The sequence below is a fragment of the Pristiophorus japonicus genome, chromosome 9, assembly GCF_044704955.1.
Source record: "Pristiophorus japonicus isolate sPriJap1 chromosome 9, sPriJap1.hap1, whole genome shotgun sequence".
In the NCBI taxonomy this organism is placed as follows: domain Eukaryota; kingdom Metazoa; phylum Chordata; class Chondrichthyes; family Pristiophoridae; genus Pristiophorus; species Pristiophorus japonicus.
Genome location: NC_091985.1, coordinates 171233798 through 171522155, shown reverse-complemented (window position 1 = coordinate 171522155; position 288358 = coordinate 171233798). Strand labels below are relative to the sequence as shown.

Sequence of the window (288358 nt, the reverse complement as noted above, 5' to 3'; positions counted from 1 at the left end):
GCCCTTCAGTAACATGGGAAGAGGAGACAGGCATTTAGTAACATGGGAGCAGAAGTGGGCGATTCCGTAACATTGGAACACGAATCGACCATTCGGTAACATGGGAACAGGAGAGGGCCATTCATTGACATGGGAACAGCAGTGGACCATAAACTAAAATGGGAACAGCAGTAGGCCATTCAGTAACATGGGAACAGGAGTGGACCATTCACTAAAATGGGAACAGGAGTAGGCCATTCAGTAACAAAGGAACAGGAGTGAGCCATTCAGTAAAATGGGAAGAGGAGTGGGCCATTCAGTAACATGGGAACAGGAGTGGGCCATTCAGTAACAGTGGAACCGGAGTAGGCGATTCAGAAACAAGTGCATAGGAGCAGGCCATTCAGTAACATGGGAAAAGGAGTGAGCCATTAAGTAACAAGGGAACAGGAGCAGGCCATTCAGTAACATGGGAACAGGAGTCAGCCATTCAATAACATGGGAACAGGCGTGGGCCATTCAGTAACATGGGAACAGGAGTGGGCCATTCAGTAACATGGGAACAGGTGTAGGCCATTCAGTAACATGGGAAGAGGAGTGGGCCATTCGGTAACATGGGAAAAGGAGTGAGCCATTCAATAACATGGGAACAGGAGTGGGCCATTCAGTAACATGGGAACAGGAGTCAGCCATTCAATAACATGGGAACAGGCGTGGGCCATTCAGTAACATGGGAACAGGAGTAGGCCATTCAGTAACAATTGAACAGGTGTGAGCCATTCAGTAAAATGGGAACAGGAGTAGGCCATTCAATAACATGGGAACAGGAGTAGACCATTCAGTAACATGGGAACAGGAGTGGGCCATTCAGTAACATGGGAACAGGAGTGGGCCATTCAGTCACATGGGAACTGGAGTGGGCCATTCAGTAACATGGGAACAGGAATGGGCCATTCAGTAAAATGGGAACAGGAGTAGGCCATTCAGTAACATGGGAACAGGAGTAGGCCATTCAGTAACATGGGAACAGGAGTGGACCATTCAGTGACATGTGAACAGGAGTGAGCCATTCAGTAACATGGGAACAGGAGTGGACCATTCAGTAACATGGGAACAGGAGTGGGCCATTCATTAGCTTGGGAACAGGAGTGGGCCCTTCAGTAACATGGGAAGAGGAGACAGGCATTTAGTAACATGGGAGCAGAAGTGGGCGATTCCGTAACATTGGAACACGAATCGACCATTCGGTAACATGGGAACAGGAGAGGGCCATTCATTGACATGGGAACAGCAGTGGACCATAAACTAAAATGGGAACAGCAGTAGGCCATTCAGTGACATGGGAACAGGAGTGGACCATTCACTAAAATGGGAACAGGAGTAGGCCATTCAGTAACAAAGGAACAGGAGTGAGCCATTCAGTAAAATGGGAAGAGGAGTGGGCCATTCAGTAACATGGGAACAGGAGTGGGCCATTCAGTAACAGTGGAACCGGAGTAGGCGATTCAGAAACAAGTGCATAGGAGCAGGCCATTCAGTAACATGGGAAAAGGAGTGAGCCATTCAATAACATGGGAACAGGTGTAGGCCATTAAGTAACAAGGGAACAGGAGCAGGCCATTCAGTAACATGGGAACAGGAGTCAGCCATTCAATAACATGGGAACAGGCGTGGGCCATTCAGTAACATGGGAACAGGAGTGGGCCATTCAGTAACATGGGAACAGGTGTAGGCCATTCAGTAACATGGGAAGAGGAGTGGGCCATTCGGTAACATGGGAAAAGGAGTGAGCCATTCAATAACATGGGAACAGGAGTGGGCCATTCAGTAACATGGGAACAGGAGTCAGCCATTCAATAACATGGGAACAGGCGTGGGCCATTCAGTAACATGGGAACAGGAGTAGGCCATTCAGTAACAATTGAACAGGTGTGAGCCATTCAGTAAAATGGGAACAGGAGTAGGCCATTCAATAACATGGGAACAGGAGTAGACCATTCAGTAACATGGGAACAGGAGTGGGCCATTCAGTAACATGGGAACAGGAGTGGGCCATTCAGTCACATGGGAACTGGAGTGGGCCATTCAGTAACATGGGAACAGGAATGGGCCATTCAGTAAAATGGGAACAGGAGTAGGCCATTCAGTAACATGGGAACAGGAGTAGGCCATTCAGTAACATGGGAACAGGAGTGGACCATTCAGTGACATGTGAACAGGAGTGAGCCATTCAGTAACATGGGAACAGGAGTGGACCATTCAGTAACATGGGAACAGGAGTAGGCCATTCAGTAACATGGGAAGAGGAGTGGACCATTCAGTAACATGGCAACAGGAGTGAGCCATTCAGTAACATGGGAACAGGAGAGGGCCATTCATTGACATGGGAACAGCAGTGGACCATAAACTAAAATGGGAACAGCAGTAGGCCATTCAGTAACATGGGAACAGGAGTGGACCATTCACTAAAATGGGAACAGGAGTAGGCCATTCAGTAACAAAGGAACAGGAGTGAGCCATTCAGCAAAATGGGAACAGGAGTGGGCCATTCAGTAACATGGGAACAGGAGTGGGTCATTCAGCAACATGGGAACAGGAGTGGGCCATTCAGCAACATGGGAAAAGGAGTGGACCATTCAGTAACAAAGGAACAGGATTGGGCCATTCAGGTACATGGGAACAGGAGTGGGCCCTTCAGTAACATGGGAAGAGGAGAGGGCCATTTAGTAACATGGGAACAGCAGTGGGCGATTCAGTAACATGGGAACAGGAGTCGACCATTCGGTAACATGGGAACAGAAGTGGGCCATTCAGTAACATGGGAACAGGAGTAGGCGATTCAGAAACAAGGGCATCGGAGTAGGCCATTCAGTAACATGGGAAAAGGAGTGGGCCATTCAGTAACAAGGGAACAGAAGTGGCCCATTCAATAACATGGGAACAGGATTGGGCCATTCAGTAACATTGGAACAGGAGTAGGCCATTCAGTAACATCGGAACAGGAGTGGGCCATTCAGTAACATGGGAACAGGAGTGGGCCATTCAATAACATGGGAACAGGAGTGGGCCATTCAGTAACATGGGTACAGGAGTCGCCCATTCAATAACATGGGAACAGTAGTGTGCCATTCAGTAAAATGCGAACAGGAGTAGGCCATTCAGTAACATGGGAAAAGGAGTAGACCACTCAGTAACAAAGGAACAGGAGTGGGCCATTCAGTAACATGGGAACAGGAGTGGGCCATGCAGTAACATGGGAACAGGAGTGGGCCATTCAGTAACATGGGAACAGGAGTGGGCCATTCAGTAACATGGGAACAGGAGTGGGCCCTTCAGTAACATGGGAAGAGGGGAAGGGCATTTAGTAACATGGGAACAGGAGTGGGCGATTCCGTAACATGGGAACAGGAGTCGACCATTCGGTAACATGGTAACAGGAGTGGGCCATTCAGTAACATGAGAACAGGAGTAGGCCATTCAGTAACATGGGAAAAGGAGTGGGCCATTCAGTAACATGGGAACAGGAGTAGGCCATTCAGTAACATGGGAAGAGGAGTGGGCCTTTCAGTAACATGGGAAGAGGAGTGGGCCATTCAATAATATGGGAACAGGAGTGTGCCATTCAGTAACATGGGAACAGGAGTGGGCCATTCAGTAACATGGGAACAGGAGTGGGCCATTCAGTAACATGGGAACAGGAGTAGGCCATTCAGTAACAAGGGAACAGGTGTGAGCCATTCAGTAAAATGGGAACAGGAGTAGGCAATTCAGTAACATGGGAACAGGAGTGGGCCATTCAGTAACATGGGAACAGGAGTGGGCCATTCATTAACATGGGAACAGAAGTGGGCCCTTCAGTAACATGGGAAGAGGAGACAGGCATTTAGTAACATGGGAACAGAAGTGGGCAATTCCGTAACATGGGAACAGGAGTCGACCATTCGGTAACATGGGAACAGGAGTGGGCCATTCAGTAACATGGGAACAGGAGTAGGCGATTCAGGAACATGGGAAAAGGAGTGGGCCATTAAGTAACAAGGGTACAGGAGCAGGCCATTTAATAATATGGGAACAGGCGTGGGCCATTCGGTAACATGGGAACAGGAGTGAGCCATTCAATAACATGGGAACAGGAGTGGGCCATTCAGTAACATGGGAAGAGGAGTGGGCCATTCAGTAACATGGGAACTGGACTGGGCCATTCAGTAACATGGGAACAGGAGTGGACCATTCAGCAAAATGGGAACAGGAGTTAGCCATTCAGTAACATGGGAACAGGAATGGAACATTCAGCAAAATGGGAACAAGAGGAGGCCATTCAGTAACGTGGGAACAGGAGTGGGCCATTCAGTAACATGGGAACAGGAGTAAGCCATTCAGTAACATGGGAAAAGGAGTGGACCACTCAGTAACAAAGGAACAGGAGTGGGCCATTCAGTAACATGGGAACAGGAGTGGGCCATCCAGTAACATGGGAACAGGAGTGGGCCATTCAGTAACATGGGAACAGGAGTGGGCCATTCATTAGCATGGGAACAGGAGTGGGCCCTTCAGTAACATGGGAAGAGGAGACAGGCATTTAGTAACATGGGAGCAGAAGTGGGCGATTCCATAACATGGGAACAGGAATCGACCATTCGGTAACATGGGAACAGGAGTGGGCCATTCAGTAACAGTGGAACCGGAGTAGGCGATTCAGAAACAAGTGCATAGGAGCAGGCCATTCAGTAACATGGGAAAAGGAGTGAGCCATTAAGTAACAAGGGAACAGGAGCAGGCCATTCAATAATATGGGAACAGGCGTGTGCCATTCAGTAACATGGGAACAGGAGTGGGCCATTCAGTAACATGGGAACAGGTGTAGGCCATTCAGTAACATGGGAAGAGGAGTGGGCCATTCGGTAACATGGGAAAAGGAGTGAGCCATTCAATAACATGTGAACAGGAGTGGGCCATTCAGTAAGATGGGAACAGGAGTCAGCCATTCAATAACATGGGAACAGGTGTGAGATATTCAGTAACATGGCAACAGGAGTGAGCCATTCAGTAACATGGGAACAGGAGAGGGCCATTTATTGACATGGGAACAGCAGTGGACCATTAACTAAAATGGGAACAGCAGTAGGCCATTCAGTAACAAAGGAACAGGAGTGAGCCATTCAGCAAAATGGCAACAGGAGTGGGCCATTCAGTTACATGGGAACAGGAGTGGGTCATTCAGCAACATGGGAACAGGAGTGGGCCATTCAGCAACATGGGAAAAGGAGTGGACCATTCAGTAACAAAGGAACAGGATTGGGCAATTCAGGTACATGGGAACAGGAGTGGGCCCTTCAGTAACATGGGAAGAGGAGAGGGCCATTTCATAACATGGGAACAGCAGTGGGCGATTCAGTAAAATGGGAACAGGAGTCGACCATTCGGTAACATGGGAAAAGGAGTGGGCCATTCAGTAACATGGGAACAGGAGTAGGCCATTCAGTAACATGGGAAGAGGAGTGGGCCTTTCAGTAACATGGGAAGAGGAGTGGGCCATTCAATAATATGGGAACAGGAGTGTGCCATTCAGTAACATGGGAACAGGAGTGGGCCATTCAGTAACATGGGAACAGGAGTGGGCCATTCAGTAACATGGGAACAGGAGTGGGCCATTCACTAAAATGGGAACAGGAGTAGGCCATTCAGTTACATGGGAACAGGAGTGGGTCATTCAGCAACATGGGAACAGGAGTGGGCCATTCAGCAACATGGGAAAAGGAGTGGACCATTCAGTAACAAAGGAACAGGATTGGGCCATTCAGGTACATGGGAACAGGAGTGGGCCCTTCAGTAACATGGGAAGAGGAGAGGGCCATTTCGTAACATGGGAACAGCAGTGGGCGATTCAGTAACATGGGAACAGGAGTAGGCGATTCAGAAACAAGGGCATCGGAGTAGGCCATTCAGTAACATGGGAAAAGGAGTGGGCCATTCAGTAACAAGGGAGCAGGAGTGGGCCCTTCAATAACATGGGAACAGGAGTGGGCCATTCAGTAACATGGGAAAAGGAGCAGGCCATTCAGTAAAATAGGAAAAGTATTGGGCCATTCAGTAACAAGGGAACAGGAGTGGCCCATTCAATAACATGGGAACAGGATTGGGCCATTCAGTAACATTGGAACAGGAGTAGGCCATTCAGTAACATCGGAACAGGAGTGGGCCATTCAGTAACATGGGAACAGGAGTAGGCCATTCAATAACATGGGAACAGGAGTGGGCCATTCAGTAACATGGGAACAGGAGTCGGCCATTCAATAACATGGGAACAGGAGTTGGCCATTCAGTAACATGGGTACAGGAGTCGCCAATTCAATAACATGGGAACAGTAGTGTGCCATTCAGTAAAATGCGAACAGGAGTAGGCCATTCAGAAACATGGGAAAAGGAGTGGACCACTCAGTAACAAAGGAACAGGAGTGGGCCATTCAGTAACATGGGAACAGGAGTGGGCCATGCAGTAACATGGGGACAGGAGTGGGCCATTCAGTAACATGGGAACAGGAGTGGGCCATTCAGTAACATGGGAACAGGAGTGGGCCCTTCAGTAACATGGGAAGAGGGGAAGGGCATTTAGTAACATGGGAACAGGAGTGGGCGATTCCGTAACATGGGAACAGGAGTCGACCATTCGGTAACATGGTAACAGGAGTGGGCCATTCAGTAACATGAGAACAGGAGTAGGCCATTCAGTAACATGGGAAGAGGAGTGGGCCTTTCACTAACATGGGAAGAGGAGTGGGCCATTCAATAATATGGGAACAGGAGTGTGCCATTCAGTAACATGGGAACAGGAGTGGGCCATTCAGTAACATGGGAACAGGAGTGGGCCATTCAGTAACATGGGAAGAGGAGTCGGCCATTCAGTAACAAAGGAACAGGTGTGAGCCATTCAGTAAAATGGGAACAGGAGTAGGCCATTCAGTAACATGGGAACAGGACTAGTCCATTCAGTAACATGGGAACAGGAGTGAGCCATTCAGTAACATGGGAACAGGAGTGGGCCATTCATTAACATGGGAACAGAAGTGGGCCCTTCAGTAACATGGGAAGAGGAGACAGGCATTTAGTAACATGGGAACAGAAGTGGGCAATTCCGTAACATGGGAACAGGAGTCGACCATTCGGTAACATGGGAACAGGAGTGGGCCATTCAGTAACATGGGAACAGGAGTAGGCGATTCAGGAACAAGGGCATAGGAGCAGGCCATTCAGTAACATGGGAAAAGGAGTGGGCCATTAAGTAACAAGGGTACAGGAGCAGGCCATTTAATAATATGGGAACAGGCGTGGGCCATTCGGTAACATGGGAACAGGAGTGAGCCATTCAATAACATGGGAACAGGAGTGGGCCATTCAGTAACATGGGAAGAGGAGTGGGCCATTCGGTAACATGGGAACAGGAGTGAGCCATTCAATAACATGGGAACAGGAGTGGGCCATTCAGTAACATGGGAACAGGAGTCGGCCATTCAATAACAAGCGAACAGGAGTGGGCCATTCGATAACATGGAAACAGAAGCAGGCCATTCAATAACATGGGAACAGGAGTGGGCCATTCGGTAACATGGGAACAGGCGTGGGCCATTCAGTAACATGGGAACCGGAGTGGGCCATTCAATAACATGGGAACAGGAGCAGGACATTCAATAATATGGGAACAGGAGCGTGCCATTCAGTAACATGGGAACAGGAGTGGGCCATTCAGTAACATGGGAACAGGAGTGGGCCATTCAGTAACATGGGAACAGGAGTAGGCCATTCAGTAACAAGGGAACAGGTGTGAGCCATTCAGTAAAATGGGAACAGGAGTGGGCCATTCAGTAACATGGGAACAGGAGTAGGCCATTCAGTAACAAGGGAACAGGTGTGAGCCATTCAGTAAAATGGGAACTGGAGTGGGCCATTCAGTAACATGGGAACAGGAGTGGACCATTCAGCAAAATGGGAACAGGAGTGGGCCATCCAGTAACATGGGAACAGGAGTGGGCCATTCAGTAACATGGGAACAGGAGTGGGCCATTCATTAGCATGGGAACAGGAGTGGGCCCTTCAGTAACATGGGAAGAGGAGACAGGCATTTAGTAACATGGGAGCAGAAGTGGGTGATTCCGTAACATTGGAACACGAATCGACCATTCGGTAACATGGGAACAGGAGTGGGCCATTCAGTAACAGTGGAACCGGAGTAGGCGATTCAGAAACAAGTGCATAGGAGCAGGCCATTCAGTAACATGGGAACAGGAGTGGGCCATTCAGTAACATGGGAACAGGTGTAGGCCATTCAGTAACATGGGAAGAGGAGTGGGCCATTCGGTAACATGGGAAAAGGAGTGAGCCATTCAATAACATGGGAACAGGAGTGGGCCATTCAGTAACATGGGAACAGGAGTCAGCCATTCAATAACATGGGAACAGGCGTGGGCCATTCAGTAACATGGGAACAGGAGTAGGCCATTCAGTAACAATTGAACAGGTGTGAGCCATTCAGTAAAATGGGAACAGGAGTAGGCCATTCAATAACATGGGAACAGGTGTGAGCCATTCAGTAAAATGGGAACAGGAGTGGGCCATTCAGTAACATGGGAACAGGAGTGGGCCATTCAGTCACATGGGAACTGGAGTGGGCCATTCAGTAACATGGGAACAGGAATGGGCCATTCAGTAAACTGGGAACAGGAGTAGGCCATTCAGTAACATGGGAACAGGAGTAGGCCATTCAGTAACATGGGAACAGGAGTGGACCATTCAGTGACATGTGAACAGGAGTGAGCCATTCAGTAACATGGGAACAGGAGTGGACCATTCAGTAACATGGGAACAGGAGTAGGCCATTCAGTAACATGGGAAGAGGAGTGGACCATTCAGTAACATGGCAACAGGAGTGAGCCATTCAGTAACATGGGAACAGGAGAGGGCCATTCATTGACATGGGAACAGCAGTGGACCATAAACTAAAATGGGAACAGCAGTAGGCCATTCAGTAACATGGGAACAGGAGTGGACCATTCACTAAAATGGGAACAGGAGTAGGCCATTCAGTAACAAAGGAACAGGAGTGAGCCATTCAGTAAAATGGGAACAGGAGTGGGCCATTCAGTAACATGGGAACAGGAGTGGGTCATTCAGCAACATGGGAACAGGAGTGGGCCATTCAGCAACATGGGAAAAGGAGTGGACCATTCAGTAACAAAGGAACAGGATTGGGCCATTCAGGTACATGGGAACAGGAGTGGGCCCTTCAGTAACATGGGAAGAGGAGAGGGCCATTTAGTAACATGGGAACAGCAGTGGGCGATTCAGTAACATGGGAACAGGAGTGGGCCATTCAGTAACATGGGAACAGGAGTAGACCATTCAGTAACATGGGAAGAGGAGAGGGCCATTCGGTAACATGGGAACAGGAGTGAGCCATTCAATAACATGGGAACAGGAGTGGGCCATTCAGTAACATGCGAACCGGAGTGGGCCATTCAATTACATGGGAAAAGGAGCAGCCGATTCAATAATATGGGAACAGAACTGTGCCATTCAGTAACATGGGTTCAGGAGTGGGCCATTCAGTAACACGGGAACAGGAGTGGGCCATTCAGTAACATGAGAACAGGAGTGGACCATTCAGCAAAATGGGAACAGGAGTGAGCCATTCAGTAAAATGGGAACAGGAGTGGGCCATTCAGTAACATTGGAACAGGAGTGGAACATTCAGCAAAATGGGAACAAGAGTAGGCCATTCAGTAACATGGGAACAGGAGTGGGCCATTCAGTAACATGGGAACAGGAGTAAGCCATTCAGTAACATGGGAAAAGGAGTGGACCACTCAGTAACAAAGGAACAGGATGGGGCCATTCGGTAACATGGGAACAGGAGTGAGCCATTCAATAACATGGGAACAGGAGTGGGCCATTCAGTAACATGCGAACCGGAGTGGGCCATTCAATTACATGGGAAAAGGAGCAGCCGATTCAATAATATGGGAACAGAACTGTGCCATTCAGTAACATGGGTTCAGGAGTGGGCCATTCAGTAACACGGGAACAGGAGTGGGCCATTCAGTCACATGGGAACAGGAGTAGGCCATTCAGTAACAAGGGAACAGGTGTGAGCCATTCAGTAAAATGGGAACTGGAGTGGGCCATTCAGTAACATGAGAACAGGAGTGGACCATTCAGCAAAATGGGAACAGGAGTGAGCCATTCAGTAAAATGGGAACAGGAGTGGGCCATTCAGTAACATGGGAACAGGAGTGGAACATTCAGCAAAATGGGAACAAGAGTAGGCCATTCAGTAACATGGGAACAGGAGTGGGCCATTCAGTAACATGGGAACAGGAGTAAGCCATTCAGTAACATGGGAAAAGGAGTGGACCACTCAGTAACAAAGGAACAGGATGGGGCCATTCAGTAACATGGGAACAGGAGTGGGCCATTCATTAGCATGGGAACAGGAGTGGGCCCTTCAGTAACATGGGAAGAGGAGACAGGCATTTAGTAACATGGGAGCAGAAGTGGGCGATTCCGTAACATTGGAACACGAATCGACCATTCGGTAACATGGGAACAGGAGTGGGCCATTCAGTAACAGTGAACCGGAGTAGGCGATTCAGAAACAAGTGCATAGGAGCAGGCCATTCAGTAACATGGGAAAAGGAGTGAGCCATTAAGTAACAAGGGAACAGGAGCAGGCCATTCAGTAACATGGGAACAGGAGTCAGCCATTCAATAACATGGGAACAGGCGTGGGCCATTCAGTAACATGGGAACAGGAGTGGGTCATTCAGTAACATGGGAACAGGTGTAGGCCATTCAGTAACATGGGAAGAGGAGTGGGCCATTCGGTAACATGGGAAAAGGAGTGAGCCATTCAATAACATGGGAACAGGAGTCAGCCATTCAATAACATGGGAACAGGCGTGGGCCATTCAGTAACATGGGAACAGGAGTAGGCCATTCAGTAACAATTGAACAGGTGTGAGCCATTCAGTAAAATGGGAACAGGAGTAGGCCATTCAATAACATGGGAACAGGAGTAGACCATTCAGTAACATGGGAACAGGAGTGGGCCATTCAGTAACATGGGAACAGGAGTTGGCCATTCAGTCACATGGGAACTGGAGTGGGCCATTCAGTAAGATGGGAACAGGAATGGGCCATTCAGTAAAATGGGAACAGGAGTAGGCCATTCAGTAACATGGGAACAGGAGTAGGCCATTCAGTAACATGGGAACAGGAGTGGACCATTCAGTGACATGTGAACAGGAGTGAGCCATTCAGTAACATGGGAACAGGAGTGGACCATTCAGTAACATGGGAACAGGAGTAGGCCATTCAGTAACATGGGAAGAGGAGTGGACCATTCAGTAACATGGCAACAGGAGTGAGCCATTCAGTAACATGGGAACAGGAGAGGGCCATTCATTGACATGGGAACAGCAGTGGACCATAAACTAAAATGGGAACAGCAGTAGGCCATTCAGTAACATGGGAACAGGAGTGGACCATTCACTAAAATGGGAACAGCAGTAGGCCATTCAGTAACATGGGAACAGGAGTGGACCATTCACTAAAATGGGAACAGGAGTAGGCCATTCAGTAACAAAGGAACAGGAGTGAGCCATTCAGTAAAATGGGAACAGGAGTGGGCCATTCAGTAGCATGGGAACAGGAGTGGGTCATTCAGCAACATGGGAACAGGAGTGGGCCATTCAGCAACATGGGAAAAGGAGTGGACCATTCAGTAACAAAGGAACAGGATTGGGCCATTCAGGTACATGGGAACAGGAGTGGGCCCTTCAGTAACATGGGAAGAGGAGAGGGCCATTTAGTAACATGGGAACAGCAGTGGGCGATTCTGTCACATGGGAGCAGGAGTCGACCATTCGGTAACATGGGAACAGAAGTGGGCCATTCAGTAACATGAGAACAGGAGTAGGCGATTCAGAAACAAAGGCATCGGAGTAGGCCATTCAGTAACATGGGAAAAGGAGTGGGCCATTCAGTAACAAGGTAACAGAAGTGGCCCATTCAATAACATGGGAACAGGATTGGGCCATTCAGTAACATTGGAACAGGAGTAGGCCATTCAGTAACATCGGAACAGGAGTGGGCCATTCAGTAACATGGGAACAGGAGAGGGCCATTCAATAACATGGGAACAGGAGTGGGCCATTCAGTAACATGGGAACAGGAGTCGGCCATTCAATAACATGGGAACAGGAGTGGGCCATTCAGTAACATGGGTACAGGAATCGCCGATTCAATAACATGGGAACAGTAGTGTGCCATTCAGTAAAATGCGAACAGGAGTAGGCCATTCAGTAACATGGGAAAAGGAGTAGACCACTCAGTAACAAAGGAACAGGAGTGGGCCATTCAGTAACATGGGAACAGGAGTGGGCCATGCAGTAACATGGGAACAGGAGTGGGCCATTCAGTAACATGGGAACAGGAGTGGGCCATTCAGTAACATGGGAACAGGAGTGGGCCCTTCAGTAACATGGGAAGAGGGGAAGGGCATTTAGTAACATGGGAACAGGAGTGGGCGATTCCGTAACATGGGAACAGGAGTCGACCATTCGGTAACATGGTAACAGGAGTGGGCCATTCAGTAACATGAGAACAGGAGTAGGCCATTCAGTAACATGGGAAAAGGAGTGGGCCATTCAGTAACATGGGAAGAGGAGTGGGCCATTCAGTAACATGGGAACAGGAGTGTGCCATTCAGTAACATGGGAACAGGAGTAGGCCATTCAGTAACATGGGAAGAGGAGTGGGCCTTTCAGTAACATGGGAAGAGGAGTGGCCATTCAATAATATGGGAACAGGAGTGTGCCATTCAGTAACATGGGAACAGGAGTGGGCCATTCAGTAACATGGGAACAGGAGTGGGCCATTCAGTAACATGGGAACAGGAGTAGGCCATTCAGTAACAAGGGAACAGGTGTGAGCCATTCAGTAAAATGGGAACAGGAGTAGGCAATTCAGTAACATGGGAACAGGAGTGGGCCATTCAGTAACATGGGAACAGGAGTGGGGCATTCATTAACATGGGAACAGAAGTGGGCCCTTCAGTAACATGGGAAGAGGAGACAGGCATTTAGTAACATGGGAACAGAAGTGGGCAATTCCGTAACATGGGAACAGGAGTCGACCATTCGGTAACATGGGAACAGGAGTGGGCCATTCAGTAACATGGGAACAGGAGTAGGCGATTCAGGAACATGGGAAAAGGAGTGGGCCATTAAGTAACAAGGGTACAGGAGCAGGCCATTTAATAATATGGGAACAGGCGTGGGCCATTCGGTAACATGGGAACAGGAGTGAGCCATTCAATAACATGGGAACAGGAGTGGGCCATTCAGTAACATGGGAAGAGGAGTGGGCCATTCAGTAACATGGGAACTGGACTGGGCCATTCAGTAACATGGGAACAGGAGTGGACCATTCAGCAAAATGGGAACAGGAGTGAGCCATTCAGTAACATGGGAACAGGAATGGAACATTCAGCAAAATGGGAACAAGAGTAGGCCATTCAGTAACGTGGGAACAGGAGTGGGCCATTCAGTAACATGGGAACAGGAGTAAGCCATTCAGTAACATGGGAAAAGGAGTGGACCACTCAGTAACAAAGGAACAGGAGTGGGCCATTCAGTAACATGGGAACAGGAGTGGGCCATCCAGTAACATGGGAACAGGAGTGGGCCATTCAGTAACATGGGAACAGGAGTGGGCCATTCATTAGCATGGGAACAGGAGTGGGCCCTTCAGTAACATGGGAAGAGGAGACAGGCATTTAGTAACATGGGAGCAGAAGTGGGCGATTCCATAACATGGGAACAGGAATCGACCATTCGGTAACATGGGAACAGGAGTGGGCCATTCAGTAACAGTTGAACCGGAGTAGGCGATTCAGAAACAAGTGCATAGGAGCAGGCCATTCAGTAACATGGGAAAAGGAGTGAGCCATTAAGTAACAAGGGAACAGGAGCAGGCCATTCAATAATATGGGAACAGGCGTGTGCCATTCAGTAACATGGGAACAGGAGTGGGCCATTCAGTAACATGGGAACAGGTGTAGGCCATTCAGTAACATGGGAAGAGGAGTGGGCCATTCGGTAACATGGGAAAAGGAGTGAGCCATTCAATAACATGTGAACAGGAGTGGGCCATTCAGTAAGATGGGAACAGGAGTCAGCCATTCAATAACATGGGAACAGGTGTGAGATATTCAGTAACATGGCAACAGGAGTGAGCCATTCAGTAACATGGGAACAGGAGAGGGCCATTTATTGACATGGGAACAGCAGTGGACCATTAACTAAAATGGGAACAGCAGTAGGCCATTCAGTAACAAAGGAACAGGAGTGAGCCATTCAGCAAAATGGCAACAGGAGTGGGCCATTCAGTTACATGGGAACAGGAGTGGGTCATTCAGCAACATGGGAACAGGAGTGGGCCATTCAGCAACATGGGAAAAGGAGTGGACCATTCAGTAACAAAGGAACAGGATTGGGCAATTCAGGTACATGGGAACAGGAGTGGGCCCTTCAGTAACATGGGAAGAGGAGAGGGCCATTTCATAACATGGGAACAGCAGTGGGCGATTCAGTAAAATGGGAACAGGAGTCGACCATTCGGTAACATGGGAAAAGGAGTGGGCCATTCAGTAACATGGGAACAGGAGTAGGCCATTCAGTAACATGGGAAGAGGAGTGGGCCTTTCAGTAACATGGGAAGAGGAGTGGGCCATTCAATAATATGGGAACAGGAGTGTGCCATTCAGTTACATGGGAACAGGAGTGGGCCATTCAGTAACATGGGAACAGGAGTGGGCCATTCAGTAACATGGGAACAGGAGTGGGCCATTCACTAAAATGGGAACAGGAGTAGGCCATTCAGTTACATGGGAACAGGAGTGGGTCATTCAGCAACATGGGAACAGGAGTGGGCCATTCAGTAACAAAGGAACAGGATTGGGCCATTCAGGTACATGGGAACAGGAGTGGGCCCTTCAGTAACATGGGAAGAGGAGAGGGCCATTTCGTAACATGGGAACAGCAGTGGGCGATTCAGTAACATGGGAACAGGAGTCGACCATTCGGTAACATGGGAACAGAAGTGGGCCATTCAGTAACATGGGAACAGGAGTAGGCGATTCAGAAACAAGGGCATCGGAGTAGGCCATTCAGTAACATGGGAAAAGGAGTGGGCCATTCAGTAACAAGGGAGCAGGAGTGGGCCCTTCAATAACATGGGAACAGTAGTGGGCCATTCAGTAACATGGGAAAAGGAGTAGGCCATTCAGTAAAATAGGAAAAGTATTGGGCCATTCAGTAACAAGGGAACAGGAGTGGCCCATTCAATAACATGGGAACAGGATTGGGCCATTCAGTAACATTGGAACAGGAGTAGGCCATTCAGTAACATCGGAACAGGAGTGGGCCATTCAGTAACATGGGAACAGGAGTAGGCCATTCAATAACATGGGAACAGGAGTGGGCCATTCAGTAACATGGGAACAGGAGTCGGCCATTCAATAACATGGGAACAGGAGTTGGCCATTCAGTAACATGGGTACAGGAGTCGCCCATTCAATAACATGGGAACAGTAGTGTGCCATTCAGTAAAATGCGAACAGGAGTAGGACATTCAGAAACATGGGAAAAGGAGTGGACCACTCAGTAACAAAGGAACAGGAGTGGGCCATTCAGTAACATGGGAACAGGAGTGGGCCATGCAGTAACATGGGGACAGGAGTGGGCCATTCAGTAACATGGGAACAGGAGTGGGCCATTCAGTAACATGGGAACAGGAGTGGGCCCTTCAGTAACATGGGAAGAGGGGAAGGGCATTTAGTAACATGGGAACAGGAGTGGGCGATTCCGTAACATGGGAACAGGAGTCGACCATTCGGTAACATGGTAACAGGAGTGGGCCATTCAGTAACATGAGAACAGGAGTAGGCCATTCAGTAACATGGGAAGAGGAGTGGGCCTTTCACTAACATGGGAAGAGGAGTGGGCCATTCAATAATATGGGAACAGGAGTGTGCCATTCAGTAACATGGGAACAGGAGTGGGCCATTCAGTAACATGGGAACAGGAGTGGACCATCCAGTAACATGGGAAGAGGAGTCGGCCATTCAGTAACAAAGGAACAGGTGTGAGCCATTCAGTAAAATGGGAACAGGAGTAGGCCATTCAGTAACATGGGAATAGGACTAGTCCATTCAGTAACATGGGAACAGGAGTGAGCCATTCAGTAACATGGGAACAGGAGTGAGCCATTCATTAACATGGGAACAGAAGTGGGCCCTTCAGTAACATGGGAAGAGGAGACAGGCATTTAGTAACATGGGAACAGAAGTGGGCAATTCCGTAACATGGGAACAGGAGTCGACCATTCGGTAACATGGGAACAGGAGTGGGCCATTCAGTAACATGGGAACAGGAGCAGGCGATTCAGGAACAAGGGCATAGGAGCAGGCCATTCAGTAACATGGGAAAAGGAGTGGGCCATTAAGTAACAAGGGTACAGGAGCAGGCCATTTAATAATATGGGAACAGGCGTGGGCCATTCGGTAACATGGGAACAGGAGTGAGCCATTCAATAACATGGGAACAGGAGTGGGCCATTCAGTAACATGGGAAGAGGAGTGGGCCATTCGGTAACATGGGAACAGGAGTGAGCCATTCAATAACATGGGAACAGGAGTGGGCCATTCAGTAACATGGGAAGAGGAGTGGGCCATTCGGTAACATGGGAACAGGAGTGGGCCATTCAATAACATGGGAACAGGAGTGGGCCATTCAGTAACATGGGAAGAGGAGTGGGCCATTCGGTAACATGGGAACAGGAGTGAGCCATTCAATAACATGGGAACAGGAGTGGGCCATTCAGTAACATGGGAACAGGAGTCGGCCATTCAATAACAAGCGAACAGGAGTGGGCCATTCGATAACATGGAAACAGAAGCGGGCCATTCAATAACATGGGAACAGGAGTGGGCCATTCGGTAACTTGGGAACAGGCGTGGGCCATTCAGTAACATGGGAACCGGAGTGGGCCATTCAATAACATGGGAACAGGAGCAGGTCATTCAATAATATGGGAACAGGAGTGTGCCATTCAGTAACATGGGAACAGGAGTGGGCCATTCAGTAACATGGGAACAGGAGTGGGCCATTCAGTAACATGGGAACAGGAGTAGGCCATTCAGTAACAAGGGAACAGGTGTGAGCCATTCAGTAAAATGGGAACAGGAGTGGGCCATTCAGTAACATGGGAACAGGAGTAGGCCATTCAGTAACAAGGGAACAGGTGTGAGCCATTCAGTAAAATGGGAACTGGAGTGGGCCATTCAGTAACATGGGAACAGGAGTGGACCATTCAGCAAAATGGGAACATGAGTGAGCCATTCAGTAAAATGGGAACAGGAGTGGGCCATTCAGTAACATGGGAACAGGAGTGGGCCATCCAGTAACATGGGAACAGGAGTGGGCCATTCAGTAACATGGGAACAGGAGTGGGCCATTCATTAGCATGGGAACAGGAGTGGGCCCTTCAGTAACATGGGAAGAGGAGACAGGCATTTAGTAACATGGGAGCAGAAGTGGGTGATTCCGTAACATTGGAACACGAATCGACCATTCGGTAACATGGGAACAGGAGTGGGCCATTCAGTAACAGTGGAACCGGAGTAGGCGATTCAGAAACAAGTGCATAGGAGCAGGCCATTCAGTAACATGCGAACAGGAGTGGGCCATTCAGTAACATGGGAACAGGTGTAGGCCATTCAGTAACATGGGAAGAGGAGTGGGCCATTCGGTAACATGGGAAAAGGAGTGAGCCATTCAATAACATGGGAACAGGAGTGGGCCATTCAGTAACATGGGAACAGGAGTCAGCCATTCAATAACATGGGAACAGGCGTGGGCCATTCAGTAACATGGGAACAGGAGTAGGCCATTCAGTAAGAATTGAACAGGTGTGAGTTATTCAGTAAAATGGGAACAGGAGTAGGCCATTCAATAACATGGGAACAGGAGTGGGCCATTCAGTAACATGGGAACAGGAGTGGGCCATTCAGTCACATGGGAACTGGAGTGGGCCATTCAGTAACATGGGAACAGGAATGGGCCATTCAGTAAACTGGGAACAGGAGTAGGCCATTCAGTAACATGGGAACAGGAGTAGGCCATTCAGTAACATGGGAACAGGAGTGGACCATTCAGTGACATGTGAACAGGAGTGAGCCATTCAGTAACATGGGAACAGGAGTGGACCATTCAGTAACATGGGAACAGGAGTAGGCCATTCAGTAACATGGGAAGAGGAGTGGACCATTCAGTAACATGGCAACAGGAGTGAGCCATTCAGTAACATGGGAACAGGAGAGGGCCATTCATTGACATGGAAACAGCAGTGGACCATAAACTAAAATGGGAACAGCAGTAGGCCATTCAGTAACATGGGAACAGGAGTGGACCATTCACTAAAATGGGAACAGGAGTAGGCCATTCAGTAACAAAGGAACAGGAGTGAGCCATTCAGTAAAATGGGAACAGGAGTGGGCCATTCAGTAACATGGGAACAGGAGTGGGTCATTCAGCAACATGGGAACAGGAGTGGGCCATTCAGCAACATGGGAAAAGGAGTGGACCATTCAGTAACAAAGGAACAGGATTGGGCCATTCAGGTACATGGGAACAGGAGTGGGCCCTTCAGTAACATGGGAAGAGGAGAGGGCCATTTCGTAACATGGGAACAGCAGTGGGCGATTCAGTAACATGGGAACAGGAGTGGGCCATTCAGTAACATGGGAACAGGAGTCGACCATTCAGTAACATGGGAAGAGGAGAGGGCCATTCGGTAACATGGGAACAGGAGTGAGCCATTCAATAACATGGGAACAGGAGTGGGCCATTCAGTAACATGCGAACCGGAGTGGGCCATTCAATTACATGGGAAAAGGAGCAGCCGATTCAATAATATGGGAACAGAACTGTGCCATTCAGTAACATGGGTTCAGGAGTGGGCCATTCAGTAACACGGGAACAGGAGTGGACCATTCAGCAAAATGGGAACAGGAGTGAGCCATTCAGTAAAATGGGAACAGGAGTGGGCCATTCAGTAACATGGGAACAGGAGTGGAACATTCAGTAACATGGGAACAGGAGTGGGCCATTCAGTAACATGGGAACAGGAGTAAGCCATTCAGCAAAATGGGAACAGGAGTGAGCCATTCAGTAAAATGGGAACAGGAGTGGGCCATTCAGTAACATGGGAACAGGAGTGGAACATTCAGCAAAATGGGAACAAGAGTAGGCCATTCAGTAACATGGGAACAGGAGTGGGCCATTCAGTAACATGGGAACAGGAGTAAGCCATTCAGTAACATGGGAAAAGGAGTGGACCACTCAGTAACAAAGGAACAGGATGGGGCCATTCGGTAACATGGGAACAGGAGTGAGCCATTCAATAACATGGGAACAGGAGTGGGCCATTCAGTAACATGCGAACCGGAGTGGGCCATTCAATTACATGGGAAAAGGAGCAGCCGATTCAATAATATGGGAACAGAACTGTGCCATTCAGTAACATGGGTTCAGGAGTGGGCCATTCAGTAACACGGGAACAGGAGTGGGCCATTCAGTCACATGGGAACAGGAGTAGGCCATTCAGTAACAAGGGAACAGGTGTGAGCCATTCAGTAAAATGGGAACTGGAGTGGGCCATTCAGTAACATGAGAACAGGAGTGGACCATTCAGCAAAATGGGAACAGGAGTGAGCCATTCAGTAAAATGGGAACAGGAGTGGGCCATTCAGTAACATGGGAACAGGAGTGGAACATTCAGCAAAATGGGAACAAGAGTAGGCCATTCAGTAACATGGGAACAGGAGTGGGCCATTCAGTAACATGGGAACAGGAGTAAGCCATTCAGTAACAAGGGAACAGGTGTGAGCCATTCAGTAAAATGGGAACAGGAGTGGGCCATTCAGTAACATGGGAACAGGAGTAGGCCATTCAGTAACAAGGGAACAGGTGTGAGCCATTCAGTAAAATGGGAACTGGAGTGGGCCATTCAGTAACATGGGAACAGGAGTGGACCATTCAGCAAAATGGGAACATGAGTGAGCCATTCAGTAAAATGGGAACAGGAGTGGGCCATTCAGTAACATGGGAACAGGAGTGGGCCATCCAGTAACATGGGAACAGGAGTGGGCCATTCAGTAACATGGGAACAGGAGTGGGCCATTCATTAGCATGGGAACAGGAGTGGGCCCTTCAGTAACATGGGAAGAGGAGACAGGCATTTAGTAACATGGGAGCAGAAGTGGGTGATTCCGTAACATTGGAACACGAATCGACCATTCGGTAACATGGGAACAGGAGTGGGCCATTCAGTAACAGTGGAACCGGAGTAGGCGATTCAGAAACAAGTGCATAGGAGCAGGCCATTCAGTAACATGGGAACAGGAGTGGGCCATTCAGTAACATGGGAACAGGTGTAGGCCATTCAGTAACATGGGAAGAGGAGTGGGCCATTCGGTAACATGGGAAAAGGAGTGAGCCATTCAATAACATGGGAACAGGAGTGGGCCATTCAGTAACATGGGAACAGGAGTCAGCCATTCAATAACATGGGAACAGGCGTGGGCCATTCAGTAACATGGGAACAGGAGTAGGCCATTCAGTAAGAATTGAACAGGTGTGAGTTATTCAGTAAAATGGGAACAGGAGTAGGCCATTCAATAACATGGGAACAGGAGTAGACCATTCAGTAACATGGGAACAGGAGTGGGCCATTCAGTAACATGGGAACAGGAGTGGGCCATTCAGTCACATGGGAACTGGAGTGGGCCATTCAGTAACATGGGAACAGGAATGGGCCATTCAGTAAACTGGGAACAGGAGTAGGCCATTCAGTAACATGGGAACAGGAGTAGGCCATTCAGTAACATGGGAACAGGAGTGGACCATTCAGTGACATGTGAACAGGAGTGAGCCATTCAGTAACATGGGAACAGGAGTGGACCATTCAGTAACATGGGAACAGGAGTAGGCCATTCAGTAACATGGGAAGAGGAGTGGACCATTCAGTAACATGGCAACAGGAGTGAGCCATTCAGTAACATGGGAACAGGAGAGGGCCATTCATTGACATGGGAACAGCAGTGGACCATAAACTAAAATGGGAACAGCAGTAGGCCATTCAGTAACATGGGAACAGGAGTGGACCATTCACTAAAATGGGAACAGGAGTAGGCCATTCAGTAACAAAGGAACAGGAGTGAGCCATTCAGTAAAATGGGAACAAGAGTAGGCCATTCAGTAACATGGGAACAGGAGTGGGCCATTCAGTAACATGGGAACAGGAGTAAGCCATTCAGTAACATGGGAAAAGGAGTGGACCACTCAGTAACAAAGGAACAGGATGGGGCCATTCGGTAACATGGGAACAGGAGTGAGCCATTCAATAACATGGGAACAGGAGTGGGCCATTCAGTAACATGCGAACCGGAGTGGGCCATTCAATTACATGGGAAAAGGAGCAGCCGATTCAATAATATGGGAACAGAACTGTGCCATTCAGTAACATGGGTTCAGGAGTGGGCCATTCAGTAACACGGGAACAGGAGTGGGCCATTCAGTCACATGGGAACAGGAGTAGGCCATTCAGTAACAAGGGAACAGGTGTGAGCCATTCAGTAAAATGGGAACTGGAGTGGGCCATTCAGTAACATGAGAACAGGAGTGGACCATTCAGCAAAATGGGAACAGGAGTGAGCCATTCAGTAAAATGGGAACAGGAGTGGGCCATTCAGTAACATGGGAACAGGAGTGGAACATTCAGCAAAATGGGAACAAGAGTAGGCCATTCAGTAACATGGGAACAGGAGTGGGCCATTCAGTAACATGGGAACAGGAGTAAGCCATTCAGTAACATGGGTAAAGGAGTGGACCACTCAGTAACAAAGGAACAGGATGGGGCCATTCAGTAACATGGGAACAGGAGTGGGCCATTCATTAGCATGGGAACAGGAGTGGGCCCTTCAGTAACATGGGAAGAGGAGACAGGCATTTAGTAACATGGGAGCAGAAGTGGGCGATTCCGTAACATTGGAACACGAATCGACCATTCGGTAACATGGGAACAGGAGTGGGCCATTCAGTAACAGTGAACCGGAGTAGGCGATTCAGAAACAAGTGCATAGGAGCAGGCCATTCAGTAACATGGGAAAAGGAGTGAGCCATTAAGTAACAAGGGAACAGGAGCAGGCCATTCAGTAACATGGGAACAGGAGTCAGCCATTCAATAACATGGGAACAGGCGTGGGCCATTCAGTAACATGGGAACAGGAGTGGGTCATTCAGTAACATGGGAACAGGTGTAGGCCATTCAGTAACATGGGAAGAGGAGTGGGCCATTCGGTAACATGGGAAAAGGAGTGAGCCATTCAATAACATGGGAACAGGAGTCAGCCATTCAATAACATGGGAACAGGCGTGGGCCATTCAGTAACATGGGAACAGGAGTAGGCCATTCAGTAACAATTGAACAGGTGTGAGCCATTCAGTAAAATGGGAACAGGAGTAGGCCATTCAATAACATGGGAACAGGAGTAGACCATTCAGTAACATGGGAACAGGAGTGGGCCATTCAGTAACATGGGAACAGGAGTGGGCCATTCAGTCACATGGGAACTGGAGTGGGCCATTCAGTAACATGGGAACAGGAATGGGCCATTCAGTAAAATGGGAACAGGAGTAGGCCATTCAGTAACATGGGAACAGGAGTAGGCCATTCAGTAACATGGGAACAGGAGTGGACCATTCAGTGACATGTGAACAGGAGTGAGCCATTCAGTAACATGGGAACAGGAGTGGACCATTCAGTAACATGGGAACAGGAGTAGGCCATTCAGTAACATGGGAAGAGGAGTGGACCATTCAGTAACATGGCAACAGGAGTGAGCCATTCAGTAACATGGGAACAGGAGAGGGCCATTCATTGACATGGGAACAGCAGTGGACCATAAACTAAAATGGGAACAGCAGTAGGCCATTCAGTAACATGGGAACAGGAGTGGACCATTCACTAAAATGGGAACAGGAGTAGGCCATTCAGTAACAAAGGAACAGGAGTGAGCCATTCAGTAAAATGGGAACAGGAGTGGGCCATTCAGTAGCATGGGAACAGGAGTGGGTCAATCAGCAACAAAGGAACAGGATTGGGCCATTCAGGTACATGGGAACAGGAGTGGGCCCTTCAGTAACATGGGAAGAGGAGAGGGCCATTTAGTAACATGGGAACAGCAGTGGGCGATTCAGTAACATGGGAGCAGGAGTCGACCATTCGGTAACATGGGAACAGAAGTGGGCCATTCAGTAACATGAGAACAGCAGTAGGCGATTCAGAAACAAGGGCATCGGAGTAGGCCATTCAGTAACATGGGAAAAGGAGTGGGCCATTCAGTAACAAGGTAACAGAAGTGGCCCATTCAATAACATGGGAACAGGATTGGGCCATTCAGTAACATTGGAACAGGAGTAGGCCATTCAGTAACATCGGAACAGGAGTGGGCCATTCAGTAACATGGGAACAGGAGAGGGCCATTCAATAACATGGGAACAGGAGTGGGCCATTCAGTAACATGGGAACAGGAGTCGGCCATTCAATAACATGGGAACAGGAGTGGGCCATTCAGTAACATGGGTACAGGAATCGCCGATTCAATAACATGGGAACAGTAGTGTGCCATTCAGTAAAATGCGAACAGGAGTAGGCCATTCAGTAACATGGGAAAAGGAGTAGACCACTCAGTAACAAAGGAACAGGAGTGGGCCATTCAGTAACATGGGAACAGGAGTGGGCCATGCAGTAACATGGGAACAGGAGTGGGCCATTCAGTAACATGGGAACAGGAGTGGGCCATTCAGTAACATGGGAACAGGAGTGGGCCCTTCAGTAACATGGGAAGAGGGGAAGGGCATTTAGTAACATGGGAACAGGAGTGGGCGATTCCGTAACATGGGAACAGGAGTCGACCATTCGGTAACATGGTAACAGGAGTGGGCCATTCAGTAACATGAGAACAGGAGTAGGCCATTCAGTAACATGGGAAAAGGAGTGGGCCATTCAGTAACATGGGAACAGGAGTGGGCCATTCAGTAACATGGCAACAGGAGTGAGCCATTCAGTAACATGGGAACAGGAGAGGGCCATTCATTGACATGGGAACAGCAGTGGACCATAAACTAAAATGGGAACAGCAGTAGGCCATTCAGTAACATGGGAACAGGAGTGGACCATTCACTAAAATGGGAACAGGAGTAGGCCATTCAGTAACAAAGGAACAGGAGTGAGCCATTCAGTAAAATGGGAACAGGAGTGGGCCATTCAGTAGCATGGGAACAGGAGTGGGTCAATCAGCAACATGGGAACAGGAGTGGACCATTCAGCAACATGGGAAAAGGAGTGGACCATTCAGTAACAAAGGAACAGGATTGGGCCATTCAGGTACATGGGAACAGGAGTGGGCCCTTCAGTAACATGGGAAGAGGAGAGGGCCATTTAGTAACATGGGAACAGCAGTGGGCGATTCAGTAACATGGGAGCAGGAGTCGACCATTCGGTAACATGGGAACAGAAGTGGGCCATTCAGTAACATGAGAACAGCAGTAGGCGATTCAGAAACAAGGGCATCGGAGTAGGCCATTCAGTAACATGGGAAAAGGAGTGGGCCATTCAGTAACAAGGTAACAGAAGTGGCCCATTCAATAACATGGGAACAGGATTGGGCCATTCAGTAACATTGGAACAGGAGTAGGCCATTCAGTAACATCGGAACAGGAGTGGGCCATTCAGTAACATGGGAACAGGAGAGGGCCATTCAATAACATGGGAACAGGAGTGGGCCATTCAGTAACATGGGAACAGGAGTCGGCCATTCAATAACATGGGAACAGGAGTGGGCCATTCAGTAACATGGGTACAGGAATCGCCGATTCAATAACATGGGAACAGTAGTGTGCCATTCAGTAAAATGCGAACAGGAGTAGGCCATTCAGTAACATGGGAAAAGGAGTAGACCACTCAGTAACAAAGGAACAGGAGTGGGCCATTCAGTAACATGGGAACAGGAGTGGGCCATGCAGTAACATGGGAACAGGAGTGGGCCATTCAGTAACATGGGAACAGGAGTGGGCCATTCAGTAACATGGGAACAGGAGTGGGCCCTTCAGTAACATGGGAAGAGGGGAAGGGCATTTAGTAACATGGGAACAGGAGTGGGCGATTCCGTAACATGGGAACAGGAGTCGACCATTCGGTAACATGGTAACAGGAGTGGGCCATTCAGTAACATGAGAACAGGAGTAGGCCATTCAGTAACATGGGAAAAGGAGTGGGCCATTCAGTAACATGGGAACAGGAGTGGGCCATTCAGTAACATGGGAACAGGAGTGTGCCATTCAGTAACATGGGAACAGGAGTAGGCCATTCAGTAACATGGGAAGAGGAGTGGGCCTTTCAGTAACATGGGAAGAGGAGTGGCCATTCAATAATATGGGAACAGGAGTGTGCCATTCAGTAACATGGGAACAGGAGTGGGCCATTCAGTAACATGGGAACAGGAGTGGGCCATTCAGTAACATGGGAACAGGAGTAGGCCATTCAGTAACAAGGGAACAGGTGTGAGCCATTCAGTAAAATGGGAACAGGAGTAGGCAATTCAGTAACATGGGAACAGGAGTGGGCCATTCAGTAACATGGGAACAGGAGTGGGGCATTCATTAACATGGGAACAGAAGTGGGCCCTTCAGTAACATGGGAAGAGGAGACAGGCATTTAGTAACATGGGAACAGAAGTGGGCAATTCCGTAACATGGGAACAGGAGTCGACCATTCGGTAACATGGGAACAGGAGTGGGCCATTCAGTAACATGGGAACAGGAGTAGGCGATTCAGGAACATGGGAAAAGGAGTGGGCCATTAAGTAACAAGGGTACAGGAGCAGGCCATTTAATAATATGGGAACAGGCGTGGGCCATTCGGTAACATGGGAACAGGAGTGAGCCATTCAATAACATGGGAACAGGAGTGGGCCATTCAGTAACATGGGAAGAGGAGTGGGCCATTCAGTAACATGGGAACTGGACTGGGCCATTCAGTAACATGGGAACAGGAGTGGACCATTCAGCAAAATGGGAATAGGAGTGAGCCATTCAGTAACATGGGAACAGGAATGGAACATTCAGCAAAATGGGAACAAGAGTAGGCCATTCAGTAACGTGGGAACAGGAGTGGGCCATTCAGTAACATGGGAACAGGAGTAAGCCATTCAGTAACATGGGAAAAGGAGTGGACCACTCAGTAACAAAGGAACAGGAGTGGGCCATTCAGTAACATGGGAACAGGAGTGGGCCATCCAGTAACATGGGAACAGGAGTGGGCCATTCAGTAACATGGGAACAGGAGTGGGCCATTCATTAGCATGGGAACAGGAGTGGGCCCTTCAGTAACATGGGAAGAGGAGACAGGCATTTAGTAACATGGGAGCAGAAGTGGGCGATTCCATAACATGGGAACAGGAATCGACCATTCGGTAACATGGGAACAGGAGTGGGCCATTCAGTAACAGTTGAACCGGAGTAGGCGATTCAGAAACAAGTGCATAGGAGCAGGCCATTCAGTAACATGGGAAAAGGAGTGAGCCATTAAGTAACAAGGGAACAGGAGCAGGCCATTCAATAATATGGGAACAGGCGTGTGCCATTCAGTAACATGGGAACAGGAGTGGGCCATTCAGTAACATGGGAACAGGTGTAGGCCATTCAGTAACATGGGAAGAGGAGTGGGCCATTCGGTAACATGGGAAAAGGAGTGAGCCATTCAATAACATATGAACAGGAGTGGGCCATTCAGTAAGATGGGAACAGGAGTCAGCCATTCAATAACATGGGAACAGGTGTGAGATATTCAGTAACATGGCAACAGGAGTGAGCCATTCAGTAACATGGGAACAGGAGAGGGCCATTTATTGACATGGGAACAGCAGTGGACCATTAACTAAAATGGGAACAGCAGTAGGCCATTCAGTAACAAAGGAACAGGAGTGAGCCATTCAGCAAAATGGCAACAGGAGTGGGCCATTCAGTTACATGGGAACAGGAGTGGGTCATTCAGCAACATGGGAACAGGAGTGGGCCATTCAGCAACATGGGAAAAGGAGTGGACCATTCAGTAACAAAGGAACAGGATTGGGCCATTCAGGTACATGGGAACAGGAGTGGGCCCTTCAGTAACATGGGAAGAGGAGAGGGCCATTTCGTAACATGGGAACAGCAGTGGGCGATTCAGTAACATGGGAACAGGAGTCGACCATTCGGTAACATGGGAACAGAAGTGGGCCATTCAGTAACATGGGAACAGGAGTAGGCGATTCAGAAACAAGGGCATCGGAGTAGGCCATTCAGTAACATGGGAAAAGGAGTGGGCCATTCAGTAACAAGGGAGCAGGAGTGGGCCCTTCAATAACATGGGAACAGGAGTGGGCCATTCAGTAACATGGGAAAAGGAGTAGGCCATTCAGTAAAATAGGAAAAGTATTGGGCCATTCAGTAACAAGGGAACAGGAGTGGCCCATTCAATAACATGGGAACAGGATTGGGCCATTCAGTAACATTGGAACAGGAGTAGGCCATTCAGTAACATCGGAACAGGAGTGGGCCATTCAGTAACATGGGAACAGGAGTAGGCCATTCAATAACATGGGAACAGGAGTGGGCCATTCAGTAACATGGGAACAGGAGTCGGCCATTCAATAACATGGGAACAGGAGTTGGCCATTCAGTAACATGGGTACAGGAGTCGCCCATTCAATAACATGGGAACAGTAGTGTGCCATTCAGTAAAATGCGAACAGGAGTAGGCCATTCAGAAACATGGGAAAAGGAGTGGACCACTCAGTAACAAAGGAACAGGAGTGGGCCATTCAGTAACATGGGAACAGGAGTGGGCCATGCAGTAACATGGGGACAGGAGTGGGCCATTCAGTAACATGGGAACAGGAGTGGGCCATTCAGTAACATGGGAACAGGAGTGGGCCCTTCAGTAACATGGGAAGAGGGGAAGGGCATTTAGTAACATGGGAACAGGAGTGGGCGATTCCGTAACATGGGAACAGGAGTCGACCATTCGGTAACATGGTAACAGGAGTGGGCCATTCAGTAACATGAGAACAGGAGTAGGCCATTCAGTAACATGGGAAGAGGAGTGGGCCTTTCACTAACATGGGAAGAGGAGTGGGCCATTCAATAATATGGGAACAGGAGTGTGCCATTCAGTAACATGGGAACAGGAGTGGGCCATTCAGTAACATGGGAACAGGAGTGGGCCATTCAGTAACATGGGAAGAGGAGTCGGCCATTCAGTAACAAAGGAACAGGTGTGAGCCATTCAGTAAAATGGGAACAGGAGTAGGCCATTCAGTAACATGGGAACAGGACTAGTCCATTCAGTAACATGGGAACAGGAGTGAGCCATTCAGTAACATGGGAACAGGAGTGGGCCATTCATTAACATGGGAACAGAAGTGGGCCCTTCAGTAACATGGGAAGAGGAGACAGGCATTTAGTAACATGGGAACAGAAGTGGGCAATTCCGTAACATTGGAACAGGAGTCGATCATTCGGTAACATGGGAACAGGAGTGGGCCATTCAGTAACATGGGAACAGGAGTAGGCGATTCAGGAACAAGGGCATAGGAGCAGGCCATTCAGTAACATGGGAAAAGGAGTGGGCCATTAAGTAACAAGGGTACAGGAGCAGGCCATTTAATAATATGGGAACAGGCGTGGGCCATTCGGTAACATGGGAACAGGAGTGAGCCATTCAATAACATGGGAACAGGAGTGGGCCATTCAGTAACATGGGAAGAGGAGTGGGCCATTCGGTAACATGGGAACAGGAGTGAGCCATTCAATAACATGGGAACAGGAGTGGGCCATTCAGTAACATGGGAACAGGAGTCGGCCATTCAATAACAAGCGAACAGGAGTGGGCCATTCGATAACATGGAAACAGAAGCAGGCCATTCAATAACATGGGAACAGGAGTGGGCCATTCGGTAACTTGGGAACAGGCGTGGGCCATTCAGTAACATGGGAACCGGAGTGGGCCATTCAATAACATGGGAACAGGAGCAGGTCATTCAATAATATGGGAACAGGAGTGTGCCATTCAGTAACATGGGAACAGGAGTGGGCCATTCAGTAACATGGGAACAGGAGTGGGCCATTCAGTAACATGGGAACAGGAGTAGGCCATTCAGTAACAAGGGAACAGGTGTGAGCCATTCAGTAAAATGGGAACAGGAGTGGGCCATTCAGTAACATGGGAACAGGAGTAGGCCATTCAGTAACAAGGGAACAGGTGTGAGCCATTCAGTAAAATGGGAACTGGAGTGGGCCATTCAGTAACATGGGAACAGGAGTGGACCATTCAGCAAAATGGGAACATGAGTGAGCCATTCAGTAAAATGGGAACAGGAGTGGGCCATTCAGTAACATGGGAACAGGAGTGGGCCATCCAGTAACATGGGAACAGGAGTGGGCCATCCAGTAACATGGGAACAGGAGTGGGCCATTCATTAGCATGGGAACAGGAGTGGGCCCTTCAGTAACATGGGAAGAGGAGACAGGCATTTAGTAACATGGGAGCAGAAGTGGGTGATTCCGTAACATTGGAACACGAATCGACCATTCGGTAACATGGGAACAGGAGTGGGCCATTCAGTAACAGTGGAACCGGAGTAGGCGATTCAGAAACAAGTGCATAGGAGCAGGCCATTCAGTAACATGGGAACAGGAGTGGGCCATTCAGTAACATGGGAACAGGTGTAGGCCATTCAGTAACATGGGAAGAGGAGTGGGCCATTCGGTAACATGGGAAAAGGAGTGAGCCATTCAATAACATGGGAACAGGAGTGGGCCATTCAGTAACATGGGAACAGGAGTCAGCCATTCAATAACATGGGAACAGGCGTGGGCCATTCAGTAACATGGGAACAGGAGTAGGCCATTAAGTAACAATTGAACAGGTGTGAGCCATTCAGTAAAATGGGAACAGGAGTAGGCCATTCAATAACATGGGAACAGGAGTAGACCATTCAGTAACATGGGAACAGGAGTGGGCCATTCAGTAACATGGGAACAGGAGTGGGCCATTCAGTCACATGGGAACTGGAGTGGGCCATTCAGTAACATGGGAACAGGAATGGGCCATTCAGTAAACTGGGAACAGGAGTAGGCCATTCAGTAACATGGGAACAGGAGTAGGCCATTCAGTAACATGGGAACAGGAGTGGACCATTCAGTGACATGTGAACAGGAGTGAGCCATTCAGTAACATGGGAACAGGAGTGGACCATTCAGTAACATGGGAACAGGAGTAGGCCATTCAGTAACATGGGAAGAGGAGTGGACCATTCAGTAACATGGCAACAGGAGTGAGCCATTCAGTAACATGGGAACAGGAGAGGGCCATTCATTGACATGGGAACAGCAGTGGACCATAAACTAAAATGGGAACAGCAGTAGGCCATTCAGTAACATGGGAACAGGAGTGGACCATTCACTAAAATGGGAACAGGAGTAGGCCATTCAGTAACAAAGGAACAGGAGTGAGCCATTCAGTAAAATGGGAACAGGAGTGGGCCATTCAGTAACATGGGAACAGGAGTGGGTCATTCAGCAACATGGGAACAGGAGTGGGCCATTCAGCAACATGGGAAAAGGAGTGGACCATTCAGTAACAAAGGAACAGGATTGGGCCATTCAGGTACATGGGAACAGGAGTGGGCCCTTCAGTAACATGGGAAGAGGAGAGGGCCATTTAGTAACATGGGAACAGCAGTGGGCGATTCAGTAACATGGGAACAGGAGTGGGCCATTCAGTAACATGGGAACAGGAGTAGACCATTCAGTAACATGGGAAGAGGAGAGGGCCATTCGGTAACATGGGAACAGGAGTGAGCCATTCAATAACATGGGAACAGGAGTGGGCCATTCAGTAACATGCGAACCGGAGTGGGCCATTCAATTACATGGGAAAAGGAGCAGCCGATTCAATAATATGGGAACAGAACTGTGCCATTCAGTAACATGGGTTCAGGAGTGGGCCATTCAGTAACACGGGAACAGGAGTGGGCCATTCAGTAACATGAGAACAGGAGTGGACCATTCAGCAAAATGGGAACAGGAGTGAGCCATTCAGTAAAATGGGAACAGGAGTGGGCCATTCAGTAACATGGGAACAGGAGTGGAACATTCAGCAAAATGGGAACAAGAGTAGGCCATTCAGTAACATGGGAACAGGAGTGGGCCATTCAGTAACATGGGAACAGGAGTAAGCCATTCAGTAACATGGGAAAAGGAGTGGACCACTCAGTAACAAAGGAACAGGATGGGGCCATTCGGTAACATGGGAACAGGAGTGAGCCATTCAATAACATGGGAACAGGAGTGGGCCATTCAGTAACATGCGAACCGGAGTGGGCCATTCAATTACATGGGAAAAGGAGCAGCCGATTCAATAATATGGGAACAGAACTGTGCCATTCAGTAACATGGGTTCAGGAGTGGGCCATTCAGTAACACGGGAACAGGAGTGGGCCATTCAGTCACATGGGAACAGGAGTAGGCCATTCAGTAACAAGGGAACAGGTGTGAGCCATTCAGTAAAATGGGAACTGGAGTGGGCCATTCAGTAACATGAGAACAGGAGTGGACCATTCAGCAAAATGGGAACAGGAGTGAGCCATTCAGTAAAATGGGAACAGGAGTGGGCCATTCAGTAACATGGGAACAGGAGTGGAACATTCAGCAAAATGGGAACAAGAGTAGGCCATTCAGTAACATGGGAACAGGAGTGGGCCATTCAGTAACATGGGAACAGGAGTAAGCCATTCAGTAACATGGGAAAAGGAGTGGACCACTCAGTAACAAAGGAACAGGATGGGGCCATTCAGTAACATGGGAACAGGAGTGGGCCATTCATTAGCATGGGAACAGGAGTGGGCCCTTCAGTAACATGGGAAGAGGAGACAGGCATTTAGTAACATGGGAGCAGAAGTGGGCGATTCCGTAACATTGGAACACGAATCGACCATTCGGTAACATGGGAACAGGAGTGGGCCATTCAGTAACAGTGAACCGGAGTAGGCGATTCAGAAACAAGTGCATAGGAGCAGGCCATTCAGTAACATGGGAAAAGGAGTGAGCCATTAAGTAACAAGGGAACAGGAGCAGGCCATTCAGTAACATGGGAACAGGAGTCAGCCATTCAATAACATGGGAACAGGCGTGGGCCATTCAGTAACATGGGAACAGGAGTGGGTCATTCAGTAACATGGGAACAGGTGTAGGCCATTCAGTAACATGGGAAGAGGAGTGGGCCATTCGGTAACATGGGAAAAGGAGTGAGCCATTCAATAACATGGGAACAGGAGTCAGCCATTCAATAACATGGGAACAGGCGTGGGCCATTCAGTAACATGGGAACAGGAGTAGGCCATTCAGTAACAATTGAACAGGTGTGAGCCATTCAGTAAAATGGGAACAGGAGTAGGCCATTCAATAACATGGGAACAGGAGTAGACCATTCAGTAACATGGGAACAGGAGTGGGCCATTCAGTAACATGGGAACAGGAGTGGGCCATTCAGTCACATGGGAACTGGAGTGGGCCATTCAGTAACATGGGAACAGGAATGGGCCATTCAGTAAAATGGGAACAGGAGTAGGCCATTCAGTAACATGGGAACAGGAGTAGGCCATTCAGTAACATGGGAACAGGAGTGGACCATTCAGTGACATGTGAACAGGAGTGAGCCATTCAGTAACATGGGAACAGGAGTGGACCATTCAGTAACATGGGAACAGGAGTAGGCCATTCAGTAACATGGGAAGAGGAGTGGACCATTCAGTAACATGGCAACAGGAGTGAGCCATTCAGTAACATGGGAACAGGAGAGGGCCATTCATTGACATGGGAACAGCAGTGGACCATAAACTAAAATGGGAACAGCAGTAGGCCATTCAGTAACATGGGAACAGGAGTGGACCATTCACTAAAATGGGAACAGGAGTAGGCCATTCAGTAACAAAGGAACAGGAGTGAGCCATTCAGTAAAATGGGAACAGGAGTGGGCCATTCAGTAGCATGGGAACAGGAGTGGGTCATTCAGCAACATGGGAACAGGAGTGGGCCATTCAGCAACATGGGAAAAGGAGTGGACCATTCAGTAACAAAGGAACAGGATTGGGCCATTCAGGTACATGGGAACAGGAGTGGGCCCTTCAGTAACATGGGAAGAGGAGAGGGCCATTTAGTAACATGGGAACAGCAGTGGGCGATTCAGTAACATGGGAGCAGGAGTCGACCATTCGGTAACATGGGAACAGAAGTGGGCCATTCAGTAACATGAGAACAGGAGTAGGCGATTCAGAAACAAGGGCATCGGAGTAGGCCATTCAGTAACATGGGAAAAGGAGTGGGCCATTCAGTAACAAGGTAACAGAAGTGGCCCATTCAATAACATGGGAACAGGATTGGGCCATTCAGTAACATTGGAACAGGAGTAGGCCATTCAGTAACATCGGAACAGGAGTGGGCCATTCAGTAACATGGGAACAGGAGAGGGCCATTCAATAACATGGGAACAGGAGTGGGCCATTCAGTAACATGGGAACAGGAGTCGGCCATTCAATAACATGGGAACAGGAGTGGGCCATTCAGTAACATGGGTACAGGAATCGCCGATTCAATAACATGGGAACAGTAGTGTGCCATTCAGTAAAATGCGAACAGGAGTAGGCCATTCAGTAACATGGGAAAAGGAGTAGACCACTCAGTAACAAAGGAACAGGAGTGGGCCATTCAGTAACATGGGAACAGGAGTGGGCCATGCAGTAACATGGGAACAGGAGTGGGCCATTCAGTAACATGGGAACAGGAGTGGGCCATTCAGTAACATGGGAACAGGAGTGGGCCCTTCAGTAACATGGGAAGAGGGGAAGGGCATTTAGTAACATGGGAACAGGAGTGGGCGATTCCGTAACATGGGAACAGGAGTCGACCATTCGGTAACATGGTAACAGGAGTGGGCCATTCAGTAACATGAGAACAGGAGTAGGCCATTCAGTAACATGGGAAAAGGAGTGGGCCATTCAGTAACATGGGAACAGGAGTGGGCCATTCAGTAACATGGGAACAGGAGTGTGCCATTCAGTAACATGGGAACAGGAGTAGGCCATTCAGTAACATGGGAAGAGGAGTGGGCCTTTCAGTAACATGGGAAGAGGAGTGGCCATTCAATAATATGGGAACAGGAGTGTGCCATTCAGTAACATGGGAACAGGAGTGGGCCATTCAGTAACATGGGAACAGGAGTGGGCCATTCAGTAACATGGGAACAGGAGTAGGCCATTCAGTAACAAGGGAACAGGTGTGAGCCATTCAGTAAAATGGGAACAGGAGTAGGCAATTCAGTAACATGGGAACAGGAGTGGGCCATTCAGTAACATGGGAACAGGAGTGGGGCATTCATTAACATGGGAACAGAAGTGGGCCCTTCAGTAACATGGGAAGAGGAGACAGGCATTTAGTAACATGGGAACAGAAGTGGGCAATTCCGTAACATGGGAACAGGAGTCGACCATTCGGTAACATGGGAACAGGAGTGGGCCATTCAGTAACATGGGAACAGGAGTAGGCGATTCAGGAACATGGGAAAAGGAGTGGGCCATTAAGTAACAAGGGTACAGGAGCAGGCCATTTAATAATATGGGAACAGGCGTGGGCCATTCGGTAACATGGGAACAGGAGTGAGCCATTCAATAACATGGGAACAGGAGTGGGCCATTCAGTAACATGGGAAGAGGAGTGGGCCATTCAGTAACATGGGAACTGGACTGGGCCATTCAGTAACATGGGAACAGGAGTGGACCATTCAGCAAAATGGGAACAGGAGTGAGCCATTCAGTAACATGGGAACAGGAATGGAACATTCAGCAAAATGGGAACAAGAGTAGGCCATTCAGTAACGTGGGAACAGGAGTGGGCCATTCAGTAACATGGGAACAGGAGTAAGCCATTCAGTAACATGGGAAAAGGAGTGGACCACTCAGTAACAAAGGAACAGGAGTGGGCCATTCAGTAACATGGGAACAGGAGTGGGCCATCCAGTAACATGGGAACAGGAGTGGGCCATTCAGTAACATGGGAACAGGAGTGGGCCATTCATTAGCATGGGAACAGGAGTGGGCCCTTCAGTAACATGGGAAGAGGAGACAGGCATTTAGTAACATGGGAGCAGAAGTGGGCGATTCCATAACATGGGAACAGGAATCGACCATTCGGTAACATGGGAACAGGAGTGGGCCATTCAGTAACAGTTGAACCGGAGTAGGCGATTCAGAAACAAGTGCATAGGAGCAGGCCATTCAGTAACATGGGAAAAGGAGTGAGCCATTAAGTAACAAGGGAACAGGAGCAGGCCATTCAATAATATGGGAACAGGCGTGTGCCATTCAGTAACATGGGAACAGGAGTGGGCCATTCAGTAACATGGGAACAGGTGTAGGCCATTCAGTAACATGGGAAGAGGAGTGGGCCATTCGGTAACATGGGAAAAGGAGTGAGCCATTCAATAACATGTGAACAGGAGTGGGCCATTCAGTAAGATGGGAACAGGAGTCAGCCATTCAATAACATGGGAACAGGTGTGAGATATTCAGTAACATGGCAACAGGAGTGAGCCATTCAGTAACATGGGAACAGGAGAGGGCCATTTATTGACATGGGAACAGCAGTGGACCATTAACTAAAATGGGAACAGCAGTAGGCCATTCAGTAACAAAGGAACAGGAGTGAGCCATTCAGCAAAATGGCAACAGGAGTGGGCCATTCAGTTACATGGGAACAGGAGTGGGTCATTCAGCAACATGGGAACAGGAGTGGGCCATTCAGCAACATGGGAAAAGGAGTGGACCATTCAGTAACAAAGGAACAGGATTGGGCAATTCAGGTACATGGGAACAGGAGTGGGCCCTTCAGTAACATGGGAAGAGGAGAGGGCCATTTCGTAACATGGGAACAGCAGTGGGCGATTCAGTAACATGGGAACAGGAGTGGGCCATTCAGTAACATGGGAACAGGAGTAAGCCATTCAGTAACATGGGAAAAGGAGTGGACCACTCAGTAACAAAGGAACAGGAGTGGGCCATTCAGTAACATGGGAACAGGAGTGGGCCATCCAGTAACATGGGAACAGGAGTGGGCCATTCAGTAACATGGGAACAGGAGTGGGCCATTCATTAGCATGGGAACAGGAGTGGGCCCTTCAGTAACATGGGAAGAGGAGACAGGCATTTAGTAACATGGGAGCAGAAGTGGGCGATTCCATAACATGGGAACAGGAATCGACCATTCGGTAACATGGGAACAGGAGTGGGCCATTCAGTAACAGTGGAACCGGAGTAGGCGATTCAGAAACAAGTGCATAGGAGCAGGCCATTCAGTAACATGGGAAAAGGAGTGAGCCATTAAGTAACAAGGGAACAGGAGCAGGCCATTCAATAATATGGGAACAGGCGTGTGCCATTCAGTAACATGGGAACAGGAGTGGGCCATTCAGTAACATGGGAACAGGTGTAGGCCATTCAGTAACATGGGAAGAGGAGTGGGCCATTCGGTAACATGGGAAAAGGAGTGAGCCATTCAATAACATGGGAACAGGAGTGGGCCATTCAGTAAGATGGGAACAGGAATCAGCCATTCAATAACATCGGAACAGGTGTGAGATATTCAGTAACATGGCAACAGGAGTGAGCCATTCAGTAACATGGGAACAGGAGAGGGCCATTTATTGACATGGGAACAGCAGTGGACCATTAACTAAAATGGGAACAGCAGTAGGCCATTCAGTAACAAAGGAACAGGAGTGAGCCATTCAGCAAAATGGGAACAGGAGTGGGCCATTCAGTTACATGGGAACAGGAGTGGGTCATTCAGCAACATGGGAACAGGAGTGGGCCATTCAGCAACATGGGAAAAGGAGTGGACCATTCAGTAACATGGGAAGAGGAGTGGGCCATTCGGTAACATGGGAAAAGGAGTGAGCCATTCAATAACATGGGAACAGGAGTGGGCCATTCAGTAAGATGGGAACAGGAATCAGCCATTCAATAACATCGGAACAGGTGTGAGATATTCAGTAACATGGCAACAGGAGTGAGCCATTCAGTAACATGGGAACAGGAGAGGGCCATTTATTGACATGGGAACAGCAGTGGACCATTAACTAAAATGGGAACAGCAGTAGGCCATTCAGTAACAAAGGAACAGGAGTGAGCCATTCAGCAAAATGGGAACAGGAGTGGGCCATTCAGTTACATGGGAACAGGAGTGGGTCATTCAGCAACATGGGAACAGGAGTGGGCCATTCAGCAACATGGGAAAAGGAGTGGACCATTCAGTAACAACGGAACAGGATTGGGCCATTCAGGTACATGGGAACAGGAGTGGGCCCTTCAGTAACATGGGAAGAGGAGAGGGCCATTTCATAACATGGGAACAGCAGTGGGCGATTCAGTAACATGGGAACAGGAGTCGACCATTCGGTAACATGGGAAAAGGAGTGGGCCATTCAGTAACATGGGAACAGGAGTAGGCCATTCAGTAACATGGGAAGAGGAGTGGGCCTTTCAGTAACATGGGAAGAGGAGTGGGCCATTCAATAATATGGGAACAGGAGTGTGCCATTCAGTAACATGGGAACAGGAGTGGGCCATTCAGTAACATGGGAACAGGAGTGGGCCATTCAGTAACATGGGAACAGGAGCAGGCCATTCAGTAACAAGGGAACAGGTGTGAGCCATTCAGTAAAATGGGAACAGGAGTAGGCCATTCAGTAACATGGGAACAGGAGTGGGCCATTCAGTAACATGGGAACAGGAGTGGGCCATTCAGTAACATGGGAACAGGAGTGGGCCATTCATTAACATGGGAACAGAAGTGGGCCCTTCAGTAACATGGGAAGAGGAGACAGGCATTTAGTAACATGGGAACAGAAGTGGGCAATTCCGTAACATGGGAACAGGAGTCGGCCATTCGGTAACATGGGAACAGGAGTGGGCCATTCAGTAACATGGGAACAGGAGTAGGCGATTCAGAAACAAGGGCATAGGAGCAGGCCATTCAGTAACATGGGAAAAGGAGTGGGCCATTAAGTAACAAGGGTACAGGAGCAGGCCATTTAATAATATGGGAACAGGCGTGGGCCATTCGGTAACATGGGAACAGGAGTGAGCCATTCAATAACATGGGAAAAGGAGTGGGCCATTCAGTAACATGGGAAGAGGAGTGGGCCATTCAGTAACATGGGAACTGGAGTGGGCCATTCAGTAACATGGGAACAGGAGTGGACCATTCAGCAAAATGGGAACAGGAGTGAGCCATTCAGTAAAATGGGAACAGGAGTGGGCCATTCAGTAACATGGGAACAGGAATGGAACATTCAGCAAAATGGGAACAAGAGTAAGCCATTCAGTAACGTGGGAACAGGAGTGGGCCATTCAGTAACATGGGAACAGGAGTAAGCCATTCAGTAACATGGGAAAAGGAGTGGACCACTCAGTAACAAAGGAACAGGAGTGGGCCATTCAGTAACATGGGAACAGGAGTGGGCCATCCAGTAACATGGGAACAGGAGTGGGCCATTCAGTAACATGGGAACAGGAGTGGGCCATTCATTAGCATGGGAACAGGAGTGGGCCCTTCAGTAACATGGGAAGAGGAGACAGGCATTTAGTAACATGGGAGCAGAAGTGGGCGATTCCATAACATTGGAACAGGAATCGACCATTCGGTAACATGGGAACAGGAGTGGGCCATTCAGTAACAGTGGAACCGGAGTAGGCGATTCAGAAACAAGTGTATAGGAGCAGGCCATTCAGTAACATGGGAAAAGGAGTGAGCCATTAAGTAACAAGGGAACAGGAGCAGGCCATTCAATAATATGGGAACAGGCGTGTGCCATTCAGTAACATGGGAACAGGAGTGGGCCATTCAGTAACATGGGAACAGGTGTAGGCCATTCAGTAACATGGGAAGAGGAGTGGGCCATTCGGTAACATGGGAAAAGGAGTGAGCCATTCAATAGCATGTGAACAGGAGTGGGCCATTCAGTAAGATGGGAACAGGAGTCAGCCATTCAATACCATCGGAACAGGCGTGGGCCATTCAGTAACATGGGAACAGGAGTAGGCCATTCAGTAACAATTGAACAGGTGTGAGCCATTCAGTAAAATGGGAACAGGAGTGGACCATTCAATAACATGGGAACAGGAGTAGACCATTCAGTAACATGGGAACAGGAGTGGGCCATTCAGTAACATGGGAACAGGAGTGGGCCATTCAGTCACATGGGAACTGGAGTGGGCCATTCAGTAACATGGGAACAGGAATGGGCCATTCAGTAAAATGGGAACAGGAGTAGGCCATTCAGTAACATGGGAACAGGAGTAGGCCATTCAGTAACATGGGAACAGGAGTGGACCATTCAGTGACATGGCAACAGGAGTGAGCCATTTAGTAACATGGGAAAAGGAGAGGGCCATTTATTGACATGGGAACAGCAGTGGACCATTAACTAAAATGGGAACAGCAGTAGGCCATTCAGTAACATGGGAACAGGAGTGGACCATTCACTAAAATGGGAACAGGAGTAGGCCATTCAGTTACATGGGAACAGGAGTGGGTCATTCAGCAACATGGGAACAGGAGTGGGCCATTCAGCAACATGGGAAAAGGAGTGGACCATTCAGTAACAAAGGAACAGGATTGGGCCATTCAGGTACATGGGAACAGGAGTGGGCCCTTCAGTAACATGGGAAGAGGAGAGGGCCATTTCGTAACATGAGAACAGCAGTGGGCGATTCAGTAACATGGGAACAGGAGTCGACCATTCGGTAACATGGGAACAGAAGTGGGCCATTCAGTAACATGGGAACAGGAGTAGGCGATTCAGAAACAAGGGCATCGGAGTAGGCCATTCAGTAACATGGGAAAAGGAGTGGGCCATTCAGTAACAAGGGAGCAGGAGTGGGCCCTTCAATAACATGGGAACAGGAGTGGGCCATTCAGTAACATGGGAAAAGGAGTAGGCCATTCAGTAAAATAGGAAAAGTATTGGGCCATTCAGTAACAAGGGAACAGGAGTGGCCCATTCAATAACATGGGAACAGGATTGGGCCATTCAGTAACATTGGAACAGGAGTAGGCCATTCAGTAACATCGGAACAGGAGTGGGCCATTCAGTAACATGGGAACAGGAGTAGGCCATTCAATAACATGGGAACAGGAGTGGGCCATTCAGTAACATGGGAACAGGAGTCGGCCATTCAATAACATGGGAACAGAAGTGGGCCATTCAGTAACATGGGTACAGGAGTCGCCCATTCAATAACATGGGAACAGTAGTGTGCCATTCAGTAAAATGCGAACAGGAGTAGGCCATTCAGTAACATGGGAAAAGGAGTGGACCACTCAGTAACAAAGGAACAGGAGTGGGCCATTCAGTAACATGGGAACAGGAGTGGGCCATGCAGTAACATGGGGACAGGAGTGGGCCATTCAGTAACATGGGAACAGGAGTGGGCCATTCAGTAACATGGGAACAGGAGTGGGCCCTTCAGTAACATGGGAAGAGGGGAAGGGCATTTAGTAACATGGGAACAGGAGTGGGCGATTCCGTAACATGGGAACAGGAGTCGACCATTCGGTAACATGGTAACAGGAGTGGGCCATTCAGTAACATGAGAACAGGAGTAGGCCATTCAGTAACATGGGAAAAGGAGTGGGCCATTCAGTAACATGGGAACAGGAGTAGGCCATTCAGTAACATGGGAAGAGGAGTGGGCCTTTCAGTAACATGGGAAGAGGAGTGGGCCATTCAATAATATGGGAACAGGAGTGTGCCATTCAGTAACATGGGAACAGGAGTGGGCCATTCAGTAACATGGGAACAGGAGTGGGCCATTCAGTAACATGGGAAGAGGAGTCGGCCATTCAGTAACAAGGGAACAGGTGTGAGCCATTCAGTAAAATGGGAACAGGAGTAGGCCATTCAGTAACATGGGAACAGGACTAGTCCATTCAGTAACATGGGAACAGGAGTGAGCCATTCAGTAACATGGGAACAGGAGTGGGCCATTCATTAACATGGGAACAGAAGTGGGCCCTTCAGTAACATGGGAAGAGGAGACAGGCATTTAGTAACATGGGAACAGAAGTGGGCAATTCCGTAACATGGGAACAGGAGTCGACCATTCGGTAACATGGGAACAGGAGTGGGCCATTCAGTAACATGGGAACAGGAGTAGGCGATTCAGGAACAAGGGCAGAGGAGCAGGCCATTCAGTAACATGGGAAAAGGAGTGAGCCATTAAGTAACAAGGGTACAGGAGCAGGCCATTTAATAATATGGGAACAGGCGTAGGCCATTCGGTAACATGGGAACAGGAGTGAGCCATTCAATAACATGGGAACAGGAGTGGGCCATTCAGTAACATGGGAAGAGGAGTGGGCCATTCGGTAACATGGGAACAGGAGTGAGCCATTCAATAACATGGGAACAGGAGTGGGCCATTCAGTAACATGGGAACAGGAGTCGGCCATTCAATAACATGCGAACAGGAGTGGGCCATTCGATAACATGGAAACAGAAGCAGGCCATTCAATAACATGGGAACAGGAGTGGGCCATTCGGTAACATGGGAACAGGCGTGGGCCATTCAGTAACATGGGAACCGGAGTGGGTCATTCAATAACATGGGAACAGGAGCAGGTCATTCAATAATATGGGAACAGGAGTGTGCCATTCAGTAACATGGGAACAGGAGTGGGCCATTCAGTAACATGGGAACAGGAGTGGGCCATTCAGTAACATGGGAACAGGAGTAGGCCATTCAGTAACAAGGGAACAGGTGTGAGCCATTCAGTAAAATGGGAACAGGAGTGGGCCATTCAGTAACATGGGAACAGGAGTAGGCCATTCAGTAACAAGGGAACAGGTGTGAGCCATTCAGTAACATGGGAACAGGAGTAGGCCATTCAGTAACATGGGAACAGGAGTGGGCCATGCAGTAACATGGGAACAGGAGTGGGCCATTCAGTAACATGGGAACAGGAGTGGGCCATTCAATAACATGGGAACAGGAGTCGACCATTCGGTAACATGGGAACAGGAGTGGGCCATTCAGTAACATGGGAACAGGAGTAGGCGATTCAGGAACAAGGGCATAGGAGCAGGCCATTCAGTAACATGGGAACAGGAGTAGGACATTCAGTAACAAGGGAACAGGTGTGAGCCATTCAGTAACATGGGAACAGGAGTAGGCCATTCAGTAACATGGGAACAGGAGTGGGCCATGCAGTAACATGGGAACAGGAGTGGGCCATGCAGTAACATGGGAACAGGAGTGGGCCATTCAGTAACATGGGAACAGGAGTGGGCCCTTCAGTAACATGGGAAGAGGGGAAGGGCATTTAGTAACATGGGAACAGGAGTGGGCGATTCCGTAACATGGGAACAGGAGTCGACCATTCGGTAACATGGTAACAGGAGTGGGCCATTCAGTAACATGAGAACAGGAGTAGGCCATTCAGTAACATGGGAAGAGGAGTGGGCCATTCAATAACATGGGAACAGGAGTGTGCCATTCAGTAACATGGGAACAGGAGTGGGCCATTCAGTAACATGGGAACAGGAGTGGGCCATCAGTAACATGGGAAGAGGAGTAGGCCATTCAGTAACAAGGGAACAGGTGTGAGCCATTCAGTAAAATGGGAACAGGAGTAGGCCATTCAGTAACATGGGAACAGGACTAGTCCATTCAGTAACATGGGAACAGGAGTGAGCCATTCAGTAACATGGGAACAGGAGTGGGCCATTCATTAACATGGGAACAGAAGTGGGCCCTTCAGTAACATGGGAAGAGGAGACAGGCATTTAATAACATGGGAACAGAAGTGGGCAATTCCGTAACATGGGAACAGGAGTCGACCATTCGGTAACATGGGAACTGGAGTGGGCCATTCAGTAACATGGTAACAGGAGTGGACCATTCAGCAAAATGGGAACAGGAGTAGGCCACTCAGTAACAAGGGAACAGGTGTGAGCCATTCAGTAAAATGGGAACAGGAGTAGGCCATTCAGTAACATGGGAACAGGACTAGTCCATTCAGTAACATGGGAACAGGAGTGAGCCATTCAGTAACATGGGAACAGGAGTGGGCCATTCATTAACATGGGAACAGAAGTGGGCCCTTCAGTAACATGGGAAGAGGAGACAGGCATTTAATAACATGGGAACAGAAGTGGGCAATTCCGTAACATGGGAACAGGAGTCGACCATTCGGTAACATGGGAACAGGAGTGGGCCATTCAGTAACATGGGAACAGGAGTAGGCGATTCAGGAACAAGGGCATAGGAGCAGGCCATTCAGTAACATGGGAAAAGGAGTGGGGCATTAAGTAACAAGGGTACAGGAGCAGGCCATTTAATAATATGGGAATAGGCGTGGGCCATTCGGTAACATGGGAACAGGAGTGAGCCATTCAATAACATGGGAACAGGAGTGGGCCATTCAGTAACATGGGAACAGGAGTCGGCCATTCAATAACATGCGAAGAGGAGTGGGCCATTCGATAACATGGGAACAGAAGCAGGCCATTCAATAACATGGGAACAGGAGTGGGCCATTTGGTAACATGGGAACAGGCGTGGGCCATTCAGTAACATGTGAACCGGAGTGGGCCATTCAATAACATGGGAACAGGAGCAGGTCATTCAATAATATGGGAACAGGAGTGTGCCATTCAGTAACATGGGAACAGGAGTGGGCCATTCAGTAACATGGGAACAGGTGTAGGCCATTCAGTAACATGGGAAGAGGAGTGGGCCATTCTGTAACATGGGAACAGGCGTGGGCCATTCAGTAACATGGGAACAGGAGTAGGCCATTCAGTTACAATTGAACAGGTGTGAGCCATTCAGTAAAATGGGAACAGGAGTAGGCCATTCAATAACATGGGAACAGGAGTAGACCATTCAGTTACATGGGAAGAGGAGTGTGCCATTCAGTAACATGGGTTCAGGAGTGGGCCATTCAGTAACAGGGGAACAGGAGTGGGCCATTCAGTAACATGGGAACAGGAGTTGGCCATTCAGTAACAAGGGAACAGATGTGAGCCATTCAGTAAACTGTGAACTGGAGTGGGCCATTCAGTAACATGGGAACAGGAGTGGACCATTCAGCAAAATGGGAACAGGAGTAGGCCACTCAGTAACATGGGAACAGGATGAGCCATTCAGTAACATGTGAAAAGGAGAGGGCCATTCATTGACATGGGAACAGCAGTGGACCATTAACTAAAATGGGAACAGCAGTCGGCCATTCAGCAACATGGGAACAGGAGTGAGCCATTCAGTAAAATGGGAACAGGAGTGGGCCATTCAGTAACATGGGAACAGGAGTGGGCCATGCAGTAACATGGGGACAGGAGTGGGCCATTCAGTAACATGGGAACAGGAGTGGGCCATTCAGTAACATGGGAACAGGAGTGGGCCCTTCAGTAACATGGGAAGAGGGGAAGGGCATTTAGTAACATGGGAACAGGAGTGGGCCATTCAGTAACATGGGAACAGGAGTGGGCCATTCAGTAACATGGGAACAGGAGTGGGCCCTTCAGTAACATGGGAAGAGGGGAAGGGCATTTAGTAACATGGGAACAGGAGTGGGCGATTCCGTAACATGGGAACAGGAGTCGACCATTCGGTAACATGGTAACAGGAGTGGGCCATTCAGTAACATGAGAACAGGAGTAGGCCATTCAGTAACATGGGAAAAGGAGTGGGCCATTCAGTAACATGGGAACAGGAGTAGGCCATTCAGTAACATGGGAAGAGGAGTGGGCCTTTCAGTAACATGGGAAGAGGAGTGGGCCATTCAATAATATGGGAACAGGAGTGTGCCATTCAGTAACATGGGAACAGGAGTGGGCCATTCAGTAACATGGGAACAGGAGTGGGCCATTCAGTAACATGGGAAGAGGAGTCGGCCATTCAGTAACAAGGGAACAGGTGTGAGCCATTCAGTAAAATGGGAAGAGGAGACAGGCATTTAGTAACATGGGAACAGAAGTGGGCAATTCCGTAACATGGGAACAGGAGTCGACCATTCGGTAACATGGGAACAGGAGTGGGCCATTCAGTAACATGGGAACAGGAGTGGGCCATTCAGTAACATGGGAAGAGGAGTGGGCCATTCGGTAACATGGGAACAGGAGTGAGCCATTCAATAACATGGGAACAGGAGTGGGCCATTCAGTAACATGGGAACAGGAGTCGGCCATTCAATAACATGCGAACAGGAGTGGGCCATTCGATAACATGGAAACAGAAGCAGGCCATTCAATAACATGGGAACAGGAGTGGGCCATTCGGTAACATGGGAACAGGCGTGGGCCATTCAGTAACATGGGAACCGGAGTGGGTCATTCAATAACATGGGAACAGGAGCAGGTCATTCAATAATATGGGAACAGGAGTGTGCCATTCAGTAACATGGGAACAGGAGTGGGCCATTCAGTAACATGGGAACAGGAGTGGGCCATTCAGTAACATGGGAACAGGAGTAGGCCATTCAGTAACAAGGGAACAGGTGTGAGCCATTCAGTAAAATGGGAACAGGAGTGGGCCATTCAGTAACATGGGAACAGGAGTAGGCCATTCAGTAACAAGGGAACAGGTGTGAGCCATTCAGTAACATGGGAACAGGAGTAGGCCATTCAGTAACATGGGAACAGGAGTGGGCCATGCAGTAACATGGGAACAGGAGTGGGCCATTCAGTAACATGGGAACAGGAGTGGGCCATTCAATAACATGGGAACAGGAGTCGACCATTCGGTAACATGGGAACAGGAGTGGGCCATTCAGTAACATGGGAACAGGAGTAGGCGATTCAGGAACAAGGGCATAGGAGCAGGCCATTCAGTAACATGGGAACAGGAGTAGGCCATTCAGTAACAAGGGAACAGGTGTGAGCCATTCAGTAACATGGGAACAGGAGTAGGCCATTCAGTAACATGGGAACAGGAGTGGGCCATGCAGTAACATGGGAACAGGAGTGGGCCATTCAGTAACATGGGAACAGGAGTGGGCCATTCAGTAACATGGGAACAGGAGTGGGCCCTTCAGTAACATGGGAAGAGGGGAAGGGCATTTAGTAACATGGGAACAGGAGTGGGCGATTCCGTAACATGGGAACAGGAGTCGACCATTCGGTAACATGGTAACAGGAGTGGGCCATTCAGTAACATGAGAACAGGAGTAGGCCATTCAGTAACATGGGAAGAGGAGTGGGCCATTCAATAACATGGGAACAGGAGTGTGCCATTCAGTAACATGGGAACAGGAGTGGGCCATTCAGTAACATGGGAACAGGAGTGGGCCATCAGTAACATGGGAAGAGGAGTAGGCCATTCAGTAACAAGGGAACAGGTGTGAGCCATTCAGTAAAATGGGAACAGGAGTAGGCCATTCAGTAACATGGGAACAGGACTAGTCCATTCAGTAACATGGGAACAGGAGTGAGCCATTCAGTAACATGGGAACAGGAGTGGGCCATTCATTAACATGGGAACAGAAGTGGGCCCTTCAGTAACATGGGAAGAGGAGACAGGCATTTAATAACATGGGAACAGAAGTGGGCAATTCCGTAACATGGGAACAGGAGTCGACCATTCGGTAACATGGGAACAGGAGTGGGCCATTCAGTAACATGGGAACAGGAGTAGGCGATTCAGGAACAAGGGCATAGGAGCAGGCCATTCAGTAACATGGGAAAAGGAGTGGGGCATTAAGTAACAAGGGTACAGGAGCAGGCCATTTAATAATATGGGAACAGGCGTGGGCCATTCGGTAACATGGGAACAGGAGTGAGCCATTCAATAACATGGGAACAGGAGTGGGCCATTCAGTAACATGGGAACAGGAGTCGGCCATTCAATAACATGCGAAGAGGAGTGGGCCATTCGATAACATGGGAACAGAAGCAGGCCATTCAATAACATGGGAACAGTAGTGGGCCATTCGGTAACATGGGAACAGGCGTGGGCCATTCAGTAACATGTGAACCGGAGTGGGCCATTCAATAACATGGGAACAGGAGCAGGTCATTCAATAATATGGGAACAGGAGTGTGCCATTCAGTAACATGGGAACAGGAGTTGGCCATTCAGTAACATGGGAACAGGTGCAGGCCATTCAGTAACATGGGAAGAGGAGTGGGCCATTCGGTAACATAGGAACAGGAGTGAGCCATTCAATAACATGGGAACAGGAGTGGGCCATTCAGTAACATGGGAACAGGTGTAGGCCATTCAGTAACATGGGAAGAGGAGTGGGCCATTCGGTAACATGGGAACAGGCGTGGGCCATTCAGTAACATGGGAACAGGAGTAGGCCATTCAGTTACAATTGAACAGGTGTGAGCCATTCAGTAAAATGGGAACAGGAGTAGGCCATTCAATAACATGGGAACAGGAGTAGACCATTCAGTTACATGGGAAGAGGAGTGTGCCATTCAGTAACATGGGTTCAGGAGTGGGCCATTCAGTAACAGGGGAACAGGAGTGGGCCATTCAGTAACATGGGAACAGGAGTTGGCCATTCAGTCACAAGGGAACAGATGTGAGCCATTCAGTAAACTGGGAACTGGAGTGGGCCATTCAGTAACATGGTAACAGGAGTGGACCATTCAGCAAAATGGGAACAGGAGTAGGCCACTCAGTAACAAGGGAACAGGTGTGAGCCATTCAGTAAAATGGGAACAGGAGTAGGCCATTCAGTAACATGGGAACAGGACTAGTCCATTCAGTAACATGGGAACAGGAGTGAGCCATTCAGTAACATGGGAACAGGAGTGGGCCATTCATTAACATGGGAACAGAAGTGGGCCCTTCAGTAACATGGGAAGAGGAGACAGGCATTTAATAACATGGGAACAGAAGTGGGCAATTCCGTAACATGGGAACAGGAGTCGACCATTCGGTAACATGGGAACAGGAGTGGGCCATTCAGTAACATGGGAACAGGAGTAGGCGATTCAGGAACAAGGGCATAGGAGCAGGCCATTCAGTAACATGGGAAAAGGAGTGGGGCATTAAGTAACAAGGGTACAGGAGCAGGCCATTTAATAATATGGGAACAGGCGTGGGCCATTCGGTAACATGGGAACAGGAGTGAGCCATTCAATAACATGGGAACAGGAGTGGGCCATTCAGTAACATGGGAACAGGAGTCGGCCATTCAATAACATGCGAAGAGGAGTGGGCCATTCGATAACATGGGAACAGAAGCAGGCCATTCAATAACATGGGAACAGGAGTGGGCCATTTGGTAACATGGGAACAGGCGTGGGCCATTCAGTAACATGTGAACCGGAATGGGCCATTCAATAACATGGGAACAGGAGCAGGTCATTCAATAATATGGGAACAGGAGTGTGCCATTCAGTAACATGGGAACAGGAGTGGGCCATTCAGTAACATGGGAACAGGTGTAGGCCATTCAGTAACATGGGAAGAGGAGTGGGCCATTCGGTAACATGGGAACAGGAGTGAGCCATTCAATAACATGGGAACAGGAGTGGGCCATTCAGTAACATGGGAACAGGTGTAGGCCATTCAGTAACATGGGAAGAGGAGTGGGCCATTCTGTAACATGGGAACAGGCGTGGGCCATTCAGTAACATGGGAACAGGAGTAGGCCATTCAGTTACAATTGAACAGGTGTGAGCCATTCAGTAAAATGGGAACAGGAGTAGGCCATTCAATAACATGGGAACAGGAGTAGACCATTCAGTTACATGGGAAGAGGAGTGTGCCATTCAGTAACATGGGTTCAGGAGTGGGCCATTCAGTAACAGGGGAACAGGAGTGGGCCATTCAGTAACATGGGAACAGGAGTTGGCCATTCAGTAACAAGGGAACAGATGTGAGCCATTCAGTAAACTGTGAACTGGAGTGGGCCATTCAGTAACATGGGAACAGGAGTGGACCATTCAGCAAAATGGGAACAGGAGTAGGCCACTCAGTAACATGGGAACAGGATGAGCCATTCAGTAACATGTGAAAAGGAGAGGGCCATTCATTGACATGGGAACAGCAGTGGACCATTAACTAAAATGGGAACAGCAGTCGGCCATTCAGCAACATGGGAACAGGAGTGAGCCATTCAGTAAAATGGGAACAGGAGTGGACCATTCAGTAACAAAGGAACAGGAGTGGGCCATTCAGGTACATGGGAACAGGAGTCGGCCCTTCAATAACATGGGAAAAGAATTGGGCCATTCAGTAACAAGGGAACAGGAGTCGCCCATTCACTAACATGGGAACAGGAGTGGGCCATTCAGTCACATGGGAACAGGCAGTAGGCCATTCAGTAACAAGGGAACAGGTGTGAGCCATTCAGTAAAATGGGAACAGGAGTGAGCCATTCAGTAAAATGGGAACAGGAGTGGGCCATTCAGTAACATGGGAACAGGAGTGGAACATTCAGCAAAATGGGAACAAGAGTAGGCCATTCAGTAACATGGGAACAGGAGTGGGCCATTCAGTAACATGGGAAAAGGAGTGGACCACTCAGTAACAAAGGAACAGGAGTGGGCCATTCAGTAACATGGGAACAGGAGTGGGCCATCCAGTAACATGGGAACAGGAGTGGGCCATTCAGTAACATGGGAACAGGAGTGGGCCATTCATTAGCATGGGAACAGGAGTGGGCCCTTCAGTAACATGGGAAGAGGAGACAGGCATTTAGTAACATGGGAGCAGAAGTGGGCGATTCCGTAACATTGGAACACGAATCGACCATTCGGTAACATGGGAACAGGAGTGGGCCATTCAGTAACAGTGGAACCGGAGTAGGCGATTCAGAAACAAGTGCATAGGAGCAGGCCATTCAGTAACATGGGAAAAGGAGTGAGCCATTAAGTAACAAGGGAACAGGAGCAGGCCATTCAGTAACATGGGAACAGGAGTCAGCCATTCAATAACATGGGAACAGGCGTGGGCCATTCAGTAACCTGGGAAGAGGAGTGGGCCGTTCGGTAACATGGGAACAGGAGTGAGCCATTCAATAACATGGGAACAGGAGTGGGCCATTCAGTAACATGGGAACAGGAGTCGGCCATTCAATAACATGCGAAGAGGAGTGGGCCATTCGATAACATGGGAACAGAAGCAGGCCATTCAATAACATGGGAACAGGAGTGGGCCATTCGGTAACATGGGAACAGGCGTGGGCCATTCAGTAACATGTGAACCGGAGTGGGCCATTCAATAACATGGGAACAGGAGCAGGTCATTCAATAATATGGGAACAGGAGTGTGCCATTCAGTAACATGGGAACAGGCGTGGGCCATTCAGTAACATGGGAACAGGAGTAGGCCATTCAGTTACAATTGAACAGGTGTGAGCCATTCAGTAAAATGGGAACAGGAGTAGGCCATTCAATAACATGGGAACAGGAGTAGACCATTCAGTTACATGGGAAGAGGAGTGTGCCATTCAGTAACATGGGTTCAGGAGTGGGCCATTCAGTAACAGGGGCACAGGAGTGGGCCATTCAGTAACATGGGAACAGGAGTTGGCCATTCAGTCACAAGGGAACAGATGTGAGCCATTCAGTAAACTGGGAACTGGAGTGGGCCATTCAGTAACATGGGAACAGGAGTGGACCATTCAGCAAAATGGGAACAGGAGTAGGCCACTCAGTAACAAGGGAACAGGTGTGAGCCATTCAGTAAAATGGGAACAGGAGTAGGCCATTCAGTAACATGGGAACAGGACTAGTCCATTCAGTAACATGGGAACAGGAGTGAGCCATTCAGTAACATGGGAACAGGAGTGGGCCATTCATTAACATGGGAACAGAAGTGGGCCCTTCAGTAACATGGGAAGAGGAGACAGGCATTTAGTAACATGGGAACAGAAGTGGGCAATTCCGTAACATGGGAACAGGAGTCGACCATTCGGTAACATGGGAACTGGAGTGGGCCATTCAGTAACATGGGAACAGGAGTGGACCATTCAGCAAAATGGGAACAGGAGTGAGCCATTCAGTAAAATGGGAACAGGATTGGGCCATTCAGTAACATGGGAACAGGAATGGAACATTCAGCAAAATGGGAACAAGAGTAGGCCATTCAGTAACGTGGGAACAGGAGTGGGCCATTCAGTAACATGGGAACAGGAGTGGGCCATTCAGTAACATGGGAACAGGAATGGGCCATTCAGTAAAATGGGAACAGGAGTAGGCCATTCAGTAACATGGGAACAGGAGTGGGCCATCCAGTAACATGGGAACAGGAGTGGGCCATTCAGTAACATGGGAACAGGAGTGGGCCATTCATTAGCATGGGAACAGGAGTGGGCCCTTCAGTAACATGGGAAGAGGAGACAGGCATTTAGTAACATGGGAGCAGAAGTGGGCGATTCCATAACATTGGAACAGGAATCGACCATTCGGTAACATGGGAACAGGAGTGGGCCATTCAGTAACAGTGGAACCGGAGTAGGCGATTCAGAAACAAGTGTATAGGAGCAGGCCATTCAGTAACATGGGAAAAGGAGTGAGCCATTAATTAACAAGGGAACAGGAGCAGGGCATTCAATAATATGGGAACAGGCGTGTGCCATTCAGTAACATGGGAACAGGAGTGGGCCATTCAGTAACATGGGAACAGGTGTAGGCCATTCAGTAACATGGGAAGAGGAGTGGGCCATTCGGTAACATGGGAAAAGGAGTGAGCCATTCAATAGCATGGGAACAGGAGTGGGCCATTCAGTAAGATGGGAACAGGAGTCAGCCATTCAATACCATCGGAACAGGCGTGGGCCATTCAGTAACATGGGAACAGGAGTAGGCCATTCAGTAACAATTGAACAGGTGTGAGCCATTCAGTAAAATGGGAACAGGAGTGGACCATTCAATAACATGGGAACAGGAGTAGACCATTCAGTAACATGGGAACAGGAGTGGGCCATTCAGTAACATGGGAACAGGAGTGGGCCATTCAGTCACATGGGAACTGGAGTGGGCCATTCAGTAACATGGGAACAGGAATGGGCCATTCAGTAAAATGGGAACAGGAGTAGGCCATTCAGTAACATGGGAACAGGAGTAGGCCATTCAGTAACATGGGAACAGGAGTGGACCATTCAGTGACATGGCAACAGGAGTGAGCCATTTAGTAACATGGGAAAAGGAGAGGGCCATTTATTGACATGGGAACAGCAGTGGACCATTAACTAAAATGGGAACAGCAGTAGGCCATTCAGTAACATGGGAACAGGAGTGGACCATTCACTAAAATGGGAACAGGAGTAGGCCATTCAGTAACAAAGGAACAGGAGTGAGCCATTCAGTAAAATGGGAACAGGAGTGGGCCATTCAGTTACATGGGAACAGGAGTGGGTCATTCAGCAACATGGGAACAGGAGTGGGCCATTCAGCAACATGGGAAAAGGAGTGGACCATTCAGTAACAAAGGAACAGGATTGGGCCATTCAGGTATATGGGAACAGGAGTGGGCCCTTCAGTAACATGGGAAGAGGAGAGGGCCATTTCGTAACATGGGAACAGCAGTGGGCGATTCAGTAACATGGGAACAGGAGTCGACCATTCGGTAACATGGGAACAGAAGTGGGCCATTCAGTAACATGGGAACAGGAGTAGGCGATTCAGAAACAAGGGCATCGGAGTAGGCCATTCAGTAACATGGGAAAAGGAGTAGGCCATTCAGTAACAAGGGAGCAGGAGTGGGCCCTTCAATAACATGGGAACAGGAGTGGGCCATTCAGTAACATGGGAAAAGGAGTAGGCCATTCAGTAAAATAGGAAAAGGATTGGGCCATTCATTAACAAGGGAACAGGAGTGGCCCATTCAATAACATGGGAACAGGATTGGGCCATTCAGTAACATTGGAACAGGAGTAGGCCATTCAGTAACATCGGAACAGGAGTGGGCCATTCAGTAACATGGGAACAGGAGTCGGCCATTCAATAACATGGGAACAGGAGTGGGCCATTCAGTAACATGGGAACAGTAGTGTGCCATTCAGTAAAATGCGAACAGGAGTCGGCCATTCAGTAACATGGGAAAAGGAGTGGACCACTCAGTAACAAAGGAACAGGAGTGGGCCATTCAGTAACATGGGAACAGGAGTGGGCCATGCAGTAACATGGGGACAGGAGTGGGCCATTCAGTAACATGGGAACAGGAGTGGGCCATTCAGTAACATGGGAACAGGAGTGGGCCCTTCAGTAACATGGGAAATGGGGAAGGGCATTTAGTAACATGGGAACAGGAGTGGGCGATTCCGTAACATGGGAACAGGAGTCGACCATTCGGTAACATGGTAACAGGAGTGGGCCATTCAGTAACATGAGAACAGGAGTAGGCCATTCAGTAACATGGGAAAAGGAGTGGGCCATTCAGTAACATGGGAACAGGAGTAGGCCATTCAGTAATATGGGAAGAGGAGTGGGCCTTTCAGTAACATGGGAAGAGGAGTGGGCCATTCAATAATATGGGAACAGGAGTGTGCCATTCATTAACATGGGAACAGGAGTGGGCCATTCAGTAACATGGGAACAGGAGTGGGCCATTCAGTAACATGGGAAGAGGAGTAGGCCATTCAGTAACAAGGGAACAGTTGTGAGCCATTCAGTAAAATGGGAACAGGAGTAGGCCATTCAGTAACATGGGAACAGGACTAGTCCATTCAGTAACATGGGAACAGGAGTGAGCCATTCAGTAACATGGGAACAGGAGTGGGCCATTCATTAACATGGGAACAGAAGTGGGCCCTTCAGTAACATGGGAAGAGGAGACAGCATTTAGTAACATGGGAACAGAAGTGGGCAATTCCGTAACATGGGAACAGGAGTCGACCATTCGGTAACATGGGAACAGGAGTGGGCCATTCAGTAACATGGGAACAGGAGTAGGCGATTCAGGAACAAGGGCATAGGAGCAGGCCATTCAGTAACATGGGAAAAGGAGTGGGCCATTAAGTAACAAGGGTACAGGAGCAGGCCATTTAATAATATGGGAACAGGCGTGGGCCATTCGGTAACATGGGAACAGGAGTGAGCCATTCAATAACATGGGAACAGGAGTGTGCCATTCAGTAACAAGGGAACAGGTGTGAGCCATTCAGTAAAATGGGAACAGGAGTGGGCCATTCAGTAACATGGGAACAGGAGTAGGCCATTCAGTAACAAGGGAACAGGTGTGAGCCATTCAGTAAAATGGGAACAGGAGTAGGCCATTCAGTAACATGGGAACAGGAGTGGGCCATTCAGTAACATAGGAATAGAATTGGTCCGTTGAGCCCCTCACGCATTTTCCGGCATTCACAATGCATGTCTAATTCCGGTTTTGAAGATACTTCACCATTCAGGAGATTAACTTGGGAGCTGACAGCAGCGAGTTTATCTGGGTTTATGCCAAGAGTCCTTTGATGTAATTCTGCAAACTGTGCAGTCAATGTAATTGGCTGCTGTAGTTTTCAATCCTGTAGATGGAGCTGTCGTTTTGTTGCTTTCTTCAGCTTTCATTCACTTAATAGTTCGTTATAAGAATGATGAAGAGTTTGTTGAGAGAAAATAAGGAGAACCTGTTTCCAATGACAGGAGGATTGGTCACCAGAGGACACAGGTTAAAGGGGTAATTTTAAAAGGAGCAGGGCGGGATGAGAAGATATTTGTTTTACGCAGCGAGTTATGATGATCTGGAATGCAATGTTGAAAGGGTGGTGGAAGGAGATTCAACAACTTTCAAAAGCCTATTGTATATATACTTGAATGGAAAAGATTTACAGGGTCCTGGGGAAAGAGCGGGGGGAGTGGGACTAATTGGATCAAAGAGCCGGCACAGGCCCAATAGGCCGAATGGCCTCCTTCTGCATTGTGTGATTCTATGAATTATAGCAATTTAATAAAGAGTATATTCACCTTACACTGAACATTAACCTTCTTCCCATCACATTTAAATCTTGACTTACTGTGATTAGCCATGCGCATATAATACATATTCCTAAATGCTCAAAGTCATTAGATACTTTCAAATGTACAAGTTGCTTGTACATTAAGGAGAGCTGTGATTTATCATACAATGGGCAACATATCCCACTTAGCACGGTGCTATAAAGAAACATAGGAACAGGAATAGGTCATTAAATCCCTCAAGCCTGTTCAATTAGATCACGGCTGATCTGTACCTCAACTCCATTAACCCGCGCTAGCTCCACATCCCTTGATAGCCTTATCTAAGAAAAATCTGTCGATCTCAGCCTTGAAACTTTTAATTGTCCCAGCATTCACGGCCATCCAGATATCCACTACCCTTTGTGTGAAAAAGAAAATGCAGTACTCAGGATCGCACAGGCACACCCGGAGTCGGCAGGAATAAGCACCGTGCACATCAATGTTACCATATTTCAGGACCAGTGCCGCTCCAGTAAACGAGGTAATGCAATCGCTTTGCCACACTTGGCTGCATTTTAACTGGATTAGATGTCATGAGTGCTTCTACCATCACCTTGGAGATATGTTGGCACTCTTAGTTATGCTGAATGGAGTAAGACCCACTCCAGGCCAATTCATATCGGCTCCAAGGCAATACCCGGAGCCAACACAGTGCCCCACAAACCTTTGCACCCCACGACACTGCACCATTTGTGCTTACCTGTGGGTGACTGTGACAAAGGCAAACTATTCCTCCTCGTCCTTCTCGACTTGTCTGCAGCCTTTGACACGGTTGACCATTCCATCCTTCTCCAACGCCTCTCCACCATCATCCAGCGGGGTGGGACTGCATTCATGGAATGATAGAAATTTACAGCACCGAAGGAGGCCATTTCAGCCCATCGTGTCCGTGCCGGCAAACCAAGAGCTATTGCCTGGTTCCATTCTTATCTATCTAATAGTAGCCAGAGAATCACCTGCAACGGCTTCTCTTCCCGCCCCCCACATCGTTACCTCTGGTGTCCCCCAAGGATCTATCCTTGGGCCTCTCCTATTTCTCATCTACATGTTGCCCCTCGGCAACATCATCCAAAAACACAGCGTCAGTTTCCACATGTATACTGACGACACCCAGCTCTACCTCACCACCACTTCTCTCGACCCCTCCACAGTCTCTAAATTGTCAGAATGCTTGTCTGATATCCAGTTCTGGATGAGCAGAAATTTTCTCTAATATTGGGAAAACCGAAGCCATTGTTTCTGGTCCCCGCCACAAACTCTGTTCCCTAGCCACTGACTCCATCCCTCTCCCCAACTTCTGTTTGAGGCTGAATTTGGCTGTTCGCAACCTAGGTGTCATATTTGACCCTGAAATGACCTGTCGACCACATAGCCGCAGCTTAACTAAGACCGCCTATTTCCACCTCCGTAACATCGCCCGTCTCCGCCCTTGCCTCAGCTCATCCGTTGCTGAAGCCCTCATCCACGCCTTTGTTACCTCTAGGTGATCATTCCAATGCACTCCTGGCTGGTCTTCCAAATTCTACCCTACGTAAACTAGAGGTAATCTAAAACTCGGCTGTTCATGTCCTAACTCGCACCAAGTCCCGCTCACCCATCACCCCTGTGCTCGCTGACCTACATTGGCTTCCGGTTAAGCAACGCCTCCATTTCAAAATTCTCATCCTTGTTTTCAAATCCCTCCATGGCCTCGCCCCTCCCTATCTCTGTAATCTCCCCCCCGAGATGTCTGTGCTCCTTTAATTCTGCCCTCTTGAGCTCAACCATTGGTGTTTATGGCTGTGCTTTCTGCTGTCTAAGCTCTGGAACTCCCTGCCTCAACTCTGGAACTCCCTGCCTAAACCTTTCCGCCTCTCCACCTCTCGTTCCTCCTTCAAGATGCTCCTTAAAATCTACGGTTTTGGTCACCTGCCCTAATTTCTCCTTATGTATCTCGGAGTCAAATGTTTTAACTCATAATACTTCTGTGAAGTGCCTTGGGACGTTTCACTATGTCAAAGGCACTATATAAATACAAGTTGTTGTTGTTATCTAGGGTAATTTAAAAAAATAGCCATTTTTTCCAATTTCGTTTGTTTAATCGTTATAAAAATATTGGAGATGGGAGGACATGTGATGAAACTTCAAGTAATATATCCAACCAGAGTTGGCAGCAATATGCTCACCTAAACAGTAGTCTTTGGGTCAACACACAGTGGGCCAACAAGAAGATAGGCTAAAATTTCCACAGGGGTTCTCCTGGTTGTTTGCTATTACGTTGGCGGGAGATCCATGGGAACGTGGAGAAACAGTGTAAATGGCGCTCCATGGATCTTCCGCCAAAGTTATTGCGGGTGACTGGGAAAATCCCTGTGGAAAATTAATCGCAAACTCATATCCTCTGGATCATTAGTACAGGCCTTTGGATTGCTAGCCCCGTAACATAACCCCACCCTCCAGGCATCTTTGCTCTGTGCTTCCTTGTGTTTTCAGAAGCTCTCACTCCTGTGCAGCTATGTTAATCGGTCTGCGTGTGAATAAGTTGGTAACCGAGACTGGTAGCAGTTCAAAATAACTTTCTGATTTGAAGTTATATTTGTTGTATATGCTGACTATGGATGTTCTCTATGTGTAGTCACTGTGAGATTGTATAAGATGGAGACTTGTTTATCTGATGTACCATCAATAAGGTTCACACCGTGTACATACATGCTGGCATCACTAGAGGGTGCAACTGGTGGAGACCAGGGGTTTCCTGCCCTGGTGGCAGGGCCCTGTATAAAAGACTACACACCATGCTTGCACAGCACTCTGGAGTTTGGAATAAAGGACCAAGGTCACTACAGTTAAAGTACAACACATTGCCTCGTGGAGTCATTCAGAAGAACAAACACCTGTCAACTCATCCTTTTTGACGTGGAAGCAAGTCATCCTCGTTTCGAGGGATGCCTATGATGATGATGATGATAGACATAACAATATTGAAACAGAGTTTTGAGTAGTTTGGATTAAAGAGACAGTTGTTAACAGAGTATTCGAGGATCAGGCCCTCAAAACTGTCACCAAGCTCATGGTCTACAGGGTTGTAGTAACACCCACCCTCCTGTATGGCTCAGAGACGTGGACCATGTACAGTAGACACCTTAAGTAACTGGTGAAATATCACCAACGATGTCTCTGCAAGATCCTGCAAACCCCCTGGGAGGACAGACGCACAAACATTAGCGTCCTCGACCAGGCCAACATCCCCAGCATTGAAGCACTGCCCACACTTGATCAGCTCTGCTGGGCAGGCCACATTGTCCGCATGCCAGACACGAAACTCCCAAAGCAAGCGCTCTACTTGGAACTCCTTCACAGCAAACGAGCCAAAGGTGGGCAGCGGAAACATTACAAGGACACCCTCAAAGCCTCCCTGATAAAGTGCAACCTCCCCACTGACACCTGGGAGACCCTGGCCAAAGACCGCCCTAAGTGGAGGAAATGCATCCGGGAGGGCACTGAGCACCTTGAGTCTCGTCGTCGAGAGCATGCAGAAAGCAAGCGCAGGCAGCGGAAAGAGCGTGCGGCAAACCAGTCCCACCCACCCTTTCCTTCAACGACTATCTGTCCCACCTGTGACAGAGTCTGTGGCTCTCGATTTGGACTGTTCAGCCACCTAAGGACTCATTTTAAGAGTGGAAGCAAGTCTTCCTCGATTCTGAGGGACTGCCTATGATGATGATCAGGAGTTAGGAGCTAAATTGAAAAGCAGGATCTCACGGGTAATAATCTCAGGATTATTACCTGAGCCACGTGAAAATTAGCGTCGGGACAAACAGATTGGCCCAGAAATTGCAGTCGGAGGCTTCCATGGGCGGATGCCACCGACCTGAAAAATTTCTACGAATTTACCTGGTGGTCCCGGAGGAGCGTGGGATTGCGGTGGGGAGGCCTTCTCTTCCCGCGCTCGGAGCACGCTCCCGTCCTCCAGGTTCCCACGCAGAAGGTGCAGTCACGTGTGAGTGCTCAGCCAATCAGGTACAGTATTCCACAGCTTTCTCATTAACAGCAATGGGAACTCCGTATCTACCAGTTCTCATTGCTATTAATGAGAAAAAAAACACTAAACACATACGATAAAAAAATAAAAAACACACCTTACATCATTAAAATTAATTGAAATTAAAGTTAATAAATGCCTTAGAAAAAATATTTCTTTTTCCCGATTTAAAAAAAAAGTTTTGTAATTAAGGTTAAAAATAAACTTACCATGGTGCGCAGGGTTTTTAAACAATAAATTGTGTTTTTTAAATTTAATTTTATTATATTTTTGTATGTTTTAAAACTCTTACACCTGTAAAAGTTGGCTGCGCACTTGCTTTTATCAGGCACAAGAGTTTTGAGGACATTTGCTGGGCAAGATATGGGTAAATCCCGCAATCCTGCCCGTACAACTGTCCTGGCTGCCGAGATGCGGAGGATCTGTCGAGCTCCAGCTTGACAGAGCGGAAAAGTCGGTTTTCAGAGCATGTGTATTGTGCACTGAAAACCGGCTTTTGCGATGCTTTCCCGTGTCCGTACACGCTCCGTACGGACCCAGGGAGGCCGGGATTTCTGGGCCATTAGGAAAGTCAACACGTGGCTGAAGGAGAGGTGTGGGAAAGAAGGGTTCCATTTCATGGGACACTGGCACCAGTACTGGGACAGGAAGGAGCTGTACCGCTGGGACAGGTTGTGTCTGAACCGGGCTGGGACCAAGGTGCTAGCGGAAAGGATAACTAGGGCGGTAAATAAGACTTTAAAATAATAACACTGGGGGAGGGAACTGCTGGAAATTACAGAAACTTACAATAAATGAAATGAGGAAAAGAGAATAAAGGAGAAACTAAGGGCCCAAGTTTCGGCCTCAGTTGATCCTGATTTTTTGGAGCAACTGGTGTAGAACGGAGTATCTTAGAAATTCAAATTCTCGGCATTTAGTTTGCTCCAGTTCTAGTCAGTTAGAACAGTTTCACTTTGGAACAGAATTTATTTTTCAAAAGGGGGCGTGTCCGGCCACTTACGCCTGTTTTCAAAGTTTCGGCAGTGAAAACTTACTCAAAACTAACTTAGAATGGAGTAAGTGAAGATTTTTGTACGCTCGAAAAAACCTTGTCTACACTTTAGAAAATCAGGCGTAGATTACAAATCAGGCGTAGGGAATGGGGGGGGGGGGAGGTTTAAAGGGACGTTTACAAACATTAAACACTTCAGTTTTACAAATAAAGAGCCATCATCAATAATAAATGATAAAAACATCAATAAATCAACCAATAAAATCAAAAAAAAATTAATAAGAAATAATTTTTTGTTAAATCAAAAAATAAAACATTTTCTACTTACCGACTGCAGCACCGGGAGCCCTCCAACAGCGTGCTGGGATGCCCCCAGCCCCCCAGTGTGTCTCTGTCAGTGTCTCTATCTCTCTGTCTGTCAGTGTCTGTGTTTCTGACAGCGAGGGGTGGAGGGGAGGGGGAGGATGGGGAGGGGGAGGAAGGGTGGTGGAGTGGGGGAGAGGGGGTGTAGTGGGGGAGAGGGGTGACAATGGAGGGAGGGAGGGGAGGGGGGGGTGAGAAGGGAGGGGGGTGAGAAGGGAGGGAGGGGAGGGGGGTGAGAAAGGAGGGAGGGGAGGGGGGAGGAGAGGTAGGAGGAGGGAGGGGAGGGGGGGAGAGAAGGGAGGGAGGGGAAGGGAGGGGGGAGAGAAGGGAGGGAGGAGGGGTGAGAGAAGGGAGGGAGGGAGGGGAGGGGGGGAAGAGAAGGGAGGGAGGGGAAGTGGGGAGAGAAGGGGGGAAGAGAGGGAGAGAGAGAGAAGGGAGAGAGAGGGAGGGGGCAGGGAGAGGGCAGGGAGAGGGAGAGAGAGAGGGAGAGGGAGAGGGAGAGGGAGAGGGAGAGGGAGAGAGAGAGGGAGAGGGAGGGGGAGAGAGAGAGAGAAAGAAAGGAGAGGGAGGCTGAACAGGCCGGGCCCGGCCGGGCCCAAGACTTCGAGCTTAGACTTACCGGATTGACAGGTAGGTGGCGTCGGGTCCGGGGTCTGGGGGGATCGGGAGCGCGGTCGGAGGGGCAGGGGGGGAGATCGGTCGGGGTGGGGGTGCGGGAGATCGGTCGGGAGCGGAGGTCGGTCAGGGAGGGGGGGGGTGGAAAGGTCGGGAGCGGGGGAAGCGGAGGTTGGGTCGGGTGGGGGGGGGCGCTCCAGGGGAGGGGGGAGGGAGCAGGAGTCGAGTCGGGTCGGGAGGAAGCAGGATCTGGGCGTGGGAGGAGCCTTATCCACGCAGCCCCAGTGAGGCCATTCGGCCAGGGCTAGGGGCTGCGTGCTTCAGCCCCTCCTACACAGTTTTGGGCGCCTGGAGCTACTGCACATGCGCGCCCACTGTAGCGCGCATGTGCAGAGGTACCGGCACTGCTTTCAGCGCAGGGACCTGGCTCCGCCCCCTACAGCTCCTGCTGCGCTGCGCCGAGGGCCAGAGGACCTGCAGGGAGCCGGAGAATCTGGAAGTTTTTTTTAGGCGCACTTTGTGGTGCAAAAAACGGGCGTCCAGGTCGGGGCTGCGCCGTTCTAGGTGCGGCCCGAAACTTGGGCCCTATAGGAGAGAATAAGGTGAATGGTCCGAGAGATGGGTTAAAATCACTGGGCATAAAGGTAACTACTAAAAAGAGCGAGAGAGTAATAATAAATACAAATAATTTAAACTGTTGGTACAGCAATGTTGGAAGTATTCAAAACAAAATGGATAAACTGAATGCAGTGATTTGTCGAGGGGATCTGGATATAGTAGGGATGACTGAAATAGGATTGGTAACTAAATATTGTGGATATAGCACATTTAGGAAGGGAAGGAAGGAGGCGAGATGAAGTAGCTGTACTAGTTAAAAATAATATAATGACTGTCAAAAAAAAGGAGTAACTAGCAGTAAAATAGATACAGAATCCATAAAAGATAACAAGAGATTTATCACCGTAATATGGGTTTACTCCGTTGCCCACCTTTGGCTCGTTTGCCGTGAAGGAGCTCCGAGTGGAGCACTTGCTTTGGGAGTCTCGTGTCGGGCATGTGGACAATGTGGCCTGCCCGCATTGTCCGCATGGAGCTGATCGAGTGTGGTCAGTGCTTCAATGCTGGGGATGGTATGCTGGACGAGGACGCTGATGTTGGTGCACCTGTCCCTGATAAAGTGCAACATCCCCACCGACACCTGGGAGTCCCTGGCCCAAGTCCGCCCTAAGTGGAGGAAGTGCATCTGGGAGGACGCTAAGCACCTCGAGTCTCGTCGCCGAGAGCATGCAGAAATCAAGCGCAGGCAGCGGAAGGAGCGTGCGGCAAACCTGTCCCACCCACCCCTTCCCTCAACGACTTTGAGTTTAAAAAGAGGCAGCTTGTGCAGAGCACGGCGTGCAGCAGCATAGAGTGGCATTTGTGAGTTTGGTAAGTGGGTGAGTGCGGGCAAGCAGGGGTGGCAGGTACTGTTTTGTCTTGTTTTTACGACCAGTGCTGACACTAGTGCAGCTGATAAGTAGGAGACGGAGGCCCAGAGACCAGCCCAACCAGCTGCAGACAAAGATAGAGGGGTGAGAAATCGAGAGATGACGTCAGAGTGCGGGGAGGAGCCGCGTCAGCGGCAGTCCGGGGTCAGCGGCCGACAAAGGCCCAACGGCAGTCCGGGGTCAGCGGCCGACAAAGGCCCAACGGCAGTCCGGGATCAGCGGCCGACAAAGGCCCAACGGCAGTCGGTGAGCGAGCAGTGCGGGGAGGAGGGACAAGAAATCAAAAAGTGACGTCACAACCAAACTGGTAAGTGGTTGGCTGATCAGCTGGTGAGTATATCTCTTTGATTTTGTGTTCTAATAGATAAGAGGATAAATTACTAAATAGCTGTTTAGTGTGTGTAGTGGGAGTCAGTGTTTTTGCTGGGTAATTTAAGGGTAACTAGTGGGATGGCAGGGCAGCTCGTTCAAACGCAATGCAACACTTGTGCCATGTGGGAATTCCTGGATGCTTCCCGCAACGGGGATGACCACATGTGCAGGAAGTGTCTCCAGCTCCTCCAACTCGAGTGCCGAGTCTCGGAGCTTGAGCGAGGACTGGAGGCACTGAGAAGCATCCGAGAGAATGAGAGTTACGTGGATAGCTTGTTTCAGACCCCACAGATTAAAAGGGTACAGGAGGATAGGGAATGGGTGACCGTCACACACAAGAGTATGGTGAGGCAGGTAGTGCAGGAGTCCCCTGAGGCTATCCCGCTCTCCTACCAGTACTCTATTCTGACTACTGGTGAGGGCGGTGATGCCTCTGGGGAGTGCAGCCAGGGCCAAGCCCACAGCACCGTGGGTGGCTCAGCTGCACAGGGGGGGAGGAAGAAGACGGGAAGGGCTATAGTGATCGGAGATTCAATAGTTAGGGGAGCAGATAGGCACTTCTGCGGCAGCAAAAGTGACATCATGATGGTGTGTTGCCTCCCTGGTGCAAGGGTCAATGATGTCACTGAGCGACTGCAGAGCATTCTGGGGAGGGAACAGCCAGTGGTTGTGGTCCACATTGGTACCAACAACATAGGTAGAAAGAGGGGTGAGGTCCTGAAAGCTGAGTTTTGGGAGCTAGGAGTAAGATTGAAAGCCAGGACCTCAAAGGCTCGGGATTACTGCCAGTGCCATGTACTAGTGAGGGTAGAAATAGGAAGGCTAGTCAGATAAATACGTGGCTGGGGCATTGGTGTAGGAGGGAGGGCTTTAGTTTCCTGAACAATTGGGACCGCTTCTGGGGTAGGTGGAACCTGTACAAGTCGGACAGGTTACACCTCAACAGAGACGGGACCAATGTTCTCGCGGGTGGTTTTGATAGTGCGGTTGGGAGGGCTTTAAACTAGCTTGGCAGGGGGATGGGAACCCAGGAGAGGGCTCTGAGCTAGTTAGAGTGGGTGAGAGCTCAGATGAACAGAACCCCAAGAAAGGATGCAAAAGGCAGGAGGCAACAGAGCAGAGTAGCACTGGGGTAAGTGTAAACGACAAGGTGATAGGAAGGGTCAATATGTTTGAATATAAAGGGGCTGCAGGAAGGGTCAAAACTAAAAATCATGGTTTAAAAACGAGTATTAAAACACTTTACCTAAGCGCACGCAGCATTCAAAACAAAGTAAATGAGTTGACGGCACAAATCATTACAAATGGGTTTGATTTGGTGGCCATTACAGAAACGTGGTTGCAGGGTGGCCAAGACTGGGAATTAAACATACAGGGGTATCTGACAATTCGGAAAGATAGACAAGTAGGGAAAGGAGGTGGGGGTAGCTCTGTTAATAAAGGATAATATCAGGACAGTTGTAAGAGACGATATTGGCTCTAATGAACAAAATGTTGAATCATTGTGGGTGGAGATTTGAGATAGTAAGGGGAAAAAGTCACTGGTGGGCGTAGTTTATAGGTCCCCAAATATTAACTTCACGGTGGGGCGGACAAAAATCAAGGGAATAATGGAGGCATGTGATAAAGGAACGGCAGTAATCATGGGGGATTTTAACCTACATATCGATTGGTCAAATCAAATCGCACGGGGTAGCCTTGAGGAGGAATTCATAGAATGCATACGGGATTGTTTCTTAGAATAGTATGTTACAGAACCTACAAGGGAGCAAGCTATCTTAGATCTGGTCCTGTGTAATGAGACAGGAATAATAAACGATCTCCTCGTAAAAGATCCTCTCGGAATGAGTGATCACAGTATGGTTGAATTTGTAATACAGATTGAAGGTGAGGAAGTAGTGTCTCAAACGAGCGTACGATGCTTAAACAAAGGGGACTACAGTGGGATGAGGGCAGAGTTGGCTAAAGTAAATTGGAAACACAGACTAAACGGTGGCACAATTGAGGAACAGTGGAGGACTTTTAAGGAGCTCTTTCATAGTGCTCAACAAAAATATATTCCAGTGAAAAAGAAGGGCGGTAGGAGAAGGGATAACCAGTCGTGGATAACCAAGGAAATAAAGGAGAGTATCAAATTAAAAACCAATGCGTATAAGGTGGCCAAGGTTAGTGGTAAACTAGAAGATTGGGAAAATTTTAAACGACAGCAAAGAATGACTAAGAAAGCAATAAAGAAAGGAAAGATAGATTATGAAAGTAAAATTGCGCAAAACATAAAAACAGATAGTAAAAGCTTTTACTGATATATAAAACGGAAAAGAGTGACTAAAGTAAATGTTGGTCCCTTAGAAGATGAGAAGGGGGATTTAATAATGGGAAATGTGGAAATGGCTGAGACCTTAAACAATTATTTTGCTTCCGTCTTCACAGTGGCAGACACAAAAACCATGCCAAAAATTGCTGGTCACAGGAATGTGGGAAGGGAGGACCTTGAGATAATCACTATCACTTGGGGGGGAGTGCTGGACAGGCTAATGGGACTCAAGGTAGACAAGTCCCCTGGTCCTGATGAAATGCATCCCAGGGTATTAAAAGAGATGGCGGAAGTTATAGTAGATGCATTCGTTATAATCTACCAAAATTCTCTGGACTCTGGGGCGGTACCAGTGGTTTGGAAAGCAGCTAATGTAACGCCTCTGTTTAAAAAAGGGGGCAGATAAAAGGCAGGTAACTATAGGCCGGTTAGTTTAACATCTGTAGTGGGGAAAATGCTTGAAGCTATCATTAAGGAAGAAATAGCGGGACATCTCGATAGGAATAGTGCAATCAAGCAGACGCAACATGGATTCATGAAGGGGAAATCATGTTTAACTAATTTACTGGAATTCTTTGAGGATATAATGAGCATGGTGGATAGAGGTGTACCGATGGATGTGGTGTATTTAGATTTCCAAAAGGCATTCGATAAGGTGCCACACAAAAGGTTACTGCACAAGATAACGGTACGCGGAGTCGGAGGAAATGTCTTAGCATGGATAGAGAATTGGCTGGCTAACAGAAAGCAGAGAGTCGGGATAAATGGGTCCTTTTCGGGTTGGAAATCGGTGGTTAGTGGTGTGCCACAGGAATCGGTGCTGGGACCACAACTGTTTATAATATACGTAGATGACCTGGAAGAGGGGACAGAGTGTAGTGTAACAAAATTTGCAGATGGCACAAAGATTAGTGGGAAAGCGGATTGTGTAGAGGACACAGAGAGGCTGCAAAGAGATTTAGGTAGGTTAAGCGAATGGGCTAAGGTTTGGCAGATGGAATACAATGTCGGAAAATGTGAGGTCATCCACCTTGGAAAAAAAAACAGTAAAAGAGAATATTATTTGAATGGGGAGAAATTACAACATGCTGCGGTGCAGAGGGACCTGGGGGGTCCTTGTGCATGAATCCCAAAAAGTTAGTTGGCAGGTGCAGCAGGTAATCAGGAAGGCGAATGGAATGTTGGCCATCATTGCGAGAGGGATGGAGTACAAAAGCAGGGAGGTCCTGCTGCAACTGTATAAGGTATTGGTGAGGCCGCACCTGGAGTACTGCGTGCAGTTTTGGTCACCTTACTTAAGGAAGATATACTAGCTTTGGAGGGGGTACAGAGACGATTCACTAGGCTGATTCCGGAGATGAGGGGGTTACCTATAGATTGAGTAGACTGGGTCTTTACTCGTTGGAGTTCAGAAGGATGAGGGGTGATCTTATAGAAACATTTAAAATAATGAAAGGGATAGACAAGATAGAGGCAGAGAGGTTGTTTCCACTGGTCGGGGAGACTCGAACTAGAGGGCAGAGCCTCAAAATACGGGGGAGCCAATTTAAAACCGAGTTGAGAAGGAATTTCTTCTCCCAGAGGGTTGTGAATCTGTGCAATTCTCTGCCCAGGGAAGCAGTTGAGGCTAGCTCATTGAATGTATTCAAATCACAGATAGATAGATTTTTAACCAATAAGGGAATTAAGGGTTATGGGGAGAGGGCGGGTAAGTGTAGCTGAGTCCACGGCCAGATCAGCCATGATCTTGTTGAATGGCGGAGCAGGCTCGAGGGGCTAGATGGCCTACTCCTATTCCTAATTCTTATGTTCTTATGTTCTTATCTTCTTATGCACTATCTGTCCCACCTGTGACAGTCTGTGGCTCTCATATTGGACTGTTCAGCCACCAAAGAACTCACTTCAGGAGTGGAAGCAAATCTTCCTCGATTCTGAGGGACTGCCTATGATGATGATGATGGGTTTACTATAGACCATCAAATAGTAGAAGGGAATTGGTGGACGAAATATGTAGATAAATCTATGAGGTGAGTAGCAGATATAGAATAATAATCATGGGAGATTTCAAGTATCCCCAGATAAACTGGCAGGAATAAATAACAATAGGAGAAAGAGGAATGGAGTTTTTACAGTGTGTCTACAGGACACCTTTCTCGCTCAGTCCTTTAAGGTGCCCAACAAGAAAAGAATCACTGCAGGATCTTGTAATGAGTGAGAAACGAGAACAGAGAGGAGAAGTAAGAGTAGGAGAGCATCTTAGTAATAGTGACTACAACACAGTAAGGTTCACGAGTAGGATGGAGAGTGACACAAGTCGGACAAAGATTAAGGTCATAGATTGGAAAAGAGCAAACTACGAGGAAATGAGGGTGGAACTAAAGAAGGTAAACTGAGAGAAAATCTGAAAAAACAAAGACAGAAAAACAATGGGGAATCTTTAAAGGTAATCAACAGAGTTCAAGAGAAATGCATTCTACTAAACGCTGAACACAAGCAAGCTAATGATGGGGCACTGTAGATGAATAAAGAACTAAAGGGAACATTGAATCTAAAGTAAAAGGCGTACAAGAAATGCTTAGATACGGAAGGAGGACAAAAGCAAATAAGAATTTAGTGGAGAAGTTAAAAAAAAACTATCTGGAAGGCAGAGGAAAAATTACAAAATTAAATTATTGAGGAATATAAAAAGAAATAATAGTGCGCTATATCTAACAAAAGTAAAATTAAATTAGGGACAGGGTCACTACAGGATGAGCAAGATAAACTCACAGGTAATGACAGAGAACTGGCAGAAGCATTGAATAACCACTTCGCTTCAGTTTTCACTGAAGAAGACACTTCACTACAGGATGGTCTTAAAAAGATTACTACAGTGGGGAAAGAAAGGGAGAAAATAATCGACAAACTAGTAAAACTAACCGAGGATAAGACCCCAGGTCCAGGTGGTATGCACCCACGCATACTCAAGGAGACTGGGACAGAGATAGTGGAGAGCTAATGTTGCTCCTACAGACAGAAAGGGAGGTAGAACAAAGCCTGGGAACTATAGAACAGTCTGCTTAACATCAGTGATAGGAAAGATACTGGAATCTACACTAAAAGAAATGATAGAAGAGTATCTAGAGCCAGAAAATATAACAAAAATAGTCTGCATGGATTCTGGAAGGCTAATTCATGCTTAACGAACCTGATAGAATTTTTTGAAGAGAAGGGTACTTAAAACACTGTGCACAGTTCTATAAAAAGGACTTTGAAGCACTGGAGAAAGTACAAAAAAGACTTACATGGTGGTACCAGAACTGAGAGGTTACAGCTATTGGGAAAGAAAGAAGAAAGAAAGACTTGCATTTATATAGCGCCTTTCACGACCACCGGACGTCTCAAAGCGTTTTACAGCCAATAAAGTACTTTGAGTGTAGTCACTGTTGTAATGTGGGAAATGTGGCAACCAACTTGTGGACAACAAACAGCAATGTGATAATGACCAAATCACCTGTTTTTGTTCTGTGGATTGAGGGATAAATATTGGCCAGGACACCAGGGATAACTCCCCTGCTCTTCTGCAAAATTGTGCCATGGGATCTTTTATGTCCACCTGAGAGAGCAGGCGGGGCCTCAGTTTAACGTCTCATCCGAAAGACAGCAGCTCCGACAGTGCAGCACTCCCTCAGCACTGCACTGGGTGTGTCAGCCTAGATTTATGTGCTCAAGTCTCTGGAGTGGGACTTGAACCCACAACCTTCTGATTGAACAGGTTAGGGTTTTATTCTAAATAATACTTCATTAGTTATAAAGTGCTTTGGGACGTCCTGAGGTTGTGAAAGGCGCTATACACAAGTTTCTTTCTTGACAAATTTTAACAATCACTTTCCATCACTTAGTCAACAGGCCCAGAAGGCAGTTTACTCGGGAAAAATTGGGAAAAGTGGAAAACTCATCAAGATAATTCCTGCAAAGCAGATTGCATCGACACCAAAAGGTTCACATCAAAAATACAGAAAGAATAGTTCAAAGTATAGGAGTTGGATTGGAAATAATCTCAATTCAGTGGGTTGAAAGGGATCCACGCCCAGGTTAACTGATTGGCAGATCAAAGTGTGAATCAGCAGTGGGACATATTTAAAAACTAGGGGCTGGATTTTCGGTTCTGCTGATTTCGGGGCGGTAATGGGGGCGGGGCAATAAAGTTAGCGCCCGGGAACTGGTTGCGCCTCAGTCAGCAAAATTGGTCAGCTGGGCCCTGAGTGTGGGGCGGGGCACTAAGGGAGGCGTTACACACCTCTCTCTCTCAGGGAGCTCGGCCGGCAGAGCAAGGGAAAATCCTGAGCTAAAGAGAGGCCTGGGGAGAAAAAAAACTGAAAAAAACCCACCAAAAACATTCCCAATAAATAACTCACGCCACCACAACATAAATTGTAAAAAAAAAACAACCACACTTACGTGAGGTGGATATTACTGACCTCACTGCGACCACCACAGCTCAGACCGCCAGCTTTCACAGGCGTTCTCAGCACGGCGCTACGGATCGGGCGGGAGACAAAAATCGAGCCGGTGTCGCAACCAGGCGCGTGCACACCGGCTTGGCACTTCCGGGCGGTAATGCTCGACAGTGCCTGTCAAAACTGGCACGAAAATCCCGGCGGGGCGCTGGAAGCTGGCTGTCCACCCGGAAGTGCTCACCGCTGTCATTGTCACCCCTCCGGGGCGCTAACAGGGGCGGCAGAAGACCCAAAATCCAGCCCAAAGTGAATAAGTTACAGCTCAAATGCATGTTAAAGGCACGATATAAATGTTAAGGTCACTAAATGCAAGTTGTTGCTATCATTGTGAAGGAGCTCTCAGAATTGTACAGTACAGAGAGAGGATCTCATTTTGAAATTCAGTGATCTACATACATGTGCAAATTAAACTCCCACTCAAAATTGCTTCACAGTCATTTCTGCAAAGTTGCTTTTTTAAAAAGAAATATGCGCATACATTTAAATCAACAGAGGTTTGAGAGAATTCCAACATTATGGGGTGCACTTTACGTGGGGAACTCGCGGTCCCATTACTCAGAGATAGTGGCATTTTTACTCTCAGCAGGATCCATGAGCTCTTTAATCATGTGCTGTAAATTCCTAAAATAGAGAGTGATGCATGGATTAGAAAAAGATTAAGAACCAACCCATTAAACTGCTGGTCGACCAAGTTTTCAGCTTATTTTTATTAACATTAGCATAGTGTTACAGATTCTCGACATCTCCAAAGCTTCCGTGGACATGAGAAGATGCTTGCTCAGTAAGCAGCAGTCCTGATATCATTTTACAACTGTGATATTGGTCTCACCAACGAAGGACATGGGTTTCAGAGGGTGATGAACACCTGACTTCCTTCCACAAGACCCAATTGTAAAATATGAGTTAATTTACTTCTTGTCACTGTAATGTACGCACCGGTGAGTATGCTCACAGGTTTGTAGAGCTGTTGAGTTGTGAGTGGCTCAGCCAGTCACGTGATGTTCACAAGACTCAATAAAACCCCAGCCAGTTGGGTTCGGGGGATCCATGATGGGGCAGGTGGTTGTGAACCTGGTGGATGAACTGGTAATGTGTAGTGTGATTGTTAAACCTTTGCCAATAAACCAACTAGTTCTGTATAGCAATGTGTTGCTATGAATTCTTAAGCCAAGAGCCCATGAAGCAAATACATTACAGTCACCATACTAGAAATTTAGGCTAAAATGGAGACATTTTTAAAACTCTCGAGGCACACGAGGGGGGCACAGAGAATGAACAGTGAGGCCCGACATACTAATATTGGGCATTATCAGTTCGTCAGCGAAGAGGAATGAAAGACCTGGTCACTGCGATGTTACATTGACTAACGGTTTCTTAATGTTAGTAGGTTCTTTTTTTGTTGAAAACTGCCCGTTTTTAATTGGTAGCTGGTGCTGGTTGCTTTGCAGTGGCCACTTTAGAATTGAAGAAGAAATTCCATTTACAGTGGCTTGCGATTAAATAGCTTAGTTCACATTGGTAACTATTAACATAACAGGATACAGTTATGGAATCACACGAATGTACTCATTGCACAAAGCTTCTTTCAACAGAAAGGCTTATAAAGTTAGTTCTATAACCTGACTTGGAGAGGCGGTCGGTGAGTCGGAGAGGCAGTCGGTGAGTCCAGAACCAGGGGACATAGTCTTAGGATAAGGGGTAGGCCATTTAGGACTGAGATGAGGAGAAACTTCTTCACTCAGAGAGTTGTTAACCTGTGGAATTGCCTGCCGGAGAGAGTTGTTGATGCCAGTTCATTGGATATATTCAAGAGGGAGTTGGATATGGCCCTTACGGCTAAAGGGATCGAGGGGTATGGAGAGAAAGCAGGAAAGGGGTACTGAGGTGAATGATCAGCCATGATCTTATTGAATGGTGGTGCAGGCTCGAGGGGCCGAATGGCCTACTCCTGCACCTATTTTCTATGTTTCAATGTTTCTATGACCCGTGGCAAAAACTACTGAGTTAACTGACTCTAATGTACAAATACAAGCAAAAATATATAAGAGATGGATACTCACTCTCGAACATCTTTGTTCACTTTATGCTTAGTAAGGGCTCTTTCAATATAATTTTCAAAATCCTAGAAACGGAATGTTGAAAGATTTAATGTTTTTTATTTTTACTCGTGAATAAAACATTTTAAGTAAAATGTAAATTATAAACCATATTATAGAAAAAAAGGAACTTGCATTTATCCAGCAGCTTTCATGATCTCAAGATGTCCCAAAGCATTTTACATCCAGTTCAGTATTTTTGGAGTGCAGTCATTGGTGTAATGTAGGAAATGTCACAGCCAATTTGCACACAGCAAGCTCCCACAAACAGCAATGTGATAATGACCAGATCATCTGATTTGGTGATGTTGGTTGGGGGATAAATATTGGCCAGGACACCGGGGATAACTCCCCTGCTCCTCTTTGAAATAGTGCCCTGGGATCTTTTACTTCCCCACTTGAGAGGGCAGACAGGACATCAGTTTATCGTCTCATCCAAATGACGGCACCTCCGACAGTGCAGCACTCCCTCAGCACTGCACTGGAGTGTCAGCCTGGATTTTGTGCTCAGGTCTCTGGAGTGGGATTTATAATAGCTACATAAACTGAAAGAAAGGATTCTGGTCGCATTTTCATAAAAAACCCAGAAATAGTTCATTCAATGGACGAGTTGTGGTAGAGAACATGAAAATTAGCTTAAAAGAGAAGGATATTTAAGGATCCATTTTTTGCGAGCTATCACTCCTGGCATTGGCACTTGGGTGATAGGAGTGTAAAAAATGGAGAATCGGGCACAGGAATCAACTCAGCCAATTCTCCGGTGAATAAAATGAAACATTAGGAAATTGGGAGAGCTATCTCCAGACCGTGCTCCCATTGAGTGAGGTTCCTCACTGGGATTGTCGGCATTGAATTGCCTGCGTCGGCCCAGAAAGGTGCCCATTTTCCCGATATCAAGATACGCCAGAATTCCCTGCCAATCAAATGAGAATACGGTCGAACATAAAAATGGGCGTAAACAATCAAAGCAGCGAACACACGCCACATTCTTTAAATATTTAATTCAAGTTCCAACTCATTTAACCGTTATTCCCGCACATTAGGTACACGTGTTTAAAAACCTGCAATTTGGGAAGCTTTTCAATTTTTATTGTGACTTATACTTATGCCATATAAATGCGTAAAACTCGATTTGCTTTTTTAAAACTCTCCAAAAATTGGGATAAACCAGAAAAATAACTGATTCCTGCTGCACCTGAAAATCTCGCCATAATTTGAAGAGAGGCTCTAAGCAAGTCCTATTGCAGGAAACTCCCGCATGAGGCTCGGTGACCTGGGGCGGGACCATTCTTATGGGCGGTGAGGTGTTCTGCAGAGGGATTGATGGAGGTCATTTGTACATCATGTACTTACGCCCAAAGTTCCGCAATTTTTTAGGCCAGGTAATCGGTTTGCGCTCCGGTTACGTGTATCAGAGCCTTTGGCCGCTATCGAAGGAGCAGCTCTCTGGTAAATCTCAGACTTCAATATCCAGGGGATTACAGAGGGAGGCGGGAGAGGGGGGGGGGGGGGGGGGGGCGGTACATTGAAACAAAAGTGGAGCCAAAATCTGCAAAGTGCTTTTTTCCCCCATTTTCGGGGAAGGCCGGCATTTATTACATCCCTAGTTGCCCTTGAGAAGATGGTGGTGCGTCTTCATGAACCTCTGCAGTCCGTGGTGAAGGTGCAGTTCGGTAGGGACTTCCAGGACTTTGACCCAGCGACAACGAAGGAACGTTGATATGTCTCCAAGTGAGGATGGTATGTGACTCAGGTAGGGAACTTAAAGGTTCCTATGCACCTGCTGCTCTTGTCCTTCTAGGTGGTAGAGGTCACGGGTTTGGGAGGTGCTGCAGAAGAAGCCTTGGCGTGTTGCTGCAGTGCATCTTGTAGATGGACAAACTGCAGCCATGGTGCACCGGTGGTGGAGGGGGTGCCGATCAAGCGGGCTGCTTTGTCCTGGATGGTGTCGAGCTTCTTCAGCACTGTTGAAGCTGCACACATCCAGGCAAGTGAAGAGTATTCCATCACACTCCTGACTTATGCCTTGTACGTGGCTTTGGGGAATCACGCGATGAACCAGTTGCTGCTGGATACCTAAACTCTGACCTGCACTAGTAGCCACAGTATTGATGTGGCTGGTCCAGTTAAGTTTCTGGTCAATGGTAACCCCCAGGATGTTGATGGTGGGGGATTCAGCAATGGTAATCCCATTGACTATCAAGGGAATGTGGGTAGACTCTCTCATGTTGGAGATGTCCATTGCCAAGCACAATTCTTTTTGATGAAAACAAAATCTTATTAAACCGATTTCATCAACTCAACAGGATAAACCCACCAATGCTTCCCAGCTGGCCATTTTGGAAAAGACTACCAGTGCCCAGGTGAATTTCAGTAACAATCTGTCTTTCTGGTGTAGCATGCAACACTAAGTACCGCTTTGGGCGTTGTACTGCAACCAACCAAGCATGGTTTATTTTTCACGCAGCTTACTGACTGCTTCTTCCACTGAGCAGAGAGCAGCAGCCTGCCAAGATGAAACCAAATGGAACATACAGTTGTTTGAAAAAGCTAAACGTGCAAAGCAGATAGCTGTTCCATTAATGCACCTATGTCCAATAGAAACTACAGAGCTTACTGGAAGAGCTGTGTAACTAACACCTGACCCCGCTGTCTCGCTGCCTGAATTTCTGCACACCATCGCCCTTTCTAGTCCTCCTTGGCTTGATAGTGCTCCACATCCAAATCCACGGTGAAGCCTCTATCCATGACAATATCGTGCAATGTATACAATCATAGAATCGTTACAGTATAGGAGGCCATTCGGCCCGTCGAGCCCGTGCCGGCTCTCTGCAAGAGCACCTCAGCGAGTCCCACTCCCCTGCCCTTTCCCCACAACCCTGCTAATGTTTTTACCTTCAGGTACTTATCCAATTCCCTTTTGAAAGCCACGATTGAGTCTGTCTCCACCACCCTCTCAGACAGAGCATTCCAGATCATAACCACTCGCTGCGTAAAAAAGTTTTTCCTCATGATGCCTTTGGACCTTCTGCCAATCACCTTAAATCTGTGTCCTCTGATTCTTGACCGGAACAGTTTCTCTCTCTCTCCTCTGTCCAGACCCCTCATGATTTTGAACACCTTGATCAAATCTCCTCTCAACCTTCTCTGCTCCAAGGAGAACAACCCCAGCTTCTCCAGTCTATCCACGTAACTGTAATCCCTCATCCCTGGAACCATTCTTGTAAATCTTTTCTGCACCCTCTCTAAGGCCTTCACATCCTTCCTAAAGTGCGGTGCCCAGAATTGGACACAATACTCCAGTCGCGGCTGAACCAGTGTTTTATGCAGCTTCATCATAACTTCTTTGCTTTTGTGCTCTATGCCTCTATTTATAAAGCCCAGAATCCCGTAAGCTTTTGTACCTGCTTTCTCAACCTGTCCTGCCACCTTCAACGATTTGTGCACATGTACCCCCAGGTTCTCTCTGTTCCTGCATCCCCTTTACAATTGTACCCTTTAGTTTATATTGCCTCCCCTCGTTCTTTCTACCAAAATGGATCACATATAGTTATAACTTCGCCAACCTTCTCTGGGATAAACAATATGGCAACCTCTGACTATCTGAATCATTGCTTAGCACCCCAAAGTGTTGAGTAACCCTGGTTTGCCCATGTGTCCCATTGTATCTGTTCTCTGCTGCTGTGTGTCAGTTGCGCACAGGAGTCAACTGCCATGGTTGTACCATATCGCCCTCATCGCCAAGGAGCCATCACTCCACACTTTCGCTTCGAAGTGTTGTGTGATGTTAAATTAGTTCAAACGCTATGCATAATGCACACTCTCTGAAAAGTGCACGGTTTCTGGTGAGGGTACCATCTGCACAGTAATGAACCAATTGCTTTTGCTATTTTAGCATGTCACAGGGTCGACACAGCAATGGTTACATGTACACAGCAATCGTCCCCTGTTCTTCGACAACGCGAATAATGTAATAAAGCTATAGCTCCCTCTGCTGCTGAAATGCAGATGGGTGCATGTCGAAACAGGGCTTGAGTTACCTTCTTAATGGAGTGTTAGATTGCTTAGCTGATGTTTCCTGCTAGGTTCCCTGTGGGTGTTGGAAGGTAGAGGGAGACAAAAGCTGAGAGCAGCAGCAAGCTTCACTGCCAGTGGTATTGAAGGGTGGATGATTGATGGCCCTGTAAATCTTTGTACACCAGGTGTCACCTCTCCGTGGCTCTGCAGAGTCTGAGCCTTGTTATGAAAGCTTTCTTCTACTTGCACTGATTCGAAATACAGAAAATCTATAACATGGCAACTCCGATTGTATAGCTTTGTAATACAGGTTCGACCTCCCGAATCCGGCAACCTCGGGACCGAGGCCGAGCTAGTTTTCATGTTTTTCCAGACTTCGGAACATCTTTCTGACGTCACGACTCCGGAAAGACCCGAGTCCAGGTTCGGGTATTTCCGGATTTCAGAACTTCAGAAGGGTGGGGGGGGGGGGGGTGAGCGCTTGCCGAGGAGTTGTTCGGGTCGCTGGCCTCGTCGATGAGGTTGTTGGGTGAGGCCTTGCCACCGAGGACCTGATCGGGCGGGGTCCCACCTCCGAGGGCCTTATCGGGCGGGCCCTCGCCACCGAGGACCGGATCGGGCGGGCCCTCGCCGCTGTGGATGTATTTGGGCCGGGCCCTACCGCCGAGAACCTTATCGGGTGAGCCCTTGCCACCGAGGACCTGATCGGGTGAGCCCCACCACCGAGGACCTGATCGGGCGGGGCCCTGCCACCGTGGAGGAGTTCCTTGTCTGACCCGAGGTAGGTGGGGTCGGGCAGCAGAGGTAAAGGGGACGGAGGGAGGCCGGGCAAAGTCGGTTCGCCGAGAAGGGGGGAGTCCAGATATCGGAACATTTTCCAGTATCCGGATGACCCCGCCACGGATCGGCCCGGTGTCCGGATTTTGCTGGCTGTTTAAAATTTCTTTCTGTTTTTTTTTGTGTGATGGGGATGTGAGTGTTTTTAGCATTCCAGGCACCAAGCATGTGCATCAAATAAGCACAGCCCGTGAAGCTCCCTGCTCTGCTCAGGAGGCATGCTGCAAACCCAGCCTCAGAACAATCTGTGGCTGCACCAAGGTGAGATTTTCCTATTCCTTTACCAGCCGTCTGAATGCCATTGTGGTACATACATAACCCCTCTTCATCATCCTTTACCTCTGCTTCACTCAACAAAGTCAACTACTCCATCCCTTCCCTCCATTCCCTCTCTGTGGCACTGCCCTAATGTAGTTCCAATCCCAGCTGGACCGATGCAGCAAGCACACCTCCTGCAATGGATTTTTGGTCCACCTACAAGGCTATTCATCATCGGCCCCCTTTTTTGCCTCATCTTTTCTTTGGTGACATCAACTCGTAGGCATGAGGTCAGTTTCATAAGAACATAAGAATTAGGAACAGGAGTAGGCCATCTAGCCCCTCGAGCCTGCTCCGCCATTCAATAAGATCATGGCTGATCTGGCCGTGGACTCAGCTCCACTTACCCACCCGCCACGTGTATGTTGACGGTACCTGCTTTTCCAATTCTGCATCACTCCTGGCTCGTCACCCACCAATGTGGCTTCGTTGATATCAAGTGGATAAGCGCCTTGGGACATTTTTCTAAGTTTTAAAAACAAGTCGTTGTAGTTTAAAGAGCAAAAATTGCCTTCAATTCAACACAGGCAAGACCAAAGCTTTCACCTCGAGCTCTGCACCTTATCACCTGACATGGTCCCTATCTCTCACAACTCACTCAGGTAGAGCATCATAGTATGCAGGCTTGGTGGCTTCTAACCCCACATCGTTGATATTGTGTATCTGTAAAGCATACACTCCCATGTTCCGACACCAGGGAGCGCATCCCCTGAAGTACCAAGGGATCCCAGCATCCCTTGGGAGCACTGTATATAAGCCGGCCCCGAAGGCCTGTTCCTCTCTCTGGAGTGTCTTATTAAAGACTGAGGCCACTGTTACTTTAACCTCCCTGTGTGCAGTCTCATCTGTGTTAGGAACACAATAACTGGCGATGAGTATACGAATCCAACGGAAAGATGCAGCAAATTGTGGACATCCTGGAGAAGTTCTCGGAGGGTGAGGACTGGGAAGCCTATGTCGAACGGCTAGACCAGTACTTTGTAGCCAACGAGCTGGACGGAGAAGGAAGCACTGCAAAAAAGAGAGCGGTCCTCCTCACAATCTATGGGGCACCGACCTGCAGCCTCATGAAGAATCTTCTGGCTGCGGTGAAACCCACAGATAAGTCATATGAGGAGCTGTGCACACTGGTTCGGGAGCATCTTAACCCGAGGGAGAGCGTGCTGCTGGCGAGGTATCGGTTCTGCACGTGCCAGCGATCTGAAGGTCAGGAATTGGCAAGCTATGTCGCCGAGCTAAGGCGACGTGCAGGACAATGTGAGTTTGATGGTTACCTGGAGCAAATGCTCAGAGTCCTTTTTGTACTGGGCATTGGCCACGAAACCATCCTACGAAAACTTTTGACTCTCGAAACACCGACCCTCAGTAAGGCCATTACGATAGCACAGACGTTTATGTCCACCAGTGATAACATCAAACAAATCTCTCAGCACACAAGTGCTAGCAATGTTCATAAATTAACTGGAACCATGTTTGTGAGCATAAATGTACAGGGCAGAAACCACGAGTCTGCAACTGCCAGCAGGCCTCAGGTGACCCAGATGACTCCGAGTACGCAACAAAGGATGAATGTAAGGCAATTCACACATTGTTGGCGTTGTGGAGGCTTTTATTCAGCCTATTCATGCTGCTTCAAAGGGTATGTTTGCAAGAGCTGTGGAACAATGGGGCACCTCCAACGAGCTTGCAGATGAGCTGCAAGCTCTGCACAACCTGCTAACCACCATGTGGCAGAGGAAGATGCTGAAATACACGGGGTGCACACTTTTTCAATGAAATGTCACCTATAATGCTAAATGTAAAATTGAATGTAGCCATGAAACTGGACACTGCGCTAGCCAATCATCATGAGTAAAAAGATGTTTGAGAGACTGTGGGGCAACAAGGCACTCAGACCAGCCCTGAGCTCCATCCACACGAAACTGAGAACGTACACCAAAGAGCTTATCACTGTCCTGGGCAGCGCCATGGTCAAGGTCATCTACGAGGACACAGTGCACGAACTGCAACTCTGGATTGTCCCGGGCGTTGGTCCCACACTGCTTGGAAGGAGCTGGCTGGGTAAAATCCGCTGGAACTAGGATGACATTCGAGCGCTATCACATGTCGATGAGGCCACATGCACCCAGGTTCTGAACAAATTTCCTTCCCGTTTTGAGCCAGGCATTGGAAACTTTTCTGGGGCGAAGGTGCGGATCCACTTGGTCCCAGAGGCACGACCCATCCGCCACAAGGCGCGAGCGATACCTCACATGATGAGGGAGAGAGTGGAAATCAAGCTGGTCAGGCTGCAATGCGAGGGCATCATCTCCCCAGTGGAATTCAGCAAGTGAGTCAGCCCGATTGTTCCAGTACTCAAAAGTTATGACACGGTCAGGATTTGCGGCGAATATAAAGTAACTATTAATCGTTTCTCACTGCAGGACCAATACCCGCCACCTAAGGCAGACGACCTATTTGCGACGCTGGCAGGAGGCAAGATGTTCACCAAGCTTGACCTGACTTTGGCCTACATGACGCAGGAGCTGGAGGAGTCTGCGAAGGGCCTCACCTGCATCAACACGCACAAGGGACTGTTCATCGACAACAGATGCCCGTTTGGAATTCGGTCGTCTGCAGCGATCTTCCAGAGAAACATGGAGAGCCTACTCAAGTCGGTACCACGCATGGTGGTTTTTCAGGGCGACATATTGGCCACGGGTCGGGACACCGTCGAGCACCTACAAAACCTGGAGGAGGTCCTCCAGTGACTGGATCGCGTTGGGCTGCAGCTGAAGGGGTCGAAATGCATCTTCATGGCAAAAGAAGTGGAGTTTTTGGGGAGAAAGATCGCGGCGGACGGCATTCGGCCCACAGATGCAAAGACAGAGGCTATCAGGAACGCACCCAGGCCACAGAACGTCACGGAGCTGCGGTCGTTCCTGGGACTCCTCAACTATTTTGGTAACTTCCTACCGGGGTTAAGCACCCTCTTAGATCCCCTACATGTGTTATTGCAGAAGGTGAGAACTGGGTGTGGGGAAAAAAAAAAAAGCAATTGCTTTTGAGAAAGCCAGAAATATTTTATGCTCCAACAAGCTGCTTGTAGTGTATAACCCGTGTAAAAGACTTGTGCTTGCATGTGATGCGTCGTCGTACGGAGTCGGGTGTGTATTACAACAAGCTAACATTGCGCGGAAGTTGCAACCTGTCGCCTATGCTTCCAGGAGCTTGTCTAAGGCCGAGAGAGCCTACAGCATGATTGAGAAAGAGGCATTAGCGTGTGTGTTCGGGGTAAAGAAAATGCATCAGTACCTGTTTGGCCTCAAATTTGAGCTGGAAACCGACCACAAGCCCCTTATATCCCTGTTCGCTGAAAAAGGGGGATAATTACTAATGCCTCAGCCCGCATACAAATGTGGCCACTCGCGCTATCAGCATATAACTATATCATCCGCCACAGGTCAGGCACCGAGAACTATGCGGATGCTCTCAGTCGGCTACCATTGCCCACCACGGGGGTGGAAATGGCGCAGCCTGCAAACTTGTTGATGGTGGTGCAGCCTGCAGGCTTGTTGATGATCATGGAAGCGTTTGAAAATGATGAATCACCTGTCACGGCCCGCCAGATTAGGACTTGGACCAGCCAAGATCCTTTGCTGTCCCTAGTAAAAAACTGTGTACTGCATGGGAGCTGGGCCAGCATCCCCGTTGAAATGCAAGAGCTAATCAAACCGTTCCAGCAGCGAAAGGACGAGCTGTCCATTCAGGCAGACTGCCTGTTGTGGGATAACCGCGTAGTGCTACCCAAAAAGGGCAGGGAGACGTTCATCTCGGATCTCCACAGCACACACCCGGGTACAGTAATGATGAAAGCGATAGCCAGATCCCACATGTGGTGGCCCGGTATCGACTCTGACTTAGAGTCCTGTGTACGGCAATGCAGCGTGTGTGCTCAATTGAGCAACGCGCCTAGAGAGGCACCACTAAGTTTGTGGTCCTGGCCCTCCAGACCATGGTCGAGGATCCATGTCAACTATGTGGGCCCGTTTCTCGGTAAAATGTTCCTGGTGGTGGTGGATGCTTTTTCAAAATGGATTGAATGTGAAATAATATCGGGAAGCACCGCCACCGCCATCATTGAAAGCCTGAGGGCCATGTTTGCCACCCATGGCCTGCCTGACATACTGATCAGTGACAACGGGCCATGTTTCACCAGTGCCGAATTTAAAGAATTCATGACCCGCAATGGGATCAAACATGTCACCTCGGCCCCGTTTAAACCAGCCTCCAATGGGCAGGCAGAGCGGGCAGTACAAACAATCAAACAGAGCCTCAAACGAGTCACAGAAGGCTCACTCCAAACCCGCCTGTCCCGAGTACTGCTCACTCGCTCACAGGGGTGCCCCCAGTTGAGCTACTCATGAAAAGGACACTTAAAACCAGACTCTCGCTGGTTCACCCCAACCTGCATGATCAGGTAGAGAGCAGGCGGCAGCAACAAAATGTAAACGATGGTCGCGCCACTGTGTCACGGGAAATTGATCTGAATGACCTTGTGTATGTGCTAAACTATGGACATGGTCCCAAGTGGATCGCGGACACGGGATAGCTAAAGAAGGGAGTTGGGTGTTTGTACTCAAACTGGACAATGGACAAATTTGCAGAAAGCACCTGGACCAAATGAGGCTGTGGTTCACAGTCTGCCCTGAACAACCACCTTTTTAGAGCCCACAACACACATCCAAAGGATCAACGACACCATGCCGGACCAGGAAATCAAACCCATCACGCCCAACAGCCCAGCAAGGCCAGGCTCACCCAGCAGCCCTGCAGGGCCAGCCCAGCAAGGGCACAGCCAACACACCAGAACAGACATTTGTACCGAGGCGGTCCACCAGGGAAAGAAAGGCTCCTGACTGCCTCACCTTGTAAATAGTTTTCACTTTGACTTTGTGCGGGGGGGAGTGATGTTGTGAATCTGTAAAGCATGCACTCACATGTTCCGCCACCATGGAGTGCATCCCCTGAAGTCCCAAGGGATCCCAGCATCCCTTGGGAGCACTGAATATAAGCCGGCCCCTAAAGCCTGTTCCCGACTCTGGAGTGTCTTAATAAAGACAGAGGTCACTGTTACTGTAACCTCCCTGTGTGCAGTCTCATCTGTGTTCGGAACACAATACTTACCACCACCAAAACTACCGCAACATTCACCCACTCTGCCCCACCTCACCACCAAGATACTTTTCCCTTCCCCAGGGACTCCACCTTGACATAGTGGGAAGGCTTGTGAATTCCAATAATCCCGAGAGCTATGCTGGTGGGAGTTAAACTCCTGGTAGGACCATCCAAGCCAGACAGGTCGAATGGTATAAGCCAAACTAAAGGCAGTCCACTGGCCCCTCCTGGTCCTACGACCTGTCCAAGTAATAATGCCTTTCATTACAGAAACAACCCAGAGGCATGACGAGCCTGTTAGAGATTTGAAAATATGAACACCAACTGTGGAGAACCATAATTTGCTGCATGTAAGACGAGATGATACTCTGATCTGAGTCAATTATCTTGCTTTAGACAGACAGCAGTGGAAGAAATGGGATGCCTCATGTGTCACTAGACACAGGAGACTCTAACTAACTAACAAGACGTTTCTCCTCTCCTTCAGTACCTCCAGACTCCATTATGCCAACGCCCTCCTTGCGAGCTTCCCATGCTCTTTATAAAGTACAACTTCTCCAAAACTGCATCACCTGAATCCTCTCCTACAACAAGTCCTGTTCCCTTATCACTCTGCTCAGCGACTTTCACTGGTTTCCTGTTCGCATTTCAATTTCAAAATCCTTGTCCTCACCTGTAAAGGTCTCCATGGCCTCGCCACTCCCTACCTCTGCAACCTCATTCAGCCCTGTGCTCCTCTATGTGCCTTGCGCTCTTCCGATTCTGGCCTCTTCGCTCCAATGTTTGTGTCCGTGGGGCTTTTAGCTGTTCCAGCCATACACTCTGAAACGCCCCACAAGAGCGTGAGAAATAGGAGCAGGAGTCGGCCATTTGGTCCCTCGAGCCTGCTCCGCCATTCAATAAGATCATGATGGATCTGATCCTGGCCTCAACTCCACTTCCCCGCCCGTTCCCCTTTGACTCCCTTATCTTTCAAAAATCTGTCTATCTCCACCTTAAATATATTCAATGACCCAACCTCCACAGCTCTCTGGGGTAGAGAATTCCAAAGATTGATTCCAAAGAAATTCCTCCTCATTTCCGTTTTAAATGGGCGACCCCTTATTCTGAAACTATACCCCCTAGTTCTAGACTCTCCCATGAGGGGAAACATCCTCTCTGCGTCTACCCTGTCGAGCCCCCTCAGAATCTTATGTTTCAATAAGATCACCTCTCATTCTCCGACACTCCAGTGAGTATAGGCCCAACCTGCTCAACCTTTCTCCATAACCTTTCCCATTTTGGTCTTTCTTCCTCGCTGTTATATATGTAAACTTGTATTTACTCTGTACAGCCACCAGAGGGCTCATCCCCTGGACTCCCAAGGGATCCCATAATCCCTTGGAGACTCAGGTATTTAAGGAGGCTTCATAGGTTGGAGAGGCACTCTGGAGACCTGCAATAAAATACTACGATCACACTTTACTTTGGGCTCACAGTGTTCAGTCTGACTCTTTCTCCATACACAACAACTGGCGACGAGATACAGATAGCGAACCCAAAGATGCAGAGAACAGTGGGCATCCTGGAGAAATTCTCAGAGGGAGATGATTGGGAAACTTTTGTGGAGCGACTCGACCAATACTTCGTGGCCAACAAGCTAGATGGGGAAGAGAGCGCTGCCAAACAAATGGCGATCCTCCTCACCGTCTGTGGGGCACCAACGTATGGCCTCAGGAAGAATCTGCTCACTCCAGCGAAACCGACGGAGAAATCATACGACAATTTGTGCACACTGGTCCGAGAGCATTTGAACCCGAAGGAAAGCGTTCTGATGGCGAGGTATCGGTTCTACACCTACAAAAGGTCTGAAGGCCAGGAAGTGGTGAGTTATGTCGCCAAGCTAAGACGCCTTGCAGGACATTGCGAATTTGAAGGACATTTGAAGCACATGCTCAGAGACTTTTTCGCACTTGGCATTGGCCACGAAACCATACTTCACAAACTTTTGACTGTAGAGACCCCAACCTTGAGTAAAGCCATAGCGATAGCCCAGGCTTTCATTGCCACCAGTGACAATACGAAGCAAATCTTTCAGCACACAAGTGCTGCTACAAGTACTGTGAACAAAGTGATGTTGTTTTTGAATCGTAACATACAGGGCAGGTCTCACATACCTGCAGCTACACGTCCGCAGATGTCTCAGGGTCCACCATCAAGGGTGATGAATGCAAGGCCATTAATACCTTATTGGCACTGCGGGGGTGATCATCGTTTCCATTCATGCTGCTTCAAAGAGTACGTTTGCAAGGGCTGTGGAACAATGGGACACCTCCGAGTGTGCAGGCGAGCTGCAAAGCCTGTTAAACCTGCAAACCACCATGTTGCAGAGGAGGGCAGATCCACGGAGGATCACGACAAACCAGAGCCTCAGATCGAGAAGGCAGAGGTTCATAGGGTGCACACATTCACCACAAATTGTCCCCCGATAATGCTGAATGTTGAACTAAATGGACTCCCGGTGTCAATGGAGCTGGACACGGGCGCGAGTCAGTCCATCATGGGCAAAAAGACTTTCGAAAGGTTGTGGTGCAACAAGGCCTCAACGCCAGTCTTAACTCTAGTTCGCACGAAACTTACACGAAAGAACTGATTCCTGTAATCGGCAGTGCTACCGTAAAGGTCTCCTATGATGGAGCAGTGCACAAGCTACCACTCTGGGTGGTACCGGGCGATGGCAGGAGCTGGTTGGGAAAGATACGCTGGAACTGGGACGACGTCCGAGCGTTATCGCCCGCTGACGACCCTTCATGTGCCCAGATCTTAAACAAATTTCCTTCGCTGTTCGAACCAGTCATCGGGAAATTCCAAGGAGTAAAAGTGCAGATCCACCTAATTCCGAGGGCGCAACCCATCCATCACAAGGCGAGAGCAGTACCATACAAGATGAGAGAAAGGGTAGAGATCGAGCTAGACCAGCTGCAAAGAGAGGGCATCATTTCCCCGATCGTGTTCAACGAGTGGGCCAGTCCTATCATCCCAATCCTCAAGGGAGACGGCACCGTCAGAATCTGTGGTGATTATAAAGTAACTATCAATCGCTTCTCCCTGCAGGACCAATACCCACTACCAAAGGCCAATGACCTCGTTGCCACACTGGCGGGAGGAAAGACGTTCACGAAGCTGCATCTGATTTCAGCCTACATGACGCAAGACCTGGAGGAATCATCGAAGGCCCTCACCTGCATCAACACGCACAAAGGTCTTTTTGTTTATAACAGGTGCCCATTTGAAATCCGATCAGCGGCGGCGGTATTCCAGAGAAACATGCAAAGCTTACTGAAGTCGGTCCCGCACACCGTGGTCTTCCAGGACAACATCCTGGTCACAGGTCGGAACACAGTCGAGCATTTGCAGAACCTGGAGGAGGTTCTTAGTCGACTCAACCGCGTGGGGCTCAGGTTAAAATGCTCGAAGTGCATTTTCCTGGCGCCTGAAGTGGAGTTCCCGGGAAGGAGGATTGCGGCAGACGGCATCAAGCCCATCAACGCGAAGATGGAGGCAATCGAGAACTCACCGAGGCCACAGAACGTGACGGAGCTGCAGTCGTTTCTGGGACTCTTGAACTACTTTGGTAACTTCTTACTGGGTCTCAGCACACTGTTAGAACCATTGCATGTCTTACTACGAAAAGGGGATGAATGGGTTTGGGGCAAAAGTCAAGAAAATGCCTTTGTAAAAGCGAGAAAATTGTTATGCTCAAACAAATTGCTTGTGTTGTATGATCCATGTAAGTGTTTGGTACTCGTATGTGATGTGTCGTCATATGGCGTCGGGTGTGTATTGCAACAAACTAATGATTTCGGGAAACTGCAATCGGTTGCTTATGCATCCAGGAGTCTGTCTAAGACTGAGAGAGTCTACAGCATGATTGAGAAAGAAGCGTTAGCGTGTGTCTATGGGGTAAAGAAAATGCATCAATACCTGTTTGGGCTAAAATTCAAATTGGAAACTGACCATAAGCTACTTATATCCCTGTTCTCTGCATCGGCCCACATCCAGAGATGGACGCTCATGTTGTCCGCATACAATTACGCCATCCGCCACAGGCCAGGCACAGAAAACTGTGCCGATGCTCTCAGTAGGCTGCCATTGCCCACCACGGTCGCAGATCTAGCCATGGCTATGGAAGCATTTGAGAGTGAGCAATCACCCGTCACTGCCTGGCAAATCAAAACCTGGACAAGCCAGGACCTCTTATTATCTCGAGTCAAAAACTGTGTGCTTCACAGGAGCTGGTCCAGTGTCCCAGTGGAAATGCAGGAAGAGGTAAAGCCATTCCAGCGGCGCAAAGATGAAATGTCTATACAGGCAGAATGCCTTCTGTGGGGCAATCGAGTAGTGGTCCCCAAGAAGGGCAGAGACACCTTCATCAATGACCTCCACAATACCCACCCAGGCATCGTAATGATGAAAGCGATAGCCAGATCCCACGTGTGGTGGCCCGGTATCGAAGCGGACTTAGAGTCCTGCGTTCACAGATGTAATACATATTCGCAGTTAAGCAATGTACCCAGGGAGGCGCTGCTAAGTTTATGGTCTTGGCCCTCCAAACGATGGTCAAGGGTACACTTCGACTATGCAGGCCCACTCTTGGGTAAAGTGTTCCTTGTGTTGTAGACGCGGGGTATGGAGAGAAAGCGGGAAAGGGATACTGAGGTGAATGATCAGCCATGATCATATTGAATGGTGATGCAGGCTCGATGGGCCGAATGGCCTACTCCTGCATCTATTTTCTATATTTCTATGTACTCCAAGTGGATTGAATGTGAGATAATGTCGGCTAGCATGTCCGCTGCCACTACTGAAAGCCTACGGGCCATGTTTGCCACACACGGCTTACCCGATGTCCTGGTGAGCGACAAAGGGCCATGTTTTACCAGTGCTGAGTTCAAAGAAGTAACGGGACCAAACATGTCACATCTGCCCTGTTTAAACCAGCGTCCAATGGTCAGGCAGAGAGAGCAGTGCAAACCATCAAGCAAGTCTTGAAGAGGGCAACTGAAGGCTCACTGCAGACTAGTCGATCCTGAGTCCTGCTTAGCTACCGCATGAGACTCCACTCACTCACTGGGATCCCACCTGCTGAACTGCTCATGAAAAGAGCACTTAAGACAAGGCTCTCGTTAGTTCACCCTGATCTACATGAACAGGTAGAGAGCAGGCGGCTTCAACAAAGTGCATACCATGCAGCGCAAACGTGTCACGCGAGATTGAAATCAACGATCCTGTATTTGTATTAGATTATGGACAAGGTCCCAAGTGGCTTCCCGGCACTGTCGTGGCCAAAGAGGGGAGCAGGATGTTTCGGGTCAAACTTTCAAATGGACTCATTCACCGGAAACACTTGGACCAAATCAAACTCAGATTCACAGACTATCCTGAGCAATCCACCTTCGACCCTACCTTTTTTGATTCCCCAACATAGACACCAGTGGCAACCGGCACCACGGTTGACCACGAAGCAGAACCCATCATCTACAGCAGCCCAGCAGGGCCCAACACACCAGGCAGCCCAGCTGCACAGCAGCCCAGCGAGGGCCCAATAAATGATTCAATAAAACCAGCTTTCACACCGAGACGATCAACCAGGGCAAGGAAGGCCCCAGATCGACTCACATTGTAAATAGTTACACTATTGACTTTGGGGGGCGTGGGGGTGGGGGGTAGTGTTGTTATATATGTAAACTTGTATTTACTCTGTACAGCCACCAGAGGGCTCATCCCCTGGAGTCCCAAGGGATCCCATAATCCCTTCGGAGCACAGGTATTTAAGGAGGCTTCACAGGTTGGAGAGGCACTCTGGAGATCTGCAATAAAAGACTACAGTCACACTTTACTTTGAGCTCACAGTGTTCAGTCTGACTCTTTCTCCATACACAACACTCGCTACCTCCCTCTTCTCCTCCAAAAGCTTTCTCAAAACCTACTTCCTCAATCCGCTTTCAGTCATCTCCCTAGTCCTTCTTTCACCACAGTTTACTCTCCGATTATTTTCTACCTTTGGGATGCAGTTTGGGACTTTTTAAATTAGACTTAAAGGCACCGTGAAAGTGTAGGAGCTGGATTTTAGGCTTTGATGTTTTTGGGGTGATAATGGCGGTGGAGCGGGAAAGTTAGCACTTGGGAACAGTTTGTGCCTCAGTCAGTAACATTGGGCAGCTGGGCCCTGAGTCAGGGGGCGCAGCACTAAGGGAGGCTTTGTACACCTCTCTCGGGCGTTAGTGTGGGAAACTCCCGAGCAAAAGAGCCGGGCCGGGAACGCTCCCAGAGACGCCTGGGGGTGGGGTGGACCTAAACCCCCCCACAAAAACATTCCCAAAACATTGCCCACGCCACCACAACACAAAGCGCAAAAACAATTAACAGTAAAAACAATCACACTTATCTTCCGAGTCCATCGCTCACCTCTTCGCCGACGGGACGGTTGGACTGAAATGATTTCCCAGGCGGTCACTGCGGATGCGCTTCCGGGCGGACGGGTCGGGCAGGAGCTCAAACTCGCGCCGGTGTCACAACCGGGAGCATTGCCCACCGGGCGCAGCTCTTCCAGGCGGTGCTGCTCAGCGCTGCCGCTAAACCCGACCCGAGGATCGCCGCGGGGCGCTGGAGGCTGACTGCCCGACCACAACACCTCACCATCGCCATCACCACCGAAAAACTGAGCAGAGAGCACCCGAAAATCCAGGTGTTTGGTGGTGTCGGTGTGCGATTACTAATTTAGTGACAATTGGTGCTGGTTTGGGATAGTGCGGCGATCGTGCCCACTGAGAGCTGGGCTGAGATGACCCAAACTCTTGAGAAAGGAGCCATGCAGCCAGCAGCAAGAGTAGACATTGAGCTGAACAAGACCCAGAAGTGAAAGGACAAGCACTGCATTAGCCAGTGCTTCGGGGAGCTGGTCAATCTTGGATGGAAAGGTTACACCGAGCTCACAGTACATTCAGGAAACCAGGAAGTCAGACCCAGAAATACAGCCGAGAATGAACCAAAACGGATAGGAAACGCGCTCTTACTTTTATTTTCCAGCGAAGTAACTGGTTGGATTTCTGCAGTTTTGCAATTTCAGCCTGTGGGAAGATTCGAACATTAGTTGTAGTGCTGTCATTTTTCTCAACAAACGCCCCAATTTAGTTATTCAACTCTCAACAACAGACTGGTTTGCAGGCTGTTGCAAATTTAACAAGGGACATCAGTATTGGACTTTGGAGAATTCTCCTGAAACAGGGATTTCCCCTATAACTCATGTCATTTTTAAAAACCCATACTTCATATTCTAGTACTTAAAATGCAATCAAGTTTGGCTAGGTGTATTTCCTCAAAAGTACTCAGAAGTGAGGAGGGAGGAGAATGCATGGTGCTTCAGTATATCTCTGATCTCATAGACGGTCCCTCAAAATGAGGATGACTTGCTTCCATGCCAAAAAAGGGATGAGTTCACAGGTGTTTCAATGAAGGACCTAATATTCCAGATCCAGAACTACATCCTGAAGGGTGGAAGATGCCTGTGCGTGGATTTTTTTAACGTGGGGTGGCCATTGCACACTAGCCACCACACGGGTTTGACAGAGCTAGGTCTTGGTCCAGTGGCAAGGATCTGTTGCATGGACCTAATGTGCACACATATCGCAGTGTGGCCTCTGATCTAGGGGATGACAGGTAACAGTCTTTTCTTAATAATAATAATGTTATTATACAACACGGGATTGTACTTTTTTGTTTAAAAGGAATATATCTGAATGCGAAGGCGTGATTGGTGATCGACACGCGAAGAAGACCTGTAGAAAAAGGGGAACTCGAGAGATTTTAAAATATCTCATTCAACAAAAGCTGTTCCAAATGAACATTGTGGGGTGAAATTGGTCTTTGGCAGTAGCGCAAATTGGGCAGTAGTGAATCGGCGACCCGATTTCCACCCTGCCCAATTTTCTTTTCCTTTGAGGTCAATCGAGTAATAATCCAGAGAACGCCAGTTCAAATCCCTCACTGGCAGTTTGAGAATTTTAATTCCTTTCAAACAAATCTGAAAATCAAAAGCCGGTCTGAGTAAAACTAACCATGAAGCTGTCATAGGAGCATTAGAAGCAGGAGGAGGCCCTTTCGCCCCTTGAGCCTGCTCTGCCATTCAATTAGATCATGGCTGATCTGTACCTCAACTCCATTTACCCATCTTTGCTCTGTATCCCTCGATACCCTTACTTGGATTTCCATAAAAAACCCCACTGGTTCACCAATGTCATTTAGGGAAGGAAATCTGCTGTCCTCGCTCAGTCTGGCCGATATGTGATTCCAGCCCCCTCCAACATGGATGGCTCTTGAAGTGGCTTTTTTAGGCTAAGGAAGAAAGGAATGTTGGAGGGAAAAATATTGAGAAACTTAAATTTAAAAAATGATTTGGTTTGGTGAAAATTAATTTGATTTCCCAGTTGCTACACTTGAAAAGAAAGAAAGACTTGCATTTATATAGTGCTTTTACAGCCAATGAAGTACTTTTCGGAGTGTAATCACTGTTGCAATGTGGGAAATGCGACAGACAATTTGCGCACAGCAAGCTCCCACACACAGCAATTTGATCATGTGTTTTTGTTATGTTGATTGAGGGATAAATACTGCCCAGGACACCAGGGATAATTCCCCTGCTCTTCTGTGGGATCAGACGGGGCCTCAATTTAACACCTCATCCGAAAGATGGCACCTCCGACAGTGCAGCACTCCCTCAGCACTGCACTGGAGTGTCAGCCTAGATGTTTGTGCTCTAGTCCCTGGAGTGGGACTTGAACCCACAACCTTCTCAGAGGCAAGGGTGCAACGCACTGAGCCACGGCCGACACTAATGGAAGAATGTGGTTTAAACAGGTAAGAGAAGCTCACCTGGTTCATCCATCAAAAGAAACGTAAGATGAAGTTTTTGGTTCATTTTCTTTGGACACATTTGTTTATCAGTTATAAAAATATTGGAGATGGAAAAAAGGCTGTTTGACTGGATGGGGCAGTTGGAAGCTGGTTACATAGAATTACAGAGAATTTTTTGCACAGACACAGGCCACTCGGCCTAACTGGCCTATGCCACAAGCCTCCTCCCACCTTACTTCATCTCATCCTATCCCTTTCTCCCTCATGTACTTATGCAGCTTCCCCTTAAATGCTTCGATGCGATAGGTCTTAACCATTCCATGTGGTACTGAGTTCCACATTCTAAGCACTCGCTGAGTAAAGAATTCCTAATTGGATTTATTAGTGACTACCTTCTATTTATGGCCCCTAGATTTGGAAAGCATCTTCTCTACGTCTACCTTATCAAACCCCTTCATAATTGTAAACACCTCCCATCAGGTTACCCACTCAGCCTTCGCTTTTCTAGAGAGGAGGTCCAGCCTGTTCAGTCTCTCAGTTCTGGTGATGAAGTCTCCAGGAATATGTCCAACCACAGTTGGCAACCCTCGGACAGGTGGAAAGGTTACAGCGATCATAAGTACCCGTGTGTCTCTGAGAGAGCTCTGCAGAGCATCAGTGATTATGGAGGGCACCATGGAATGCTTCAACTCATTCTCCAGTTCTTGAATCTGCACTGTCATTTTATAAGTGCTGCTCCTCAGTGAGAGCACCTGTTCCACCACAGACAGCGGCTTCTCTTTGGGTTTCAAGGGCTTCAAAGAAGGCCGCGCTTCTGCAACTTAAAAGAAGAAAGAAATAATGAAAGACTTGCATTTATATAGCGCCTTTCACAACCTCAGGATGTCCCAAAGCACCTAGTTACATTTGTAATGTAGGAAATGCGACAGCTAATTTGCACACCGCAAGGTACAACAAAACAGCAATGTGATAATGACCAGATAATCGCCTTTCAGCTGTTGGTTGATGGGTAAATATTGGTCAAAGCACCGGGGAGAACTCCCCTGCTCTCCTTCAACATCATATCATGGGATCTGTTACATCCACCTGAGAGGGCAGACGGGGCCTCGCTTTAACGTCTCATCCGAAAGACAGCACAACAACATTACACAGGTTACAATACTCATTAGGACAGCTTTTCAGATGAACTGAACTCGGAAAATGTGCAAAAACCACCCTGCATTAAATGAATGTCTATTATTTTAAATACAAAGTAATGTCAAAGGATTTGATTGGGTAGATACAGAGGAGCTGCTACTGCTGGGTGGGAACAAAGATGCACAATTTTAAACTTTGAGCCAGGCCAATCAGGAGTGAAACCAGGAAGCACATTTTCCACACAACGGGCAGTAGAAATCTGGAGCACTCTCCCCCAAAAGGCTGTGGATGCTGGGTAAATTTAAATTTTCAACAATCAGATTGATAGGCTTTTGTTAAGTCATCATCATCCCTTGGAATCGAGGAAGACTTGCTTCCTCTCTTGGCATGAGTCCTTAGGTGGCTGTACAGTCCAATACAAGAGCCACAGTCCCTTTCACAGGTGGGCAGACAGTGGTTGAGGGAAGGGGAGGGTGAGACCGGTTTGCCGCACGCCCTTTCCGCTGCCTGCGTTTGATTTCTCCATGCTCCCGGGTGCACTGCCTCCACTTAGGGCGATCTTTGGCCAGGGACTCCCAGGTGTCAGTGGGGATGTTGCACTTTATTAAGTAAGGGATCAAGGGATATGGAGCAAAGGCGCGTGTAATGTATTTGCTTCATGGGTTCTTTGTTTAAGAATTCATAGCAACACATTGCTATTGAGAACTAGTTGGTTTATTAACAAAAGTTTAACAATCACACTACACATTACCAATTTATCCACTGGGCTTCCAACCACGGCCTCATCGTGGATCCCCTGAACCCAACTGGCTGGGGTTTTATTGAGTCTTGTGAACATCACGTGACTGGCTAAGCCACTCACAACTCAACAGCTCTACAACTATTTTGTTGAAACTATAAATCAAGTGCCCCCTTATTAAAGGGGCTCTAAAACTGACAAATTAAACAAATTAAACTTTTAACATTAATGGATCAAATTAAAATTTGGTTGTCGGGGGTGATGATGCACTCCAGTCCCTCCAGTGCCCACCTCTCGCGGAAGGCCGCGAGCATACCGGTGGATACCGCGTGCTCCATCTCCAGGGACACCTTGGCTCAAACGTAACCGCGGAAGAGAGGCAGGCAGTCGGGCTGAACGACCCCCTCAACCGCCCGCTGCCCGGATCGGTTGATGGCCACCTTGACCATGCCCAGGAGCAGTCCTACAAGGAGGCCTCCCGACCTGCCTGCTCCCCTCCACACAGGGTGCCCAAAGATCAAGAGTGTGGGACTGAAGTGCAATCAGAATTTGAGGAGCAGCTCCTTCAAATATTGGAAGAGGAGCTGCAACCTCGCACATTCCATAAAAACATGGAACACGGACTCTTCCAAACTGCAGAAATTACAGACGGCCTGGGAGTCCGTGAACCGACTTAAAAACCGATTGCACGGGACTGCCCCGTGCAACACCCTCCAGGCCAAGTTCCCAATCAATAGAGGGAGGACTCCCGCGTAGAGTGTACTCCATTGGGGACCCCTGCTTCCTCTCAACAGCTCTACAACTATTTTGAGTTGCATATGTAACACATAAACATTAAATCAAATGCTCCCTTGTTTTTTTATTGAGGGCACCAGAAACACAAATTATACAAAAGGCGGGGGGTGGGGGGTGGGAGGGGGACGACACTAAAACCGACAAACTTAAACAAATTAACTTTTTACATGTGGTTCAAATTAAAATTTGGTTGCCGGGGGTGATGATGCACTCCAGTCCCTCCGGCGCCCACCACTCGCGGAAGGCCGCGAGCGTACCGGTATACACCGCGTGCTCCATCTCCAGGGACACCCTGGCTTGGATGTAACCGTGGAAGAGAGGCAGGCAGTCAGGCTGAACGACCGCCCGCTGCCTGGACCGGTTGATGGCTACCTTGGCCATGCCCAGGAGCAGTCCTACGAGGAGGCCTTCCGACCTGCCCACTCCCCTCCGCACAGGGTGCCCAAAGATCAGGAGTGTGGGACTGAAGTGCAACCAGAATTTGAGGAGCAGCCCCTTCAAATATTGGAAGAGGGGCTGCAACCTCGTACATACACATAGAACACGGACTCCTCTAGACCGCAGAAATTGCAGGCGACCTGGGAGTCCGTGAACCGACTTAAAAATCGATTGCACGGGACTGCTCCAATAAATAGATGGAGGACTTCCGCGTAGAGAGCACTCCATTGGGGACCCCCGCCTCCTCTCTGTCATGTATCCTACATGGCTACTGTTGGTACTATCACAAAGTGTGCCACCAGAGGGCACAGCAGTGGGAGACTTGTAGGTTACCTGTACAGGTGTGCCTGGCCTAGTATAAAAGGCAGGCCACCAGGTGTGATCCTCACTCTGGAGTTAGCAAATAAAGGACTACGGTCACTACAGTTCAAGTACAACACACTGCCTCGTGGAGTCATTACTAAAGTATCTAAGGACACAACAATTGGCGACGAGATTACGAACTTTCACGCGAAAATGGCTACCCTTGGTACGTTGCAGCAGTTCGCCAATGGTGATGATTGGGAAGCCTTTGTGGGGATACCCGAACATTTTGTCACAGCAACGACCTGGCAGGAGACGACCCGGCCACACTGGCTGATAAGCACAGAGCTATCTTGCTAACCAGTTGTGGGCTCACCGTCTATGGCCTTGTCAGGGACTTGCTGGCACCAGCAAAGACAACGACCAAGTCGTACAAGGAGCTCATAATCCTGATCCAGGAGCAACTCAAGCCCAAGGAGAGCATCCTCACAGCCAGACACCGGTTCTATACCCACCGACGGCCCGAAGGCCAAGAAATCGCGCTGCAGATCTCAGGAGGCTGGCGGCACCGTGCGAGTTCGGCACCCACCTCAGCGAAGTGCTGCGGGACATTTTTGTCATTGGAATTAGCCATGAGGGCCTTCTTCATAAGCTACTGTCTGCGGACCACAGTCACACTACAGAAGGCCATCTCTGTGAGCCAGGCATTCATGACCTCGACCTGCGGTTCTAGGCAGATGACTCACGCTCAGGACTCAAACCCGGCAGGTACTGTGCACAGAGTGGTGCCGTATAGAGGCTGGATTGTAGAGCGCGAACCCTCTCAGGGAAGAGAGAACAGGCCCCCGAGTCCCTTAACTCAGAGTCCGCCGAGGGGGCTACTTGAGTAGCTCCATGCTGGTGTTGTGGAGGGAATCACAGGGCTCACCAGTGCCGCTTTAAAGACTATGTATGCAAAGGCTGCAGCACAAAGAGCCACTCCAGCGAATGTGTAAGAGAAATATGACACTGTGTCGATGAAGAGTCTGCAGATGGCCATGAATCCAGCGTGGATTATGAAACGATAGGCAGAGAGGCAGCTCAGCCCCACGATGAGGTATATAGCATGTTTACCTGCACCACCGAGTGTTTCCCCGCTGAAGATGGAAGTCGAGAAAGATGGCGTTCCAGTCTTCATGAAAGTGGACACGGGGGCGAGCCAGTCAGTAATGAATCAAGAAGCCTTTGAGAGGTTATGGGACAATCAAGCTGAACGACCCAAGTTGGTCCCGGTTCAGGCAAAGCTACGCACCTACACCGATGAAATTATCCCAGTCATTGGTAACGTGAATGTAAAGGTACTCCATGATGGCGCGGTGCACAAGTTGCCACTGTGGATTGTTGCAGGTGATGGACCAACGCTGCTTGGCAGAAGGTAGATGGAGAAGACCCATTGGAAGTGGGAAGTCTTCACTCCAGCGATCGATGACCCCCGCGCTCAGAGGCAAAGCAAGCCCTCACCCGAGGGTGGATCCGGCACCAGAGAGCAGACCAGCACAGCACCCGAGGCACAGACCGCTCAGTACGACTGCGTGGAGATGATCCAGCTGAGACGACCCGAATGCACCTTCCAGGCTCCAGTGGCAGGACTCTGGAGGAAGAAAATCGGATCCAAAGGCGACTTCCCAGCATCAGTGGCAGAACCCGGGGAAAAGAGGATCTCCGCAGTCGACATCGTGGATGGAGGAAAGATGGCGCCCAAACCACGAGGTGAGGCGCTGAAGAAAAAGATGGCCGCGGCCAGATCACGAGGTGCAGTGCTGAAGGAGCAACACGTGGCACCGAACGGAGAAGAGGATTGGGGTAAAGCAAGCAAGGCTCTCTTAAAGGAGGTCTGCAACCCAGTACAATTAAAGAGACAGTTCCACACCCTCAAGCAATGTAATAGTAACTGTAAGTCAGAGACAGAATGTGTAATTGATCATGTAAAATGTGTAAGTAATAATCAGAGTTGTGTACATGCAATGAGCAAGGAAAAGTCGCGCGATCATGTAAAATGTGTAATTGATGATCTGAATTGTGCACATGCAACCAGCGAGGAAAAGTTGCGCGATTGCGTTCGGACCCACAGAGTGTCCATAATAAGTAATGAAAAGTTGTGCGAAGTAGGATTTCAACTGCACACAGCTAATGCAGCGGGCAGACATCCATCGGGAGCACACAGGTCCAGCGAGCTATCCAATGCTGTAGCCTGCGTCCAGGGGACCAGAGTTATACACCATGGAGTGTGGTCACAAGCAGCCAACACATGCGCAGAGCAAGTGACCTCAGCAAGGCAACAGCACCGGTATTGATACCCTGCCCCTGACCGGCTCCACCTCTCAGGCACCCAATGGCACTAACTGCCACGAGCCTGAAACAGCAGACTGTGCTAAGGCACAGTCACCAAACCCCATCACCATCAAGGCCATACCCATAAACGAAGGGTCACCCGCCACAGTTACCCCAAAGGGGATCAGGACCATCCAGGATCCCAAACCAAACATCGCCCAGGCCAGCGAGTCAGCAGTTCCCTGTGCATTGCTCGACGACAGCTCCTCAGGGAGCAGCAGTGACCCAGGGCGCAAAGAAAGGACAGGGAGGTCACAGGCATCTGTGAAGCGGCCCGACATAGGGACCAAGGCAACAGCCACAAGAGCTGGCAACTCGAGCCAACTGGGTTCCCACTGCCAGCACTGGGCACTGCGCTGCCACCAGACTGCAGGGACACAATCCAGCAGTTCTGGAACTAGTTTGTCCTTACACACCGGTTACTGCATCGATAAGGTATCTCACCAGTCTAACGTACTTGTCTCACAACGGAACCACAAATGTAATGTATTTTCCTGAACTGGAATGTATATGAATGCAATGAGCCTTCGACATAATCTATATGTGGAGGGGGGGAGAATGGAGTGGTCAGGGACACACACAAACAGTAACCAGCAGCACTCTACTGTAGCAAGTACTCACCCAAGATTGATCGACCTGCCAAAGGTCAACCAGATAGAGCTAAACCCAGAGCACAGTTAATGCAGAGGCGATTTACACTGAGGGTTTAGGGGGCAGTGATGTCATGTATCCTGCATGGCTACTGTTGGTACTATCTCAAGGTGTGCCACCAGAGGGCACTGCAGTGGGAGACTTATAGGTTACCTGTACAGGTGTGCCTGGCCTAGTATAAAAGGCAGGCCACCATATGTGATCCTCACTCTGGAGTTAACTAATAAAGGACTAAGGTCACTACACTGTCTCGTGGAGTCATTGTTAGAGCATCTAAGGACACAACACTCTCAACAGCTCTGCAAACCTGTGAGCACACTCAGAGGTGCATACATTACAGCTGGTAAATGAAGTTGAGATACAGATAATCTAATCGAATAGCTGTACAGACTCGAGGGTCTGAATGGCCTCCTCCTATTCCCATGCCCTGCAGCTGTGCAGTGATTGCAACTTCTAACGCAAGTAGTTCCTACAATATCAGCTCAAAACCGACACAGGACTAAGAGAAAAGGTTACTTCTACTTAACTTTTTTTCATTGGGTAACTGATACTATTGTGACCCTTAAGGACTCATTTGAAAACTTAAAAACGCAGGGGTCAAAGTCATAATTTTTTGGACTAGAATTCATTGCATTCATTCGACTTTTAGCACGAGATTAAAACAGCTGAAGCCGACTGTTAATACTAACATTCAGATATATAATAAATAATAACACTTGTGTGAATCAGGCAGCACATATCTGTGGTTAGTAATTCTAACTATTACGAGAAAAACATTTGACATTATATAGAATTTGCGGCCCAACTGGTCTATGATGGTGGTTATGCTCCACACGAGCCTCCTCCCACCCTATTTTATCTCACCCTATCAACATATCTTTCTATTCCTTTTGCCCTCATTTATCTGGCTTACCCTTAAATGCATCTACACTATTCACCTCAACCACTCCCTGTGGCAGCGAGTTCCACATTCTAATCATTCTCTGGGTAAAGATGCTTCTCCTGAATTCCTTATTGACGATCTTATACTTATGACCCCTAGTTTTGAACTCCCCACAAGTGGAAACAGCTCGACATCGACCCTATCAAACTCCATTGTCATTTTAAAGACCTTAGGTCACCACTCCGCCTTCTCTTTTCAGAGAAAACAGCCCCAGACTGTCAGTCTTTCCTGATAGCTGTACCCTCTCAGTTCTGGTATCACCTTTTTTCATCCTTCTCTAGTGCCTCTGTATCCTTTTTGCATGTGTAGTGAGATCAGCGCAGGGGAGTGAATCATTTTGCCATTTTGCATTCCCACTGTCAGGTGCAGTACACAACTACCTCTCCTCTGCCAGACAATATGTCTTAACTTCAAACTTGGAAGAGCGCCTCATCTCCTCACAGCACTAAGCGTGAATTACTGCACTCGGCCCGTTTTTGTAAATGAGATAGAGCTGTGAATATTTCAACTCTCGGGGCTTAGTTTTCCCCAAAGCATTTTTTTGGCGTACTTGAAGAGTTACGCCCGATTCTTTTGGGCCCAAGTATGCCAAAAAAAAAGTGTTGCGAGTTTTCCAGTTGCATCTCTTCATTTTGACGTGGCCTGACCCGAGGTGAGCAGAGCTTTGATCTGCGCCAAAAGGATCAGGCTGCCATGGTAACCAGGGACACAATGCAAGTGAAGCTTACTGCCACCTCCCAACACATTAAAAGAATTGAAAAACACATAGCACCAACTGACCTCCAACCCCACCCGAAGGCTGTTCCTGTTCCATTCTCGGTCGCTCGTTCGTCCGTCTGTGTCTGTCAGTCTGTGTCTCTCTCTCTCCCTTGGCTGAAAAAAAAACGGACTTAAAAAATTCGTAACTAACTGAGTTACGCTGGTGCAAATTGATTGGGGGAACTGGGGATTTTTAAGTTCGGCCAGAAAAAACAGCCTGCCCCCAAAAAAACACCACAAATACTGGGGAAAATTGAGCCCTTGAATTGGGTAGAAATAGTCATTTCAGGGAGTTGGGCAATGTAAATGATATTGAGGTGAGTACTTCATGGATCAACAGCAGCAGTCTATAGTCCAAAAGCCAGAAATGATGGGACACTCGAGAGCCACTCGCTGCATTTCATCACTTCTCACCCAGCTGGTTGGTCGACCTTTCCCCTCTCTCTATACACATCATGTATTAGTCTTCCCGATAAACACAGTATCACAGGTTGTGGAAATAACCAATTGAATGTTTTCCAATAAAGAAAATAACAAATGACAACTCACCGTACGTTTTCACTGTAGTCACCCATCGAGAATTATAAGTAGCACTTAAAGTTGCCGATGTCCCCACTAATATTTTTTTCAGCCCCGTGACCCTTTAAGGGGCTGCATGACCCATTCAAAAATCTGCACATGCGTGGTTTTTGATTGAGAGTCCGGCTGCACAGGAGGCCCACACTTCTGCACGGGCGCGTGGCTGAGAAGCTTAAAGGGAACACTGGCAATTGGCAAATCTGATTGGACGTAGTCCTGGAGTTGTTAAATCACATCAACTCCCGCCTCCAAACGCACCGCCCCAGCTCCATTAATTTTAGAACCAATAAACAAAAGTGGTCGAAGAAAATGATAAAAACACCACCATTTTCTTTTTAACGCCCCAATAATTTTCTTCTCCAGGGTTGCTCGCAGCAGTGTCTGGAGATTCATCTTTAATTGCTGGAGATCCCCAGGACACTCACAGAGGGTTGGCAACCCTGCTTAAAGTGTTCATTCTCAAGCAAAGTTTGACTTACCTTGCTGCTTAGGCAGGGGCTCAGATTTAGAAAGTTTCTGCTCAAGTTCATTCCTCAGCCTAAAAAAGAAACAGGTTTACCAAATATGTTAAAGAAAGAAAGACTTGGATTTATATAGCGCCGTTCACGGCCATCAGATGAACCAAAGCGCTTTACAGCCAATGAAGTACTTTTGGAGTGTAGTCACTTGTAATGTGGGAAACACGGCAGCCAATTTGCACACAGCAAGCTCCCACACACAGGAATGTGATAATGACCAGATAATCTGTTTTTGTGATGTTGGTTGAGGGATAAATATTAGCCAGGACACCAGCGATAACTTCCCTGTTCTTCATCAAAATAGCGCCATGGGATCTTTTACGTCCACCTGTGAGAGCAGACAGGGCCTCGGTTTAACATTTCATCTGACAGATGGCACCTCCGACAATGCAGCACTTGCACTGGAGTTTCAGCCTAGATTATTGTGCTCAAGTGTCTGGAGTGGGACTTGAACCCACAACCTTCTAGATCATAGGCAAGCTGCTACCCACTGAGCCACAGCTGACACAAAAGCAGGCATCAGGTCTATATGGAGCTAGGGAAACCACATGAGATGTGGACTCACTTTTTACAAGCCCACCTTGCTCCCACCATTTGCTCCCCCAACTATCTCCCCAGCCAGGGACCCCAGAACCATCAGTTGACCTGAGAAACCCCCGACTGCCTGCATCAGCCAGTGCTAAATGGTGCCTAAGTGCTAAATAGTTGTCAACCAATAGCTGATGCCGTGAATCGGAGTGGTGTCATTTAACACCAAACTTCCACTTCCAATAGATAGCAGCTCCTGAAACACCTTGGGTGAGCAATTGATATCCTTATTGTCACCTGGTAGCACCAGCAATGCGTGACAAAATGGCGGGCCGCCGTTCTTGCGCCAGCTGGGGGCGGTCCTGGCGGTGCCGGTCATATTGGTTGCCTCCTTTGTGCGGTCGGTAACCGGCAGCGCCCTGAAAAGAAGTGTCATCGTGGTGACATCAGTTGGTGTGCAATGTCAACTTAACGTTTCCTCCGTGAACTTCGACCCTGGCGCTCGAGTCATCGCTGGGTTTTTAGCACGCCAGGTTAACCCGACGGGCGATATCTGCAGCTGTTAAAGGGACACACACATCAATCAGGTAAGTTTGAATGGAAGGATTTGGACTTTTTTTATTTTATTGAAGTGGTGGCTTGCTGCAATAGATGTAAAAAGTTTTTTTTAAGTAGGGAGTGCTGCTGGACGCTTGCAAGGGCTCGGATGGTAAGTGAACGCCTTTGAGAAGACAGAACATACTGGGAATACTCAGCAGGTCATGCAACATCCGTGGCGTTCACGTCTCAGGTCAACATACTGCCTGACCAACTGAGTATTTGCTGCATTTTATGCTGTCATTTCATATTTCCAGCGTTCTCTTTCAGAGGGAAGAGGAAGAAGCAGAAGAGGAGCAATCAGACAGAAGGATGCATCCCAGAAAGACTCGTTGTTGCTAGGATATCCAGGATGGAATCATCTGCCTGCGGGCTCACTGCCTGGGCAGGCTGTATTTCTTGGATGTGTGAAATAAGGAAGGCGCAAGGGTGGAGCTGTGCTGATGGGAGGGTTGGAAGCCGAGAGTTGCATGTCAGAACGACAATAACGTTTGAGGATACCCGCATCTTGTATCCTTTCAGCTCCGCCGCTGGCTGAGGGCTCAGCCAGGCCCCTGCCAAGAATGGCCAGCACCGTGTCCTCCAAGGGGGTGAGGTGAGGCTAGGAATAGGAGATGTGCCTTGTCATTGGTGCAGATTGTTGGTAGGTGAGTGATTGAGGATCCTGCATTGAGCAGTGTGTGAGGCTAGAGGTTCAGTTGGTCGGTGAGACTTTGGAAGATGCATTCACTGACCTTGACCAGTGGTCTGAGATCGTGAAGCTTCTTTGGGCACTGGAGTCATGTGGTGGGGGTGACACTGCTGGCAGTGACTGCCTTAGTGATATATTCCCACATTGTTCTTTCTGGAGGCCTCCTGTAGGGAAAGGGCGTGTCTTGCAGTGTCGACCCCCTGCACAAAGCTGGAGTGCTGCGTGCGAGACCCTGGGTGCCCCTTCCCTGGCTCGCTAAGCCATTTGTGTTAGTGCTGAGGCAGTTTTTACTTTTGTTGATTTTCGGAAGGTCATTCAGCTGTAAATGCTGAATATTGACATTTGGAACTTCTTTTAAATATTGATTATTTGTTAAGACAGAAAAAGGGCTGAAAAATATACTGAATCAGTGCACTTATTTTCCCTTGCTTCAATATGCATGGCCCTTTAAATTTCACAGCTCCTCGCTACCCACAATGCACTGTGAGCTTCACAGCCTCGCACCAGACACTCAGGGATACAGATTGGTCCAGGATCCCCCGTGCAATGCCACCAGGCACCTCAGGATAGCGCTGCACCACTTATCACCATGCCCCCCATGCCAATTTACCTTGTTTAGCGTGGCGGCCATTTCGAGCACCGTGAACAGCAGTTGGCGAGGACACCGACTGCTATCCGGGCAAGAACAAATTTTTCCCCCCATGAATTTAACATGTTGCACACTTAACCTGCTGACATAGATTCAGCTTCAGCTGATTAAGGAGTTGATATCCATGGGTGAGATAATCTCCATGCATTTCAACTGCAGGTAACGTGTGCAAGGTGTAAAATGCATGGCGATTAGGGACAGCGTATTAATTAGAAGATTGGTGTAATTTGACTGAATCAGAACACCAGGTATTGGCTCCAACCGGGAAAATTGTTTCGGGGGAGGGAAAATCAAATTTTATGGAGTTGTGGAATCATGGTCCTATTTTGGAGCAAAGTTCACTCCACTCCAACATCAGAGACAGACTCCATCAGTGTGGTCTCCATTATCTACAGCAGTTATCCGAACAATGAGCAAGACTGCTAATTAATGCCCAGTTTAGACCACAAACTCATTTCACATATGACCCTTACAAATAGCAAAAGAGACAATGCCTTCTGTATTTCAGTTGGATTTCATGTCTAACCTCAGGAGAGATATGGGAAAATACATTTAAGAAACAGAGATCAATAATATATTTTGTTCTCTTTAAAAAAAAAGACAGTACCCTTTATTGCCAGGCTATACAGGATATTCTGGATTTCAAAATGCACTCAGTACTGCATTACACAAAGCACTATTTTATATAGTCACTTGTGTTTACTTCAACAGTCGTTAATTATAGTTTCCCAATGGCTTATTGAGGTATACAAGATAATGAAGGGAATAGATTGTGTTCAAGCTGACCGTTTATTTCAATTAAATAGGTTAGGTAGCACCAGGGGGCACAAGTTTAAGTTGTATAAGGTTAGATCGAGGTCAGAGGTCAGGAGGTGGTTCATTTCCCAGAGAACAGTAGACCTCTGGAACAAGCTGCAGTTCCATGTGGCGGATGCAGACTCACTGAATTCCCTCAAGCGAAAGCTGGATTTGTTTCTGGCTGGGGCGGAGATCACCTCTTACAGAAGGTAGGTACTGCAGGGAATTCAAGGCCAGAGGGATCTGCTGGGCTAGTTTCAATCGCCGCAATGGGTCGGAGAGCAATTTCCCAGATTTTTCTTTCCAAATTGGCCTGGGCTTTTTATCTGTTTTTGCCTCTCCCAGGAGATCACATGGTTTGGGGTAGGGTGGAGTGTATATGTTGTGGTACACAAGGTATCGCCATTGTGCGGGACAGACTCAATGGACCAATGGTCTTTACCTGTCTGTCATTGTTCGTACCTTCGTAAGTGCGCTTCCCTTAGTGGTTCTAAGTCATACGTACCAGCACGGTGTCAGGTTTAATCTCTGCCCCGTGCGAGTTAGTTAATCTCAACCAGAATGGTACTACAAATACTACAGCATGCCTAGGTTACAGAAGGGGGGATTGGCAAGGAGACCCAGTTCTGATCTTTATCCTATTGATAAATGGGTGTGAATATTGGGTTAGGACAGAATCAGAACCATCTCCTTTGGCCTCTAGGCTCAAATAGCCCACAGGCATTTAGCATTAAGACTCACGTATGACACGTGGCTATTTAGTTACCATTCTACAGTATAATATTGGAGACGGATAAACAAGAGGCGTCCTTTACCCTTGCCTGAAGCAGGGAGTAGGCCATTTGCGTATGCAAATAAGGGGCCTAACGCCTGCTTCAGGTTCCTGCTGCAACATTGGTTTGCCCCAAAGCAGCCAGCGCCAAAAGTGGGCGCTCCCTAATTTAACTCCCATGTTCTGTCGATTTAAATGTTAATGGCTTGGGAGTTCTCTGGGTTGATGATAGGATGAATCTATAATTCTCCCATTTTACTGGTGCCTTCCCCCCATCCCCACCATGTTAGCAATAATAGCTCACTCCAGTCTTGTGGAATAAAGCAAAACGATGGGCTGGTAAATTTACCACTGCTTCAATTAGTCAACATTTGCCATAACAATGGGCGACTGGTTGAAATGTACGGTCGTCCTCCACACAAGTGGACTCATGCACAGGGGTATGACTTGTGCAGTGTGTGTTAACTGAAGGGCCATTGCATAACCAGATTAAACCATTCGTTCCAAATCAATATCATCACTTTAGCTATGAGGAAAGATTGGATAGGCTGGGGTTGTTTTCTTTGGCACAGAGGAGGCTGAGGGGAGATTTAATTGAGGTGTATAAAATTCTGAGGGGTCTAGATATAGTGGATAGGATGGACCTATTTCCCTTAGCAGAGGGGTCAATAACCAGGGGGCATAGATTTAAAGTAATTGGTAGAAAGATTAGAGGGGAGATGAGGAAATGACATTTCACCCAGAGGGCGGTGGGGATCTGGAACTCTGAAAGGGTGGTAGAGGCAGAAACCCTCATCACATTTAAAAAAATACTTGGATGTGCACTTGAAGAGCCATGACCTATAGGGCTACGGACCGAGTGCTGGAAGGTGGGATTAGGCTGGGGAGCTGTTTTTCGACCGACACGGACACCATGGGCCAATTGGCCTCCTTCTGTGTCATAATTTTCTATGATTCTACGATTACAGAATAAAGTACCTAATTTACAGCAATATTCTCATAGAAACGGCGTACACTTACTCATTGTTCCTCCGCAAAGCACGCCTTGCTTCCTGCTCCAGACTTACGACTTTTTGTCGGGCCTCCTCTACGTGCTGAGTTTTCACTGTCCTGCTGTTCATACCTCGGAGCTGAGCCTGAAAGATCTGTTGGATTTAGAAGGAGAAAGAAAAATACATTTAACAAAAAAACATTAAGCTTTTTGGAAACTTCTATCTGTAAATATTTAATGGCAACAGTTAGCGGCAAAGTAGTGTGCTGCCCGGTGACATCAGAGGCCACAGCATACATCAAAAAAGGGATGTTCATCCCTGTCCCATTATGGTGGTACAGCACAAAAGATCTGCATCACGTTTAATGGAGGGGATATGACAAGCAAAAGATAAATATAGAAGCATGCACATTATTCAGCATAAAAGGGGCCATAAAAGGAGCGCAGGTGAGCGTCCCGGGAGCAGCGTAGAGGCGTACCAATTCAGGGAGCAGCCCGAGCTGGTGCAGGAGGACGACGGCAACGGAGAGTGACGTCAGCAAGGTCCAGGTCGGTGATTGGAGCGTGGGTCGGTACTGCAGGAGCGGTGAGGTTGGGGCGAAAGAGCAGCGAGAGACTGTGGAAGGATGTGATCGGGGCTCAGGGGAGGCATGAGTTCGGGGCCAGGGGCCCAGGGGCAGCATGGGCCAGCCCACACTGTGATATGTGTGCGCACTAGGCCCGTGCAGCAGAGCTGGTCCCCAGTCGTCCTGGGTAACCCTTGCCACTGGACCAAGACCTAGCTCTGTCAAGCCCGTGTGGTGCCTGGTGTGCAACGGTCACCACAGGTTAAAAAAATCCACGCACAGGCATCTTCACCCCTTCAGGATGTAGTTCGGGCCCTTCTTTCGAAACACCTGTGAACTCATCCTTTTTTGGCGTGGAAGCAAGTCATCCTCGCTTCGAGGGACGGCCTATGATTCAGTATCACCCAAAATGAACAAAATCTAGATTTGATTCTTTTAGCAAGAAGATGCAATGTATGTAACAGCAATGAGTTCAACGACGAAAGAAAGGAAGACTTGCATTTAAATAGCGTCTTTCATGCCCTCTTGTGTCCCAAAGCACTTTAAGTATTTTCGGTGTAGACCTGTTGTAATATAGGAAACGCAGCAGCCAATTTGCACATAGCAAGCTCCCACACACAGCACTGAGATACTGACCAGATAATCTGTCACACACACACGCTCGACCTCTCTCTTCAGCAGCACCGACACACACACTATCTCAGAGCTGTCCTGGTCTGCAGTTCCATTTCATCCTTCGCCTCATCCGGCACTTTAACAGAAAACATTTTTTTCTTCAGTATTGCGACCGATAGCAGAGATTAGTGTGTAAAATTAAGGCACATGGTATTGGGGGTAATGTATTGACGTGGATAGAGAACTGATTGGCAGACAGGAAGCAGAGAGTCGGAATAAACGGGTCCTTTTCAGAATGGCAGGCAGTGACTAGTGGGGTGCCGCAGTGTTCAGTGCTGGGACCCCAGCTATTTACAATATACATTAATGATTTAGACGAAGGAATTGAGTGTAATATCTCCAAGTTTGCAGATCACACTAAGCTGGGTGGTGGTGTGAGCTGTGAGGAGGATGCTAAGAGGCTGCAGGGTGACTTGGACAGGTTAGGTGAATGGGCAAATGCACGGCAGATGAAGTATAATGTGGATAAGTGCAAGGTTATCCACTTTGGTGGCAAAAACAGGAAGGCAAATTATTATCTGAACGGTGACAGATTAGTAAAAGGGGAGGTGCAATGAGACCTGGGTGTCATGGTACATCAGTCATTGAAGGTAGGCATGCAGATTCAGCAGGCAGTAAAGAAAGTAAATGCCATGCTGGCCTTCATAGCGAGAGGATTTGAGTATAGGAGCAGGGAGTCTTGTTGCAGTTGTACAGGGCCTTGGTGAGACCACACCTTGAGTATTGTGTGCAGTTTTGGTCTCTTAATCTGAGGAAGGACATTCTTGGTATTGAGGGAGTGCAGCGAAGATTCACCAGACTGATTCCCGGGATGGCAGGACTGACATATGAGAAAAGACTGGATCGGCTCGGCTTATACTCACTGGAATTTAGAAGAATGAGAGGGGATCTCATAGAAACATATAAAATTCTGATGGGACTGGACAGATTAGATGCTGGAAGAATGTTCCCGATGTTGGGGAAGTCCAGAACCAGGGGACACAGTCTAAGGATAAGGGTTAAGCCATATAGGACCGAGATGAGGAGAAACTTTTTCACCCAGTGAGTTGTGAACCTGTGGAATTCTCTGCCACAGAGAGTTGTTGATGCCAGTTCATTGGACATATTCAAAAGGGAGTTAGATGTGACCCTTACGGCTAAAGGGATCAAGGGGTATGGAGAGAAAGCAGGAATGGGGTACTGATGTCGACTGATCATCAATGATCATATTGAATGGCAGTGCAGGCTCGAAGGGCTGAATGGCCTGCTCCTGCACCTATTTTCTTTGTTTCTATGTTTCCTTTCAGGTGTCAAGCATCACAAGCCTCAACAACTCTTGGACACCAACCATCTTCCTGAACCTTCTCAGTGTCAGTGCCAGCTATGGCTCAGTGGGTAGCACACTCGCCTCTGAGGCAGAAGGTTGATGGTTCAAGTCCTATTCCAGGGACTTGAGCACATAAATCTAGGCTGACATTCCCAGTGCAGTGCTGAGAGAGCACTGCACTGTTGGAGGTGCCATCTTTTGGATGGGACATTAAACCATTTCAAGTGGACATAAAATATCCCATGGCAGTATTTCGAAGAAGAACAGGGGAGTTATCCCTGGTGTCCTGGCCAATATTTATCCCTCAATCAACATAACAAAAACAGATTATCTGGTCATTATCACATTGCTGTTTGTGGGAGCTTGCTCATCATCATCGTAGGCAGTCCCTCGGAATCAAGGAAACATAGAAACATAGAAAATAGGTGCAGGAGTAGGCCATTCGTCCCTTCGAGTCTGCACCACCATTCAATAAGATCATGGCTGATCATTCACTTCAGTATCCCTTTCCTGCTTTATCTCCATACCCCTTTAGCCGTAAGGGCCATATCTAACTCCCTCTTGAATATATCCAATGAACTGGCATCAACAACTCTCTGCGGCAGGGAATTCCACAGGTGAACAACTCTCTGAGTGAAGAAGTTTCTCCTCATCTCAGTCCTAAATGGCCTACCCCTTATCCTAAGATTGTGTCCCCTGGTTCTGGACTTCCACAACATCGGGAACATTTTTCCCGTATCTAACCTGTCCAGTCCCGTCAGAATCTTATAAGTTTCCATGAGATCCCCTCTCATCCTTCTAAACTCAATGAATAAAGGCCCAGTTGATCCAGTCTCTCCTCATATGTCAGTCCAGCCATCCCTGGAAGCAGTCTGCTGAACCTTCGCTGCACTCCCTCAATAGCAAGAACGTCCTTCCTCAGGTTAGGAGACCAAAACTGAACACAATATTCCAGGTGAGGCCTCACCAAGGCCCTGTACAACTGCAGTAAGACCTCCCTGCTTCTATATTCAAATCCCCTAGCTATGAAGGCCAACAGGACATTTGCCTTCTTCACAGCCTGCTGTACCTGCGTGCCAGTACATTACCCCCAATACCTTGTGCTTTGATTTTGCATACCAATCTCTTTTGTGGGACTTTGTCAAAGGCCTTTTGAAAGTCCAAATACACCACATCCACTGGTTCTCCCTTGTCCATTCTACTAGTTACATCCTCAAAAAATTCCAGAAGATTTGTCAAGCATGATTTCCCCTCATAAATCCATGCTGACTTGGACTGATCCTGTCACTGCTTTCCAAATGCACTGCTATTTCATCCTTAATAATTGATTCCAACAATTTCCCCACGACTGATGTCAGGCTAACCGGTCTATAATTACCCGTTTTCCCTCGTCCTTTTTTAAAAAGTGGTGTTACATTAGCTACCCTCCTATCCATAGGAACTGATCCCGAGTTGATAGACTGTTGGAAAATGATCACCAATGCATCCACTATTTCTAGGGCCACTTCTTTAAGTACTCTGGGATGCAGACAATCAGGCCCCGGGGATTTATCGGTCTTCAATCCCATCAATTTCCCCAACACAATTTCCTGCCTAATAAGGATATGCTTCAGTTCCTCCTTAGCACTAGACCCTCGGTCCACTCGTACATCGGGAAGGTTATTTGTGTCTTCCTTCGTGAAGACAGAACCAAAGTATTTGTTCAATTGGTCTGTCATTTCTTTGTTCCCCATTATAAAATCACCTGAGTCCGGCTGCAAGGGACCTACGTTTGTCTTCACTAATCTTTTTCTCTTCACATATCTATAGAAGCTTTTGCAGTCAGTTTTTATGTTCCTGGCAAGTTTCCTCTCGTACTCTATTTTCCCCCTCCTAATCATTAATTTCCCTTGTTAGCCACAGTTGAGCCACATTCGCTGTTTTATTTTTACTCCAGACAGGGATGTACAATTGTTGAAGTTCATCCATGTGATCTATAAATGTTTGCCATTGCCTATCCACCGTCAACCCTTTAAGTATCCTTTGCCAGTCTATTCTAGCCAATACACGCCTCATACCATCGAAGTTACCTTTCCTAGTTTCTGAATTAACTGTGTCACTCTCCATCTTAATAAAGAATCCGACCATATTATGGTCACTCTTCTCCAAGGGGCCTCGCACAACAAGATTGCTAATTCGTCTCTTCTCATTGCACATCACCCAGTTTAGGATGGCCAGCTCTCTAGTTGGTTCCTCGACATATTGGTCAAGAAAACCATCCCGATTACACTCCAGGAAATCCTCCTCCACCACATTGCTACCAGTTTGGTTAGCCCAATCTATATATAAATTAAAGTCGCCCATGATAACTGCTGTACCTTTATTGCACACATCCCTTATTTCTTGTTTGATGCTGTCTCCAACCTCACTACTACTGTTTGCTGGTCTGTACACAACTCCCACTAGCGTTTTCTGCCCTTTGGTATTCCGTAGCTCCACCCATACTGATTCCACAACATCCAAGCCAATGTCCTTCCTTACTATTGCATTAATTTCCTCTTTAACCAGTAACGCCACCCGGCCTCCTTTTCCTTTCTGTCTATCCTTCCTAAATGTTGAATACCCCTGGATGTTGAGCTCCCAGCCTTGGTCACCCTGGAGCCATGTCTCTGTGATGCCAATTCCATCATATCCATTAATTGTTCTCTGTGCAGTTAATTCGTCCACCTTATTCCGAATACTCCTCGCATTGAAGCACAGAGCCTTCAGGCTTGTCTTTTTAACACACTTTGCCCATTTAGAATTTTGATGTAATGTGGCCATTTTATTTTTTGCCTTGGGTTTCTCTGCCATCCACTTTTACTATTATCCTTTCTATATTTTGCCTGTCTCCATTTTATTTCCCTCTGCCTCCCTGCATAGGTTCCCATTCCCCTGCCATATTAACTCCTTCCCAACAGCACTAGCAAACACTCCTCCCCTAGGATATTGGTTCCAGTCCTGCCCAGGTGCAGACCCTCTGGTTTGTACTGGTCCCACCTCCCCCAGAACTGGTTCCAATGTCCCAGGAATTTGAATCGCTCCCATCTGCACCACTCCTCAAGCCACATATTCATCTGCGATATCCTGCGATTCCTACTCTGACTAGCATGTAGCACTGGTAGCAATCCTGAGATTACTACTTTTGAGGTCCTACTTTTTAATTTGGCTCCAAGCTCCCTAAATTCATCTCGTAGGACCTCATCCCGTTTTTTACTTATATCGTTGGTACATATATGCACCACGACAACTGGCTGTTCACCCTCCCTTTTCAGAATGTCCTGCACCTGCTCCGAGACATCCTTGACCTTTGCACCAGGGAGGCAACATACCATCCTGGAGTCTCGGTTGCGGCCGCAGAAACGCCTATCTATTCCCCTTACAATTGAATCCCCTATCACGATCGCTCTCCTACTCTTTTTCCTGCCCTCCTGTGCAGCAGAGCCACCCACGGTGCCATGAACTTGGCTGCTGCTGTCTTCCCCTAAAGAGTCATTCCCCCTTAAAAATCCACTCTTAAAAATAAGTCCTTAGGTGACTGAACAGTCCAATGCGAGAACCACAATCCATGTCCTTTCCAGAAAAAGGTATAACCTCCACCTTGTTCCTTGAGCTGGCCTTCCCCTGCCCGTCGGGTCTCGCTTAGGGCAGCGATGTCAATATCAAAGCATCTAAGTTCCTGGGCAACTATGGCGGTGCGACATTCCGGTCTGTCGCTGTTGAGGTTGTCCATGAGGACCCTGACGTTCCAGGTTCCGAACCCCATGTTAGAGGAGTGGAAGATGCCTGTGCATGAGTTCTTTTAACATGGGGTGGTCGTTACACACCGGCTACCACACGGGCTTAACTGAGTAAGGTCTTGGTCCAGTGGCAAGGGGGTCCAGGACGACTGGAGACCAGGCACTGCTATATGGGCCTAGTTGCCAACGTGGGAGCTTGCTGTGCGCAAATTGGCTACCGCATTTCTCACATTACAACAGTGACTACACTCCAAAAAGTACTTCATTGGCTGTAAAGCACTTGGAGACGTCCGGTGGTGGTGAAAGGCACTATGTAAATCCAATCTTTCTTTTTCTTTCTTTCCCCTTCAGTTTCCTCTGACCCAGCCCAGCCCTTCTTCCAATCTCAGGCTCTCTGACCATCCCTTCTCTGACCCCGAACCATTAGCCCTCAGCAAAGGCCTCAGCTTCATTCCCTTACACTCCCACCTCCATTGCTTTCATGTTCACCTCCGTGCCCTCTTCTCTGGCCAGGAGTCTCCCCTGCCCCTCCCCCACTGCACAGCTGACCCTGTCTCCCATCTTCAGAATTCTCATTCGACCTGGACCTCTCCCTCTGGCCTCTTACCCTTTTTTTCATTGTCACGCTGGCTGTTCCCATCTCAATTTCTCTACTCCCCTCACTTACTCCAACCAACCTCCCTCTGAACTTGCAGCACTCCGCTCGCTCAGATCCTACCCTAACATTATCATTAAACCTGCTGACAAGGGTGGTGCTGTTGTTGTTCGGTGAACCGACCTCTACTTTGCTAATGCTGATCGGCAACCCTCTGGCACCTCCTCCTACCTCCCCTTGGACCATGACGCCACTACTGAACATCAAGCCATCGTTTGCAAGACCGTCACAGACCTCATCTCCTCTGGAGATCTTCCCTCCATGGCCGCCAACCTCATAGTTCCCCAAACCCACACAGCCCACTTCCACCTCCTTCCCAAGATCCACAAACAGGATTGCCCCGGTAGTCCCAATGTTCAGCCTGTTCTTGCCCCACAGAACTGATTTCTTCCTATCTCGACTCTATTTTTTCTCTCCTTGCCTATTCTCTTCCCACCTATATCCACGTCTCCTCCGACGCCCTCCGTCACTTTAACAGTTTCCAGTCACCTGGCCCCAACAGTCTCCTTTTCACCACGGACGTCCAATCCCTCTACACTTCCATCCCCCACCAGGATGGCCTGAGGGCGCTCCAATTCTTCTTCGAGCAGAGGCCCAACCAGTCCCCATCCACCATCACCCTCCTCCCCCTGGCTGAACTTGTTCTCACATTGAACCACTTCTCCTTTAACTCCACTCAATTCCTCCAAATTAAAGGTGTTGCTATGGGAACCCGCATAGGTCCTAGCTATGCCTGCCTTTTTGTGGGATATGTGGAACATTCCTTTGTTCCAGTCCTACTCGGGTCCCCTCCTTCACCTCTTTTTCCTGTATATTGATGACTGTATCAATACCATTTCCTGCTCTCGCCCTGAACTGGAAAATGTCACCAACTTTGCTTCCAAATCCACCCTTCCCTCACCTTCACATGGTCCATCTCCGATTCTTCCCTTCCCTTCCTCGACTTCTCTGTCTCCAATTCTGGGGATAGGTTATCGACCAGTATTCACTATAAGCCCACTAACTCCCACAGCTACCTGGATACACTTCCTCCCACTCCATTCCTGAAAGGACTCTATTCCATTCTCCCAGTTTCTGTCTCCGTCGCATCTGTTCCGACATTGCCACCTTACATACCGGTGCATCCGATCTGTATTCCTTATTCCTCAACGAAGGATTCCCCTCTGCCATGGTTGACAGGGCCCTCGACCGTGTTCATTCCATTTCTGCACTTCTGCTCCCACCCTGTCCCCTCCCAGAACCATGACAGGACAGGATTCCCCTTGTCCTCACCATCCAGCCTCCACGTTCAACGGATCATCCTCCGTCACCTCCAGCCTGATTCCAGACAACTCATATTTATATAAGCACCATTAATGTAATAAAATGTCAAAAGGCGCAACACAGGAGTGTTATCAAATAAAAAAACAAAATTTGACACCGAACCATTTAAGGAGATGTTAGGGCCAATGAACAAAAGCTTGGTCGAGACATCGATTTGAAGGAGCGTGTTAAAGGAGGAAAGGGAAATAGAGAGGCGGAGAGATTTAGGGAGGGAATTCCAGAGCTTATGACCATGGCAGCATTTAAAATTGGGGATGTGCAAAAGTTCAGGATAGACGGAGCGCAGAGGTCTCGTGGGCTGGAGGAGATTACAGAGATAAGAAGGCGCGAAGCCATGGAAGGATTTGCAAACAAGGATGAGAATTTTGAAATCGAGGCGTTGCTTAATTGGGAGCCAATGTTGGTCAGCGAGTACAGGGGTGATGGGTGATCGGGACTTGGTGCGAGTTAGCACACGGGTGGCATGGGCGTCAGAGTTTTGGATGACCTCAAGTTTATGGAGGGTTGAACAAGGGTTGTTTTTTTTGAGGAGAGGGGTAATGACGGCAGATTTAAAGGAAATGGGGACAATACCGGAGGAGAGAGAAACGTTAACATATCCGCTAACATGGGAGCCAGGAAGGAAAGTTGGGTGGTCGGCGATCTAGTAGGAATAGGGCGGAGAGAGCAGGAGGTCGCTCCCATTGGCAAGATGAGCTTTGAAAGGGCAAGAGGGGAGATAGGAGAGAAATTAGAGAAATATGCAAATTTTGGGTTATGGCTGGAGTAAAATGAGGAAGTGAGGCTCGGTGGGCCGGGGGGAGGATGGAATTGAAAGCAGAAGCAGTTGATTGATGTTGTCGATCTTTTTAACAAAGAAGGCCTTGAGCTCCTCACATTTATTGTTGGAGGTGAGGGAGGAGGAGGCCCGGGAGGGTGGTTTGAGGAGATGGTTAGTGGTGGAGAAGAGAAGCCAGTGTTACTTTTGCCGCCTGGATAGTGGGTGGTTTTAGTGATGGAGAGCAGGACCCGGTGGTGCTTTATATGAACTAGCCAAATCTGGTGATGGATGATTAGACCAGTTGTCCGCCAAAGATGTTCAAGTCTGCGTCCCCTGGACTTAAGGGAGTGGAGATGAGGGGTATACTGGGGGAACGACTAGGGTGAGAGAGTGTAATGGTTTTCGTGGGGATAAGGGCATCAAAGGTGGTGGAGAGGGTGTGATTTAGTAAGTCAGTAGCTGCAGAGATGTCAGGAAGAATTGTAGGCCAAAGGCTAGGTAGTTGGGAATTAGAAAGTGCAGTGGTAAGGTACTTAGGGAGTTTTTTTCCAGGGGCCGATACGGAAAAGAAGTGCGTTTAGGAGGGTGAAGGGAAATATAGGTAGAGAGTGATATAAGGAAATGGTTGTGAGAATGCATACTGAACATGGATATTAAATGTATACAGACATTAAAGTCGAGAAGTTGAGAACATGGGAATTATATATGAACAGTATAAGCTAACAGAATTCATGGAGGAATAGCCATGACATCTCAGACTCGAGACTGCAAAATGTTATAACACTAACACAGTTTGAAACAAAACCCACAGCTTGCAAAAAAACCTCAAGGTTGTACTAACTCACATTGCTAACCTGAAACATTAACAGTACGGGAATAATGGGCCTTTGTGTAAAATCAGACCATTCTTAGATCAGCTTATGAGTGGACAAAGGGAAAGAGGGATCAAAGAGGATAGGCTGAACTAGGATGTCACTCTAATTGTATCTTGTTATCTTTTACCGAAAATGTATAACCGTCGTCCCTTTACAATGTAACGTCACTTTTGTCCGTAGGAAGTGAGTGCGATCTATCAGAGTGCATTCCTTCTGTCTGATAAAGTCCTCGATCGAGATTTGCTTTGAAATAAAAGCTTGCTTTGTTTAAGGCAGAAACGGTATTCAACTCAGTAATTTTGCTGAACCAGATTGAGGGAAAAGAATCAACTTTTATCAGTTGGAGATTGCCTTCTCGGTGATGGTTACGGAGTGGATAGCGAGGCCAGGTGAGATGATAAGAGCGAAGGGGTGGCAGTGTATATGGGTGGGGGAGTTGACATGAAGGGAGAGATTAAGGGAGGAAAGGAGGGCAGTGAACTCAGGAGAGGGAGCAAGAAGAGTTGAAGTGGAGATTGAAATCACCGAGGATGAGAAGTCGCTCGGTGCAGAGGCAGAAGGGGGAAGACAGAGAAGATATCTCATTGAGAAAATTGATGGGGTATCTGAGTGGAGGGGGGAAGCCCAGCCACGATAACCTCCGGACAACATTCAACCATTGAAATCAACGTGGCATCAGGTCTCCACAACAACGGAGTTGAATTCTGCAGCTGACACCCACGCTATGCTCACAGACCAGCCACACACAAGGTGGCATCGATAAGTATCGGTCAGATCCTCCATTCAGTCCTAATCAATCAGTAGTAGGGAATCAGCGATGAACCAAGTCATTTTATCGGAGAACTGACAAAACTGGACCATTCCCCACTGCAGCCATTTTAGAACAAAAATAAAACCACCATCTTCCCCTCCCCTCTCAGCATTCTGAAGGGACCATTCCCTCTGCGACACCCTGCCCTACTCCTCTATCACCCCCAGCAGCCCCTCTCCTTCCCACAGTACCTTCATATGCAAGCGCAGGAGATGCATCACCTGCCCTTTTACCTCCTCCCTTCCTACTGTCCAGGGCCCCAAATACCCCTTCCAGGTGAAACAGCGATTTACTTGTACTTCTTGCAATTTAGTATACTGTATTCACTGCTCACGGTGCAGTCTCCTCTACATTGGGGAGACCAAAGGCAGATTGGGTGACCACTTTGCTGAACACCTTCGTTCAGTCCGTAAGTGTGACCCCGAGCTTCCGGTCGCCTGTCACTCCACTCCACTCCCACTCTGACCTCTCCGTCCTCGGTCTCCTACACTGTTCCAATGAAGCTCAAAGAACAACACCTCATCCTTCTATGAGGCACTTTACAGCCTTCTGGACTCAACGTTGAGCTCAACAATTTCAGATCATAATTTCTGCCCCCATTTTTACAGACGGCAGCTGTTGCTATTTACCCAGCTATTTACAATATACATTAATGATTTAGATGAAGGAATTGAGTGTAATATCTCCAAGTTTGCAGATGACACTAAGCTGGGTGGCAGTGCGAGCTGCGAGGAGGATGCTAGGAGGCTGCAGGGGGACTTGGACAGGTTAGGTGAATGGGCAAATGCATGGCACATGCAGTATAATGTGGATAAGTGTGAGGTTATCCACTTTGGTGGCAAAACCAGGAAGGCAGATTATTATCTGAATGGTGACAGTAGTAAAAGGGGAGGTGCAACGAGACCTGGGTGTCATGATGCATCAGTCATTGAAGATTGGCATGCAGGTACAGCAGGCAGTAAAGAAAGCTAATGGCATGCTGGCCTTCATAGCGAGAGGATTTGAGTATAGGAGCAGGGCGGTCTTACTGCAGTTGTATAGGGGCCACATCTTGAGTATTGTGTGCAATTTTGGTCTCCTAATCTGAGGAAGGATATTCTTGCTATAGAGGGTGTGCAGCGAAGGTTCACCAGACTGATTCCTGGGATGGCCGGACTGACATATGAAGAAAGACTGGATCAACTAGGCTTATATTCACTGGAATTTAGAAGAATGAGAGGGGATCTCATAGAAACATATAAAATTCTGACGGGATTGGACAGGTTAGATGCAGGAAGAATGTTCCCGATGTTGGGGAAGTCCAGAACCAGGGGTCACAGTCTAAGGATAAGGGGTAAGCCATTTAGGACTGAGATGAGGAGAAACTTCTTCACTCAGAGAATTGTGAACCTGTGAAATTCTCTACCACAGAAAGTTGTTGAGGCCAGTTTATTAGCTATATTCAAAAGGGAGTTAGATTTCGCCCTTACGAATAAAGGGATCAAGGGGAATGGAGAGAAAGCAGGAATGGGGTACTGAAGTTGCATGATCAGCCATGATCATATTGAATGGTGGTGCAGGTTCGAAGGGCCGAATGGCCTACTCTTGCACCTACTTTCTAAGGGCTAGACTTTCCACTAGGTGGCTAAGGCCCCAAAAAATGGGCCATGTTCCAGCGATGTGGGACATCTCGGCCTTGCTGATCGCATTCTTTTTTTTGCGATTTTCCACTCGGCCTTATCCCACTGATGTCAAATGGATGATGTGATTTTTTTGGCGATCTCATGATCGCCCACTAAAAACGGAAGTCAAAGAAGAAAAAAAAGCTTCCCTAGCAACGTTATTCTGCGCATGTGTGGGATTTTTTTTGTGGTTGATTTTCTTTGCCGCGTTTTGGGAGGTCAGGGGTCATTACACATGCTCAGAAGCACAGGGAGGGTCAGAGAGAGAGAGAGAGGAAGGAGGCTTTTGTGTTTGGTGACAGTGAATCGTAAATTTGAATCTAAAAATAACTAATCTGAAAGATCTTTGGCTTATTTTTTTGAATTGCAAATAATTATAATTATATTTGTGGTAACCATATTTTAATCTTGAAATATTACAAATATAACAAAAATCAAAATGGAGGGAGAAAGTGAGAGGAGAAGGACTAAACCCTTTAGCTAGGAGGCCAACGAGGCCCCCGTCAATATTGTCAGTGCAAGGTGGGAGGACTTGACACGGGGTTGGCATGGAAACCTCAACCTGTGCATATAGGAGAATATGGGCTGAGATTGCCGATGTGGTCACATCGGCATCCAACGAAGTGCGCACACCAGGCCAGTGTCGTAAAAGATGGAACAGCCTGCTGGCAGCAGCCAGAGTAAGTTGAATTTTATATTTAAAATCATCCATATATATTTAAATGATGTATGGAAATTTTAATTAGAATCTTCAATGTCATTTTGTTTTAGTATAAATTAATTAAATTATGAATTAATTTATGCACCCTAACACTAAGTTGAATCTTATATTATGAAATATTATTCATATGCAATGCAATGCTAATTTTTAATCGAACATTTAAATATGTCAGTCTTAAATGTTTATTACCAAGTCCATTTGCTTATGTCCTGCAATGTTATCTTATCATTTGCAGAAGAAGATATCTATCAACCGAATCACTCAGAGCAAAGTAGGATGGGCAGCAGCTCTGCTACAGGTCATATTCTCATCGAATACGAGGAGCTTGCGGTCGCCTTGGTGGGGCCTGAAAGCCGTTCGGTCACGACCCATGGTGTGGCCGAACCCACCCTTGAGTCTCGTGAGTAATGGGAACTGTGCACTGTGCAATGTGTCAAACATTACTAAATACAGACTAAAAATATCTTAGTTACGCATGTAATGTTATGCAATTGGAATGCAATATGATACATAATTTTGATGTACTCTTGATTTACGAATGAGGCCATGTTAACCCTGGTGAACCCTTGTGCATATAGGGTATTGAAAAGCATTGTAATGTTTTGGGTTATTGAAATATTGATATGTATTGATATGTATTGTTGTAAGTTGTTTAGAAATTTAATTCGTCTTTCTAAGGTCAAGTGTCCACAGAGACAGTGGAGTCATCTGCTACTCCAGAGCCTTCAAATACCTCGCAGGAAGAAGAGGAGGAAGAGGAGGAACTGCTGACACATGTTGAGCAAGAGGAGGAGGAGGAGGAGGAGGAGGAGGAGGAGGAGGAGGAAGACGACAAAATTGTTTTTCTGTGGGGGGGGGGGGGAAACAACCTGCGGCCATCTCCATTGAGATGGATGATGCACCGGGACCAAGCAGTGTGCAGGTGGTGAGGCCAAGGCGCGTAACGTTGCAAACGCCGACCCCACAGAGGTCTGGTCAGCGGGGTGAGCAATCACCTACCATGGAGGGCCAGACGGAGAGCTTGATATCCCTGTGCAGGGAGACGGTCGCGATCGGTCGGGACCTTATCCAGGGTTTCACGGGTTTCTCCGCAAACTGGAGCCAGTTCTTCGCGAACTGGAACAAGTTTCCAGCAACCTGGAGCAAGTTCTGCATAAACTTCTCCAACTGGTCTTCTGTGCAAGCACAGACAGCACGGGAGATGTTGGAGGCCATTCGGCAGTAGACCGCTGCAACCAATTCCCTTTGGCATGTGTTGCTGGCTGCACACGCGCTGCACCCCAAGGTGTTGTGTCAGCTCGCAGCGAGACCCCAAGCATGCAAGCGAGTACGGTGGACACAGTTCCTCCTGACTCAGAAGTGGAGCCTCAGGCTTCTGCTTCCACTCCATCACCTCCACCACGGCAGGAAGTCTTACCATCCCACACTGCACAATGCACTCATGTCGGTCTGCGTAGACCCAAAACGGGCGGGTAGGGTAAGAACACGGGGTGGGACTGGACCTGGAGGGAAACATGGCAGCAGGTAGGGAGGGGGGAGTGTTTTTCAATGTTCAACTGTTTTTTCTTATTTTGTTAATTGTTAACGTTTTGGGGATTTTTGGGAAGGGTGGGTTGGTGTCGGGGTGGGGGGTGGGGGCGGGGGGAGGGTGGTGGGGGGTTGGAGGGAGGGTGTTATTCAATAGTTTATTAAAAATTCTTTTTCTATCTTTGTTAATAAAAAAAATGTTTAATTCAACAAATTTTGTGCCTTCTCTCTTAGTTACGTTAGTTAGCAAATGTACAGTTGTTCATCCTTATTTGTTTATTCTTTTATTATACCAATACTTTATTTAAACTTAAACTTTACTTAAACTAATTCAGATGATAGGCCAGTGCAGGAAAGACAACAAGGAAACCCCACGCAAATGAAACTTTTGATTAACCCTAACTGTAATTGAACATTTGAATATCCACAATGATAGTTCATGCAAAGCGTTCATTAATGAGCTGCTGACACAACAGCTTAGTGGCCGTGTAACTGCCCCTGGCGACTGGTCTTCGGGAGGGGTGTGGTGGTACCGGTGCTAGATCGCCAGGCTGATTGAGCTCCTCTGTGTCCTCGCCCCCGTCCTCTTCCGCCTCTTCATCCTCTTCATCCTCGCCGGCTGGTTCTTCTGTCTCCCCTCCTTCTGGAGGTGGACCTGCAGCCCGATCTGGCATTACTTGTCCTCTCCTTATAGCTAGGTTATGCAGCATGCAACACACCACAATAAACTCTGCAATCTGGTCAGGGTGCTACTGTAGGCTGCCTCCAGAATGATCCAGGCATCTGAAGCGCTGCTTTAGGACTCCAACTGTCTTTTCAACGATGTTGCGAGTCGCTATGTGACTTTCATTATACCGTTTCTGTGCTTCAATGACGGGATTACGCAGAGGGGTCATCAACCAACTTGCAAGGCCATACCCTTTATCCCCCAGCATCCAACCGTGATCTTCTGGCTGATTGACAAACAGGTCAGGGATAGCACTTTCACGTAGGATGTGCACATCATGGATACTGCCAGGAAGTGTAGCATTCACTGTCATAATTGTTTAATTGTGGTCGACAAGCTGCACATTTAGTGAGTGGTACCCCTTTGTGTTACGAAACACCTCCGCGTTCTTTAAGGGTGCTTTCAGGGCAATGTGCATGCAGTCTATTGCTCCCTGCACCTTGGGGAACTGTGATATCCTGTAGAAACCCAAAGCCCTCTCGGTCTGTGCCTCCCTGGTCATTGGGAAGCTTATGAAGTCCATCCTGCGAGCGTAAAGAGCTTCAGTCACCTGTCGAATGCAGCAGTGTGTAGCATGCTGAGAGATATGGCAGATGTCGTCAGCTGAAGCCTGAAAAGATCCCGATGCGTAGAAGGCTAGGGCAGCAGTAACCTTCACCTCAACGGACATTGTGGTTCTGATGGTGCTGGAAGGCTGCAGATCACCCTTAACGAGTTGACATATCTCATCGATGACCTCCTTCCAGAATCGCAGCCTCCTAAGACAAACACTTTCAGACAAATTCAGGTAAGATTGCTTTTCCAAGTACCTTCGTTGGCTGTACGGTCTCCTCCTCTGTCTTCGTCTCCATCTATACATTATTCTGCCACCTCTTTGATTGATCCTTTCAGTAACCAGTGTGTGAGCAGTTGCAATTAAAGGCAGGGCAAGCATAGGCCCCATATCACTATCGATAATTACTTTCACCAATTTTAATAATCTCTCTACTCTATACTCTCTAATCACTGCACTCTGCACTCTCGGTACTTTCTACGCTGCATACCAGTCAGTTTGATAGGCCCCAACAATATCAGTAAATAACTTCACTATGTAAAAGCTATTTACAAAATAATTTCAATATATAAAAGCTATTTACCAAAAATAACTTGATAATACCTATTTATATTCCCTGTCCCAATATTCTGTGTACAATTATCTTTAAATTAACTCTCTAAATAACTCACAACTCCACCCTTCTTCTGAAGTTCAAAATGGCGTCCGTAGTGCCCATTTCCTTCTCTTAGGCCCTGAAAAGCAACTATTTCTCAGCACTCTTTTGGGTCTTGCATCGGCCCAGCGAAGTGCATGCTAGGTGTCGAACCTTGGGATGGGCCTTGTGTGGGCGATCATCTCGGCAATCAAAGTGGAAACTTAGGCACCTGTTTTTCCGGCGATGTTTTGGGCCTAGTTTCCACTTTTTGCTCAAAATGGGTGATAGATGGGCCATGGATGGGCGATGTGAAGTGGAAAGTCTAACCTTATGTTTCTATTACTCTGCCATTCCCATTTGCACCTCCTCTGGACCCATCTTTTCTTTTTTTACATGTCCCATTGCCATTCCCTTGCGCCTTGCACCATCATCCCTTTTGTCATTTAATCTCTCCTGCCTTCCATCCTATCACAGACCTTCCCTGTTCTTTCTTCCCCTCCCCACTTTCCCTGCCTCTGCACTTGCTTAAAAACCTGTTACATCTCTAACGTTTTCCAGTTCTGACGAAGGGTCATCGACCTGAAACATTCACTCTGTTTCTCTCTCCACAAAATCTCAGCCTGACCTGCTGAGATTGCCAGCATTTTCTGTTTTTATTCCAGATTCCAGCATCCGCAGTATTTTGCTTTTGAATCTGTGTTAGGTGTTGGCTGAAGGATAAATATTGGCCGGGACACCGGGGAGAACCTTCCCTGCGCATCTTCCAATAGTGCTGTGTTATCGTTTATGTCCGCATCTCATCCGAAAGATGGCACCTCCGACAGTGCAGCACTCCCTCAGCACTGCTCTGGAGTGTCGGCCTAGATTGTGAGGTCAAGTGTCTGGAGTGGGCCTTGAACACACAACCATCTGGCACTCAGAGGTGAGAGTGAGACGAACAGTTCCAAAGCTGACAGCATGAGATGTAATGCAGTAGCAAAATTCTGAGCACAGTTCTGATCAGCGGCTTTCCAGAACTAAAGCACTCTATTGTACAAACTTGCCCTGTCAAAATAAATTGGACCAGGACCCGTTGATATCACACATATTCAGTAGTGTTGGAGCTCTGCTCTTTTATTTTATGACAATCCAGCAGCTTTCGTGGTCATTTTTCGGGTGCTGGCCTACAAATTATCGGATTTGTTGAATTCAATTTCATCACTTGTCATAGTGGGGTTTTAAACATAGAAACATAGAAACATCGTAAAATAGGTGCAGGAGTAGGCCATTCGGCCCTTCGAGCCTGCACCGCCATTCAATAAGATCATGGCTGATCATTCCTTCAATACCCCTTTCCTGCTTTCTCTCCATACCCCTTGATCCCCTTAACCGCAAGAGCCATAACGAACTCCCTCTTGAATATATCCAGTGAACTGGCATCAACAACTCTCTGCGGCAGGGAATTCCACAGGTTAACAACTCTCTGAGTGAAGAAGATTCTCCTCATCTCAATTCTAAATGGTCTACCCCTTATCCTAAGACGATGTCCCCTGCTTCTGGACTTCCCCAACATCGGGAACATTCTTCCCGCATCTAACCTGTCCAGTCCCGTCAGAACTTTATATGTTTCTATGAGATCCCCTCTCATCCTTCTAAACTCCAGTGAATAAAGGCCCAGTTGATCCAGTCTCTCCTCATATGACAGCCCAGCCATCCATGGAATCAGTCTGATGAACCTTCGCTGCACTCCCTCAAGAGCAAGAACGACCTTCCTCAGACTAGGAGACCAAAACTGAACACAATATTCCAAGTGAGGCCTCACTAAGGCCCTGTACAACTGCAGTAAGACCTCCCTGCTTCTATATTCAAATCCCCTAGCTATGAAGACCAACATCCCATTTGCCTTCTTTACTGCCTGCTGTACCTGCATGCCCACTTTCAATGACTGATAAACCATGACACCCAGGTCTCGTTGCACCTCCCCTTTTCCTTGTCTGCCACAATTCAGATAATATTCTGCCTTCGTGTTTTTGCCCCCAAAATGGATAACCGCACATTTATCCACATTATATTGCATCTGCCATGCATTTGCCCACTCACCTAACCTGGCCAAGTCACCCTGCAGCCTCTTAGCATCCTCCTCACAGCTCACACCGCCACCCAGTTTAGTGTCATCTGCAAACTTGGAGATATTACACTCTATTGCTTCATCTAAATCATCAATGTATATTGTCAAGAGCGGGGTCCCAGCACTGAGCCCTGCGGCACTCCACTAGTCACTGCCTGCCATCCCGACTCTCTGCTTCCTGTCTGCCAACCAGTTCCCTATCCACGTCAGTATATTACCCCCAATACCATGTGCTTTGATTTTGCACAACAATCTCTTGTGCGGGACCTTGTCAAAAGACTTCTGAAAGTCCAAATACACCACATCCACTGGTTCTCCCTTGTCCACTCTGCTAGTTACATCCTCAAAAAATTCCAAAAGATTCGTCAAGCATGATTTCCCTTTCATAAATCCATGCTGACTTGGTCCGATTATGTCACCGCTTTCCAAATGTGCTGTTATTTCGTCCTTCATGCTCGATTCCAACATTTGCCCCACTACTGATGTCAAGCTAACCGGTCTATAATTACCGGTTTTCTCTCTCCCTCCTTTTTTAAAAAGTGGTGTTTCATTAGCTACCCTCCAGTCCATGGGAACTGATCCAGAATCGATAGACTGTTGGAAAATGATCACCAATGCATCCACTATTTCCAGGGCCCTTGAGCACTCTGGGATGCAGACTATCAGGCCCCGGGGATTTATCGGCCTTCAATCCCATCAATTTCCCGAACACAATTTCCCGCCTAATGAGGATATCCTTCAGTTCCTCCTTCTCACTACACCCACTGTCCCCTATTACCTTCGGAAGGTTATTTGTATCTTCCTTCGTGAAGACAGAACCGAAGTATTGGTTCAATTGGTCTACCATTTCTTTGTTCCCTATTATAATTTCACCTGAATCAGACTGCAAAGGACCTATGTTTGTCTTTACTAAACTGTTTCTCTTCAGATATTTATAGAAGCTTTTGCAGTCAGTTTTTATATTGTCTGCAAGCTTCTTCTCGTACTCTATTTTCCCCCTCTTAATTAAACCCTTAGTCCTCTTCTGTTGAATTCTAAATTTCTCCCAGTTCTCAGGTTTGTTGCTTTTTCTAGCCAATTTATATGCCTCTTCCTTGGCTTTAACACTATCCTTAATTTCCTTTGTTAGCCACGGTTGAGCCACCTTCCCAGATTTATTTTTACTCCAGATAGGGATGTACATTTGCTGAAGTTCACCCATGTGATCTTTAAATGTTTGCCATTGCTTATCCACCGTCAACCCTTTTAGTATCGTTTGCCAGTCTATTCTAGCCAATTCATGCCTCATACCGTCGAAGTTACCTTTCCTTAAGTTCAGGACCCGAGTTTCCGAATTAACTTTCTCACTCTCCATCTTAATAAGGAATTGTACCATATTATGGTCACTTTTCCCCAAGGGGCCTCGCACAACAAGATTGCTAATTAGTCCTTTCTCATTACAGAATACCCAGTCTAGGATGGCCAGCTCCCTGGTTGGAACCTCGACATATTGGTCTAGAAAACCATCCCTAATACACTCCAGGAAATCCTCCTCCACCGCATTGCTACCAGTTAGGTTAGCCCAATCAATGTGTAGATTAAAGTCGGCCATGATTACTGCTGTACCTTTATTGCACACATCCCTTATTTCTTGTTTGATGCTGTCCCCAACCTCACTACTACTATTTAGTGGTCTATACACAACACCCACTCGCGTTTTCTGCCCTTTGGAATTCCGCAGCTCCACCCATACCGATTCCACATCATCCACGCTAATGTCCTTCCTTACAATTGCATTGATTTCATCTTTAACCAGCAACGCCACCCCACCTCCTTTTCCTTTCTGTCTATCCTTCCTAAATGCTGAATACCCTTGGATGTTGAGTTCCCAGCCTTGGTACCCATGGAGCCATGTCTCCGTGATGTCAATCACATCGTATCCGTTAACTGCTATCTGTGCAGTTAATTCATCCACCTTATTCCGAATACTCCTCGCATTGAGGCACAGAGCCTTTGGGCTTGTTTTTTTAACACACTTTGCCCCTTTAGAATTTTGCTGTAATGTGGCTCTTTTTGTTTTTTGCCTTCGGTTTCTCTGCCCTCCACTTTTACTATTCTCCTTTCTATATTTTGCTTCTGCCTCCTTTTTATTTCCCTCTGTCTCCTTGCATAGGTTCCCATCCCCCTGCCATATTAGTTTAACTCCTCCCCAATAGCACTAGCAAACACTCGCCCTCGGATATTGGTTCCGGTCCTGCCCAGATGCAGACCGTCCGGTTTGTATTGGTCCCACCTCCCGCAGAACCGGTTCCAATGTCCCAGGAATTTGAATCCCTCCCTGCTGCACCATTCCTCAAGCCACGTATTCATCTGAGCTAACCTGCGATTTCTACTCTGACTAGCACGTGGCACTGGTAGCAATCCTGAGATTACTACGTTTGAAGTCCTACTTTTTAATTTAGCTCCTAACTCCCTAAATTCGCCTCGTAGGACCTCATCCCGTTTTTTACCTATGTCATTGGTACCTATATGCATCACGACAAATGGCTGTTCACCCTCCCTTTTCAGAATGTCCTGCACCCGCTCTGAGACATCCTTAACCCTTGCACCAGGGAGGCAACACACCATCCTGGAGTCTCGGTTGCGGCTGCAGAAATGCCTATCTATTCCCCTTACAATTGAATCCCCTATCACTATCGCTCTCCCACTCTTTTTCCTGCCCTCCTGTGCAGCAGAGCCAGCCATGGTGCCATGAACTTGGCTGCTGCTGCTCCCTCCTGATGAGTCATCCCCCTCAACAGTACTCAAAGCGGTGTATCTGTTTTTCAGGGGATGACCGCAGGGGATCCCTGCACTACCTTCCTTGCACTGCTCTTCCTGTTGGTCTTCCATTCCCTAGCTGGCTATGGACCCTTCACCTGCGGTAAGACCAACTCACTAAACGTGCTATTCACGTCATTCTCAGAATCGTGCATGCTCCAGAGTGAATCCCCCCACAGCTCCAGTTCCGCAACGCGGTTCGTCAGGAGCTGGAGGCGGATACACTTCCCGCTCACGTAGTCGTCAGGGACACCGGAGGCATCCCTGATTTCCCACATAGTACAGGACATAGTACATAAAGAAATGTGGGTGTCGCTGGTAAGGACCAGCATTTATTGCCCATCTCTAGTTGCCCTGAGAAGGTGGTGATGGGCTGCCTTCTTACAGTCCGTGTGGTGACGGTGTCCCGCAATGCTGTTAAGAACATAAGAAATACGGGCAGGAGTAGGCCATACAGCTCCTCGAGCCTGCTCCGCCATTCAATAAGATCATGGCTGATCATCCACCTCAACTCCACTTTCCCGCCCGATCTCCATATCCCTTGATTCCCCTGGACTCCAAAAATCTATCTCTCTCAGCCTTGAATCTATTCAGAGACTCAGCATCCACAGCCCTCTGGGGCAGAGAATTCCAAAGGCTCACAACCCTCTGAGTGAAGAAATTCCTCCTCATCTCTGTCTTAAATGGCCGATCCCCTATCCTGAGACTGTGCCCCCTAGTTCTGGACTCTCCAGCCAGGGGGAAACAACCTCCCAGCATCTACCCTGTCAATCTCCTTCAGAATCTTATATGTTTTAATGAGATCACCTCTCATTCTTCTAAACTCCAGAGAGAATAGGACCTGGCGAGGCCTCGCAAATGCCGGTTTTCGGGGCGCAATGCGCATGCGCCGAAATCCAGCTTTTCTCATCTGTCAAGATTTCTCCAGACAGATCCTCTGCATCCATGGGAGAAGGACATCTGCGCGGGAGAGATTGGGCTATTTGTCCAACTCAAGCCCAGCAAATGTCATTCAAACTTTTACTCCTGGTAAAAGCAGGCGCATATCTTACTTTTAGCAGCGTAACAGTTTTAAAACATATAAAAATTACATTTAAATACTCAATTTTATATTAAAAACTCTGTCCATTATGGTAAATTTATTTTTAACACTATTAAAACAGTAAAAAAAATTCCAAAAATATTTTTTTCTGAAACATTTAATTTCAATTAATGTTAAATATGTGAGGTGTTTTATTTATTTATTATGCTGTGTTTCAGTGTTTTCGGGGTTATTCTCATTGATAGTAATGGGAACTCGTACAAATGGAGTTCCCATTTTTATCAATGAGAATACTGCGTCGTGATTGGTGGTCCAGGCCCACGTGACTCCAGCTTGTACGTACGTATCTGAAAGGCATCCCCCCCGTGCACTGCGCAGTGAATCTAGGCCTCCGACCAGGATCCCACGTCTCTCCGGGACCACCAGGTACTTTCATAGATTTTTTGGGGGTCGATGGTGTTCATACGAAGGAAGCCTCCGACGGCAATTTCCCCTCCAATCTCTCATCATTGAGCAGCCCTCTCATCCCAGAAATCAATCTAGTGAACCTCCGTTGTACCGCCACCAAGGCAAGTATATCCTTCCTTAGATAAGGAGTCCAAAACTGTGCACAGTACTCCAGGTGTGGTCTCACCAAGGCCCTGTACAGTTGTAGCAAGATTTCCTCACTCTTATACTCCAGGAGTTCCAGGATTCTGACTCACATTTGAACTCACGACCTCTGGCTTGCTGATCCAGTATCATAGCTGCTAGGGGTTGCCCAGTTTTCGAGGAGCAAAAGGTGCAGCCAAGGAGACAAGGCTGAAGGAGATCATCGAAATAAGGTGGGGCACGACCTCAAGGCAATTACATGTCAGGACACGAATCTTGAAAGTGATTTGTTGGGGAACAGGGAGCCAAGAGAGCCAGGCAGAGGACAAGAACATATTGCAGCAGCATTTTAAGCAGCTTTTAGATTTCTAACATTCAGGATTATGTAGCGATCAGATAAATTCAATTCCTTTCAACCACCCTGGAAACTACACAGTGTGTAACAGTGTAACAGTGTGGTACGCCATTTAGACAGTGAGTATTTAGGAACTATTTTAACACTGCATTACACCCAGATATGTATACAATGTATAACAATTTTTAATATGCTGTTTTGTGAAATGGAAATGGGTCAGAAAACAAAACTCCATAGAGTATAGGCCCATCTCTCATCATAAGACAGCCCTCTCATCCCAGGAATCAATCCAGCGAACCTTCATTGTACCGCCTCCAAAGCAAGTATATCTTTCCTTAGATAAGGAGACCAAAACTGTGCACAGTACTCCAGGGGTGGTCTCACCAAGGCCCTGTACAATTGTAGCAAGACTTCCATACTCTTATACTCCAACCCCCTTGCAATAAAGGCCAACATGCCATGTGCCTTCCTTATTGCTTGCTGTACCTGCATGCTAGCTTTCTGCGTTTCTTGCACAAGGACACCCAAATCTCTCTCAACACCGTTTAAATGTTTCTCACCATTTAAAATAGATTCTGTTTTTCTATTCTTCCTACCAAAGTGAATAACCTCACATTTCCCCACATTATACTCCATCTGCCACCTTGCTGCCCACTCACTTAGTCTATCTATATCCCTTTGCAGTCACTTTGTGTTCTCCTCACAGCTTACTGTCCCACCTAGCTTTGTATCATCAGCAAACGTAGATACATTACACTCGGTCCCTTCATCTAGGTCATGAATATAGATTGTAAATAGCTGAGGCCCCAGCACTGATCCTTGCGGAACCCCACTAGTTACAGCCTGCCAACCTGAAAAAGACCCATTTATCCCTACTCTCTGTTTTCTGTCCGTTAACCAATCCTCTATCCATGCTAATTACATTACCTCCAATCCCATGAGCCCTTATCTTGGGTAATAACCTTTTATGTGGCACCTTATCAAATACCTTTTGGAAATCCAAATATACTACATCCACTGGTTCCCCTTTATCTAGCCTGCTAGTTACATCCTCAAAAAATGAATACATTTTTCAAACACAATTTCCCTTTCATAAAATCATGTTGACTGCCGAATCATGTTATGATTATCTAAGTGCCCTGTTACCACTTCCTTAACAATGGATTCCAGCATTTTCCCGATGACTGATGTCAGGCTAACTGGCCTGTAGTTCCCTGTTTGCTCTCTCTGTCCTTTCTTGAATAGCGGGGTTACATTTGCTACCTTCCAATCCGCTGAGACTGTTCTCGAGTCGAGGGAATTTTGGAAAATCAAAACCAGTGCATCCACTATGTCTGCAGCCACCTCTTTTAGATGGAATACGCTTTGGGACATCCTGTGAGTGTGTAACGCGCTATAGAAATACAAGTTCTTTCTTTTTTACGGAGCTTTGCAATGCACAAAAACCTTAGGGTGATATTGTATTGTCGCTGCAGCATAAAAGAAGCCTGCGGACAAGCAGTACCGCATGGGTATTATCACACTAGTCTGCTGATCATAACCATCGCCTAAGATACTGTGACATACAGTTTCAACTTTCATTTTTTCCAAAAGTTTCCCAACAAAAGAAATAAGAGCAGGAGTAGGCCATTTGGCCCCTTGAGCCTGCTGGACTCGAGACTCGATTGAAGAGTTAGCAATTTTGAAACACATTACCTTGTGTTGATCCAGTGGCTGGGACTCCAGGAGTGACGTGAGGTACACATCGTATTCAGCCTGAGGAGTGCAGATTCAGAGAGGCAAACCGGAAAATGTAAAAATAGAAAAAATATACAGCACATTACGGAGATTAAACTGTAGTAACAACCAACTGTGAAAACCAACAATATAGTTCCTACAAGAGAGCCTGAAAAAGGGGAGGGAAGAGGCATGAGAGGGAAAGAAATGGGAAAGTGGAAGGAGAGAGGTGGGACGGGAGAAAGATGGGAAGAGGGAAAGGCGGGAGTGAGAGGGAGAATGGGGAGGGGAAAAAGTGGGAGGGGGAAAGGTGGGAGGGGGTCAGGTTGGAGGGGGGAGGGGGACAGGTTGGAGTGGGAGGGGACAGGTTGGAGGGGGGAGGAGGACAGGTTGGAGGGGGGAGGGGGGCAGGTTGGAGGGGAGAGGGGGACAGGTTGGAGGGGGAGGGAGACAAGTTGGAGGGTGGAGGGGGTCAGGTTGGAGGGTGGAGGGACAGGTTGGAGGGGGGAGGGGTCAGGTTGGAGGGTGGAGGGGGACAGGTTGGAGGGGGAGGGACAGGTTGGAGGGGGAGGGACAGGTTGGAGGGGGGAGGGATCAGGTTGGAGGGGGGAGGGGGGAGGGGGACAGATTGGAGGGGGAGGGGGAGGGTGGGTCAAAGATATATGAGGAGGAGAAAGGTGCAGGATGTGCAGGAAAGTTGAGGGGTGAAGATTGGAGAGAGGGCAGCAGAGGAAGGGGATGCTCTCACTTCACCCTCTCCTAAGGAGGGAGGCCTCACCCTCAATCCCCCTCCTCCCCTTTCTTCCTATCTGTTTCCCTCCGAGAGGCTTTGATTGCTGTCAAAATTCATCTTTTTGTGAAAAAAACAAATGAGAATGCAGAAAGAAATCCATGCCTCTCTCTCCCTTTATCTGTGTCTATCTCTCTTGTCACTTTCTCTCGATCTCTGCCTCACGGTTAGCACTGACCATTTCAAAAAATACAGGTGATAATTCATTAGTTTCAAAATTAAACTCGACTTTTTTTTTATAATTGAAGCAACTTTAAATAAAGAAAACTTTCTTTTTATTCCCCTCCCCAGTGGTGGTGAGTTTTTTTGGAAATTGAAGTAATATTAAGTGAAGCCACACATTCTCTCTTTCAGCTTGATACATTTTCTAAAATTTCTGACACAAAAGCATGAGTCACAGAACATTATCATTTTTCTCTCTCCAACACACACTGCCTCAGTTTTAACTCAATATTGATTTTACCTCAATAAAGCTTTTGAAACTGCCCCCTTCTTTTTCAAAATTATTTGAAGAAAAACTCCTGAGCAGGAAGTACTAAAAGTAAAATATTCCATTAGTATAGCCGACTGAATGGCACTGATGCATCCTGGAAAGTTAGGTACTGCAAGATTCAGTGTTGGGACCCCAGCTATTTACAATATATATTAATGATTTAGACAAAGGAATTGAATGTAATATCTCCAAGTTTGCAGATGACACTAAGCTGGGTAGCGCTGTGAGCTGTGAGGAGGATGCTAAGAGGCTGCAGGGTGACTTGGACAGGTTAGGTGAATGAGCAAATGCATGGCAGATGCAGTATAATGTGGATAAATGTGAGGTTATCCAGTTTGATGGCAAAAACAAGGCGGCAGAATATTATCTGAATGGTGACAGATTAGGAAAAGGGGAGGTACGAGACCTGGATGTCATGGTACATCAGTCATTGAAAGATGGCATGCAGGTACAGCAGGCGGTTAAGAAAGCAAATGGTATGTTGGCCTTCATAGTGAGAGGATTTGAATGGTGGTGCAGGCTCGAAGGGCCGAATGGCCTGCCTCTGCATCTATTTTCTATGTTTCTATGTACACTGTACATGGTCAGACTGTATAATCCAAAATCAACCAATTCCAGGACATTTGAGGGGTGAAATAGCCCTCCACACCAAACGGGGCAGATCATTCGAATTAGATGATTATTCTCCGCCCGAATCCTTGGGATGTAGAATAGAGGGATTTTGGCCTCTTAAACTTTTTCAAATTGTCGGGGCGGTTTAACGGGTGGCTGCGGGGCAGAAGTGCGTCGGGAGCAGGGCTGAAGGCGGGCGGTGTCATCAGCGCCACGCTGACACAAATGGCAATGTCCCTCCCCTTCAGTTAAAGGGGAGGGCTGCTGCGAGCTCTGCAGCCACTTTAGTGGTGCTCACTGGGCCACCAGGGAGGGTTTCGGCCAGGCCAGCAATCCGGCACCCAAGAAGGGGTGCCGGGTTGCCTGTTGGCGGACCGGCCGAACCCATGGCCGCCATTGTCGAGCCGACTTCAGAGTTGGTTGGCAATTAAAATAAAATGGCGGCCGCAGCAACCCGCCCTCCCCTTTAAGGGCAGACGCACCACCCGGCCACTGGCAGCTTCTCACCAGGAAAAGTTGTCGGGGGCTCCGAGTGGCGGCGGTTCTGCTCCTGCGGGGCAAATTCCCTCGCCGAACAGAAAGGGATTGCCGCTAGGCGGTAAGATGTTGGCGCGTGCCCGACGGGGCGGGCAAGCGGGCGGGATGGAAACCCATTTCCGTCACCCCCGGCCCGGGAGCTATTTTGGATGGGTCAGCCCATCGACCTGCCCCCGGTCGGAAAGGCCTTACTGCCCCATTACCTCTTCTAAGAGGCAGTCATGGGCCTTAAACAGGGGGGCAATTTCAGCACCTTGAACTTTCAGTTACTGAGAAATGAAATACCAATTTTTTTTTAAATCAGAAAACATTTTTAGCTGTTTGAGTGAACCTGGTGCCAAATTACATAATCAATGTGATGCGTTTACATAGAAAAAAATATTATAAATGTGGACACAGGAAATGATGATGGGAAAAAGTTGATCGAAAAAGTGTGACACAAACGTAACAATGGAAAGTTGTCACACAGACAGGAAGATTGTGCAAACGGAAAATTTTTAAATCAGATTTATATAATCTTTTACAGTAAGTTTAAGAGTGAAACAATTAGTTATATAGGATGGAGTCTTCCCTTGTTGGAGTTGCAAGTCCAGCCCAGGTGGACAGGAGAAAGCACTTCTGTTGTCTGTCTAGGGATTCGGACACATGAAGGAGAACTGTTTGAACACAAGTCTCAAAACTCATAAGCTTAAAACAACTTGGTCTCCATTTGGAATAGTCATTTATTCTGTATTTTATAGTCTCTTGAACACTCTTAGTTCAACTTAACTTTATTTGGGAGATCTCAGACAGCCATATGGAGCTTAAGATGGCGTTCCTTCACAGAACCCTCTCTCTCAATACAGCTCCCTACACCTCCGAGCTGGAGGGCACTATAAATTATCTTGTTACACATTCGTCGACGTATTTACTGAGGCGTATGAAAGCATGGGTCTTACGCTAAAACTCCGTAAGACAAAGGTCCTCCACCAGCCTGTCCTCGCTGCACAGCACTGCCTCCCCAGTCATCAAGATCCACGGCGCGGTCCTCCTGGACAACTTGGACCATTTCCCATACCTCGGGAGCCTCTTATCAACAAAAGCAGACATTGATGAGGAGATTCAACACCGCCTTCAGCTCACCAGCGCAGCCTTCGGTCGCCTGAGGAAAAGAGTGTTCGAAGACCAAGCCCTCATTGAAACAGAGAAAATGGTTGCAAGAGTCGGCCATTCGGCCCTTCGAGCCTGCACCACCATTCAATATCATGGCTGATCATTCACCTCAGTATCCCTTTCCTGCTTTTTCTCCATACCCCTTGATTCCCTTAGCCGTAAGGGCCATATCTAACTCCCTCTTGAATATATCCAGTGAACTGGCATCAACAACTCTCTGTGGCAGGGAATTCCACAGGTTAACAACTCTCTATGAAGAAGTTTCTCCTCATCTCAGTCCTAACTGGCCTACCCCTTATCCTAAGACTGTGACCCCTGGTTCTGGACTTCCCCAACATCGGGAACATTCTTCCCGCATCTAACCTGTCCAGTCCTGTCAGAATCTTATACGTTTCTATGAGATCCCCTCTCATCCATCTAAACTCCAATGTATAAAGGCCCAGTTGATCCAGTCTCTCCTGATACGTCAGTCCTGCCATCCCGGGAATCAGTCTGGTGAACCTTCGCTGCACTCCCTCAATAGCAAGAACGTCCTTCCTCAGATTAGGAGACCAAAACTGAACACAATATTCCAGGTGAGGCCTCACCAAGGCCCTGTACAACTGCAGTAAGACCTCCCTGCTATTATACTCAAGTCCCCTAGCTATGAAGACCAACATACCATTTGCCTTCTTCACCGCCTGATGTACCTGTATGCCAACTTTCAATGACTGATGAACCATGACATCCAGGTCTCATTGCATCTCCCCTTTTTCTAATCTGCCGCCATTCAGATAATATTCTGTCTCGTGTTTTTGCCCCCAAAGTGGATAACCTCATATTTATCTACATTATACTGCATCTGCCATACATTTGCCCACTCACCTAACCTGTCCAAGTCACCCTGCAGCCTCCTAGCGTCCCCCTCACAGCTCACACCGCCACCCAATTTAGTGTCATCTGCAAACTTGGAGATATTACACTCAATTCCTTCATCCAAATCATTGATGTATATTGTAAAGAGCTGGGATCCCAGCACTGAGCCCTGCAACACTCCACTAGTCACTGCCCGCCATTCTGAAAACGACCCGTTCATCCCGACTTTCTGCTTCCTGTCTGCCAACCAGTTCCCTATCCACGTCAGTATATTATCCCCAATACCATGTGCTTTGATTTTGCACACCAATCTCTTGTGTGGGACCTTGTCAAAAGCCTTTTGAAAGTCCAAATACACCACATCCACTGGTTCTCCCTTGTCCACTCTACTAGTTACATCCTCAAAAAACTCCAGAAGATTTGTCAAGCATGATTTCCCCTTCATAAATCCATGCTGACTTGGACCGATCCTGTCACTGCTTTCCAAATGCGCTGCTATTTCATCCTTAATAATTGATTCCAACATTTTCCCCAATAACCGGTCAGACTAACCAGTCTATAATTACCCGCTTTCTCTCTCCCTCCCTTTTTAAAAAGTGCTGTTAAATTAGCTACACTCCAGTCCATAGGAACTGATCCAGAGTCGATAGACTGTTGGAAAATGATCACCAATGCATCCACTATTTCTAGGGCCATTTCCTTAAATATTCTGGGAGGCAGACTATCAGGCCCCGGGGATATATTCGCCTGCTATCACATCAATTTCCCTAACACAATTTCCCACCGAACAAGGATATCCTTCAGTTCCTCCTTCTTACTAGACCCTCGGTCCACTAGTACTTCCGGAAGGTTATTTGTATCATCCTTCGTGAAGACAGAAGCGAAGTATTTGTTCAATTGGTCTGCCATTTCTTTGTTCCCCATTTATAAATTCACCTGAATCCGACTGCAAGGGACCTACGTTTGTCTTCACTAATCTTTTTCTCTTCGCATATCTATAGAAGCTTTTGCAGTCAGTTTTTATGTTCCCGGCAAGCTTCTTCTTGGACTCTATTTTCCCCCTCTTAATTGAACTTTTTGTCCTCCTCTGCTGGATTCTAAATTTCTTCCAGTCCTCAGGTTTGTTGCTTTTTCTGGCCAATTTATATGGCACTTCCTTGGATTTAACACTATCCTTAATTTCCCTTGTTCGCCACAGTTGAGCCTCCTTCCCCTTTTTATTTTTACTCCAGACAGGAATGTACAATTGCTGAAGTTCATCCATGTGATCTTTAAATGTTTGCCATTGCCTATCCACCGTCAACCCTTTAAGTATAATTTGCCAGTTTATTCTAGCCAATTCACGCCTCAAACCATCGAAGCTACCTTTCTGTAAGTTCAGGACTCTAGTGTCTGAATTAACTGTGTCACTCTCCATTTTAATGAAGAATTCTACCATATTATGGTCACTCTTCCCCAAAGGGCCTCGCACGACAAGATTGCTAATTAATCTTCTCTCATTACACAAGACCCAGTATCGGATGGCTTGCTTTATAGTTGGTTCCTCACATATTGGTCGAGAAAACCATCCCTTATACTTTCCAGGAAATCCTCCTCCACAGTATTGCTACCAGTTTGGTTAGCCTAATCTATATGTAGATTAAAGTCATCCATGATAACTGCTGTACCTTTATTGAACGCATCCCTAATTTCCTGTTTGATGCCATCTCCAACCTCTCGATTACTGTTTGGTCTGTACACAACTCCCACTAACGTTTTCTACCCATATAGATCCCACATCATCCAAGCTAAAGTCCTTCCTTACTATTGCGTTAATCTCCTCTTTAACCAGTAATGTTACCCCACCTCATTTTCCTTTCTGTCTATCGTTCCTGAATATTGAATACCCCTGGATGTTGAGTTTCCAGCCTTGGTCACCGTGGAGCCATGTCTCCGTAATCCCAATTACATCATATCCGTTAACAGCTATTTGCGCAGTTAATTCATCCACCTTATTATGAATGCACCTCGCATTGAGACACAGAGCTTGTTTTTTTAACACTCTTTGTCCTTTTAGAATTATGTTGTAATGTGGCCCTTTTTGATTTTTGCCCTTGATTTCTCTGCCCTCCACTCTTACTTTTCTTCTTTCTATCTTTTGCTTCTGCCCCCATTTTATTTCCCTCTGTCTCTCTGTATAGATTCCCATCCCTCTGCTATATTAGTTTAAACCCTCCCCAACAGCATGAGCAAACACTCTGCCTAGGACAGCGGTTCCGGTCCTGCCCAGTTACAAACCTTCTGGTCCCACCTCCCTCAGAACCGGTTCCAATGTCCCAGGAATTTGAATCCCTCCCCCTTGCACCATTCATCAAGCCACGTATTCATCTGAACTATCCTGCTATTCCTACTCTGACTAGCACATGGCAGTGGTAGCAATCCTGAGATTACTACCTATGAGATCCTACTTTTTAATTTAACTCCTAGCTCCCTAAATTCAGCTTGTAGGACCTCATCCCATTTTTTACCTATATCATTGGTACCTATATGCACCACGACAGCTGGCTGTTCATCCTCCCCCTCCAGAATGCCCTGCAGTCGATGCAAGATACCCTGGGAGCACCCATGATGCATGCATCCTACGCGAGAGCGCTATATCTGCCATGTTTCAGCAGCAGCCAGAAGGGCAGAGCTGGCTATTGGGAGACAGAGGATACGGCCTCGCCATCTGGTTCATGATGCCCCTACGCGTAACCCAGACAGAAGCTGACTGGGAATACAACATGTCGCACATTGTGATGCGCAGCATAATAGACAGAACCATTGACATCTTGAAACAGCATTTCCGATGCCTGGACCATTCCAGAGGCTACTTGCAATACTCCCCTGAGATTGTCGGTCAGTTCACTGTTGTGTGCTGCATGCTGCATAACTTAGCCATCATGAGGCAGCAGCAGCTGGTAGTAGAAGACCCACCTGAGGTGAGAGTGGCTGATGATGATGATGTGGAAGATACAAGTGATAAGGAGGACGAGGGCGAGCAGCTCATCCGTGAACACTTTACTGCCTGAAGGCTCAGCGGCAACTATTCCACATGGACCATGTTTACTGTTTGACCTGTTCCGTAATGTTGTGTTGTGTTAATGGAACAAATGATGGAATGTATTCTTCTTTACTTCAAAAAGTTGCGTTAATAATGGAACAAATGATGGAAATGATTCAGTTATAATTTAAAATATATTTTATTCAAAAGTTTAACAAACATTTGTTTATACTTAACTTAATTTTAATAAAAATATTACTGTATCATTCTTTAAAGTTTTCAGTTAAGATCACTTACAAACTTTTAACTTGTAAATTTACATAACTTACAATAAACTTTTAATTTGAGAACAGTTACAACAGTAACAACAATAATAACGACAACAACAGCAGCAAAGAAAGGCTGCACCCATCTCTCCTCCACTTTATTCTAAGACTGCCCGCTGCGCTTGGCCTTGGTGACTCCACCCTGCCCGCAGGAGGTGGCGCAGCGTTTCTCGGGTTGGTACCAAGCTTATTCTTTCAAACATCTCGGGTAATGTGCACTTCTTGAGGGGGGGCGTGGACAGGTGGTAATGTGGAAGGCCCGGTTTGGGCCTCTTCAGAGGCTAGTCTGGGGATTGGAGTGGGAGTGGCAGTTGATTCTGTCAATGGGCGCGGGGTCTGGGCATGTTCCCTTATTGCAGCAGCTAACTCCGACATTCCCATCTCATGTACCCCGACAGCGTCTCAACTACCTGCAATGTTCCCTCCCTCATGTTCACCGGCAGTGTATCAGCTGCCTGCAACATTCCCTCCCTCATGTTCACCGACAGTGTATCAGCTACCTGCGACATTCCCTCCCTCATGTTCACCGACAGTGTATCAGCTACCTGCAACATTCCCTCCCTCATGTTCACCGACAGTGGATCAGCTACCTGCAAATTCCCTCCCTCATGTTCACCGACAGTGTATCAGCTACCTGCGACATTCCCTCCCTCATGTTCACCGACAGTGTATCAGCTACCTGCGACATTCCCATCTCATGTTCACCGACAGCGTCTCAACTGCCTGCAACGTTCCCTCCCTCATGTTCACCGACAGTGTATCAGCAACCTGCAACATTCCCTCCCTCATGTTCACCGACAGTGTATCAGCTACCTGCGACATTCCCATCTCATGTTCACCGACAGCGTCTCAACTGCCTGCAACGTTCCCTCCCTCATGTTCACCGACAGTGTATCAGCAACCTGCAACATTCCCTCCCTCATGTTCACCGACAGTGTATCAGCTACCTGCGACATTCCCTCCCTCATGTTCACCGACAGTGTATCAGCTACCTGCGACATTCCCTCCCTCATGTTCACCGACAGTGTATAGCTACCTGCAACATTCCCTTCCTCATGTGCACCCACAATGTTTATATTTCTCGTGAGAGTGTTGTTACTTCTCCCGACAGTCCCAATACCTCATCAGCCACCCCACTGATGCTGTCCAGGAGTGATCGTGTAAGGTCAATGCTCTCCGCACTCATTGCCATCATCTGAACCACATCTGTTACATCCTGCACCTCAGGAGAGCGCTGTCGAGCTCTCCTTCCCCTCCTCGCCCTGGGTGTGACTCGCTGCATCCCACTGGGACCTTCAGCCTCGGACGGTGGGGTCCTGGGTGTGGTTCGCTGCAACCCACTGGGACAGCAGCCTCGGACAGTGGGGTCCTGGGTGTGGCTCGCTGCAACCCACTGGGACCGCAGCCTTGGACAGTGGGGTCCTGGGTGTGGCTCGCTGCATCCCACGGGGAACACAGCTTCGGACAGTGGGAAACTATGGAATGTCCCAACACTCAAACCACTCAGGGAAGGGGCTGGCACCTCAATGGGCAGCTTCTGCACCTCCTCCAGAGTGAGTACAACAGTGGGGCCTTCATCCATCCTCTCCCCTTCACCCCCATGCTCTTGGTCTGGAAGGTGGGATTGGAAGATGACCTCCTCTTCGGGCTCGTCCACGTCTGAATCTTCTTCTGCACCGTCAGGATTGGCCTCAAGTTCTGCAAAATATAACAGAACACTGGCAAATGGTTATCAGCAGAGGAGGGGGCAGGGTGGGTGGCATGAGTAGGCTCACAGCGCAGACAGCAGGCTGATTTGAAGGACCACGATGAATGATAGCACATTGCATCAACCGAAGTGTAGCTGAGAGAGACATCCCAGGAACCAAAGCCCACGCAGTACTTAACGTTTAGGAAAGCCAGACTGTGGAATTTGCAGGACTTACCCTCTCCCTCGAGTGTGGGCCCAGCTTGTGCAATGGTGGTTGCTTTTCTCCAGGCAGGACCCATCAAAGCAGCGACCCTGTCTTCCAAGGGTGTCAGTGGCTGCAGATTTGCTGGGCCTCCTCCTGTTCGAGTTCTTTCCCTTTTGTTGTGTGCCACTTTCCTCTGCAAAGATGAAAACATAACTTTTTAGAGAGGGTGTCTTTCTGCTGGGTGGGACATATACAGCTGGTCACATTTACAATTGCAATTCCATTGAATAAATGAAAATATTACTTACACTAACTACTTGACCAAGGTCCTGTCACTTCTTTTTACACTGGCCTCCAGACCTCGGGATGGTCACCATTGCTCAGTAATCTTCTGCAAGTTGGTTCCAGTGTTTCTTCATTTCTTTGGGTGGAACTTTTATGTGACCTCTGCTGGTGTCCAGCTCGTAACTAGTGCCTCCACTTCATCCTGTTATAAATTCTTGGTTCTTGCACCGCGATGCATCTTGTATTGCAGCTCTGATTTTTCCAATGAGAATTCAAGTTCTCACACACAACTGGCTCTTTAACAATGGCCAAATACAGACCGGGAGCTGTACTGGGTATATGTGCCCAGAGCAGTCACGTCAAAAACGGCCTTTTTTTTCGCGCATGCTCAGAAGGGGCGTCATCGTTTTATCGGTGCAGATATTTGACTCCATCACCCGAGGTTACAGGACAGGCCTAGCGGCGCCAATTTCAAAAAATAGATCGCAGAAACTTGCTACTTTTTTTGGGGGAGTAGTCGGGGCCAAGAAAACGGGCGTAACTCTGGCAGTACGCCAAAAAACGTGATTGGGGAAAATTGAGCCCTATACTCTATGTGTCCTTACAGATAGTTCTTCATACAACTATTATAATTACAGGCAATACCCATGCATCAGTTCTATAGGCAGCAGCCTCCAGATGAGGATAGATTAGGCCCTGGTGCAACAGACTAAATTCCATCTACTGGGGCTGCACGCAGCTTTGATTGTGATTAATGGGGCAATTAGCCGATGTTTTCAGTAAAACTGCAGGGGGTCATTTACAAGTGCGATTGTTTGCATTATTTGTAAAGGAAGTGGGTCCAGCCGGGAAATGAAAAGAGATTACAATCTCTCAAATGGCAGGCTCACATTTTATACATTTGTTTTTATTCACAAACCCTTTAAGGCAAATCACCTACACCTCCGGCACTTTCTCCTCCTTTCAGCATCTCACTCTATTCCACCCCTCCCACCTCTCGTTTAATGTTCTCGTTCTCTACCATCCACCCAAGTACCATAAACATTTTATTACCAAGATACCTTCACTGCTTTCCTCCCTCAGCCTCTGCACCGAACGACTTCTCATCCTCCGTGATTTCAACCTCCATCTCAATTCATTATGTGCTCTCTCCTCTGAGTTCACTAGCCTCCTATCCTCCCATAATCTCCCCCTCCATATTCCCAACCCATATTCACGGCGACTCCCTCAACTTTGCCATCTCTCGTGGCCTCACTACTCCCATCGTGTCAATCGCAGATAAGGCCATCTCTGCCCACTTCCTCGTATCGCTCTCCACCCACATCCAACCCCCACCCCCCAGCCCTACCCCCTTCTGTGTCCTCCCCTGGAAAAAACTCTGCCAACTCGATCACAACGGCACTTATCAACTCCCAACTGTCCAACCTTTGGCCCTCCATTCACCACGACGTTTCTGCAGCTACCGACCTGCTCAATCACACCCTCACCACCACCTTTGATGCCCTAGTCCCTGTTAAAACCATTACTCTCTCTCTCACCCTGGCCGTTCCCCCTGGTACAACCCTGACCTTCGCTCCCTTAAGTCCAAGGGGCGCAGAATTGAACAGATATGGCTGGTTAAGCCATTCACTGCCAGATCTGGCTGGATCACATAAAGCACTGTTCTCGTCTGCCAGAATCGCTCACTATTCCACAATCATTTTGGAATGCAAAGATAAACTCCAGCTTCTATTCTTCACTGCTAATCGTATGGATGAGACGGGATGGGACAGGTTAGATGCGGGAAGAATGTTCCCGATGTTGGGGAAGTCCAGAACCAGGGGACACAGTCTTAGGATATGGGGTAGGCCATTTATGACTAAGATGGGGAGAAACTTCTTCACTCAGAGAGTTGTTAACCTGTGGAATTCCCTGCCGCAGAGAGTTGTTGATGCCAGTTCATTGGATATATTCAAGAGGGAGTTAGATATGGCCCTTACGGCTAAAGGGATCAATGGGTATGGAGGGAAAGCAGGAAAGGAATACTGAGGTGAATGATCAGCCATGATCTTATTGAATGGTGGTGCAGGCTCGAAGGGCCGAATGGCCTACTCCTGCACCTATTTTCTATGTTTCTATGTATTCTTAAAGCCCTCTCCCCAGCCTCACCTCTGACAGTAAGTGTGAGGAGCTTTGTCTCTAAGACTGAGACCATCTGGTCAGCTGCCTCTGTCTCTTCCCTTCCTTCCCCTAGCCCACCGGGCCAAACTTCCTCGAAGGATCCCCCTGCCCTAGCCCTGACCTCACATCTTTCTCCAGTTTCTCTCCGATCCCCCCTCGTTACCTATCCGAGCTCATCCTATCCATGAGACCCACTTCCTGCTCCCTTGACCCTATTCACACCAAACTACTGATCACCTAAGCTTTTTTTCTGGCTCCCATGTTAGCTGACATTGTTATCGGTTCTCTCTCCTCAGGTACTGTCCCCCTCTCCCTCAAATCTGACGTCATCACCTCTCTCCTCATAAAAACAACCCTTGACCCTTACGTCCTTGCAAACTAATGCCCCATCTCCAACCTCCCTTTCCTCTCCAAAATCCTTGAATGTATTGTTACCTCCCAAATCCGCGCTCATCTTTGCCGCAATTCCATGTTTCAATCCCTCCAATCCAGTTTCCGCGCCTGCCACAATACTGAAACGGCTCTCATCAAAGTCACAAATTACACCCTGTGTGACTGTGACAAAAACAAACGATCCCTCCTCGTCCTTCTGGACCTGTCTGCAGCCTTCGTCACGGATGACCACTCCATCCTCCTCCAACACCTCTCCACCGTCGTCCAGCTGGGTGGGACTGCACTCGCCTGGTTCCATTCTTATCGATCGAATCGTAGCCAGAGAATCACCAGCAAAGGCTTCTCTTCCCATCCCCACATCGTTACCTCTGGTGTCCCCCAAGGATCTATCCTTGGCCCCCTCCTATTTCTCATCTACATGTTGCCCCTTGGCGACATCCAAAAACACAGCGTCAGTTTCCACATGTACACTGACGACACCCAGCTCTACCTCACCACCACTGCTCTCGACCCCTCCACAGTCTCTAAATTGTCAGATTGCTTGTCCGATAACCAGTTCTGGATGAGCAGAAATTTTCTCCGATTAAATATTGGGAAGACCGAAGCCATTGTTTTCGGTCCCTGCCCCAAACTCGGTTCCCTAGCCACTGACACTATGCCTCTCCCCAACTCCTGTCTGAGGCTGAACCACACTGTTCACAACCTAGGTGTCATATTTGACCCTGAATGAGCTTCCGACCACATATCAGCAGCATAACTAAGAATGCCTATTTCCACCTCCGTAACATCGCCCATCTCCGCCCTTGCCTCAGCTCATCCGCTGCTGAAGCCTTCATCCATGCCTTCGTTACCTCTAGACTTGACTATTTCAACGCACTCCTGGCTGGTCTCCCACATTCTGCCCTAAGTCAACGTGAGGTGATCCAAAACTCGGCAGCCCGTGTCTGAACTGACACCAAGTCCCGCTCACCCATCACCCCTGTGCTCACTGGCCTACATTGGCTAACGGTTAAGCAACACGTGAATTTCAAAATTCTCATCCTTGTTTTCAAATCTCTCCATGACTTCACCCCTCCCTATCTCTGTCATTTCCTTCAATCCCACAATCCTCCGAGATATTTGTGCTCCTCTAATTCTGCTCTCTTGAACATCCCTAATTATAATTGCTCAACCATTGGTAGCCGTGCCTTCTGTTGCCTAGACCCTAAGTTCTGGAACTCCCTCCCTAAACCTCTCCACCTATCTATCCCCCTTTACGAAGTTCCTTAAATCCTACCTCACTGACCAAGCTTTTGGTCACCTGGCCTAATTTCTCCTTATGTGGCTCGGTGTCAAATTTTTTGTCTCATAATCCTCTAGTGAAGTGCCTTGGGACATGTTACTACGTTAAAGACGCTATATAAATACTTTTTGTTGTTGTTGATGACACAGCATTTGATGGAGACATTATAAAGGGATTTCGACAAATTTTCGACCAAAGATTGGTAACCAATAGTTTGCGTGCTTATGGTTAAAAATGTATGGAAGAAAGAAAAGTCACTCAACTCATCCAGGCCACTCCTTCCAACAGATCATGCACAATTTACCATCATGGACTCTCTCAACTTATTTAATCTCCCATGCGAGGTGAACAAGCTTAGCTAGAACAGATGTAATGCTGTGGGCGCCTGATATGGAGACAGCACTTTATACAGGAACTATTTGGTCCATCATCATCATCATAGGTAGTCCCTCGGAATCGAGGAAGACTTGCTTCCACTCCTGAAGTGAGTTCTTTGGTGGTTGAACAGTGCAATACGAGAGCCACAGTCCCTGTCACAGGTGGGACAGATAGTCATTGAGGGAAGGGGTGCGTGGGACTGGTTTGCCGCACGCTCTTTCCGCTGCCTGCGCTTCATTTCTGCATGCTCTCTGTTATGTATGCAACTCTATGTAACCAGTAGTATACCGCCACCAGAGGACGTACCTGTTGGAGTCCAACGGGATCCCAGCATCCCTTGGGAGCACTGTAGATAAGCAGGCCTCCCATGCTGTACCAGCACTCTGGAGTTAGAATAAAGGAACTAAGGTCAAATTTACTCACGTCTACAATACTCAGTTACATTACTTTATTTGAGACATAACAACTGGCGACGAGATAACGAACCACCATGCAAAAATGCAGAGAACTGTTGGCATCCTGGAGAAATTCTCAGAAGGGGACGATTGGCAGGCCTTCGTGGAGCGACTCGATCAATACTTCGTGGCCAACGAGCTGGAAGGGACCGTAAACGCTGCCAAACGAAGGGCGATCCTCCTCACCGTCTGCGGGGCAACAACCTATGGCCTCATGAAGAATCTTCTCGCTCCAGTGAAATCAACAGCCAAATCGTATGAAGAACTGTGTACGCTGGTCCGGGAGCACCTAAATCCGAAGGAGAGCGTTGTGATGGCAAGGTATCGGTTCTACACATGTCAACGGTCTGAAGGCCAGGAAGTGGCGAGCTACATCGCCAAACTAAGGCGCCTTGCAGGACATTGCGAATTTGATGGATTCCTGGAGCAAATGCTAAGAGACTTTTTCGTGCTTGGCATTGGCCATGAGGTTATCCTTCGCAAACTATTGACTGTTGAAACACCAAACCTGCGCAAAGCCGTAACGATAGCCCAGGCATTTATGACCACCAGCAATAACACCAAACAAATTTCGCAGCATAAAGAGATTTTGGCAAGTACTGTACACAAAGTAACGTCGTTTACAGGCAGGAATGCAAATGGCAGAACAGACTGGGGGACTGGGAGAATTTTAGAATTCAACAGAGGAGGACAAAGGGTTTAATTAAGAGGGGGGAAATAGAGTCCAAGAGGAAGCTTGCAGGGAACATCAAAACTGACTGCAAAAACTTCAAATGATATGTGAAGAGAAAAAGATTAGTGAAGACAAACGTAGGCCCTTTGCAGTCAGATTCAGGTGAATTTATAATGGGGAACAAAGAAATGGCAGACCAATTGAACAAATACTTCGGTTCTGTCTTCATGAGGGAAGACACAAATAACCTTCCGAATGTACTAGGGAGCAGTGGGTCTAGTGAGAAGGAGGAACTGAAGGATATCCTTATTAGGCGGGAAATTGTGTTCGGGAAATTGATGGGATTGCAGGCCAATAAATCCCCAGGACCTGATCGTCTGCATCCCAGAATACTTAAGGAAGTGGCCCCAGAAATAGTGGATGCATTGGTGATCATTTTTCAACAGTCTATCGACTCTGGATCAGTTCCTATGGACTGGAGGGTAGCTAATATAACACCACTTTTTAAAAAAGGAGGGAGAGAGAAACGGATAATTATAGACCGGTTAGCCTGACATCAGTAGTGGGGAAAATGTTGGAATCAATCATTAAGGATGAAATAGCAGCGCATTTGGAAAGCAGTGACAGGATCGGTCCAAGTCAGCATGGATTTATGAAAGGGAAATCATGTTTGACGAATCTTCTGGAATTTTTTGAGGATGTAACTAGCAGAGTGGACAAGGGAGAACCAGTGGATGTGGTTTATTTGGATTTTCAAAAGGCTTTTGACAAGGTCGCGCACAAGAGACTGGTGTGCAAAATCAAAGCGCATGGTATTGGGGTAATGTACTGACGTGGATAGAGAACTGGTTGGCAGACAGGAAGCAGAGAGTCAGGATAAACGAGTCCTTTTCAGAATGGCAGGCAGTGACTAGTGGAGTGCTGCAGGGCTCATTGCTGGGACCCCAGCTCTTTACAATATACATTAATGATTTAGATGAAGGAATTGAGTGTAATATCTCCAAGTTTGCAGATGACACTAAACTGAGTGGCGGTGTGAGCTGTGAGGAGGATGCTAAGAGGCTGCAGGGTGATTTGGACAGGTTAGGTGAGTGGGCAAATGCATGGCAGATGCAGTATAATGTGGATAAATGTGAGGTTATCCATTTTGGGGGCAAAAACACGAAGGCAGAATATTATCTGAATGGCGGCAGATTAGGAAAAGGGGAAGTGCAATGAGACCTGGGTGTCATGGTTCATCAGTCATTGAAAGTTGGCATGCAGGTATAGCAGGCGGTGAAGAAGGCAAATGGTATGTTGGCCTTCATAGCTCGGGGTTTTGAGTATAGGAGCAGGGGGGACTTACTGCAGTTGTACAGGGCCTTAGTGAGGCCTCACCTGGAATATTGTGTTCAGTTTTGGTCTCCTAATCTGAGGAAGGACGTTCTTGCTGTTGAGGGAGTGCAGCGAAGGTTCACCAGACTGATTCCAGGGATGGCAGAACTGACATATGAGGAGAGATTGGATCAACTGGGCCTTTATTCACTGGAGTTTAGAAGGATGAGAGGGGATCTCATAGAAACATATACGATTCTGACGGGACTGGAGAGGTTAGATGTGGGAAGAATGTTCCCGATGTTGGGGAAGTCCAGAACCAGGAGACATAGTCTTAGGATAAGGGGTAGGCCATTTAGGATTGAGATGAGGAGAAACTTCTTCACTCAGAGAGTTGTCAACCTGTGGAATTCCCTGCTGCAGGGAGTTGTTGATGCCAGTTCATTGGATATATTCAAGGGGGAGTTAGATATGGCCCTTACGGCCAAGGGGATCAAGAGGTATGGAGAGAAAGCAGGTAAGGGGTACTGAGGGAGTGATCAGCCATGATCTTATTGAATGGCGGTGCAGGCTCGAAGGGCCGAATGGCCTACTCCTGCACCTATTTTCTATGTTACTATGTACACGCTTGCAGCTGCATGACCTCAGATGATCCAGAGTCTGCCATCAAGTGTGAATGCGAGGCAATTAACACCTTGTTGGCGCTGCGGAGGCGATCATTGAGCCCATCAATGCTGCTTCAAACACTATGCTGACAAAGGCTGTGGAACAATGGGACACCTCCAACGAATGTGCAGACGAGCTGCAAACCCTGCAAACCACCACGTTGCAGAGGAAGACCGATCCATGGCGGATCAAACTGAACTAGAGTCTGAAACCCAGGAGGCAGAAGTGTATGGGGTACACATCTTCACCACGAAATGTTCACCGATCATGCTAAAAGTTTAACTGAACGGAATTCCAGTATCCATGGAACTGGACACGGGTGTGAGTCAGTCTATTATGAGTAAAAAGGCCTTCGACAGGCTGTGGTGCAACAAGGCGCACATGCCCAAGCTGAGCCCTATTCACACCAAGCTGAGAACTTACACTAAAGAGCTGATCCCTGTAATTGGTAGCGGAGCAGTAAAAGTCTCCTATGATGGAGCAGTGCATGAACTCCCACTATGGATTGTACCAGGAGATGGCCCCACATTGTTCGGCAGAAGCTGGCTGGGAAAAATCCGCTAGAACTGGGACGACATCTGAGCGCTTTCGTCCGTCGACCACGCCTCATGTGCCCAGGTTCTGAGCAAGTTTCCGTCGTTATTTGAGCCAGGCATCGGAAGTTTCTTGGGGACGAAGGTGCAGATCCACTTGGTTCCCGGTACACGACCCATCCACCACAAGGCACGGGCGGTGCCGTATATGATGCGAGAGAAAGTGGAGATCGAGCTGGACAGGCTGCAACGAGAAGGCATCATCGCGCCGGTGGAGTTCAACGAGTGGGCCAGTCCGATTGTTCCGGTCCTCAAGAGCGGTGGCACGGTCAGAATTTGTGGAGCCAATAATGTAACGATTAACCGTTTTTCGCTGCAGGACCAGCACCCGCTACCCAAGGCAGACGACCTATTTGCGACGCAGGCAGAAGGAAAGACATTCACCAAGTTGGACCTGACCTCGGCCTACATGACGCAGGAGCTGGTGGAATCTTCGAAAGGCCTCACCTGCATCAACACGCACAAAGGTGTGATCATCTACAATAGATGCCCATTTGGGATTCGATCGGCTGCGGCTATTTTTCAAAGGAACATAGAGAGCCTGCTTCGTCCCCAAGAAACTTCCGATGTCTGGCTCAAATAACGACGGAAACTTGCTCAGAACCTGGGCACATGAGGCGTGGTCGACGGACAAAAGCGCTCAGATGTCGTCCCAGTTCCAGCGGATTTTTCCCAGCCAGCTTCTGCCGAACAATGTGGGGCCGCGCACCGTTGTTTTCCAGGACGACATATTGATCACAGTTCGGGACACCATTGAACACTTGAAGAACCTGGAAGAGGTTCTAAGTCGGCTAGATCGAATGGGACTGAGGTTGAAACGCTCAAAGTGTGTTTTCCTGGCACCAGAGGTCGAGTTCTTCGGGAGAAGAATCGCGGCAGACGGCATCAGACGCACCGCGCCAAGACAGAGGCCAACAAGAATGCGCCGAGACCACAGAACGTGACGGAGCTGCGGTCGTTCCTGGGACTCCTCAATTATTTTGGTAATTTCCTACCCGGGTTAAGCACCTTGCTGGAACCCCTACATGTGTTGCTACGCAAGGAAGATGACTGGGTATGAGGGAAATCACAAGAGGCTGCTTTTGAGAAAGCCAGAAATCGGTTATGTTCCAACAAACTGCTTGTTCTGTATGACCCACGTGCTAGCTCGCAATGTGTCTTTGTACCGGGTCGGGTGTGTGTTACAAGAAGCAAATGAATCGGCAACATTGCAACCGGTCGCATATGCGCCCAGGAGTTTGTCCAAGGCCGAAAGGGCCTATAGCATGATTGAAAAAGAAGCTCTGGCATGCGTTTACGGGGTAAAGAAATTGCACCAGTATCTGTTTGGGCTTAAGTTCGAGTTAGAAATTGACCACAAGCCACGCATGTCGCTATTCTCAGATAGCAAAGGTATTAACACCAATGCCTCTGCTCGCATCCAAAGTATATAACTATGTAATCCGCCACAGACCAGGCACAGAGAACTGCGCTGATGCTCTCAGTCGGCTACCATTGCCCACCACCGGGGTGGAAATGGCACAGCCTGCAGACTTGCTCTTGGTGATGGATGCATTTGAAAACGAATAGTCACCCGTTACGGCTCACCAGATCAGGACCTGGACCAGCTAGAATCCTTTAATGTCTCTTGTAAAAAAACTGTGTCCTCCATGGGAGCTGGTCCAGCGTTCCAGCGGAGATGCATGAAGAGATCAAGCCATTCCAGCGGCGCAAAGACGAAATGTCCATACAGGCGGACTGTCTTTTGTGGGGTAATCGCGTGGTTTTGCCTAAGAAAAGCAGGGAAATGTTCATACGCGACCTACACAGTACCCACCCAGGCACAGTAATAAATTAAAAGCTATAGCGAGATCCCATGTGTGGTGGCCCGGCATCGACTCAGATTTGGAGTCTTGCATGCATCAATGCAACACTTGCTCTCAATTGAGCAATGCACCCAGGGAGGCACCGCTAAGTTTGTGATCATGGTACTCCAAACCGTGGTCTAGGATCCACGTTGACTTTGCTGGCCTGTTTCTAGGCAAAATATTTTTGGTTGTTGTGGATGCTTATTCGAAATGGATTGAGTGTGTAATAATGTCTGTAAGGACGTCCACTGCCACCATCGAAAGCCTTGGAGCCATGTATATCACGCACGGCCTGCCTGATATCCTCCTCAGCGACAATGGGCCGTGCTTCACCAGTGCTGAATTCAAGGAATTCATGACCTGCAATGGGATCAAGCACGTCACATCTGCCCTGTTCAAGCCCGCATCCAACGGCCAGGCAGAACGGGCAGTCCAAACCATCAAGCAAAGCTTGAAATGTGTGTCGGAAGGCTCCCTGCAGACTCGCCTGTCCCGAGTCCTGCTCAGCTACCGCACCAGACCCCACTCGCTCACCGGGGTTCCCCCAGTTGAACTGCTCACCGGGGTTCCCCCAGCTGAACTGCTCATGAAAAGGGCGCTCAAAACTAGGCCCTCTCTTGTGCACCCTGATCTCCATGATCACGTCAAGGACAGGCGGCGTCAACAAAGCATGTATCATGATCACGCAAATTTGTCACGCGATATTGAAGTCAATGACCCTGTATTTGTGCTCAACTGTAGACATGGTCCCAAATGGCTTGCTGGCACTGTCATAGCCAAAGAAGGGAGTAGCATGTTTCAGGTCAAACTCACAAATGGACGAACTCGCAGAAAGCATTTGGACCAAACCAAACTGCGATTCACAGACAGCCACATGCAACCCGAAAAGGACACCACCATGCAACCCGAAAAGGACACCACCAACTTCGACCCTCCGACACACACACAAGTGGCTGCCAACATCATGGTTGACCACGAAGCTGAACTCACCATCCCCAGCAGCCCAGCAAGGCCAGCTGCACAGCAGCCCAGCGAAGAACCAACCAACTCTCCTACACCTGCATTTGTACCGAGACAATCGACTACGGAGCAAAAGGCCCCAGATCGTCTCACACTGTAAATAAGTGTACTATTGACTTTGGGAGGGAGTGATGTTACGTATGCAACCCTATGTAGCCAGCATTCTACCGCCACCAGAGGGCATACTTGTTGGAGTCCAAAGGGATCCCAGCATCCCTTGGGAGCACTGTATATAATCAGGCCTCCCATGCTGTATCAGCATTCTGGAGTTAGAATAAAGGAACTAAGGTCACACTTACTTATGTCTACATTACTCAGTTACATAACTTTATTTGAGACAGAACACTCTCGGTGTTGAGACTCGAGGTGCTCAGCGCCCTCTTGAATGCACTTTCTCCACATAGGGCGGTCTTTGGCCAGGGACTCCCAGGTGTCGGTGAGGCTGTCGCACTTTATCAGGGAGGCTTTGAGGGTGTCCTTGTAACGTTTCCTCTGCCCACCTTTGGCTCATTTGCCGTGAAGGAGCTCCAAGTAGAGCACTTGCTTTGGGAGTCCCGTGTCTGGCATGTGAACTATGTGGCCTGCCCAGCAGAGCTGATCGACTGTGGTCAGTGCTTCAATGCTGGGAATGTTGGCCTGATTGAGGACACTAATGTTGGTGCATCTGTCCTCCCACTGTTTGGTCCAACAGTGTGACCTAAACATTTTTTTTAATTAACTACAAAATATCCATGAACACATAGTGCATTTATCAGCGGTGTGATGAAAGTGAACGGTAATTGGCACAGTATTGAAAACTAAATGGAGAAAAGGTTATTATAGAAAGGATTCCTACCTCCAGGAAAAGTCTAAGATTGGGCGGATCAGTTGTCAGATGGAATTTAACGTGAGGAAGCACAAGATAAGACATCTCAGGGAGAAAGAATAGTGGAAAGGACAAAGAAATTAAGCGGTAACATTTCAAAAGGAGTAGCTGAGCAGAGAGTTAGGGGTTCAGATAAGGAAATCTTTAAAAGTGGAAGGGCAAGTTGCTAATGGTATGAAAAATTATGCATTCGCAATCCCAAAATAGAGTATAAAAGCAAAGAGATAATGTTAAACTTATACAAACGATTGGTTCGGTCGCTGTTAGAAAATGGTGTCCGGTTTTGGGTGCCTTATTTTCGGAAGGATGTGGAGGCCATGGAGAGGGTGCAGAGGGTTATCATGGACAAGAGGCCTTAGTCCTGAGGAGCGTTTAGAGAAACTGATTATCTGTTCACTTTAAGCCAAGAAGTTAAGAGGAGATGTCTGATAAAGACGTTCAAAATTTTGAAAAGGTTTTGTTGAAATAAATAGAAAAAAATGACTTCTGCCGGTCAGTCAGCAACTAGAGGGCATCAATGTAGGACCATTGCCAGAGGAGAGGTGTGGAGAACATTTTTTTTAATGCAAAGGTTGTTAGGACTTGGAATGGCCTACCAGAAACAGTGGTGGAAGCAAAATCCAGAATAGCTTTCAAAGGGGAAGCAGGTAAATATTTAAAAAGAGCATTCAAAACAGTACAGGGAAAGGAAAGGGAAAGGGGAATATGGCCTCCATTGTGCTGTAAAATTATATGATTCTGTATACACATTTCTAATTTTCCCATAGCACAAGCAACAAATACCGCACAATATGTTCGGTGTTGCATAGCTGGAAATTACCTTGATTTCCCTCAAGATTTCACAAAATGTTGTCGAGTCTTGGCAGATGTCCTCAAACACATCACTATAAACCTGAAGACGTCTCAAGTTTTGTCCAGGGAGATGGTCTATCTTCATCAGCTCCTACATTTGTAATGTAAGGAGGGAAGTCAATTAGATCCGCCATAAGAGAAACTAGGACACTTACTAGGCACAGGAGTTTAAACACTTAAATCACTGGAATAAACTTTGACAAATATGAAACAAATAAATTTTAAATATACAGCTGGCTTTTAGGCTGTTGAAGGAAATAATTTAAGCAACTAGAAGTGAGAGCATAGACAAAAATACATTACATTTATTTTCTAATGGGAGCAAAGGAAGGTGAGTGCGTTACATCTCAAAACAAATTTGCTGAGAGACAGGAATGCGGGAAATTACATTCTTCAACATTCAGGCTACCTCCTGATATATACGGACTCACCATCTTTGCTTTGACCTTATTGCCATTAAAAAAATTCTTCTTACGTGGTCAGATGATCCTCTCCATTCTTCCAGAGTTGTGCCCTTTGCCCTTTTTCTCTGCCCCCCTCCCCACCCCCATCGGCAGCTGATCTCTGTTATCTGCCACACCAGAAACTCAAATTGCAATTGATTGGTTCATTGGCCTGAAAGTTGCGGTCGGAGGCTTGCCACGGGCGTACGCCTCCGACTCGCAAGAAAACTCTGTATTTACCCGGTGTCTCCGGAGCTTTGGACTCTGGGTCACTGAAAAAGGGGCAATTTTCCCCCCAAGTGTACAAGCTCAATTTTAAAAGCCAGCAAAGAACGACTAAAAAGATAATAGAGGGGGAAGATAGATTATGAAATTAAACTAGCACGAAATATAAAAACAGGTAGTAAGTGTTTCTACAGGTACATAAAAATGAAAAGAGTGGCTAAAGTAAATGTTGGTCCCTTATAGGATGAGTCTGGCGAATTCATAATGCGGAACAGGGAAATGGCAGAGACTTTGAACAAATATTTTGTATCGGTCTTCACGGTAGAAGACACTAAAAACATCCCAATAGTGGATAATCAAGGGGCTAAAGCGGGGGAGGAACTAAAAACAATCACTAAAGAAGTAGTACTCGTAAAATAATGGGATTAAAGGCGGACAAGTCCCCTGGTCCTGATGGTTTGCATCCTCGGATCTTAAAAGAAATGACTGCAGAAATAGTGGATGCATTGGTTGTAATCTACCAAAATTCCCTGGACTCTGGGGAGGTCCCAGCGGATTGGAAAACCGCAAATGTAACGCCCCTTTTTTAAAAAGGAGGCAGACAAAAAACAGGAAACTATGGACCAGTTAACCTAACATCTGTTGTTGGGAAAATGCTGGAGTCCATTATTAAGAAAGCAGTAGCAAGACATTTGGAAAAGCATGATTCAATCAAGCAGAGTCAGCATGGTTTTATGAAAAGGAAATCATGTTTGACAAATTTTCTGGAGTTCTTTGAGGATGTAACGAGTAGGGTGGATAAGGGGGAACCAGTGGATGTGGTGTATTTGGATTTCCAGAAGGAATTCGATAAGGTGCTACATAAAAGGTTACTACACAAGATAAAAGTTCACGGGGTTGGGGTCAATATATTAGCATGGATAGAGGATTGGCTAACTAACTGAAAACAGAGAGTTGGGATAAATGGGTCATTTTCTGGTTGGCAAACAGTGACTAGTGGGGTGCCGCAGGGATCAGTGCTGGGGCCTCAACTATTTACAATCTATATTAATGATTTGGATGAAGGGACCGAGTGTAATGTAGTCAAGTTTGCTGATGATACAAAGATGGGTGGGAAAGCAAATTGTGAGGAGGACACAAAAAATCTGCAAAGGGATATAGACAGGCTAAGTGAGTGGGCAAAAATTTGGCAGATGGAATATAATGTGGGAAAATGTGGTGTTATCCACTTTGGCAGAAAAAATAGAAAAGCAAATTATAATTTGAATGAAGAAAAATAGCAAAGTGCTGCATTACAAAGGGACCTGGGAGTCCTTGTGCATGAAACACAAAAAGTTAGTATGCAGGTACAGCAAGTAATTAGGAAGGCAAATGGAATGTTGGCCTTTATTGCAAGGGGGATAGAGTATAAAAGCAGAGAAGTCCTGCTAGAACTGTACAGGGTATTGGTGAGGTCACACCTGGAGTACTGTGTACAGTTTTGGTCTCCGTATTTAAGGAAGGATATACTTGCTTTGGAGGCTGTTCAGAGAAGGTTCACTAGGTTGATTCTGGAGATGAGGGGGTTGACTTATGAAGATGGGTTGAGTAGGTTGGGCCTATACTCATTGGAGTTCAGAAGAATGAGAGGTGATCTTATCGAAACATATAAGATAATGAGGGGGCTCGACAAGGTGGATGAAGAGAGGATATTTCCACTCATAGGGGAAACTAAAAATAGGGGACAGTCTCAGAATAAGGGGCCGCACATTTAAAACTGAGATGAGGAGGAATTTCTTCTTTCAGAGGGTTGTAAATCTGTGGAATTCTCTGCCCCAGAGAGCTGTGGAGGCTGGGTCATTGACTATATTTAAGGCGGTGATACAGTTTTTTGAGTGATAAGGGAGTAAAGGGTTATGGGGACTGGGCAGGGAAGTGGAGCTGAGTCCATGATCAGATCAGCCATGATCTTATTGAATGGCGGAGCAAGCTCGAGGGGCCAGCTGGCCAACTCCTGCTCCTATTTCTTATGTTCTTATTCTCCGCAAGATCCTGCAAATCCCTTGGGAGGACAGACGCACCAACGTTAGCGTCGTCAATCTGGCTAACATCCCCAGCATTGAAACACTGATCACACTTGACCAGCCCCATTGGGCGGGCCACATTGTTCGAATGCCTCCCAAAGCAAGCACTCTACTCAGAACTCCTTCACGGCAAGCGAGCCCAAGGTGGGCAGAGGAAACGTTTCAAGGACAACCTCAAAGCCTCCTTGATAAAATGCAACATCCCCACCGACACCTGGGAGGCCCTGGCCAAAGACCACCCTAGGTGGAGGAAGTGCATCCGGGAGGGCGCTGAGGACCTCGAGTCTCGTCGCCGAGAACATGCAGAAAACAGGCGCAGGTAGCGGAAGGAGTGTGCGGCAAACCTGTCCCACCCACCCTTTCCCTCAATGACTGTCTGTTCCACCTGTGACAGAGACTGTGGTTCTCATATTGGATTGTACAGGCACCTAAGAACTCACTTTGAGAGTGGAAGCAAGTCTTCCTCTATTTCGAGGGACTGCCTATGATGATGATGATTCCTCTCAGCACTAACCGACCCTACCTAGTTGGAGCATGCCAAGGCTAAGTTTAAAGAATAGGTCAAAAAGTTAGTAATGGCAACGTTACTGCTATCGACAAGTCTCCACCTTGATGCCGTACAACAGCAAATGAAAATATTTTCACCACCGGCGCCACATTAGAATTTCATTCTGTTAGTATGCATCCGCCAGTGAGATTGCACCGTATCTTCAGAAGCTGTCTGCCCATAGATTCTCTCTGACTTTGCAGAGGATTCCAGGTTGCTACTAGTTCTGCCCACCTGCATCTCGTGGGAACGACAGTGAGAGATCATCCCAAGCTGTCCTATTTCATTAAGGCCATTTGGAATTTATTAACTTACATTCTTCAGGTTGTTCGTATTTCGAGGACATGAATTTGCTTTGGAGCAAACTAATGACACATCTTTTGAATCTATGGGTCCCTTAAGTCTTTCAGACTCATTTATTAATAGATTTGCTGGCATAGATTTTCCAATGGATTCATTTTATACTATTTGTATCTGTGGATATTGAATTAATAAGGAAGAATATTTGATTAGGTATCTCTGCTGCAGGTATCCTAATTCGCACCAAGTCCCGTTCACCCATTCCCCCTGTACACACTGACCGACATTGGCTCCCGATCTGGCAACGGCTCGATTTTAAAATTCTCTTCTTGTGTTTAAATCCCTCCATGGCCTCGCTCCTCCATATCTCTGAACCTCCTCCATCCCTACAACTCTTCGAGATCTCTGCACTACACCAATTCTGACCTCTTGCGCATCCCAGATTTTCACCGGCCCTCCATCGGTGGCCGTGCCTTCTGTTGTCTGGGCCCTAAGCTCCGGAACTTCCTCCCTAAACCTCTCCGCCTCTCTACCTCGCTCCTCCTTTAAGAAGCTCCTTAAAACCTACCTTTCTAGTTATGTGGCTTGGTGTCAAGTTTTGTTTGGTATTAGTCCTGTGAAGCGCCTTGGGACATTTTACTACATTAAAGGTGCTATTTAAATGCAGGTTGTTGTTATTGCAGGTGTAGATGTCCTCATTATTTGAAGCAAGTTGAGCGCCCACATACCAAACTCACTCCTAGCCATCTCTTGTTTGTCGTTCTACTTTGATCTGGTTTGGAGGAAGATAATCTTCTGGGGTTTTGTTTCAATTAGCTTCAGTGCTCTTACTGCTACTTGAACCAAATCACAACCCAGATGAGGCTTTCTATACAACAGCACTGAGGAAGACCAGGAAAACACATCAGTTGCAAAATATTTAAGGGGAAAGTGTATCCACTTATTTTTTTTCAACCCCTTTGGATAATGGCAATAATGTTGATGTATATGATGGTTGGATTTTTTTCAAAGTCGGGACAGCCCATATCTGAGCCCATAACATTCCAAACGGTGACTAAAAAATGAAGCTGTACCCGCCCCCCCTGCCAGCAGGTAGCACTCTCACTCTCGCCTGTGAGTCAGAAGATTGTGGGTTCAAGTCCCACTCTAGGGACTTGAGCGCATAAATCCAGGCTGACACTCCAGTGCAGCGCTGAGGGAGTGCTGCACTGTCGGAGGTGCCGTCTTTCTGATGAGACATTAAACCGAGGTCCCGTCTGACCTCTCAAGTGGATATAAAAGATCCTATGGCACTATGTCGAAGAAGAGCAGGGGAGTTATCCCCGGTGTCCTGGCCAATATTTATCCCTCAATCAACATAATAAAAAAACAGATTATCTGGTTATTTTCACATTGTTGTTTGTGGGAGCTTGCTGTGCATGAATTGGCTGTCGTGTTTCCCACATTACAACAGTGACTACACTTCAGAAGCACTTCATTGGCTGTAAAGCGCTTTGAGATGTGCGGTAATCGTGAAAGGTGCGATATAAATCCAAGTCTGTCTTTATTTAAAGGAAAATGGAATTCTACAGGTAAGTACGATCACTGAGAGGTACTTACCCATCGAATACCCACAGCCCCCAATACAATTTTGTTTTCTCTTTCCCCCTCCACCACCATTTTGATTTTCAGTTGCATCTTTCGTCACCTCAACACACCGAAAAAAATGCTACTGCCCCTTACATGAGATAGCTTCCACTCATATTTCGCTACTGTTTTGTAACCAGACATCATGCCCCTTTTGAGAAGGTCTTGCTTCATCAGGATTGTTTTCTCGAATTCGAGTAGCTTACTGAATTGGTCCTTCCTAGTCAGCCCAGCCAAGGAGGACTCAACAAACTGGTTCTGGCCGGTGGGAGATCTTTCACATTTCTGGAGTTGAGGCTTCACGAGCATGAAAGTAGATAGGTCCAATTCCTCTTTTATGAAGCGAGCCTGTGGCGTTTGTGCCTGGGTATATGGGGTTACCGGGCATGCCTCGGCCTGTGTATTCATCGAGTTATCTGGGGTAACCTGAGAAGTTCCAGGAGTTCTTTGATTAAGAGCGTTGAGGTCAGGGCTGTGAGCTGCCGGCAATGTTGGCACCATACTCGTCATCAGGCTGAAGTCTACTAATGCAGCAGCCATTTTCTTTACTTTGATGTCAGTTGACTGTTGGACAGACACGCCACATTTCTCTTTCTTAAAAGGAGTGGGCTTTTTTGCATTCCGCCATGACACTGAACCTTCCTGCTGCTTTGATATTTTATGCAGGTTGTTGTGGTTTAAGTGTCCAAAGCTGTAAGCAAGAATGTCGGCCTTCTGGGCCTTTTCCAACCCTTGGAGAAGCTGTCGGAGTGTTTTTTTCTCGTCACAATACTCGTTACATTTGTTCTTCGTGGAGTTCATTATTCCAGCGAAGCAAGGCCTGAAAAATTTAGAAACAAAATAAATTATTACCCTGATGTGGAACCTGTACGGGCTGGATTTTGTCGCCCGTTTTCACCCCGGAGAGGCGGTAACGGTGGCGGAGAGTATTTCCGGGCGGGGAACCAGCTTCCAGCGCCCTGCCAGGACATTCGATGCCAGGGTTGCGGGGCACGTAGTAGTACCGCCCGGGAGAGGCGAGCCAGTGTGCAACAGCGGTTCGAAATTTGATTCGCGCCCGATCCGCAGCATGCTCCAGTGGGACCGCCTGTAAAAGTGGTGGGACCGAGCTGTACCGGCCGCAGTGAGGGAAGGAACGTTTACCCGAGATAAGTGCGATTGTTTTGGTATTGTTTTATTTTTGCGATTCGTGTCGATGTGTTGGCAGTAAAGAATTGGGAATATTTTTTTTTCCCCGGGGAAACCTCTCTTCGGGCGCTCCGAGGCCGGCCTAGCGCCCTGAGAGAAACACCTCCCGTAGCTCTCCGCCCCACACTCAGGGCCCAGCTGGTGAATTTTGCAGCTGGAAACACAAATCAGTTCCCGGAGCAAAATTTACCGCTCCGCCCGGGTTAACGCCTCAACAGAGACGCGCCATTTAATAAGATCATGGCTGATCCGATCATGGACTCAGCTCCACTTCCCCACCCGCTTCCCATAACCCCTTATCCCCTTATCGTTTAAGAAACTGTCTATTTCTGTCTTAAATTTATTCAATGTCCCGGCTTCCACAGCTCTCTGAGGCAGCGAAGTCCACAGATTTACAACCCTCTGAGAAGAAATTTCTCGACAGTGCTATCAAGCGGCACTTACTCACCAATAACCTGCTCACTGATGCTCAGTTTGAGTTCCGTCAGGACCAATCGGCTGCAGACCTCATTACAGCCTTGGTCCAAACATGGGCTAAAGAGCTGAATTCCAGAGGTGAGGTGAGAGTGACTGCCCTCGGCATCAAGGAATCCCAGTAAAATTGAAGTCAATGGGAATCAGGGGGAAAGCTCTCCACTGGCTGGAGTCATACCCAGCACAAAGGAAGATGGTTGTGGTTGTTGGAGGTCAATCATCACAGCCCCAGGACATCATTGCAGGAGTTCCTCAGGGCTGTGTCCTAGGCCCAACTATCTTCAGTTGTTTCATCAATGACCGTCCCTCCATCATAAGGTCAGAAGTGGGTATGGTCGCTGATGACTGCACAGTGTTCAGTTCCATTCACAACTCCTCAGATAATGGAGCAGTCTATGCCTAGATGCAGCAAGACCTGGACGACATTCAGGCTTGGGCTGACGTGTGTCGCGAATGTTACTTGCCACTTAAGTGCCAGGCAATGACTATCTCCAACAAGCGAGAGTCTAATTACCGCCCCTTGACATTCAACGGCATTACCATCGCCGAATCCCCTGCCATCAACATCCTGGGGGTCACCATTGACCAGACATTTAACTGGACCAGTCACATAAATACTGTGGCTACAAGAGCAGGTCAGAGGCTGGGTGCTCTGCGGCGAGTGACTCCCCAAAGCCTTTCTATCACCTATAAGGCACAAGTCAGGAGTGTGATGGAATACTCTCCACTTGTCTGGATGAGCACAGTTTCAACAACACTCAAGAAGCTCGACACCATCCAGGACAAAGCAGCCCGCTTGATTGACATCCCATGCACCACCTTTACATTCACTCACTCCACCACTGGCACACCGTGGCTGCAGTGTGTACCATCTACAAGATGCACTGCAGCAACACGCCAAGGCTTCTTTGGCAGCACCTCGCAAACTCGCAACCTCTACCACCTCGAAGGACAAGGGCAGCAGGTGCCTGCGAACACCACCAACTCCAGACTACCCTCCAATTCACACACCATCCTGACTTGGAAATATATCAGCCGTTCCTTCATCGTCGCTGGTTCAAAATCCTGGAGCTCCCTCCCCAACTGCACTGTGGGAGTACCTTCACCACACGGACTGCAGCGGTTCAAGAAGACGACTCACCACCACCTTCTCAAGGGCAATTAGGGATGGGCAATAAATGCCGGCCTTGCCAGCGATGCACAGATCTGAAATAAATTTTTAAAAAAGGACCGAGGCTCTGGTCATAGGTCAGTTCTACATTGTGACTGTCTCAACTCAGCTGGATGCAGAATTATAACCTCTTGTGCCTTCAGCACCCAATTGCTGCAAGAATCATTTCCCCAATGCTCCATTCATATTTCCACTATCTCATATTGTGATAGTTCAAAAATATATTTGCAATATAGAAACATTAGGAACAGGAGGAGGCTATTCAGCCCCTTAAACCTGCATTTCATTTGGATCATGGCTGATTTGCACCCCAATTCCATTTACGCGCCTTTGTTCCCTTAGTACCCATACCAAACAAAAAGGGCGAGAAATTCATTGTTGCCCAGGAATGGGTGGTATAAGTAGAAAAGTTGGAGATTTGCGCCAGGTGCTAATGCTTTAGACTGCACGCAAAATTCATGCTCACTGCTCAAAAGAATGTTTGGAGTCCTAATTCAAGACCAAAAGCCCAAATTCATTGGTGCTGCACTCAAAGTGTGGACCAGTATCAGGTGCATTCTAATCGCAAGTCATGATCGCCATGGGCTTTTTCCAGTTCCTAAAGGGGAGGTTCATTAATGCTGCACAACCTCATTCTCAGCATTGCTGGCTGTGTAGCTGCCTCAGTAAGCAGCAGCGGCTCAAGGAGACGGAGCCAGAGGACTGAAGCCGCTGTATTCCTGGCAGACCCACGTCCCAGGGAGAGAGCCCGCAGATTCTGCGATCGAGCATTGGAGGCATTGGTGTTCGGTGTGGAGAGACGGAGGGCGGTGCTCTACTCGACAAGTGGCAGGAGGCCCTCGACGCAAGTCTTCCGTACCATGTGGAGGGAGGTAGCGTAGCACATCTCGGGCAGCACTGTGGTCCCCAGGACCCACACAGCGCAGGAAGAAACTTAATGACCTCACTCGGGGGGTCCTCACACACTGCCCAATGCACCACACCCCTAGCACTCACCCACCAACAATCTCTACCTCGCAACAGTCAAACTCATATCTCACACCTTGCACACAATGACAGCTATTCAACTATGGCAGGCACATCACCCAAACACTCACTCCACACACTTTCCTTTCTCTTGCAGGCCAAGGTGGCTCACAACAGGAGGGAGCAGGAGAGCACAGGTGGGGGATAGGCTGACACCCAACCACTGCCTGCGCTGGAGTATCAAGTTCTGCAGATTATTGGGCGCCAGGAGGTGGGTGCCGTGGCCACTGGTGACATTGACCCCCTTGGGGACAGCAACGGTATGTTCATTCCTACTCCTTCTCACAGTCCACTTTCCCCTCACCCCACAAGCGCTTTGCACTTTCCAGCTAATCATGCTGTACGCATGCATTTCTCCCTTGCTGGCCCCCTCCCCTCACATTAACCCGAATTTTGTGCCTTTATGCTTTGTCCCTGGGGTACCGTAGAGAGGGAGGCGGGGGAAGAGGAGGAGGAAGAATGCACCATGTCACTGTAGGTCTCACCCACAGGCACCAGCTTAGAACTTGGCACTACGCGTTCTTTAGAGGCTAGTATGGTAGAGGGATCTACACAGAGTGCGGAACCAGGGATGAGTGGGCTGTAGCAAGGCCGGGAGGAAAGGACAGCGAGGGGGCCAGCTCCCCGGAGGGTAAGTTCGTGCACAAATTCTGCTGCACAGGACTCCGATGAGGAGCTCGATGGGGAGGTGTTTAGAAGAAGGGTGATGGGCACGCACAGGAGATGATGGGTGCAAAGAAACATAGAAAATAGGTGCAGGAGCAGGCCATTCGGCCCTTCGAGCCTGCACCGCCATTCAATATGATCATGGCTGATCATGCAACTTCAGTACCCCACTCACGCTTTCTTGCCATACCACCTGATCCCCTTAGCCGTAAGAGCCACATCTAACTCCCTCTTGAATATATCCAACGAACTGGACTCCACAACTTTCTGTGGTAGAGAATTCCACAGGTTCACCACTCTCTGGGTGAAGAAGTTTCTCCTCATCTTGGTCCTATATGGCTTACCCCTTATCGTTAGACTGTAACGCCTGGTTCTGGACTTCCCCAACATCGGGAACATTCTTCCTGCATCTAATCTCTCCAGTCCCGTCATAATTTTATATGTTTCTATGAGATCCCCTCTCATTCATCTAAATTCCAGTGAGTATAAGCCTAGCCGATCCAGTCTTTCTTCATATGTCAGTCCTGCCATCTCGGGCATTAGTCTGGTGAACCTTCGCTGCATTTCCTCAATAGCAAGCACATCCTTCCTCAGATTAGGAGACCAAAACTGCACACAATACGCAAGGGTGTTGTCTCACCAAGGCCCTGTACAACTGAAGTAAGACCTCCCTGCTCCTGTACCCAAATCATCTCGCTATGAAGTCCAACACGCCATTTGCCGCCTTCACTGCCTGCTGTACCTGCATGCTAACTTTCAATGACTGATGTACCATGACACCCAGATCTTGTTGCACCTCCCCTTTTCCTAATCTGTCACCATTCAGATAATAATCTTCCTTCCTTTTTTTGCCACCAAAGTGGATAACCTCACATTTATCCACATTATACTGCATCTGTCATGCATTTGCCCATTCACCTAACCTGTCCAAGTCACCCTGCAGCCTCTTGGCATCCTCCTCACAGCTCACACTGCCACCCAGCTTAGTGTCATCTGCAAACTTGGAGATATTACATTCAATTCCTTCATCTAAATCAGTAATGTAATTGTAAATAGCTGGGGTCCCAGCAATGAACCTTGCAGCACCCCACTAGTCACTGCCTGCCATTCTGAAAAGGACCCGTTTATTCCCACTCTTTTCTTCCTGTCTGTCAACCAGTTCTCTATCCATGTCAATACATTACCCCCCAAAACCAGGTGCCTTGATTTTGCACACTAATCTCTTGTGTGGGACCTTGTCAAAAGCCTTTTGAAAGTCCAAATACACCACATCCACTGGTTCTCCCTTATCTACGCTACTAGTTACATCCTCAAAAATCTCTAGAAAATTTGTCAAGCATGATTTCCCTTTCATAAATCCATGCTGACTTGGACCGATCTTGTCACTGCTTTCCAAATGCGCTGCTATTACATCTTTAATAACTGATTCCAGCATTTTCCCCACCACTGATGTCAGGCTAACCGGTCTATAATTCCCTGTTTTCTCTCTCCCTCCCTTTTTAAAAAGTGGTGTTACATTAACTACCCTCCAATCCATAGGAATTGATCCAGAGTCCATGGAATTTTGGAAAATGATCACCAATGCATCTACTATTTCCAGGGCCACTTTCTTAAGTACTCTGGGATACAGACTATCAGGCCCTGGGGATTTATCGGCCTTCAGTCCCACCAGTTTCCCTAACACCATTTCCTGACTAATAAGGATTTCTCTCGGTTCCTCCTTCCCACTAGACCCTCGGTCCCCTTGTATTTTCGGGAGGTTATTTGTGTCTTCCTTAGTGTAGGCAGAATCAAAGTATTTGTTCATTTGGTCTGCCATTTCCTTGTTCCGCATTATAAATTCACCTGATTCTGACTGCAGGGGGCCTACATTCGTCTTCACTAATCTTTTTCTCTTCACATATCTATAGAAGCTTTTGCAGTCAGTTTTTATGTTCCTGCAAGCTTACTCTCATACCCTTAGCCCTCCTCTGCTGAATTCTAAATTTCTCCCAGTCCTCAGGTTTGCTGCTTTTTCTGGCTAATTTATATGCCTCTTCCTTGGATATAACACTATTCCTAATTTCCCTTGATAGCCAAGTTTGAGCCACCTTCCCCATTTTATTTTTACGCCACACAGGGATGTACAATAGTAGTAATTCATCCATGTGATCTTTAAATGTCTGCCATTGCCTATCCACCGTCAACCCTTTAAGTATCATTCGCCAGTCTATCCGAGCCAATTCACGCCTCAAACCATCGAAGTTTCCTTTCCTTAAGTTCAGGACCCTAGTCTCTGAATTAACTGTGTCGCTCTCCATCTTAATGAAGAATTCTACCATATTATGGTCACTCTTCCCCAAGGGGCCACGCACGACCAGATTGCTAATTAATCCTCTCTCGTTACACAAGACCCAGTCTAGGATGGCCTGCTCTCGAATTGGTTTCTCGACATATTGGTCGAAAAAACCATCCCTTATACACTCCAGGAAATCCTCCTCCACAATATTGCTACCAGTTTGGTTAGCCCAATCAATATGTAGGTTAAAGTCACCCATGATAACTGCTGTACCCTTATTGCACGCAACTCTAATTTCCTGTTTGATGCCATCCCCAACCTCCCGACTACTGTTTGGTGGTCTGTACACAACCCCAACTAATGTTTTCTGCCCTTTGGTGTTTCGCAGCTCTACCCATACAGATTCCACATCATCCAAGCTAATGTCCTTCCTTACTATTGCGTTAACCTCCTCTTTAACCATTAACGCTACCCCACCTCCTTTTCCTTCCTGAATATTGAATACCCCTGGATGTTGAGTTCCCAGTATTGGTTACCCTGGAGCCATGTCTCCGTGCCATGTCTCCATAATCCCAATTACTACATATCCGTTAACAGCTGTCTGCGCAGTTAAGTCGTCCACCTTATTATAAGTGCAGAGGGGAGTCATGAACCAGATGGAGAGCAAATAGCCGTTGTCTGCGAGCAGCCAGCCATGAGCTTGACATGGTGGTTGGAAGAGTCCTGGCACACAGGTCTGGCGCAGGATGAAGTCATTGGGCCTGCTGGCAAGATAGCGGGTATTAATATTGAGGATTCGGTGCGTGTAGTCACATACCAACTACACATTCAGTGAGTAGAAGCCTTTGCTGTTGCGGAACAGCTTAGGATTGTTATTCGGTGCCCACAAAGCCACATGGGTGCAGTCAATGGTGCCCTCCATCATGGGGATGCCCGCTATTCTGACAAAGCCACATGCACGCTCGTCCTGCTGGTGATGGGGAAGGAGGTGTAGTTCCTTCTCCTACTGTAGAGAGCCTCTGTGACCTCACGGATGCAACAATGGACAGTGAGCTGCGAGATGTTAGCTATGTCTCCTGTTGCAGGATCGGCTGGTGAAGAAATTGAGGGCCATGGTGACCTTGACTGCCACTGGGACAGCCGTGGTTGCCCTGCTCTGAGGCTGGAGGTCTGGTTGCAGGAGGTGGCAGAGTCCTGTAACCACCTCCTTGGTGAACCAGAGCCTCCTAATACACTGCTCCTCGCTTAATTGGAGGGAGGGAGAAGTGCTCTCGGAGAGTAAGGCCAACAGTTGAGAGCCCTGATGGCCCTCCTCCTCCCTCTGGCCACGTTCTAGTCTTTCTCACTGCCTCCGGCTCCCTCCACTGTCGATCCTGGAGGGCAAGGTCGACTGCCACTAATGTAACCAAGTGAAGCAGTTAGATTTCTGTAAGAATAAATGGAGCTACTTTTTCGTTGCCACAACACTCCTGATACTGTTACACCAGAAACTTTGGCCTGGATCTCTGACTTCGATATTGACATTTGATTTGTTTTGCTACCACCATGCAATAGGAATGAGACTGTTGCACTGTGAAACTGACAGGAAAGCATTGAAACGCCACGAAACTACAGCTGCGACTCATTACTGATGATCCCATTAAATAACGTTCCTGGAGCCGGCTTCCTGGTGCTACACATCGGGTCTCCCTGTCGGTAGTTCTTCCAAGATAGGTGGCAACAATCTACTTCGCAGTTCGAGCGGTCAGTGAGCATTGCACACTCCCTAACGTCATAATCCACCTGACGTTGAGGCCCCTGGCGATAACTGTTAGCGGCAGCGCTGCGGAGACCGGGATTTGGTGTACGGCGCTGGATTTGCCTCGCCACGGCAATAATGCTCTAGCACCCAGTCAGCGCCATCTGCTGGTGCTAACGGGAGCCGCTTAGGTACCAAATTCCCTCCCCTCGCCCCCCCCCCCCCTTGTCTCTTAGTCTTGAAAGCTCCAATTGTCCCAGCATCCATAGCCTTTTGGGACAGAGTTCAAGATTTGCACTAACCTTTGTGAAGAAGAGCTGCCTTATTTCACTGCTGAACAGCCTAGCTTTAATCTTAAGGTTGATTCCCCCTCCAGAGGAAAGTCTCTAACCTATCGAATCCTTTTAAATGTTAAACACCTCGACCAGATCACCCCTCAATCTCCTATACTCAAGGGAATACAAGCCAGATTTATGCAGCCTGTCCTCATAATTTATTTCTCTAAGCCTCCGAGTCATTCTGGTGAATCTGTACTGCACTCCCTCCAGGGCTGATAGATCCTTCTTGAGAAGTAGTGCAAAACTGCAGTCGAATTACATTCACTCTTACCTGCCCAACAAGGCGATTGACTGCTAATTCAGGGAGGGAGTAAACAGAGTCCTCTATTCTTTCTCACTGCTAAAGACAAAGATGACTAGATTTTAGATTTACAATCTACAAAACTTAGACGTGCAACCAGCCAAAGAAAGCCTTTGCTTTCATGCTGCTGCTTTGACTGATCAGTTACAGCAACTTAAATCTTTATATAGTTTACCAGCGATTTTATGACAGTAATATTTTGCAATAAGGTCACACAATTCTATCCTGAAGTATGTATTGGAAACATATAGTGCTGCTTGGAATTTGAAGAAAAAAGTTGCCTCAACACACTGTTCTCCACATTCAGGATGTCATCTCAGCATTTAAAAGGCAGGAAATGTGGAAATATTATATTTCGTTAGGTCACCTTGGTCTAGGCACTTCCTAGTGCTGCTTTAAGTAGCGGGGAAAAGAAAGGACTTGCATTTATATAGCGTCTTTCACAACCTCAAGTCGTCCCAAAGCGCTTTACAGCCAATCAAGTACTTTTGGAGTGTAGTCACTGTTGTAATGTAGGAAACCCGGCGGCCAATTTGTGCACAGCAAGCTCCCACACACAGCACTGTGATCATGACCATCGAATCATAGAATGATACAGCACAGAAGGAGCCATTCGGCCCATCGTGTCTGTGTCGGCTCTGTGAAAGTACGATCCAATTAGACCCACTCCCCCTGCTCTTTCCCCATAGCCCTGCTAATTATTCCCATTCAAATATTTATCCAATTGCCTTTAGAAAGTTACTATTGAATCAGCTTCCATCACTCATTCAAGCCATGCAATCCAGATCACAACATCTCGCTGTGAAAACACTTCTCTTCATGTCACCTCTGGATCTTTTGCCAATGACCTTAAATTTGTGTCCTCTGGTTACCGATCCTTCTGCCACTGGAACTAGCTTCTACTTATTTACTCGATCAAAACCCTACATGAATTTGAACACCTATGTTAAATTTCCCCAGGGGAGTGGGACTAATTCAATAGCTCCTTCAAAGAGACGGCATAGGCACGAAGGGCCAAATGGCGGCCTCCTGTGATTACTGTGCAATAACATGATATACGGGGCTGGATTTTCGGTTGCCTGACACGGCCAGAGGGGGCGTTAATGGGAGCGTTGAGCTTAGCGACCGGGAGCGCAGCGTTTAGCTCCCCGACCAAAAATACATTAGAGGCTCCCAGGGGCAGCAAACCAGTAGCGCTTGGCTGCTGCCGATCAGTGCGAGCCTGATGTCAGTCCTGGTGCAACGCCCACGCTCGCTCCCCGGTCGGTAAATTTGCTGCAGCCGCCAAGAACGTCCGGAAAATCAGTGGGTCCAGGCTTGGAGTTGTTAACTGTTGGCTACTTAAAGGGATGAGGAAGTGCTTCCCTCGGAGGTCATGGTCAGCGCAAGGTTTACACAGCACGGTGCGTGAGCCTTCCAGTTTGCAACGGCAGACACACATAACAGTCCAGGTTGAAAACAAGTGATTGTGAAAACTTTAATGGGTGCATTACTATGCCGCGCCTGTAAGACTCGGATTTTCCCAAGATCTGACTCAGAGTTCCGCGCATGTGCAATGAGTCCGCCAAATTTACCGACCGAACTTTAGTTATTGCCCGCACAGCTCTGGTGTGCAACGGCTGATTTATCGCCCCTGTCCGCTCTTTGACCGATTCTGATGCATTTCTGGGCGCTAAAAGTACCGCTCCGCTTGGATTAATGCCCAAAATGAGGCGTGACTGAATTTCCACCCCGTGGTCTTGTACATACATTTTTGCATGTGGCAAAGCAACTTGCCATTTTTGTTGACAAAAAATAGGGAAAACCTCTCCTTCGTTTTCCTCACCTAGGTTGAATACAAACTTCCATAAAACACCAGGTCAACTTTGCTACTTTTAAGGGCCGTTTACTGATGATTTCTTGCAATATGAATGATCTGCTGTGAAAAAGTGAATGGTGCATGTCCGAAGTCATCTGCAGACTGGCAGTGTGTCCTTCAGGTGGGGATACAAGAAGTTCACTCTTGCTTCTGTCTCACTACCCAACCTGGAGACGGGAAAACACTGCAGAGTTGGTAATCCACTGCATATCTACCAATCCCATTCACTGGGTTCACATGGGGGATGGAGGGTGTTAACCACTGAACTCCCCCATAATGTCCCCCTAATTCCCCTCAGTGCGCATGAACTCAAATATCACGAGCGAGTACGTTGTAAATCTCAAAAACAGCCCCTCGTGCAAATTCGAGCTGGAAATGTTGGCGATTTGTGCAAAAAGCAGACAGTTGGCAACTTACTCAACACCATTTTTTAAAACATTATTTAGATAAATCTTGCTTTTTTTTTATAACTAAACAATAAAAGATCAATACTGACCCCAACACTGACCCCTGACCCTGCTGGAGTCCATTATTAAGGAAGCAGTAGCGGGACATTTGGAAAAGCATGATTCAATCAAGCAGAGTCAGCATGGTTTTATGAAAGGAAAATCATGTTTGACAAATTTGCTGAAGTTCTTTGAGGATGCAACGAGCAGGGTGGATAAGGGGGAACCAGTGGATGTGGTGTATTTGGATTTCCAGAAGGCATTCGATAAGGTGCCACATAAAAGGTTACTGCACAAGATAAAAGTTCACGGGGTTGGGGTCAATATATTAGCATGGATAGAGGATTGGCTAACTAACAGAAAATAGAGAGTCGGGATAAATGGGTCATTGTCCGGTTGGCAATCAGTAACTAGTGAGGTACCGCAAGGATCAGTGCTGGGACCTGAACTATTTACAATCTATAGTATTGACTTGGATCAAGGGATCGAGTGCAATGTAGCCAAGTTTGCTGATGATACAAAGATGGGTGGGAGAGCAAATTGTGAGGACACAAGAAATCTGCAAAGGGATATAGCCAGGCTAAGTGAATGGGCAAAAATTTGGCAGATGGCATATAATATGGGAAAATGTGAGGTTATCCACTTTGGCAGAAAAAATTGAAAAGCAAATTATAATTTAAATGGAGAAAAATTGCAAAGTGCTGCAGTACAGAGGGACCTGGGGGTCCTTGTGCATGAAACACAAAAAGTTAGTATGCAGATACAGTAAGTAATTAGGAAGGCCAATGGAATGTTGGCCTTTATTGCAAGAGGGATGGAGTATACAAGTAGAGAAGTCCTGCTACAACTGTACAGGGTATTGGTGAGGCCACACCTAGAGTACTGCGTACAGTTTTGGTCTCCGTATTTAAGGACGGATATACTTGCATTGGAGGCTGTTCAGAGAAGGTTCTCTACGGTGATTCCGGAGATGAGGGGGTTGACTTATGAATGTAGGTTGAATAGGTTGGGCCTGTACTCATTGGAGTTCAGAAGAATGAGAGGTGAACTTATTGAAACATGTAAGATAATGAGGGGGCTCGACAAGGTGGATGCAGAGAGAATATTTCCACTCATAGGGGAAACTAAAACTAGGGGACAAAGTCTCAGAATAAGGGCTGCCCATTTAAAACTGAGATGAGAAAGAATTTCTTCCTTCAGAGGGTTGTAAATCTATGGAATACTCTGCCCCAGAGAGCTGTTGAGGCTGGGTCATTGAATATATTTAAGGCAGAGATAGACAGATTTTTGAACGATAAGGGAATAAAGGATTATGGGAGCAGGCAGGGCAGTGGATCAGAGTCCATGATCAGATCAGCCATGAGCTTATTGAATAGTGGAGCAGGCTCCAGGGGTCAAATGGCCGACTCCTGCTCCTCTTTCTTATAACCCAACACTGACACCAACACTGACCCCAACATACACTGATCCCTAACAGCAACAATGACCTGTGACCCAACAATGAATTTGTAATACAGATTGAGGATGAGGAAGTTGTGTCAGAAACGAGCGTACTATGCTTAAACAAATGGGACTACAGTGAGATAAGGGCAGAGTTGGCTAAAGTAGACTGGAAACAAGGACTAAACGGTGGCACAATTGAGGAACAGTGGAGGACTTTTAAGGAGCTCTTTCATCGTGCGCAACAAAAATATATTCCAGTGAAAAAGAAGGGCGGCAAGAGAAGGGATAACCAGCCGTGGATAACCAAGGAAATAAAGGAAAGTATCAAATCAAAGACCAATGCGTATCAGGTGGCCAAGGTTAGTGGGAAACTAGAGGATTGGGAAAATTTTAAGCAACAGCAAAGAATGACTAAAAAAGCAATAAAGAAAGGGAAGATAGATTACGAAGGTAAACTTGCGCAAAACATAAAAACAGATAGTAAAAGCTTTTACAGATATATAAAACGGAAAAGAGTGACTAAAGTAAATGTTGGTCCCTTAGAAGATGAAAAGGGGGATTTAATAATGGGAAATGTGGAAATGGCTGAGACCTTAAACAATTATTTTGCTTCCGTCTTCACAGTGGAAGACACAAAAACCATGCCAAAATTTGCAGGCCACAGGAATGTGGGAAGGGAGGACCTTGAGACAATCACTATCACTAGGGGGGCTAGTGCTGGACAGGCTAATGGGACTGAAGGTAGACAAGTCCCCTGGTCCTGATGAAATGCATCCCAGGGTATTAAAAGAGATGGCGGAAGTTATAGCAGATGCATTCGTTATAATCTACCAAAATTCTCTGGACTCTGGGGAGGTACCAGCGGATTGGAAAGCAGCTAATGTAACGCCTCTGTTTAAAAAAGGGGGCAGGCAAAAGGCAGGTAACTATAGGCCGGTTAGTTTAACATCTGTAGTGGGGAAAATGCTTGAAACTATCATTAAGGAAGAAATCGCGGGACATCTAGATAGGAATAGTGCAATCAAACAGACGCAGCATGGATTCATGAAAGGGAAATCATGTTTAACTAACTTACTGGAATTCTTTGAGGATATAACGAGCATGGTGGATAGAGGTGTACCGATGGATGTGGTGTATTTAGATTTCCAAAAGGCATTCGATAAGGTGCCACACAAAAGGTTACTGCAGAAGATAAAGGTACGCGGAGTCAGAGGAAATGTATTAGCATGGATAGAGAATTGGCTGGCGAACAGAAAGCAGAGAGTCGGGATAAATGGGTCCTTTTCCAGTTGGAAATCAGTGGTTAGTGGTGTGCCACAGGGATCAGTGCTGGGACCACAACTGTTTACAATATACATCGATGACCTAGAAGAAGGGACAGAGTGTAGTGCAACAAAATTTGCAGATGACGCTAAGATTAGTGGGAAAGCGGGTTGTGTAGAGGACTCAGAGAGGCTGCAAGGAGATTTGGATAGGTTAAGCGAATGGGCTAAGGTTTGGCAGATGGAATACAATGTCGGAAAGTGTGAGGTCATCCACCTTGGGGAAAAAAAACAGGAAAAGGGAATATTATTTGAATGGGGAGAAATTATAACATGCTGTGGTGCAGAGGGACCTGGGGGTCCTTGTGCATGAAACTCTTTTGGGAGAGGGACCTGGGGGTCCTTGTGCATGAATCCCAAAAGGTTAGTTTGCAGGTGCAACAGGTAATCAGGAAGGCGAATGGAATGTTGGCCTTCATTGCGAGAGGGATGGAGTACAAAAGCAGGGAGGTCTTGCTGCAACTGTATAAGATATTGGTAAGGCCGCACCTGGAGTACTGCGTGCAGTTTTGGTCACCTTACTTAAGGAAGGATATACTAGCTTTGGAAAAGGTACAGAGACGATTCACTAGGCTGATTCCAGAAATAAGGGGGTTACCTTATGATGATAGATTGAGTAGACTGGGTCTTTACTCGTTGGAGTTCAGAAGGGTGAGGGTGATCTTATAGAAACATTTAAAATCATGAAAGGGATAGACAAGATAGAGGCAGAGAGGTTGTTTCCATTGGTAGGGGAGACTAGAACTAGGGGGCACAGCCTTAAAATACGGAGGAGCCAATTTAAAACCGAGTTGAGAAAGAATTTCTTCTCCCAGAGGGTTGTGAACCTGTGGAATTCTCTGCCCAAGGAAGCAGTTGAGGCTAGCTCATTGAATGTTTTCAAGTCAAAGATAGATAGATTTTTAACCAATAAGGGAATTAAGGGTTACGGGGAGAGGGCGGGTAAGTGGAGCTGAGTCCACGACCAGATCAGCCATGATCTTATTGAATGGCGGAGCAGGCTCGAGGGGCTAGATGGCCTACTCCTGTTCCTAATTCTTATGTTCTTATGACCCCAACACTGATCCTTGGCCCCAACACTGCACGCAAACACCATCACTGACCCCTGACTCCAGCACTGACCCCACAATGACCCTCCACTGACCCCACAGTGACCCTAAACCCCAACACTGACCCCAAACCACAACACTGACCCCAAACCACAACACTGACCCCAGTGACCACAGACCCTACACTGACCGCAAACCCCAGTGACCCGACACTGAACCCAAACCCCAACACTGACCCTTCACTGACCCCAAAGTGTCCCTACACTGACCCCAAACCCCAGACACTGACCCCAAACACCCACACTGATCCCAGTGACCCTACACTGACCCCAAACCCTAACACTGACCCGACACTGACCCAAACCCCCACACTGACCCCAGTGACCCTACACTGACCCAAAACCGACCCCAAACCCCAACACTGACCCCACAGTGACCCGACATGACCCCAATCCCCAACACTGACCCCACAGTGTTCCTCTACTGACCCCAAACCCCAACACTGACCCCACAGTGACTCTACACTGACCCTAAACCCCAACCCCAGTGTCTCTGCACTGACCCCACATAGAAACATAGAAAATAGGTGCAGGAGTAGGACATTCGGCCCTTCGAGCATGCACCACCATTCAATATGATCATGGCTGCTCAGTACCCCTTTCCTGCTTTCTCTCCATAACCCTTGATCCCTTTAGCCATAAGGGCCATTCTAACTCCCTCTTGAATATATCCAATGAACTGGCATCAACAACTCTCTGCGGCAGGGAATTCCACAGGTTAACAACTCTGAGTGAAGACGTTTCTCCTCATCTCAGTCCTAAATGACCTACCCCTTATCCTAAGACTGTGTCCCCTGGTTCTCGACTTCCCCAACATTGGGAACATTCATCCCGCATCTAACTTGTCCAGTCCCGTCAGAATCTTATATGTTTCTATGAGATCCCCTCTCATCCTTCTAAACTCCAGTGTATAAAGGTCCAGTTGATCCAGTCTCTCCTCATATGTCAGTCCAGCCATCCCGGGAATAAGTCTGGTGGACCTTCGCTGCACTCTCTCAATAGCAAGAATGTACTTCCTCAGATTAGGAGACCAAAACTGAACACAATATTCCAGGTGAGGCCTCGCCAAGGCCCTATACAACTGCAGTGAGACCTCCCTGTTCCTATACCCAAATCCGCTCGCTATGAAAGCCAACATATCATTTGTCGCTTTCACCGCCTGCTGTACCTGCATGCCAACTTTCAATGACAGATGAAGCATGATACCAGGTCTCGTTACACCTCCCCTTTTCCTAATCTGCCGCCATTCAGTTAATATTCTGCCTTCGTGTTTTTGTCCTCAAAGTGGATAACCTCACATTTATCCACTTTATACTGCATCTGCCATGCATTTGCCCACTCACCTAACCAAGTCACCCTGCAGCCTCTTAGCGTCCTCCTCACAGCTCACACCGCCACCCAGTTTAGTGTCATCTGCAAACTTGGAGATATTACACTCAATTCCTTCATCTAAATCATTAATGTATATTGTAAAGAGCTGGGGTCCCAGCACTGAGCCCTGCGGCACTCCACTAGTCACTGCCTGCCATTCTGAAAAGGACCTGTTTATCCCGGCTCTCTACTTCCCGTCTGCCAACCAATTCTCTATCCACATCAGTACATTACCCCCAATACCATGTGCTTTGATTTTGCACACCAATTTCCTGTGTGGGACCTTGTCAAAAGCCTTTTGAAAGTCCAAATACACCACATCCACTGGTTCTCCCTTGTCCACTCTACTAGTTACATCCTCAAAAAATTCCAGAAGATTTGTCAAGCATGATTTCCCCTTCATAAATCCATGCTGACTTGGACCGATCCTGCCACTGCTTTCAAAATGCACTGCTATTTCATCCTTAATAATTGATTCCAACATTTTCCCCACAACTGATGGCAGACTAACTGGTCTATAATTACCTGTTTTCTCTCTCCCTCCCTATTTAAAAAGTGGTGTTACATTAGCTATCCTTCAGTCCATAGGAACTGATCCAGAGTCGATAGACTGTTGAAAAATGATCACCAATGCATTCGCTATTTTTAGAGCCACTTCCTTAAGTACTCTGGGATGCAGACTACCAGACCCCGGGGATTTATCAGCCTTCAATCCCAGCAATTTCCCTACCACAATTTCCCGCCTAATAAGGATATCCTTCAGTTCCTCCTTCTCACTAGACCCTCGATCCCCTAGTACTTCCGGAAGGTTATTTGTGTCTTCCTTCGTGAAGACAGAACCGAAGTATTTGTTCAATTGGTCTGCCATTTCTTTGTTCCCCATTTATAAATTCACCTGACTCCAACTGCAAGGGATCGGCATTTGTATTCACTAATCTTTTTCTCTTCACATATTTATAAAAGCTTTTGCAGTCAGTTTTTATGTTCCCGGCAAGCTTCCTCTCGTACTCTATTTTCCCCCTCTTAATTAAACCCTTTGACCTCCTCTGCTGAATTCTAAATTTTTCCCAGGTTTCCTGCTTTTTCTGGCCATTTTATCTGCCTTTTCCTTGGATTTAACACTATCCTTAATTTCCCTTGTTAGCCACGGTTGAGCCACCTTGCCCGTTTTATTTTTACTCCAGACAGGGATGTACAATTGTTGAAGTTCATCCATGTGATCTTTAAATGTTTTCCATTGCCTATCCACCGTCAACCCTTTAAGTATAATTTATCCGTCAATTCAAACTAATTCACACCTCATACCATCAAAGTTAGCTTTCCTTAAGTTCAGGACCCTAGTTTCTGAATTAACTGTGTCACTCTCCATCTTAACAAAGAATTCTACCATATTATGGTCACTCTTCCCCAAGAGACCTTGCACAACAAGATTGCTAATTAGTCCTTTCTCATTACACATCACCCAGTCTAGAATGGCCAGCTCTCTCGTTGGTTCCTCGACATATTGGTCGAGAAAACCATCCCGAATACACTCCAGGAAATCTTCCTCCACCGCATTGCTACCAGTTTGGTTAGCCCAATCAATATGTAGATTAAAGTCACCCATGATAACTGCTGTACCTTTATTACATACATCCCTAATTTCTTGTTTGATGCTGTCCCCAACCTTACTACTACTGTTTGGTGGTCTGGACACAACTCCCACTAGCGTTTTCTGCCCTTTGGTATTCCGTAACTCCACCCATACTGATTCCACATCATCTAAGCTAATGTCCTTCCTTACTATTGCATTAATTTCCACTTTAACCAGCAATGCCACCCCGCCTCCTTTTCCTTTATGTCTATCTTTCCTAAATGTTGAATACCGCTGGATGTTGAGTTCCCAGCCTTGGTCACCCTAGAGCCATGTCTCCGTGATGCCAATTACACTATATCTGTTGACTGCTATCTGCGCAGTTAATTCGTCCAACTTATTCCGAATACTCCTCGCATTGAGGCACAGAGCCTTCAGGCTTGTCTTTCTAACACACTTTGCCCCTTTAGAATTTTGCTGTAATGTGCTTTTTGCCTTCGGTTTCTCTGCTCGCCACTTTTACTTTTCTTCTTTCTATCTTTTGCTTCTGCCCCCATTCTACTTCCCTCTGTCTCCCTGCATAGATTCCCAACCCCCTACCATATTAGTTTGACCCCTCCCCAACAGCACTCGCAAACAGTCCCCCAAGGACATTGGTTCCAGTCCTGCCCAGGTGCAGACCGTCCGGTTTGTAGTGGTCCCACCTCCCCCAGAACCGGTTCCAATGTTCCAGGAATTTGAATCCCTCCCTTCTGCATCACTCCTCAAGCCACGTATTCATCTGAGCTATCCTGCGGTTCCTACTCTGACTAGCACGTGGCAATGACCCTGAACCCCAACACTGACCCCAGGCCCCAACATTGACCCTAAACCCCAACATTGATCCCACACTGACCACAGATCCCAACACTGACCCCAGAATGACCCTAAACCCCAACACTGACCCTACACTGAGCCCTGACCCCAGTGACCCTACACTGACCCCAGACCCCAACACTGACCCCACAGTGACCCTACACTGAGTCCACAGTGACCCCAGACCCCAACACTGACCCCAGACCCAAACCCCGGGCCAGTGCTGCCTGTTGCAGTGTGATGTGGGCCCGCGCCGCCCTGTCAAGCCGCAGTGAGGGGGTTATAGAAACATAGAAAATAGGTGCAGGAGTAGGCCATTCGGCCCTTCGAGCCTGCACCGCCATTCAACAAGATCATGGCTGATCACCCACCCAGCAGCCCCCCGACCCCCCCAACGCACCCTCCACACCCCCGACCTCCCCAGCCGCAAGGACCACATCCATTTCCCTCCCGAACACATCCAATGAACTGGCATCAACAACTCTCCGTGGCAGGGAACCCCACAGGCCAGTGAAGAAGTCTCTCCCCATCCCAGCCCCAAACAGCCCACCCCCCCATCCCAAGACCGTTCCCACGCACCCCCCCCCCGGCTCCGGACCCTCCCAACACCGGGAACAATTCCCCCGCACCCAACCCGCCCCGTCCCATCAGAGTCCTTCCCAAATGCCAAACACTCCCGGATGTCGAGCCCCCAGCCCCAGCCACCCCGGAGCCACGCCCGCGCGACGCCAACCACACCACGTCCACCAACCGCCATCTGCGCAGTCAACCCCACTCTGAACACTCCCCGCACCGAGTCACAGAGCCCCCAGGCCCACCCCTCCAACACACTTCGCCCCCCCAGACCTTCGCTGCAATGTGGCCCCTCCCGTCCCCGCCCTGGGTTTCTCCGCCCCCCACCTCCACCACTCTCCCCTCCATCCCCCGCCCTGGGTTTCTCCGCCCTGAATCTCCACCACTCTCCCCTCCATCCCCCGCCCCCGTCTCCCCTCCACTTCCATCTGCCTCCCCGCACAGGCTCCCATCTTGGGGGCGGTAACCTTCTGGGGCTGGGAATTTTAGCCCCCTGCGTGGAAGTCCTGCTCTCGCTGCAGAATTGGCTTACCACCCCTCAATGGAAGCGGAGTGCAATTTCCCACACTCCACTTCCCTTGGGAGCAGTTACCGGGGCACGACTGGATGCTCCTGTGACAGTGTGAACTGGTGCTCTCCACTCTCCCGTCCCGCGACAGCTGGAGCCGGTGCTCTCCACCCATCCTATGAAGAAAGGTTGGGCCTATACTCATTGGAGTTTAGAAGAATGAGAGGTGATCTTATTGAAACATATAAGATACTGAGGGGGCTCGACAAGGTAGACGTAGAGAGGATGTTTCCCGTTGTGGGGGAAGCTAGAACTAGGGAGCATAGTTTAAGAACTGAGATGAGGAGGAATTTCTTCTCTCAAAGTCCTAAATCTGTGGAATTCTCTGCCTCAGAGAGCTGTGGAGGCTGGGTGATGGAATATATTTAAGGTGGAGATAGACTTTGGAACGATAAGTGGAGTGAAGGGTTATGGGGTGCGGACAGGGAAATGGAGTTGGGGCCATGATCTTTTTGAATGGCGGAACGGGCTCGAGGGACTGACTCCTATTTCTTATGTTCTTATGCTCTCTGGTCCCTGAATAAAATGGGGAGATGTGACAGAAGCTGGGAATGGTTACGCAAGAGAAGGCTCACAGTTGATCTTATAGAAGTAGTTAACAGTCTAGAGGGTATAGAGAGGACAAACAATAATGTCTTGTATCTGTGCATATGTTAGAGAGCATAAACCCTGACAAATGTCTTGTATCTGTGCATATGTAAGAGAGCATGGGAGGGGGAGGGTGTGAAAAGATGGTTTTGACTTAAGTTTTTTTTACACTGAAGATGGTGAATGGATGGAATGATTGGCAGAGGGACTGTTTTCTATCAGCAAATTCAACAAAGTTGGATAAGTACCTGGAGACAAGCATTGCCAGAGGTACAAGGGGGGTTATGTTTATTTCCTAAACTCGAGGACCAGCCAGCTGAATTGCAGTTATGGGCGAACCTGAGGACCGGCAAACGGGTGCAGCGCTGCCCGCGGGCCGTGCTGTCGCTGGGTGTCAGACCGCTGGGCTCCGCTCGGCCTGGTCTCCCGCGGAATGCTCAGGCCCGGCTCCTGTCCCTCTCCAGTGGGCCGAGTATCCCCGTTACCGGGCAACCGCGGACCCGGGACGCTCTGCGCATGCTCGCCGCGCCGCACGTGACGCGGACAGTGCCCTGGGATTGGGTGTAACGCACATTGTGTGTGTGGGGGGGGCTCGCGCACAGCTCCAGCAGCAGACGGACACTGCGGCTTGGCGGGCAGTGAGTGAGTGAGAGCGGCGTTCAGTCCTTGCTCAGTGACAGTCTGTCGCCCCTTTCCCCGGCTCGGGCGCTCGGTAAGGTGGCGCCTGCTGTCCGGGGCCTGTCTGTGGGGGCAGGCTGGGTTCTGAGCCAATCACAACACCGGCTCTCAGAGTGAGCCAATCACGGCACCGGCTCTGAGTGAGCCAGTTACAGCGCAAGCTCTCCGAGTGAGCCAATCACAGTGCTGGCTCTCCGAGTGAGCAAATCACAGCGCAAGCTCTCCGAGTGAGCCAATCATGGCACTGGCTCTCCGAGTGAGCCAATCACAGCGCAAGCTCTCCGAGTGAGCCAATCACAGTGCTGGCTCTCCGAGTGAGCCAATCAAAGTGCCGGCTCTCCGACTGAGCCAATCACAGCGCAAGTTCTCCGAGTGAGCCAATCACAGTGCTGGCTCTCCGAGTGAGCCAATCACAGCACAAGCTCTCCGAGTGAGCCAATCACGGCACCGGCTCTCAGAGTGAGCCAATTACAGAGCGAGGTGTCCGAGTGAGCCAATCACAGCATCGGCTCTGAGTGAACCAATCATGGCACTGGCTCTCACAGTGAGCCAGTCACAGTGCCGGCTCTCCGAGTGAGCCAATCACGGCATCGGCTCTGAGTGAGCCAATCATGGTGCCCGCTCTCAGAGTGAGCAAATCACGGCGCCGGCTCCCAGAGTGAGCCAATCATAGGACCGGATGTCAGTGAGCCAATCACAGCGCCGGCTCTCAGACTGAGCCAATCATGGCACCGGCTCTCAGAGTGAGCCAATCACAGCACCGGCTCTCAGAGTGAGCCAATCACAGTGCCGGCTCTCATAGAGTGAGCCAATCACAGCACCAGCTCTCAGAGTGAGCCAATCACAGCACTGGCTCTGAGTGAGCCAATCATGGCACCGGCCCTCAGAGTGAGCCAATCACAGTGCCGGCCATCAGAGTAAGCCAATCACAGTGCCAGCTCTCAGAGTGAGCCAATCACGGTGCCAGCTCTCAGAGTGAGCCAATCACGGTACCGTCACTCAGTGAGCCAATCACAGTGTTGGCTCTCAGAGTGAGCCAATCACGGCGCCGGCTCTGAGTGAGCCAATCACAGTGCCATCTCTCTGAGTGAGCCAATCACGGCGCCAGCTCTCTGAGTGAGCCAATCACAGTGCCGGCTCTGAGTGAGCCAGTCACAGTGCCGGCTCTGAGTGAGCCAATCACGGCGCTGGCTCTCAGAGTGAGCCAATCACGGCGCCGGCTCTCAGAGTGAGCCAATCACAGCGCAAGCGCTCAGAGTGAGCCAATCACAGTGCCGGCTCTGAGTGAGCCAATCACAGTGCCGGCCCTCAGAGTGAGCCAATCACAGTGCCAGCTCTCAGAGTGAGCCAATCACGGTGCCAGCTCTCAGAGTGAGCCAATCACGGTGCCGTCACTCAGTGAGCCAATCACAGTGTTGGCTCTCAGAGTGAGCCAATCACGGCGCTGGCTCTGAGTGAGCCAATCACAGTGCCATCTCTCTGAGTGAGCCAATCACGGCGCCAGCTCTCTGAGTGAGCCAATCACAGTGCCGGCTCTGAGTGAGCCAATCACGGCGCTGGCTCTCAGAGTGAGCCAATCACGGCGCCGGCTCTCAGAGTGAGCCAATCACAGCGCAAGCGCTCAGAGTGAGCCAATCACAGTGCCGGCTCTGAGTGAGCCAATCACGGCGCCAGCTGTCAGAGTGAGCCAATCACAGCACCAGCTCTCAGAGTGAGCCAACCACAGCACCAACTCTGAGTCAGCCAATCACAGCGCGAGCTCTCAGCAGAGCCAGGCTCAGAGTGAGCCAATCACGTCACCAGCTGTGAGCCAATCATGGCACTAGCTCTGAGTCAGCCAATCACAGCGCGAGCTCTCAGAGTGAGCCAATCACGGCGCCGGCTCTGAGTGAACCAATCACAATGCCGGCTCTCAGAATGAGCCAATGCTCACTCCTGGGAGGAACCACGCTTTGTGATAAAGCTCCTTAAACCCAATCTGAGCAATGGTCTGGGTAAATCCGGCTCGACCGGTGCCTGATCCCTGGGGCAGCAATTCCACTCGGGCAGTGGAGCTAACTGGGCGACATTGCATCGCTCACTTGTTCTACGCCCTTTGACTCAATGGAGCTGAATATTGGCCGAGGTGGAGAACGGGCGGTCGAGGCCATTCTGCCCGTTTTGCCCAACCGTCCGAGATAAATTTCCACACCGAGATATTTTGGGGTCGGTTTCTAACTTGCTGCCCGGGCGTTAAACTGGCGAGTGGACCGGCCGCCCATTACAGAAACCGCCTGATTTTCACTTGCGTTGAGATGAATGGGATTAAAATCAAGCGGGTTCTACATGACCGGCTGATCTATTCCACCAGGCACTGCCCAGAGCGCAAAAGTGAAATACAAACCCTTCTCTTTTGTTGTTTGATTCTTAGATTTGAAAAAATAATGTTTTAATTTGTTATTAATGTGTATAGATTTTCTTTTTCAGATTCTAACATTTCTGAGAATACAATTTGCATCTGGAATTTTCCTGCTTTCTGCGCCATGTTGCCTCTCTGCAACTGATCTCCGTGCAAGATCCCTCATCTTAACCTCTAAACGGCACCTGGAAATCTGAACCTGCAAATTATTGATGTCAAAGGTAATTTTGTAATATTGATAACTGGCCTGTGAACATTTTTTTTTATTCATTCCTGGGATCACTGGCAAGGCCGGCATTTATTGCCCATCCCTAATTGCCCCTTGAGAAGGTGGTGGTGAGCCACCTCCTTGAACTGCCGCTGTCACTGTGGTGAAAGTGCTACTACAGTGCTGTTAGGGAGGGAGTTCCAGGATTTTGAACCAGCGACGATGAAGGAACGGCGATATACTTCCAAAGTCAGGATGTTGTGTGACTTGGAGGTGATGGTGTTCCCATGCGCCGGATTCCCTTGTCCTTCCAGGTGCTTGAGGTCGCGGGTTTGGGAGATGCCGTCAACGAAGCTTTGGAGTTGCTGCAGTGCATCTTGTGGGGTTGGGGCTCTGATGATGTCATTTCCGTGTCCGCCCTCGAACGATGTCATTTCTGGGCAAGCCCCTCCGATGATGTCAGGAGCTCAGAAGCCTTGCAGCTTTTAAGGATCTGTGGGGGATTTGTGCTTTTCTTTTATAAAGGACTTGGAAGTATATCGCCGTTCCTTCATCGTTGCTGGGTCAAAATCCTGGAACTCCGTCTTGAACAGCACTGTGGGAGTACCTTCATCACACGTGCTGCAGCGGTTCAAGAAGGCGGCTCTTTTTTAAGAAAAAAGGGCTGCCACTAATGTTAAAAACAGCTGCTTTGGGTGAGTTTGCTGCAATTTGTAGTGTTACTATTGACTGTCCATTTCAGTTATATAATTTAACTACTTTAGTTGTATAATTGTAGTGGTTTGAATCTCAGTAGTGAATCGTAGTAGTGACGGGCACGACTGCAATAATCTCAGCAGTGATGGGAAGTAGTGAAAGGCACGAGTGCATTAATCTTAGCAGTGAATCGTAGTAGTGACAGGCACGACTGCAGTAATCGCAGCAGTGAATGGTAGTAGTGACAGGCACGACTGCAAAAACCTCAGTAGTGACTGGAACAAGTGCATTAATCTCAGTCGTGAATGGTGGTAGTGACGGGCACGACTGCGTTAATCTCAGTAGTAGATCATAATAGTGACGGGCACGACTGCATTAATCTCAGTAGTGAATGGAAGTAGAGACGGGCACGACTGCATTAATCTCAGTAGTGAATGGTAAAAGTGAATGGGCACGACTGCATTAATCTCAGGAGTGAATGGTGGTAGTGACGGGCACGAGTGCATTAATCTCAGTAGTGAATGGTAGTAGTGACGGGCACGACTGCAATAATCTCAGTAGTGAATGGTAGTAGTGATGGGCACGAGTGCATTAATCTCAGCAGTGGATCATAGTAGAGACGGGCACGACTGCATTAATCTCAGTAGTCAATGGTAGTAGTGACAGGCACGAGTGCATTAATCTCAGTAGTGAATGGTAGTAGTGACGGGCACGACTGCATTAATCTCAGTAGTGAATCGTAGTAGTGACGGGCATGACTGCATTAATCTCAGTAGTGAATGGTAGTAGTGACAGGCACGAGTGCATTAATCTCAGTAGTGAATCGTAGCAGTGACCGGCACGAGTGCACTAATCTCAGGAGTGAATGGTAGTCGTGACGGGCACGTCTGCATTAATCTCAGTAGTGAATCGTAGTCGTGAAGGGCACGATTGCACTAATCTCAGTTGTGAATCGTCGTAGTGAAGGGCACGAGTGCATTAATCTCAGTAGTGAATGGCATTAGTGACAGGCATGACAGTATTAATCTCAGCAGTGAATGGTAGTAGTGACAGGCACGAGTGCATTAATCTCAGTAGTGTATGGTAGTAGTGACAGGCACGAGTGCATTAATCTCAGCAGTGAATGGCAGTAGTGACAGGCATGACTGCAATAATCACAGTTGTGAATGGTAGTAGTGACGGGCACGAGTGCATTAATCTCAGTAGTGAATGGTAGTAGTGCGTTAATCTCAGTAGTGAATGGTAGTAATGACCGGCACGACTGCACTAATCTCAGAAGTGAATCGTAGTCGTGAAGGGCACGATTGCACTAATCTCAGTCGTGAATCGTATAGTGAAGGGCACGAGTGCACTCATCTCAGTTGTGAATGGTAGTAGTGACGGGCACGACTGTATTAATCATAGTCGTGGTGGGTGCGAGTGCATTAATCTCAGCAGTGAATGGTAGTAGTGACAGGCACGAGTGCATTAAGCGCAGTAGTGGATCATAGTAGTGACGGGCACGACCGCATTAATCTCAGAAGTGACAGCACCAACTGCATTAATCTCAGTAGTTAATGGTAATCGTGACGGGCACCGCAGCATTAATCTCAGTCGTGAATAGCAGTAGTGACAGGCACGAGTGCATTAATCTCAGCAGTGAATCGTAGTAGTGAATGTTAGTAGTGCATTAATCTCAGTACTGAATGGTAGTCGTGACAGGCATGAGTGCATTAATCTCAGTCGTGATGGGCACAAGTGCATTAATCTCAGTCGTGAATGGTAGTTGTGACGGGCACAAGTGCGTTAATCTCAGTAGTGAATCGTAGTAATGACGGGCACGACTGCTTTAATCTTAGTCGTTAATGGTACTAGTGACAGGCATGACTGCAATAATCACAGTTGTGAATGGTATTAGTGACAGGCATGAGTGCGTTAATCTCAGTAGTGAATGGTAGTAGTGACTGGCACGAGTGCACTAATCTCAGTAGTGAATGCTGGTCATGACGGGCACGAGTGCATTAATCTCAGTCGTGAAAGGTAGGACTGATGGGCACGGGTGCATTAATCTCAGCAGTGAATCGTAGTAGTGAATGGTTGTAGTGCATTAATCTTAGTAGTGACAGGCACGAGTACACTAATCTCAGTAGTGACTGGTTGATGTTACAGGCACGAGTGCATTAATCTCAGTCGTGAATGGTAGTAGTGTCGGGCACGACTGCTTTAATCTCAGTCGTTAATGGTAGTAGTGATGGGCACAAGTGCATTAATCTCAGTCGTGAATGGTCGTAGTGACAGGCACAACTGCATTAATCGCAGTAGTGAATGGTAGTATTGACGTGCACGAGTGCATTAATCTCAGTAGTGAATGACAGTAGTGACAAGCATGACTGCAATAATCACAGTTGTGAATGGTAGTAGTGACGGGCATGAATGCATTAATCTCAGTCGTGAATGGTAGTAGTGATGGGCACAACAGCAGTAATCTCAGCAGTGAATGGCAGTCGTGACAGGCATGACTGCATTAATCTCAGTTATGAATGGGAGTAGTGACGGGCACGACTGCAGTAATCTCAGTAGTGACAGGCACGACAGTATAAATCTCAGCAGTGAATGGTAGTAGTGACAGGCACGAGTGCAATAGTCTCAGTCGTGAATGATAGTAGTGACAGGCACGACAGTATTAATCTCAGCAGTGAATGGTAGCAGTGACAGGCACGAGTGCATTAATCTCAGCAGTGAATCGTAGCAGTGAATGGTAGTAGTGCGTTAATCTCAGTAGTGAATGCTAGTAGTGACCGGCACGAGTGCACTAATCTCAGGAGTGAATGGTAGTCGTGGCGGGCACGACTGCATTAATCTCAGTAGTGAATCGTAGTCGTGAAGGGCACGATTGCACTAATCTCAGTTGTGAATCGTAGTAGTGAAGGGCACGAGTGCATTAATCTCAGTAGTGAATGGCAGTAGTGACAGGCACGACAGTATTAATCTCAGCAGTGAATGGTAGTAGTGACAGGCACGAGTGCATTAATCGCAGCAGTGAATGGCAGTAGTGACAGGCATGACTGCAATAATCACAGTTGTGAATGGTAGTAGTGACGGGCACGAGTGCATTAATCTCAGTCGTGAATCGTAGTAGTGAATGGTAGTAGTGCGTTAATCTCAGTCGTGAATGGTAGTAGTGACCGGCACGATTGCACTAATCTCAGTCGTGAATCGTATAGTGAAGGGCACGATTGCACTAATCTCAGTCGTGAATGGTAGTAGTGACGGGCACGACTGCATTGATCATAGTAGTGGTGGGTGCGAGTGCATTAATCTCAGTAGTGAATCATAGTAGTGACAGGCACGAGGGCATTAATCGCAGTAGTGGATCATAGTAGTGACGGGCACGACTGCATTAATCTCAGAAGTGACAGCACCAACTGCATTAATCTCAGTAGTTAATGGTAATCGTGACGGGCACCGCAGCATTAATCTCAGTCGTGAATAGCAGTAGTGACAGGCACGAGTGCATTAATCTCAGCAGTGAATCGTAGTAGTGAATGTTAGTAGTGCATTAATCTCAGTACTGAATGGTAGTCGTGACAGGCATGAGTGCATTAATCTCAGTCGTGATGGGCACAAGTGCATTAATCTCAGTCGTGAATGGTAGTTGTGACGGGCACAAGTGCGTTAATCTCAGTAGTGAATCGTAGTAGTGACGGGCACGACTGCTTTAATCTCAGTCGTTAATGGTAGTAGTGACAGGCATGACTGCAATAATCACAGTTGTGAATGGTATTAGTGACAGGCATGAGTGCGTTAATCTCAGTAGTGAATGGTAGTAGTGACTGGCACGAGTGCACTAATCTCAGTAGTGAATGCTGGTCATGACGGGCACGAGTGCATTAATCTCAGTCGTGAAAGGTAGGACTGATGGGCACGGGTGCATTAATCTCAGCAGTGAATCGTAGTAGTGAATGGTTGTAGTGCATTAATCTTAGTAGTGACAGGCACGAGTACACTAATCTCAGTAGTGACTGGTTGATGTTACAGGCACGAGTGCATTAATCTCAGTCGTGAATGGTAGTAGTGTCGGGCACGACTGCTTTAATCTCAGTCGTTAATGGTAGTAGTGATGGGCACAAGTGCACTAATCTCAGTCGTGAATGGTCGTAGTGACAGGCACAACTGCATTAATCGCAGTAGTGAATGGTAGTATTGATGTGCACGAGTGCATTAATCTCAGTAGTGAATGACAGTAGTGACAAGCATGACTGCAATAATCACAGTTGTGAATGGTAGTAGTGACGGGCATGAATGCATTAATCTCAGTCGTGAATGGTAGTAGTGATGGGCACAACAGCAGTAATCTCAGCAGTGAATGGCAGTCGTGACAGGCATGACTGCATTAATCTCAGTTATGAATGGGAGTAGTGACGGGCACGACTGCATTAATCATAGTAGTGGTGGGTGCGAGTGCATTAATCTCAGTAGTGAATCATAGTAGTGACAGGCACGAGGGCATTAATCGCAGTAGTGGATCATAGTACTGACGGGCACGACTGCATTAATCTCAGAAGTGACAGCACCAACTGCATTAATCTCAGGAGTTAATGGTAATCGTGACAGGCACCGCAGCATTAATCTCAGTACTGAATGGTAGTCGTGACAGGCATGAGTGCATTAATCTCAGTCGTGATGGGCACAAGTGCATTAATCTCAGTCGTGAATGGTAGTTGTGATGGGCACGAGTGCATTGATCTCAGTAGTGAATCGTAGTAGTGACGGGCATGAGTGCGTTAATCTCAGTAGTGAATGGTAGTAGTGACCGGCACGAGTGCACTAATCTCAGTAGTGAATGCTGGTCGTGCCGGGCACGACTGCATTAATCTCAGTTGTGAGTGGTAGTAGTGACAGGCACGAGTGCATTAATCTCAGTAGTGAATGGTAGTCGTGACAGACACGAGTGCATTAATCTCAGTTGTGAATCATAGTAGTGAAGGGCACGAGTGCATTAATCTCAGTAGTGAATGGCAGTAGTGACAGGCACGACAGTATTAATCTCAGCAGTGAATGGTAGTAGTGAGAGGCACGAGTGCATTAATCTCAATCGTGAATGGTAGTACTGATGGGCACGGGTGCATTAATCTCAGCAGTGAATCGTAGTAGTGAATGGTTGTAGTGCATTAATCTCAGTAGTGACAGGCACGAGTACACTTATCTCAGTCGTGACTGGTTGATGTGACAGGCACGAGTGCATTAATCTCAGTCGTGAATGGTAGCACTGATGTGCACGGCTGCATTAATCTCAGTAGTGAATGGTATTAGTGACAGGCACGAGTGCATTAATCTCAGTAGTGACAGGCACGACAGTATAAATCTCAGCAGTGAATGGCAGTAGTGACAGGCACGAGTGCAATAAATACAGTTCTGAATGGTAGTAGTGACAGGCATGAGTGCATTAATCTGAGTAGTGAATGGTAGTAGTGACGGGCACGAGTGCATTAATCTCAGTCGTGAATGATAGTCGTGACAGGCACGAGTGCATTAATCTCAGTCGTGAATGGTAGTAGTGACAGGCACGAGTGCATTAATCTCAGGAGTGAATGGTAATAGTGACGGGCACGAGTGCATTAATCTGAGTAGTGAATGGTAGTAGTGACGGGCACGACAGCAGTAATCTCAGTAGTGAATGGCAGTAGTGACAGGCACGCCAGTATTAATCTCGGCAGTGAATGGTAGTAGTGACAGGCACGAGTGCATTAATCTCAGTAGTGAATGGTCGTAGTGACAGTCACGAGTGCATTAATCTCAGCAGTGAATGGCAGCAGTGACAGGCATGACTGCAATAATCACAGTTGTGAATGGTAGTAGTGACAGGCATGAGCGCATTAATCTCAGTAGTGAATGGTAGTAGTGAAGGGCACAAGTGCATTAATCTCAGTAGTGAATCGTAGTCGTGAAGGGCACGATTGCACTAATCTCAGTCGTGAATTGTAGTAGTGAAGGGCACGAGTGCACTCATCTCAGTTGTGAATGGTAGTAGTGACGGGCACGACTGCATTAATCATAGTCGTGGTCGGTGCGAGTGCATTAATCTCAGTAGTGAATCGTAGTAGTGACAGGCACGAGTGCATTAATCTCAGTAGTGACAGCACCAACTGCATTAATCTCAGTTGTTAATGGTAATCGTGACAGGCACGACTGCATTAATCTCAGTTGTGAGTGGTAGTAGTGACAGGCACGAGTGCATTAATCTCAGTAGTGAATGGTAGTCGTGACAGACACGAGTGCATTAATCTCAGTCGTGATGGGCACAAGTGCATTAATCTCAGTAGTGAATGGTAGTAGTGACGGGCACGAGTGCATTAATCTCAGTAGTGAATGATAGTCGTGACAGGCACGAGTGCATTAATCTCAGTCGTGAATCGTAGTAGTGAAGGACACGAGTGCACTCATCTCAGTTGTGATTGGTCGTAGTGATGGGCACGACTGCATTAATCATAGTAGTGATGGGTGCGAGTGCATTAATCTCAGTAGTGAATCGTAGTAGTGACAGGCACGAGTGCATTAATCGCAGTAATGGATCATAGTAGTGACGGGCACGACTGCATTAATCTCAATAGTGACAGCACCAACTGCATTAATCTCAGTAATTAATGGTAATGGTGACAGGCACGGCAGCATTAAACTCAGTCGTGAATGGCAGTAGTGACAGGCACAAGTGCATTAATCTCAGTAGTGAATGGTAGTCGTGACGGACACGAGTGCATTAATCTCAGTTGTGAATGGGAGTAGTGACAGGCACAAGTGCATTAATCTTAGTAGTGAATGGTAGTCTTGACAGGCACGAGTGCATTAATCTAAGTTGAAATGGGCACAAGTGCATTAATCTCAGTCGTGAATGGTAGTAGTGACGGGCACGAGTGCATTAATCTCAGCAGTGAATGGTAGTAGTGACAGGCACGAGTGCAATAATCTCAGTGATGAATGGTAGTAGTGACAGGCACGACAGTATTAATCTCAGCAGTGAATGGTAGAAGTGACAGGCACGAGTGCATTAATCTCAGTAGTGAATGGTAGTAGTGACAGGCACGAGTGCAATAATCTGAGTAGTATATGGTTGTAGTGACGGGCACGACTGCAGTAATAGTAGTGAATGGCAGTAGTGACAGGCACGACAGTGTTAATCTCAGCAGTGAATGGTAGTTGTGACGGGCACGAGTGCATTAATCTCAGTCGTGAATGGTCGTAGTGACAGGCACAACTGCATTAATCTCAGCAGTGAATGGTAGTAGTGACAGGCGCGACTGCATTAATCTCAGTCGTGAATGGTAGTTGTGACGGGCACGAGTGCATTAATCTCAGTAGTGAATTGTAGAAGTGACAGGCACGACTGCTTTAATCTCAGTCGTTAATGGTAGTAGTGATGGGCACAAGTGCATTAATCTCAGTCGTGAATGGTCGTAGTGACAGGCACAACTGCATTAATCGCAGCAGTGAATGGTAGTAGTGACGGGCACGACTGCATTAATCTCAGTAGTGAATGGCAGTAGTGATGGGCACAAGTGCATTAATCTCAGTTGTGAATAATAGTACTGACGGGCACGAGTGCATTAATCTCAGCAGTGAATCGTAGTAGTGAATGGTAGTAGTGCGTTAATCTCAGTAGTGAATGGTAGTACTGACGGGCACGGGTGCATTAATCTCAGCAGTGAATCGTAGTATTGAATGATCGTAGTGCATTAATCTTAGTCGTGACAAGCACGAGTGCATTAATCTGAGCAGTGAATGGCAGTAGTGACAGGCACGAGTGCATTAATCTCAGTCGTGAATGGCAATAGTGACGGGCACGAGTGCCTTAATCTCAGTAGTGAATGGTAGTAGTGACAGGCACGAGTGCTTTAATCTCAGTCGTGAATGGTAGTAGTGACAGGCACGAGTGCAATAATCTGAGTAGTATATGGTAGTAGTGACGGGCAGGACTGCAGTTATAGTAGTGAATGGCAGTAGTAACAGGCACGACAGTATTAATCTCAGCAGTGAATGGTAGTTGTGACGGGCACGAGTGCATTAATCTCAGCAGTGAATGGTAGTTGTGACGGGCACGAGTGCATTAATCTCAGCAGTGAATCGTAAAAGTGACGGGCACGACTGCTTTAATCTCAGTCGTTAATGGTAGTAGTGATGGGCACAAGTGCATTAATCTCAGTCGTGAATGGTCGTAGTGACAGGCACAACTGCATTAATCGCAGCAGTGAATGGTAGTAGTGACGGGCACGACTGCATTAATCTCAGTAGTGAATGGCAGTAGTGATGGGCACAAGTGCATTAATCTCAGTTGTGAATAATAGTACTGACGGGCACGAGTGCATTAATCTCAGCAGTGAATCGTAGTAGTGAATGGTAGTAGTGCGTTAATCTCAGTAGTGAATGGTAGTACTGACGGGCACGGGTGCATTAATCTCAGCAGTGAATCGTAGTATTGAATGATCGTAGTGCATTAATCTTAGTCGTGACAAGCACGAGTGCATTAATCTGAGCAGTGAATGGCAGTCGTGACAGGCACGAGTGCATTACTCTCAGTCGTGAATGGCAATAGTGACGGGCACGAGTGCCTTAATCTCAGTAGTGAATGGTAGTAGTGACAGGCACGAGTGCATTAATCTCAGCAGTGAATGGCAGTAGTGACAGGCATGACTGCAATAATCACAGTTGTGAATGGTAGTAGTGACCGGCACGATTGCACTAATCTCAGTAGTGAATCGTAGTCGTGAAGGGCACGATTGCACTAATCTCAGTCGTGAATCGTATAGTGAAGGGCACGAGTGCACTCATCTCAGTTGTGAATGGTAGTAGTGACGGGCACGACTACATTAATCATAGTAGTGGTGGGTGCGAGTGCATTAATCTCAGGAGTGAATCGTAGTAGTGACAGGCACGAGGGCATTAATCGCAGTAGTGGATCATAGTAGTGACGGGCACGACTGCATTAATCTCAGAAGTGACAGCACCAACTGCATTAATCTCAGTAGTTAATGGTAATCGTGACAGGCACCGCAGCATTAATCTCAGTCGTGAATGGCAGTAGTGACAGGCACGAGTGCATAAATCTCAGCAGTGAATCGTAGTCGTGAATGTTAGTAGTGCGTTAATCTCAGTCGTGAATGGTAGTAGTTACAGGCACAAGTGCATTAATCTCAGTACTGAATGGTAGTCGTGACAGGCATGAGTGCACTAATCTCAGTCGTGAATGCTGGTCGTGAAGGGCACGATTGCACTAATCTCAGTAGTCAATCGTAGTAGTTAAGAGCACGAGTGCATTAATCTCAGTAGTGAATGGCAGTAATGACAGGCACGACAGTATTAATCTCAGCAGTGAATGGTAGTAGTGAATGGTTGTAGTGCATTAATCTTAGTAGTGACAGGCACGAGTACACTAAGCTCAGTAGTGACTGGTTGATGTGACAGGCACGAGTGCATTAATCTCAGTCGTGAATGCTAGCAGTGTTGTGCACGGCTGCATTAATCTCAGTAGTGAATGGTATTAGTGACAGGCACGAGTACATTAATCTCAGTAGTGACAGGCACGACAGTATAAATCTCAGCAGTGAATGGTAGTAGTGACAGGCACGAGTGCAATAATCTCAGTCATGAATGGTAGTAGTGACAGGCATGAGTGCATTAATCTGAGTAGTGAATGGTAGTAGTGATGGGCACGAGTGCATTAATCTCAGTAGTGAATGATAGTCGTGACAGGCACGAGTGCATTAATCTCAATCGTGAATGGTAGTAGTGACAGGCACGAGTGCATTAATCTCAGGAGTGAATGGTAATAGTGACGGGCACGAGTGCATTAATCTGAGTAGTGAATGGTAGTAGTGACGGGCACGACTGCAGTAATCTCAGTAGTGAATGGCAGTAGTGACAGGCACACCAGTATTAATCTCGGCAGTGAATGGTAGTAGTGACAGGCACGAGTGCATTAATCTCAGTAGTGAATGGTAGTAGTGACAGGCACGAGTGCATTAATCTCAGCAGTGAATGGCAGTAGTGACAGGCATGACTGCAATAATCACAGTTGTGAATGGCAGTAGTGACAGGCATTAGTGCATTAATCTCAGTAGTGAATGGTAGTAGTGAAGGGCACGAGTGCATTAATCTCAGTAGTGAATCGTAGTCGTGAAGGGCACGATTGCACTAATCTCAGTCGTGAATTGTAGTAGTGAAGGGCACGAGTGCACTCATCTCAGTTGTGAATGGTAGTAGTGATGGGCACGACTGCATTAATCATAGTCGTGGTCGGTGCGAGTGCATTAATCTCAGTAGTGAATCGTAGTAGTGACAGGCACGAGTGCATTAATCTCAGTAGTGACAGCACCAACTGCATTAATCTCAGTTGTTAATAGTAACCGTGACAGGCACGACTGCATTAATCTCAGTTGTGAGTGGTAGTAGTGACAGGCACGAGTGCATTAATCTCAGTCGTGAATGGTAGTCGTGACAGACACGAGTGCATTAATCTCAGTCGTGATGGGCACAAGTGCATTTATCTCAGTTGTGAATGGTCGTGGTGACAGGCACAACTGCATTAATCTCGGTAGTGAATGGTAGTAGTGACGGGCACGAGTGCATTAATCTCAGTCGTGAATCGCAGTAGTGAAGGGCACGAGTGCACTAATCTCAGTAGTGAATCGTAGTAGTGAAGGGCACGAGTGCACTAATCTCAGTAGTGAATGGTAGGAGTGACAGGCACAAGTGCATTAATCTCAGTTGTGAATAATAGTAGTGACGGGCACGAGTGCATTAATCTCAGTAGTGAATGGTAGTAGTTACGTGCACGAGTGCATTAATCTCAGGAGTGAATGGCAGCAGTGACAGACATGACTGCAATAATCACAGTTGTGAATGGCAGAAGTGACAGGCATTAGTGCATTAATCTCAGTAGTGAATGGTAGTAGTGAAGGGCACGAGTGCATTAATCTCAGTAGTGAATCGTAGTCGTGAAGGGCACGATTGCACTAATCTCAGTCGTGAATTGTAGTAGTGAAGGGCACGAGTGCACTCATCTCAGTTGTGAATGGTAGTAGTGACGGGCACGACTGCATTAATCATAGTCGTGGTCTGTGCAAGTGCATTAATGTCAGTAGTGAATCGTAGTAGTGACAGGCACGAGTGCATTAATCTCAGCAGTGAATGGTAGTAGTGACAGGCACGAGTGCATTAATCTCAGCAGTGAATGGCAGTAGTGACAGGCATGACTGCAATAATCACAGTTGTGAATGGCAGTAGTGACAGGCATTAGTGCATTAATCTCAGTAGTGAATGGTAGTAGTGAAGGGCACGAGTGCATTAATCTCAGTAGTGAATCGTAGTCGTGAAGGGCACGATTGCACTAATCTCAGTCGTGAATTGTAGTAGTGAAGGGCACGAGTGCACTCATCTCAGTTGTGAATGGTAGTAGTGACGGGCACGACTGCATTAATCATAGTCGTGGTCTGTGCAAGTGCATTAATGTCAGTAGTGAATCGTAGTCGTGACAGGCACGAGTGCATTAATCTCAGTAGTGACAGCACCAACTGCATTAATCTCAGTTGTTAATGGTAATCGTGACAGGCACGACTGCATTAATCTCAGTTGTGAGTGGTAGTAGTGACAGGCACGAGTGCATTAATCTCAGTCGTGAATGGTAGTCGGGACAGACACGAGTGCATTAATCTCAGTCGTGATGGGCACAAGTGCATTTATCTCAGTAGTGAATGGTCGTGGTGACAGGCACAACTGCATTAATCTCGGTAGTGAATGGTAGTAGTGACGGGCACGAGTCCATTAATCTCAGTTGTGAATCGCAGTAGTGAAGGGCACGAGTGCACTAATCTCAGTAGTGAATCGTAGTAGTGAAGGGCACGAGTGCACTAATCTCAGTAGTGAATGGTAGGAGTAACAGGCACAAGTGCATTAATCTCAGTTGTGAATAATAGTAGTGACGGGCACGAGTGCATTAATCTCAGTAGTGAATGGTAGTAGTTACGTGCACGAGTGCATTAATCTCAGGAGTGAATGGCAGTAGTGACAGGCATGATTGCAATAATCACAGTTGTGAATGGTAGTAGTGACGGGCATGAATGCATTAATCTCAGTAGTGAATGGTAGTAGTGATGGGCACAACAGCAGTAATCTCAGCAGTGAATGGCAGTCGTGACAGGCATGACTGCATTAATCTCAGTTATGAATGGGAGTAGTGACGGGCACGACTGCAGTAATCTCAGTAGTGACAGGCACGACAGTATAAATCTCAGCAGTGAATGGTAGTAGTGACAGGCACGAGTGCAATAGTCTCAGTAGTGAATGGTAGTAGTGACAGGCACGACAGTATTAATCTCAGCAGTGAATGGTAGAAGTGACAGGCACGAGTGCATTAATCTCAGCAGTGAATGGTAATAGTGACAGGCACGACAGTATAAATCTCAGTAGTGAATGGTAGTAGTGACAGGCACGACAGTATTAATCTCAGTCGTGAATGGTAGTTGTGACCGGCACGAGTGCATTAATCTCAGTAGTTAATCGTAGAAGTGACGGGCACGACTGCTTTAATCTCAGTCGTTAATGGTAGTAGTGATGGGCACAAGTGCATTAATCTCAGTCGTGAATGGTCGTAGTGACAGGCACAACTGCATTGATCGCAGTAGTGAATGGTAGTAGTGACAGGCACGACTGCATTAATCTCAGTAGTGAATGGCAGTAGTTATGGGCACAAGTGCATTAATCTCAGTTGTGAATAATAGTAGTGACGGGCACGAGTGCATTAATCTCAGTAGTGAATGGTAGTAGTGACGGGCACGAGTGCAGTAATCTCAGTAGTGACAGGCACGACAGTATAAATCTCAGCAGTGAATGGTAGTAGTGACAGGCACGAGTGCAATAGTCTCAGTAGTGAATGGTAGTAGTGACAGGCACGACAGTATTAATCTCAGCAGTGAATGGTAGAAGTGACAGGCACGAGTGCATTAATCTCAGCAGTGAATAGTAATAGTGACAGGCACGAGTGCAATAATCTGAGTAGTATATGGTAGTAGTGACGGGCACGACTGCAGTAATAGTAGTGAATGGCAGTCGTGACAGGCAAGACAGTATTAATCTCAGCAGTAAATGGTAGTCGTGACGGGCACGAGTGCATTAATCTCAGTAGTGAATCGTAGAAGTGACGGGCACGACTGCTTTAATCTCAGTTGTTAATGATAGTAGTGATGGGCACAAGTGCATTAATCTCAGTCGTGCATGGTCGTAGTGACAGGCACAACTGCATTAATCGCAGTCGTGAATGGTAGTAGTGACAGGCACGACTGCATTAATCTCAGTAGTGAATGGCAGTAGTGATGGGCACAAGTGCATTAATCTCAGTTGTGAATAATAGTAGTGACGGGCACGAGTGCATTAATCTCAGTAGTGAATGGTAGTAGTGATGTGCACGAGTGAATTAATCTGAGGAGTGAATGGCAGTAGTGACAGGCATGACTGCAATAATCACAGTTGTGAATGGTATTAGTGACAGGCATGAGTGCATTAATCTCAGCAGTGAATCGTAGCAGTGAATGGTAGTCGTGCGTTAATCTCAGTCATGACAGGCACGAGTACATTACTCTCAGTAGTGACTGGTAGTAGTGACAGGCATGAGTGCATTAAACTCAGTAGTGAATGGTAGTAGTGACAGGCAGGAGTGCAAGAATCTCAGTCGTGAATGGTCGTAGTGACAGGCACGAATGCATTAATCTCAGCAGTGAATGGCAGTAGTGACAGGCACGAGTGCATTAATCTCAGTTGTGAATGGTAGTAGTGACAGGCACGAGTGCAATAATCACAGTTGTGAATGGTAGTAGTGACAGGCATGAGTGCATTAATCTGAGTAGTGAATGGTAGTAGTGACGGGCACGAGTGCATTAATCTCAGTAGTGAATGATAGTCGTGACAGGCACGAGTGCATTAATCTCAGTCGTGAATCGTAGTCGTGAAGGGCACGAGTGCACTCATCTCAGTTGTGATTGGTAGTAGTGATGGGCACGACTGCATTAATCATAGTAGTGATGGGTGCGAGTGCATTAATCTCAGTAGTGAATCGTAGTAGTGACAGGCACGAGTGCATTAATCGCAGTAATGGATCATAGTAGTGACGGGCACGACTGCATTAATCTCAGTAGTGACAGCACCAACTGCATTAATCTCAGTAATTAATGGTAATGGTGACAGGCACGGCAGCATTAAACTCAGTCGTGAATGGCAGTAGTGACAGGCACAAGTGCATTAATCTCAGTAGTGAATGGTAGTCGTGACGGACACGAGTGCATTAATCTCAGTTGTGAATGGGAGTAGTGACAGGCACAAGTGCATTAATCTTAGTAGTGAATGATAGTCTTGACAGGCACGAGTGCATTAATCTAAGTAGAAATGGGCACAAGTGTATTAATCTCAGTCGTGAATGGCAGTAGTGATGGGCACGAGTGCATTAATCTCAGCAGTGAATGGTAGTAGTGACAGGCACGAGTGCAATAATCTCAGTGATGAATGGTAGTAGTGACAGGCACGACAGTATTAATCTCAGCAGTGAATGGTAGAAGTGACAGGCACGAGTGCATTAATCTCAGTCGTGAATGGTAGTAGTGACAGGCACGAGTGCAATAATCTGAGTAGTATATGGTTGTAGTGACGGGCACGACTGCAGTAATAGTAGTGAATGGCAGTAGTGACAGGCACGACAGTGTTAATCTCAGCAGTGAATGGTAGTTGTGACGGGCACGAGTGCATTAATCTCAGTCGTGAATGGTCGTAGTGACAGGCACAACTGCATTAATCTCAGTAGTGAATGGTAGTAGTGACAGGCGCGACTGCATTAATCTCAGTCGTGAATGGTAGTTGTGACGGGCACGAGTGCATAAATCTCAGTAGTGAATTGTAGAAGTGACGGGCACGAGTGCATTAATCTCAGTAGTGAATGGTAGTAGTGATGTGCACGAGTGCATTAATCTCAGTAGTGAAAGGCAGTAGTGACAGGCATGACTGCAATAATCACAGTTGTGAATGGTATTAGTGACAGGCATGAGTGCATTAATCTGAGTAGTGAATGGTAGTCGTGACGGGCACGAGTGCATTAATCTCAGTAGTGAATGATAGTCGTGACAGGCACGAGTGCATTAATCTCAGCAGTGAATCGTAGTAGTGAATGGTAGTAGTGCATTAATCTCAGTAGTGAATAGTAGTATTGATGAGCACGGGTGCATTCATCTCAGCAGTGAATCGTAGTATTGAATGGTCGTAGTGCATTAATCTTAGTCGTGACAGGCACGAGTACATTAATCTCAGTAGTCAATGCTAGTAGTGACAGGCACGAGTGCATTAAACTCAGTAGTGAATGGTAGTAGTGACAGGCACGAGTGCAATAATCTCAGTCGTGAATGGTAGTAGTGACAGGCACGAGTGCATTAATCTCAGCAGTGAATGGCAGTAGTGACAGGCACGAGTGCATTAATCTCAGTCGTGAATGGTAATAGTGACGGGCACGAGTGCATTAATCTCAGTAGTGAATGGTAGTTGTGACAGGCATGAGTGCATTAATCTGAGTAGTGAATGGTAGTCGTGACAGGCACGAGTGCAATAATCACAGTTGTGAATGGTAGTAGTGACAGGCATGAGTGCATTAATCTGAGTAGTGAATGGTAGTTGTGACGGGCACGAGTGCATTAATCTCAGTAATGAATGATAATCGTGACAGGCACGAGTGCATTAAACTGAGTCGTGAATCGTAGTAGTGACGGGCACGACTGCAGTAATCTCAGTAGTGAATGGCAGTAGTGATGGGCACAAGTGCATTAATCTCAGTTGTGAATAATAGTCGTGACGGGCACGAGTGCATTAATCTCAGTAGTGAATGGTAGTAGTGATGAGCACGAGTGCATTAATCTCAGTAGTGAATGGCAGTAGTGACAGGCACGACAGTATTAATCTCAGCTGTGAATGGTAGTTGTGACAGGCACGACTGCATTAATCTCAGTCGTGAATGGTAGTAGTGACAGGCATGAGTGCATTAATCTGATTAGTGAATGGTAGTAGTGACGGGCACGAGTGCATTAATCTCAGTAGTGAATGGCAGTAATGACCGGCACGACTGCACGAATCTCAGTCGTGAATGGTAGTAGTGATGTGCACGAGTACATTAATCTCAGTAGTGAATGGTAGTCGTGACAGGCACGAGTGCATTAATCTCAGTAGTGAATGGTAATAGTGACGGGCACGAGTGCATTAAACTGAGTAGTGAATGGTAGGAGTGATGGGCACGACTGCAGTAATCTCAGTCGTGAATGGCAATAGTGACAGTCATGACAGTATTAATCTCAGCAGTGAATGGCAGTAGTGACAGGCATGACTGCAATAATCACAGTTGTGAATGGTAGTAGTGATGGGCACGAGTGCATTAATCTCAGTCGTGAATCGTAGTAGTGACGGGCACGACTGCATTAATCATAGTAGTGATGGGTGCGAGTGCATTAATCTCAGTAGTGAATTGTCGGAGTGTCCGGCACGAGTGCTTTAATCTCAGTAGTGAATGGTCGTCGTGAAAGGCACGAGTGCATTAATCTGAGTCGTGAATGATAGCAGTGACGGGGCCGAGTGCATTAATCTCAGGAGTGAATGGTCATAGTGACGAGCACGAGTGCATTAATCTCAGTAGTGAATGGTAGCAGTGACGGGCACGACTGCATTAATCACAGTAGTGAATGGTTGTAGTGACAGGCACAAGTGCATTAATCTCAGTAGTGAATGGTAGGCGTGACAGGCACGAGTGCATTAATCTCAGTAGTGAATGATAGTAGTGACAGGCACGAGTGCATTAATCTCAGTCGTGAATCGTAGTACTGACAGGCACGACTGCATTAATCTCAGCAGTGAATCGTAGTAGTGACGGGCACGACTGCATTAATCTCAGTAGTGAATGGCAGTAGTGACAGGCACGACTGCATTAATCACAGTAGTGAATGGTTGTCGTGACAGGTACAAGTGCGTTAATCTCAGTCGTGAATGGTCGTAGTGATCGGCACGACTGCACTAATCTCAGTAGTGAATGGTAGTAGTGACAGGCACGAGTGCATTAATCGCAGTCGTGGATCATAGTAGTGATGGGCACGACTGCACTAATCTCAGTAGTGAATGGTAGTCGTGACAGGCACGAGTGCATTAATCTCAGTAGTGATGGGCACAAGTGCATTAATCTCAGTCGTGAATGGTAGTAGTGACGGACACGAGTGCATTAATCTCAGTAGTGAATGGGAGTAGTGACAGGCATGACTGCATTAATCTCAGTTGTGAATGGCAGTAGTGACAGGCACAAGTGCATTAATCGCAGTAGTGAATGGTAGTAGTGACGGGCACGACGGCATTAATCTCAGGAGTGAATGGCAGTAGTGATGGGCACAAGTGCATTAATCTCAGTTGTGAATAATAGTAGTAACGGGCACGATAGCATTAATCTCAGTAGTGAATGGTAGTCGTGACGGGCACGAGTGCATTAATCTCAGTCGTGAATTGTAGTCGTGACAGGCACGAGTGCATTAATCTCAGTCGTGAAGGGTAGTAGTAACTGGCAAGACTGCAATAATCTCAGTCGTGAATGGTAGTAGTGACGGGCACGACTGCATTAATCTCAGTCGTGAATGATAGTAGTGACAGGCACGAGTGCATTAATCTCAGTCGTGAATCGTAGAACTGACAGGCACCACTGCATTAATCTCAGCAGTGAATCGTAGTAGTGACGGGCACGACTGCAATAATCATAGTCGTGATGGGTGCGAGTGCATTAATCTCAGCAGTGAATCGTAGTAATGACAGGCACGAGTGCACAAATCGCAGTAGTGGATCATAGTCGTGACGGGCACGACTGCAATAATCTCAGTCGTGAATGGCAGTAGTGACGGGCATGACTGCATTAATCATAGCAGTGATGGGTGCGAGTGCATTAATCTCAGTAGTGAATCATAGTAATGATAGGCACGAGTGCATTAATTGCAGTAGTGGATCATAGTAGTGACGGGCACGACTGCATTAATCTCAGTTGTGAATGGTAGTAGTGACGGGCACGACTGCATTAATCTCAGCAGTGAATGGTAGTAGTGACAGGCACGAGTGCATTAATCTCAGTAGTGAATGGTAGTACTGACGGGCACGTGTGCATTAATCTCAGTAGTGAATGGTAGTCGTGAATGGTAGTAGTGCGTTAATCTCAGTAGTGAATGGTAGTAGTGACAGGAACGAGTTCATTAATCTGAGTTGTGAATGATAATAGTGACGGGCATGAATGCATTAATCTCAGCAGTGAATGGCAGTCGTGACATGCATGACTGCATTAATCTCAGTCATGAATGGTAGTAGTGACAGGCACGAGTGCATTAATCTCAGTAGTGAATGGTAGTAGTGACAGGCACGAGGGCATTAATCTCAGCAGTGAATGGCAGTAGTGACAAGCATGACTGCATTATTCTAAGTAGTGAATGATAGTAGTGACAGGCATGACTGCAATAATCACAGTTGTGAATGGTAGTAGTGACAGGCATGAGTGCATTAATCTGAGTAGTGAATGGTAGTAGTGACGGGCACGAGTGCATTAATCTCAGGAGTGAATAGTAGTAGTGACGGGCACGACTGCATTAATCTCAGTCGTGAATTGTAGTAGTGACAGGCCTGACTGCATTATTCCAAGTAGTGAATGATAGTAGTGACAGGCATGACTGCATTAATCTCAGTCATGAATGGTAGTAGTGACAGGCACGAGTGCATTCATCTCAGTCGTGAATGGTAGTCGTGAATGGTAGTAGTGTGTTAATCTCAGTAGTGAATGGTAGTAGTGACCGGCATGACTGCATTTATCTCAGTAGTGAATCATAGTAGTGACGGGCAAGACTGCATTAATCTCAGTCGTGAATGGTAGTAGTGACGGGCACGACTGCATTAATCTCAGTAGTGAATGGTAATAGGGACGGGCACGGCTGCATTCATCTCAGTAGTGAATGGTAGTAGTGACAGGCACGAGTGCATTAATCTCAGTCGTGAATCGTAGTAGTGACGGGCACGAGTACATTAATCTCAGTCGTGAATGGTAATAGTGACAGGCACGACTGCATTAATCTCAGTCGTGAATGGTAGTACCGACGGGCACGGGTGCATTAATCTCAGTAGTGAATGGTAGTAGTGAATGGTAGTAGTGCGTTAATCTCAGTCGTGAATGGTAGTAGTGACGTGCACGACTGCATTAATCTCAGTCGTGAATGGTAGTAGGGACGGGCACGGCTGCATTCATCTCAGTAGTGAATGGTAGTAGTGTTGGGCACGAGTGCATTAATCTCAGTCGTAAATCGTAGTAGTGACGGGCACGGCTGCATTCATCTCAGTAGTGAATGATAGTAGTGTTGGGCATGTGTGCATTAATCTCAGTCGTGAATCGTAGTAGTGATGGGCACGACTGCATTAATCTCAGTAGTGAATGGTAGTGGGGACGGGTACGGCTGCATTCATCTCAGAAGTGAATGGTCGTAGTGTCGGGCACGAGTGCATTAATCTCAGTCATAAATCGTAGTAGTGACGGGCATGGCTGCATTAATCTCAGTTGTGAATTGTAGTAGTGACAGGCACGAGTTCATTAATCGCAGTTGTGAATTGTAGTAGTGACAGGCACGAGTGCATTAATCTCAGCAGTGAATGGTAGTCGTGACAGACACGACTGCATTAATCTCAGCAGTGAATGGTAGTAGTGATAGACACGACTGCATTAATCTCAGTCGTGAATGCTGGTAGGAAGAACAAAAGAAGAACATAAGCAATAGGAACAGGAGTAAGCCACATGGCCCTTGAGCCTGCTCCACCATTCAATACGATCATGGCTGATCTGATCTTGGCCTCAACTCCACTTTCCTGCCTGTTCTCCATAACCCTCGACGCCATAATTGTTCAAGAATCTGTCCATCTCAGCATTGAATATATTCCATGACCCAGCCTCCACTGCTCTCTGCGGTAGAGAATTCCAAAGGCTCACGACCCTCTGAGTCTTAAATGGGTGGTCCCTTATTCTGAAGCTCTGCCCCCTAGTTCTAGATTCCCCCATGAGGGAAAATATCCTCTCAGCATCTACCCTGTCAAGCCCCGTCAGAATCTTATATGTTTCAATAAGATCACCTCTCAGTCTTCTAAACTCCAATGAGTGTAGGCCCAAGCTGCTCAACTTTTCCTCATAAGACAACCTCTTCATCCCAGGAATCAACTTCATGAACCTTCTGTGAACTGCCTCCAATGCAAGTATATCCCTCCTTAAATTAGGAGACCAAAAGTGTATGCAGTGCTCCAGGTGTGGCCTCACCAACGTCCTGTATAATTGTAGCAAAATTTCCCTACTTTTATACTCTCTCAATAAAGGCCAACATTCCATTTGCCTCCCTAATTACTTGCTGTACCTGCATGCTAACATTTTGTGTTTCATGTATGAGGACACCCAGATCCCTCTATACTGCAGCATTCTCTAGTCTTCTCCATTTAAATAATATTTTGCTTTTCTATTCTTCCTGCTTAAGTGGATAACCTCCCATTTTTCCACATCTGCCAGTATTTTCCCCACTCACTTATCCTGTCTAAGTCCCTTTGAAGACTCTTTGCATCCTCCTCACAACTTGTTTTCCCACCCATCTTTGTATCATCAACAAATTTGGCTACATTACACTCGGTCCCTTCCGCCAAGTCATTAATATAGATTGTAAATAGTTGAGGACCCAGCACCCATCCCTGCGGCACCTCACTAGTCACTATTTGCTAACCAGAAAATATCCCGACTCTCTGTTTTCTGTTAGTTAGCCAATCCTCTATCCATGCTAATATATTACCCCCAACATCGTGCATGAGCTTTTATCTTGTGCAGTAACCTTTCATGTGGTACCTTATCGAATGCCTTCTGGAAATCCAAATGTACGACATCTACTTCTTCCCCTTTATCCACCCTGCTCGTTACATCCTCAAAGAACTCCAGCAAATTTGTCGAACATGATTTCCCTTTCATAAAACCATGCTGACTCTGCCTGACTGAATTATGATGATATTGTTTTCCAATCCGCTGGGACCTTGCCAGAATCGAGGAAATTTTGGAAGATTACAACCAAAGCATCCACTATCTCTGCAGCCACTTCTGTTAAGACCATAGGATGCAGCCCATCAGGTCCAGGGGATTTGTCAGCCTTTAGTCATGGAATCATAGAAATTTACAGCACGGAAGGAGGCCATTTCGGCCCATCGTGTCCGCGCCGGCCGACAAAGAGCTATTCAGCCTAATTCCACTTTCCAGGTCTTGGTCCGTCGCCCTGTAGGTTACGGCACTTCAGATGCACATCCAAGTACCCTTTAAATGTGGTGAGGGTTTCTGCCTCTACCACCCTTTCAGGCAGTGAGTTCCAGACCCCCACCAACCTCAAATCCCCTCTAAACCTTCAACCAATTACTTTAAACCTATGCCCCTTGGTGGTTGACCCCTCTGCTAAGGGAAACAGGTCCTTCCTATCCACTCTATTTAGGCCCCTCATAATTTTATACACCTCAATAAGGTCTTCTCTCAGCCTCCTCTGTTACAAAGAAAACAACCCCAGCCTATCTAATCTTATCTCATAGCTAAAATCCTCGTAAATCTCCTCTGTACCCTCTCTAGTGCAATCACATCTTTCCTGTAATGCGGTGACCAGAACTGCATGCAGTACTCCAGCTGTGGGCTAACTAGTGTTTTATACAGTTCGAGCATAACCTCCCTGCTCTTGCCTTTATTAGTGTAGAATACAAGTATTCCATATGCCATCTTAACCACCTTAATATAGTCCCATTAGTTTGCCTAGTACTTTTTCTCTCGAGATAATTGTTTTACATTCCTCCCTCCCTTTTGCCCCCTGATTTTCTACTATTATTGGGACACTTTTAGTCTCCCGTGGAGACAGATACTCTGCAGCCTATCTGCCTCATGGGAACCTATGCAGCGAGACAGGGCGAAGTAATATGGAGTCAGAAACAGATGGTAGAAAGGTAAAAAGCAATAGTGGAAGGCCGAGTAAACAAAGGCAAGAAATAAAAAGGGCCACACTACATCATAATTCTAAAAGGTCAAAGGGTGTTAAAAAAACAAGCCTGAAGGCTTTGTGTCTTAATGCAAGGAGTATCTGTAATAAGGTGGATGAATTAACTGTGCAAATTGATGTTAATAGATATGATGTGATTGGGATTACAGAGACGTGGCTCCAGGATGATCAGGGCTGGGAACTCAACATCCAAGGGTATTCAACATTCAGGAAGGATAGAATAAAATGAAAAGGAGGTGGGGTAGCATTGCTGGTTAAAGAGGAGATTAATGCAATAGTTAGGCAGGACATTAGCTTGGATGATGTGGAATCTATATGGGTAGAGCTGCAGAACACCAAAGGGCAAAAAACATTAGTGGGAGTTGTGTACAGACCTCTAAACAGTAGTAGTGATGTTGGGGAGGGCATCAAACAGGAAATTAGGGGTGCATGCAATAAAGGTGCAGCAGTTATCATGGGTGACTTTAATATGCATATAGATTGGGCTAACCAAACTGGAAGCAATACAGTGGAGGAGGATTTCCTGGAGTGTATAAGGGATGGTTTTCTCGACCAATATGTCGAGGAACCAACTCGGGGGGAGGCCATTTTAGACTGGGTGTTGTGTAATGAGAGAGGATTAATTAGCAATCTCGTTGTGCGAGGCCCCTTGGGGAAGAGTGACCATAATATGGTGGAATTCTACACTAGGATGGAGAATGAAACAGTTAATTCAGAGAGCATGGTCCAGAACTTAAAGAAGGGTAACTTTGAAGGTATGGGGCGTGAATTGGCGAGGATAGATTGGTGAATGATACTTAAGGGGTTGACAGTGGATGGGCAATGGCAGACATTTAGAGACCGCATGGATGAACTACAACAATTGTACATCCCTGTCTGGCGTAAAAATAAAAAAGGGAAGGTGGCTCAACCGTGGCTATCAAGGGAAATCAGGGATAGTATTAAAGCCAAGGAAGTGGCATACAAATTGGCCAGAAATAGCAGCGAACCCGGGGACTGGAAGAAATTTAGAACTCAGCAGAGGAGGACAAAGGGTTTGATTAGGGCAGGGAAAATAGAGTACGAGAGGAAGCTTGCAGCGAACATTAAGACGGACTGCAAAAGCTTCTATAGATATGTAAAGAGAAAAAAGTTAGTAAAGACAAATGTAGGTCCCCTGCAATCAGAATCGGGGGAAGTCATAACGGGGAATAAAGAAATGGCAGACCAATTGAACAAGTACTTTGGTTCGGTATTCACGAAGGAGGACACAAACAACCTTCCGGATGTAAAAGGGGTCAGAGGGTCTAGTAAGAAGGAGGAACTGAGGGAAATCCTTATTCGTCGGGAAATTGTGTTGGGGAAATTGATGGGATTGAAGGCCGATAAATCCCCAGGGCCTGATGGACTGCATCCCAGAGTACTTAAGGAGGTGGCCTTGGAAATAGCGGATGCATTGACAGTCATTTTCCAACATTCCATTGACTCTGGATCAGTTCCTATGGAGTGGAGGGTAGCCAATGTAACCCCACTTTTTAAAAAAGGAGGGAGAGAGAAAACAGGGAATTATAGACCGGTCAGCCTGACATCGATAGTGGGTAAAAAAATGGAATCAATTATTAAGGATGTCACAGCAGCGCATTTAGAAAGAGGTGACATGATAGATCCAAGTTAGCATGGATTTGTGAAAGGGAAATCATGCTTGACAAATCTTCTGGAATTTTTTGAGGATGTTTCCAGTAGAGTGGACAAGGGAGAACCAGTGGATGTGGTGTATTTGGACTTTCAGAAGGCTTTCGACAAGGTCCCACACAAGAGATTAATGTGCAAAGTTAAAGCACATGGGATTGGGGGTAGTGTGCTGACGTGGACTGAGAACTGGTTGGCAGACAGGAAGCAAAGAGTAGAAGTAAATTGGGACTTTTCAGAATGGCAGGCAGTGACTAGTGGGGTACCGCAAGGTTCTGTGCTGGAGCCCCAGCTGTTTACATTGTACATTAATAATTTAGACGAGGGGATTAAATGTAGTATCTCCAAATTTGCGGATGACACTAAGTTGGGTGGCAGTGTGAGCTGCGAGGAGGATGCTATGAGGCTGCAGAGTGACTTGGATAGGTTAGGTGAGTGGGCAAATGCATGGCAGGTGAAGTATAATGTGGATAAATGTGAGGTTATCCACTTTGGTGGTAAAAACAGAGAGATAGACTATTATCTGAATGGTGACAGATTAGGAAAAGGGGAGATGCAACAAGACCTGGGTGTCATGATACATCAGTCATTGAAGGTTGGCATGCAGGTACAGCAGACGGTTAAGAAAGCAAATGGCATGTTGGCCTTCATAGCGAGGGGATTTGAGTACAGGGGCAGGGAGGTGTTGCTACAGTTGTACAGGTCCTTGGTGAGGCCACACCTGGAGTATTGTGTACAGTTTTGGTATCCTAACTTGAGGAAGGACATTCTTGCTATTGAGGGGAAGTGCAGCGAAGGTTCACCAGACTGATTCCCGGGATGGCGGGACTGACATATCAAGAAAGACTGGATCAACTGGGCTTGTATTCACTGGAGTTCAGAAGAATGAGAGGGGACCTCATAGAAACGTTTAAAATTCTGACGGGTTTAGACAGGTTAGATGCAGGAAGAATGTTCCCAATGTTGGGGAAGTCCAGAACCAGGGGTCACAGTCTAAGGATAAGGGTAAGCCATTTAGGACCGAGATGAGGAGAAACTTCTTCACCCAGAGAGTGATGAACCTGTGGAATTCTCTGTCACAGAAAGTTGTTGAGGCCAATTCACTAAATATATTCAAAAAGGAAGTAGATGTAGTCCTTACTACTAGAGGGATCAATGGGTATGGCGAGAAAGCAGGAATGGGGTACTGAAGTTGCATGTTCAGCCATGAACTCATTGAATGGCGGTGCATGCTCGAAGGGCCGAATGGCCTACTCCACCTATTTTCCATGTTTCTCTGTTTCTATGTCTCTACAAAGTATTTGTACAAAGTCTCTGCTATTTCCTTGTTTCCCATTGTTCATTCCCCAGTCTCATCCTCTAAGGGACCAACATTTACTTTAGCTACTCTTTTCCTTTTTACATACTTGTAGAAGCTCTTACTGTCTGTTTTTATATTTCTTGCTAGTTTACACTCCTAATCTATTTTCTCCCTCTTTACATGGCTTAAAAATGCAGAGAAATGGGCGCTTAGTATTCAAGGATACAAAGATTTCAGAAAATTTAGGGAAGGAAAAAAGGGAGGTGGGATGGCAGTACTGATAGAAACATAGAAAATAGGTGCAGGAGTAGGCCATTCGGCCCTTCGAGCCTGCACCACCATTCAATGAGATCATGGCTGATCATTCCTTCAGTACCCCTTTCCTGCTTTCTCTCCATACCGCTTGATCCCTTTAGCCGTAAGGGCCATGTCTAACTCCCTCTTGAATATATCCAATGAACTGGCATCAACAACTCTGCGGTAGGGAATTCCACAGGTTAACAACTCTCTGAGTAACGAAGTTTCTCCTCATCTCAGTCCTAAATGGCCTACCCCTTATCCTAAGACTATATCCCCTGGTTCTGGACATCCCCATCATCGGCAACATTCTTCCTGCGTCTAACCTGTCCAGTCCCGTCAGAATCTTGGAAGTTTCTATGAGATCCCCTCTCATCCTTCTAAACTCCAGTTTATAAAGGCCCAGTTGATCCAGTCTCTCCTCATATATAAATCCCACCATCCCGGGAATCAGTCTGGTGCACCTTCGCTGCACTCCCTCAATAGCACGAAGGTCCTTCCTCAGATTAGGAGACCAAAACTGAACACAATATTCCAGGTGAGGCCTCACCAAGACCCTGTACAACTGCAGTAAGACCTCCCTGCTCCTATACTCAAATCCCCTAGCTATGAAGGCCAACATACCATTTGCCTTCTTCACCGCCTGCTGTACCTGCATGCCAACTTTCAATGACTGATGAACCATGACTCCCAGATCTCATTGCGCCTCCACCTTTCCTAATCTGCTGCCATTCAGATAATATTCTGCCTTCGTGTTTTTGCCCCCAAAGTGGATAACCTCACATTTATCCACATTATACTGCATTTGCCCACTCACCTAATCTGTCCAAGTCACCCTGCAGCCTTTGAGCATCCTCCTCACAGCTCACATCGCCACCCAGTTTAGTGTCATCTGCAAACTTGGAAATATTACACTCAATTCCTTCATCTAAATCATTAATGTATATTGTAAAGAGCTGGGGTCCCAGCACTGAGCCCTGAGGCACTCCACTAGTCACTGCCTGCCATTCTGAGAAGGACCCGTTTATCCCGACTCTCTGCTTCCTGTCTGCCAACCAGTTCTCTATCCACGTCAGTACATTACCCCCAATACCATGTGCTTTGATTTTGCACACCAACCTCTTGTGTGGGACCTTGTCAAAAGCCTTTTGAAAGTCCAAATACACCACATCCACTGGTTCTCCCTTGTCCACTCTACTAGTTACATCCTCAAAAAATTCCAGAAGATTTATCAAGCATGATTTCCCTTTCATAAATCCATGCTGACTTGGACCGATCTTGTCACTGCTTTCCAAATGCGCTGCTATTTCATCTTTAATAATTGATTCCAACATTTTCCCTGCTGCAGGGAGTTGTTGATGCCAGTTCATTGGATATATTCAAGAGGGAGACTCCCCAAAACAAGCGCTCTACTCGGAGCTCCGACACGGCAAGCGAATCCCAGGTGGGCAGAGGAAATGTTTCAAGGACACCCTCAAAGCCGCCTTGAAAAAGTGCAACATCCCCACCGACACCTGGGAATCCCCGGCCCAAGACCGCTCAAAGTGGACGAGAAGCATCCGGGAAGGCTCCGAAACCCTTGATTCTCATCGCCGTGAGCAAACTGAAGCCAAGTGTCAACAGCGGAAGGAGCGCACGACAACCCAAGCACCCCACCCACCCGTCCCTTCAACCACCACCTCCCCATTGTGACAGAGACTGTAGGTCCCACATTGGACTCATCGGTCACCTGAGAACCCATTAGTGTGGAAGTAAGTCATCCTCGACTCCGAGGGACTGCCAGAGAGAGAGAGAGAGAGAGAGAGAGAGTGAATCATAGAGGTGATTTGCACAACTGCTTTAATCTCAGTAGTGAATCGTACTAGTGACAGGCATGACTGCATTACTCACAGGTACATTTTTCACATTAACTTGAGGTTTTCAGTAAGTTTCTGTTAGCAGTGTTCAGTTAGTAAAAGGGATCCGAGTAAGTCAGGCTTTTCGCACAGAGAGACCACAAAACTGTCTCTGTTAGCTCCAGCCTTGAAATGGCACCTGCAATAGATCTGGAAAATTGGGGAGTTATTCTTGTTAAAACTGAAGTTATTGCAGCTGATTGGATGAGGTAATACTTTGAAACATGCGGATCCTCACGTAGCGAGAGTGAAGGAAAGGGATAAAAAGAGGGCTGTTAGCATAGTTACTTCAGAATTCGACAAGGCTTGGCCAACTGACCCTTCGAGCTCGAAACCTGTGATCCAGTACAGTCTCCAGTCTTGTAGAAACATAGAAAATATGTGCAGGAGTAGGCCATTCGGCCCTTCGAGCCTGCACCACCATTCGATAAGATGATGGCTGATTATTCACCTCAGTACCCCTTTCCTGCTTTCTCTCCATACTCCTTGATCCCTTTAGCCATAAGGGCCATATCTAACTCCCTCTTGAATATATCCAATGAACTGGCATCAACAACTCTCTGCGGTAGAGAATTCCACAGGTTAACAACTCTCTGAGTGAAGAAGTTTCTCCTCAACTCAGTCCTAAATGATCTACTCCTTATCCTAAGACTGTGTCCCCTGGTTCTAGACTTCCCCAACATCAGGAACAATCTACCCGCATCTAACCTGTTCCGTCCCGTCAGAATCTTGGAAGTTTCTATGAGATCCCCTCTCATCCTTCTAAACTCCAGTGTATAAAGGCCCAGTTGATCCAGTCTCTCCTCATATGTCAGTCCAGCCATCCCGGGAATCAGTCTGGTGAACCTTCGCTGCACTCCCTTAATAGCAAGAACGTCCTTCCTCAGATTAGGAGATCAAAACTGAACACAATATTCTAGGTGAGGCCTCACCAAGGCCCTGTACAACTGCAGTAAGACCTCCCTGCTCCTATGCTCAAATCCCCTAGCTATGAAGGCCAACATACTATTTTCCTTCTTTACCGCCTGCTATACCTGTATGCCAACTTTCAATGACTGATGAACCATGACACCCAGGTCTCGTTGCACCTCCCCCTTTTCTAATCTGCCACCATTCAGATAATATTCTGTCTTTGCGTTTCTGCCCCCAAAGTGGATAATCTCACATTTATCCACATTATACTGCATCTGCTGTGCATTTGCCCACTCACCTAACCTGTCCAAGTCACCCTGCAGCCTCTTAGCATCCTCCTCTGCCACCCAGTTTAGTGTCATCTGCAAACGTGGAGATATTACACTCAATTCCTTCATCTGAATCATTAATATATATTGTAAAGAGCTGGGGTCCCAGCACTGAGCCTGCGGCACTCCACTCGTCACTGCCTGCCATTCTGAAAAGGACCCATTTATCCCAACTCTCTGCTTCCTGTCTGCCAACCAGTTCTCTATCCACGTCAGTATATTACCCCCAATATCATGTGCTTTGATTTTGCACACCAATCTCTTGTGTGGGACCTTGTCAAAAGCTTTTGAAAGTCCAAATACACCACTCTTGTTCTCTCTTGTCCACTCTACTAGTTACATCCTTAAAAAATTGCAGAAGATTTGTCAAACGTGATTTCTCCTTCATAAATCCATGCTGACTTGGACCGATCCTGTCACTGCTTTCCAAATGCGCTGCTACTTCATCCTTAATAATTGATTCCAACATTTTCCCCACCACTGATGTCAGGCTAACAGGTTTATAATTACCCGCTTTCTCTCTCCTTCCCTTTTTAAAAAGTGGTGTTACATTAGCTACCCTCCAGTCCATAGGAACTGATCCCGAGTCGATAGACTGTTGGAAAATGATCATCAATGCATCCACTATTTCTAGGGCCACTTCCTTAAGTACTCTGGGATGCAGACTATCAGGCCCCGGGGATTTATTGGCCTTCAATCCCATCAATTTCCCTAACACAATTTCCCGCTTAATAAGGATATCCTTCAGTTCCTCCTTCTCACTAGACCCTCGGTCCCCTAGTACTTCCAGAAGGTTATTTGTGTCTTCCTTCGTGAAGACAGAACCAAAGTATTTGTTCAATTGGTCTGCTATTTCTTTGTTCCGCATTATAAATTCACCTGAATCCGACTGCAAGGGACCTACGTTTGTCTTCACTAATCTTTTTCTCTTCACATATTTATAGAAGCGTTTGCAGTCAGTTTTTATGTTCCCAGCAAGCTTCTTCTCGTACTCTATTTTCCCCCTCTTAATTAAACCCTTTGTCCTCCTCTGCTGGATTCTAAATTTCTCCCAGTCCTCAGGTTTGCTGCTTTTTCTGGCCAATTTATATGCCTCTTCCTTGGATTCAACACTATCCTTAATTTCTCTTGTGAGCCATCTTCCCTGTTTTATTTTTACTCCAGACAGGGATGTACAATTGCTGAAGTTCATCCATATGATCTTTAAATGTTTGCCATTGCCTATCCACCGTCAACCCTTTAAGTATCATTTGCCAGTCTCGTCTCGCCAATTCACGCCTCAAACCATCGAAGTTACCTTTCCTTAAGTTCAGGACCCGAGTTTCTGAATTAACTGTGTCATTCTCCATCTAATAAAGAATTCTACCCAAGGGGTTTCGCACAACAAGATTGCTAATTAGTCCTTTCTCATTACACATCACCCAGTCTAGGATGGCCAGTTCCCTTGTTGGTTCGACGACATACTGGTCTCGAAAACCATCCTTAATACATTCCAGGAAATCCTCCTCCACCGCTTTGCTACCAGTTTGGTTCGCCCAATCAATATGTAGATTAAAGTCATCCATGATAACTGCTGTACCTTTATTGCATGCATCCCTAATTTCTTGTTTGATGCTGTCCCCAACCTTACTACTAGTGTTTGGTGGTCTCTACACAACTCCCACTGGTGTTTTCTGCCCCTTGGTATTCCGCAGCTCCACCCATACCGATTCCACATCATCCAAGCTAATGTTCTTTCTTATTATTGCATTAATTTCCTCTTTAACCAGCAATGCCACCCCGCCTCCTTTTCCTTTCTGTCTATCCTTCCTAAATGTTGAGTTCCCAGCCTTGGTCACCCTGGAGCCATGTCTCCGTGCTGCCAATTACATCATACCCGTTAACTGCTATCCGCGCAGTTAATTCGTCCACCTTATTCCGAATACTCCTCACATTGAGGCACAGAGCCTTCAGGCTTGTCTTTCTCATACACTTTGCCCCTTTAGAATTTTGCTGTAATATGGGTCCTTTTTGCTTTTTGCCTTAAGTTTCTCTGCCCTATAAGCATCTGTACCATAAGCGTCTCAAGCATATGGGAACTATTATTAATAATAGTTATAATTGTATCTGTGATTATTATTAATAACAGTTATCATTGTACCTGTGTGATTATTGATAGTAATTATCATTTTATGTATAGTTCCTATGAAAGCCAAAAAATGCCTTTGAACCCTATTATTTTGTGGAATAACTTATAAATTTATCAGTAAGAGCATCTATTCCCAACAGTTGGCACCTCAGATGAAGGCGCGAAAGTATTGGCATATCTGGTAGGACAGAGATTTTCGGACGGTGACCTGTATTTCTCTGACTTTTAACATTGCTGCGTTACAGTAAGTTATTCTGCCATGGCCATTATCAAACTCTAAACTAGATGAGAGTTTAGAGAAACTTATTGATATTCTTCAAACATCACAATTTGCGTTTGACACTGTCAGATACAGAAATGCATTTAAATCGCTTCGAGCCCCTCGAAGACAAAAGAGGGCCTAAACGTTCAGTGAGGTGCCACCAGAGTTTGGAATGTGGGATGATTTTTGGGTTGGAATCTTAAGGAATAGAGGTTAAGCTGCACATTAGTCAGAGTCGAGTCGTGGCTGCTGATCTCAATGACTCTTTTACCCGAAACCCAGAGTACAAAGACAGGGGGATTCTATTCATGGTCTTCGACCCGAGAGTGGATCCTGGAGCACAAGGACTCCAGGCAATGGCTCGCGATTGTAGTTCAGGCCTTGCGAAGCCTCGGGCTCCCGTACTCAGCACACTAAACCGAGAACAGCTCTCGTATCGGCGAGCCCGCAAACCCGAACTGCTCTGTCAAACAGCCACGTAGACCTTCAGTACAACATCTAATCGACCGATCAATCATTTCATTCATTTACTTTACTGTTTTACACTACATTTTGTTCATTTAAGCTGGTATCGGACTATTATCTAAATTGATGTTTATAAATGATTGGGAGGGTAGAAGTGGGAGTGATGATCAACACTGAGTTGGCCAGTTCCAATTTACCAATTTAACACAATGCTCTCACCAATGACTGTCAGTGGGATTATTAATTCTTGCACAATTATTCAGTCATTTTAATATTTTCCCATTTAATTTGCATAGTGGAGGCATAACAACATTAGACATTACACTCACTCTTTTCAATTGTAATGGTAGCTGTTCTTAACACAATTCATTCTATGTGTGCACCAATGTTCCCTCTAATGTGCGGTCTCTATAGACTTGCTGTACGGTATCTCTTCCAGTGGCAGGAGCTGGTGAGTGGCCTGCGTGGGACCTCGCGATTAGTGCACGGCCGCACAGCGTAGTGAGAACATTGGTGTGTGGCTGTTAACTGCTCAGTAAAAGGTGTTAAATGGTCACCCCCGCCCCCAGCCCAAACCATTGCCCGTCCCTGCACCAGTGTCATCCAAATCGTCCAATCAAAACCACATTAAGGAAGTGCCCCCTTTTAAATGGGCACAAACGATAAACACCCAAATTATAAATAAACCAAAGGAAACTGATCAAATGAATGAAGAATATTATATCCTGTGTCACTGTGTATGTGTCCGTCCATCCCATCCCCGTCTCCCCCCACCCGCCCCAGTCGTTGCGGTGCCCACCGGTGGGGTACAGCCTTGCGTGCACCGGTGGACACCATATGCTCCTTCTCCAGGGCCATCCAGGTACCGACAAGACTGAGGAAGAGAGGCAGGCAGCCAGAGCCTCAACACACCTGGTGGAGTAGGGGCTGAGCATGGCTTTTAGCACCTTGATGGCTTCGGCCTTGGTGTGGACGTAATGCCAGAACCTCCTGTGTGGCAATGTTTCTGTTAACATCCAGCCCACTCTTTCCCCCATCCAATACGTCCCTGACTCTGGTTATCGTCAGAGCCGAGGCCCTCCACTGTCCCATCCAGTGCATCCCTGACTCTGGTTATGTTCACAGCCAAGGCCCTCCACTGTCCCATCCAGTGCATCCCTGACTCTGGTTATGTTCACATCCAAGGCCCTCCACTGTCCCATCCAGTGCATCCCTGACTCTGGTTATGTTCACATCCAAGGCCCTCCACTGTCCCATCCAGTGCATCCCTGACTCTGGTTATCGTCAGAGCCGAGGCCCTCCACTGTCCCATCCAGTATGTCGCTGACTCTGGTTATGTTCACAGCCAAGGCCCTCCACTGTCCCATCCAGTGCATCCCTGACTCTGGTTATGTTCACATCCAAGGCCCTCCACTGTCCCATCCAGTGCATCCCTGACTCTGGTTATGTTCACATCCAAGGCCCTCCACTGTCCCATCCAGTGCATCCCTGACTCTGGTTATCGTCAGAGCCGAGGCCCTCCACTGTCCCATCCAGTATGTCGCTGACTCTGGTTATGTTCACATCCAAGGCCCACCACTGTCCCATCCAGTACATCCCTGACTCTGGTTATGTTCACATCCAAGGCCCACCACTGTCCCATCCAGTGCATCACTGACTCTGGTTATGTTCACAGCCGAGGCCCTCCACTGTCCCATCCAGTGCATCACTGACTCTGGTTATGTTCACAGCCGAGGCCCTCCACTGTCCCATCCAGTGCATCACTGACTCTGGTTATGTTCACATCCAAGGCCCACCACTGTCCCATCCAGTATGTCGCTGACTCTGGTTATGTTCACAGCCGAGGCCCTCCACTGTCCCATCCAGTACGTCGCTGACTCTGGTTATGTTCACAGCCGAGGCCCTCCACTGTCCCATCCAGTGCATCCCTGACTCTGGTTATGTTCACAGCCGAGGCCCTCCACTGTCCCATCCAGTATGTCGCTGACTCTGGTTATGTTCACAGCCGAGGCCCACCTCTCTGCCAGGCACGTTTCGCTGAAGCTGACCACATGGAGGAGCTTCTGAGCAGCGGCTCCGGTAGCAAGAAAGAAAAGAAAGGCTTGGATTTATATAGCGCCTTTCACGACCACCAGACGTTTCAAAGTGCTTTACAGCCAATGAAGTACTTTTGAAGTGTAGTCACTGCTGTAATGTGGGAAATGCGGCAGTCAATTTGGGCACAGCAAGCTCCCACAAACAACAATGTGATAATGTCCAGCTAATCTCTTTTTCTGTTATGTTGATTGAGGGATAAATATTGGCCCCAGGACACCGGGGATAACTCCCCTGCTCTTCTTTGAAATAGTGCCATGGGAATAGGAGAATAGCAAGGGGCCAGAATTGAAGGAGCGCAGGGATCTCGGGGATGGAGCGGGGGGGTGGTGGTCACAGGGCTGGAGGGGGTGACAGAGATAGGGAGGGGAGAGATGTTGGAAACAATTGTAAATGGGGGCGATGCCAGAGGCTGTGGAGGTTTAGAGAGAGGTGGGTGCAGAGTGTGTGACATCAGCAATAAATATGGAAGGAGACCCTACTTCTGTGGGTGGCATCACCACGGAGCTACTCGCACAATTGGAAAGGGCTCCCAGGATAGATCTTTGGGGTGCTCCTGAGGGATAGAGATGCTCGGGCTACGATCAGATAGGTTGCCCGCTTACCCCCTGCCTCCTTCGCTACTTCAAACCCATTCTCAGCCGAGATAGGGAACTCATCAACTGGCAGCCAATCCTCAAAGACCAACAAGAAGAGCCAACAGTTTGGAGTTAGATGCCAAGCAGATGGCACGCGACATGGTGTTAAAGTTGGCTTGGAGCATCTGCGATCTGGTTGCTGCCCCCAAACCTGGAGTCCGTGTGCAACTCGAACTCTAATTGCAGGTATATATAGAGAGTATAATGGAGAGCCATAGAATGATGCAGCACAGAAGGAGGCCATTCGACCCATCGTGCCTGTGCCGGCTCTGTGACAGAGCGATCCAATCAGTCCCACTCCCTGTCAGAAGTAAGGCTGCAGCTTCTGACGGGGAAGAACTCTGGTTGGAGGCAGCCATGTTCCACATCCTGATTAGATCTCGGTTGAAGGCAGGCAGCTCCCGGAAGGACACATGGATACCGAACTATGACCAGCGCTCGACCCCTGTCCTTTTCTGGCTCCCACGTTAGCTGACATTTTGTTAACGGTTCTCTCTCCTCGGGTACTGTCCCCCTCCCCCTTAAATCTGCCGACATTACCCCTCTCAAAAAAACAACCCTCGACCTCTCAGTCCTTGCAAACTACTGCCCCATCTCCAACCTCCCTTTCCTCTCCAGAGTCCTTGAACGTGTTGTCGCCTCCCAAATCCGTGCCCATCTTTCCCGTAATTCCATATTTGAATCCCTGCCACAGTACCGAAACAACAACTTGTTGCGCCTTTAACCTCGTAAAACGTCCCATTGGAGTTTAGAAAAATGAGAGGCGATTTTATTGAAACATATAAGATTCTGAGGGGGATGGACAGGGTAGATGCAGAGAGAATGTTTCCCCTTGTGGGGGAATCTAGAACTAGAGGGCAGAATTTCAGAACAAGGGGTTGCCCATTTAAGACAGAAATGAGGAGGAATTTCTTCTCTCAGAGGGTCGTGAATCTTTGGAATTCTCTGCCCCAGGGAGCTGTGGAGGCTGGGTCATTGAATATATTTAAGATGGAGATAGACAGATTTTTGAATGATAAGGGAGTCGAGGGTTATCGGCAGCGGGTGGAGAAGTGGGACCCGAGGGGCCAAACGGCCTACTCCTGCTCCTATTTCTTATGTTCTTATTGTCCTGAGGCGCTTCACAGCAGTGTTGGAAGACAAAACAAATACATTTTGACACTGAGCCACGTAAGAAGACATTACGGCAGTTGACCAAAAGCTTGTTTAAAGCAGTAGGTTTTAAGAAGCGTCTTAAAGGAGGAAAGAGAGGCGGAGAGGTTTAGAGAGGGAGTTCCAGAGCTTGGGGCCCAGGCAGCTGAAGGCACGGCCACCGATGGTTGAGATGTTAGAATCAGGGATGCTCAAGAGGGCAGAATTAGAGGAGCACAGACATCTCGGGGGGTTGTGAGGCTGAAGGAGATTACAGAGATGCGGGGGGGGTGGCGAGACCCTGGAGGGATTTGTAAACCATGAGAATTTTGAAATCGAGGCGTTGCTTAACCGGGGACCAATGTAGGTCAGCGAGTGATGGGTGATCATGACTTGGTGTGAGTTAGGACTCGGGCAGCCGAGTTTTGGATGACCTCAAGTTTACGTCGGGTAGAATGTGGGAGACCAGCCAGGAGTGCGTTGGAGTAGTCAAGTCAAGTTTAGAGGTAACAAAGGCATGGATGAGGGTTTCAGCAGCAGATGAGCTGAGGCAAGGGCAGAGACGGGCGATATTACGGAGGTGGAAATAGGCGATCTTCGTTATGCCGTGGATATGTGGACATGATGGAGCACTTTAAAATTATGAAGGGGCTCAATAGAGCTGATGTAGAGAAATGTTTCCACTTTGTAAGACTTATAGGCTAAATCTGTTTAATGAAGATAAGATTTATGTCTTTTCTGGACACTTCGGAGTTCGGACTTGTGAGACAGAACAAGACAGACACAGGATGATTCTTTTCTGACCCCTATTCAGGGATTATATTTACTTAGAATAATAATAGAAGAAATACAAGAAATTATGATAGCATTAAATGCACAATAATTTCTAATTATTAGCCCACACCAATCTATCCCATTAAAGTATTTCTTAACAGTTAAGAATTGCCTATTCCCTAAGTGATTAAAAAAGCAATGATACTCATGAGAGTTAACTCCAGCTGTGGTCAGCGAACGGAAATTAACCCACTGATTGGCAACTAACCAGGTCACCACTCACTGTGACTGCAGCCCTGACCTCACGTGTTACTGCCATTATGTACTGTTTTTCTGGATTGTTGCCCACCGTGTACATAATTTTCTAGATGTAAAACAAAGGGATAGTCTTTCACAATGAATAGGGCTTTCATTCTCTTATCTCCTTGCTACAGTGTGAGAACTGTTCCTTTGCAGCTGTGAGATGTTAAAACTCATGAGAAAGTCTTTTGAATTCGCGAAGCCTTTTGGGTCACTAAAAATTGGTCAAGCCAGTTTCAGCCATCTTGGAGCAGTTTGCAAGCACAGTTATTAGCAGAAAATGAAACCAAAGAAATGCAGTACTCTTACAACTTGTAGTGGAGGTCAAAAATGGAGTCAGAATATAAGGTAGTCACTAATAAATCCAATAAGGAATTCAGGAGAAACTTATTTACGCAGAGAGTGGTGTGAATGTGGAACTCGCTACCATAGGGAGTGTTTAAGGTGAATAGTACGATGTATTGAAGGGGAAGCTGGATAAATACATGAGGAAGAAAGGAATAGAAGGATGTGTTGCGAGGATGAGATGACGTGAAGTGGGAGGAGGCTCATGTGGAGCAGAAACACCGGCAGAGAAATGTTGGCCTGTTTCTGTGCTGTAAATTCTATAACATTTTTTTGAAGCTATTATGCAGATAGCGGTACTGTTGGGAATGTGAATGTTGTAATAGTATAGACAAAGGCTGCAGTCCTGCGCCTAGATGCCAAGGATGAATTCTTGGACACGGAGTCTAATATTTGCCATTTATTAAAGGTTGACAGTTACATCGTCGCGGCCAACCAGGATTACAAAGGATGTTTCACCACAAAAAACACACATTACAGTCAGGTGAGCACAGCTCTCCAGATACCTCCCCACTTCATCTCCCTGCATTTGGTTGTGATTTTACCTGTGTATACTGTTTCTAACTGCACTGTTCCACAGGCATCTGCATTCCATGACCATTTATCCACTTTCTGTACCAGTTCCCTGTCAAGATGCCCCCAGGCCTGTTAAATATTATGTCCTCAAAGGTGCTCAGCAAGTTCCAATGTTTGGGTTGGAAAAGCTGAACAAGAGAACTGAGTCTCCTGCTGGGGGAGGGTGGTGGGTGATAAAGTGAATCTAAATGTAAACATGTGCTAGCTGGCCTTAGAGAATGCTGTAGCTAGGGCTCTTATCCCTATGAAAAGAGAAGACGGCGAGGTGCCCTGATAGAGCTCGTTAAAATTACAAAGGGGTCCGATAGGGTTGATGTAGAGAAATGTTTCTACTTGTAGTGAAGATCAAACCTCGAGGTCATGAATATAAGATAATCACTAATAAATCTTGGAAGGAATTCAGGAGGATCTTTAATCAGAGAGTGGTGAGAATGTGGAACTCGTGATCACATGGAGGGAGTGAGGCGAATATCATCGATGCATTTAAGGGGAATCTGGATGAGCACGTGAGGGAGAAAGGAATAGAAAGGTATGCTGATAGGGTGAGGTGGTGAGGTGGGAGGAGGCTCTGGAGAATAAACAGCGGCATGGATTCTGTGCTGTAAAATTCGATGTAACCTTTTGTACAGATACTCACCATTTTGCACAGTCTTGCAATATTTTTTCAACTGCAGAAATAATGGAATATAGTGTAGAATATAAGTCATTATTTTATGTAAAATGGTTTCACCTACAGTCTCTCAATCTTAATTTCTAGCAGTACAATGGCAAAACATTGAATTAAGTAATTGTGCAATTCAAATAATGCACACTCTGATAGTCTTAAGAGATTATTCCATATTCCGGAGATGAATCTTCACATTCAGTGGGAGTCCGTAGATATTTCACGGAGACACTGTGCATCCAGACTGCACGGTGCCTGTGGGAGGAATGTATTGCTACACCCGGCTCCCTACACTGGGAGCAGAGCAGATTGATGGGCCAAGGTGGCTTCTTTGAGTCCAGTTTGTGCTGAGAGACTCTTCAAGAACAGGCCCCAAGGTAGCCTGTTACTGCCCCAGTTCCCCAGGCCAAGGGGAACGTCACTCGTTCTGATGGGCACATGTCCCCATGTTGGTTGTGGGAGGGTTAACCAGAGCGGGATGCGGGATGCATCTTCCTGCAACTGGCACCAAGAGTCCTCATTTGCTCAGTGTGGGGGAGGGGGCCCTTTCCCTCCACTGGGCAGGCCTGGCATGCAGTTTCCCAGCCTGGAAAGGTTGACCGCTTTGGTTCTACTCAGAGTTTACACATTGAGGGCCCAAGTTTGCCCCCGGGGTTAGAACGCGCTGACTTTTTAGAACAGAAACGGCGCCTATTATTTACCTTGGTATTCTCCCCTCCGTCAGGTCGATCCAGGCCCTTGGTGCAGCGCAGCAGAACGTGTGGGGGGCGGAGCCAGGTCCCTGCGCTGAAAACAGTGCCGGGACCTCTGCACATGCGCGCTAGAGTGTGCGAGCATGTGCAGTAGCTCTCGGCCCCCGAGGCTGTGTGGGAAGGGTCTGAAGCACGCCGCCCCTAGCCCTGGGCGAATGGGCTGCCAGGGCGAAGATCGGACTCTGGCCTCCTTCCCTCCCTCCCTCCTTCCCGTTTAGCTCCCGCTCCCTCCCGCTCCACGTCGGCGGCGGCGGGGCCTGCCCGCCTGCCCGGCATCTTGCTGGAGGCCCGCCCCGCCCGAAGTCATCGGCGGCCCGGCCCGGCATCCGCGTCATCGTCGGGGCCCACCAGCCCCGCCCAAAGTCTTTGGCACGGCCCGTTCAGCCTCCCTCTCCCCCCACCCCCGCTCTCCTCTTCCCCCCCCTCCCCCCCTCTCCTCCCCACCCTCCCTCCTCCTCCTCTGCCCCCTCCCTCCCCCTCCCACTTCCTCTTCCCCTCCCCCTCCCCTCTCCCTCTCACCCCTCCCTCCCCTCCTCTTCCTCCCTTTCCCTCCCTCCTCCTCCTCCTCTGCCTCCTCCCTCCACCCTCTCTCCCTCACTCCCCCCTCTCCCTCACTCCCCCCTTCTCTCCCTCCTTCCCCCTCCTCTTCTACCCCCTCCTCCTCTCCCTCCCCCTCCTCCGCCTCCCTCTGTCTCCCCCTCCCTCTTCTCCCCCCCTCCCTCCCCCTTGCTGACAGAGAGAGAGAGAGAGATACTGGGAGGGGTGGGGTGGGGGCATCCCAGCACGCTGTTGGAGAGCTCCCGGTGAGTAGAAATGTAATTTTTTATTGATTGATTGATTTTGTATTATTTTTTTTATTTTTAATTTTTAAATTTTTTTTTTGATTTTATTGATTGATTTATTGATTTATTTATCATTTATTATTGATGATGGCTCTTTATTTGTAAAAGTGATGTGTTTCATGTTTGTAAACCCACCTTTCCACCCCCCCATCTCTCATTCCCTACGCCTGACTTTCTAAGTGTAGGCAAGATTTTTCTGAGCGTACAAAAATCTACACTTACTCCGTTCTAAGTTAGTTTGGAGTAAGTTTTCGCTGCCCAAACTTGCAAAACAGGCGTAAGTGGCCGGACACGCCCCCTTTTGGAAAAAAAAATCTGTCCTAAAATGAAACTGTTCTAACTCACTAGAATTGGAGCAAACTAAATGCCGAGAATTGCAGTTTCTAAGATGCTCCATTCTAAACTAGTTGCTCCAAAAAAATAGGAGCAACTCAGGCCGAAACTTGAGCCCTGAGGCTCAGTGGGTAACACTCTCACCTTCGAGTCAGACGGTTGTGGGTTCAAGTCCCATTCCAGAGACCTGAGCACAACAATCGAGGCTGACACTCCGTGTAGTGCTGCGGGAGTTCCATCTTTCGGACGAGACGTTAAACCATCTGTTCTCAGGTGGACGCAATCTGTTTTAGTGATGTCGGTTGAGGGATATATTTTGTCTCGGACAGCTGGGGGAACTCCCTGCTCTACTTCGAATAGTGTCGATCCATGAGATCTGTTCCATCCACCTGAGAGGGCAGACTCAGTGTATTGTCTCATTCGAAAGATGAGAGAGAGCAGATGGAAGAGAGAGAGAGAGATTGGGTTCAGGTATGATGCTCTGTATGGTCCAATATCCTGGCAGTCCTCGCAGTCCAAGCTGACATGTCAAAGCTCCTTGTGAGGGGAAGGTACTACAGACAACCACTGCCTGTTGGGCTGTAATTGGGCTTTGGGTTAATGATTTCTGAGGAGGAACAGGGTGGAAATCAACCAATAAACGATGAGACAACGAAGGGGAAAGGAAAGTTTATAATAAAAATGTAGTTTAAAATTACCCTCAGTCCACAAACCGCTCCTCACCCCACCCTCCCGCCAAATGAAATTCTTGTTTACCGGTTTATTGAGGATCACGTGTGATCTGAATCCATCCACAGGCAGGAGAGCCTTTCCAAACTCCTAAAAAAGCCGTGCTCACAGTGCTACCGGAATCACACTGGGGCTCCAGATTGCACAATCACTCATTGTCAAGATGTTGTCTTATTTCATGATCTTATCCCCCTGCAAATTCCACCATGTTTTTTCATTACAAAGAAATTCAAATCGAAGTGAAAGTCAGAAGGGAAGTTAGCTCCTTGTCTGAGTGAAAGCTGGCAATGTTCCAGCAATGGTGCAACTTCACTTACCAAGCGGGAAGATTTTAAAACCACCTTTCTTTGCAAACCATGTTAATCGGCCTAGTGAGCACAGACATTGCCCAGTTTAGCAACAAGTCAGCAAAGTTACAGCTTCAATTGCTGATCTGTGCTGAGCTTGCTGTTTACAACTTATACACAGAGCGGTTGAGGAACAATTAGCTTCAGCACTGCTGGGCTAAGGGGTTTAAATAAACCCAACCCGGGCAGGGGCTCCCCTCTCCTGATGGTTACCCTGCCATTCCTGCTGGGAAGATCACATGTCTGGATGGCCAGTGAGGAAAGGACCAAGCCCAGTTACCAGGCTGCACAGTACCCCAGCTTCAGGGTTAGAAGAGGCGAGGGCCCAGGGGCAGCACGGGCCAGCCCACACTGCGATATGTGTGAGCACTCGGTCTGTGCAGTAGAACTGGTCTCCAGTCATGGGTAATCCTTGCCACTGGACCAAGACCTAGCTCTCTCAAGCCCGTGTGGTGGCTGATGTGCAACGGTCACCCCACGTTAAAAAAATCCATTCACAGGCATCTTCCACCCTTCAGGATGTAGCTCGGGTCCTGGAATATTAGGTCCTTCATTGAAACACCTGTGAACTCGTCCCTTTTTGTGTGGAAGCAAGTCATCCTCGACAGTCCCTTAGGGACTGCCTAAGACGAAGAAGACCCCAGCCTCGCACATGAAAGTCCAAGAAGGTTAGCCGAATGGGGAAAATTGGTCAATGAAATTGTCGGGCTTTCTTTCTGATGCTAGAGAGGAGACGGAAGACGGTGCTCTCACCAGGAGCCGTCCACGCGAGGTTGAAAGAAACCAAACTCTCAAACCTCTCAAAAATCGCAAAATACCAAACAAATTGGAAATATTAAACTTACGGGAAACCCTAAACCTATTGCTGTTTAAAATGCAGGCGTTTATATCAAGGGACAAGTAAATGCGCTTACTGTAAAATTCACACTAGGAAATCCAGTCTCTCTGGATTCAAACCCAGATCCGAGATAAAAGGGCAACTTTCCAAATCAACAAGTCCGGCCCCGACCACCACAGCCCCATAGTCCCACCCCACCTCTCCCACCCCCCACAGTCATGTCCCATGTTCACTTTGTCGCTGCTGATGGGGATCTGCACCCTCCATATATAATGGGAGATAGTGGAGCAAGGATTTAAATCTGGGGTCTCGCCCTCCTCCCCCGTTACCCCCTCAATCTGGGGTCTGTCACAGCTGGTCCTCCCCCTCCTCCCCCGTTACCCCCTCAATCTGGGGTCTGTCACAGCTGGTCCTCCCCCTCCCCCGTTATCCCCTCAATCTGGGGTCTGTCACAGCTGGTCCCCCTCCTCCCCCGTTACCCCCTCAATCTGGGGTCTGTCACAGCTGGTCCTCCCCCTCCTCCCCCATTACCCCCTCAATCTGGGGTCTGTCACAGCTGGTCCCCCTCCTCCCCCGTTACCCCCTCAATCTGGGGTCTGTCACAGCTGGTCCTCCCCCTCCTCCCCCGTTACCCCCTCAATCTGGGGTCTGTCACAGCTGGTCCCCCTCCTCCCCCGTTACCCCCTCAATCTGGGGTCTGTCATGGTTGGTCCTCCCCCTCCTCCCCCGTTACCCCCTCAATCTGGGGTCTGTCACAGCTGGTCCCCCTCCTCCCCCGTTACCCCCTCAATCTGGGGTCTGTCACAGCTGGTCCCCCTCCTCCCCCGTTACCCCCTCAATCTGGGGTCTGTCACAGCTGGTCCTCCCCCTCCTCCCCTGTTACCCCCTCAATCTGGGGTCTGTCACAGCTGGTCTCCCTCCTCCCCTGTTAGCCCCTCAATCTAGGGTCTGTCATGGTTGGTCCACCCCCTCCTCCTCCCGTCTCCCCCAATCCCAAGTTAGAAGCACTGCAAATACTCTTGGGATGTTCCAGGGGTTCTTTTAATGTTCCCAAAAAGGAAGAGTAAACCTGAGGATTTTAGAATTCAGCAAAGGAGGACCAAGAAATTGATAAGGAAAGAGAAAAAAGAGTATGGGAGTAAATTAGCAAGAGACATAAAAATAGATTGTAAATGTTTCTATAGGTATGTAAACAGGAAGAGATTAGTGAAAGTAAACGTGGGCCCATTAGAGGCAGAGACAGGAGAAATTATAATGGGCAATAAGCAAATGGCAGAGACATTAGATGAATATTTTGTATCAGTAAAGATATAGTACTGGAGAAATTGATGGGACGAAGTGGCGACAAATCCCCTGGACCTGACGACCTGCATCTGAGGGTTTTAAAAGAAGTAGCTGCCGAGACAGTGGATGCACTTGTAAAAAAAGCAGGGAACTATAGGCCAGTTAGCCAGACAGCAGTCGAAGGCAAAATGATCGAATCTGTTATTAGGAACATGGTGACAGGCACTTCGATGATATGATTATATAAGAATTAGGAACAGGAGTAGGCCATCGAGCCCCTCGAGCCTGCTCTGCCATTCAACAAGATCATGGCTGATCTGGCCGCGGACTCAGCTCCACTTACCCGCCCGCTCCCCGTAACCCTTAATTCCCTGATTGGTTAAAAATCTATCTATCTGTGATTTGAATACATTCAATGAGCTAGCCTCAACTGCTTCCCTGAGCAGAGAATTCCACAGATTAATAACCCTCTGGGAGAAGAAATTCCTTCTCAACTCGGTTTTAAATTGGCTCCCCCGTATTTTGAGGCTGTGCCCCCTAGTTCTAGTCTGCCCGACCAGTGGAAACAACCTCTCTGCCTCTACCTTGTCTATCCCTTTCATTATTTTAAATGTTTCTATAAGATCACCCCTCATCCTTCTGAACTCCAACGAGTAAAGACCCAGTCTACTCAATCTATCATCATAAGGTAACCCCCTCATCTCCAGAATCAGCCTAGTGAATCATCTCTGTACCCCCTCCAAGGCTAGTATATCCTTCCTTAAGTGAGGTGACCAAAACTGCATGCAGTACTCCAAGTGCGGCCTCACCAATACCCTATATAGTTGCAGCAGGACCTCCCTGCTTTTGTACTCCATCCCTCTCGCAATGAAGGCCAACATTCCATTCGCCTTCCTGAGTACCTGCTGCACCTGCAAGCTAACTTTTTGGGATTCATGCACAAGGACCCCCAGGTCCCTCTGCACCGCAGCATGTTGTAATTTCTCCCCATTCAAATAATATTCCCTTTTACTGTTTTTTTTCTCAAGGTGGATGACCTCACACTTTCCGACATTGTATTCCATCTGCCAAACCTTAGCCCATTCGCTTAACCTATCTAAATCTCTTTGCAGCTTCTCTGTGTCCTCTACACAACCTGCTTTCCCACGAATCTTTGTGTCATCTGCAAATTTTGTTACACTACACTCTGTCCCCTCTTCCAGTCATCTATGTATATTGTAAACAGTTGTGGTCCCAGCACCGATCCCTGTGGCACACCACTAACCACCAATTTCCAACCTGAAAAGGACCCATTTATCCCGACTCTCTGCTTTCTGTTAGCCAGCCAATTCTCTATCCATGCTAATACATTTCCTCTGACTCCGCGTACCTTTATCTTCTGCAGCAACCTTTTGTGTGGTACCTTATCGAATGCCTTTTGAAAATCTAAATACACCACATCCATCGGTACACCCCTATTAGCCAGTGTCAACATGGTTTTATGAAAGGGAAAGCGTGTTTGACAAAAAGCATTCGATTAGGTGCCACGCAAGAGGTTATTACACAAAATTAGGACTCATGTGGATGGGGGTAATATACTAGCATGGATTGAGGATTGGTTTATGGACAGAAACACAGTAGGAATAAATGGGTCATTTTCGTGTTGGCAGGCTGTAACTAATGGGGTACCGCAAGGATCAGTGCTTGGGCCTCAGCTATTTACTATCTATATCAATGACTTAGATGAATGGACTGCTTGTAACATATCAAAGATTGCTGATGATACAAAGTTGGGTGGGAAAGTAAGCTGTGAGGAGGTCACAAGGAGGCTGCAGAGAGATGTAAACAGGTTGACTGAGTGGGCAAGAACATGGCAAATGGAATACAATGTGGGAAAGTGAGAAGTTATCCACTTTGGTAGGAAAAACAAAAAATAATATATTTTGAATGTTGAGAGATTGGGAAATGTTGGTGTTCAGAGGGACCTGGGTGACCATGTACACCAATCACAGAAAGTTAACATACAGGTACAGCAAGCAATTAGGAAAGCAAATGGTATGTTAGCTTTTGTTACAAAGGGATTAGAGTATAATAACTTGTATTTATATAGCGCCTTTAACGTAGTAAAACATTTCATGTTCTTATTGTCCCGATGTGCTTCACAGCAGTGTTACAGACAAACTGATAAATTTAACACCGAGCAACACAAGAAGAAATTAAGGCAGATGACCAAAAACTTGTTTAAAGAGGTATGTTAAAGGAGGAAAGAGAGTTAGAGAGGTTTAGGGAGGGAGTTCCAGAGCTTGGGGCCCAAGCAGCTGAAGACACGGCCACCGATGGTTGAGCAGTTATAATGAGGGATGTTCAAGAGGGCAGAATTTGAGGAGTGCAGACATCTTGTGGGGTTGTGAGGCTGGAGGAGATTACAGGGAGGGGCGAGGCCATGGAGTTATTTGTAAACAAGGATGAGAATTTTGAAATCAGGTGTTGTTTAACCGGGAGCCAATGTAGGTCAGCGAGCACAGGGGTGATGAGTGATCGTGACATGGTGCGAGTTAGGACACGGGCTGCTGTGTTTAGGATGACTTCAAGTTTACGTGGTGTGGAATGTGGGAGGCCGGCCAGGAGTGCGTTGGAGTAGTCAAGTCTAGAGGTAACAAAGGCATGGATGAGGGTTTCAGCAGCGGATGAGCTGAGGCGGAGGCGGGCGATGTTACGAGGGAATAAATAAATAAATAAGTATAAGAGTAAATAAATCTTACTACAATTATACAGGGCATTGGTGAGGCCACACCTGGAGTACTATGTACAGTCTGGTCTCCTTACACCTAAGGAAAGACATACCTACCTTAGAGGGAGTGCAATGAAGGGTCACTGGACTGATTCCTGGGATGGGGGGGATTGTCCTATGAGGGGCAATTGAGTAGACGAGGCCTATATTCTCTCGAGTTTAGAAGAATGAGAGGTGATCTCATTGAAACATACAAAATTCTTACAGGGCTTGACAGGGTAGATGCAGGGAGGATGTTTCCCCGGGCTGTGGGGAGTCTAGAACCAGGGGTCACAGTCTCAGAATATGGGTTCGGCCATTTAGGACTGAGATGAGGAGAAATTTCTTCACTCAGAGGGTGGTGATTCTTTAGAATTTTCTACCCAAGGGGGCTATGGAGGCTCAGTCGTTGAGTATATTCAAGACGGAGATCAATAGGCTTTTTTGGATATTAAGGGAATCAAGGGATATGTGTATAGTGCAGGAAAGTAGAGTTGAGGTAGAAGATCAGTCATGATCTCATTGAATGGCGGAGCAGGCTCGAGGGGCTGAATGCCTGCTTCTAATTCTTATGTTCTTAAGTTTCTAATCAAGGGCTTCGATAACTGCCAGATCTAACCAAGGACTCCTTGGCCTGTTGGGAAAGCATGCTGGGAAACTGAGCCTTTCCAATATGTAAAATATCTAAATGAGCATGTATAGGCCTCGTCTACTCAATTGCCCCTCATAGGACAATCCCCCCCATCCCAGGAATCAGTCCAGTGACATGGGGACAAATTTATAATAATCCTACAAAATTTGTGCTCCAACATGCAGTCTTGAGGTTTTAAGACAACAATTCACAGTTTGATTCCATACGGCTGGCAGCTAAGTAATTTGAGCAGAGTCAGTCAGGTCTCATACTTGGAGACATAAGAGATTACACGCTGGATTATATTTATAAAGTCAGGACGTTGCCTCCTAGTATGATTGCAGTAAGATGGAATCCAGAAATATATCGAAGAAGTTAAAAAAGTGACAGAAATATGCAGAAGTCGGCACGGGTGTGGTGCCATTTCTCACTCGTAGCCAAGTAAGGCCGGAGTTAAAAGATGCATTTGAGTTATGGGGCCAGACTTTCCATAAAGGCCCTCAACGCTCGATTGCCCGCTGAGAAGGATCGCTGACGCTCGGCGAAAAAAGCGGGCAAGAATTTCCATTTTGAGGGTAAAGGTTTGTGGAACTGATCGGCCAGCGAAAAAAGTCGGCATTGCACACTCATTCTCAGCGGTCGCTTGGCGGGTAAGTGCAAAGTTAGCCAAATGGGCAGTCGTTACCGGAATGGACAGTAAGTTCAAAAATTTAGGCCCAGGCTGCGGTTGGGCCTATGGAGGGGGGAGTACCTGAAGACAGAAATGATCATGAGCAAAAAAACACATACATAGCATTCCCGAGAAAGTTTTAAGCCTAATCGCCGTGGTAACATTTTAAATACATAATTAATTAACCTTTCACTGACCTTTCTTGGCAGGGTTCCCCCTTACCGCCCTGTTTAAGCAGCTTTTACAGGATGGGCCTCTCGACGATCTGGACGCCGGCGGCTGAGCCCAAACTTACGCCCTGGCGGTTATTCCCGCCATTGCACATGGGCGGTCTGGTTCCGGTGGGCGACTTCTGATGTGGCCGATACCATGGAAAAAAAACTTGTGTGCAAACTCTAGCCGGGCAAAAACCAGCTGTAACGCCGAGAAAATCGCCGCCAATGAAGCCGAAAGTTTGCCCCATGGAGTCTGATTCCGACTATCACTCTGTCGATTAAAAAACAACAAACTGCAGTTGCTGGAAATCACATGTAAAATACTGGAATCATTCAGCAAATCAGGCAACATTTACGGAGAGAGAAACCGAGTTAAAACTCCACCTTGTGATGAAAGGTCATTGAACAAAACCATGAATTGTGCTTCCCTCTCCACAGATGCTGCCTGAACTGTTGATTGGGAGAAGGTGGACAGGACAGGCCATACATGGCCATATTGGAAGTACCTTCCTTTTCTCGGTGACACTGCACATTAACAGGTAGATGCCACTGTCCTGGCTGCACTGGAGCAGTTTGGCCCGAGGAGCGTCAAGCTCTGGTGCCTGGGCCTTCTGCACCTTACCTGGGAGATTTGCTGTGCACTGGGCACTTCCCTGTTGCATGTGGAGTGAACCAGTAGAAATAATCTTTCACTATTCTAAAAAAGGAAGAGCGTTAAACCCACCCACTGCAGGCTGGTCAGCCTAATGTTGGTGGAGAAACGTTTAGAACCAATAATCCAGGGCAAAACTCATTGGCATTTAGAAAAGTATGAACTAATAATTGAAAGTCAACACGGATGTGTGAAAGGCAAATCGCGTTTGACTAATTTGATCGAGTTCTTTGATGAAGTAATGGAGAGGGGGGATCAGGGTAGTGCAGTGGATGTTGTGTATATGGACTTTCAAAAGGCATGTGATAAAATACCACGTAACAGACTTGTCAGCAAACTGAAAGACCATGGAATTAAAGGGCTGCATGGATACAAAATTGGCTAAGGGACAGAGAGCAGTGTAGTGGTGAACTGTTGTTTTTCAGACTAGAGAGGCGTGTGCAGTAGTGTCCCCAGGGATCCGTATTGGAAGCACTGCTCTTTTTGATATATAGTAATGACCTGAACTTGGGTATAAAAGGCAGAATTTAAATGTATGGCGATGACAAAATATTTACGAAAGGCTATACTTGCTTTGGAGGCAGTTCAGAAACGGTTCACTAGGTTGATTCCGGGGATGAGGGGGTTGACTTATGAGGAAAGGTTGAGTAGGTTGGGCCTAGACTCATTGGAGTTCAGAAGAATGAGAGGTGATCTTATCGAAACATATAAGATTATGAGGGGGCTTGACAAGGTGGATGCAGAGAGGATGTTTCCACTGATGGGGGAGACGAGAACGAGAGGGCATGATCTTAGAATAAGGGGCTGCCCATTTAAAACAGAGATGAGGAGAAATTTCTTCTCAGAGGGTTGTAAATCTGTGGAATTCACTGCCTCAGAGAGCTGTGGAAGCTGGGACATTGAATAAATTTAAGACAGATATAGACAGTTTCTTAAACGATAAGGAGATAAGGGGTTATGGGGAGTGGGCGGGAAGTGGAGCTGAGTCCATGACCAGATCAGTCATGATCTTATTAAATGGTGGAGCAGGCTCGAGGGGCCGATTGGCCTACTCCTGTTCCTATTTCTTATGACACGAAACTCGGAAAGGTAGTAAACAGTGAGGAGGATAGTAGCAGACTTCAGGACGACACAGACAAAGTGTTGAAATAGCAGTCACACGGCAGATGACATTTAACACAGAGAAGTGTGAAGTGATTAGTTTTGGTCGGAAGAATGAGGCGAGGCAATATAAAGTAAGGCCTGGACTTTCCACTTTTTTTGCATCGATACCGCCCACTTAACGTCAAGATGAGGTATAGTGCCCAGATATCGCCCATTTAGCAACAAAATGGAAACTAACGCCCATGTATCACTCACTTATCGCCCAGCGTTACTTTCGGCATATAGTTAACGCCAAGAATTAATAATACCGCCCGCCCACTTTTTTTTGCCGTAAAGATCAGAATGGGCAAAACTAACACCCATAATATCGGCAAGCGTTACTTTCAGCACCTCGGCCACATAGCGCCAAAAATATCGCTCGGCGAAAAACCCGCTGAGCAAAGTTGCTCTCACCTGATCTAAACCCAGCGATATGGACGCCATGTTGTAAATCGGAGGTCGGTTCATATAAAAGGCTGCTTCAAGTTCTGGGGAGTTTTGATGTACTGTGCATCATTTGAACATCTAAACAAACATCTTATCATACTGTGGACGATTTGAATTTATTTGAGGTGTTTCAGTAAATTTATTGTTTGTGAACAATAGGTATAATACTGATTGTGATTGTAATGGGGCCTGTAATTTCTCAGGCAGTATTGATGACTACGCACATGCTGCAGACTAGAGATGGGAAAAGGTATATTGAAGAGCATTATGCGCCCAATCAAAGAGGTGGCAGACTGAGGAGGAGGACGAGAACTTACACCCCATGCATTTACAGGGAGAAGTGGACTTCTCTGAGACAATGCGCAACAAGGTCATGTGAAAGGTAAACTTGCGCAAAACATAAAAACAGATAGTAAAAGTTTTTACAGATATATAAAACGGTAAAGAGTGACTAAAGTAAATGTTGGTCCCTTAGAACATGAGAAGGGGGATTTAATAATGGTAAATGTGGAAATGGCTGAGACTTTAAACAATTATTTTGCTTTGGTCTTCACAGTGGAAGACACAAAAACCATGCCAGAAATTGCTGGTCACAGGAATGTGGGAAGGGAGGACCTTGAGACAATCACTATCACTAGGGAGGTATTGCTGGACAGGCTAATGGGACTCAAGGTAGACAAGTCCCCTGGTCCTGATGAAATGCATCCCAGGGTATTAAAAGAGATGGCGGAAGTTATAGCAGATGCATTCGTTATAATCTAACAAAATTCTCTGGACTCTGGGGAGGTACCAGCGGATTGGAAAGCAGCTAATGTAACGCCTCTGTTTAAAAAAGGGGGCAGGCAAAAGGCAGGTAACTATAGGCCGGTTAGTTTAACATCTGTAGTGGGGAAAATGCTTGAAACTATCATTAAGGAAGAAATAGCGGGACATCTGGATAGGAATAGTGCAATCAAGCAGACGCAGCATGGATTCATGAAAGGGAAATCATGTTTAACTAACTTACTGGAATTCTTTGAGGATATAACGAGCATGGTGGATAGAGGTATACCGATGGATGTGGTGTATTTAGATTTCCAAAAGGCATTCGATAAGGTGTCACACAAAAGGTTACTACAGAAGATAAAGGTACGCGGAGTCAAAGGAAATGTATTAGCATGGATAGAGAATTGGCTGGTGAACAGAAAGCAGAGAGTCGGGATAAATGAGTCCTTTTCCGGTTGGAAATCAGTGGTTAGTGGTGTGCCACAGGGATCAGTGCTGGGACCACTACTTTTTACAATATACATAGATGACCTAGAAGAGGGGACAGAGTGTAGTGCTACAAAATTTGCAGATGACACTAAGATTAGTGGGAAAGCGGGTTGTGTAGAGGACACAGAGAGGCTGCAAAGAGATTTAGATAGGTTAAGCGAATGGGCAAAGGTTTGGCTGATGGAATACAATGTCGGGAAGTGTGAGGTCATCCACCTTGGTAAAAAAGCAGTAAAAGGGAATATTATTTGAATGGGGAGAAATTACAACATGCTGCGGTGCAGAGGGACCTGGGGGTCCTTGTGCATGAATCCCAAAAAGTTAGTTTGCAGGTGCAGCAGGTATCAGGAAGGCGAATGGAATGTTGGCCTTCATTGCGAGAGGGATGGAGTACAAAAGCAGGGAGGTCCTTCTGCAATTGTATAGGGTATTGGTGAGGCCGCACCTGGAGTACTGCATGCAGTTTTGGTCACCTCACTTAAGGAAGGATATACTAGCTTTGGAGGGGGTACAGAGACGATTCACTAGGCTGATTCCGGAGATGAGGAGGTTACCTTATGATGATAGATTGAGTAGACTGGGTCTTTACTCGTTGGAGTTCAGAAGGATGAGGGGTGATCTTATCGAAACATTAAAATAATGAAAGGGATAGACAAAATAGAGGCAGAGAGGTTGTTTCCACTGGCCGGGGAGACTAGAACTAGGGGGCACAGCCTCAAAATACGGGGGAGCCAATTTAAAACCGAGTTGAGAAGGAATTTCTTCTCCCAGTGGGTTGTGAATCTGTGGAATTCTCTGCCAAAGGAAGCAGTTGAGGCTAGCTCATTGAATGTATTCAAGTCGCAGATAGATAGATTTTTAACCAATAAGGGAATTAAGGGTTATGGAGAGCAGGCGGGTAAGTGGAGCTGAGTCCACGGCCAGATCAGCCATGATCTTGTTGGATGGCGGAGCAGGCTCGAGGGGCTAGATGGCCTACTCCTGTTCCTAATTCTTATATTATAAAAATCATTTAATAAGAACATGAGAACATGAGAACATTTGCATAAAATCATAATTATAGCTGTAAAAAACACCCCACCCCACCCCACAACAAATTGATGATTTTAATATCATTGATAAAAGTGTTCACATTTCAAACAAAACTTCATAATCAAAGAACAGAAATGCAAAAAAACAAGGTACCCCCCTCCCCCCTTCCCCCAACCTCCCAACAAAATAGAAACCACAACATAAAAATACTGTGACCAATACAACTCCTGTGGCCATGCACCTCACTTTCCTTCCCCCCCACCCCCCCCGCCCGACCCCAATTCTCCTCCCCACCTCTACCCCTTCCCCTCCTGACCCCAAGCCGCCTGGCTGAGGAGCTCCTCGGGCACTCTTTCATTGGGGGGGATGACGGCAGAACCGCTGGTTGGCCAGATACGTGAGAGAATGGTCCAGATGTGGGAACATCCTCCGAGACAGAAGCAAGATCTTCCTCCTGGCTCTCCTGTCATTGACAATGGGGGTGTGGCACCTTGGGGTGCAGTGCCATGCTCTGGGACTACTGGCAGCCCTCTGCCACCAGCGTTCCTGGCTATCACCTCCAGGGCCTCGGCCATCCATAGCACCTACTCGGTCATGGTGGCCAGCTGTTGGGATATGCCCCCCATTGTCTGGAGGATTTGCTGACCTATCTCAACACTCCTCCCAGATAAGTGTACCATGTCCCCGCTCAGATCTGCCACTTGTGGAGCAGCCCTGCTGCGTCGCGCCTACCTCCACGTAGTCGGCGCCGTCATGGAGACACCTCGGGTGCCCTGCAGCAAGGTGCTTGGGCCCGGTACCTCCACGGTGGAAGAGGGCATGGCCACAGGAGCACTAGATGTAATCGGTGTCGAATGCATTATGGAGCTTGGCGATGCACGCTCCTCGAAGTCCGCACTGTCATCCGTGGAGAAGGCACCCTGCAGCTCCATGGGCGAGAATCGGGGCTCCTCAGCACCAGACGGACGATCGTCCGGCGAGTCCGGCCCCGCACCCCCAACTTCTTGGCTCAGTGCTGTTGCATGGGGCCGCGCTGTTGGCTGAGCTACAAAACATAAATGAGGTTATTAGAGGAGAAGGGGGTGCTAGGGTCACAAAGTGATTCCAACGTTAAACACAGCATATGCACGACAAAAGCAACACCGCTATCAAAATCATCACAGGCATCACATTTCATGACCATCACCAAATTCTGCATTGCAATGATTCTCATGAGGCCATCATTATTTAGAGGACACTTTTATCAATCATCTATCATATGTTATTATTCGGATATGAGTGGGTGTGGCATCTATTGACTTTACATCATGCAATGGTGTATACTTTACTCACGTGGCATCACATCAGGCTCTGTTGCTGCCTGCATGGCCAACGGGGGGTGGGTCCCCACTAGTGCCAGCACCCGCTCCTCGATGTCAGTGAACTCGATGATGACTGGTGGCCCGCCAGCCGTTTGCCTCTGCTCGGCCCTATTCTTCATAAGCTTCTTCTGTAAAAGGTAACACCAGCACGACATGGCATGAGATCACTGCGTGAGATCATTGCTAGGTAATGTCACAGAGACTGATACAACACATGATCTGCAGATTTAATCATTATTATTCCGAAAATGATCATTTTTTACCTAAAGACATGCATCGTCAACGCAGGCTTTGAGTAAAACATTCCCGGTATAAGTGCAAGACATCACATCTGATTTTAATCACTGATTGCACTTACAATTCACATGTAAATAAATGTAATACTTACTCTGGCGGATCCGACAAGGTCGTTCCAGCGCTTGCGGCACTGGTTGCCCAACGAGACCACCTCGGCTAAGTCAACCCAAATCATGCTGTACCTGCCCTTAGAGAGTTTGATGGGACAGTTTTGAGGGAGCTTTACTCTATATCTAACCCGTGCTGTACCTGCCCTGGGAGTGTTGATGGGATATTGCAGAGTGAGCTTTACTCTGTATCTAACCCCATGCTTTACGTGCCCTGGGAGGTTTTGATGGGACAATGTAGAGGGAGATTTCCTCTGTAACTAGCCCCGTGGTGGACCTGCCCTATATAAGGGGGGGTGGGGTGATGGTGTGTTTGTGGTCTCTATGAGGGGGGTCAGGTTCCCTTCTGACCAACTTGAGTGGTTTCGAATTGCTCCCCCTCTCTTGGGTTCTGTACTGTGGATTTATTTTGGGGGGGGGGGGTGATAAAAGTGCAGAGGACGCTGGTTTGATGCAAAGAACTTTGTTTTTATTGCAGTCAAAGTAATACAGGCTTATTACTCTAGTAAGAAAAATACACGGCCAAACTTCCAATCACTAATAAAGAACAATACAAGGAAAGGTACAAGGTCAAACTTATAATCACTCTAATAAAGTACCATACACTAAACATTGAAAGGGGGTTGCAGTAAAATTATACCTCCCACCTCCCAATACCTAATTCTAACTAGGTTAGACTCCAGGGCAGGCAGGGACTTATGCTGACCAATCCTTTTGATAGTTAACGGTAGATGGTGATGTTCTTCCTTCCTTCAGGACTTCAAGACTTCGAGGCTGGAGAGTCAGTTTACCACTGTCACATTGGTTTCTCTCCTTGTCTTGATGAGGTAGTAGCGACCACCTCTCTCCCCCACTCTCTCTCTCTCTCTCTCCTCTCCATCTAACCTCTGTTGAAAACAGTGGCCAGTTATACGATTTCAGTGTTCTAATCTTGCTGCCCAATCTGTTCACAATCCTTTGTATAATTTTGGCGGGCTTGGTTCTTCTTTGTAATATTTTGTCGGGCTCGTTAAAGTTGATATGTCTTGGGTGGGTTGATGTTCGAAAAACTGTTTCCTGATGGAAATATTAGTTTGCTAATTGCAATGTCCTTTTGTGCTTAGTCTTTCGCATACAGGCTGGATTGGGCCTCTTTGTGATGTATATGCTGAAATAGTTTGTCCAGACCCATGTTGATGGGGAGCTATCTCTGGGTGATACTGTGATGTTCATGTCTCTCGTGGCGAAGGATTTTCAAATACTCATTCTTCCAGACAGGTTAACTCAGTTCTCACACCCAGATAGTTCCAATAATCAAGTGGGCTTCTTTTGTTCCCTCGGTCCGCCCACAGGCTTGAATTTGTCTTGTAAAAGTTCATAACTCTATTAAAGTTCGTAGTTTCTTCCATAAGCACTTTAGAGTTCCAAATTTTTCGGTCGATAGTCCCAAATGAGCTTTCCTTTCAAATGAGCCCAAACACGGGGGGTTCTGGTGAATTTTGCTCTCTTCAGTCCCCACTGTTGCCACTCTACACTCCTTGAGTGTCAAACAAGGTAAGCAAAATTCCTGCTCAACCTTCCCTGCATTTATACTAGCTAAACATTACCCTGCATCCCCCGTTGAAATGTAATGCAATTTACAGGCGAATACAGTCATTACAATTCGGTTATAGCATAAAGAGGGTATGATGTCCCTCTTTTACTCGGTTTCCACAGTAAAATAACGGTATACAGTCATACACAACTTCAAATAAAGTAAAACAAAGCACGTAGTCAAAACACATTCTCAAATCACATAAAAGGTCCATAGTCAAACACGTTTTAAGTTCAGTAAAATAAAGGTGCATAGTCAAAGCATTTAAGTAACACGCTTACAATACTCGCGATGTTGCGGTTTACACAGGTATAATCAAACACAAATTAAACATGGTAGTATGGTGTCACCCCTCCCTGCGCGATTCCCAAGTTCGGCCAAGGAGCGTTCAGCACCCTTTGGTGCCTGACCTGACGGCCTCTGCGTTTCACTCGGCAAGTGAGACACCATAAGTAAAGAATAATCGCGAGTTGACAGATAACTAAAGTGTGGGAAGCAATTCGGATCCAGACTGGGACTTCTAGATTTCTGAAAAGGTCCCACCAAGGCGGAATTGTGATCTCAAGAATCTTTTTCCCTATCTCAATGGTTTTCTGTTCTAGAGTGTAGAAATAATACTGCACACAAAACACACACAGGTGGAAATGCTAAATACAGAGAAGCACCGGGCCGTCTCCAACATCCGCCAGGCAAAATGGGAGGCAGTCCTATCACCACATGATTGACTCGGATTAAGGAACTCATTTCACGGGTCAAATAATGAAAGAAACTTGTCGAGTATTCAGTACTAAGCAGAAGTTTCACATCCCATATCACCCCCAGAGTTCAGGGTAGAGAGAATGAATCGGACCCTTAAAACCGCCTTGAGCAAGGCAATACAGGAAACAGGGCAGGAATGGACTGAACTCCTACCGACAATATTAATGAGGCTGCGTGCCACACCAAACAGAACCACGAGATTAACCCCGTTTGAATTAATGACCGGACGCGCAATGAGGTTACCAGAAGGAATAGTGACAGCCGATTTAGGCCCCTACGACACAGAATCAGAAAGTATGTGAGGGAATTGAGTGAGCAGTTGATAGGTATGTGACAGGAGGTCCGAGAAAGGCAGAAGGAGGAAGATGAAGACAGTGAGACAACCGCCTCGGCTATAATCCCCGAGGTGGGGACGAAGGTAATGGCTAAGGAAGTGGCAGAGGAACCAGGGTTCGCACCTAGGTGGAGCAGCCCATATGAGGTATTAATTAGTAGCGATACGTCCACTTGCGTGAATATGAAAGGTAGGGGCCGGTGGAAGCACTGGTCCCAGCTGAAAGAATATAAAGGTACGACAGATGGCGGAACCTGGGCTAATCCCAGTAAAATACTCCTTAAGTTACGCTTTAGAGTATAAGGAGTGGAAGGACAAACTGACAGATGGACTTTTTAGAGGAGTAGGATGTATCTTTGTAATATTAGGGGTACTGGCTATAATAAAATGGATCTGGAAAAGGGCACATGCCCGGAAAAATGGTGCAAACAATCGGAGAAACGGTGCAAACAATCTGGTTGAAACAGAAATGATAAAAAATTTAACCCCTGGGATGCCAGGCTGTAATCTCTCAACAGAAAAAGAATGTGGCTCTTTGCAAAGATTCTGACAGGCGCCTTAACACGGGGACAACCGACTGAGGAACAGCAAGGCATGTATTACATGGATTCGGGTGACGGGTGTGAGACTGGAAAACTAACGGTGGCGGTTGAAACAACAATAGACTTAAAGTGCAGCGTTGGAATGCTGTACCTAAAACAATCGACAAAGGGCTTGAAAAACCTGTGGAAATGGGGCAGTACGGAATGAACAATTTGGGTAAGTGAAACCGCGGGTGTGTCAGGTAGACGAGCTGGGGTGGGAGAGGGAAAAATGCTCCCAGAAGGAAGGGGTGCAGATAAGGTGCACGCCACGGGACATTGAATTGTCAGGAGTATCTCAGCCAGGAGAGGACAAGCAAAGGTTGTGCCGCCCTCTAAATGCACACATGGGACCAGTGATGAGTGGTGCTGGGAGGTTGTTCCCCTAGGTCGACCCACCACCAACTACCACAGCCTTGTTACTACTGTGTTCCCCCGCCCCCCCCCCCGCCATCGGCACCCCTGCAGTGCCCAAATATGACCAGGAGAACTCCAGGAGGGCTAGTAATAAAACGGACAAGAATCTACTTCGGGGTGCGACAGCGGGTGATTACAGTATTTTTAAACCTGACGGATATGACTATCCCCAGTTTCTGCGAGCCCAGAAAGTTGCATTATGTAAGCATCTGATACTACGAGCCTTGGAGGGGCCAGAGTCTAACACCATGAAATTTGTGGTGACCCGAAAGACAAGGAGGAAAAGGGGCATATTAGAAATGGCAGGCGTGGGCTATGCGGCCGGGGTCGTGACAGTTAACACGGCAGACCTTCAGGCCATAAATGAGCAAGTCAGTACTTCAACCTGTATCTTAAAGGGGCTGTCAGAAAGAGGAGATGATAACAACCAGCTACAGGCCCAATTAGAGGATGGAACTGAACGAGAAATACTGCAAGTAGCCCACACTTGAAAAGACCATGCAAGGACCATTAACCTGCTGAACGAGCGAACCGCTAAGGCAAGTGTGGCTGGTGTGTGCGAGGTCTGGAGCATGGATGCTGGCCTCAGTGGAACATAATTTGGAACAGTTACAGAACGGGGAGGTCCCGGACTGGATAACCAACAACGTTTTTAAAACTTGGACGCTGGATAAAAATCCTGTTCAAGCCTGTCAGATTCGGAGGAATAGCCACGCATGGGTCCCGGAGAATACTGGCCACCAGAATATAATAGGGTTCGTAGTAAGCATTCCCCAGTATAAACTTACTGAAGGACAAAGTCGATACAAAGTTACAAACATAGGGGAAGTAAGAAATCAAACACGAGTGAGGTATCACAAGCTGCATCAGTATGTTATTAAAAATGGGAATCAGACCAAGGGCGTATCTATAACAGATTGTTATAAGAATAAACAAGTTATGTTATGTGGAGAGTCATTTCTGAAGGGAAAAGATGACTGTGGATACGACCAAAAAGAGGGATACGTCCTAAGCATCACCCCATGGGCATTGGACTATGTGACTATAACGGCATCACAAGGAGACGGACGGTGGTGCATCAGCACAACAGTCACTAACCTGACTGTGGGAGGGGTGATAACATGCCCCATCAAACGCCCTGACTTCTGTATGAAGCCTAAACACAAGATCAACATAGAAGGATATACAGTATACCCGGAGTTGCAGGAAGAGACCATTGACGGTACAATGGAAGATACGATAAAAGCGGGGTATAAAGATTTTGCAGAACCACGAGGACAATCGATCCCTAAGCTGAGGGAAGAGCAGACGGCACTGGAAAGGAGTGTGTTTGACCAACGAAGGAAATACGTTGTCTTCAAGGAACAAATTGACAAACTACAAAAGGGCACTGAGAAAGAACTGACTGACCCGCTATGGTATTTGAGAATTTACCATTTCGGACTGAATCTAAACATACACCCTTGGATCAGAATGATATCCCATGTGTTAGTCCTAGTGCAGCTGATAGTGGTGCTGATACTTGGGAGAATGTGCAGGCAGATACAAGAGACGCAGAGTGAAGGCATGGCCAAGGCCCTTTACCAAGAACGCAGAAAGCCTTTGCTGGATCCAAAAAGGGGAAATCAAACACGAAGACGGCACAAGTACCTGATATGAGTCGTGAGTGCCCCAATCCTATCGCCTGATCAACAAAACCGGGGGGCGAGACACACAAATCAAGGCAGGGAAAGGAAAATTGTTATTCATGATGGGTATTTGGGGTTACCATCTGATCAAATGGGGGATTGTAGGAGCGAAAACCTTAATCAGGAGAAAAGTAATTTGGTAAAATTAAAACATAAAGCAAGAAAGGCTGAAAGAAAGGTTTGATGTGTTCATGTTAGAATAGCTGAATCCCACATTCCAGCAATTAGGCTGATACACAGAGCAACAGGTCTCAAGGGCTAGGGCTTAGGTCAGAGAAATTCTCTGACGAGATAACACTTCTATGAGCATCCACAAAATTTATGTAGACAGCTCACAGAAATAATGAGCTTGAGGCCATCATGTTCCAGTCACACGAGATATTTGAATTAGAATAGCCAGATGGATCTGAGAGCTAGCTAGCCTGGGAACACGTTCACAGAAATGTGACACATAACCTATACGGGACTTTTCCCTAGCAACAGTGGCCATAACCGAATATACCAATGAAATCATTAGAAATTACTGTAACCAATGAAATTAATGTAACTGTAGTAACCAATGATATTGCTGTAATGTATGAACCAATGTATTAGTAGCAGGTGGGCGGGTACTGGTGGCAAATAACCAATGGAACACTTCCCCGCGTAGTTTCACCATTTTGACTGTATTTCGACTGTATAAAATGTAACTGCGCAGCCTGTCCCATTAGACTGCCGATTAGGAGCATTCAGTAGGGGTACTGATGCAACCGGTTCTCCCTTGATTAATCAGGTTTTAATAAACAATTCTTTTCTCTATATACGGACCTTGTGTTGAGTGTTATATTTTTAAAAGTCCACAACAGACAGTGTAGAGGGAGCTTTACTCTGTATCTAACCTGTGCTGTTCCTGCCCTGGGGGTGTTTGATGGGACAGTGTAGAGGGAGTTTTACTCTTTATCTAACCCCGTGTAGTACGTGTCCTGTGAGTGTTTGATGAGGCAGTGCATGGGGAGCGTTACTCTGCATCTAACCCATGCTGTACATGCCCTGGGAGTGTTTGATGGCATAGTGTAGGGGGAGCTTTACTCTGTATCATACCTTGGGCTGTACCTGCCCTAGGATTGTTTGATGCGTCAGTGTAGAGGGAGCTTTACTCTGTATCGAACCCGTACTGTACCTGCCCTGGGGTTGTTTGATGGGACAGTGTATGGGGAGCATTACTCTCTATTTAATCCGTGCTGTACCTGCCCTGAGAGTGTATGTTGGACAGTGTAGGGAGAGCTTTACTCTGTATCTAACCAGTGCTGTTCCTGGCATACAAGTGTCTAATGGGACAGTATAGAGGCAGCTTTACTCTGTATCTAACCCATGCTGTACCTGCCCTGGGAGAGTTTGATGGGACAGTGTAGCGGGTGCTTTACTCTGTATCTAACCCATGCTGTACCTGCCCTGGGAGAGTTTGATGGGACAATGTAGGGGGAGCTTTACTCTGTATCTAACGTGTCCTGTACCTGCCCTGGGAGGAATTGATGGGACAATGTAGGGGGATCTTTACTCTGTATCTAACGTGTCCTGTACCTGCCCTGGGAGTGTTTGATTGGACAATCTAAAAGGAGCTTTACTCTGTATCTAATCCGTCCTGTAGCTGCCCTGGAAGTGTTTGATGGGACAGTGTAGAGAGAGCTTTACTCTGTATCGAACCCCGTGCTGTACCTGCCCTGAGAGTGTTTGATAGGACAGTGTAGAGGGAGTTTACTCTGTATCTGAACCGTATTGTACTTGTCCTAGGAGTGTTTAATGGACAGTGTAGAGGCAACTTTACTCTGTATCTAAACCGTGCTCTACTTGCCCTGGAAATTTGATGGGACAGTGTAGAGGGAGAATTATTCTGTATCTGACCACTGCTGGACCTGCCCTGGGAGTGTTTGAAGGGACAGTGTCGAAGGTGCTTTATTCGGTATCTAACCAGTGCAGTTTCCGTCATGCAAGTGCATGATGAGACAGTGTAGACGGAGCTTTACTCTGCATCGAACCCATGCTGTACCTGCCCTGGAAGTGTTTTATGAGACAATGTTGAGGGAGAATTATTCTGTATTTGACGCCTGCTGGACCAGCCCTGGGAGTGTTGAATGGAAAGTGTAGAAGGAGCTTTGCTTTGTATCCTAGCCGTGGTGTACCATTCAAGGGAGTGTTTGATGGTACAGCATAGCGGAAGCTTTACTCTGTATCTAGCGCATGCTGTACCTGGCCTGGGAGTGTTTAATGGACAGTGTAGAGGGATTTATACACCGCATCTCACCTGCACTGTACCTGCCTTGGGAGTCTTTGATGGGACAATATAGAGGGAGCTTTACTCTGTATCTAACCCGTCCTGTACCTGCCCTGGGTGTGTTTGATTGAACAGTGTAGAGGGAGCATTACTCTGTCTCAAACCCATGCTGTACGTGCCCTGGAAGAGTTTAATGGAACATTGCAGATGGAGCTTTACTCACAATCTACCCCGTGCTGTACCTTCCCTGGAAGTGTTTAATGGGACAGTGTAGAGGGAGCTTTACTCTGTATCTAACCCGTCCTGTACCTGCCCTGGGAGGGTTTGATTGGACAGTGTAGAGGGAGCTTTACTCTGTATCTAACCTCCTGTACCTGCCCTGGGAGTGTTTGATGGGACAGTGTAGAGGGAGCCTTACTCTGTATCTAACCCATGCTGTACCTCCCCTGTAAGTGATTGATGGGACAGTGTAGATGGAGCTTTACTCTGTATCTAACCGCTGCGGTTCCTGCCCTGGGAGTTTTTGATGCAATAGTGTAAAGGGAGCTTTCCTCTGTATCTAACCCATGCTGTACCTCCCCTGTAAGTGATTGATGGGACAGTGTAAAGGGAGCTTTACTCTGTGTTATATCTTCAGTACAACTCACAAACACACACACAAGCCTTATGATGGCAGAATACTTCGGAACTCTAGTCAGATGACCTGTTCCCTCTTTATTTGTACACATCACTGGCTGCAGTGCCACAGTAGTCCACAGGTGGAGCTATATATATTACATTTCTCCCTCCTGAATGAGGAAATAATTATAACAAAATAATCATCATACAAACTTGCATGGTTATACCTTACAAAAGATATGGACTTATTTTGTCATATTTACAAATCAAGCTTAACCACTTGTTTTCTGTTTCGAAGAGGATACCTTCGCTCTCGAACAGAACCTTCCAAACATGGTGTCAAATTTAAACTCATTCGAGGCTGATCCTGAGGAAAGTTTTCCTCCAAGGGATGTCCTTGATTTCCATTTGAACTCTCTCTAACTTCAAACCGTTTGTCTGCCTGACTCGGACTCGGACTTAAATTCTGACTTCTCTCGGACTTGTTTCAGTACATTGGATGTAGGATATGCTACTGGTACTTTACTTGTATCAAAACTATCTGATGAGTCCAAAATAATTGAATCATTCCCACCTTCAACTCCTTTCACGTCTGTAGGTAAAATATGATCAATGTGATCAAACCTAACCTGTCCATGATCAAACATCTCGACCAAATATGTGCAAGGAGCACATATCTTCACCACTCTTCCTGGTAACCACTTTAAACCATTTATGGTGATGGTTCTTCACTCTCACCTTCTAATTTAATTTCACACTTCTCTCTTTTACTCCACTCTACCATGATTCTATTTCTGCCTTAATTGTTTCTCTTCTACGGACTGTACCAAGTTTGGTTTTAACAACGAGAATCTGGTTTGTGGCTGTCCTTTGAGAAACAACTCTGCTGGTGTTCTACCAGCAGTTGTATGAGGAGTATTATGATACATCATTAGAAAATTAGCCAATTTATGGTCCAATGATAAATGTTGTTTCTTTGGATTTGGATCCAACATCTGTTTGATGAGGACATGTTTTACAATTTGTATTATGCGCTCTGCTGCACCATTTGAAGCAGGGTGGTACGATGGAACCTTGGTATGTTTCACACCATTTTTGCTCGTGAACTGTGCAAATTCTTCTGAATGAAATTGTGGTCTATTATCAGAAACAATTTCTTCTGGGAGGCCAAATGAAGAAAATAATCTTCATTTTTTAATGTTTAATGTTTTACTTGTTGTTATTTTCCACATTGGAAACACCTCGAACCACTTCGAATGGCTATCAATCACAATGAACAATTGTTGTCCTTCTAGCTCAGCAAAATCGATATGTAGCCTTTGCCACATCCTGGGAGGCCATTTCCATGGCTGTAATGGTACTGATGGTGTTTGCTTGCTTACCGTCATACACTGACTGACGATGTACTCTATATCTTTATCTAGATCTGGCCACCATAAGTAACTGCGTGCAAAACTCTTGGTCAAGCACATTTCCAGGTGCTGGTCATGGAGGTCTCCTAATAATTTGAACCTGAATTTATTTGGTATAACCACTCTTGTACTCCACATGATACAATCTTTATCGACTGATAATTCATTCCTACGAATGAATAATGGATGTGTATCTTTGTCTGTTACCTGGTTTGGCCATCCATTTGCAATATAATCATACACCCTTGACATAACTGGGTCACGTTTGGTTACTCTACCAATCTCTTCAGCTGTGACTGGCAGTTCATCAATGTATGAAAAATAGAACACTTCTTCCCTATCAGGTGTAACTTGTGGTGGGGAAGGCAATCTAGACATTGCATGAGCATTACTGAGATCAGCTGATCATCTGTATTCAATATCATATGTATATGCTGACAAAATCAAAGCCCATCTCTGCATTCGGGCTGTAGCTAATGTTGGAACTGGGGACTTTGGATGGAGGATTGCTGTCAGGGGCTTATGGTCCGTAATGATGGTAAACTTACGACCATACAAGTATTTGTGGAACTTCTTGACCCCAAAAATTAATGCCAAAGCTTCCCTTTTGATTTGTGCAGAATTATGCTCACTGACACTGAGAGTGCGTGAAGCAAAAGCAATTGGTCTCTCCTCTCCATTATGTAGTACATGAGAGATTACTGCCCCAATTCCATACGGAGAGGCATCACATGCTAGCTTGATCTCCTTAGATACGTCATAGTGAACTAACATGATGTTCTTTACCAATTTGCTTTTACACTCCTTGAATGCTGTATCGCATTCTTCTGACCACTTCCAATGGACCTGTTTTTTTCAATAGTTCATTCAGTGGATGTAATACTGCAGCCAAATTTGGTAGGAACTTCACATAATAGTTCAAAAGACCCAAAAATGAGTGAAGTTCAGTGACATTCTTGGGAATGGGTGCATTTCTGATTACATCCTGCTTTCCTTGGTTGGATGTAAACCATCTTTGTCTACTCTGTACCCTAAGTACTCCACGGAGTTTTGAAATAACTCACACTTGCCAGCAGACAATCTGTGCTTCTCTAGCCGTTTTGAGAACTTCATTCAATATGTTATTATGAATTTGCCTATTTGGTGCTGAAATTAGTATGTCAACTAAATAACATACTACCCCTTCAATACCTTGCAAAATCTGGTTCATCACCCCTTGGAATATGGCAGGGGTGGAAGACATTCCAAATGGTAGCCTATTAAATTGATATAGGCCTAGATGAGTAACATAGAAACATAGGGCGAGACTTTCCACTTCACATCGCCCATCCATGGCCCATCTATCGCCCTTTTTGAGCAAAAAGTGGAAACTAGGCCCAAAACATCGCCGGAAAAACAGGTTCCTTAATTTCCACTTTGATCGCCGAGATGACCGCCCAAATGATCGCCCACACAAGGCCCATCCCAAGTTTTGGCACCTAGCATGCACTTCGCTGGGCTGATGCAAGGCCCAAAAGAGTGCTGGGAAATAGTTGCTGTTACTGGGCCTAAGAGAAGGAAATGGGCACTACGGACGCCATTTTGAACTTCGGAGGAAGTGGAGGCTTAGTTGTGAGTTATTTCGAAAATTTATTTAAAGATAATTGTACTCAGAATATTGGGACAGGGAATATAAAGAGGTATTATCAAGCTATTTTTGGTAAATAGGTTTTGTATATTGAAATGTTTTTGTAAATAGCTTTTACATAGTGAAGTTATTTACTGATATTATTGGGGCCTATCAAACTGACTGGTATATAACGTAGAGAGTACGGAGAGTGCAGAGTGCAGTGATTAGAGAGTATAGAGTAGAGAGATTATTAAAATTGGTGAAAGTAATTATCGATAGTGATATGGGGCCTATGCTTGCCCTGCTTTTAATTGCAACTGCTCACACACTGGTTACTGAAAGGATCAATCGAAGAGGTGGCACAGTAATGTATAGATGGAGACGAAGACAGAGGAGGAGACCGTACAGCCAACGAAGGTACTTGGAAAAGCAATCTTACCTGAACTTGTCTGAAAATGCTTGTCTTAGGAGGTTGCGATTCCGGAAGGAGGTCATCGATGAGATATGTCAACTCGTCAAGGGTGATCTGCAGCCTTCCAGCACCATCAGAACCGCACTGCCCGTTGAGGTGAAAGTTACTGCTGCCCTAGCCTTCCACGCATCGGGATCTTTTCAGGCGACATCTGCCATATCTCTCAGCACACTACACACTGCTGCATTCGACAGGTGACTGAAGCTCTTTATGCTCGCAGGATGGACTTCCTAAGCTTCCCAATGACCAGGGAGGCACAGACCGAGAGGGCTTTGGGTTTCTACAGGATATCACAGTTCCCCAAGGTACAGGGAGCAGTAGACTGCACGCACATTGCCCTGAAAGCACCCTTAAAGAACGCGGAGGTGTTTCGTAACAGAAAGGGGTTCCACTCACTAAATGTGCAGCTTGTTGTTGACCACAATTAAACAATTATGACAGTGAATGCTACACTTCCTGGCAGCATCCATGATGTGCACCACTTGCGTGAAAGTGCTATCCCTGACCTGTTTGCCAATCAGCCAGAAGGTCACGGTTGGATGCTGGGGGATAAAGGGTATGGCCTTGCAAGTTGGCTGATGATCCCTCTGCGTAATCCCGTCACTGAAGCACAGAAATGTTAGAATGAAAGTCACATAGCGACTCGCAACATCGTTGAAAAGACAGTTGGAGTCCTAAAGCAGCGCTTCAGATGCCTGGATCATTCTGGAGGCAGCCTACAGTAGCACCCTGACCAGATTGCAGAGTTTATTGTGGTGTGTTGCATGCTGCATAACCTAGCTATAAGGAGAGGACAAGTAATGCCAGATCGGGCTGCAGGTCCACCTCCAGAAGGAGGGGAGACAGAAGAACCAGCCGGCGAGGATGAAGAGGATGAAGAGGACGGGGGCGAGGACACAGAGGAGCTCAATCAGCCTGGCGATCTAGCACTGGTACCACCACACCCCTCCCGAAGACCAGTCGCCAGGGGCAGTTACACGGCCACTAAGCTGTTGTGTCAGCAGCTCATTAATGAACGCTTTGCATGAACTATCATTGTGGATATTCAAATGTTCAATTACAGTTAGGGTTAATCAAAACTTTCATTTGCGTGGGGTTTCCTTGTTGTCTTTCCTCCACTGGCCTATCATCGGAAATAATGCTTACTTGAAGTAAAGTTTAAGTAAAGTACTGCTATAATAAAAGAATAAGGATGAACAACTGTAAATTTGTTAACTAATGTAATTCAGAGAGAAGGCACAAAATTTGTTGAATTCAAGATTTTTTTTATTAACAAAGCCAACAAACAAATTTTTTAAAAACTATTTAACAACATGCTCCCTCCACCCACACCTGCTCCCTCCCCACCCCCAACCCCCAACCCACCCTTCTCTCAAATCCCAATGAACCTTCAACAAAATGTTAACAATTAAAAAAAAAATAAAAAACAATTCAACAATGAAAAACACTCCCCCCTCCCTACCTGCGGCCATGTTTCCCTCCAGGTCCAGTCCCACCCCGTGTTCTTACCCTACCCGCCCGTTTTGGGTCTACGCAGACCGACATGAGTGCATTGTGCAGTGTGGGATGGTAAGACTTCCTGCCGTGGTGGAGGTGATGGAGTGGAAGCAGAAGCCTGAGGCTCCACTTCTGAGTCAGGAGGAACTGTGTCCACCGTACTCGCTTGCATGCTTGGGGTCTCGCTGCGAGCTGACACAACACCTTGGGGTGCAGCGCCGTGTGCAGCCAGGCACGCATGCCATCGGGAATTGGTTGTGGCAGTCTGCTGCCGAACAGCCTCCAATGTCTCCCGTGCTGTCTGTGCTTGCACAGAAGACCAGTTGGAGAAGTTCGTGCTGAACTCGCTCCAGGTTGCTGGGAACTGGCTCCAGTTCGCGGAGAACTGGCTCCAATTTGCGGAGAAACCCGCAAAACTCTGGATAAAGAATATCGTCCTCCTCCTCCTCCTCCTGCTCTTGCTCCACAGTTGGCAGCAGTCCCTCCTCTTCCTCCTGCAAGGTATTTGACGGTGCAGCAGTAGTGGATGAGTCCACTGACTCTAACGACACTTGACCTTAAAAAGACGAATGACATTTCCTATCAACTTATTAGGACATTAACGGTGCTTATTATTCGTAAACATACATCAATACATGTCAATTTCTCAATAACCCATAATATAAGAATACTTTTCAATACCCCATATGCACAAGGGCTGACCAGGGCTGCCATTCGTAAATCAAGAGTACATCAAAGATATATATCAGATTGCATTATAATTACAGAACATTACATGCATAACTAAGATATTTTTATCTTAGGTTCGGCCACACCACGGGTCGTGACCAAACGGCTGTCAGGCCCCACTAAGGCGACCGCAAGCTCCTCGTATTCGGGTAAAATCTGCATGTGAGCAGAGCCGCTGCCTGTCCTCCTCTGCTCGACGCGATTGATCGATATCTTCTTCCGGAAATGATAAGGTAACATTGCATGGCATAAGCTGATGGACTTGATGATAAACATTTAAGACTGACAGATTTAAATGTTCGATTAGAAATTAACATTGCATTGCCTATTAATAATATTTCATAATATAAAAATCAACTTAGTGTTAGGATGCCTAAATTAATTCATAATTTAATTAATTAATACTATAACGAAATGACATTCAAGATTCAAATTCAAATTTGCATGCATTATTTAAACATGACATATGTAAAATTTAAAATATAAAATGCAACTTACTCTGGCTGCTGCCAGCAAGCTGTTCCACCTTTTCCTGCACTGGTCAGGTGTAAGTACTTCATTCGAGGCCGAGGTTACGACATCGGCAATCTCGGCCCAGATTCTCCTATATGCACGGGGTGAAGGTTTCCCATGCCCACCCTGTGTTACATCTGCTGCTCATTATATTCACCAGTGCCTCGTTGGCCTCCTCGCTAAATTGTTTAGCCCTTTTACGTTCAGTTTCCCCCTCCATAGTAATATATATTTAAATATATTTTTCAATATATTGGATAATATATTGTATATTATCTAAGTTCAAATATTGGTCAAAAAAAATTACTTAAAAGACAAAACGAATGAATAATTTTCAACAAGATTTCACTTTTCAATCCAACCACACTCAAACAGCTCCTGCTCCCTTCCTTTCTCTCTCTCTCTCTCTCTGTGACCCTCCCTGTGCTTCTGAGCATGTGCGATGATCCCTGACCTTTCAAAATGCGGCAAAGAAATTCAACCACAAAGAAAAATCCCACACATGCGCAGAATAGCGTTGCTAGGGAAGCTTCTTTTTCTTCTTTGACTTCTGTTTTCGGTGGGCGATCATGAGATCGCCATAAAATCATATCGCCCATTTGACATTGCCGGGGTAAGGCCGAGTGGAAAATCACAAAAAAAAAGTGCCTTGTGCCGGCAATCAGCAAGGCCGCGATGTCCCACATCGCAGGAACATGGTCCGTTTTTTGGGGCCTTAGCCACCTAGTGGAAAGTCTAGCCTATAGAAACATAGAAAATAGGTGCAGGAGTAGGCCAGTCGGACCTTCGAGCCTGCACCACCATTCAATAAGATCATGGCTGATCATTCACCTCAGTACCCCTTTCCTGCTTTCTCTCCATACCCTTTGATCCCTTTAGCCGTCAGGGCTATATCTAACTCCCTGTTGAATATATCTAATGAACTGGCATCAACAACTCTCTGTGGTAGAGAATTCCAGAGGTTAACAACTCTCTGAGTGAAGACGTTTCTCCTCATCTCGGTTCTAAATGGCTTACCCCTTATCCTTGTGACCACTGGTTCTGGACTTCCCCAACATCGGGAACATTCTTCCTGCATCTAACCTGTCCAGTCCCGTCAGAATTTTAGATGTTTCTATGTGATCCCCTCTCATCCTTCTAAACTCCACTGAATATAGGCTCAGTCGATCCAGTCTCTTCTCATATGCCAGTCCTGCCATCCCGGGAATCAGTCTGGTGAACCTTCGCTGCACTCCCTCAATAGCAAGAACGTCCTTCCTCAGATTAGGAAACCAAAATTGAACATAATATTCCAGGTGAGGACTCACCAAGGCTCTGTACAACTGCAGTAAGACATCCCTGCTCCTATACTCAAAACCCCTAGCTATGAAGGCCAACATACCATTTGTCTTCTTCACCGCCTGCCATACCTTGCATGCCAACTTTCAGTGACTGATGTACCATGACACCCAGGTCTCGTTGCACCTTCCCTTTTCCTAATCTGCTGCCATCCAGATAGAAACATAGAAACATAGAAAATAGGTGCAGGAGTAGGCCATTCGGCCCTTCATGGCTGATCATTCACCTCAGTACCCCTTTCCTGCTTTCTCTCCATACCCCTTGATCCCTTGAGCCGTAAGGGCCATATCTAACTCCCTCTTGAATATATCCAATGAACTGGCATCAACAACTATTTGCGGCAGGGAATTCCACAGGTTAACAACTCTCTGAGTGAAGAAGTTTCTCCTCACCTCAGTCCTAAATGGTTTACCCCTTCTTCCTTCATGTTTTTGCCACCAAAGTGGATAACCTCACATTTATCCACATTATACTACATCTGCCATGCATTTGCCCACTCACCTAATCTGTCCAAGTCAACCTGCAGCCTCTCAGCATCCTCCTCACAGCTCACACTGCCACCCAGCTTAGTGTATCTGCAAACTTGGAGATATTACATTCAATTCCTTCATCTAAATCATTGTAAAGAGCTGAGGTCGCAGCACTGAGCCCTGCGGCATCCCACTAGTCACTGCCTGCCATTCTGAGAAGGACCCGTTTATCCCGACTCTCTGCTTCCTGTCTGTGAACCAGTTCTCTATCCACGTCAATACATTACCCCCAATACCATGTGCTTTAATTTTGCACACTAATCTCTTGTGTGGGACCTTGTCAAAAGCCTTTTTAAAGTCCAAATACATACATCCACTGGTTCTCCCTTGTCCACTCTACTAGTTACATCCTCAAAAAATTCTAGAAGATTTGTCAAGCATGATTTCCCTTTCATAAATCCATGCTTGATTGGACCGATCCTGTCACTGCTTCCAAATGCGCTGCTATTCCATCTTTAATAATTGATTCCACCATTTTCCCCACTACTGATGTCAGGCTAACCGGTCTATAATTCCCCGTTTTCTCTCTCCCTCCAATCCATAGGAACGGATCCAAAGTCAATAGATTGTTGGAAAAATAATCACCAATGCATCTACTATTTCTAGGGCCACTTCCTTAAGTACTTTGGGATGCAGACTATCAGGCCTTGGGCATTTATCGGCCTTCAATCCCATCAAATTCCCTAACACAATTTGCTGACTAATAAGGAATTCGCTGCCTCAGAGAGCTGTGGAAGCTGGGACATTGAATAAATTTAAGACAGAGATAGACAGTTTCTTAAACAATAAGGGATTAAGGGGTTATGGGGAGCGGGCAGGGAAGTGGACCTGAGTTCATGATTCACTCAGCCATGATCGTATCAAATGGCAGAGCAGGCTTGAGGGGCCCTATGGTCTACTTGAACCACATAAGGAGATATTAGGGCAGATGGTCAAAGAGGTAGGTTTTAAGGAGTGTCTTAAATGAGGAAAGAGATACAAAGAAGTCGAGAGGTTAGGGAGGGCATTCCAGAGCTTAAGGCATTGGCAGCTGAAGGCACGGCCACCAATGGTGGAGCGATTAACATCGGGGATGCTCAAGAGGCCAGAATTAGAGGAGCAGAGAAAGTCAGTGGGATCATTTGTTTAGACAGTGATGAACGTACAAACATACAACTGTGTTTACTCATCTTTTCTAGACCTATTCCATGTTATTTGAGACTATCCTACTGGAGTGAAGGAGCCTTATTGTTCTGGGCTGGAAATGATGCTTTCCCATTCCAACACTGGAATCATCTCATGACGTCAGATCTTTTATTTATAATGTATTTAAAATTGATTTCATATCCCAATTTGGGGCAATTCTGCTAGAAATGTATGTCCTACACTCCCATTTCGACATCTTTTGTCACGTGTACTTTAAGAGTCTGTGGTGCAGTGGGTTCTTTATTAGGAACAAACACCTGCTCAATCCAATATGGCTGCCAAGGGTTGCGAATGTTGCATTGACCGTTTGGTCTGTATCTCAGGCCTGGGCCTTCACCCCACCACCCACCTTAAACTGACACAGCTGGCAGGACTTATATGGGCACATGACCCAGGGCCACATCACAACTGAGGGGTATGTAACCTGGCCTCACAATGAACACTATGACAACCCAGAAACCACAGGGGCGACAAAATACAGCAAAGTGGTTGAAACTGTGCATTTGTGCGTGAGGAAGCAAAGAGGTGAGAGCTTCAAGGCAAGTGCTTTAATCAAAACTATCCAAATCCTGGATAATCATAAAGAACAAATTGAAAACAGTGTGTTCATCATCGAATTGAAAGAAGAGAAGTCATCTGAATACAAACTGACTGAGTGAGTAATCATTGCCAATCCATACTCACAGAAATTATTTGCTTAAAACTTAGCTTGAAAAATTGTAGAATTTGACAACGAAAATGTCCGTCAATGTCAAAACTTTCTCAGTTGCCCTCTTGAAGATGACAGCCGAGGAAGGTGAAAGTTGTCGGGAGAAAATATCAAAGATCATCCTGACACTGGGGCGTCAGCACCCAGAGATAATAATAACCAGTTGCCATGATTATCTGTGCCATCGCACCATGCAGACAGCTCCACACAGTGTGGTAATATTGGAGAGCATGGTGATGATTATCAAGGACAACCTTGATCAACTCAGCCACGCACTCGCCCAGAAAGTTATCGCTTTGGCTGAAATTTGGATGACAATGTCAGCAGGAGCACAAGCTGAGAGCCAGGAAGCTGCCAGCAATCTCCTGGTTACCATGAGCTTCAGATTCAGGAAGGAAGTTGTGGAGTTGATGAAAAAGAGTTTAAAACAAGGGATCCTTCCACATGTGTACGTGGTCAAGACATTCACAAAACTGGCTGTGGAAAATGTGCACGGCATGGTGCCCTTACTGAAATCCATCTTAGGGACCATGATTCCAGTATTTGTTGGTGTTGACCAGGCTGAGCTCAAGTCCGCATTTGTTTCAGCGGTGGGGAGCTTTGCCAAGAGCATCCTAATTTATCTGGGAAATGTGGAGGAAGCCGCAGAATTTAACATGACGAAAGATTCTTTCTCCTCCGTGTTCCACTCTGTCTATAGTCTTGTACTCAAGGTGTGGCTTGAGAAGGAAGCCTCTGCATTGACGATCCCGATCGTGGAAGCTCTCGGCTATATCATCGCCCTGCTGCCGAAGGACACACTGGAGGAGGAGCTGCCTAGGTTATTTCGTAGCATCCTCTCTCTCTACAAGAAGCACCCCGGGCATTGTTCCATTACAGAGTGTCTGTGCCGCGTACTGGAGGTTGCCATGGAGATTAAGATGAAGGGGCTGAAAGCACAGGTGGACAATCTGCTTCAAAGTCTCCACCAGCAGATGTGTGTGTTGGCCGGATATGATGACCATTTTGCTGAGAAGAAGATCCTTAGCTGTTTTGAAGTTCTGGCCCCAGCTTATGGAGATTCAATACAGAAACTTATCCTCTCACAGTTAAAGAAGACTGAACAAAACACGAGAGTAGCAACACTCAATGTATTGAAACAGCTCGTTATATCGGTCTCCCCACAATCTGAGAGGAAGGCTCAGATTGTGGCCGCCTTGAAACCACTTCTCCAAAACAAGAGCAGCAACCTGGAGAAGAAACTCGTTGCCAAGGTAATCTGTGTCATGGCCCAGCAAGGTTACCTTGAGCCAGAGGGAGGCAAGGCAATGGTGGAATTTCTTATCCAAGAGTGTGCTGCACCCATTGACTCAAGGACCTCTGTACCGTCCAATAATCGGCCAGACCAGGTTACTGATGAGGAAGTAGTGACTGTATGTGAAACAGTAATGTACGTAATCACAACTGCAGTTAAGATGGAGGATATCCTTTGGCCATTCTTACTGCAGTTCGTTACTACGCCCCAGTACACCACTGCTTCGACAACCATATATAACTGTGCTGCATATCTTGGGAAGAAGAAGCTGCAAGTCGGCAGTGAAAGGTATTTCCTCACCAGCAGTGAAGATGTAAATCTCCCCCGAGCCCAGGCATTGCTGACCCGGCTCCTCGTCGTGTCTAGTTGCCCATATCAGGGAGGAGGCCGAGGAGCTGCGGCACTGAGGCTAATGCGAGTTCTGAGCGTCAATATCCACCCAGCAACAGCGAGGGGGTGGGAAGAGGAGCTTCCTTCATTGGTCGAGGAACTGCTGACAAATTCAAAGGAGTCTCTGGTCCAAAGGGAATGGGAGGATAAATTATTGCTGGTCTTGTCCACATCCCTCAATGCCATTGACGATGAGGAATGGACATGTCAGCTCGCCAATCAAATACACAGCGAGATCGGCATCGGCAATCTCTCCCCACAAGAGAAGGGCTTTCTCTATAAATCCCTGGGGACAGTGCTCCGTCACACCCACGCTAAGCAAATAAAGGGGCAGCTTTCCAAAATGCTAGTGAGTGTGCAGCACAGTGAGAGTGCGGAGAGAGAGGGTGCAGCCCTCGCCATTGGTTTCTGTGCCATGACGCACTTTGTTGAAACCCTCAGTAGCCTGAAGGAGTTTGCGAAGTCCAACCACTTGAAAGCGAAAGGTTTCTTGAACATTCTTGGGGCCAAGCCAGATGGGGATTTGGCCAAGAGCACTCTGGTCCTGAGTTATGGGAACATGGCCTTCTATGCACCTGTGGAACTAGTGCTGTCCACGGTTGAGACCCACATCTTGCCAGCTGTGTTCAACCTATACACCACAACTGGGCAGGAGAAAAAGTCGGAATCCGGGGATGCTACACTAAAGCTCAGCCTGATAAAGGCCATTACACAGATAGCCAGCTCCCTACATGCAAATCGCCAGAGCGTTCCCCTCAACCTGATCAGAAACAAGAAGCTGCTGACGTTCATGCTGGATGTTATCAAGGCCGAGCCACCAGAGCTGCTGCAGAGCCCTGTCCGACAGCTAGCCATGGACGCCTGCATACAGCTGATCAAATTAAACATTAGAACAACCAGAGCGGACACCTGCCAGCTGATCCAAGCCTGCCTGACCAGCACTTTCAGCGTGTTACCACCACAACTGGACAATGCCAAGGACATGAATGGGGATACAAAAGTGGTGGCAACACTTTATACCCAGACCATGAGTTCCCTGGAAGAGCTTCTGAAGCAATTATTGCTTCAGGACCTGACCCCTGAAGGACTTCAGGTCATTTTGAACCAGGTGGAAGTTTGGATTATTTCAGGAGAAGCTCACGAGCGAGAGAGCGCCATGAACATGAACTTACAGCTGCTGACATTTTACAGACAGCAGCTCAATGTTCATCATGTGGCGCCTGCAAATAACCTGGGGACTCTGATTGGACGACTGATGCCGCGTTGTGCAGACCCTTCGCTTCCCATTCGATGGATGGCTCTGGACACTTTATACACCATTCTGGCCATTCAGATATCGTATGAAGGCACCGATCGGGATCAGCAAAAGGAGCAGTTGGAGATTCTGAAAGCAGTCAGGGAACAATTAGTTAACCATGATGCTTCAGTCCTCTTTCAAACTTGCTACCAGATCGCGGAGGTCATTGCCAAGTGTTTGCCCCATGACCAGCTGACCAACTTACTCTTCATGTCCTTCAAGGAATTGTCCGACCAACACCTCAGCTGTTCCAGTGCAGCCGCTGCCCTCGTGAAAGCCATCATCGAGAGATGTGACAGTGAACTTCAGGATCGGGTGGCAGAGATAATTCACATGTTGAGGGCTCAGTTGGAGTCAGTTGCTCATCAGGAGGTGAAACGTTTGGTTTTAAGGAGCATCGCCATTTTGTCCTCCCACAACAGTTCAACAGTTGTGTCCTGTCTCCTCACCTACCCTGTACCTTTGGACAAGTACGTCAGTGCCATGTGGCAAGCACTGGCAGAGAACACTGACTGTGTCATGAGTACAATGGGAGAGCTGCTGGACATCCTGAATAATCAGCTGCCATTTCCAGTAGGCAGAACCGATCCTGGCCAGACAACCAAACATTGGAGCCAAGAATCCCTGGCTGCCATCTGTGGGCTGCAGGCAATGATAAATGAGCCTGAGTCGGCAACGGCGGTGACATTGTTATTCCCGCAAATATTTAGTGCCCTGCTCATTTATCTTAACGCTTGCACGGATGTTTGTCTGGTCAGTGGTTTGGTTCCTGATGATCATTTCCAGCAGAGTGAAATCTCCAGTGAACCTCTAACACTGGAGAGCAGTGATTTATGTGTGAACTGTGCGCAGACGCTGAAGGACCTGCTAGAACGGACAAAGAACCAAGCAGTGCTGAACAACATGGAGCAAAGTGGAGGCTGGGACCAGATGATGGATCTCCGCACGTCCCACAAGGGCGTTGTCCTGTTGGCCAGGGCAATGGGGAGGTTTGCAGGCCCCTGTCTGACTGGCATTGTGACACTGCTGGCGGCCCAAATCCTTACGCTTCAAGACTGTCGGGCAGTCACCGTGGCTTGCTTCTTTTCAGAGCTGTTGAAATCCCCACTGGCTTCACAGCAGCAGCTGACCGGCATTCTGGCGAGTAGATTGCGAAGCTGTTTGCTCTGTGGTTCCCCAGTTGTCCAGTTGGTGTGTGTCAGGGGCCTGTATAATGTTCGAGTGCATCATGATACTAAAAGTTTGTCTGAGAGCATGATACACACAATGATTACTGTGTTGGGGATCCAGGAGAATCAGGCAGAAGTGATATTATTTGAGGTACTGTCATGCCTCTCAAAACACTTAATCCTGTCAGGAGCAAGCATCATCCAACCCTTTCTAGGGAAAATCCTCGCCACGATCCAACCTCTCTTTGAGGCTGAATCGGATAAGGTGCGGGCTGAAGCGTTCAGCGTGTTGGGGATCTTGGCCAAGTGTGGAATAGGAGGTTCCAAATCCTCCTTCTGCCAACAGGCCCATTCTAACCTGGTGCGCTTGTTGTTGCACCTGGATGGAGGGAGTGAGGAGGTGACCAGGGCTTGTTGTTCCACACTCCGATTACTGCTCCCACTCCTTGGTTCTGTCGAGGCTTCCTCAATGATCGATGATTATGAAGATGCGCCCACCAGGAACTACGTGGGATTCTTAACAAGCATTTCACACCAGTTGGCTAAAGATCTCCCGAAACAGATGACATCGTACGCCCAAGATTGCCAGTCATTCTTCCAAGGCCCCCAGGAACAACTGCGAGCAAGCGCAAATTACTTGGCCTTTTTACTACACCAACAGTCGGAACGTGTCCGACTTGCCCGGAAGGTCAGCTGGTGGCACAGGACCTGCTACCGTTCACCATCATCATCACAGGTGGTCCCTCCCCCTGTGCCCACGCCTCTTCTGAGCCCCGAACTCACGCCTGTCCTGGGCCCCGACCACATCGCTCTGCAATCTCTCACAGCACCTTCGCCCTGGCCTCGCTGCTCCTGCTGTACCTGCCCACGCTCCAATCAGTGACCTGTACCTTGGTGACGTCCAGTCCAGTCGCTGTGTTCACAGCCATCGCTCTCCAGCACCCGCTGTACCGAGAAGTGCTATGCTCCTATGAAGGCCCCAACCTGCTGATGCTCCTTGCTGCCATTCACCAACAGTCTGAAGAAGGTCCAATGCTCAGACCACCAACCTTCTCCACCTCCTCTCAGCAGCAGAATGATCAACCATTCAACCTGATTTCTAAGCATGTAATTTTATGGCATGTACATGGCAGAGGGTTTGGGGATTTGGAACTCACTGCCTGGAAGAGTGGTGGATGCAGAAACCCTCACCACTTTTAAGAGATGGTTGGATGGGCACTTAAAGTGGCGTAACCTGCAGGATTACAGACCTGGACTGGTAATTGGGATTAGACTGGATGATCTTTTGTTGGTCGGCACAGATATAATGGCAAGCACTGCAGGGCATGGAATCCGGCCAGAGTGATCTCCTGGACTAGTTTCGATCGCCTCGATGGGTCGGAGAGGAATTTTCCCAGATTTTTTTCCCTAAATTGGCCTGGGTTTTTATCTGGTTTTTGCCTCTCCCAGGAGATCACATGGCACCAGTTGGGGTGGAGTGTAGAATGTTTCAGTGCAAGGGATATCGCAGTTGTGAGAGACAGACTGGTTGGGCTGGATGCTCTTTACCTGTCCGCCATCGTTCATTGTTCATAAGTTTATATATAACCTTCAGTGCTGATGACCGAGGGCCTCGTCGGCGTGGACACGATGGGCCGAAATGGCCTCCTTCTGCGCTGTAAATTTCTATGTTTCATTTCTAAATAAATTGATATCTTCTTGTTACATTAATGGCTATGTGTGGATCTTTAAACAGTGCAGGTCCCATTGCTGTGTGACTGGGAGTGAACTCTCCCGATACTGTCTCTCTCACACACACACACACATAGACACTCTCTCACACACACACACACACACACACACACACACACACACACACACTCTCACACACACTCACACTCACACGCATTCTCTCTCACACACACTCTCACACACTCACACCTGACATTAGACACAGATCCTGCTCCTCACTCCATGCAATTCCTCACTGGTTCACCATGCTAGTTTATTTATAGACGCAGTCCCCTTACAAACAGTGCAGCGATCTGCCCATACATTCCCAAAGTGCATCACTTCACACTTATTCACACTAACTTGCATCTGCCATGTGTCTGCCCATTTTACCAGCCTATGTGCTCCTGAAATCTGATACTATCCTGCTCACTATGTACTGTGTTGCCAAGGTTTGTATCATGTGCGACCTTTGATATTGCATTTAACGTCGCAAAACATCCCAAGGCGCTTAACATGAGCGGTAGCAATAAAAACATTTTTTGACACCGAGCCACAGAAGGAGGTATTGGGAGAGACGGACAGACAGGAAAAAGCTAGAGGAGAAAGGAGGGCTCGGGCGAGTGGGAGTGAAAATCACGATTGAGAAAGGAACAGACTTTGGACGATTGGATGGGAGAAAGACTCACAAAGCAGAGAATCAATTTGGGATAGAAAGCAGGGTCAGAGGGGAAGGACAGCGAGTCGTGTTAGGATGGATGCTCATTTGTTAGGAATAAATGCTCGCCTGTTTGATAGTAAAGAAATCACCCCCATGTTATCAATCTTCTGCCTTCAGTACTTTCATTGAAAGAGAGCAGACATCCACGTTTTGTCAGAGCACTAGGGCAACCATTGCACAAACCATCTACAACAATCACGCTTTCTCAACCTACCCCGCCAACATCAACGATTTGTGCACACATACCCCCAGATCTCCCTGTTCATGTGCAGGTAAAAAGCAGTGTGCCTTTGCCTTACGTAACAGTGTTGGTGACTCCGGGAATTATAGACACATACACACAATGTCGGATTAACCGTGAAGACTTTTATTTTTATAACCAAGGCTAAATCTCTCACAGAGGCAATGATTATGCACAGCACAACATATACAAAGTAAATAACTAAAGGTTTCCTTTTTATGCTACCAGACCCAAATACTGGTCAGGCCTACCTTATCCCGGGTAATATCACCTTAGTGTCCAAACTAAGGGCTCCTCGACTGTAGTAAGTGTTAACTCTTCCAACCCTCATATTTAAGCCTGAAATCCAGCGGCTGCATCCGAATGCACGAATCTGTTTGATCAGGGTCCCCTCAGTGAGAAGATTACTTGTTTGTTGTATAGAACGTCTCCTGCACGCCCCCCCACAGCAGTTGTCAGAGGCAGTTATGCTCATGTCTCATTTAGGTTTTATGACTTTGTTTTTACAAGGATTTTATCTTTTACTTTTTCTAAGCACTTTTTGTAAGGCTTAGCTCAGTATAGCAGCCATCTCACATTTTCCCAATTTTATAATGACAGCAGCCATCTTACATGTCCCCCCCCCTCACATGCCTTTACTGACTGAAAGTCAGGGGGAAGGTATGTTCATTGGCAACTGGGTAGCACAAACAAAGTTGCCTCCCTCTGGCGTTACAATTTATTTTCTCCCTCCCGCAGAGTATAGAAATGTCACCGTTTCCATCGGCCCTGGGTAGCCGCAGGCTCCTCACCAGGCACCAATGTGATAGCAATACATAAGCATTCTGGGGACAAGACTAGAAGCAATAATATCACTGATGTTAGACGTAGCCAGGGATTTTGGGACAGGTTGTATGTTGTCACATCCCAGGGTCCCGCTCCTCGTTCCTCATCGTGTGATTAGCTCTTTCCTTTGCCCTCTGTCGCCTGATTACTAAATGTTTCTGGGAGGTGGCGGTGTGTGCCAAGATTTGCTTCACATTTAGAGAGAATGGAGGAATTGGGTTCCCGAAGGCAGCGGGACGTTGAGGACCAGACAAAAGGGCAGCAGTCGGGAGGAGCCAGCTGCTGCAGGGACAATAAGTAAAAAGAATCGAAATCGAAGTGTCACGTCACAGCCAAGCAGGTAAGTGACTGGCTGGTGGATTGGTGAGTATTTTTATTTTCTTTAGGAAACCTTTGGTTTTGTTGTAAGTTCGGAGAACTGCAAGTAAATACATGTTATTTTTATTATCTAAGGAAAACCAGTTAATTAAATTGTCTGTTTGCTGAGTAGTGGCTGGGTGTGTTGTGCTAAGGTTTAGAGTTTAGTTCTACTCGATAGCTGCGAGTGTAACTAGAGGGATGGCAGGACAGCTCAGTCCCATGGATTGCACATCCTGTGGCATGGGGGAAATCCTGGATGCGTTGTGCAGCCGGGACAACCACGTGTGCAGGAGGTGTCTCCAGCTGCAACAACGCCATCTCCGTGTTGGCTTGAGTCACTGCGGTGCATCCACAAGACTGAGAGCTACGTGGATAGCACGTTTCTAGAGGTGGTCACCACACGGCTTAAGATTGTGCAGGCAGAGAGGGAGTGGGTGACCCCTGGACAGAAGAGGAGGACTAGGCAGGTAATGCAGAGTCCCGGAGTCCATCTCGCTCTCTAACTGCTGCTCTGTTCTGAGTACCGGTGGGGGCAATGGTGGCTCTGGGGAGTGCAGCCTGAGCTAAGTCCATGGCATCACGGGTGGCTCAGCTACACAGGGGAGGGGGGAGGAAGAAGAATGGAAGAGCTATAGTGGTAGGGGATTTAATAGTCGGGAGCAGACAGGCGTTTCTGCGGCTGCAGACGTGACTCCAGGATGGTATGTTGCCTCCCTGGTGCCAGGGTCAAGGATGTCACTGAGCGGCTGCAGTACATTCTATGGGGGGAGTGTGAACAGCCAGAGGTCGTGGTCCACATCGGTACCAATGACAGAGGTAGGAAGAGAAATGAGGTCCTGCAGGCAGAGTTTAGGGAGCTAGGAAAGAGATTAAAAAGCAGGACCTCAAAGGTAGTAATCTCCGGATTACCCCCGGTGCCACGAGCCAGTGAGTATAGAAATAGGAGGATAGAGCAGATGAATACGTGGCTGGAGAGATGGTGCAGGTGGAGGGCTTCAGTTTCCTGAGGCATTGGGACCACTTCTGGGGGAGGTGGGACCTGTACAAGCCGGACGGGTTGCACCTCAACAGAGCTGGGATCAATATCCTCACGGTGGGGTTTGCTAGTGCCATTGGGGGGGTTTAAACCAGCTTGACAGGGGGATGGGAACCTGAAAATAGATTCAGTAGGGAGGGGAGTAAAGCTGGAATTAGAAAGCAAAAATAAAGAAAGTGAGTTTGAAGGAGAGAAGAAACAAGCAGGAAAAAATGGTAAAAAAACAAATTTAAAGGCACTTTGTCTAAATGCATTTGTAACAAAATAGATGAGTTGACGGCACAAATTAAGACAAATGGGTATGATCTGATAGCCATTACAGAGACATGGTTGCAAGGTGACCAGGACAGGGAATTAAATATTCAGGGGTATTTGACAATCTGGAAGGGCAGACAGAAAGGAAAAGGAGGTGGGGTTGCTCTATTGATTATTGGATGGAATCACTGCAATGGTGAGAAACGATATTGGCTCAAATGATCAGGATGTTGAAACAGTTTGGGAAGAGATAAGGAATAATAATGGGACAAAGTCACTGGTGGGTGTAGTCTATAGGCCCCCTAACAGTAGCAACTCTGTTTGTCGGAGCATAAACCAGGAAATAATGGGGGCTTGTAAAAAGGGTACAGCAATAATCATGGGTGATTTTAACCTCCATGTTGATTGGACAAATCAAATTGGTCAGGGTAGCCTTGAGGAAGAATTCAGAGTGCAAAGGGTTCCTTGAGGAGTATGTATGGAACCAACCAGGGGGCAGGCTATCTTAGATCTGGTCCTGTGTAATGAGACAGGATTAATAAACAATCTCCTAGTAAAGGATCCCCTCGGAATGAGTGATCATAGCATGGTTGAATTTCAAATTCAGATGGAGGGTGAGAAAGTTGGATCTCTAACCAGCGTACTAAGCTTAAATAAAGGAGACTATGAAGGTATGAGGGCAGAGTTGGCTAAAGTGGACTGAGATAATAGATTAAAGTGTAGGACGGTTGATGAACAGTGGTGTACATTTAAGGAGATATTTCACAACTCTCAAGAAAAATATATTCCAGTGAGGAGGAGAAGGTATAAGAGAAAGGATAGCCATCTGTGGCTAACTAAAGCAATAAAGGATGGTATCCAATTAAAAACAAGGGCATACAAAGTGGCCAAAACTAGTGGGAGGACAGAAGACTGGGAAGCTTTTAAAAGCCAACAAAGAATGACTAAAAAAATGATTGGCCCAAAAATTCCGATGTCCCGGGCCCGTACGAAGTTTCTACTGACCCCGGAAGTTATCGGAAAAAATGGTTTTCAGCGCAAAATGCGCATGCGCTGATAACCGTCTTTTCCGATCTGTCAAGCTGGAGCTGGACAGGGCCTCCCCATGCGCTAGAGAACTGAGTTCTCGCGCACACTTCCGCATTTGAGAAACCTTCTGCCCAGGATTAGGGCACGAAGGTTCTGTGACAGATAAAACAGGCGTACAGTCTGCATTCTGTGTACAGAGCTGCTGGAGGAAGCAGGTAAGTCGGGTACATCACGGGTAGTTTACTGTTTAAAGCTAGACATCAGCACTGTAGCTGTTAATATTTATTAGAAGGATTGTTTGAGATTGTCCTTTATAGCTGCTTTGAAGGCTGTGTGTTGAATGAAAACATTTCAATAGTAAAAGAGCTGGTGCTTTCGGTAATGGTTGTAGTATACTTAACATCGACCAGGAATAATTCTCTGATCTTCCTCGTCTGCGTGGTGGTGGTCGTGGTCCAGCATCGACCAACTCAGCCATCGAGGTAAGCTCCTTAGTGACATTTTTAACCCATGGAAACGTTCTGACCTTCTTTCACTCACAAACACCATTGCAAGCTGGCCCCATTTACTGGTGCCTCTCCCCAAAATTAAAGCAATGGTCAGTTTAGACAATAAGCCGAATTAAAAGACACCCCTGTGCTTTAATTCATTGATAGCCATTCATTGTGGTAACCAAGCACCAAAGCATGAGTGGCTGGAGCTGGAGTCAGGGGGCCTGGGGTACAGGGTCAGTATATGGACAAATATGCAAGCTGACAAACAGGGAGAGAGGATCGAGGAACGGAGGGAGGGGGTTAGTGTGTGTTAGGCCCCACCGACTTTAAACGTGAGTTCTACAAGTATTTCCTTCTTTCTTCCTATGTGTACAACATCTATCTGTAAGGGAGAAACATGCCTGCGTATGATATACTTACCATGCAGATGTGTGACATTCTGAGCAGAGGAACATACGTGGCAGGGAACAACTAAGAAGATTTCTGAACTATCAACGCCTCCACATCAGAAGGAATAACTACCCCCCACAGAGAGTGTTGAGGGAGAGGCTATCGTTTGAAATGATGTCGGAGGAGTTATGTGTGAGGAGGCTGCGCTTCAGCAAAGAGGCAATCGGACGAATGTGTGACAAGTTGAGGGACGAACTTCAAACATGCCCCACGACCCGCACTGCTTTGTCTCTGTCCATGAAGGTGACCACCGCATTGACCGTCTTTGCATCAGGGTCATTTCAGACAGGCACCGGTGACTTTTCAAACATCAGCCAGTGTGCTGCAAGGTCCCGCATTCACCAGATAACGGGTGCCATATTACGTAGGGGCCATGAGTTCATATCTTTTGACTTGTCTGCTCCGCAGCAAAGGGAGCATGCCCTTGCTTTTTATAGAATTGCTGGCTTCCCAAAAGTGATTGCGGCCGTCGATGGAACCCACGTTGCATTGAAGGCACCGAGTAGTAATGCTGTGAGATTCATCAACAGGAAGGGGTATCATTCATTAAATGCAATGATCGGCTGTGATGCGAAACTCAGGATCCTAAGCATGAACGCAGGTCACTGTGGAAGTAGTCAGGACTCCTTTGTCCGACAGCACTCCAACTTATATGACTGTCTCAACCAATTGCCTCCAGGATCCGCATGGATATTGGGCAACAAGGGCTACCCACTAAAAACGTGGCTGATGACACCATACCGCAGGACCAATAATGAGGCACGGGAGACATACAACCAGCACATGTGGGGACATGTCAAGTTGTCGAGAGGACAATTGAGGTTTTTAAATCACGCTTTCGGTTCCTGGACAAACCAGGGGGGGCATTGCAGTACAGTCCTGCAAAAGTGTCAAGGTTGTGGTGGCCTGTTGCACTTCGCACAACTTTGCCCTGAAACAAGGACTAACTCTTAACCCTTTAGATGAACTCCCTGCTGAAATGGAAGATCTTGAAAATGTCCCAGTGGGAAGGCGTGAAGGGGAGGAGTGAGCTGCTGCCGAAAGCAGAGCTGTCAGGGAACAGCTAGTTGCTAACACGTTTACGAGGTGATGATACTGTCGCCTCCTCCCTCCCCACTGCAGCCCAGCAAGGCACAGAAAAGAAGAAACACAATTTTAAAGTGAAAAAGTAACATTTTATTGCATCAAAGTTTTTCATCTTTGTTAGATAATTGCTACTTTAAAAAATTTTCAAAGGTCTTTGATTAAAACATGTAAACAGTTTAAAGTAACTTCTTTGGTTTCTTACTGTAATAAAGATTCACCAATAAGATGTAAACTTATTTGCTACTTTTCAAACAGTTGTAACGTTTCGTTGGTTGTTAATAAAAAAGTTGAATCAAAATTTCAAGTGATTCCAGGCTACAAATATTAAATAAAATAGCGAAATACAAAATAGTGAAATCTTGGAGACACATAATTGTTGACTTTTTACAACTTAGAAGCAGTTTAAAGGTAAATGTACACAAGCCCTTTCATTGAACTACAGCCATAAAACTTCACAATGAGCTCAGCTTACCAGATGATTAAGTCAGTGAACAAAGCACTTTTAAATTGGTTAAAAACATTTGAAATTTCTTATAACTATAGAAACCTTAGCAGATCTCATCAAATAATGTAATTTCTTGCGGCATTGTTCCGCTGTCCGTGAACGGTGGAGTTGGTGCTAACAACCATCGCAACTTCATTCCATGCTGCCATTTGTCCTTTCCGCGGTGGTTTTGACTTTGCGTTCCCAGTGAGCCAGAGGTGTTTCACCTCAACCTCATTGACGAGTGTTGTCAGAGAAATTCTGAGTCCTTTTCATGACGACAACGTTAGATACATCCATTTCACTCATCTGTTTAATGATAATTATTGCAAATTATTCAAGAAGTTTTTAAGTCTTTACATTGCTTTAATTATCTTTTAAAGTGTTTAAAGCTATTAAAATGTTTTAAATAAATGAGACAACCTTTAAATTATTCTAAAAGATTAAAACATCATTGAAATAGCTGACCTTTCAAAGCCTTGTAGTGATCTCGACAGCTGCTGCAGCACTGAAGTCAAAACAGATCGGGGGCGTGGCCTATGTAAATGAGCTCCCTTTGACAGCTCCTGTGGGCGGGGGCAGTCTCCGAAGGAAGCCACAGGCGTGACGTCATACGCTGCCCGGGAATAATCTTCACAGAATCGGAAGCTGCGGAGGGCGCAGGAGAGAATGGCAGCTGCACATTTCTTTTGTATTTTTTAACCCGATTGCCCGCGGGAAGACCCTCAGAGGAATTTCTGGGCCATTAAGAAAGGGAAGATAGACTATGAAAGTAAACTAGCACAAAATATAAAAACAGATAGCAAAAGTTTCTATAGGTATATAAAAAGGAAAAGAGTGGCAAACGTAAATGTTGGTCCCTTAGAGGACGAGACCGGGGAATTAGTCATGAGGAACATGGAGATGGCAGAAACTCTGAACAAGTATTTTGTATCAGTCTTTACGGTAGAGGACACTAACAATATTCCGACAGTGGATAGTCAAGGGGCTATAGGGTGGGAGGAACTTACACAATCACAATCACTAAGGAGGTGGTACTCAGTAAGATAATGGGACTAAAGGCAGATAAATCCCCTGGGCCTGATGGCTTGCATCCTAGGGTCTTAAGAGAAGTAGCAGCAGGGATAGTGGATGCATTGGTTGTAATTTACCAAAATTCCAAAGACTCTGGGGAGGTCCCAGCAGATTGGAAAACTGCAAATGTAATGGTCCTCTTTAAAAAAGGAGGCAGACAAAAAGCAGGAAACTATAGACCAGTTAGCCTAACATCTGTGGTTGGGAAAATGTTGGAGTCCATTATTAAAGCAGGACATTTGGAAAAGCATAATTCAGTCAGGCAGAGTCAGCATAGATTTATGAAGGGGAAGTCATGTTTGACAAATTTGCTGGAATTCTTTGAGGATATAACGAAGAGAGTGGATAAAGGGGAAATCAGTGGATGTGGTGGATTTGGACTTCCAGAAGACATTTGACAAGGTGCCACATAAAAGGTTACTGCACAAGATAAAAGTTCACGGGGTTGGGGGTAATTTAGTAGCACGGATAGAGGATTGGTTAACGAACAGAAACAGAAAGTCAGGATAAATGGTTCATTCTCAGGTTGGCAATCAGTAACTAGTGGGGTGCCGCAGGGATCAGTGGTGGGACCCCAACTATTTACAATCTATATTAACGACTTGGAGGAAGGGACCGAGTGTAACATAGCCAAGTTTGCTGACGATACAATGATGGGAGGAAAAGCAATATGTGAGGAGGACACAAAAAATCTACAAAAGGACATAGACAGGCTAAGTGGGCAAAAATTTAGCAGATGGAGTATAATGTTGGAAAGTGTGAGGTCATGCAATCGGCAGAAAAAAAATCAAAGAGCAGGCTATTATTTAAATGGAGAAAGATTGCAAAGTGCTGCAATACAGCGAGACCTGGGGGGTACTTGTGCATGAAAGACAAAAGGTTAGTATGCAGGTACAGCAAGTGATCAGGAAGACCAATGGAATCTTGACCTTTATTGCAGAGGGGATGGAGTATAAAAGCAGGGAAGTCTTGCTACAGTTGTACAGGGTATTGATGAGGCCACACCTGGAATACTGCGTGCAATTTTGGTTTCCATATTTACGCAAGGATATACTTGCTTTGGAGGCAGTTCAGAGAAGGTTCACTAGGTTGATTCCAGAGATGAGGGGGTTGACTTATCAGGAAAGGTTGAGTAGGTTGAGCCTCTACTCAGTGGAATTCAGAAGATTGAGAGGTGATCTTATCGAAACGTATAAGATTATGAGGGGGCTTGACAAGATGGATGCAGAGAGGATGTTTCCACTGATAGGGGAGACGAGAACTAGAGGGCATGATCTTAGAATAAGGGGCCGCCCATTTAAAATTGAGATGAGGAGAAATATATTTTCTCAATGGGTTATGGATCTGTGGAATTCGCTGCCTCAGAGAACTGTGGAAGCTGAAACATTGAATAAATTTAAGACAGAGATAGACAGTTTCTTTATCGATAAGAGAGAATAAGGGTTTAGGGGAGTGGGCAGGAATGTGGACCTGAGTCCATGATCGGATCAGCTTAGATCGTATTAAATGGTGGAGCAGGCTTGAGGGGCCGTATGGTCTACTCCTGTTCCTATTTCTTATGTTCTTATTATCTTATGAGCTGTACTCTGTATCTAACACGTGCTGTACCTGTCCTGGGAGTGTTTGATGAGACACTTTAGGGTTGTGCTTTATTCTGTATCTAACTCGTGCTGTACCTGCAATGGTTGTGTTTGATGGGACTGTGTAGGGGGAGCTTTATTCTGTATCTTACATTGGCTGTACTTGCCCTGGGAGTGTTTCATGGAACACTCGAGGAGGAACTTTACTCTGTATCTAACCCGTGCTGTACCTGCCCTGGATGTGTTTGATGGGACTGCGTCGACATGGTTCTGGTGACATGAATCATAGAAATTTACAGCACGGTAGGAGGCCATTTCGGACCATTGTATCCGCACTGGCCGGCCAAGAGCTATCCAGCCTACTCCCACTTTCCAGCTCTTGGTCCGTACTCCTGTAGGTTACGGCACTTCAAGTGCATATTCAAGTACCCTTTAAATATGGTGAGGGTTTCTGCCTCTACCAGCCTTTCAGGCAGTGAGTTCCAGACCCCGACTACCCTCTGGGTGAAGACATTTCCCTCAAATTGAAGTTGGAGCAGTTGGAGCAGCGCGAGTCCGGGGTTGGTGAGGCCTATAAAAGGCCCAGCGGGAGAGTGAGGCGGCGGCAGTTGGAGAAGCGTGAGTCCGGGGTTGGTGAGGCCTATAAAAGGCCCAGCGGGAGAGTGAGGCGGCGGCAGTTGGAGCAGCGCGAGTCCGGGGTTGGAGAGGCCTATAAAAGGCCCAGCGGGAGAGTGAGGCGGCGGCAGTTGGAGCAGCGCGAGTCCGGGGTTGGTGAGGCGGAGCTTGTGCAGCTACAGGGAGAAGGCAAAAAAGAAGTAAAAAGAAACAGAAAGGTGACGTCACAGCCAAAGGGGTAAGTGATTGGCTGGTGATTGGTGAGTAGTTTTTCTTTCTTCTCTTTAACAGTGAGTAAACTTTAACATTATTGTTGCCTATCTAAAGGTTAAGTCATGGCAGAAGAGCTCGGTCACGTGTTATGCTCCTCCTGTACCATGTGGGAACTCAGGGACGACTCCAGTGTCCCTGACGACTACGTGTGCGGGAAGTGTATCCACCTCCAGCTCCTGACGGTCCGCGTTGCGGAGTTGGAGCTGAGGGTGGATTCACTCTGGAGCATCCACGATGCTGAGAATGACGTGAGTAGCACGTGTAGCGAGTTGGTCATACCACAGGAGAAGGGTCCACAGCCAGATAGGGAATGGAAGACCAGCAGGAAGAGCAGTGCAAAGAAGGTAGTGCAAGGGTCCCCTGTGGTCATCCCCTGCAAAACAAATACACTGCTTTGAGTAATGTTGAGGGAGATGACTCATCAGGGGAGGGCAGCAGCAGCCAAGTTCATGGCACCGTGGCTGGCTCTGTTGCACAGGAGGGCAGGAAAAAGAGGGGGAGAGCGATAGTGATAGGGGATTCAATTGTTAGGGGAATAGATAGGCATTTCTGTGGCCGCAACCGAGACTCCAGGATAGTATGTTGCCTCCCTGGTGCAAAGGTCAAGGATGTCTCGGAGCGGGTGCAGGACATTCTAAAAAGGGAGGGAGAACAGCCAGTTGTAGTGGTGCACATTGATACCAACGACATAGGTAAAAAAATGGGATGAGGTCCTACGAAACGAATTTAAGGAGCTAGGAGCTAAATTTTAAAAGTAGGACCTCAAAAGTAGTAATCTCGGGATTGCTACCAGTACCACGTGCTAGTCAGAGTAGGAATCGCAGGATAGCGCAGATGAATACGTGGCTTGAGCAGTGGTGCAGCAGGGAGGGATTCAAATTCCTGGGGCATTGGAACCGGTTCTGTGGGAGGTGGAACCAGTACAAACTGGACGGTCTACACCTGGGCAGGACTGGAACCAATGTCCTAGGTGGTGTTGGGGAGGAGTTAAACTAATATGGCAGGGGAATGGGAACCAATGGAGGGAGACAGAGGGAAACAAAAAGGAGACAAAAGCAAAAAACAGAAAGGAGATGAGAAAAAGTGGAGGGCAGAGAAACGCAAGACAAAGAACAAAAAGGGCCACTGTACAACAAAATTCTAAAAGGACAAAGGGTGTTAAAAAAACAAGCCTGAAGGCTTTGTGTCTTAATGCAAGGAGTATCCGTAATAAGGTGGATGAATTAACTGTGCAAATAGATGTTAACAAATATGACGTGATTGGGATTACGGAGACGTGGCTCCAGGATGATCAGGGCTGGGAACTCAACATCCAGGGGTATTCAACATTCAGGAAGGATAGAATAAAAGGAAAAGGAGGTGGGGTAGCATTGCTGGTTAAAGAGGAGATTAATACAATAGTTAGGAATGACATTAGCTTGAATGATATGGAATCTATATGGGTAGAGCTGCAGAACACCAAAGGGCAAAAAACGTTAGTGGGAGTTGTGTACAGACCTCCAAACAGTAGTCGTGATGTTGGGGAGGGCATCAAACAAGAAATTATGGGTGCATGCAATAAGGGTGCAGCAGTTATAATGGGTGACTTTAATATGCACCAAACTGGAAGCAATACGGTGGAGGAGGATTTCCTGGAGTGCATAAGGGATGGTTTTCGAGACCAATATGTCGAGGAACCAACGAGGGGAGAAGCCATCTTAGACTGGGTGTTGTGTAATGAGAGAGGACTAATTAGCAATCTCGTTGTGCGAGGCCCCTTGGGGAAGAGTGACCATAATATGGTGGAATTCTACACTAGGATGGAGAATGAAACAGTTAATTCAGAGACCATGGTCCAGAACTTAAAGAAGGATAACTTTGAAGGTATGAGGCGTGAATTGGCTAGGATTGATTGGCGAATGATACTTGAGGGGTTGACTGTGGATGGGCAATGGCAGACATTTAGAGACCGCATGGATGAACGACAACAATTGTACATTCCTGTCTGGCATAAAAATAAAAAAGCGAAGGTGGCTCAACCGTGGCTATCAAGGGAAATCAGGGATAGTATTAAAGCCAAGGAAGTGGCATACAAATTGGCCAGAAATAGCAGCGAACCCGGAGACTGGGAGAAATTTAGAACTCAGCAGAGGAGGACAAAGGGTTTGATTAGGGCAGGGAAAATGGAGTACGAGAAGAAGCTTGCAGGGAACATTAAGACAGATTGCAAAAGTTTCTATAGATATGTAAAGAGAAAAAGGTTAGTAAAGACAAATGTAGGTCCCCTGCAGTCAGAATCAGGGTAAGTCATAACAGGGAACAAAGAAATGGCGGACCAATTGAACAAGTACTTTGGTTCGGTATTCACTAAGGAGGACACTAACAACATTCCGGATATAAGAAGGGTCAGAGGGTCTAGTAAGGAGGAGGAACTGAGGGAAATCCTTATTAGTCGGGAAATTGTGTTGGGGAAATTGATGGGATTGAAGGCCGATAAATCTCCAGGGCCTGATGGATTGCATCCCAGAGTACTTAAGGAGGTGGCCTTGGAAATAGCGGATGCATTGACAGTCATTTTCCAACATTCCATTGACTCTGGATCAGTTCCTATCGAGTGGAGGGTAGCCAATGTAACCCCACTTTTTAAAAAAGGAGGGAGAGAGAAAACAGGGAATTATAGACCGGTCAGCCTGACCTCAGTAGTGGATAAGATGATGGAATCAATTATGAAGGATGTCATATCAACGCATTTGGAAAGAGGTGACATGATAGGTCCAAGTCAGCATGGATTTGTGAAAAGGAAATCGTGCTTGACAAATCTTCTGGAATTTTTTGAGGATGTTTCCAGTAGAGTGGACAAGGGAGAACCATTTGATGTGGTATATTTGGACTTTCAGAAGGCTTTCGACAAGGTTCCACACAAGAGATTAATGTGTAAAGTTAAAGCACATGGGATTGGGGGTAGTGTGCTGACATGGATTGAGAAATGTTGTCAGACAGGAAGCAAAGAGTAGGAGTAAATGGGGACTTTTCAGAATGGCAGGCGGTGAGTAGTGGGGTCACCGCAAGGTTCTGTGCTGGGGCCCCAGCTGTTTACACTGTATATTAATTATTTAGACGAGGGGATTAAATGTAGCATCTCCAAATTTGCGGATGACACTAAGTTAGGTGGCAGTGTGAGCTGCGAGGAGGATGCTATGAGGCTGCAGAGCAACTTGGATAGGTTAGGTGAGTGGGCAAATGCATGGCAGATGAAGTATAATGTGGATAAATGTGAGGTTGTCCACTTTGGTGGTAAAAACAGAGAGACAGACTATTATCTGAATGGTGACAGATTAGGAAAAGGGGAGGTGCAACGAGACCTGGGTGTCATGGTACATCAGTCATTGAAGGTTGGCATGCAGGTACAGCAGGCGGTTAAGAAAGCAAATGGCATGTTGGCCTTCATAGCGAGGGGATATGAGTACAGGGGCAGGGAGGTGTTGCTACAGTTGTACAGGGCCTTGGTGAGGCCACACCTGGAGTATTGTGTCCAGTTTTGGTCTCCTAACCTGAGGAAGGACATTCTTGTTATTGAGGGAGTGCAGCGAAGGTTCACCAGACTGATTCCCGGGATGGCGGGACTGACCTATCAAGAAAGACTAAATCAACTGGGCTTGTATTCACTGGAATTCAGAAGAATGAGAGGGGACCTTATAGAAACGTTTAAAATTCTGATGGGTTTAGACAGGTTAGATGCAGGAAGAATGTTCACAATGTTGGGGAAGTCCAGAAAGGGGTCACAGTCTAAGGATAAGGGGTAAGCCATTTAGGACCGAGATGAGGAGAAACTTCTTCACCCAGAGAGTGGTGAACCTGTGGAATTCTCTGCCACAGAAAGTTGTTGAGGCCAATTCAAAAAGGAGTTAAATGTAGTCCTTACTACTGGGGGGATCAAGGGGTATGGCAAGAAAGCAGGAATGGGGTATTGAAGTTGCATGTTCAGCCATGAACTCATTGAATGGCGGTGCAGGCTAGAAGGGTCGAATGGCCTACTCTTGCACCTACTTTCTATGTTTCTAAATCCCACCTGAACCTCGTACCACTTACTTTAAAGCTACACCCCCGGTTGTTGACCCTTCTGCTAAGGGAAACCGGTCCTTCCTGTCCACTCTGTCCAGGCCCCACATAATTTGCTACACCTCATTCAGGTCTCCCCTCAGCCTCCTCTGTTCCAAAGAATACAAAGCCAACCTCTCCATCCTGTGAGTGAGATGGTGCAACAGACAGTGCTATGGAACACCAGGATGGAAGGTCCCACAGACATTCTCTCCGTGACCACTTCCTGTCGTGTAACTGCAGTGAAGCACTATTTTAAGTTTCCCAGACACTTTATCTACTGTTCGGAGAACTTGGCCCCCATTTTTGAACTTGCTATCTAATCTTCTTAGTGGGGCCAGAACATTCTATCCACCCAGCAGTAAAGGCTGTCCACCTGTGGAGTGATGCTCCACACACGTGTCTGTCCAAGCTCACCTGATCGTGGCTCTTGAATCTGGTTACTGTGCGCTGCACCAACTCATACTGGCTATGCATCGCGCTGCCCACGTACCAGTCTGGGACCAGTGTCTGCGGGTTATGATGACCCGAATAGTCATTGCAAGTCTTGCAGAACTAGAACGAGTTAATTTAAAATCTCTCAGCAAATGAAATTAGTTAAAAAAATGATTACCCGGTAATTGAAAAGTGAATATTGCTAATTGTACTTGTATTTATTTTTCCAATTCAGATCTCAGTTGGCTTGCAACAGCCGTAGCCTTTGTGGGCAAACTAGGAATCACTATAAGCTTCGAAATGGTGGTATTTTAAATGCTGAATTATACCCAACATTTATAAGGTGCGTGATGAATAGAAATAATTCTCTATTTTAATGAATCTTTTAATTAAATTATCGTTCTTGTGGCAGCTGTGGCTCAGTGTGTAGCACTCTTGCTTCTGAGTCAGAAGGTTGTGGGTTCAAGTCACACACCAGGGACTTGAGCACAAAAATCTCGGCTGACACTTCAGTGCAGTGCTGAGGGAGTGCTGCACTGCCGTCTTTCAGATCAAACATTAAACCGTGGCCCCTCAGCTCTCCCAGGTGGTCGTAAAAGATCCCACAGCACTATTTCGAAGAAGAGCAGGGGAATTATCCCCGGTGTCCTGGGGCCAATATTTATCCCTCAATCAACATAACAAAAAAACAGATTATCTGATCATTATCACATTACAGTTTGTGGGAGCTTGCTGTGCACAAATTGGCTGCTGCGTTTCCCACGTTACAACGGTGACACCACTCCAAAAGTACTTCATTGGTTGTAAAGCGATGAGACATCTGGTGGTCATGAAAGGCGTTATATAAATGCAAGTCTTTCTTTCTAATTCAGTTATCGATTACACACAGCATCTGGTCTCAGTCACCCATTGTCTTGAACTGTAACATAAAGATGAAACCTGTGTTGCTGGAAGTATTTTGTGCTGGTGAAATGGAGAAGCTGCTTTGTGAGGAGGTAAAGGTGCATTTTCCTATGTACAGGAATCTTGGTGTTTCCGTGTGCTCATCGCTGTGTGACATCGGAGGGATTGCCGCCCCATTCATCGTGTACAGACTGGCAGATATCTGGATGGGAAGGTCTCATGTGGTTTTAGGTGAGGATCTTGTATTTCGTGCAATGCATTTAGTGAGTTTAATGTTGGGCATTTATCATTTGCTGACACAACAAGACGCAGAACTATAACGATTGCAATTTTCAAAAGTCCCAATAAGTCCACAATGGGCAAACGAGCTCAGATTTCACACTCACTAAAATACTTCTTCCATCACTGTCTCGAATAATCCCTGGTCTCAAGAAAAGGACCAATCACATCCCTCCATTCAAGTGGGGAGATCAGACCGAGGGGGGAATCACACCGAGGGGGTAATCAGACACCGAGGGTAGGGGGGGGAATCAGACACCGAGGGGGGGGGGGGGAAATCACACACCGAGGTGGGGGGAATCAGACACGGGGGCAGGGGAATCAGACACCGAGTGGGGGGGGGGAATCACACACCGAGGTGGGGGGAATCAGACACGGGGGCAGGGGAATCAGACACCGAGGGGTGGGGGGAAATCAGACCTGAGGAGGGGGGGAATCACACACCGAGGGAGTGGGGGGGGAGGGGGGTGGAATCACACACCAAGGGGGGGAATCACACACCGAGGGGGGGAATCATACACCGGGGGGCGGGGGAATCACACACCGAGGGGGGGAATCATACACCGAGGGGGTGGAATCACACACCGAGGGGGGGAATCACACACCGAGGGGGGGAATCATACACCGGGGGGCGGGGGAATCACACACCGAGGGGGGGAGAATCATACACCGGGGGGTGGGGGAATCACACACCGAGGGGGGGAGAATCATACACCGGGGGGCGGGGGAATCACACACCGAGGGGGGGAGAATCATACACCGGGGGGCGGGGGAATCACACACCGAGGGGGGGAGAATCATACACCGGGGGGCGGGGGAATCACACACCGAGGGGGGGGAATCAGACACCGGGGGGCGGGGGAATCAGACACCGAGGGGGGGGGAATCATACACCGGGGGGGCGGGGGAATCACACACCGAGGGGGGGGAATCATACACCGGGGACGGGGGAATCACGCACCGAGGGGGGGGAATCATTCACCGAGGGGGTGTGGTGGGGGGGAATCCGACACCGAGGGAGAATCAGACACCGGGGGGGGAATCACACACCGAGGGGGGGAGAATCATACATCGGGGGGGCAGGGGAATCAGACACATCAGACACCGAGGGCGGCGGGGTGGGGGAATCAGACACCGGGGGGCGGGGGAATCAGACACCGAGGGGGGGTGGTGGGGTCACACTGAAGGGAGATCTCAGACTTGACCCCTCAGGGACAATATTCCAGATTGGTCAGAATCCAAACTCCTGCCTTTCTGCAAACAATGGCCCTGAAATCCCGATCTCCCCAGGTCCGTACGGAGTGTATATGGACCCGGGAAGGTATCGGAAAAGCTGGTTTCGGCACACAATGCGCATACACTGAAAACCGGCTTTTCCGATCGGTCAAGTTTCTGGTTTGACAGATGGCCGTATCTCTGGGAGAAGGACAATCCCACGGCAGGGATTGGGCTATTTACCCGTCTCTTGTCCAGCAAATGTCCTTCAAACTCTTGCATCTGGTAAAAGCAGACGCATAGCCTACTTTTACCAGCGTAAGAGTTTTAAAACATATGAAAAACATTTAAAAATAAAATTTAAAAAGACATATTTATGTTAAAAACCCTGCTCACTCAGGTAATTTTATTTTAAACCATAATTAAAACTTTTTAAAAAATCAGCAAATTTTTTTTTTAAACATTTCTATCAACTTTAATTTCTATAATGTATTATGTGAGGTGTTTTTTTAATGTTTCATGTAGTGTTTGGGTGTTTGGGGTGTTTCTCATTCATAGTAATAGGAGTTTCAGACTTACAAAACACCAATTACTGTGAATGAGAAAATACTTTACTGTGATCAGGAGTCCGGGCCCACGTGACTCCTACGGACATCCCAACGTGAACACACTCCGGTGCACAAGAAGAGGCGGCCTCAAGTCTGGGATCTCTGGCGAGTGCTCGACCAAAAGGTAAGTGCCCATCTTTTGTCCTACTTTTAGTTGAGAGCCCGCGGGGAGAAGAAACCGGGATTTCAGGGCAGGGATGACGGGTTTGATTTCTGGCGGCCTGGTGTTGCTCTTGCCTGAAACAAAGCGATTAACTTTACCCAACACCATCGAGGACATGGAGAGGATCAGGCAGTGAGTGAGTCAGTGAACAATTGTGGTCGGGCTGGTCAGCCCTTGCCATCAACGTTCCTCCCACTGGATTATTTTGCCCAATGTTGAAGTTTCTTCCCTTCTCGTGTTTAAACTTCTCCCCCATCCAAACCACCATTACCACAGGTTCCCAATCTGGTCCACGCGTGTTCCTGAACTCTTGTCCATTCTTCCGGAGCTCTGGACCCATCCGGTGGCTGGTTTAGTGCAGCAGAGCTTGGCCTCCAGTCATCTTGGTTAATCCTTGCCACTGGACCAAGACCTAGTTCTGTCAAGCCCGTGTGGTGGCTGGTGTGCAACGGTCACCACACGTTAAAAAAATCCACGCACAGGCATCTTCCACCCTTCAAGATGTCGTTCTGGACCTGGAATATCAGGTCCTTCATTGAAACACCTGTGAACTCATCCCTTTTTGGCGTGGAAGCAAATCATCCTCGATACGAGGGACTGTCTATGAGAAGATGGTTTAGCAGAGTGACCAGTGGTGACACTTTCTCCCTCCCTGTGAGAGAGCAACCAGCATTTCCTCATGGCCGATGGACCCGGGTAAAAGCCTGAGCCGGGGCTCAGCTTGTCGGGCGTTGCACTCCACGTGTGGGAGAGTTATCTTCACAGACGATCTTCACAGGTCGGTGCGCAGCATCAACCACACGATCTCCAGAATGCAGCTGAGTGCTTCCTCAGGGTCTCCGTCTGATGGAGGTGGTTTCTGTAACCCCGCACCTGCTGAACGTCACTTGAAAATGCTGCAACTGTCCTTGGACCTTGCTGAATCACAAGGGCTTTCAACAGCACTGAGCTGTGCTCAATTTGCTGCTGGGTTTCTGGCCTTGGGTCCTCTGCAGTCAGCAGTCACTTGTATTGTTGTAGCTCCTGTAACGTGCTCCTGTGCTCGCTGACCCACATTGGCTCCCGGTTAAACAACGCCTCCATTTCAAAATTCTCATCCATCTTTACAAATACCTCCATGGCCTCGCCCCTCCCTATCTCTGTAATCTCCTCCAGCCTCACAACCCAACCCCCCACCCCCCCCCCCCCCCCCCGCTCCACACCCGGGATATCTGCATTCCTCAAATTCTGCCCTCTTGAGCATCCCTGATTATAATCACTCAACCATTGGTGGCCATGCCTTCAACTACGTAGACCCCAAGCTCTGGAACTCCCTGCCGAAACCTCTCTACCTCTCTTTCCTCCTTTAAGACACTCCTTAAAACCCACCTCCTTGACCAAGCATTTGATCACCTGCCGTAATTTCTTTTTATTTAGCTCGGTGTCAAATTTATTTGTTTTGTCTTAAAACACACCTGGGAAACTCCTTGGGATGGTTTACTACGTTAAAGGCGCTATATAAATACAAGTTGTTGTTGTAAAATGTCTCAATTGGCTTCACAGGAGCGTAATGAGAAAAACATAAAATTGATCAAAAGGAGGAGCTATTAGGGCAGGTGACTAAAAGCTTGGTCAGCGGTTGGTTTTGAGGAGGGTCTTAAAGGAGGAGCGAGAGGCAGAGAGGTTTCGGGAGGGAATTCGGTGATGGTGTGAAAGACGTTGGGGATGCACAAGAGACCAGAATTGGAGGAACGCGGAGTTCCCGGAGGGTTGGAAAGTGTCAGGTTATGCACTTTGGCAGAAAAAAAATCGAAGAGCAAGTTATTATTTAAATGGAGAAAAATTGCAAAGTGCTGCAGTACAGAGGGAACTGGGGGTCCTGGTGCATGAAACACAAAAGGTTAGTATGCAGGTATAGCAAGTGACCAGGAGGGCATTAGATTCCTGAGGCATTGGGACCGTTTCTAGGGGAGGTGGGACCTATACAAGCCGGACGGGTTGCACCTCAACAGAGCCGGGACCAGTATCCTCACGGGAGGGTTTAAACTAGCTTGTCAAGGGGGATGGGAACCGGAGAATAGATTCAGTGGGGAATGAAGCAAAGCTGGAATTGGGCAGCAGAAAAGTAGAAAGTGAATTTGGAACACAGAGGAAACAAGGGCTGGAAAATAGACAACAGGGAGTTTGGCCCCACTAAATGGTATATACCTCAATGCAAGAAGTATAGGGAATAAAACGGATGAGCAAAGAGCACAGATAGACACCCGGGAGTACAATATTGTAGCTATTACTGAGACAAGGCTGAAAGAAGGACAGTTATAGCAGCTCAACATTCCTGGTTACAGGGTTTTCAGACGGGATAGAGAGGGGGGGAGGCGGAAAGGAGCGGGGGGGGTGGCGGGGGTGTGGTGGGTCACAGTATTAATTAAAGAAACAATTAAAGCTGTGAGAAGGGATGATATGTTAGAAGGGTCATCAAACAAGGCCATATGGGTTGAATTGAAGAAAAGAAAGGGGTGATCACACTACTGGGAGTGTAATGTAGACCCCCAAACAGTCAGAGGGAGATAGAAGAACAAATATGTTAGCAAATTCTGCGAAGTGCAAAAGCTATAAGAGTGGGTGATTTCAACAACCCTAATATTAGCTGTCAATGGTTGTGGAATTTCTGAAATGCATTCTGGAGAACTTCTTTAGCCAGAATGTAACAAGCCCAACAAGGGAGGGGACGGTTCTGGACGTGGTTTTGGGCAATGAGGACGGGCAGGTGGCAGGGACATCAGGGGGAGAGCATTTTGGTGCTAGTGATCATAATTTGTATCTAACCACGAGCTGTACCTGTCCTGCTGGGGTTGATTGGACAGTGTAGAGGGAGCTTTACTCTGTATCTAACCCGTGGTGTACTTGAGCCGGTAACGTTTGATGGGACAGTGTGGAGGAATCTTTACTCTGTATCTAACCTGTGCTGTACCCGCCCTGGGAGAGATTGATGGGACAGTGTAGAGGAAACTTTACTCTGTATCTAACTCCGTGCTGTACCTGTCCTGGAGGATTTGATGGTACAGTGTAGAAGGAGCTTTATTCTGTATCTAACCCGTGCTGTACTTGCCCTGGGAGGGTTTGCTGGGACAGTGTAGAGGAAGCTTTAGTCTGTAACTTACATGGGCTGTACTGCCCTGTGAGTCTTTGATGGGACAATGTAGAGGGGGCTTTACTCTGTATCTAACCCATACTGTACTGCCCTGGGCGGGTTTGATGGGACTGTATAGTGGGAGCTTTATTCTGTATCTATCCTGTGCTGTGCATGCCCTGAGAGTGTTTGATGGGACAATGTAGAGGGAGATTTACTCTGTTTTTAACACGTGCTGCACTGTAATGTATGTATGCCCGGGTTTACCTGCCACCAGGGGGACCGACCGTCGGAGATCATTGGGCCACAAGCACACACGTGCAGCCCTTGTATATAAAGAAAGCCTCCATGTTTAATCATTTGTTCGAGAGCTAAAAAAGTAGGGTCAGGTCACACCTGATTCAGTTCACGGTACTTAAACTATTGAGTTATTGCATATGCAACATGCACCTGCCCTGGGAGAGTTTGATGGGACTGTGTGCAGAGGGAGCTTTACACTGTATCTAATTTGTGCTGTACATGCCCTGAGAGTTTGATGGGACAATGTAGAGGGAGCTTTCCTCTGTATCTAGCCCCGTGCTGTACCTACCCTGGGAGAGTTTGATGGGACAGTGCAGAGGGAGCTTTACTCTGTATCTAACGCGTACTGTACCTACCCTGGGTGAGTTTGATGGGACATTGTGTAGGGAGTTTTACTCTGTATCTAACACGGGTTGTATCTGTCCAGAGAGGGTTTGATGGGACAGTGTAGAGGGAGCATTACTCTGTATCTAACACGTGCTGTACCTGCCCTGGGAGAGTTTGATGGGACAACGTAGAGAAAGCTTTACTCTGTATCGAACGCGTACTGTGCCTGTCCTGGGAGGCTTTGATGGGACTGTGTAGTGGGAGATTTACTCTGTATTTAACATGTCTGTACCTGCTCCGGGAGTGTTTGTAGGGACAATGTACATGGAGCTTTACACTGTACGTAACATGTGCTGTACCTGCCCTGGGAGAGATTGATGGGACAGTGCAGAGGGAGCTTTACTCCGCATCTAACCTGTGCTGTACCTGCCCTTGGAGTGTTTGATGAGACAGTGTAGAGGGAGCTTTACTCTGTATCTAACCCCGTGCTTTACTTGCACTCTGCGTGTCATGTATTCAACTGTCATTGTAACCCATGTATAAACTGACCTAAGTTGTACACCGTGAGAACATTGACAACTAGGTGGTGAACTTGTGGGAGACACTTCTAACCTGGACTTTCAGGTATAAAAGGGGAAGCTCCACCCACGTTCATCACTTGAGGTCTTGGTAATAAAGGTAACTGGTCACAGAGTGACCTTCTCTCAAGTATTATACTGTATAGTAAGGACATATCACGTGCTGTACCTGTACTGCGAGAAATTGATGGGACAGTGTTGGGGGAGTGTTACTCTGTATCTAAATCGTGCTGTTCCTGCCCTGGGAGAGTTTGATGGGACAGTGTAGAGGGAGCTTTACTCCGTATCTAACCCCATGCTGTACCTGCCCTGGGAGAGTTGGATGGGACAGTGTCGAGGGACCGTTACTCTCTATCTAAACCCGTGGTGTACTTGAGCCGGTAGCGTTTGATGGGACAGTGTGGATCCAGGACGTACTCCCTGATGAAGGAGCTTCTAGCGCCAGAGAAGCTGGTGGACAAGACTTTTGAAGAGCTCAGTAAGTTGATCGGGGAACACTTTAAACCGGCGAGCAGCATGCACATGGCGAGACACCGGTTTTACACGCACCGGCGGCAAGAAGGGCAAAGCGTTCCAGACTTCGTGGCAGACCTCCGGCGACTGGCGAGCCTATGTAAGTTCCCAGATGCATGCAGAGCGGAGATGCTGTGAGTATTTTTTATTGAGGGCATCGGGCACGCTGGGGTTTTCAGGAAACTGATTGAGACCAAAGACTTGACCCTGGAAAAGGCGGCTTTAATGGCCCAGACATTTATCTCAGGAGAGGAAGAGACCAGAATGATGTTTGACAAAAATCTTGGCTTAAATGCAGCAAATGGACAGGGAGGCAACATTGTTAACGTGGCACACAGTTCTCCAGGCAGACAGGGGCAATCGGACATGCCCGAGCATGTAGTCGAACCCAAAGGGGAAATTCAACAGAGACAATGGCTAGCTGAACGGTGATTCATGCCATCGCAAGGGACAATGTATCCAGTAATGGGGCCAACAACACCTGTCAATGGTGCGCTTAAGGACAGTTACAGAGACAGTCAGAGACAATCGACTGGTAATGGACCTTTTGTTTCCAACAACGGCTCATGTTGGAGGTGTGGAGGCAAACACCCAGCCAGAGCTTGCAGGTATCAGTAATATACCTGCAGAAACTGCAGCGTCAGCGGTCACTTGGCGCGTATATGCAGGAAGCCTGCAGCCAGGTTGATGTATGAGGAGGGCGGGCCAGATGTAAGCACTACGAGGCCAAATGAACACTGGTGGTTATCGCTGGAAGCTGAAGTTCAGCGAGTTCATGTGGAGCACATATACACATATACAGTTCATACACCAGGACGCCACCAATAATGATGAAAGTGCTCCTCAATGGCATCCCAGTATCAATTGAGCTAGACACAGGGGCCAAACAGTCCCTGATGAGTATCTAACAGTTCGAAAAGTTGAGGGCGTCCAAGGCCAAGAGGCCAAAATTATTGCCAATTGATGCACAGCTACGGACTTATACAAAGGAGATCATTCCGGTGCAAGGCAGCACCACGGTAGTCGTGACCCACAAAGATTCGGAGAACAGGTTGCCACTCTGGATTGTCCCGGGGGATGGTCCCGCACTGCTGGGGAGGAGTTGTCTGGCTGTCATGAACTGGAAATGGGGCGATGTCAATGCAATTTCTTCTGCAGAGCGAATATCATGCTCACAGGTCCTGGACAAATTTGACTCATTATTTCAACCCGACATTGGCACGTTCATGGGGGCCAAGGTAGTGATTCACATAAACCCGGACGACAGGCCAGTACACCACAAGGCCAGAGTGGTGCCGTACGTGATGCGGGAAAAGATAGAAGGCGAATTGGACCGCCTGCTGAGGGAAGGCATCATCTCCCAGGCGAATTCAGCGACTGGGCGAGCCCAGTTGTGCCGGTGCTCAAGGCGGATGGGTCGGTCAGGATATGTGGTGATTACAAAGCCACCATCAATCGGGTGTCACTCCAAGACCAGTACCCGTTACCGAGAGCGGAGGACCTCTTTGCGACGCTATCCGGTGGCAAACTTTTTTCAAAATTGGACCTGAACTCAGCTTACATAACCCAGGAGCTGGCGAGTGAGTCGAAGAAGCTGACCACCATCATGACACACAATGAATTGTTTGAGTACAACAGATGTCAGTTCTGGATTCGCTTGGCCGCCGCGATCTTTCAACGAAATATGGAAAGCCTCCTCAAGTTGATTCCAAGGACAGTGTTTTTTCAAGACGGCATCCTCATCACGGGTTGCGATACTGAAGAACACCTCCACAACCTGGAGGAGGTGCTACGGAGACTTGGCTGGGTAGGGCTGCGACTGAAAAAGGCGAAGTGCGTCTTGCTAGCTCCAGAGGTGGAATTCCTGGGGAGGAGGGTAGCAGCAGATGAGATCAGACCTACTGCGTCCAAAACGGAAGCGATCCAGAGAGCACCCAGACCCCGTAACACGACAGAGCTGCGTTCGTTCCTGGGGCTCCTGAACTATTTTGGTAACTTTCTTCCCAAATTGAGCACGCTGTTACAGCCGCTACACGTGCTCCTACGCAAAGGTCACGAATGGGTCTGGGGGGACAGCCAGGAACGGGCTTTTGATAGAGCATGCAATTTGTTATGCTCCAACAATCTGTTCACGCTATATGACCCATGTAAGAAACTTGTTTTAACGTGCGATGCATTGTCATATGGGGTCGGGTGTGTGTTGCAGCATGTTAATGCCAAAGGTCAGTTACAGTCGGTGGCTTATGCCTCCAGAAGTCTGTCCCAGGCAGAAAGGGACTATGGGATGGTAGAAAAGGAAGCGCTTGCATGTGTATATGCAGTAAAAAAAATGCACCAGTACCTGTTTGGCAGGAAATTTGAGCTGGAGACAGATCACAAACCCCTAACGTCCCTTTTGGCCGACAACAAGGCCATAAATGCAAATGCTTCGGTCCGCATACAGAGGTGGGCACTCACATTCGACGCCTATGACTATACAATTCAGCACAGACCGGGTACTGAAAACTGCACCGATGCACTCAGCAGGCTCCCACTAGCCACCACTGAGGGGACAACTGAGCATGCTGCTGAGATGGTCATGGCTGTTGAAGCTTTCGAAAGCGAAGGCTCACCCGTGACAGCCCGTCAGATCAAAGTCTGGACAAATAGAGACCCGCTACTGTCTTTAGTCAAGAAATGTGTCCTGAATGGGGACTGGGCAGCCACGTACGGGGCATGCCCTGAGGAATTCAAGCCATTTCACAGGCGCAAGGATGAACTCTCGATTCAGGCCGATTGCCTACTGTGGAGAAACAGAGTAGTCATGCCCCAGATGGGCAGAGAGATGTTCATCTGAGAAATCCACAATGAGCACCCGGGTATTGTCATGATGAAGGCAATTGCCAGGTTACATGTTTGGTGGCCAGGGATAGATGCAGACCTGGAACTTTGTGTTCGCAGGTGCAACATGTGTGCCCAACTGACACAGTGCAAAGGAAACTTTAATCTGTATCCAACCCACGCTGTAGCTGTCCTGGGAGGGTTTGATGGAAAAGTATTGAGGGTGCTTTACTTTGTATCTAACCCATGCAGTACATTCCCTGGGAGGGTTTGACGGGACACTGCAGAGGGAGCTTAACTCTGTAACACAGCCTGTACCTGTCTGGGGAGTGTTTGATGAGACAGTGTGGAGGAATCTTTACTCTGTATCGAACCCGTGCTGTACCTGCCCTGGGAGTGTTTGATGGGACAGTGTGGAGGAATCTTTACTCTGTATCTAACCCATGCTGTACCTGCCCTGGGAGGATTTGATGGGACAAGGTAGAGGGAGCTTTACTCTTTTTTTAACACGTGTTGCACTGTAATGTATGTATGCCCAGGTTTACCGGCCACCAGGAGCGACCATCGGAGGTCATTGGTCCACAGGCACACACGTGCAGCCTTTGTATATAAAGAAAGCCTCCATGTTTAATCGTTTATTCGAGAGCTAATACAGTAGAGTCAGGTCACACCTGATTGAGTTCACAGTACTAAACCTATTGAGTTACTGCATATGCAACATGCACCTGCCCTGGGGGAGTTTGATGGGACTGTGAGCGGGAGCTTTACACTGTATTTACATACCCTGGGAGAATGCTAGAGCCCTCTCAGTCTGTGCCTCCCTGGTCATTGGGAAGCTGCTAAAGTCCATCCTGCGTGCATAAAGGGCTTCAGTCACCTGTCGAATGGAGCAATGTGTGGCATGCTGAGAGATAACGCAAATGTTGTCAGCTGAGGCCTGAAAAGAACCCGATGCGCAGAAGAAAAGTGCCGCAGTGACCTTGACCTCAACGAACAGTGTGGTCCTGATGGTGCTGGCAGGCTGCAGATCTCCCCTGATGAGCTGGCATATCTCACTGATAACCTCTTTCCAGAAGCGCAGTCTCCTAAGGCACATGTTATCGGACAAGTTCAGGTAAGACCACTTCTCCCTGTAAGTGTGTCGGGTGTAAGTTCTCCTCCTCCTCCTCAGTCTGCCACCTCTTTAATATACCTTCTCCCATTTCTAGTCTGCAGCATGTGTGTAGTCATCAATACTGCCTGAGAAATTGCAGGCCCCATTACAATAACAATCAGTATTATACCTATTGTTCACAAACAATAAATTTACCTTCTAAAACAAATAAAATAAATTAAATTCGTCCACAGTATGTGAAGTGTATGAAATGATACAATGAACTCCTTACTGTGAGCCAGTCACTAGGTGTAACCTGGTCAGTCTTCAATGGCTTCCAGAAGTGACGATACAAAGGTGAAGTTCAGATTATATACCGGGCCCAGTATGAGTGTACCTATGACCCTCAGACCTCCGACGGTAGTGCCTCCTGGTGGTGGGCCGACCTTATGTACATACATTACATCATTCCCCCCCCAGTTCTTGGCACAAGTCCACATTACAAGTTCAGACAGGCTGGAGCCCTTCGCACCCTGGTTGACTGTCTCAGTACAATCCCAGTGCTTTCCGAGTCTCTCACGACTTGGGGCTGGGCGTTGACCACAGTGGGTTCTTCTGATGGCTGGATGTGAGT

General features: G+C 47.4%; 2 protein-coding genes and 1 pseudogene across 16 annotated transcripts; 2 read left to right on the top strand and 1 right to left on the bottom strand.

Moving 5' to 3' along the window:
• Positions 1 to 69246: 69246 nt before the first annotated feature.
• On the bottom strand, positions 69247 to 179636 carry LOC139273332 (uncharacterized protein C6orf118-like). Of its 4 annotated transcripts, XM_070890142.1 has the most exons (12): positions 179502 to 179636; positions 167428 to 167496; positions 158374 to 159097; positions 153042 to 153164; positions 130588 to 130647; positions 105473 to 105597; positions 100379 to 100437; positions 99342 to 99434; positions 91809 to 92005; positions 89349 to 89402; positions 71929 to 71990; positions 69247 to 70489 (listed from the first exon to the last, which is right to left on the bottom strand). In XM_070890142.1, exons 3-12 carry the CDS (start codon positions 159076 to 159078, stop codon positions 70420 to 70422), a joined length of 1548 nt encoding a protein of 515 aa, XP_070746243.1. In that variant the 5' UTR covers positions 159079 to 159097; positions 167428 to 167496; positions 179502 to 179636; the 3' UTR covers positions 69247 to 70419. The 4 variants fall into 4 exon arrangements, with proteins under 4 accessions (XP_070746243.1, XP_070746242.1, XP_070746244.1 ...); XM_070890141.1 differs by lacking the exon at positions 167428 to 167496 and having other exon boundaries at positions 179411 to 179636; XM_070890143.1 differs by lacking the exon at positions 167428 to 167496.
• A 93-nt stretch (positions 179637 to 179729) lies between these two features.
• LOC139273331 (maestro heat-like repeat-containing protein family member 1) lies at positions 179730 to 260775 on the top strand. Of its 12 annotated transcripts, XM_070890132.1 has the most exons (7): positions 179752 to 179874; positions 182307 to 182459; positions 220193 to 220267; positions 232859 to 233037; positions 239873 to 240131; positions 250721 to 250879; positions 254206 to 260775. In XM_070890132.1, the coding sequence occupies exon 7, from the start codon at positions 254951 to 254953 to the stop codon at positions 259952 to 259954; it is 5004 nt and encodes a 1667-aa protein (XP_070746233.1). In that variant the 5' UTR covers positions 179752 to 179874; positions 182307 to 182459; positions 220193 to 220267; positions 232859 to 233037; positions 239873 to 240131; positions 250721 to 250879; positions 254206 to 254950; the 3' UTR covers positions 259955 to 260775. The 12 variants fall into 12 exon arrangements, 10 of the variants coding, with proteins under 10 accessions (XP_070746235.1, XP_070746233.1, XP_070746234.1 ...); XM_070890134.1 differs by lacking the exon at positions 232859 to 233037 and having other exon boundaries at positions 179730 to 179804; XM_070890133.1 differs by lacking the exon at positions 232859 to 233037 and having other exon boundaries at positions 239891 to 240131.
• Positions 260776 to 261155: 380 nt separating this feature from the next.
• On the top strand, positions 261156 to 267437 carry LOC139273967 (putative nuclease HARBI1; annotated as a pseudogene).
• The last annotated feature ends 20921 nt before the right edge of the window (positions 267438 to 288358 follow it).

What these genes read in the sequence shown, in the direction of transcription:
- LOC139273332 (XM_070890141.1), bottom strand. An exon ending in GCCTTCGGGTGGGGTTGGAG is followed by an intron (nt 92,006 to 99,341) that starts GTCAGTTGGTGC and finishes TCTTCTTTTAAG; the next exon opens with TTGCAGAAGCGCGGCCTTCT. An exon ending in GCTCTCTCAGAGACACACGG is followed by an intron (nt 89,403 to 91,808) that starts GTACTTATGATC and finishes ATCTTCCCACAG; the next exon opens with GCTGAAATTGCAAAACTGCA.
- LOC139273331 (XM_070890134.1), top strand. Translation starts at nt 254,951, where the DNA reads ATGTCCGTCAATGTCAAAACTTTCTCAGTTGCCCTCTTGAAGATGACA.